Source organism: Phasianus colchicus, chromosome 1 (assembly GCF_987193195.1).
Source record: "Phasianus colchicus chromosome 1, bPhaCol1.hap1.1, whole genome shotgun sequence".
Lineage (NCBI taxonomy): Eukaryota > Metazoa > Chordata > Aves > Galliformes > Phasianidae > Phasianus > Phasianus colchicus.
The window spans coordinates 126,916,442-127,136,169 of record NC_143436.1 but is presented as its reverse complement, the minus strand read 5'-3'; the positions used below and the strand labels follow the sequence as shown (position 1 = coordinate 127,136,169).

The 219,728-nt window shown below is 36.3% G+C and overlaps 1 protein-coding gene and 1 long non-coding RNA gene across 3 annotated transcripts; both read right to left on the bottom strand.

Annotated features, from left to right (window-relative positions):
* Nucleotides 1-436: 436 nt before the first annotated feature.
* On the bottom strand, nucleotides 437-2,569 carry LOC149920019 (uncharacterized). Its single transcript, XR_016463669.1, has 3 exons — nucleotides 2,514-2,569; nucleotides 1,054-1,144; nucleotides 437-735 (listed from the first exon to the last, which is right to left on the bottom strand). It is a non-coding gene; the product is annotated as an uncharacterized LOC149920019 (long non-coding RNA).
* A 21,225-nt stretch (nucleotides 2,570-23,794) lies between these two features.
* On the bottom strand, nucleotides 23,795-150,799 carry ANOS1 (anosmin 1). Of its 2 annotated transcripts, XM_031596120.2 has the most exons (14): nucleotides 150,387-150,799; nucleotides 126,590-126,637; nucleotides 81,728-81,790; nucleotides 78,404-78,626; nucleotides 72,790-72,974; nucleotides 65,267-65,396; nucleotides 55,014-55,216; nucleotides 52,386-52,533; nucleotides 47,929-48,078; nucleotides 34,856-34,950; nucleotides 32,389-32,560; nucleotides 30,940-31,160; nucleotides 28,282-28,423; nucleotides 23,795-27,614 (listed from the first exon to the last, which is right to left on the bottom strand). In XM_031596120.2, exons 1-14 carry the CDS (start codon nucleotides 150,573-150,575, stop codon nucleotides 27,556-27,558), a joined length of 2,028 nt encoding a protein of 675 aa, XP_031451980.1. In that variant the 5' UTR covers nucleotides 150,576-150,799; the 3' UTR covers nucleotides 23,795-27,555. The 2 variants fall into 2 exon arrangements, with proteins under 2 accessions (XP_031451980.1, XP_089982072.1); XM_090125946.1 differs by lacking the exon at nucleotides 126,590-126,637.
* Between the last annotated feature and the right edge of the window lie 68,929 nt (nucleotides 150,800-219,728).

Sequence of the window (219,728 nt, the reverse complement as noted above, 5' to 3'; positions counted from 1 at the left end):
GCAAACTCATAAGACAAGCTTTTGTTTACCAAAATCATAGAGTATGAATGCTTAAGAATACATATTTGTTTCTTTTTTTTTTTTTTTTAAGGAAGGGATGGCATGTAGTCACATGTATCTGGAAGCTTACTTCAGATATGAGTAATTCAAAGTCTTTACATCAAAGCTCTAATTTCTTTTTGCCGTTAAAGACTGTGGAGGTGAGCTTGGCAGATGCAAAGTCTCTTGCATTCAAAGCCAGAGGCAAATATGTTTACCTCCAAGCTCGTTCTGTTCACGTTTTCATTAATTGCAAAGAATGTATTGCTTTAGGCTTACTTTATATTATAGATAATCATTTCAGCAAAAGTAAGAATTATTTAAATCACTCATAAATTTATCTTAAATAAAATAAAAGTTGAAGAATCTTCTGGTCTCCATGCTGCTATGAAAAAAACTACTGCAGATTTCTCTCTTTTACAAGAGCTATGTTCTCACCTACTTAGATGTTCACCAATGCTAATGGTAGTGACTCTCCAAGATGTTCTGAACTGAGTGAAGGGTTACGGGAAAGAGAAAATCTGAGTGAGGAATAAAGGGATACAAAAGGTATTGTTGCTGTCCCATGGCTCTAGAGTACAGTTAATTTGTATATAACTATGAAACTTTTTCTTGAATGTCATATGCCTGCAGTGACCCATATTGTCCCCATTAACAGTAGCAGACCGTCAGTTTCTCTGTTGGCTTCTTGGCTATCTGTAGGAAAGGATTACATAAAGGAGGGCATTTTTGTTTATGGAGTTCAGAGCTGAGGAACTAAGGAAATAAAAAAAACAGTGAAAATAAAGTGTATGCAGTTAGTAGAACATTCAGGATAAAGAATAACCTTCATTTCCTTCAGGAGGGAAAGAACATAATGTTTTTAGAAGGCATCAAGCTCTCTAGAAACACACACTTTCTCATTTATCATTCCCATTCTCATTTAACAGTTTGAAAATATCCTTACCATACCAGACAAAACTGTTCTCTTAGGGGAGTTAGAAACCCAGAAGTAAGGAGAAAGACAATACTCACAAAGATCATCTTGATCAGTATCATTGCATTTGGGGTTCCAGATAGTTTTGGTTTCAACTATGGAGAGTTATGCAGTTTGAAACTGACATTTCTGAAAAAAATGTTAAAAAAAAAAAAGACTAGCAGAGCTTAGGAAGTTCCTAATTCCATATGATGCGTAATGCTTGTACAGATAACAGCCCCTCCAGTTGGGATCAGCATGCAGACACCCTGAAATGCCTGTAAAACTGATGAGTAATTAATACTAATGGTATAATCTGCAGGTGAGCCATAAGGTACCTGTCATATGTTCCTAGTTGCACGAATTCTCCTCATTGGATTTTCACAAAGATTAGTGACTGATTCATTCCACCTTACATGGTACATTCCACGCAAGGTAGAATGAATCAGTCAATTTAACCATCTCAATTAATTACATCCCTGCAAAGTGTAGATACCCAGCCACATACTTTCACTCTAACAGGAATGGAAAGATCAGAAGACAACCAAATTCTTTGGACTTTCCATAAGCATTAAGTTTCTCAAATTCCAGGGCCCTGTTTGCCTGCACTAAAGATTATCTATTTCACAAGTGACAAACTCTTGAAGGATAAAAACTCTGGCTATGCTTGAGGCAAAAAGGAAAATTTTCTCTTTTGTGATGAGTAAAAACCCAGGCCACATAGGACCAAGCTCTCAGTGTCACTGCCTACCGCAGAAAGTTACAACAGGAAAGATGCAGCAGCTCAGCAGGATAATGTAAACATATGCTGGGGAATTAAGGGTTGCATTTAAGGAATGAAGTTAATGTTTTGGGTAAATAATGATTTTTCTGGAAATTCTTGGGAGGTCTTAAACGTATTGTGGGAGATCTTTGGTTTCTCAGGATTGCAGAGCTTCTGAATGCGCTCACACACACAGAAAGGCAATGCTATGCCCTATGTTGTTGTACAAAGAAGTAAAGTTCCCATTAGGATCCGCTCAACGTTTTCTCAATGTTTGGGTGAAGGCAGTGTTGAAATGCCACTAAGATCCTGCTGACTGCTTTTTTAGTAGGTGGCTGGATGGAAAAAACACATATCCTGTCTGCCCAAGAGACAGAAGTGGCAACACAAGGACTGCAACTGTCAAAGTTGTGCATTTTGCTTCATGCATGCGTAAATACTACTGAAGTAATTTGATTATTTTTAAAAGGAGAGTTGGCATCCTGGTGGTTTAATAAACAATGATTTCAAAACAAGAGTTTTTCTACAGCAGGAATTAAATTTTTTGCTTTATGTTTTTTGTTTCTAGTTTATGCTTTTTTTCCCCCCTCTTCTTACTACTTATTACCTAGCTCTTTACTCAATCTTTTTCCATATCCTATTTACTCACTGCTATTTGAATCTTCCACTTCCTCATCCCTGCTTTTGCTACTCTTCAGCTCCCAACTTTCATCACTCTTTGTTTTCTATGAATAAGATATGATCATAGTTACACACCTGCTGCTCTCATTTCACAAAAGCATCAGAATACAACATCCCCAGCAACATGAGACCTGCAACAGACAGAGCTTTTTGTTGGATTTCCCTATTTATTTTTTTTTTTAAGGCATTGCATAACCAATGAATATACAGATGTTATAATAAAGAAATATACAGGAAAGTTAGGCTAAACAAGTTATCATGTTAAAAAAAAAAAAAAAAATGGATAGAAAGCTTACACTTGTCCAGGGCTCACTAGAAAGACTCCAGGAGAAGCAATCCCTAAAAAGAGATCACCATGGTAGTCAGTTCTTAAATGGGATCTAGGAGAGGTGGAGCCAGGCTTCACCCCTTCAGATAGCTCCAAGCCCTCCCTACAGCAGAATTGTCTCCACCTGTGCTCCCAGGGCTGACTCATTGCTCCCCTCAGGTGGTCAATCAGAGGTTCAGGCCTTGATTCAGCAGTTCCCATACACACATATTTTTGAATATTTGGCGTTAAGTGAAAAGCAGGTTTTTCCTTTCACATTTCTGCTGTTTTAAACAAGAAAGTTTTCAATTTCCTTGAACATGACAAAACAAATAACCTGTTATCTGGGCACAATTTGCTTTTTTGTTGTACAATGACAATATCGACTCATCTCCTCATGCCATTAGATTATCTATCGTCAGGCCAGAGAAAAAAAATGCTTATTTTGTTTCTCACCTAACCTTGAAATTAGTTTTAAAACTGCATATGATATGTGTTAAGTATGGGAGAAGATTTATGCATAAAGTTTATACATCAAACTATGTTTTTTCATTTCAGATTATCTAAAAGGCACGTTGTTACTCAATCTACCTTTACTTCTCTTTTCAGTGTATTGTTTTAGAATGCTTCCTCTAGTGAAGTCCTAACAACAGAAAGTTAATACATTCTTTCACTTTTAATTTTGTTTGTTCAGCATTTTCCTGTTCACACCTTGAACATACCCCATCATAATTCGCTTCAAATTGTTTGCATCTTGAACAGTGCCATCTCTCTATTTATTGCCTTTTTGCAGCCCCTTTTTGTGAGTGTTACTCTGTGTTTGCTTTTGCCATCTGCTTACTTCATGATACATCTCACTTACTAACCTGTTTGCATTCATATGGCTTGCAGACAGAGAGCTCTCTTTGTTGGTTTGTTCATAAATTAATACATTATCAAAGAAAAAGGAAAATTTGCCTGAAATGAGTGCTTCTTCTCAATTTCCATTTTGTGGGGTAGGAATTGTAGAATCATAGAATCACTGAATATTTTGGGTTAGAAAGGATCTTGAAGATTATCTAGTTCCAACTGCTCTGTAGGGACACCTCCTTCTAGACCAGGTTACTCAAAGCCTCATCCAGCCTGGCCTTCTGTGCCTCCACAGTGGGAGCATCCACAACCTCACAGTAAAAAATTTCTTCCAGATATCTAGTCTAAATCTACCCTCTTCAAGTTTAAAGCCATTTTCCCTTGTTTTATTGCTACATGTGCTTATAAAAAGTCCTTCTCCAGCTTTCGTGTAGGTACCCTTCAGGTCCAGGAAGGCCCCAGAACTAAACACAGTATTTCAGGTGAAGTCTGACAAGAGCAGAGAGGCAGCACTTGACACACAATTCTTCTAATGCAACCCAGGATGTGGTTAACCTTCTGGGCTTCAAGCACACACTGCCAGCTCATGCTGAGTCTTTCATCAACTGACATCCACAAATCCTTGTCCTCAGGACTGCTCTCAAGCTATTCTCTGCCCAGCCTGTATTTGTCCCTGAGATTTTCCTTACCCGTTTGTAGGACCTTGTACTTGACCTTGTTGAACTTCATGAGGTTGGCGTGGGCCCTCCTCTTAAGCCTGTTCATGTCCCTTTAGGTAGCATCCCTTACCTATAGCATGTCAACTGCGCCACTCAGCTGTAAGCTCACTGAGGGTGCACTTGATCCCACTGACCCAGTCACCTATGAAGATTTTAAATAGCACTGGTCCCAGTACCAGTCACTGAGGAATGCCACTTATCATTGAGCTCCACTTGGACCTTGAGCCATTGACTGCAACTCTCTGAGTCTGATCATCCAGCCAATTTATTCTCCAGTGTGGTCCATCCATCAAATTTTTCTCCAGTTTGATGAGCAGAGTGTCATTTGGGACTTTGTCAAACACTTTGCACAAGTCCATGTGCAAAGTGTTTGACACTGGCTCTGCCTTATCCACTCATGCTATAACTCCAGCATAATAGGCCAAAGACAAATTGTCTTTGGTGAAGCCATGTTTACCTCATCTTAATTTTCCATGTGACTTAGTGGGCCCTTCCTTGGATCTACTCTATGATCTTGTCAGGCACAGAGTTGAGACTGACTGGCCTATAGTTCCCTGGATCCTCTTTTTTTCCCTTGTTGAAAATGGATGTTATGTTACCCTTTTCCAGTCAGTGGGAACTTTGCCAGACTGCCTTGACCTTTCAAATGTGATGGATAACAGCTAGGCAACTTCATCCACCAGCTGTCTCAGAAGCCATGAATGGATCTCCTTGGGTCTCATGGACTTGTGTACCTTCAAATTCTTTAGATGGTCTCAAACTTGATCTTAAACCAGGTACATCTTCCTTTTCCTCATTCTTACCTTTGCTTTCTGCAACTTAGATGATGCAATTAGAGTTCTTGCCAGTGAAGGCAAAGAAGTCATTCAGTACCTCAGGTTTTTCTGTATCCCTCATGACCAGATGTCCTGTTTCCTTTTGGAGAGGGCCACATCTTCCCTGGCCTTCCTTTTATTACTGATATACCTGTAGAATTTCTTCTTGTTCCTCTTTATGTCCCTGGCTAGATTTAATTTTATCTGAGTTTTAGCTTTCTTAACCTGATCTCTGGCTGCTTGGAGAATTTCTTTGTAGTCCTTCCAGGTAACCTGTTCCTGCTTCCACTCCCTATAGACCTTCTTTTTGCACCAAAGTAAGTCCAGGAGTTGCTTGCTGAACCATGAATGCCTCCCGGAATTCTTGCCCATATGTAATTCAGTCTTGTGTGTGTAAAAATGTAGACTCATTTTATAGATGCCAAACAACTTTTGAGTATATAATTATTAACTAAGAGAGAGAAATGTGCTTAGGATCAACAGCCATAATAGGCTGTCACAGTTTCCTACTTTGCTTTGAATTAGGCTTTCATATTATCAGCTGCAAAATCTGAGTCAGAAATCATCTATAGCAGTTTTGTAATGAATGTATAATGCTAAGATTATATGGAATGTTCTTACTAGATGCACATACTCCGCATCAATTGAACAAGTGAATAAAACATTATAATCATAGCAGATTTTAGTCATGATTATATACATAGAGCTCTGAAATAACTTTGCTTAGAACCCAAACTCATTTCATCCAATTGCCTTTGAATTTATATCAGTAAAACTCATGCCATAAATTAATTAATTCTGTTTGGAAAGATACTTTCATAATATCTGTGAAAATACAAATTTTGTTAATAATAATTTCATTAATAGAAATTCTACTGTACATTTGGTACACATATCCTTTTTTTAAAAAATACGTGGTATCTAAAACATTTAATGTATTTTCCCTGGTACTATTGGCACCCTAAAATATTAGGTGTATACAGCTTCTATATGAAAAATTTGGAATTGATGCCATAACTCTTTGACAGTATGTATATTATAAATAAATAAAAATTTTCAAGCTCAATATTGCAATTTTTTTTTTCTCAGTTTGATCCCTTGTTAAAAGTTTAATATATTCCTTCTTCTTCAAGATGAAAACTTAGATATTACTTACTTGGGTCTCCCTCCGGGTAGAATGGGTTCCTAGCAATGTTGAAATAGCTCAGACTTCTTAAAAAATATACAGAAGAATTCTTTTACACCCTGTTTACACTGACTACAAAGAAAAATGTTGAAATCCTGAGTTATTTTTGTTCTAGGCATTTGTCAGTAGCTTTCACACTTCTTTTTCTTTGACCTAATAAGTTCTCTGTGTTGTCATGAAGCTGAGCTACTCTGGGACACTGAAAGAAGTGAAATGAAAGAACATGAGGTAGTCAAAAGTTCTTGTTTAATGAATCTTTATTAAACTCTTACACATTTCTTCTCATTATGTTGGTTTCAATTCTAAGAATAACTTCAAATATATACTCAGATAAATTGCTTGCTGTGAAAAAGTTTGAGTTTTGAGGAATGTGGTGGTATTCCAATTCCTTCGGCAAGGAAAGAGAAAAACATTAGAGAGGTTAAGAATGCTTACCCTGTTAAAGCAATGTAATACAGCAAGCCAGAGCCAGCTGCAGAATAGCCCAAGTAAGTTTGGAATTACACAATTGCAGCATAACAGTGCAATCCTCGTAAGGATTTGTGAGTGCCAGTTCCTGCAAGAAAACAAGTTTACAATAAAATTAATTTGTGCCTCAAGACCTTCACCAAGAAGACTAGCACCGGTCTGGGAAAGAACTGACTCCCTGTTATTGGTTTGACTGGGTAACTTAAACCAGTAGAGTTTAAATAAACGATTATTAAAGTCTGTATTGAGCAAGGAGGTAAGGGAGTCTTGCAAAAATACACATTAATTGGTATCACCTTAAAGTCAAAATATCTATGTTGATTTATAGTAACTGAGAACCTAGCCTTTGTCTTTGAAGACCAACTTGAGGAGCTTATAGTCACATGACACTGAAGTAACATTACTTCCCTCAAGACAGTTTATCGGTTTAAGGGCATTGATACATGGAGTGAATTTATTGATTGCAATTTCAAAGTTATTGACCAAAAGAAAACTGCATTGCATTTCCTGAACTTGCAAATTCTGCTTTAAAGATTTTGTCACCAGTGCTTCTGTCTAGTGGAATTAAATAAAAACTTGTTAATTTGCTCTTGACCTCAAAGAATAATCGTCATGAAAGGCATTGTCTCCCTTAAGTGGCATAAGATTTATCTTGCACTCCTTATTTCTAACAGAGTACAAACTCTCTCCTGATCAGACCTTAGCAGGAAGAACATGCCTTTTTCTACTGTTAGCAGTCAGTGCAGTTATGCTTTTAGGTGTTCAAGTCTGGCATGCTATTTGCTGAACAGAAGCACTTCAGGTTGTTGAAATCTCTGAATTAAAACACGTTATATTAATAACATCAATGGAAAATTAATATTGAGCACAATTAAAAGAATGGTGTGGTCTACACAGATTCTGATAAGTGTAATTGCTGTGAGATTTCTGAAACCGTCTCCATCCCAAACTTTGTACCTCCACATGGAGAAGCTGAAGTAACAGTGCTGCACATATTTATGAGAGTATGTGAAAATTAATTTAGAATTCAGATCAAAATTCTGCAGGGTAACCATATGTCTATCAAAAAGTCTGAAGAAACGATGGCCTACCATTTTTGCTTCAAGCACAGTTTTGCCACATAAAAATCTGGTCAGTCCAACACACTCAGACATCTCTCTTTCTATTTATATTCTCGCTGTCAACTGTTGAGAAGAAGCAAGCCGGGACTATATATTTATTTCATACATTTATAACTTTGTCAGTTCATCATCATCTTTCTCCTTCTGGAAGTAAGCAACTAGATAGCAGCATTTGCAGGACTTTTCGTGTACTGTATCCTTAATAGCAATACTGGGGAAGGGAAGTTGGAAGGTAAGCAGCAGGCAAGAGAGAAGATCAGAAGTGAATAATTTTTCTTGTAAGTTGTCCTTGCAGCAGCCTTTAATTAAACTGAGTAAATCTGGATTAAATATCCAACAAAGAAATTCTAGAGTACAGACCAAAGTGTTTTTCTTTTGGGATTCCCTGTCTTTTACTTTCTACCCAAGAAATAACTATTACTTATCTGTGCATCATAAGGTGTTAATTATAGACAAAATTACTGTCCAGAGGAATTTATTACTTACATAGATAACCAAAAATTGCTGAAATCTATATCTCACTAGCATAATAAATAGGAAAAAGCAGATTTCAGTGATTTAACAAAAATTATATGGCAAATTGTGACTCTGATTTCAGAGCAGATTCTTCTGTTTCCAGGTCCTGAGAAGAGATTAACATTCTCTTCTGACAGGAGGGGTGCCTACCAGAATTTCTGTTGGATCTCTGCAATATGAATGTACTGGACTATGTCAGTACTCAAGCTCCTTTGATTATATCCTCTTACATAGATATACCCTAAAAGATAAAGCAATGTACAGCCACTTGATCATTCCTTTCCACACGCTAAAAGGTATTAAGGCAAATGTCGTGTGCAGAAATGAATTGTACAAAAATATTGAAGCATAGAGAATTATTTAGTAATGGAGGAAACTTAAAGTCAGTACTGACCTTTACCCAGGTGACATTATTTTCAGATGGTGAGTAATCGCAGATGTAAACACATGTATAGAATCTTTGACTTTCTGTGCAAGTTTTGTCTATTTGGCCAACATTTATTCTTTCCCTACTGTCTATTAAAATATATTAAAATGAAATTAGTCTACATTTTTTTCAAAGATTTATTTATTTTGCTAGCAGTATCAGGATTTTTTTAATCTAAAGCAAATGTTAATGTATGACTTTCTGCAATGGCAAAATTACACCCAAAAGGGCCAAACAGGTTTTAAAGCACCCCTGACACCTTTCACCTACCACTTACAAGAGTGCCTCAGTAAAAGTGAGAATTGACTTTGACCAGCTTTTGTGACATTCCTGCATCAGAATGGTATAACTCAGAGTTGACAGAAAAGTAGAACTATCATTAAATGATTTCGTATTTACACAAAAGTTTACTGACAATTTTGGCCACGATTCCAAGTGTATTACAGGGCACATTTACACCACTTGCCTGTGTTGTATCTTATGAATTAGAAACCTTCCTAAACTGCTCTTAACTTAGTGGAATACTCTGCTGCAGCAGGTTGTCTAATCCTGTTAAATCAACAAGAAAGACACTATGTTTTCATTTGAATTTAAGATTTTCTACAGAAATAGAGTTGCACTGAGTATGTATGAAGGGTGACCTGCAGTGTTTTATGGAAAGACTGGGAACATTTCTCTAGCCCTTTTGTCCAGGTTGTCTTCCTTAATTCAAGTCTGTAGAGGAGGAGGAAGGACCAGATAGTATCTTCAGACACTGGATGTCAGCAGCAGTCAAAACATCCATCAATTTATACATGTTAGATATAATTGACAGGACGAAATATGATTGAAGTAACAGTTTATTGATTCACATTACTGGTTTCTTTTCTTTTTTCTTTTTCTCCACAGTAGATTTATATCCTGAAAGAAGAAATCATAATCCTACACTGTTAAAAAATAGAAAGAACTTGGGTTTATACTTCCTTTTCAAATGATCGCTAGCAAGTCTCCTTACAATTAAATTTTTGTAAATGATAAAAGTGTCTGTAATTGGTCTGTTGATTTCAGTCTTTGGTTCAGTGTTAACTAACATCTAGTGATTTTTTTATGTAGAATTTATTTGTTTACAAATAGGATTACTTATGAATGTAAGAAATATGCCTAGACATTGTGTTTTCATGTGTAAAAATGATCTTTGAAACTTATGAAAAATTTCAAACAAACCTTTAGTCTAGTAATGTTGCACACGCGGAATGCCAATGCATTAGAAATACAGACAAAACTCAATTAAAATAAGCCACAGTGCTCATGGCAATTTCTTCTTTAGATTTCTATTTCCTATTGTGTACCATTTATAGACAAGTGTTTTATATTCAGTGAAGCCAAAAAGACTTATTTTGTAAGTAATAGGATAGATCTTTTCAGTTTTAACAGCAGCGTGCTTATAGAAAAAGATTATTTCTAAAAGAAATTAGAAGCATTGCTGTATTAGCAGTACAGTATTATTTGAATTGTATAATACTTCATGTATTTTCCAAAGCAGTATAATAATATATACAGAGTTGGACATAAAAGTTCCGTGTGGAATGAAAACATACGCAACTGGATAACGAGACAGAGTGTACCCTCAGCAAGTTTGTTGATGACTCAAAACCAGGAAGAGAGGCTGATATTCAGAAGGGTTGTGCTGCTATCCAGATGGACCTGGCCAGGCTGGAAAGTGGGCTGGCAGCAACCTTGTGACGTTCAGCAAAGGGAAATATAAATCCTGTACATAAGAAGAAACAACTGCAGACCCCAGAACATGCTGTAAGCTGTCCACCTGGAAAGTATTGAGGCACAAAAGGACCTCGAGGACATGGTGGACACAAAGTGGAATGCAAGTTAACACTGTTGCCCACAAAGAAATTATCCTTGGCAGCAGTAGGCAGAGCATTTCCATCAAGTAGTGGAATATGATCCTTCCCCTCTACTCAGCACTGGTGAACGCACCGGGGTGTCCAGTTCTGTTCTCTCCAGTACAATAAAGACAAGTGCATACTGGGAAGAGTCCAACAGAGATACACATAGGTGATTAAGTGACTGAAGCATCTCTCCTATAAGGAGAGGCTGAGAGCTGGTACTGAATCTCATCAATGTCTATAAATACATTAGGAGAGCGTGCAAAGAAGCTAGATCCAGGCTATTTTCAGTGGTGACAAATGGCAGGACAAGAAACAATGTGGCAGTACCACATGAGGTTCTCAATAAACATCAGGAAAGCCTTTTTCACTGTGCAGGTGACTAAACCCTGAAACAGGTTGCCTAGAGATTTTGTGTATTCTCCACCGTTGGAGATCTTCAAAAGCCACCTGGTCATTGCCCTGGGTAAGCTGGTCTAGGAGATCCTGCTTGAGGAGATGGTTGGATCAAATGAGATCCAGAGGTTCCTTTCAGCTTCAATCATTTTGAAATTCAATGGTTCTAATAGCTGTCCTAGTCCTGTATGTATATTATGCAGTTAATCCAAGTAAACTAAAATCAAATTATAACTGTAGAGTAGGAGTTTCTTAAAGAATTTGCCTTAATCTGATAATGCATTGTATCAGTTAATAATTCAATAATTTCTTCACGTTATGCATCTTAACCTCTACTGAAAATCATTTATCCATCAGAGGAACACATGATTTTTAGGCTATAATACCATGGAAAAATACAAAATTTGAATTTCCTTTCGACAATCAGAAACCTTTGATAACTTAATTTTTTTCTTATGTAATATTTTCTGTTTTATTTAATGTTTAAAAGACTTTTAGAGTATTATAAAACAGTACGTTTTTTTTTTTTTTTTTTTTTTTTAATAACAGTAAAACAAGATCACAACTATTCATGAACTTTAAATATTTAAAAGAAAATTAAACCAAGTTACTTCTTAGTTTTCAAAGACTCTACCAGGTAAGTAAAACCTCCTACTCTCATAAACCTCTGAAAAACTCAAGTCTAGGAAGGATTATCTTTTTTTCAAATATTCTGCATGATGGCATTACAGGGCACCTCAAACAAGAGACTGTCTGCATCCCTGTTACTTCCCTCTACTTCACCTTTTCTTCATCACCAATCAGCTGGGAGAACAGAAAGGCTTTCTTGGAGTTTAGGTCCTCTGCCTCTATAACCAGCAGCAATATACATCCTTTGAAGCAAAGTACTTAATGGCACTTGGGGATTTTGTCACTGTCCACTCAGCTTATCCAGATACCCAGCTCTCATGAAGACAGGGCTTTCTCCTTTAGGAATAAAGTTGGAGCCACATACTGAAAGTAGACTGAGACCTTTAAATATCTATGTGCTTGAAGGCAAAATGAATTGTGGTTAAGACAGAAGTTTATTTCAATGTCTCTTAAACACTGGAATATTTCTTCAGGGGTTGTTTTCCATTGCTTCATCGTCCTCACAATTGCACAGCAGTCTTCAAATGCTAAAATTTGAGTCCATTAGTTATTCATCATCTTGTTTCTCACTGCAGAACATTTCTAAATAGTTGAAAGTAAATAACAGTTTTTGCTCTTTCTTTTCTGTAAACTACGGTACTCCAGAAGTTCTTCATTCTTTTACCATAGCCCATGTTTTCTGAACCCTGATAATCCTCATTGATTTTTAAGTTTTCCACAATCTTTCTTAAAGTGAGGCTCATTCCTGAAATAGTGCTCTCACTGAAACACTTTCAACTAGAAAGAAAATTATTTTAATGTTGAATGCCACATTCTTGTCTAAGTAGTTCAGGATACTTTTCCTTTTTTTCTTCTGAAACAGTGCAATATTTTTGGCTCATAAGCAACTGGTCATCAACCCATGAATTCAAGTCTCTTAGATGATTACTTAGCTAATTTTTCCCCAGCCCATACTGTTTAGCAGATTATTCTTGCTCTAGCAAAGTACTCTCTGATTATCCCTATCATAACACACCTTTTATAATAGGCATTAATTTGAGATGACTGCAAACTCCATTTGTTGATATGAATTTTCTTTATCAAGACTGTAAATCTGATGAGAATACTTCTTTTTCATTGTCCAGAATATTCATGATAACAGCACATAATCCTGGACAGAAAAAGGAGTCTCTGAAGTACATTAGTAGATAAATTCTTCAGTATTGGCTTGTACCATCATTACTCTTTAAACATGTTTCTGTAGCAAAGTCTGCATATACTTTAATATTATCATCTGAATGTGTTTCTAATTTAATCCTAAGAGACACAAAGTCAAAAACCTTGCTAAAATCAGGATATGGGAAAATGTTATTCTTTTCAGCATAAACATTTGCTACTGTACTATATGATGAAATTGTGTATTGTTTGGTCTTTGCTAATTCATACTGACCAATCTTTTTCTCCTTGAATTAACTTCTAAGTTCTTACAGGTTGGGCTTTGATGATTTTTTCCCATCCTTTACTAGATTTACTTCCTTTATAATTCTGCTTATCTGTTTTAGTCCTGCACTTATACTGCTTTGCACTCAGAGAATATACTTTCTGGTATATGATATCAATTAGACTGTTTTAATTTAGTCCAGTCGTGAGTACATTTGGTATTTTTACTCTGACAGACTCCAGCTTCTGACTCCTTTAGACGATCCTGCTGCAGACTTTTGCCTTCTAAATGTATACATGGTAAAACTAGCGCATTTCAAAAACTGGCTAGACTGCCTGGATGGATCTCATATTATCCTACTTTAAGTACCTTTGTCTTGAGTTTTTAATTTGACTTGAGTTTTTAATTTGAAGTTCTCTACATTAAAATGTAAAAAAAATAACATCAATCATTTTAATTCAGTTAAACAGACTTCAGCAGCTTGTGTTTCAACTGACTAGAGAATGGCCAGTGCAGGTATAGATGTTCTCTCTGTAAAAATCTGTTCTTAGTTGGGTGAGTTCCTACCTCATTATTCTGTATTTTTTTCCCAGATTGTGTCTGAGAAGCAAGTGATGACTAAGTAATTACTGCATAACCATGAAGTCCTGCTTGGATTATTCTGATTTCCATGGCCAAGACCGTGATAGTGGACATTTTCTTTAATTCTTTAATTTGTTATCAGTATGAATAGAGCTCTGGAAACTTATGGAAACTTTATGCTTTTCCATCATTCAGATCTCTGAATATAAGTTAGCATCCCTCACATTTAAGAATCTTTTCATGCTTATTTTATTTCCCCCCTGCTTGCCTTTTCTAATCAAGCTATGTCCTTCAATATTAATCCTGTGACATGTGAATCATCTGACAAGTTTTAATCAAGCAAATGACAACTGAAGCAAAATGTTGACCAAGTAACATAACCTTCAGTTCCTCCTACTTTCTTCCTTCAGAATCTAAGATACTTGATGGATCAACCCACCATTCTGTTTTGTCCCTCCTCTGACCTTATAGTAAATGCCTATATTCTTGCCAATACTCAGGCATTTGTTAAGGCCAAAACAGTTCATATTGATCTAATGGTTTTGTGGGGTAATTTTGTTGTTTTTTTGGTTGTTGTTAAACTGTCTCTATAAATTAGTAAATTGGTGAGAGAGAGATGCAGTTACTATTTGTGCTGAGGGGTTTATGGAACGTTATCCCATGGTCAAGGCAGCTGACATTCTGCTGGCAGCACCATCTGCTCACTCACGTATTTATCTCCATGTCACATCTGTCCCCGAGCCTTGACCTTTGATCAGCAGAACTGAAAAAAAGCCACCTGAGCTCCTGACCCTTTCACCCTCCCATTCACAGAGACTTACAGTAGCTTTTAATCTTTGTAAACTCATTCCCAGTAGCTTTATTAACACCCACATGGAACATGAGCACAGAGTAGTATTCAGTGGGCTGGAGGAGCCTTGGCAACTTTTCAGTAACACCCAGCATTTGCAATCCTTCAAGACCACGTAACCTCCCAGAATGTCAAATCTTGTCAACAGATGGGTCTCTCTGTCACTCTTATCAACACCGTCATTGACAAATCTTATAATCTTCTCACAAAAGTGATATTACTTTGTGCTTTTCATGCAACCTAATCCTTTAAAATCTTCATGAGAATTTCACATTCTTCTCTTCCAACCTCTCTCCACTATGTTATTGTCACACTTGTGAAATAACAACTTTTCTGGAGAAAAAGAAATCTCAAAAACATAAGTTCTATCTGACAAGAAAGCAGGATGCAAATTAAAATGAAAAAAAAAAAAGAAAAAAACAACACAAAACCACATCTTTTTTTCTTTCTAAAGAGGGCTATGATTTTTCAAGCATGTACAAGTTAGTTTGGCAAATCCAGGGATAATTTTGCCAACCACAGTTATAAGTACAGTAGAATAAAAGAATACAAACTATCCATCCTTAGGGGTAAGTGGTTAAAGAGAAGATAAATGTCTTTAGTAATAAGCTTTTGCCTTAGCTAAACCTCTGCCTGCATTCTTGAAATACTTCCTGAAATATACTTTCATGAATAGTGCATTTTTGCAGTGGAAAGAATCAACATGCACAGAATGCAGAGAACTTTCCCATAGACAAAATCATACTTTCGAGACATTTTAAGGAACACCTACTATAATATCAAATCACTCTCTGTGGCACGATGATCAGCTGCTGTGAGAACACGTCTTTTCCTTTCTTTATAACAAGAATGTGGAGAGCAGATATGGAAATTATAGGAAAATCTCTTAAATAAAGCCAAATGCATAAACAATCCATGGTGCAAATTGTGACATATTATGTAAAATAATAATAATGATTGCACATCATAATAAACACTTTTAGATTCTTGGTGGGAAAAATAGCCTCATTTCGAAGAAGACTACATAAGGAAGATGATCAGCTGTAATTTTAGCTATATGGAAGATGTCTCATAGCTCATTTATTGACTCAACTGAGAGGAAAGAATGGGACTATAAAAACTGGAAAAAAGAAGCCACAAAAATCTGTGAAGGACAAAGCATCTCATAATATACACAAGTAGAAGAAAATTAATATTGCCAGATCATCTCTATAAAAAGTAACGACTATGTTATTCTTTGAAACAAGCACACAGAAGATAGATTCCAACCTAAGAGGAATATCATTCCCAAACAGGCAAGTCATCTGACATAAAATAGTCAGTGAAAAGTTAAAGATATTGTAAAGTTGACAGAGAACAAGGATTGCAAATTTGAGACTGAAGAAAACACAGCAGAGGGTTTAGTAATAGGAGTCTTAAAAACATGTTGCAGATAATAGCTGAACTTTCTTCTAAATGAGTGATGTTGAAGCATGACTGTTCCATTCAGGTAAAATTTAGGATATTCAGTGAAAATGTCAGGTAGCAGTTGTCAAGAGCAAGCAAAGGGAAAATTGCTAGAAAAACAAGGAAGGCCATAAAGATGTCTTTTAGAGGAATGGATTTTCTGTGCCAGAATACTGGCTGTTAGGGACAAGGCAGAACAAAACAGAAGAGAATGGCTCAGACAACGAAAGTATATCCAAGATGTAAAAATAAACTCAGAAGGATTGTCAATCAAACAGAAAGAATGAGAGAGATCACACAACAAATGCTGCATATACCCTACGATGTGTTTTCAAAGTCAGACATGATGAGCAGGTTGGGCTTGTTAATCTCAAATCTGGCAGGGTTATTATTAAATTTAAAATGGATTTAAGGGCAGAGGTGAATGTGGATTGTAAGGAGAGTTTACAAGAGATGATCCTTAGAACCAGATGGAGCGGTTGGAGATAGTGCTCAATAGCCCTGGGGACTTGCAAGTTGCCTTGTTAAGCACAAAGTCTACCTTTGCCATAAAGGGAAGGCACACACATTTGACAAAACCAGCATTAACAGGATTCCAAACACTAAAACCCCTAACTAAATCATGCATTGGGAAGGAGATTAAAAATGAGTGGAAGAAGCTTTGACTAAATTTGGCAACAATACCATAAAATCAGTGTAGAATTAAATGAAATAAGACCTTGCTTTATGCCTTTTGCTTATGCATTTTTGCCAGTCTTGCTGCTCATATAGAAGGAAGGCTGAAGGACATGGCAAAACAGAAGTAGCAGCCATTGTTAGCCTGACAGTGCAGTGTATTTTTACAGTGCGCACAGCTGTCATTGCTGAGAAAAATTGCCATACGTGCATTTTTAAGTACATTAATGTGTTGAGGGCAACACAGTGCTAGTAAACAAGTATAGTTTTCCAAGATGTTCAGCCTTGCTGAAATGCTGAAACTAACAGATTCACAGTATTGCGTAGTTGTTTGTTTTTCATTCCCTTGACATGTTGAAAACGTTTTGTGAGTAGATGCTATAAGGATTTTTGTATAATATTCTTTAATCATTTTTACCCTTCATCTCGCTAAAATATTTATCGTCTTTTTGATCTTTTCTTCCAACAGTGGCTTTTCAAATCTCTCTTTTTTTTTCTTTTCTTTTTTTTTTTCCCCCAGTTAATGAATCTGATCATTTAAGGGAAAGCAAAGCTTTACTTTACCATGGTACATTCTACTTGAAGAACAATAGCAACCCACCAAAGAACAGAAGAGTTTGTTGCTGTTCTTCCTGGTGCACTGGCTCTAAGGCAGTACCCTAGCTATTGAATTTGCAGCAGACTAACAGTATCTGTACACAGAGAACAGTCAAGATGTACAGCATGGAGAAATACAGGGAGAACGGTGCTCACATCTGATCTCCTTTTATTTCTGGCACATAAATTGTGGTGAGCTGTACTTGCCAGCATCCTCTCCTTCAAAAGTCCTTAAGAAATTCCTTAGGTTTTATTTTCTTACTTGTGGGTGTGAGTTCATTTAAAAAGTGACCATTTTTTCTTTGTTCTGACCTACCGTGAAGTAACTATATTAGGAGACTGGCACATTTTATTTCATCTATAAGAATTTCAGTGCATCCACATTTAAGATGATTGTAACGTGTGCTTCATAATGTCTGAAAATGGCTCTTTCAATTGGAATACAGCAATTCATACATTTAGATTCATATTTAGGATACAATACTGATTGATTTCAGAATTCTAAACTCCAGGATATGCTATATTTCTAAAAGCCAAAACAGCACCCCTTTCATTTGTTTGAGGCTGACTGATTCATTAGGCAAAACAGGAAACTGTTCATTTTGCAGAAATCCTTTGCCTACATCAGTTTTCCCACAGTTTGGACAAGATTTAGCATAAAGTCTGCAGGTATCTTCATTGTCTGTCTCTTTTTGAACACAAATTACCTCTTATTTTTATAGAAACAGAACAAAACTTTTGCTTGAGACCTAGTGCCTTGTCAGAAGGGCTGAGCATGTAAGGCTTTTGATTTCAACTGTGATGTGCAATAAGCCTCCAACTGGGTTTAAGTCCTGACTTCAGGAAGATTGTCCTTATCTTCTGATAGATACCCTGTTCCAGCTTCTTGGTATCTCAGAACCTTATTACTGTATGTGCTCTCATAGTGTATACAAGTAGAGCTCACTCATTTGTAGTCACTACTAAAAAAACCATGGCAAATCCTGCTTCTTGTTCTCACCGATGAAGACCCCTTTTCTCTATCCAGTTGAAAAGTTAGATCTTTTCTGTGTGCAGTGCTAGGATGTGTCTTTTCCATTTTGTCTTCATTCATTCAGTTCTGCAGATCTGACACAGTCCCTCTCCTTTCAGCAATAGCTTGACAGTGAAAAGCTCACACAGCTATCTCTCTAGCTAGTGATAATCAAGTGACCATCTGGAATGGAGTAGACCACAGACCCGTGGGTGTCTGTGTCATTCACAAGGGAAGATTTGTTTAGGGCAGCTCAGTGTTAATTTACCTAAGTGCATAGCAGTCCAATAGAAAAAAAGAAGTCAGTAGTTCATATGTTCCCCACTGTGGTGGAAAAGACTAGGGGATTCCAGGGTGTGACCCCATCACACAAATCTAAACCCTATGTCTCAAACCCTTTTTTTGGACACTTGTCATCATGGAAGAGCTGCAACCTGCAAAGTTGGTACCAACAAAAAACACTGAAGCCTATCAAAGCAGCAGGCAGTGTTAGTCCCAGAGAGCAATGCAGCTACAGCGATGTTTTGTGCTGAGATCTCAGTTTCTATTCTGTATCTGCAGATGTCTGGTCTAACAAAGCAAAGCGAAGTATTTCTACGAGACTTCTGCAAGCCAAAGCTCAATGGAAGTATGTCTGTGGTGGATTTCAGCATGAAGCTCTTTGCACCAGTTGTCTTTTCAGCTGGTCCACCCTCACCTAGTCTCCCCAGAAGGAGCATATTGGATATGTGAGGTGCTCCTCTCTGCCCACTCTGTGGGCACAGAAGCTTAGGATCATTTTGCTTCAATAGCAGAGGCATCTGCTGACCCACATGGCTCTCCCTGCTCCATTTGCTCCTTCTTTTGTTCACGTTGTACTTATGCAGTCAGCTACATGCCCTTCCTTTTAAGATCAACAGACACATGCTGAATCCTTTCCCTCCTTTTCACTTTACACTTCTGTCATGGGAAAGGGGCCTTTCCAAAGCATATGTGCTGAACACACTTTTTCATTTCTTCAGACATCCAAATGGTGGTGTCTTTTCCATCTGCCCTCTCCAGTCACAGGAGTTTCAATACCTGTGGCACCAGCAGAGCCAGTCAGGTGCCAGCCATGTTCTGCCAAAGCCACAGCAGCCTGGTTGGCTTAGCTCAGTCATTTCACAGCCCCTGGAAGTCTCAAAGCTTGTACTCTGCTTGGGATGAAGTGGTAGCTGAACAGAGGATTCAAGGCACCAACCCACAGCACACCAAGAGGTAAAACAAATGGACCATAGCCATAGTCAATAATAAATTATTTAATGTTAATATGGTAAATTACCACTTAAGTCCATTTCACAAGCTAAGCAATCAGTGTGAATTCTCTACAAATTTGGCAAATATAATTTTGTTTCTCAAGATTTCTGAAGAGAAGATGTTGGTTTCATTTTCTGCAGCCTTTGAATTTCCCAGGGCTTCATCACAAATCTACTGAGAACAAAAGCAGCTATATTATTGTTTTTCAAAAGAATATTTTCCTTTTTTTTCCTTCTTTCAAACAGAATTGTTTATGCCATGTGGTTTTCCAAGTACCATTTCCTTGAAAATTAAGATGTCACTATTTGCATTACTGTTATTTCAGATGTAATTAGTAAGAGGGGATCTCCATCTTTGGTAATATTCAAAACATGAAAGGGCAAAGCCCTGAGCAACTTGTCTTCTGTGAATGATATAGCACGTAATAAATTATTCTGGAGATTTTGAGATTAGCTGAGATAGGAGAAAAAATTCCCTAGACAAAGTCTGAGAACAGCTACCAAAAACACTGACTATATGATTCTCTTAATTGCTTCCCAATACCAGTATATACTGTTTCCAAAAACTAATATTTTTTCAGTCAAAGGTTGAATTTCAGGAAGTGAGAGAATCCCAAACTGAAGTGTTCACCCAATTGAACTACATTTTCCATGTAAGTTTGTCGGTGAGTGATACCAATGATATTAAATAAATAATATATTGTAAACTTAATGAAATAAAGGGATGATTTTTCTTGTTATTAGTTCCATGTACTTCATGAAGACACTTGGAAAATTTACAAAATCACCTCCATGGTTATTAGATGGAAAATGTGGTATCATCTTATGCTTTTAAGGTCATCAGTACACTCTTAGGGGAGGGGAAGAAAACAATTTCAGCTGTGTCAGCTGTGTACTTTTTGATATTATCCAGGCACAGAAGTTCATGCTGTTTCTTCTGTATCTCTATGCCTCTGGTATTCATCTACAATTCCTGTTTTCCAGATTAATTGGAATCAGTTTGTGTTCAGAGTAAGTGATGTATTTAGCTAACTTGAAAATAATTTATTGTCTTAGAAGCATTTATTAATCAGCAAACCTGATTGATATCTATCACTTGAACTTGCTTGTTTGATAGCTACCATTTCCTGTGGCTAGCATGTCTGTTATTTAAATAGACACTAAAATATTGTTTCTCCAGAAGTATACGATGTAGATAGTAATTTAAATGAGATGCAGATACATTTTATATCTAAAAATAGCATTATTTTGTTGACAGGGACACTTTATTGAAATCATCTCTAAGTACATGATCACATATATTATTTTAATGATTTTATTTATTGAAAAGATATCACAAACTTCAACCTTCATAGCAATGAACAGTGAAGAGAAACATGCTACAAATATAACCTCTACAACCGAGGTAAATAAATGAGACACGTTCTTAAAATGAACACACAACAAAAGCAATAAACAGTGATCCCTTATAACACCCCTTTCCCCCTCCCCCAAAAAGATACTGGGAAAAAAAATGTTAGAAATTAATACAGTCCTCAGATAAGTGGAAAAATACAAAATCATTCTCTGGAGCATCCTTGTACTTTTAATCTACTGTGTATATCTAGCAATTCAGCCACTCACCAGCCATTAAATTGCATCCTTTGTGATGTTAGAAAACTCTCTGGATTCCAGTCAAAGCAAGGAGAATGCATGTGGATTGTCTTCAGTATGTTTCAGTGAACATCAAACAAAAAGCACAGTTGTCCCAGAGGGTTCTATGAGCATCAACCCACAAGCTTTGTTTTATTGCTGATGGCTTGGTTTTTTTTCCCTTTGCTTTCTTTTTTTCTTGTATATTCCAGTCTTATGAGTTACAGCCTAATTGATATTGGTGTGCAGATGTGTTTTCTGAAAATCTGAAATATAAATATTTCAAGCTAGCATTGCAGCACATCTCAGAAAGTAAATTTAAAAGATTTTTTTTTTGAGTGCTTGTAGATAACTGATAATACTGAAAATTGGACATCTGCGAAGGAGCAAATATATAAGATCATGGTTTATTTTTTATTTATTTATTTATTTATTGTGTTGTTTTTTAAGGTGGGGAGTGATGGAGTGTAGGAAGGAGGAGGATTGGTAATCACTTAGGTAGAAGTGATAAAGTGGAAATTACAGCTCATCACTCTACATCTAGTATTAACAGTTATGCAGTCTGAACTGTTTAAACAGGCAATAATAAAATTATAAAAGTGAAAAATGTCGGGTCGGCTGATCACTACTAACCATACTAACCATCAAATCTGGAGTTAAACATTGACAAATTTGAACCTATTACAAATAAGTGTCTAGTTTGTGAAAAAGACAAGCAAGTTCTATTTGAGGTACAAACATCTTTGCAAATAGAAAGGGATATTTGTGTTCAACGTGTTTGCCCAACTCTCTTAAAAAAATGGCAATCTAATAATTCTCCTTTGAGATCTCCTTTGAAGCTTATCATTAAATAACATGAATTAATTACCGTCCCAGGTGATGAAGTGGGTAGAACAAGCATTCATAAATTCTTCAGTCTATGAGCCACACAGCACTCAGTAAATGCTTACAGCAAGGCGTTTATTAAATATTAATCTCTACTTCAACCAGCGCCTTCAGGAGAAGCAGAAAAGATATTATGCACAATCCAAAGGAGGACAGAGCTATTTGCTTATGTTGAACCATATCCCCTTCAAGCCTGCACTGGCTGTATTTCAAAGCCAAGCTCTCAATGTTCTCCCCAGTGCTTTCTTTCACCCTGACAGGTGCTGCATTGTCCCTGGCAGGCTAACAGCCAGTGTTTTGGCTCAAGGCCTTCCTCAAGGAGGCTGGCATATATCCAGATGACGACAATACAACACCTGTAATAAGAAAACAGAAGTATAGGGGATTTATTTATTTATTTTGGTACTGTGAAGAGCTTTCATTGTATAATCTTTTTCCGTAAATGGACTTTTTGGATGATGGAGCGCATTCTGGTTTTAGATGAAAAATAGCAAAGTTGCACTGAAACAAAAGACACAAAACTCCAAACTATAAGGATCATTACTGCCCAACATATACCAAATTTGCTTTATTTAATATGATTGATATCAGGCATTGTCTCTCCTAAGTGAGTGTTGAATAGAATATTTACATGAAGCTATGGAAGGAAAAAAAAAGTGGATATTTGGAATTACAGTATATAGAACACTTCATCTACCTATTATCACATCTTACCTATGTATTGTGAAATATCATATAACTCCTGTAATGATTTACTATGCCATAATGGCAGATGTCATAGGAATAATCTTAGTTGAAGAGAAATATAAATATAAGGAGTTTTCAAAACCTTATTCATACATAAAACAAAACAACAACAACAAAAAAAACAAACAAGCAACAAAAACTCTTAACCGTTCTTCTAATGAGAAAGCAATGCCTAGAAATTTTGGATTTTATGTTAAAGCTAAAAAAATCTAATTGTTTGTTAGGTAATTCAGGGGTACATGAAAGGCACACACCCCAAGATTTACCAAAAACATCACATTTGAGAATGATAGCAGATCTGTGACTAGTTGAAACACTTAAATGCTGTAGTAAGATACACATTTTCATTTATTAAAAATATATAATATAAATCAACTGATCATGTATTGTTAAATAGAAAATCTGGAGTATGCACAGATTTCACCATGATTTTGAATTATGGAAATCTTGACTTGCAGGCCAAGGCCACTGGCATAGATCTAGCAACACTTTATTTTAAGACAGTATCACAAAGGTTGAAGAAAAATTCACTGTGGCTGAGTCCATTAAAACAGAGAAACTGTAGGTGTTTGATTATGTCTTGTGTCTAGTTTTTTATTTCAATAATTAATTTTTAACATAAAAATCTCAAATTATACCTAAATTATAACTTTCTAAAAAAACAAAATGCAGTAGCAAACAGGGAGTATAAAATATTGTGAGTTTATGTACAATGAAATGTAGATGTGCCAATGGCAGTATGATTTTTAATAGATGACTCTATATCTCCATAATAAATAAAAAAAAAAGGGAAACAGTCTAAGACCTGCACAGAGGAGACAGTGTAGCAAGACTTCAGGGGGTGGACAGTTTATTACCTAAACAGTATGTACAAACTCTAAACATGAAAATAATGCATAAAAGAAATCAGACTCTATTTACATTTACTTTTTTTTTTTTTTTTTTTTTTTTTTACAAATTGGTTTTACAAGAAGCATTTTTCTTTCTCTAAATAAAAGGACAGACTCATAAGACCCATTGTTTTGTATTACATACATAAATAAATACTGACTATAAATGACTGTTATAGGAACATAATTTCTACAGCCAATTTGGGTAACAGATAAACAGTTCTGTTACCTTTACTACAATATAATTAGGTAAAAAGGAAAAAAATTTACATATAGAGCTCTGTTAATAACTTTGTAAATTGTACCTTACTAATATATTCAGTAGAGGTAATACAGTCGTTACATTTCATGCCCACAACTGAACAATGAGTTTTGGCATGCAAAACCATATATAATCATTAACATCTGCAGGTATTCATTTACAATTTTTTTAAATAAAGGGTTTTCTTAATTATTTAAAACTACATGCAACAGCTTATTAGCATCATATTCCTGGTTACAATGCACAAGTTTGCATAACATTATTTTTAGTCATTGATGTTCACAGGTACTGATCAAAAGGGTAGGAATATACTTGGCACATAGCATAAGAAAATGAATTAATAAATAAGTCAATATCACAACTACATTTACATATACACACAAAAATAAAAATTTCTATGATGTTGCAGTATACTTCCAACCCACTGACTTCTGTGCATATCAAAGTTTTCTTTTCTGTGCACCTCCCTGAATCAGGGCCTGCTTATCTGAAACTACATGACTGCAGTAGGGAATACAGGGATGAAATTACTGTCAAATAAATTTACTCAGTATTTAGGTTTCTATACGTTTCTGCTAATATAAATGGTAAAATTCCCATTCACGTTAGCAATGACTATTTCTTTGACTTTGTTTGTGACTGTGCCAAACATTAATGTCAGTGTTAGCACTGCCACACCTCAGCTCTTTCTGAGGCCACTAAGTTGAAGATGCCAAACATTTCAGAAGTCAGACCTCTTATTTATTCTTCACGTGCCGAATTCTTAATGAACACTCAAGATGTTACACATAGTAGCACAGCACAAGTTCTGCCTCACTTGAATTTCCTCTCCTCTAGAAACAACTAAAAACTGTCAAAAGAGATATAATTAGAACACACCATTGTCTTCTTAAACAAAAATCCCCAGTGAACAAATAAAAAGTCACAAAGCAGATAACAAATATGGCATATAGTAATTCTTTCAGAAATACAGATAAACAAAATGCATCACGAAGCCAATGGACAAATCTGTCGGAATCACTGGAATTGTACATAAGAAATCATAATATGTTAGTGTAAAGGTGCAGAGTACCAAAAAGCATCCCAATATCTAAATTAATTCTGTATTATACAACATCATTAGAGAAAATAAATCTTTGAGTAGTGAATTAAGTAGTGAATTACAAGTCTATTGCTGAATTAAATGTTCATTGTGATTTAAGCCAGTAAATTAGGACAATAACCTGTACAATTCAGCAAACAAGGCTTTATGAATTAGGCACTAGCAACTTTAAATCAGTACTGCTAAATTCAAAAAATACTTAGGAAAGCACTCATTGCTGTGAATTTAGCATCTATGCATGAGCCTCACTGATTTATTATTTTTTATTTTTTACTTGGAGAATCACTTGAGAGATGAATTGATAAATTCATTTGTTGAAGAAAAAATAAATTTACTTCTCATTGAACCTTGTATAATTCTTAATACAATTCTAGTTTATCAACTGGTTGATGTTTTTTTTTTTAAATGGAAACAGCCTCCATATTCTTTTAAAAGTATGTTACTACTTTTAAAAGTTGAATGTTTCAAAAAAACAGACATCAGCAAACACTAACGATTTTGATTCCTCTCAAGAGAACAAGGCTTCCACTCAGCAACTAAGACTAAGGATATGATCACTCAGATCTGCTAACTTCCACTTTATCTCCAAGCCAGGCTTAGCATCACTGTAATAAAAACTGACATTCAGGTACCATGACACTATGAATACAACATAATTTCATTAACATTAATCAAATCACTACAGAATTACTCCAGCCTAACTGGAATAGATTCTGAAGGAAAAATTTCAGCAGAGGTTTTTAAAGAAGCCCAAAGTATTACCCTGATCCCACGTTAAACTATTCTCAGCTAACATCACAGAGATCTCTTCTATCCATACTTTACGCCCTGCACAACCCAAATGTCAAAGCAATGCTGCAGACAAGTTCAATTTATACTGTTTTTTCTTTGAGCAGTCTTGTATACATCAAACATTTTTACCCCTCAAAAAATGTGAGACACTGGCCTTCTTTCAAAATTGAAAACAAACCTATTACCCTACAGATTTGATTAAGAGTTTATCTGTTAACTTATTAATATATTTTGAAAGAGAGGAGGTTACAGACTGGCAGAGGAAGCAAATAAAAGCAACTCAGCTTTTAATATTTTTGAATCAACTGTCAAAGTCCCAAATGATATAGCAATAGAAATTATCTGGAAAACTCGGTCATTCAGTGTGTATTAAAAAAGACATCAGGAAAAACAGAAAGAGAACAGGGAAAAAAGAGTACCCCAATAGCAAATACAGGAACGCAGAAAAACTTGAATGAAAAAATGATCAGAAATTAATTCAGTTTCTTTCACTCTCTGTGGTATTATCCCATATGCGCCCAAAAGTTATACATTTCAATATTGACAAACTATGTACGATTATTTTTTGAAGGCTCTACTGTAAGAAGCGTAACTCTTATCTTCATTTTTCAGATATGTATTTCTTCTTCATGGAGCCAATACATCCATCCTTCTGTTCAAAAGATCCATGGGGAAAAGAGATATGTGCATCAAAAGACAGAGAAGCCAAAAAGTAGTTCTACAACTACCTGAATAATAAATGTGCCTCAGAATTTCCATTTTTAAAATGTGAAGTGTTCAAGTTTTAGATAGAAAATTAGAATTTCTTTTCAAGATAACAACCAAAATTGTAAAGATAATTTTTCTAGGATCTGTAAATTAATTGTGTTAATCATCAAAATTGAAAACAATCGTATTAATTGTTATTTACTTCTTTACAATGAATGGAGTATCAACATTGTATATGACTGTTAACTCTATTAGTATAAGATCTACATGCAGAAATGTTACTTCAGAAGAGATGGTTGATTATGCACATGTACCATCATTCTCTTCTGCAGTGATGCTGCAGTTATTAAATCTTGCGTATTTAAGGGGTTCTGGTTCTGATACCTAGTTTACTTATATGTTTATTTCAGACAAATAGGTATTTTCTTCAAGAGCAAAATACACTAAGGTTTAAACTGTTGAAAGGCAGAGCTTTAAGTAAAATGCATCATTTAAACATATTGATGACAACATGGCCTCCAAGCGTTCAAAAGTATGTGTACATCACAGGAAAACCTCTCATATAATAACATTGAAGCCACTAAGAGAAATAACTGTATACACTTCACTGTTCCAATCTACTTTAAACACAAAATACAAAAACATTATAATCAACACATTTGATTTTTTCCACGATGTTGAGTTTAATGTAATCTTCAATTTGTTGAATAATGGTGGTACTGAAATGGTACTTCTTGTATGCTTCATCCTGGCCTTTGTTGAAATAAAATTCTTCATGACTAAACTACACAAGAGTAGAAACAGATTGTACAGTGTGGTAACTTCCACTGGAAAACTGGATTCTTTGCTTCTATAGATGTGCCTTTTAGTAGTCTCCACTTGGGAGCTCAGTTTTTCTCTCAGTTATTTGTATAATCATCTTAAACAGTTTAATACTTTTCTGGGGGTGGCTTGTAGTGGTGAGGATGATGTTGTTTCAGATGAGGTCCTAAACAAAAGAATAGAAGAGTAGTCAGATATGAAACCCTGAATATGTAATACAATCATTTATCAGATTTTAATGTAAAGGCTTCTTGAGCCCTTCAGCTTGCAAGCCTTCAGCTTATAAGTGAAATGTCTGTGCTGGCAATTATACACATATTGAATCCAGACATCTTCAGTGGGACTGAAAAAGGACAAAAGTATTCAAGCAGATTAATTATGGACTGTAAATTTTGCTGGGCTTCATGACTTATTCTTTTCCAAAAGTAATAAAATGCTTTAAACCACTGAAATTATTAAGAAGTTTGTACAGCTTTAGAAATATGGTCAGGCAATAGATTTAACAGACACTCGAACAGTCTAACCTAAGCAATCCCATGTGTAGGTAGTATTTGTAGGAGAGACCAGCTCTGAATCCTAGGTATGATAGGCATAAACCAAAGACCTGTGGTAGAATGCAGTGATAAATGTAAGGTCATAGAAAATGAGTAAGAGAAAGGCTGTATTTGATTGCATCAATACTGATGGACAATAACAGAGAAAAAAGCAATACTGTCATGCATGTTATGTTTATGGACTTCTACTAGAGCTAATAAAGATTCTAAGAATTGAGCAACCTGTTTATTTGTGTAGAAGTTTTTAAACACATAATTACATGCCAAAACACTACTTACTGTGGGGTAAAAATGGAGGAAGATCAGGTGTTCGGAACAATTTTATAGTAGCTGGTCCTTCCCCACCAGTTGTCAACACTTGAACTTCCAGTCGATATAGCATTGATGGCCTGAGATTGGGCACGGTGAGTACATAGTGATCCTAATAAATAAATTACATTAATTCTCTTAGAATCTAAAAATAAAGCATAGTTGCTCTACTCACACAAATCAAGGTTCTATAACTCTCAGCATTCACAGATTATTTTCTTAGAAATCTGTAAAAAGGACTTAGCGTATGTATTACATATTCTTTTCCAATAAAAAAAGTTCATTAAATACACTTGTTTTTATTTTACATTTTTCCGTAAATTCTACTGAATGGGAAATTAAAACAAGGCAATTTTCAGGGCTAGGGCCTCTGTTGGAGCTAGCAGCGTGGCTAAACTATTTTCAGCAAATTTACCCCAGATTACACCATGAAGATCAACTCTTCTATTCCCATTTCTGGCACACGAAATATCTGTATTGTCCTTACTTTTCAATGCTCTGTATCTCTGGTCACTCACACTTGTATTAAAGTCTTTTGGAGTAACTTTATAAATACTCCTAAATAGAAATACATCTGACTAAGGATGGGAGGGCATTCAGGAATTGAAGTCTCAATTCACCTTATTTCAAGCTAAAAAGGAGTGAAAAAGCACCCTGTAGTCCAGTTCCAGGGACAGGACAGTGGAACCAGGCAGTGTACACAGAGTGTGCTCATTCAATCAGACAGAATTTGCATGGCAAATTGTTCTGGAAGATCTTATCTCAAGCACACAGCAGAGGGACAAAAGTGTGAGAAAACTGACAATTTGCTATTCCTGGCAGATCAGAAATCTAAGGGGAAAGGAGAGAAAAGGCAGAGGTAAAAGTGGAGCTTTATGCCAAATTAGTGTATATACTTAGATACTCTAAAAAATCCTTGCTGAAGCTCTTTCATTGCATATAAAATACTCAGTGAGAAGGGAGATAAATGCATAGGTCACATTCGTACATTCACTTTGCTCTTTTAATGCTCCTTGAACATGTGCATTTCAGCCCTGGATGCACAATTACGAAACTTTTAACAATTACAGTTGGCCAATAAGAACGAATGAATGATCCCCACCATGAAATACCCTACACTGTGGTGGTGTCTGAGAGGGAGGAGATACTATTTCAACTGAAGCAAGTGTTTTGTGCAAGTTAACCAGGTGCCATGAATAAATGGATACATATGGTGTTAAATAATTAAACATATGAAATCTCCAGATTTTACAGTAACAAAATCAGAAAAAAAAAAAAAGATAAGCAATTAAAACACAATGTAAAGGAATGTTTTAAATAAAACATAATATACATCCCAGACCTAACTGAAACAAATGCTTAAAAATGAAAAAGTAATAATGAATAAACTGTATGCAAAACAAAAGAAATTTTAAATGAAGAATAACATGGTATGGCCTGTAACTTCACTAAGGTTGCGGCCTGCATTTTAAGGTCTGTGATGGAGTAACCTCTTCAAGACAATCCTGCAACATATCCTGCTGAAGAGACCAAGGATATATCTTCTTTGTGCCTCTTCTTCAGACTGTAGACTGAGCTCTGAATGAACTGATGTGGATCTCATTAAGACTGTACGACTGTGGAAAGAAACAGCTCTGCAGAGTGCATAGCAGCTTGATACACAGTTTTGGAGCATCTATGGTCAACTTTGTTAACTCTTTGTCACTCTGCCTGAAAACTGGCTTTCAAATTTGGCCATAGCCTTAGGGCAGTCTGCAAGGAACTCAGATAAAACTGTGGGAATCTTGTTTTGGACTTTAGAAAATGTGTTGAATGTAGGATGTGTTCAACACATTTTATTCATTCTTTGATGAAATAAATGTTGTGAAAAGACTTTCAGCCAATTCTGCTTGTGACACAATTGCCTTGATCTATCATGTCTCTAAAGTGCAGGGAAAGACTCCCAGCACTGTTAGGAGATTTTGGATCAAGGCCAGCTGCCTAAGTCTTTTTGTTGACCCTGGTGGATCTGGCAATACAGTCTGAAAGAAGAGCTCTTCACTTGCTTCTGCCAGAGGGGGAACTGAAATAGCAAAGACCATTTTAAAGCCAAAAGGAGGAAGAATTCAAATTAATTGTTCTGATACTTTCAACAAACAGTGAATTCTAGTTCTCCTTCAAATTATTTGTTCATTGGACAATAGCAAGTATTCACAGAAGGGAAAGTGATTTTTATTTTTCTTAGAGAAATGAGAAACTCAAGGGAAAAAAGCAATACTTAATCCGTGAAATTTATTGACTTGGACAGCAAATAATTAGTAAAACTACAGTAATCACCAAGTTGAACAGCCTGATCATCAAAAGAAAATAAAAACTATCTATTGCCATACAGATGAACTTTTCCTCCCTTCAGGCATTTCTTAGATAATTTGACAATTGTGCACATTACAATTTTTGATGTGCAATCGAGAAGAGTAGCTGTGCTTTGTTTTTCTAAGGAGGACAAAATTAAAGCATCTCCTGCTCCAACTTGCCTGCAGAGAAGGAAAATGCTATGTGTGACATATTCATTACCACTAAAAATAAAAATATGCCAGATATACACACAGTTATGAAGCTACTAGAAAAGGAAATGAATGAGCAACTTACTGCTGGCAGTATCTGTGACTGTGAAATAATGCTGTTGGGCAAGCTATTCTGTCGGCTTTCTGTGGTTACTTCTGCCCATGTGACTTGAAACCCTGTCATGGGCTGGTGAAGGGCTGTCTTAGATATCTTCCAGGAAAAGTGACCGGTGATGTTACCTTCCTGAACAATGAAAGATGCAGATAGATTCTCGGGTTTGGCCAACACTTTGGGTAGAACTGGCACTATAAATTTGGAAAGCAAAAAGATAAGCTAAACTTCGAGAAGTAATGGTCAATAACATTCATTTAATTTCACGAACTGAGGTCAGAGCTCTTTTTTTTTTTGTGCTACTCAGGATCTTTATACGGTTCTGCCATCACATTTTCAGTGTTAGCAAAAGCCTGTATTTGACATATTCCATCAGCATTCTGTGTCAAGTTCAAACTTCAAATCAAATTCTATCAGCCACAGGTGACAGGTAAGAAAGTATATGCCATGTAAAATTATAAATGCTTCATTGATAGGCAACCATCCTGGCAGTTCTCTGTATTTCAGAATATCTGAGCTGATTTCTGAGATGAAAAGAAAACCCATAACATATCACAGAGCTCCATCATGTAGGCAAAAAAGTAAAATTAATGCTATAAAACTGTACTACAAGTTAATAGGCACACTCTGGCTAGGTGAAACTTATGCCTGAGCTCAGTTGTCCAGAAATAAAATTATAATGTTGGAATTTTTCAAGAGAAAAGGGCAGGAAATTGTGGTCATTAACAGCAGGATTCTGAGGTGAGCCACAGAGCAGTGGGGGGCAGTAGTTATTCAAAGTGAGAGGGCCACTCTCTTGCTGAAGAAAGAGGTGTCCAGACTTGGCTACTCAAAGCTATGGCTGACCTCACCTGCTTGGAGTAGGTGGCTGGATTAGCTGACATCTGAGATCCCTTCCAAAAAATTTCTCTATCATTCTGTGATTTCAAATAACCTTTCAGCTATAGCTTGGATTGTGGCAACACTGTCAAAGGTATGATTGTCTCTTTTTGCTTTGTTAGAGAAGCATTAACCTAAACTAAATCAAACTGAAAAAGCAGCTTTGGAGCCGAGTACTAGAACATTCAAAAGATGGATCATGCCATTGAATTGAATTAACAGTTATCATTCATCATTATAGTGAATATAACTGGGAAGCTTTTCCTCCTTACATAACAAAAACTGTGTAATAGTGCATGTCATCACATGTTTATAAACAACCCTCTAAAATTATAAACTAATAAACACAGCAGCAACATGGTAACCAAAATCTATGCTGCTTTGTATTTTAGTTGATTTTTCATGTACACATTAGTCATCTTTTTTGTTGTTGTTCTGAATCTTTCATATTCCCTTGCAGAATTGCTTTTACATACTTTTTTTTTTTTTGTGATTTTAAATGCATTTCAAATTATTTGGCAAATTCTGCAGATCATGCCTTACCTTCTTCAGCAGCACAGTTAATGTGCTTATGGGTTTTTTCTTTAAACGCAGAGCAAGGTGGGGTGACAAAGAAAATACTCTCAGCCTTAAAACGACTTTTAGATTTTGCAGGTAAAACAGTTACTTTATATTTGCATGAAAATGACAGGTCCTTCAGAATCATGTAGTTCTCCTAGAACAAGAAAAGCAAAAGAGAACATGATGCAAACAGATCCCTAGGGAAAAAAAATAAAAAAAAATAATTGAAAAATGAGTTTGGCAGATGATGAAAAGTTTTCTCCAATAAAATAGTTTACTGACACAATTAACACACTCCAACATGGCTTTTCTCATAGAACAAAGCAAACATTACTTACATTATTATTATTATCAATTGTAAAACAGTAAAATACATCAGCATGGCATTCAGAAAGGTCCATCCTTTCTATACAACTCCTTCACCATGCTATATGAATGCATCTAACTTACAATAGTTTGAACAGTCTCCTACATATTGGCAATGAGGTAGCAATTTGAGGCTGTAAATACTAATTGAATTAAATAATTGTTAAAAAGATGAAATAAGTTGCTGAAAATGGCAGGCTTCATCTACATTTAGCTTTTTTAATACGCATTCAAAGTTCAGCATGGCACTGTGAATCAATTACTTTCCTCTTTAGTATGTTAACTGCTTCTATCTTATCAGGAAGGTAAACTCCACAGCTGAATTACACAGCAAAATTCTCCTTTTAAGAACAATGATAGAAAAATAAAATTTTACACGGAGTATAACTGTCATGGTAGCTTCTTAATGTTACCATGTATAAAGTATGTTTGAAAATCAATCTGAAAGCTTAAGCACAAATCAAACTGTAAGGAAAAAAAGTTGTGTGTTTTTTTCTGGGAAAATGTACAATAACACTTTCTTGGCTAATGTCCCAGGTCTTTGATGGCCTTTTATTTTTTTCTTTCTCCTTGGAATCACTAATCTTCAGTATTTTTCTGCTTCACACCAACTTTTTTTGGAAGTTAATCCCAAACTACATTAGTTAAAACTTCATGTGGAAGAGCATTTTCAATGGGACATGCATTGGGCTGAGAATGGACTTCATTCCCTATTTCCTACCTACTACTCTAACAGGTTTGACTCTTCCTTATAATTCTAACTGGGTTGGTTCTACTTTTATTGTAAGAAAACAAAACAAAACAAAAGTGCACCTTCTATTCCTTTACAAATGACTGCAATTTGATATTTGTTAAAGATGCTGGTGCATTTATGTAAGACTTCAGGTTATCCTCTGTAGCCACTGTTTCTCATTCACTGCTTAAAGCAGATACTTGCTAGTCAATTGGGGTTTTCACTAGACTTACTGAGGCTTCATGTTCACCTACATCTCAAAATGCACTCTGAAAATAGCAAATTCTCTAACTTCAAAGTCCATGGACCCTGGACGAAAGCGTAAATGCTCAGCACCAGAAACCAAAGTTCTTTATCTGCCTTGAATTATCATATTGATTATCAAACCCTTTGTAGCAGTAGATGTCTTCTGATTACTTGTAATAAGAATGAGCCTGCATAGTTTTACAAAGTAACTGTACAAATTGGTGTAAAATGATAGAAAAGAAATAAATTTACTAATCCCACAATGCATTTGGCCAGATATACAAATAATCTTTCCTGACTTCTAGAGGAAATAAACTCATTAAATACAAACTTTCTCCTAAGTTCATTGACTGTAACTTGAAATATTGAGACTCTTCATACCATTACACAACAATCATTTTTTTAATTCATCTCTAACATTTACTTGCTGACTTCATAAGGTAATAAACCTTACAAGCTAACAGCCTCTTGCATGAGATTTTTTTTCTTTTTATTTATTCTAGCTTTATATGATATTAATTGTACTGAATTGATCTGATAGTACAGGTTAAGGTAAGAACTAAGGATGAATTATGTTTTATTTCAGTACGAAGAATACCCCCATAGAATGTATTTGTCCTGACATGTATTTACATGGAGCTTTTCTCCTTATTTGTGTCCAACTTTCAGATTTAATATTTAGTATTTTCCAAGTATTGCATTATTTTTCTAATTCTATTGTTCTTCTCAGTTCTGAAAACCACATTTGTGTCTAAAAAAACCACGCTAGTTTATAATTGCTATTATTACTCTTAAATATTTGTACTTTTCTAGACACCTAGTTCTTATTATAAAACAAGCTGCCTTCTATCTGCTGTAGAAATATATATTAAATCTGTTAGCCTGCTAATGTCTTCTGAACAGCACCACCATCACCAACAAAAAAAATATTAGCCTAGCTTGGATTAAAAAAAAGGAAACAAAGACAAAAACCACTCCAGATGAACCATTTCTATCTCCTGTAAGAAAAAGTATAAACCAAACTGTGTTTTGTTGCAGAACTATCCGTTCTCTTGCAGCTTAGGAGCTACTCAGAGTCAAGTAAAAGTCTGAATGAAGACTTACGTAAGTCAGCTCAGTTACTTTCTCAAGTCCCTTGGTATCATTGTGTGCACAGGATTCCAGTAACGAGTGGACTTGGAATTGATTCATGCTGATATCTAAACGGATCAAAAAAAAAGAGGAAAAGACAAATTATAATTACACCCCCACAACTGCAACTTTTTCTAGTTTTTTGGATATAAATAGAGTTTAAGCATCCTAGCGCTACTTGTTCCTCACTTGTTCATAAGCACTCATTAATAAAAATGAACTATTATACATTCATAACTTTAAGGGATAACTTTAAAAACAGAGAATTGGCATTTTCAGAAACGTAAGCATCTACTGATGTGAACATTTAAAAAAATCTCAATGCTGTTTCTTCCAAGCATCCTGCATATGATGTGAATGACCTTGTGCCAATTGCTTGACACTATTTATACTGTCAGAGTGTTCCAACACTGCTTACTGGCAGTACTTGAGAAATGTGTGCCTGGAGGTACGTGAAAATGTCTGCAAGTCTCTGAGATTTTCCCTTTCAGAAAAGGGAATTAGGTTCCATTTAAATCAAGTTCAAAACTTTCATAAGTATCAGTACAATAAACTTTCAAGCAATTTCCAGATCTTCATTTCTTTTGAGACCCCTACAAATAATTGTAGAGGTAGCCATTGTATTTTACAGTTGCTTTTCTCAAGACTGGCTGCAAAAGAAAGTGAAAGAAAGGGCAATTAAGAACTAGACAAAAGAAGAAAAACTCACCAGATACTGACAGTACATCCTGTCATTTTTCCGGATTTAGTTCTCCTTTGTCTTTGTATAGGAGATGCAAAATTATATGTTTGTTACTATTAATTAACTTGGTATGCCATAGCCACTAATACCAAATGCCTGATTGTGTGTTTCAGGAGTGAAAACAAATATCTGTGATGCCCTTAGACCTGCTCTGGCATTAGACTGCTACAAGCAAGCGGGATGCAGAAGGGAAAGATCATAAATTAAAGAGAAAACAAGCAGTACCTGAAACTAGCTCAGATGACACTCTGGTAAAAAGACTGATGAGAAGCCCCCTTGAAATTTGATTATTTTATTTTTTTTTTAACAGCTGTTTGCAATACAATGTGTATGCTAATTTTCTTTAGAAGCTCAACACTCTCTCAAAGATACCTAAAGAAATAACTTGCTGCTTTGTGATTGTTCCCTTCCATTTGAAAAGTAATAAATAATTGGATGTGCTTTCACTTGCCTCTTGGTTGCTGGGCTTTCCCATTTGTTATGCTTCTTTGATGAAGACACAAATTCACAGTACATCTGGAAGCAGGTTTCATCTGAGTTAGTCTGTTTCTATTGCCTATCACCTGCATTAGCAAACCCTAAGTAACCTACTCATAAACAGCTGATAACATCTTTATTCAAGCAAGAAAATCAGGAATAACTGAGAAAAAATATATATATATTTCTCTCTTCCTTGCCCTCTCAACATGGACTGTAAATGTATGATGAAAGTTTTTAACAACTATAATTTTGTATTTGTTTATTTAAGAAAAATTAAGAAATGAACCTTATATTTGATAGTGTTCACATCTTATATTCTGATAACAGCCTATATTGAAAGTCAAGATTTTCTGTATTTTAATATTTAATCTTTGCATGCACATACATATGTACAACAGCAGCCATAAAATGGAATTCATTATGACAGCATGACAGCAACAGCTAAATTTATCCAAAACTCTTCATTAAGACACATCCCTAGATTTTTATTTTCAATATTAAAATTTCTTCTCATCTTAAGTAATTTAGGTTGAAAGAAAAAAAAATGAAATATAATAAGTTTCCTATTTGAGACTTCTTAAAAAATGTGAAAAATGAGGAAAAGTGAGACTTTTTTATTAAGTTGAGCTAGAGGCATGAAATACTCAGTGTAATGCATACTTGAAGTGTGCATATTAAATAATGAGCTTGCTTTAAAAATTATATTATTTAGAAATTTTTCTTGGAGCAGGAGGCAAAATGTATGGAATGATCTAAAAGGTCACATAAGATACTTCAAAAAAATAAGATGAAAATATGTACTTTTTTCATGAAACTGCTTATAAAGATCATGGCTTTAGAGTTTAGTTCTTAGGCAACTGATTTGCGTTTGCACAAGTGAAACAAAGCTTATCCTATCCTCCCTTTCTCTTTCCTTTGAGATTATGACTGTAATTTTATTAAGATTTTTCTTCTCAGCTGTCCATTACAAACTCAACAACATGCATCACATAAACAGTTCAAGCTGCAGCCTAGGTGAATGTCAGCCGCTATCACCACGGCTAATGGTTCTGCATTAAGTCCAGCTGAAGTTAATACAATAACACACAGCTGTATCATCTTCTGAAAAATAATTTGAGTAGTTAATATATACAGAATATCCAGCATTTACCGGAACTGCTTTTAGCAGCTTAATTAGAAAGCTCTACCATTTCTTCTAGAATAAGATAATCACACAGCAAAGAAACTGCCCAACTCTTTCAATTCTCTGATATTTCATGTATCATATTGTAAAGAATCCTTGTATATAATCAGTCTTCCTCTTAATAGTTAGAAAATTTCTAGATTCTGTACTTCCAATTAGAAGTCTTTAGCAACTTTCATAGCTCTCTTGCTATCATAGTTAGAAAACATACCTTCTGACATGAAAAAGATTGACACAATAACCATAAACTGCAATAATTCATCTTTCCCAGAACTGAGAATATGGGACTTGCAGGAGATACTAAGTGCTAGCACTCATTTGAGCAACTTCAAGCTTGTGAATTTAGTCAACAGAACAGCTACTTAAGAACTCCTTAAAGGACTGTTACAGCAGGCAGCGTAACCAAACAATTAATTTTGTACCCATAAAAATACCTTAAAATAACCACATAAAGAAATCACTTAAAGTTATCAAAATGGACATGATCTGCCTAAACAAGACAGCATTTCAGACAGTTGCATACAACTAATCCTCCCATAGGAATTAATAGGTAATGTTAATTATTTCTTCTATGATTTTTAAGGTAAATTTTCAGTAGTATGTGATGAGTTCCTAGAGTTAAGAAAACATTCAGACATCACATGAGCATGTTCTTAAAATTCCACATATACTTAGCTCTTTTGCTTCTAACTTTGATGAACAAAATACTCAAATACCTTAACTAGAAATGTCTTGATCTGGGGATGCTCTAAATCATGCTGAAAAGATGTTTGTTTTGACTCTCTCCCTCTTATGTTTCACCCATAAAAAGAACCTTCAATTCCAAATGAGTATCTCTGCAAAGCTACCTTGCTATTGATGCAAAGCTATCTTGCTATTCATGTTCTTCAAGCAATGTTTGATATAATTCCCCACTAGAATTAAATATGGTAAAAGAAAACAGTTGTTCTCAATGTTTGGAAGATAACTTGCCATACACAAACCTTCTATTGTCAACCACCCTTCCACTAGAATGTCATAATGAAACCGCAATTTCTAAGAAGTTACTCAGTAAGAAAATTACTGAAACAACTTGTTCTGCCCATACCTAAGCCAATTATACATTGCTAAAGATGATGCTTCATAAAGAGAACTGCAGTGATTAGTTATGAGGGGCTGTGACTGCTTCTCTTCTCTTACCCTGGAGAGTGTTGATCTTGCAAGCTTCTGAGTACTCTGGCCCTGATTCAAGCACTTAAGCACAGGAACAGTTGTGTTGATTTCAGTAGTTAAGAGCAGCTAATGGATCAGGCAAGAAAGTTTAGTACCCAACAGGATCAAGACATTAATGACTGTATAAAGTACAGCTAAAAGATGGTCTTGAACATATCTTTGATTGCTTTAGATTAAAAGGAAGAAGAAAATATGATGAAATTACATAATTCCCTTCCTGGATTGTGTGTCTTGCAGCATTACTGCTATAAAAAATAGGCCATAGCAAAGCTTAACCAGATCAGGCAAAGATTTTAAATTTAATATCACAGCTCAGGGCAAAGTCAGCTCAGGGCACGTGAAACACATTTCAACTAGCTTGCTTGTTTCTAGGGTAAAGTTACAGTAAGGCTTTGGGGATCTCTGTATAAATACTTTATCAAACAGGATATCACCACAAAACAATCAGGACAAAAATTATTTATTTTAAGTGATGAAACTGTGCTATGGTAAACAGTAAACAGTGAAATGGTAAATGGTGAAATTTAAGTCTTGCATAAAGAAAAATAAATCTCTTAAGTACCTGAAGTTGTGTACAAGTCAAAGAATTCTGTAAGAAATAGGAATAAGCTGCTCCTGTAACCCAGGGCAAGAAATAATAAAGGAATAAGTGTTTTATTTAACTTATGGTTGATAAGTAAATGCAAAGTGAACAGTCAAACAATGTTAGGATAGATAGGGACATAGAACATACCTTTAACTAACTATAAAATGCTGTATTGATGAGCTAATGCATGTTACCCTGTAAAAACTATGCTGCTGAAGTGTTCTCTCTTAGTCATTTTAGCTAAGCTTTCCTATAAGACTAAAATGAAAATAGCTCTGGCTCCTTTAGCTTCCTCTGTATTGATTAACCCAGTAGTAAAATAAATAAATAAATAAATAAAACCCCAAATGTCAAATATTTGTCTATGAAATTCATGGCATTCATGTCAGCTCTGAGAAAAAGAACTTTTTAGTGATCAGCTATACAAGCAGTATGATTAAAATAAACACTAAAATCCTCAGTTGACATTTAAACTTCATTCAACAAACAGTTATTAACAAGGCAAAATGTACGGTTTCCTGCTCTTATATGGAATATAAGCAATATCGTTTAAATAGCAAAGATTTTGTTTCTTACATTATGCCATTTAAAACAAACTTTCTTTCTATAGAACACATTCTTTGCATAATACATCAGTAATCCTTTCAAAAAACAATATTAAAAATTAGTGTGTAATTTAAAGGTGGGCTTGAGCCACGGCATTTGTGTCCATATTTAGGTTTAAGATTCAAAGGTTCAAGGTTTAAGGATGTTTGTATTGAAAGATTTAAATCTGGGATCATCTTTATTCTGGATTACCTTTACTCCCACTGCTTTTCCCACACACAATACCCTATGTAAAGTGAGTTCAACAACATCTCACTCTGGTTTTCTATTACAAGGAAATTTGCCTCGTGTAAACTTCAAGTTTCATAATAGCTGCTTGTAGCCTGCATAAAAGCTTCCCTTTTGGCTCCTTCATAGCCATACATTCTAATAATTCAAAAATAGAATTCAATTAAAAAATTACAAACAAGTCCAAGCTTGCTATCATTCTATACCTACTGAAAAGCCTTCTGTTTAATTCTGACAAATCCGGACCTTAATGCAGGTGAAGAGGCTATACAGAGGGTAGGGAATGTGGGAGTTCTTACCAGCTCCAGAGGCCAGCTACACATCCACCTTAACCATAAAGCCTCTGTGAGAGGAGATGCAGACATGCACCTGTCACTGCTTTCTCATACCTTATGCAAAGAAAAAGACAAGTGGGTTGTTTGCACGTACAATGCATGCAAAATTCTCCCAAAGGTCCTAAACTGGACATTCATGGTGTCTGCATCGTGGTATGCCATACCAGAAACTTAGGGAAAGCATTTACAGGCAGTTATTAACCCACAGTGTATGAAAGGTATCTTGATAAGCTAAGTACCCCCAGGAAATTTTTACTCGCAATAGGAATGGAAGGATTGCTCCAGGTATGACTGTCTAAAGACGTAAGACAAAGATTTACAAACAGCTCGGGGATACTGTTTTTGAAAACGTATTTTCTCCTGAAAAGTTAAGTCAGCCAGGAATTAGTTTATTAGCTGAATAGTTAATTTTTTGAAAGCCTTGAAGTGAGTTAGGTCTGATAAATAATTTCCCAACTTGATATTGCATGTGTCTGAAGTCTGATTGCAGGTCTATCCATCTTTGGACTGAACTTATATTTCTATTTGATCTTTTAATGTAAGTTCAAAAGAAATTAAATTTGCATTCAGTTAATAAGTTTAAGAATAAAAAGGGGACTTACATTTTCACAATTACCGAAGGAATTCCAAAGTATGACAGGTCATACTGAGGGCTTGTGAACAGTGTACACTGCGTACAATATTAATAAGTCATACCACATGAGTTAACCAGACAAAATGCTAGAACTAGTTTAACGTAGTATGGTACAGCCACTCTCTGCCTTCAAGCAGATGTCAGTGGTTATCAGCTAAGCAAAATCACTCTTCCGTGCTCCGTGCTGCCTTTGCTCTGTTACCACAATAGGTAATTCTAATTTGGCTTCTGTTATTTCATTTCCTGGCAAACTTTGAACCAATTCCAATTACATTCCTTGGGACTAATCACTGGAAAAACTTTCTCCTAAGTCTCTCACACCAAGAGCTTTAACCACCCACCCTGAGAGGTATGGTGGTTTGGAAGCGAGTGAAAGGCAGTCATTAGTGGTTTTCTGTTGTGTCTGTGGAAACATGAAGCAAGGCGGTAAACTGTGACATTCAAAAATCTCTCCCTAACATTGTCTCCATTGCAGGGGAGATAGCCCTGAGGTTGCCATTATTGTAAATATGATTTTAAAACTCTACCACTTGTCCAACTAATACATTGCTTACTATTTGAGAAGTTGTGCATTATCTGCTCTACCATTTGTATTATTTGTTGATGTACCATTATCTCTTCACATCTGGACATAAACCAAATGCAAACTATCCATTTTTAGCCTTTTAATTCTCTTCTAGGAAGCAGAAAGTCAGAGATCTTAAAAATCAGCATCAGGATAACAAAAATTTTATTCCTGAAATTAGATTAGGCCTATATGAGACAAAGTGAGGGAGGAGAAGGAATCACACAGAGAATATTTCTGACAAGATACTCTTTTAAGTCTGGAATAACATCCCACTAAAGTTATAGCTGATAATATTACCCACTTCACTAGGAAGGAGGCTGAGAAAGCCCATAGAATACAGGCAATGTCTCCTGGTGGATCACTGAACAGTGGATCTAGTCAAAGATTCCTGTGCCCAGGGACAACTTTACTAAATACAACTGAGCATAATGCAGTCAACCTCTGCTGAGCCAGTAGATTCACATGCAAAGATAAAATACATTAGTGTATACATCGCTGTAACTAACAGTGAGATCTCTTTCAAAGAACCATCTGGACCAAAGTGATACTTTCAAGTACAAATATATTCCAGCTTAAATACATGATTAGAAAATGGTGAGCTGTTTAAACACGGGTCTTCCGATATAACAGTATCAAACTAATTACTTAGTGTTAAGAAACTACTGTTGAATCCTTACCACTAACAACTAAAACTACAACTGTCATTGAAGGGTTTTCATTAACTTCAGTGGCACTAGCTGTGCAAGCAAGTACCACAGGATAACATGGAGAAACCTTTATATTACTTTAAAACCTGCCATATGAAATACCTTATTGCAGACAAAGAATCGGCACACACAGTCACTTCATTTATCTTTCTGAACTAAGTGAAAGTTAATTTTGTTTTCCTAAGATCTGGTTTTAAAAGCATTTGTGTCAGCTTTCTGTTTGCTTTGCCTTGCCTTGCATTTTATTCTTCCCTGTAATTTAATTCATTATTCTTGTTTGCTTGATTTACCAGACAATGGAGGATTCTTTGCCTCTCCCTGTTTTAAGTGTTCTTTTTTTTTTTTTTTCTCTGCTATAGCATTTACCAGAAATACAAAGAAAGAAGCCTGAAGCCAAGTCTTAATGCACTTTAAATATTTGTCTTTTTAAGCAAAACTAAGGGGTATATATATTGATTTTAAATATCTAGAAGTACTTCAAATGTTTAATTTGAACACAAAGACATAAGTGTCCATACACTTCTTTCAAAGACAAGTGAACAAAACTAAATCTTTACCTGAGCAGGGACAATTAAATTATTCTCTAATAACAAGCAATAAGAAAACAGTAGTGAAAACCATGCAATGTGTTAGAAAATACTATTGTGATACGTTGCTTTGGAAAGGAGTCATCATACTAAATTACATTCTAGTATTTTCATGTATGAGAATTATAACAGCAAATTATGAGGATTGAAGCTGTGAATTCATAAAGAATAAAAGTTCTTTTCTCCTTTAGGCTATGAGATATTTCTTATTTTCATATCCTAAAAATACATAACCATGCAATAACTTGAAGACTGCTCAGCTGAGGTCCAAAACCTCAGCTCTGTGGTTGCCAAACCTATGGAACACAGGAAACGTAAAATTATTTTTGTTTTTACAATTTCAGTCTTGATTGCTGCCCAAGATACCAAGGATCTTAATAGTAATAAGTAATTAGTCCCTTTAAGAAAGGTTCTCAAAGTGCACTAATACTCTGTAATGGGTGGTACTCTGTGACTCCAGCACCAAGGAGTTAAAAATTAATTCTTTAAATTGGTTCCACTACTTGACATAAATAGCACATCATTTTTAATTTCACATAGTCAAGATGGCCAAAAAATCTGGCCACAAGAAAGTTCCCCTTTTCATTTATAAAAGCAGAATTCATGCTGTTTAAGGAATGTACTGTGTTTCTCTAATCCCAGGCCTAAGTCAGAGGCAGCAAGTGAAAGACATTTTCTTCTTTCAGAAAGAAATCATTGTATCCTATAATTACAATACACTTCTGTGATGACTGACTAGTCAAATTATGTGCATTTGCTAAGCACCTTGTACCGCCTGAAGTGTGCTGTTATTCTTGCTGGCATACCTCCTGAAGTAAAATCATTATTGCCATAATACCAAAGCATTCAGATTGAAAGACTATTTCATAAAGGTATTTCTTTTAATGTAAAGTTCAGATCCTACATTCCATTCATGTCTCATGCTTACTGAAGCTAATAGGACTGAGGAAATGACACTCAAGGAATTGGCCTATATAAGTCCTTCCAAGGTACCAAATTGTGGTACATTATGATACATATATATGGAAATAGGATCTTCCACCCTGACTTTAGCACATTATTCAGTTCAACTTATAAGCAGTTGCTTCTTTAATGCATAAAATAAAACCAGCTTAGTAGTAGTTTGCAACATCCTCTCTGTTTCATTTCTTGTACAGTCAGATTAATTCTATTCAGAGGGATATTAAAAAAAAAGGTTTTCTTTCACTGGCTTCCTAGAGGCACATCTGCAAATGACAACAAGGATTATATCTTCTTCATAGTAATGACAGAACTATCTTTGACTGTCAGGAAATATCACCATGCCTTCTGGAAATCCTAAGGAGCATTGCACTGTTAGATGGCCTCAGCAGCCTGGTGTTCATAAAGGACAAATTCTGGAAACAGTAACAGCATCTGTTATAGGTCCTTACAGATCAGTCTGAACAACTTCATTTACCCTCTAAGTTATTTCTGTTTTCAGCAGATCATTGGACGAGATGACCTCTAGAGGTTCCTACTAACCTGAATTATTCTATGATTCCATTCTGTCCTTCTTAGACAGAGTAAAATTGTTCAAATTCAAATACAAAATGATTTCTAAGGTAGGAAATGGAACAATGAAAATAAAAAAAATAATCTAACCTTAGGAACATGTTTGTGTTTCTTAAGTGCTATGAGACCACCAGATAGCCATACAGGTCTTTTCTTCTGATTGATTCTGTAATTTGTGGCGTGGGAAACAGTATGAAACTCTTTAGGTAGCTGTCTTGGTTTCGGACAGAATTTTAAAAAAAAATAATTATGAGGTCTAATGATACTAGCAGCTATTCCTGCAGAAAATGAGTAATATTACTCTTACAAAACGAAACATTTCTGTTTTGCTAAATTTTAAAACTTTTAATACAGCTAAAAGATGCTTTATATCAACTTATCACATTGGTTAAAATGTTTTCATCTTAAAAAGCTCTAAAATCTAAACAACATATTTATATCATCATCACTGCAATCATCTCTGTTTAGGACCATTAAATCCATTGCAGAAAGTACCAAAAATCTTTATAAGCAAACTAGACAAAGCAAAGATTGCTACAAACAATTGAAATTTTACTTAATTTACAAATGTCCAACATATTCAAGCTTCATATTTGTATTTCTTGAATTATTTCTTATGTCATGGAAACACTCAACATTATCAAGATACACACTTCCTATAGTTTAAGGGTATTTTCATAGTCACTACTTGTTTTATACTCACACATCCTATTTTAGGACTGTAAGAAGACTGTATTTCTGCTAAAAAAAAAATAAAAAAAATCATAGCTTTCAATAGTAAAACTGAACAGAATAATCTGAGTTGGAAGGAATCCACAAAGTCCAACTCCTGGCTCCACACAGTACTATTCAAAATTCAAAACCTGTATCTGAGACTGTTGTTCAACTGCTCCTTCAACACTAGCAGCTTGGTACTTCTGGTGGTACTTCCACTGTCTGATCACTTTTGTAATAATGTACAAAATAATGATAAAATTAAAGTAATCAATAGGGACTCCTGTTTGCTTTCATCCATCATGTAGGATACAGAGGTCAGCTACTTGTCAGGAAGGATTTGAACTCTGATTGCCAATTGGCAATGAAAACAACCTAGACATCAGGTCATACAGTAGACTGAAGTAAAGTCTTAGCATTGTAGTTGCTGCAGTCACATACCTCCTACAAATCCCTAAACACAACTAGTGACAGTGCAGTTCATAAAGGACAAAGAAGTGCGAGTACAGTTTCAAAATCAGCTGGTTCCTGTGACTGCTGTCTTTCATTATGACAAGATACAGAAAATATGCCCCTTCTGCTGTGCTCACAAGTGCAATGAAAAAAGTTTGCTCTGCAGCCCATCCTCACTAGTAAATTTTCAATCAGTATCTCATCCGAGGACTACCTCAACTCCAAACCCCTGTCAGAGCTCGTGGAAGTTGCTATCTTCTAAGAAGGTAATTGCCTGTATTTCAGTTTACATAAGGCAATGGCTCCTGCTGAGTTACTGAATATGCTGTCACTTAGAACACAGAAATTTTTGTTGAAAAAAAAAAAAAAGAAAAAAAGAAAATCTGACAAGCTTCCATATTCTGCCCCTCTTACACACATTTGCTATCACAATTTGTTATGAGAGAATAATGAAGACATCTTCCACTACAGGACTGAAGCATGTGACAGAGCCACTACATAACCAAACTGGACATCTGGTTGTCCCCCTGGTATTACTGGATGTACAGAGATTAAAACCAGAATCTGTACAGTAAGTAACTCAAGAACTCGGCGAGAACATTCCTTGCAATTCAAGTAAAAGTAACAGGAAGTCAAACTATGTCATTTCTAAATGACGTGTGACATATCTGTCTCTGATGATCTTCAGTGGTGGGGATTACACTAGTTCCAAACAGTTAATTCTAAACAGTAAAAACTTTCCTAAGTTCCTTTGATCCATTAACTCATCTCAACAACGTAATTCCCTCTAAAAGTAATGCCTCCTATTTATTTCCATGGAAACTACAAAAGCTACAAACAGCATAATAACACTGAGAGAGCAAATTCTCAGCTACAAAACACTATTTTTCAACAAAGTCACCACCACTAGCTATGCTCTTTGTCAGTGATGAATAAAGGCTGCATGTCATGTCGCATTTACAAAAATCTTCATGGTCTTCCAGAACATGGCTTGTTGTTCATGTTGCTGCTGCCACTGCCTCACTGTGCTCACAGCCACTGTTTGCTTTCCATACACGTTCAGCAAGTGTCGATGAATATCAATAGATGCCATTTTTTTTTCATGGAGGAATTCAGTTCCACACCTTTGTTTCATCCACACCTCCAGGTCAGACACCAATTTGTCAGACTGCTCCTCTGCTGCCATCACACAACAACAACATGTAATGCAATAGTGCAATACCATCTGGCAAGTTCAGTCTCTACTGCCCTACCACCAACATCTGCCTCTAACATCACGGGCCAATATAATAAAACAGGAGGCATTTCTTTCAGACTTTGCATTATAAGAATGCTTAACTTTTTTCTTTATATATATATATATATATATATAGTCTTTAACACAAATAGACTTTCAGGTATGTTACAATGTGGAAAACAGCTCCAGATTTAGATGTCAACATTAGACATTTACAATGCAATGTCTACTTATAAGCTTGATAGCTAATTTACCTTTACACTTAGAGAAGAACTAGTTCAAGATATCTACTTTGAACCTTGAGACATTGTCTTTTTTTTCAGTTCAGACTGTTCAGTATTGAACCTGTTACCAGAGAGATATTAGGCATCCCTAGGTTTTCTACATATGAGTTGTCAAGTCTGAACTGATCATCTTGGTCCCCTTAGTACTCAGTAAGGAACACGGGCAACTACAGAAGATTATTTAGCTGCTGTATGGGATCTGATTAGATACTTAAAATGTACAGTATTTTCCTTCAGTCTTAAAGATAAAATCATCACTAGATTTTCTGCAAGAAAAAAAAAAGGTGCATGTAGCCTAGCAGACAACCAATGTACAGATTTTTGCTGTGGTCTTGCCAAACTCTTTTTCCTATTCTAATTCTAAGTGACTGATAAACCTTGGCATCAAGCCTATAATGGCCCTCACGCAACCATTGTAGCTCTAAATTTTGTGGTTCAGACTGTAGTTTAGTTTTTGCGACATCACTACATGATTTCCATACAGACTCATTTTCTGACTCATTTCTCAACTGACAAAGTCCAAGAAGTCATGCTGCAGTGGCATCCCAAGGAGTAGCACATGGGAACAGTATGCACTTTGAGATCTCTTGACCACATTCCAGGGAGACTACATGCCTAGTCACAAAAGTTCTGTGATGTAAGGACAAATTCTGATTATTTATTTACAAGAAGCAATTTCTTCTGAAGCAAAAATCATCTCAGCTCTGAGAAGATTCAGTACTCCAACATGACTACAATTTTTAGGTAGCTGACACATAATTTCTTTCTGGCAGACATAACAAGAGGCGATGTTTCACTCCAATGTGAAGGTGAAGGGATAGAAGGATGGATGTTGTATTTGACTTCAAATGATTGAATGAGGCTCAGTATAGTATAACAATGTTCTACAAGTCTGAGACAGGTTAGGAGAGTTCCTCCTTAAAAAAATAAAAACAGTAAAACAAAAATTTGACAAACCTGTCTTCTTCCAGTAGAGTTTAACCTGAAGTTGATTGTCCTGATAGAAAGGAGTTCCAATTTTAAGAAAACGAGTGGGTTTTCTTCTTTGAAAAGTTGGGTAAGGATCTACCAGTCCTTTTGGAGGTTTCCCAGCAGATATCTGCTCATCTACAGCACACAGAAAAATAAAGAAATTATTTATTTAACACAGTGCTGTCTAATGACTATGCCAACAATGTTCAAATTCAGAAAAAAATCACAAACCTACCTTATTTTAATATCTTAGCTAAATGAAATTATTGTAGCTATAAAAAACAAATGGTCCATATGGTTGAAAAATATAATTTGTTTGAAATTCAGTAAAGATATTTTAGAGAGACAAAAAAGACACACCAATGCTAATATGAAAATGCTCTCTAAATTTTCAAAAGGATCATAAGTAAAGGGAGTGTATTTATATTCCCAGGAATAAGAGAAGTTAACATTCTGACTCTTTCAACAAGCATGGTATCTAGCTGTACTTCTATATAATCATTCATCATCTTTATATTTGCAAAGTATTTGAATATAGCCAAAAACCTGAGGACAGAATTGAGTGTAACCCACAGAGGCTGCATGTGGTTATTACATCAAAGTAAATACAGTGCTTTGGTATGGTATATGAGAACACTGTGGTCAGATTAAAGATCTTTTTTGCCTGCTTTCGTGTCTCCAACAGTGAACAGTGAACGCTTAGAAAAACACTGTACGAGCAGAATGAACTTTGAACAAATCCCGTGATACATGTGCCTTCCAACAAGCAATGGTATTGCAATGTCCTTCATCAAGCCCTTCATCTGGTAACATGAATATGAATATTTAGCAGTGTTGTCAGTACTCCTAAATGTTTTCAGTTTAAGAGGCTGTAGTGTGGATTCAAAATGCATTTCATTGCACACTGTCAAATATAACAGTTCTGACTGAGGGAAGAATTTGCATCAGATTAACAAAAAAACCTGTATTTAATTCAATATTACATATAAGTGAAAAATGAAGATTCCAATTATTAGGAAGTGGCAAATTATTAGCTGTGTACTTGAGAGAAAAAGACTTAAGTTTCAACAGTCATCATGAGAAACACGTGAACTTGAATATGGTACCCTACATATAACTTCAACTAAAACTCAAACTGCTTTTTGGACAAATTTTACTTTTTCAATCTTTTGCTTAATCTGATACATTTTTACTTTTTTACTTGCTTCTTTTACACTGAAGTAAATCTACCATATTCGTGTATGTTTTTTTCACAAGGTAATCAAAGTGTTTATGCTATCTGAAAGGAAATCACAAAGTGATAGAGCAAAGTACAAACATGAACCTGTTAGGTATATATCAATGTAAAGTATTTTAGTTTAACCAAATTTGTATTTTGCAGTTTTCTCTCCAATTTCAGAAGAAGAACACTGATTTAAACTATACACTACATACACTGATGAAGAGAGAGAGAATCTTGCTGCATTTCCCAGAAGAGAGGCCCATGAATACAGTGAGGCAAGATATTTTCAAGAGCGAGGAAAGATAACACCAAAGGGCTGGGGTCAAAGCTCACAGAAGTCCATAGGACTAAATTACTTCAGTGTGTTATGGACTGATTCCATTCTGACAACAAGAACAGCCACCTAAAAAAAGACCTTAATTCCACAGCGAGTTGAGCAATTGACAGTGGGACTCCAGCAAAATTGGAATGGTGCTTCTGGAACTACTTCCCAAAGGCCATAAAATTCCCCAAATGATGAGGGGGCATGAATGTCCTGTCCTAGATAATATTTCAGGCAATTATTTTTTCAGATTTCTCCATCTGCTTCTGAGTATTATCAAAAATACCTCAAGCAGAAGTAGTTCTAACTAGCTAACTTTAGTGAGAGTCAGAAGACTAATTCAGATCTATTTGCATCTCCTTCAGGGGTAGATTGTATTTGCTTTTCCACATAAGCCATAATACAGCCATTTTCATAATAGGTCCAAACATACTTCTCAGTAGAATGCTCTGTTGACTAAAATGTGTGGTATCACCAGTTTGGGCTCAAATAATCTCCAATTCTTTCATCCATGGCTTTAACAGAAAATATGTTCAGATATTCTGAAAATATTCTGAATGTAGTATTAATTTGGTTTAAAAACCAATACAGCAGCCATTTAAACTCTTAGTTGAAAAGGTCTATATAGTAAACTGAAATAAAGCACAAAAAACTATATAGATAATAAACTTCCACAGAAACTACTGATAGACTTTTATTAAGTAAAAGGGGCAAGAAGAGGATAGATTATCCAAGTTATTCAAGGACTTTAAACCCTGATGGTAGGAAAGAGGTATCACTGGTGTGGACATAAAACGATGAACCCACCAGTCATTATTGGTAGAATAAATGCCACTTGGTAGAGGACTTAGAGGAAGATAATGTGGTAAATTACAGGTGATCTGCATCAGAATCAGAAAAAAAACACTGTTCTGGAGAGAGAGAATTGAAACAAAAGTCTTCCTCTCCCAGCACAACCCCATTATTGACATATCAACAATATCAGAGAGAGTTGATAGAGCACCACCAGTGAAACAGTTTCTTATCGTAAAGAAAAAGTAAGGAATGACATCTACACAGGCAAAGTACAAGCTCAGTTATACCAGCTCCAGTTTAGAGGGACTGCATTATGCAGAAAGTCTTCATTTAATGTTTTGAAAGACTATAACCTAACTATAACTATCAGGTCTAATAATAAAGCTTGCTGAACATCAGTTGATTAATTAGCCTTGCTTCCAAGAGGGGAAAATTTAGAAGGCTATTCTCATAGTAAAATGAGGGAAATAAATTAATAGCTTCCAGAATAAAGCCCTGCCTCAGACTCATGTGAAATTCAGGTATCAGCCCACTCCTGGGACATTATTTCTACATAAAGTAGACTCAGTTACATGTTCTTCTTTGGAGCTGTAATTTAATCTGGCAAAATAACAGTAGTATGATATCATGCATGTTCCTGAAAACTAGGTCATTTCTGTGGGCAATGCCAGAAAACACAGGTACAGTCAAGGTGAGCCAGTGGAAAGGCAAAATGTTTGTATTCACTTATATAGTGCTTCACCAAGGATTCAACATAAACTTGCCTTATGTCCACACTGTGCAGATTCAAGCTCATTTTCTGCTATGACTTCCAAGAAAAGGCAATACATTCAAGATACCAAAGTTTGGCCCTTTGCTGTCTCTAAAATGGCCCAAAAAGGTTGTAAAATTGAGCTTAATATAGCGAGAGAATGGAAGGAAATGGATTTTAAGTCTGTTTTATCTTCTTGGTGCATTAAAACAGGAAACAACTGTAGATGCAGAGGTCTGTCCTAGGTAGCAATTAATTTAAAGTGTTTTATACATGTCCAAACAAAATATACATGCAGAAGGGTCCAGGAAAAATATCAATCAGTTAGTTAGATGAGGCTATTTAGGGTGAATGTAATGTTATGAAAATGGTGCCAAAAAATTGATTGTACTTTAAAATCAAAAAGTAAATGGATAGAAAATGAAACAATCAGGAAAGAATATTAGAAATGATATCCCTAGCATCTTCTTATCAGAGTTTTGCTTTATTGCCTTATTGATTAATCAGAGATGTATCAGAAGTTAAGACAGTAACTCAGTATTGTATTGCAATTATAAAAACATTTACTAAGACTCAGTTTACTCACTTATTCAGATACAATCTTAAATTACATTGTCATAGTAAAATGAGAGAAAGAAATTCAATAGCTTGCTTAATGCTACTTTGGCTGTATGCCATAATAATGCATAGTAATGGCACCTGGGATTCTTTTCCACTTACCAGAACGAAGTTGAACTGAACATTGCTTTAACATGTGAAGTTTTAAAAATCTTAAAAAGAAATAATCTGACCTCTAAAGATATCAAGATTTTAAATTTGAATTTTTGTGCTGTGTAATAATTTCTTGAAAATTCATTTATCAGGCACAAAAAAATTAAGATTCTCCAACAGAAGAGTCAATGTTTTATCTCAGTTCCTACAAAGTACACATATGTATGGTTCAAAAACTGGAATTCATAGGCTAGTCAAAATAGTCAGGATTTCGAAAACCACTGCAAGTCAAAACCGTCCAGTTAAGAGAAAGATATAGAAATGGATTTACAGCAGCCAGTAAGAAATATTGCAAGGATTTATAGATGTATTGCATTTTTAAAGTCTTAACATCACAGTGGTGCAAATGCATTCATTTTCATTGCATTTCTCTAAGGTTAGTAGGAACTAAGAAAAAGAAATAGGCAAAAATTCTTATCAAGCTTTAGCAGGAAATTTAACTTCAACGTCATCAAGATGAGATTACTCTGCTATCAAACAGCCAGCTTAAAGAAAATAATTTAAGAAATCACTACTTGAAACATTCAAATTCCAGTTAAAGAAGAGATAAAGCATTCAGGTGTCTGAATACAATTACTCACTATTATTCCTGTTGTCCTGTGTCGTGCTAAAATGAAGAGAAACCTTAGCACTTTTAAGGCGTATCTGACCCCAGCGTGTTACTGCCTGTAGTTCTACATTGTAGTTGCTGTTGGGTTGGAGTCCCTCCAGGACCACATAATTTTGGGGCTATAATAGAGAATATATATATATATATAAAGAAGTTATAGTAGTACTGAAACACAGGCTTGTATTAAAAGCAGGATTGTTATCTTAGGCACACTACTCTTTCAAAATTAGAAAAGAAAACTTATGTATAAATTTCAGGAGAACAAAAGTTTGCTTCTTTAAAACTATATTTCATTGTACTCTACTTTTCTTTGTCATTTTTTGTAGTACTAACCTTATTGACATTTACAGAATTTCAGTAATTCCTTGGCAAATATAATTACTTACAATTAAGGTTGTAATTATATATATATGCATACACACACACACACACACAAAATACAAAATAAAAAAATACTTTCTTTGGTATGCCAAAATTATTTCAGTCAAAGAAATTAAAACTCATTCATCCACAATTTATTTTTGTATTAGCAAAGCAATTGACAACTTAGTCTTGAGATAGCTAGTCTGAAAACAGTTACATACGATGTTCAATACACTTATTATTTTCTATAAAATGTTTAAAAATAAACAAAAAAAACCCATGCCAACCATCCAAAGAATGTGCTAATTGGTAAGGATTATTTTCCTCTATGGAATGAAAAACAAAAAATCAAAAATACACTTTAATGGAAGTGTATGTGAGTAGGGCAATCTGTAACTTAAAATACTTCCCATAATATTGCAAAGAAGAGACAAGGCTACTCAATATTTTTATGTTACGTTTGTAAATATTTTTTTAATATTTATAAAACTGTCCTTCTAGCCCATGTCTCAGACAGAAGAATCCATGTTTTCATAGTAATTCATTGTGAAACTGAAGTTTACCCATCAATCCAGAGTAAAGATAACCGTATACTGCCACATTTAACAGTTAAGGGATTATCAAAAGTGTTTCAAATCAGTCATGTCCACTTGTTTGTGCTGAAATATTTACTATTGACTATAATTCTAAAGGTTTTACTCAAATTATTTGAGTATTTTCATAGAGAAATCACTATAAAATGATTTGTATTAGACTAAATTTGAACTAGTCTATTTCTAAAGGCAAAATCTGGATAAAGAAAATTTTCAATGTTCTTTTAAAAACAAGATTTTTTAACCTTGTTTTATATTTTCTGTAGTGCTGATTTCTAGATTGAATATTTCTATCATATTCACTGGCAAGCAATAGCCTGAGCAGTGTCCTATGGGGGCAGTCTAAATCTCATTGCCGTACAGTTTCATGCAATCCTGCAGAAGAAAAAGAGCACAGGGGCAGGATTAGCATAAAAGATATTTTAAGAGTTTACCTTTCCGTTGAAATACATTTTGGTTCTCTTGAATTTCCTTATATTCAAGTTCGGACCTTGCTACCAATTAATGCTAGGAAGGTCTCTAGCCAATGGAATCTTTCCTCAGAAACATAAATTCTACAACCTAGCAAATTCCAACTCTATTCCTATCTTGCTAATAGGATTTTTAAAAACTACAAGAACTTCTTTTCTGTGCATGTTTACTATGGCTTTGTGGATTTTCTATTCCTAAATATCTGACTTGAGTAGAAACAAAGAGCCAAGTTATCACGGTTGCTGAAAAGAATCCACATTATTTCCAGTGGTGGGTATATTTCCTTTTCCCTCTTTCCCACTGTAGAGCTAGTGATGATGGCTGCAGCCTCTAGACCCTGAACCCTATTAGTTCCCATTAGAAGGGATGGGTCCACAGTGCTCATCCAGTGGTGGGTCTACTATGTCCTATGCAACTCATAATAATATAACAAGAATACAACCTACACTGCTTTCATGTTTTGCAGGTTTTGGTGGCTAAGGGATAGAGGGACTGTTGCTCAATAGCTGTCATTCATCAAGCAGAGCCAAAACAGTGTTAACACAGACATGGAAACAATTTCTCACAATGCATTAATAAAAGTAATTCCAGATAAAAAAGTCCAGACTTTTATTTGTGATACTGTGCAATATGCTTAAGGAAATGACAGCAAGATTTAATACAGTGAAATATGTCACATCTTTGTCACAACAGATTATTTAAATGCTTATTAATCTTTGCCTTGGGCCCCTACTGATTATTTAATGGTCATTCTATACAACGGTGTCTTGAGTTTTGTTTACAAACTGAAAAAATAATGCAACAGATTATGTTAATGTTTCTTAAATGAAACTTTCTATCTTTCAGAAGCGTGGTAAAATAAACCCTGCTTTAGAGGAGAAAAAGCAATGAACTTGCTAGCCATCTCTCCTGCAAAATCTTATACTTGCCTGCATTTTAAGACAGAAGTCTGCTTTTTTCCTTGAGTTCAGTGAAGCAAAGGAATTAAGGTATCAAATTTGTCTGTGGGGTTGGTGATCTTAAAAATTAAGGCAATTACTTTCCAAGCAGTTGAAATTATTGCAATTTATCACATTTTTCTTACTTATACTCTGTTTATTTCATGCCAGAAATAAGTTTGAATGTTCCAAAATTAATACATAGTCATATTTCTGTTTCATTTTCTTTCTTACCCCATCAGTAATCTTCCTTCTCTTTTTTTTAGCTGGAATCACATATTTGCTATAAGTCCAGCTCCAGAAAACTTTGTAGTGGTGCACTGGGATATCAGGCTCTTCTGGAAGATCCCAAGTAATCATTACATTAACAGTTCCATCATTGTTTGCACTGATATTGGCAATTCTGATATTAGATGGAGCTGGTGGAGCGGATGGATCTGAAATTAAAAATAAAGTAGAATCAAATAATCTTAAAAAATCTTAAGTAAAGATCACTCTTAAGTAAATTAAAAATCATATTAATCTTACGTATTTACTAGTCATACAAAATCTGTATTAAACATTCTCAATGCACTTAAGAACATTCAGGCAAAAACTTCACACAGATGAGATGGCTTTTTGCAAATTCTACAAATCCAAACTTTACTAAAAATACAACTATGTATGCACATGTAGGATTATAATTATTCTATGCCATTGTTATGTTCACAAATGTGATAAAGTTTCATCATAATGTACTAAATTATTAGGCTTATTTCTGGCATTCACTATTATGAATACATAGTGAATGTAAAAACTCTTAGTTCATAAGAACAGAATAAAATCTTGGAGACATCAATATGTCTGTTGTCAGAGAACTGTTGGATGACAATATTTCTAGAGGTTGAATCTTTCTCTGAAATTCTTGTACTGATATCCATTATCATAGACATGTCCTTAGAATAAATATCTATATATCTATATATCTACATATATATATTAATAACAACAGCAGATTCAACCACCCCTGTGATTTATTTCCTTATTCAAATTTCTGTTCAATATTAACTGAGGTGTCGTTCCTTCAATTGCCTATGTGCCAACCCCAGATTTACGGACACCAGATAGTCAAAGGTTCCACTACTGAACAATTTCTAATACTGAATGTTAGGTCCTTGTGGTCCAACCATACAATATACTGGCTGAGTCGTGTGAATAAGTGGAAATTTTTCATCTGAACTTTTGAAAGTCAAATCTGCTATCATCTGAATCTTACTTTTTAGTCACAGTTCTCAATCTAAGTAACCTTGGAAACATTACAAAAAATGTTATCAAGAGTGAATATGGCAATATACTTTTTTTACCAGCACTTTTGTGAAAGAATACTTTAAAAAGTTGTTTGTTTTCTTTAAGTGTCTGTATTAACCAAACATTGCAGGAAAGATATGATGAAAACACACAAATCAATAACTAACTATGTAAACAAATTAAACAGTGGAGCTCAAAAAAATCAAAATATTTCAGGCATACAAAGGAAATGTGTAGTAATTAAGGCATGATATGAAGTTGAAGCCAAGAGATAAACAATGTGATTGAGAAAATCATTTTCACAAAACTTTTCTGCCAAATGAGCCACCACTTATTGCCAGAAATAAAACTGGAGGTGTGCAGAAGATACATCAGGCATTCATTTATGGTGTAGTTCACCTGAATCTTTTCATAATGGTTAATGAGCTGTTAAATGAACTTTCCAGACATACTAAGTTCATCAGATAATCCCTATGACTAATGGTCTCACTGAAAAATTCCATCACCAGGTCATGCAAACTAACACATTCAGGGTTAATAAAGACAACATTTCCTTTTTAAAGATCAGCAAATGTGAAATAATCCCTTATTCCCCTTATTTAACAGGAGACTCCATTAAATAACAATGGATGCTTCTGTTTCCTTATGTGTGTCATTTTAGTTAAATAGTAAAGAATGGTCCTGTTATCTCACACTGGCTGTTAAAAAACCCCCCCATGAGTTTAAGAATTCTTGGAAAAAAACCCCAAATCCTTTCAAGCATCCATCCTCACCAACTTCAAATGTTGGAGTTCTTTTTTTTTTTTTTTAATGCAATGTGACAATGTATTGTGGCCATAAAACATTTATAACCTGAAGTGCAACTGATCGTATTACCACAGGTGAATTATTCAGGTTAACTCCCACAAGTACTATACATCATGTATTATGTATACATAACATATGGGATACAATTAAGGTGTTTTGGAGAATATGTCTTCATGAATGCTCTGACATAAGCCTAAACAATTCTATCTGTACAAAATGTCTTCTGTGTCTACAAAATACTCTGAGAGTCCCCAAAATTCTAAAAGTTAAATGAAATAGTACTTCAGAATAAACTCTTCATAGAACTAAAAGCAAAACACCGAATTTGTTTTTTTCTTCAAAATTCCTTGTTAAGTGTTTCTGGCCCTACAAGAAAAGGAATAGCAATTTTTTTTTGCTAAACCTAGCAAATGCCATTGAAATGAGTCTTTTAAAAGGAGGAAGAAGAACAGTCATAGACGTCACAACAGAAAGGAAGGAGTCCTGAAATTGACAGGCATAAAGAAGCGAGAAATTTGAAAGTACCACATTTTCTAGAAAAAAAAAACAAAAACAAAACAGTAGACTAAGCTGGGGAAAATAATAATCTACGAAGTTTGCTCTAAAATAACGCCTCCTATTTTATTATGTTGGCTCACGAAGTCAGAGGCAAATGTTGGTGATATAACAGTAGGGATTGAACTCTCCTGACAATTCCATTACATGTCATTGCTGTACAACAGCTGGCAGCAGAGTGGCAGTCTGGCAAAATGTTGTCTGAAGTGAAAGTGTGAATGAAGAAAAGGTATGGAGCTGAATTCCTCCGTGTGGAAAAAATGGCAACCACTGATATTCACTGATGCTTGCTGAATGTTTATGGAGACCAAACAGTGGCTGTGAGCACAGTGAGGTGATGAGTGGTGCATTTCAGCCGTGGCGACAGCAATGTGGACAACAAGCCCCATTCTGCACAGCTGTCGCACCATGGAATGAAGAGCACCTTGATCAGCTCATCTTTGTGAATTGATGGATTACAACCAGGGAACTGTGTATATAGTTCAATATAAGCCTAAATGCATTGGAAACAATGGTGGCAATGTTTGAATATTATAACATTCGTGTTAGGCTGTGTTCCACAAGTGCTCATACAGAAACAGAACGAACCACATATGCAGGTTTGTCAGGACCCAGTGAACCAATCCGAGGCTGAAGGTGACAGCTTCCAGGATCGCACTGTTATCAGTAACAAAATGTGGTGTCACCACTACAAGCTGGAGTCAAAACGGCAGCTCACAGAGTGAAGATATGTGAATTTCCCATTGAAGAAAAAGTACCAGACAGTGGATAAAGTGATACGCACTGTCTTTTGGAATAGGTATAGGTAAACCTTCTGGATTTCCTGGAATCTGGACAAACCATCAACTCTGACTGCAATATCATGATGGTGACTAAGATGAAGACTCAAACTTTCAGAGACAGGCTAGAGAAGACAACAATCTTTCTCTTGCAACATGATAACACCAGGATGCATGCCAGTTTGCAGACCATGGAGTCTCATTGCCAGTCTTGGCTGGATTGTCCTACCATATCCACTGTATAGTCTGAATTTGGCATCTTCTGACTTTCATCTGTTCAGACCAATGTAAGATGGTCTGTGTGGACAACATACTCCAAGCAACAACGCTGTTGCAGCAGCTGTGGAAACAGTGGCTCACCTGCACTGATGCAGGTTTTTATGGGAGCAGCATGCAGTCACTTATTCATCACTGGCGAAAATGCGTAACTAATGGTGGTGACTGTTGAAAAATAGTGCTTTGTAGTTGAGAGTTTACTACATCCAATAGTCATGCTGTGCTCTTTGTATATGTATATGTTGCAGCTTCCGTGGAAATAAATAGGAGGCATTAATTTTGGAATGATCTACACAGAAACAAGTAAAATGATCAAAGATGAAAAAATTAGAACAGAACAGAACACAACACATTTGGAAGGGATCTTCAAAGATCATCTAGTGCAGCTGTCTGACCACATCAAGGCTAATCAAAAGTTAAAGTATATTACTAAGGACATTATCCAAATCCCTCTTGAACACTGACAAGCATTACAATTTCACATTTAATCATCTGAAAGAAAGGAGAAAAAAACACAAAAACTAACAAACTATTGTTGGATTTTGGGGAACCAACAATAAAATATTTCCTGGATTCTGGGTACCTGAAATATGAAGCCATTTAGCTAGCACTTTATATCAGCTGAGAACCCATTGCATATTATTTCCATATGATGATGGAATTTATTCATCTAATTCTATGTCTCTCTATACCACTCATCACTTTTATAACTGACAGAACTGTAATTTTTCTACGCCAAAAAACAGGAACATTCATGTTTTCCTCATTTGAAAGGTCTGAAGTAAGACAGAATAGCAACAAGGCAATATATTGTGACCTCTGTTATTACCAAGAAGAAAAACAAACAAACAAGCAAATAAAAAAACACCCCACTCTCAAAAAATGAGAACACCCTAAATATCTCTATAACTCAAGAAAGCAAGCAAAATGCCCTTCTTATATAGCCTTAACAACATATTCCTTCATTAGGCATACACACCATTTATGAGATAATTGTAGTTTATCTCTGTTCTGTTTCGTTTTTTAAGACTTCTCAATTCTATTGGAAAAATAAGAGAAAACTCATTCTTCTGCAAGGCACTCCATTATGCTTATGTCTATCCAGACACAAAAAGCCATAGACAACTTTTGTGCTGAAATATTTCTAAGTCTAGTAACTGGTACTGGACTACAAAGCTTACACACTTTTGTTAACCTGACTATGAAGCTAAACTGGAATTCTAACAACCATCCTGCTATTTGTGTTCATACACTCGTCCCTTTGACTGACTGCCCACATGTATAATTTAGATATGTGAATGTTAAACTACTGGAAGGGCAGTTTTTCAAATTTAAAGTTCTGAAATTTTATTTAAATGCATTTATCTGAGTATTAAATTGAATATTTTGGTTTGCAGAAAGAGTGCTGTTAGTTGCAACTTCTCCTTTGCTGCTTATGCTACAGTTCAAATAAAAGAAAAATCCTTATATATACTAGAAATTTGGCACAGACAATTGTTTTCAAATCTTAAAATATTCTGGTCTCAGCCATCTGACAAGTAAATCACTTCTCACTGCTAGAAATGATAGCTTCATTAGGTCAAGGCTGAGGCTGCTGTTCCAGCACAGGGAGTAAGTACTGCATTTGTCTGCATTGTATCTGGCTTGAGTATACCCAAAGGACTTAAATGCTTGTCTTGCTGGCTACTCAGCCATCACAAGAAAAACTCTGTCTCCAGTCCCCAGAAGGGAGGATTCCTTGCTGTTAATACAAGAATAAAAAAGAAAACTTTCACATCACCATTTCGAAACGCACATCTTTCCACAGTCATATTTTTAAACATAGTGATGGACATTTATATTTTACAAAATTCTTTCTACAAATAGGATCTAGAAGCAGCTTGCCACCTCAGTAAAAAAGCACGTGCAGGGTAAGTACAAGAATTGCACTGTACATTGCTGCAAAACATTCACTTTGGCTTTAAATGTGGCAAGTGTAATGAAAACAGTAAATGATTTAAAATATATATGTCAGAGAGGAAATAATGACATTGAAACATGGAATTTCCATCCTGAGCTGTAAAAATGACAGCAAGTTTGACTCCCGTCTAAACCTTTTCTACTGAGATATTTTTTTTCTCCTTACTTAAAATAGATCATCCATTGTAATCTTTTAAACATTAAGTATACCAACTCTAAAAAATCTGCTGAAACTGCTCTACAGACATGTTTTCAACTATTAAACAGTTCCAAGGCATAAGTAAGAGGACTGGCTTTGCCCAATGGAAATGGCACACATAAACCAGCTGTGCAGCAGTATAAAAAAATCATTGGTCTCAAAGGAGCAACAGAAAGAATTTTATTGCCAGGAGTGGGTGTCTGTTCTGGTTTTACTAACACTCAGTAATGCATGCATGAAATCTCATCCAGCATGGTACTTATGTGCTGTGAAAACAATGTTGTCTGCTTCCTTTTGCTTGACAATTCATCCTGTGTATGCTAGCAGCTGCCTTTATGGTGAAGATAAAAACCTTTAGCAAGGTGGAAGGATCAGGTTTGGGCTCATTGTGTTGATCTTACAGCCCCTTTCAGCCTGTGAAAATAGCACAGGGTCTAACTACAGACCAGAAAGATAATATATTATATGGAAATGCTTAATGCTGGTTCCTCTACTTAACAGTAGTATCTTTTACTGAGAAGTCATTGTCATCATAGAACCTAAAAGCTAGAAAAAATAGTCTAAAAACTCTTACACAAGCTGAATTACTAGTGCCGAACAGCTTCTGGCAATTTGGATTAGGCTATCCAGTGTCCACATAATGGGAGAAAAGAAAATGGAAACATAGCTTTTTTTTTTTTTTTTTTTCCTAAATAGACTTATTTTTGGACTGTAGGATCAGTTCTCTCCTCCTTCCAAACTAACTGAAACAGCTTGGAGAGGATCAGTTAAACTCTGAGAAGTATATTCTTATCTTTGGGGATCAAAAATATTCTGCCAGACATTCTGTTAGCTTTTTGCTGTTGCTGCAAATTATTGTCAGTCAGTGGAAGATGAAAAGGAAAGCAAACACAATAAATAAAAAAAAAAGTGAAGTGGAAATCACTATCAAGGATACCAGGAAGCTTTGATCCATTTTCGCTGACAGTACCAACCTGAAAATCCATGTACAGAGTCCTACTTTTAGGAAAAGGATAAAACATTCTCCTAGGTGCTGTATTAACTCCATCTTCTGGCTATCTGCTCTAAGGAGATATGTATAACCTATTCTACGTTCCTTGTAACTTTGGTATCAAATTATGGCAAAATAAAGCATTGCTTTGTTCCCTACAAAGAGCTATGCAAGATAGGCCAATATAAATGCTTTGTCTCTTTTTATAGGAATAAATAAACAGCATAAAAAATTCTCACAGTTTATGCTCTGAACCTTTCATAAATTATTTATCTCAGCTGTGTCACTTTGATTATTTATTATTTACATACTGATTCCATAAATGAATACATAAGGCAGTGTAAAATAGCTAATAAACCTTCACCTCAGCTGTTCACAGTATAAGACTAACTTATATAAGACTACAGCAGATAAATAATCAAAACACAAGTAGGTGAAGAATGGTGTAGAACCTTTATAGCTGAAATGCTTGGTGAAATGCTCTTCTGTCTTCCTAGTTTTATATTTTTCGTGACTGGGATATTAAACTAATTTGGATAATAAGGAGTTTTTTAGTGAAAGAAAAATTATTACATAACTCAGAAGATGTAAAATTATTTTGAATTTTAAAAAGATCTTGCTTTGTTGTATCTACTTAGAAATCACATTTTTTGTATTTGCAAAAGACACAAAACAGTATAAACAGCATCATAATTACCAGACAAGTAAGTCACTCTCTAAGTAATTTTGGCACCAATGTTTCTGAATTTTTTTTTTTTTTTTAACAGCTTAAAATATTTAGTGACAGAGATTTTGTGGTTCCATACTGTTCCCAATATTCTGATTACATATCACATTTGTCCCCACTTATGAGCAACTGGTATAAGTTTAACATCTTGTGTGAGAAACTGTTTTAGGAATTGCTGTCACATTTCCTAATCAAAGGATTTCCTTTTGAAAAAAAAAGAAAAAAAGTTGCTAAATCTGATGAAGATGATAAATCCTCTCTTGGTCTTTGGTGCAACATAATGAAACAGTACAAGAACTGATACGAGTTTCTGTCCACACTTCACACAAATGTCCCAAAGAGAGTCAACAAACTTCCAAAAGGGAGGTGCCAAAATCCTCCTTCCTTTTCGATAACAGAGGTTAAATATGCCAGTAGGAGATCAGCAGGAATGAGCAGATGCTGGCACCCAAAAAACAGGCACATGTGATCAGTAGTTTTTTGCCTCTCTGCCAGGCAGGAGCAGCCACTTCCCACTGAGTTCCAAAGTTATAATAAATAGTCTAACTATAATTGTTTGTGCTATGAGTGCCTACTCAGGGAGATGGAGGCTGAGAGATACTGACAAGCTAGTGTCATTCCTGACAGTCACCACAGTCATTTAATGCTTCCAGATTTCATCTCGTAAACGTGGTATCTTTGCAATAGCCGCTAACATAACAAAGCTTCTAAAATACTCAAATGAATGGATGGAATAAGATGACTCTGACTACAAAGCTGACAGCTAACTGTATTCCTTTTGTTTGCTTGGCAGTTCACAATGTTCTGTCATGTGCAGGAGCTTAGATTTGAAAACTGTTATTGTGAGGGTAACAGTAGGTGAGGGTTACTGCCAATTTTTGAACAGAAATAGTTGTGTATTTTCTACTGTTTCATTTGTTATGAAACAGCATGCAGATGTTCTGCTAGCTTCTGTACTTCTCACAAAGTCCTAGAAGTGCTCAAAGTGCTCTCTGCCCACCTGACAGCCATGAGCAGTACTACTAGAGAGCAAATGCTTCAGGAGTAACTGCAGAAAGTGCAGAAGAAGTGGGCTGTGCTATCTAAAATACAGTCATTTCAAAACCTCAAGCTCCTGAAAATCACTGCCAGGTAGGAGATTATTCTGAAGAAATATCTCTGTATGCTTATTATGCTGTCACACTGTTCTCCAAAAACCCATTTATGGACAGGGTCAGATATTGAGCTAAAGAGATGTTCAGTATGACTTAACACAGATGTTCTTATGTTCATTACTAATGTAGGTGTTTTGAACAATATGCTCCTGTGGTGAGCCCAACCATCAGGGACGTGTTTTGAACATAATTTTATACAACTGTCATGCTCAAGCCAAAATCCCAGTGTTATCATGATATATCTTTATGTAACTGCAGTTGTAGTGTTTTCAATCAGAATCGTTGGAAAATCTCTAGCAATTCAGAAAAACAACTGACTGTGGTATGAGTTTAAAAGAAAGCCGGTGCCCAATTCAGCAATGAAGAACTCTATCTGTTTAACTGCATCTCAGGAGAAAAATCAGAGAAAGCTACTGCTGCTGCTGAGTCCCTGCAGTAAGCTCATCATAGTTTGGATGAACTGCATTTTTTATGTCACTGAAACTGTGTGCTAGAAATTGTAACAAATTCTTAAAATAATACTTTGTCTCACAGCAATAGTGGGATGACCATGCCAACAAACCTTCTTATCAGATATGAGGTTATAGCATTAAAAATTATTGAGCTGAATGTAAGCTTATTCAGTAAATAATTAAAACATCCATATTATCAAAAGCTCTTGCATGCTTATACAACTGTACCTACAGTAAGATTTTTTTCTAGGATTGATTATGACCAAAAAGAAAGAATAAGCTAACATGAAAACCCATAAATAGCAACTGTTTCTACTGCAAATCAACTCTACAGGAGAAAGAAATACATTAATTATTCTTTATAAAAGTGTAAAGATTCTGTCACTACCAAAACAAAGACATGTCTATCTATTATAAACTTCACTTCCATTAGTAATATTGTGAAGACTGTTAAATCTCATTGTTTGGCACCAAAGCCAACTAGCATGGTCTGGCTATTTCCAGACTATTACCTTTCTGTAAGAGAGGGTGACCGCATCCAGATTACTGGGGATGGTTTCTGGCCTGTGATACCGTGCTTGAAAGTCATCTGGAAAAGCTCTAATTCACATGGGTCAAAAGTGCATCAGAAAAAACACTTCATAGGAGGGGAGATCTGTTTGAGCTCTCATCTTCCCAGTACCAATTACTGATCCATTTTCAAAGTTACTGCCCAAATACATCCCTTGACAAATCAAGCAACAGCAACAAAAATTCCTGCAACACTTAATGGACTGGCTAACATGCCTTCCCAATGAAAAGTAACATGCTGCTAAATACACCCTTATTATCCCTAAGCCCTTATGATTAGTTCTAAAAGGGAGGGAGTCATATTAAGACAGCCCCTATTTCCATTAGAACAATGATACTCCAGTTACTTAAATGTAGGTGACAAATATTTCTGTACTCGGCTAAACATATGACAGTAACAAATTTCCTGTAACTATAAAGGAACATAAGAGGGATCTCTTGGAATCTTGGAATAAAACACTGAAAACCCATCTCCATGTTTCGTGGTCAGGGTCTTGTTGTTTGATACCAATAGCACGGAAAATGTCTAAAAGGAGGTTTATTTATTGAGATTCCTTATTGATAAAAAGAATAATGATACCATTAACATGTAATTCTTGAGCAGACTTCAAACAAACCTCACACCATTTCTAAAACTAATGTCAAAACAAACAAAAGCCCCATTTCCTGCCACAAAAACAGGCAGCACTCCACATTTGAGCAAGCAGAAGATGTAGGGAACCAAAACTCACCTTTGGAGGAGCGGAAGTGCTTGCTGGGTGCCGTGAAGCCCCTTGTCCCATGCACGTTCACAGCGGCCACGCGGAACTGGTACCACCTGCTTGCTCTGATGTCTGACAGCTGAACCCGCTCATCTGTTGTCTGGTGGGGAAAATGTCATGGTTATGGTCAGCTTAGATGGGGCTAGTTGTGCTCTCTACAATGTAACACCCATCTGTCATACTGGGAGGTAGCAGTTGTGTCAGCAGTTGTGAACAAAACCATGTCACCACCAAATTTTACAGTGTATTGCAGATCTCTTCTAGAAAAGAGACATTTAGAAAATTAGTCAAGTGTTAAATTCACAAAATGATTTTTTCAGTTATCATAACCTTCACCAAACAGATAGGACTTAGCTAATCAGCTGATGATTTTTTAGGGAACTCATTACCCCAAGTCAATGGACTCATTTCTCCAGACCCTAAAGAGTCAGGCCTCCAAATGACTTCACAAAATCCACCCCTGAAAAGCCACCAACTGGTTCATAGGAAACACAAAGCCCTCAGGTAATGAAAGTGAATCTTCCTTCAGATCTTTGGCACTTAGGTCAAAATGACAATAGTAGCCTTAACTCTTCTCTGCAGACTTTTCTTAGGTCACAGGAGATGATCTTTTCTCCAACACACTCACTGCTGGTGTGTCATCAGTTCCATTTCCAACATCTGCAGTGAGTGTCTTAACTACTGACATATAGAAAAAGTATAAATGCACTCTGAACTCTTTCAGTAGGAGGTGCTTTAAGCACTCTTATTCTGAGGCCTGTTTTTATTCTTTTCCTTTAAGCTTTTAAGCAGCTGGCTTGTACACTTTCTGATTTTTCTAAGGTACAAACATCAGAACTGAACACAGCCTTCTGATAACAGCTCAATCACTACCAAGTACAGGAGAAATAGTGTCTGTAGAGCTCATCAGAAACTATTTGTGGCTATTTTACATTTAAAGTTACCTTTCAATTATCCAAATTTCATTTAACAGCTCTCACTATTGCTGTTTTAATACTTTAATCAAAAAACACATAAGCTTGAAATAAATGTCTTGCACATGTCTAAATAAACTGCACAACAAATACTAAATATCATTATGACCCAAGATGAAATCTCATTATCAAGTTTATTGGCATTTATTTATTTTTATAACAGTTGTTTTCTGTAACTTCAAAAACCTACCATATAAGATTCAGCATCACTTCAATGATGCCAAGTACTTCCAGAAGAAGGACAATGCAGTTATCTGAGAAACTCAATACAGCTTCACAAAGTGCCTGATCAGTCTGCTAGCCTTCTACAATAGGGTGACTACATCAGTCAACAAGGGAAGACCAGTTGAGTCTACCTGGACTTCTCTAAGCCTTTGACATTACATCTCACATTACATCCTCATCTCTAAATTGGAGAGATGATAGGGATTTGAAGGCTGGATTATTTGGTGGCTAAGAAATGAGCTGGATGGCCACAGCCAGAGAATTGTGGACAACAGTGTTATGTCCAGGTAGAAGCCAGTAAAAAGCGGGATCACTTAAGTCTCTATCTTGGGGTCAGTGCTTTTTAACATCTTTGCCAGCAATCTAGCCAGTGAGATTGAATGCACCCTCACAAGTTTGGTGATGACACCAAGCGGAGTGGTGCAGTTGACACAACAGAAGGAAGGGATGTTATCCAGAGGGACTTGGACAAGCTTGAGAAGAAGACTTACATGAACCTTCAACAAGGTCAAGTGCAAGGTGCTGCATTTTTGTTGGGGCAATCCCAGATATGTATACAGATTAGGAGAAGAATTCCTTGAGAACGGCTCTCTAGAGAAGGACCTGGGAGCTGTGGTGAAAAGCTGGATGTGAGCTAGCAGCGTGCACTTATCAACAGTAACCTGGGCTGCATCAAAGGAAGGGTGGCCAGCAGGCTGAGGGACATCATTGTCACACTCTACTCTGCCATCATGAGGTTTCATCTGGAATACTATATTCAGCTGTGAGAAGCCCAGCACAAGAAAGACATGGAGTGATTGAAGTGAGTTCAGCAGAGGGCCACAAAGAGCATCAGAGGAGTGGAACACCTCTCTTATATGAAGAATGGTTCTTCATCCTGAAGAAGAGAAGCCTTCATGGAGACCTCATTGTGGCTTTCCAGTACTTCAAGGAAACATAAAAAAGATGGAGAACAACCTTTTACACAGTCTGATAGTGACTGGACAAGGGGTAACAATTTTAAATTAAAAGAGTGGAGATTTAGATTCGATGTAAGGAGAAAATTCTTTATTTAGAGGATGGTGAGACACTGGAACAGGCCCAAACAATCTGTGGATGCCCCATGCCTGATGGCATTTAAGGTCAGGTGGGACGAATTACTTGGCAACATTTTCTAGTGAAAGCCATCTCTGTCTGTGACTTAGTACTAGATGATTTTAAAAGTCCTCTCCAAACCAAGACATTATATGATTCTATAAATTTCTGGGTTTTTCTTCCATGCTTTGCATGGAAGAAAGCAGCAGTTGCCAACCTAAATCAGTCAGAAATTTGCTCCAGCTCTCCAGCAGCAGTATTTTTAGAGACTTGATCAATAAAATTTGTAGCTATTATTCTGTGCTTAATCCCTTCAAATTGTTCACAAAGAAAATTTAGGAAAATGGGTAGCAGAATTGTGTGTGCATATGAAGGAAAAAGCTGACCCACTGTTGCTGCCACCACTACTGAAACACATCACCCACTGCCTTACTGTGCTCACATCCACTATTTGATCTCCATAAACATTCAGCAAGCATCAATGAATGTCAAGGAGCGTAATTTTTTCTGTATGGAGGAATTCAATTCCACACATTTGCTTCATACACTCTTCCATGTACTATGCCATTTTATCAGACAGCTCCTCTGCTGCTGTCTGTCACATGGCAACAAAATGTAATGGGATATTGGCAGGAAGGTTTAGCCTTTACTGCCATGCCACCAACATTTGCCTCTGACATCATGGGACAACAAAATAAAATAGGCGGCATTATTTTAGGATCAGTCCTTGTAGCTAGAAGGCAGGCATAATGTGAAAAGACTTGATTGACTCTACATTCCTCAACTGAGAAATCTCAGTTGTCATTTCTTTGCACCAGCCCAGTTATTCTGTTAGGGCTCATTTAAAACACCAGATTTCATTTCTGTCATTCTTTTTGTGGCGACTGTGAGATGTAGGATCAAATAGTGTGTCAACTCATATCACTAAAATTATTTTAATTTATGAACAGGCCCTAGGCTTATTTCTTTCACTATTGGCTTTGTTGGCAAAGCTTCTGTTAGTCTTCGCTGGCATGCAAGAGATGTATCTGTAACTAAAGCTCCTGCATTATAAAAAGCTTTGGTCTAACTAACCTCTACAAAGATTTAATATATTTGAAGCTAAATACTGCTGAAAAATCTTATACTATTCTGTTGGTAATTTGAATACTTTTTTCAGTTAGTTCTCAAAGAGCTATTAGAGTAATTATTAAAAAACAATTCTGTTCATGTCTTCGAATGGAAACATAACGTTTTAAAGAATTTAATCAATGAAAAACAAAACAAAAAGATCACCCCTAAACAATCATGAGAAAATAATTAGGCTACGCATTTATCCATTAACCTAAAAGAGGAAGGTTTTACAGTTAGGTTCCAATCCTAATACACATTATTTGGAATAAAATAATATAAAAAATGAGTCCTCAAACATAAACACGAGGCAATATATCACCATCCCAAATTCAACAAAAACAAATGCATGGAAGCAACTTTATAAAAGAAAACCATGAAATACCACAATCTGGAGAGTACAGAGAATAGCTTGACATTCCTTCTCAAGAGTGTATCTCAGGTCCAAGAGACAACGGACCAACCAGTGCTGCCACGTTCAAGAAGCACTGACAGTTCTAACCCTTTCACAACAGTCCAAAATTTTTCAGGTTCCGAGTCCCACCCCGAAACAAGTCTCTCATCCTGTCTTCGCTCTTGACTTCAATATGCCTAGAGAAATCTTTCCCTGCTGTTCATACAACTGACTTATGACTAAAGGACCTACCCACAGCACAGATGACCTATCTTCAATCCCATCATGTGTTTGAGAGGTTAACAGAAAATACTGCCTAGTGTCTTGGACACTGCATGCTAGTTTGAATTTGGACATTTTCTATATTTATGGGCAAGACTTTTCCTCTGAACAAAGCAAGCTGAAGGTATCAACAACTTCTTGCACGAAAAGGATAAAATTAGTTAGGATAAGGAGAGAGGAGAATGAAAAAATACAATTCAGTAGTGTAGAAGCTAAGCAATTCTGATGGAATTTCTGCATCACTACTGCAAGGATTTTGGTGTGTGTCATTTATATATAAGTAATAATTGGTGTAAGAAGGTCTTTGTGGCAAAGACTGGTACAGAAGACCCTCCGCTATTCTAGGTTTACAATAATCAGTGGAGTATTTCAATGTGTTCACTCTATTTCTATCATATTATCAATCTTGAATTCTATAGTGCAAAGGTTTGCTGAAAATAGTAGGGGACAGCCTTACCTTGCTGAGTCATAGCTCCACAACTATCTTTTGAAATAATGCAAAATGATGAAGAATTTGTAGTTCAGACAGTGAAGAGAGATCATCCAGAGTGTAAGAAGAGCTGAATTTATATTTCCTCTGTCAAAGAAGTCTGACAATGTCATATCCACTACTCCATCAAAGGACATTAGACCTTCCGTAATTAACAACATTTCTGCTTTCTAACTTGATGAATAATTAAAATTCTTTTTAATGTTAAGATTTAAATAACATAGTAATAGATTGTCTCCTTTCTTAAAAAGAAAGCATCAAAAGAGGACTAATGACAATATAATAAAAAAAAAAACATACACTTTTTCAAAAAAAAACACTTTTTCAATACCAAATAAAAATTTATGATACATGAGAAAATATTTACACAATTAAGTAGAAAATTCCAGTGGTTTTGAAAAGTAAATCCTTCAAAAAAGTTATTTAAAAGTATAGCCTCACCTGTAAATGAAGTTAAAAAGAAAAACAGAAAACTGTGAAAAGCTCTGACAAAATACTATGAAATTTCTTGTAAGAAGGTGCAGAAAAAAGCTTCACATAATTCCAGGCATATAACTTTGCAATATACAGCCATAAGGAAATTCAGAACCTTGCCTACAGCCTTGTTGATCTTCCTCTGCTCTGACCATGGCCTCTAAGCAAAAGTAGGAAAAAGAGTAATGAAAGGGCATCATCTGCCATGGACAGCCACACCCCAGGAGTTCTTAACTGAATGGCTGAGCTCTTTACATACATATATACATATATATATGTATATATATATATAAAATCAAGGTCTCAGAGCCCAATGCTTTGGAATCATAGAAGAAAAATTCTCAGTTATATGAACAAGAAAAGCCTGGAGGAGATACACACAGTCACTTCAGTCAGACTGGACGTTCGCCTTTGCTGCTGACACGGCAAAATCAATTCTAAAGCATCCAGTCAAATCCAGAATTTGATTGCCCAGTAGGATGTCTGAAACTACAAATGCCATTGAGGTACATGACTATAGACCAAAATTCTTATTACTACTGCCCCTCAAGGGTGCCCAGCCTTTATGCCCCACTAAATGCATATGGTTTGCAAAGTCAGCCAGGCATCCTGAAGCTTGTTTGGAACTGACATCCCCAGTGGGGTCTGTCTCACAATCCAACATATGTCTCTCAAGACATAGTAGGGACATCAACGTTCTCAGAAAGAAGTCAGTTGGAGGAGTCTTCTCCTGCCATAATGAATAACTCAGCCCCTTCTGCCTGCATGTTGCACACCCTCAAGAAAGTTAGCTATCAGGATTCTTACCATTCTGCGAAGGGAAGACATTTCTGAAGCCCTCTCTCCTGTACATCACTGTGAGAAGGAAGATATTCATACAAGCTCCACCACTGTATATAATGCTTGTTCCTAGAAATGTGCAAGAGGCCTATTTCTGGGGTGAGGAAAAGTGTAGTAATATGCAATCTTTGCAGAAGAGCTGTGTTTCTACAGCCTGGCTGCATGGCATGATAATAGCGAGTAGCAGTTCACATCTGGCTTATGTTTGCTAAGTGGTATTCTCCTAGTAGCATAAGCAGGAAGCTGTTTTCTGAGTATGGGGAACACAGACTGAAGATGTGAACCTCAACTGAGAAACAAAAATAAGTCACTGCAACTTTATCGGGCGTGAAGTTGTGTACATTCCTTGGGATGAAATTGCACAGGCTGTGTTTCATGCCAAGCTCTGCTGCAGGTGACTTTCCCTGATTAGGACTCTCACGTTGTAAGAGCCCCCTGCAGTACATCAGTAATGCTAAAGATTTCACTTTTGACTGTTCAGTTTCACAAGCTTGACACTATTTTGAGATACCTCTTTCCTGAACTGAGAATGAAAACAGACTGCCACAGAATTTAAATTCCTTATTTTATTTTGTGGATTGTTCCCTCTTTCTTTTTTTTTTTTTTTCTTAGCTGTAATGATGCTTTGCAGGTCTTTTCAGAATCAACATTTTGCTTTTCTTGTCAGCAGAGATGATGGTGAAGCAGTTAAGATATATGATTGGAACTGTGCCATCCAGGTGGACTGTCAGCATGTTAAGAAACAGATTGAAACTGGGAAGAAACCTAAGCGAAAATTTATGCTCTGTTGGCTGCTTCTCATTAAGAAAAATTTGCTCATGAATCTTACATTTTCAGCCTGGATTGCCCTGAGTGATAAAAGTATGACATCATAGGTCTTCCCGAATTAGGAGGGCAACATCTGAAAAAGTGACTTTACAGATAAAAAAGGTTTCACTCTTAACACTTATGCTTTTAAAAATTGAATGGTCTTTTGATCAATTATATTTCTTAGCATTTTGCTAAAATCGAAGCCATGCCTTGGAGGCCAGGCACTGGTTCACACTGACTTTAAAAGGACTGTCTCTCCCACGATTCCTTCAGTAGATTTTGGTATCTAATTCTACATTTTTCAATAGATTGGTGGCTTTTTGGAATACCTGTCTGAATAGATAACAAGTATGTGCTTGTACAAAAGTTCTACTGAGCGTCTTATGGAAATCAAGATTCCAGGTACATCTATAGATACTTCCCTATACAGAGTAAACCTACAAAATAAACTAATTTTGGAAACATAAACCTCTGAATGTCGTTTCCTTTGGGGGGCAGGGAAAGAAATATTTTCTTTCTTGCTAATATATTCACACTTTTGTAATGATGCCATTTACTATACGTATCAAAACCATTTGATGCTTCTGTTACTGAAAGTCAAAATATTGAAGTTCATTTTTCTTGAATAAGTCTTTTAAATAGCTCATTGAGCAGTGGAGTAAAGCCTTGGAGATCTAGACCCTTCTTGTGGCTATCTTGTGACTTAGAGAGACACCAAAAAGGGGTATCTGTGCATCAGTCTCTCAGTTTACATAATCTAACTCTGATCTGAAGAACTTTATGGAAGCTAGGGGTTCTTACCATTTTACAAAGAACTGACCTGTGCCACAGTTTGCCAGTTAGTAGCATCATCCTCACTAGGATGGATTCCTTGATTCCACCTCCTCTGAACAACATAAATCACAGGCTCAATGGAAATATTGAATTTTGAAGACCACTTCACCTCCAGGTCTCCAGACTGGAGTTCTATGAATTTTAATTCTTTCCGGGGTTTCAATGGAACACCTGCAACAGGAACATAAAGATGGAAGTATTTGAATAATTTGCAAAATCAGAAAAAAAAACATCGTGAAGTTAAACTGTATAAAAAAACACTAATAAAAAAGAAGCTGGTTGGTCAGTTCAGAAGAAAAAAAGAAAGGAACGGGTAGGCTGACACAAGCGGAAATTTCTTAAGTCTTCATTACTGACAACAGTAAAATTTAAAAAAAAATCTTCAAAATTATTTCTTTATTTCATTTAAGAACTAAAAGTAAGGATCTGAGAGCTGTGAGTTAAAACTGATCTCAGTTTCCATATATGTTTTGATAACCTGGAGAAAGATCCTCTGATCTCAAGCTGAATTAACTCTACTGCCATTCAGATTTTCACCCAATTGTGTCTTTGTACACTTCTCATCATGGAATTTTCACATCATCATTTGGCAATCTTCATTTCTTTCCACTGCTGGTCTACCCTTAACATTACAAAACTTTCCCTTGCTTAGTCTTCTTTGCTGCATTTTAAACTCAGTACTTGTGTTCATGGATCACGGACAACAGATTGTATCTTTCAGCTACGGAGGAGTCTTTTGAGCACTGCAGGATTGTTGTCATGTCTTTCATTGCTTTCTTCTTCAGTCTAACAACTGCGGTGTACTACAAGTAAGAGTTTCTCTTCCTGTGATTGTTCTTGCAGTTATACTGTTGAAACTCTTCCACTGGACCACAGCCCTTCTCCAAAGCCATGCCTAAAACTAGACACAGTCCCCAGAAGAGCCTTTACCAACGCAGACTAGAGTAGCAGAATTATTTTCAATCTTTTACATTCATCTGATATACGTAAGTATGCTGCTTGCATTTTCCTGAGCAGCATGCAGCCATAGTGTATGATGTGTCTGTCACTCCAATTTTTACATTTCAGAGTCCAAGCTGTCTTTATAATATTTAGAGGATTTCTCATTACATTATGTTACTAAACGACAGTTATTTCTGTTGCTTTGACACTTGATAGCATTGTCTCTTTGAAACTATTTGCAGCAGTTTGAAGGAGAATACCAAAATCAAATTTGGCATCTTTTGATTAAATCAACATATCAAGTATTTGCCTAGATAGATATTAGAAGCTCATATATTTAATTGTGCATCATTTTGTCACTTTGGGATATGACATACAAGAATTCTATGCTGAAATATAAATCTTCTTATTAAATTACTGTATATGCTTTATCTTTATATATTTATATTTCACCATTTCATTGGGGGCCAATAGAAGACCAGCTGTATACACTGGTTCAATAAATTGTAATATGAATGTTTCTACTCAGTCTGTCATAGATGGCTGGAATAGCGAATCTTAGATGACCAAACTACTTTTATGTTTTAAGAGGTCTTCTCCTAAATGTGATTCAATAATTAGCCCCAATTCAATACAAATAGATACTTGCAGCCCTTGAAGAAACCTAAAATCAATCTAAGGAAAATTCAGTACATAAATCCAGTACCATCACAGTTTAAACCATGCGTATCATTCAACAGTCAGTTGTCTTAGTCTAATATAACTAACATCATAGATCCTGTCAGTTCCTATTTCTATGTTTCAAAATCCTTCTTTACTTACAATGTACAATAATCCTACAATTTGCATGTTAAGAAAATTCCATCTGCTCTGCATTAGGGGCAGTTGGATTTGCTTGACTGCAACTAACTCAGCCTCTCTGCTGTTATGTAATTGTGTGCAGATGGATTTCAGCAGCACAAACTAGAGCATCACACAAGTGCATTCTGAAACTTTTGTAGAACCAGAATCATCTATTTCATATCCAGATGTGTAGATCCAATTACTCTTCAGTGTGCTCTTTATTATGCAAATGGCTAACCCTTTCATCATGCTGGGACAAATTAGTCCTTCAAAGTAGTATTTGAAGAATTTAAATCACTGATTGCTATATGTGTGCAGCACCAGAGCCCACAAAAAAAAAGAAAAAAAAAAAAGAAAAAAAAAAAGAAAAAAAAAAAGAAAAAAAAAAATTAAAAAAAAAAAGAAAAAAAAAAAGAAGCACTTCCAAAGGTGTATTTCAAAACATTCATATGACTCTGTGCTACAAAAAATACTTGTATACTCTTTTATCATAAGAATCTGTACTTTAAATGTTGATTTTCCAGGAATTCAAAAAGCTTTCACAGAATGGTTTCAGACAGTAAAAGCAACATTTATGGTATCAATACAATTGTGAACACAGTTGTTCAAAGACGCAAGCACCTCTAAAAGCTGTGCATTTTTTTTTTTTTAATATGCAATTATTTTTTGTTAACCATGAAAAAACTTTTAAACTATGGATGACAGTTCTGGCTCCAGCTGTCCTATTATAACACTGCCATACCAATTTAGCTTTTAAACATTATGATCTTCCCTTTATAACTCATTTTGCTCATATCTGCAGTTTGGTCTGCTGTAAGGATTACTCCCTAACACTTTTCAAACAAAATTAATTAGGCTGGATTAGGCAGTACAAACCCTGAAACTCTGATCAAAAGAGATTGTGAAAATTTCACTGAAGTTGTGACATTATCACATTGGAGAAACCACTTACTTCTGAAAAGAAAAAAGGTGATGGGTAATTATTCAGCTGTAACCAGATGAGTGTGGAAAAAAAGATACACATTCACGCCCTTACTTGGAGATGAATATGTGGGTGTTAGGCAAAGCCACTGTGATCAAGCATTGGACATCATTTTCTCTTTCTTTTTGTACTGTGGTTTTATATTATCTTATTTCTAAGCAGAGATATCTCATTTCTATCCATAGAATACCAAGTCTACCTTAGATATTTAGATAGAATTATATCCAAATAGAAAAAAAAAAACTAAGTAGGCAATGGAAAAGCAGAAAAATTTTCTGAAGAGAAAGAGTCTTGAGACTGCACAAAGGAGGTGGATGAGGCAGATAACAGAAGAGAAAACATTTCATATCTCCAGCAAAGGCAAAAAAAAAAAAAAAAAAAAAAAATTGAAAACTGTGTAACTGAACCATAATACTACTCCTAACAGAGATGAGAAAAATGCAGTGATATAGATAACTTGATCATTATTGAATACAAGCCAATTAAAAAAAAAAAGGGGGGGGGAAAACAAATACAGTTAAAACCCAAAACACTTTCAACAAATAACTTTGGTGTAAGCATACTTACCTTAATATCCTTTTAGGATTTGGCTTTTACACTCAGTACTAGAGGGCACATCCAGTTATATCAGGTATTTTATATCCATTGTTGTAACTTTCATCTCCAGAACTTGATCAACATTGAAACTCTAGCAACTTCTGCAGACTCTTAGATTCAATCTGAGTTCACTTTCTAGCTGTGAGTGCTGTCAAAATGCTAAGAATAAGTACTAGACATGTTCACTAGATCTCAGTCATGCTTGCAGAGTTTGCTTTTTAGTGACAGTAAGGTCATTTACCCTTGGAGGAAATGAATAACAAGCCTGCTCAGCTTCTATTTGTTCTTTGTTGCAGAAAGACAGGTTGAAGAGGCTAATTAGCTGAATTCATCAGCTGAGAAGGCAGTACTGTATTGGGTTTGACCTTCCTCTGCAAAAAATATATGTTCTTACAAGAAAGCACCTCCTGCAGATAGGTGATAAGATGCTAGAGAAGGTTAATTCTGCTACTACATAATTAGGCCAAGCAAAAGCAGCCTTCACAGTGTGCAGTTATACAATGTATCATATCTTGTATCCCCCTCCAAAAAAAATGTGTCATCTTGTTTTACTTGTTTGCTGCTAGTTTCGTTTTCACCTTCTTTGGCTGTCACTTTTACTGGAATGTCCTGCAGCATGCTGTTTAGTGATTGTAGTATGGACCCTGCCCATGTAAACCATTAATTACACATGCAATACAAATGCTGAGTTTACTGCTCTGTTCAATAGTCTCAAGAAAATGACAGAAATTAGTAAATAGTCCATTTAAATAATTTTCATTTTAAAAGGCAGTGTGGATGAGAGTATATTAATTCCTTATAGTTTGACAGGGCTGCTCTGATGTCCCTTGAAAGAAGAATTTCCCTTCCATACTGGAAACCTGGATCACAGCATTGCTTGCCATTCAAACTATTTCAAGTAGTTTTTTGATTAGTTTCATGCTTACTCAAACTCAATGACTTCTACATCAAATTTTCTCCATTTCTGTAAGTAAATAAGACAGTGTGGATGGCCAATGTTGTACATTCAAACTCAGGATACAAAAGTCAAAGTATATTATTTATGACATGCATTCTCATCAGTAGGGACATTTAAAAATATGCATTAACATTTCAGCTACAAGAATTAACTTAAAAACAAATCACCATCTCCTTCACATATTTGACTTCCGACATCAAAACAGGCCTGATATTTGTTGTAATCAAACATACACAAAATCATGATAGCCTGTTCTATTTCAAGTACTGTTAGCAGTTGTATGCCAGGAAAGATCAACAATTCTGACCTCATCCAAACATTCATCCTGTGTTTTCAGTATTGCAAACAACTGGAGATCGGCATATGGAAATAAGACTGGATTCAGACCTAAGCCTGAAACTTAGTTCAGAGTTCTGCTGATTGCTCTCTCCAGGGAGAGTCCAAGCTATCAGCAGCATACCTGATTAGTATTTATTTTTTATCTCTAAAGTAAGAAGAATGGATTTCTAACAAAATGTTCCAACTCCATTTAGCAAGAAAATGTCTTTCACAAATGATCACTGCTTTGTGTTAGAAGCATATTTTGAAAGTATTTCACATATAAAGCTTTTTAAAAATAAACATAACAAATTAAAATCTGGAGGTTGTATAAGCACAAATCTTTCCTGAGTCTGTATGCTCTTGCTGATGGATGGCAAGGACAAAATCTCAGGACTCCAGACAAATAAAAACTTTTTGAATAATTCATGGTGCCTTAAATTTAAATAATGCAGTAATATATACGTGGGCTTTATCTAGGTCATTAAGTACACCAACTCCAAATACATTATATTGATTTGTTCTTTGGCTTTGTTACCACACAATTCCTATTCAGTAGTGCTATCTTCTTGGCTCATACTCATAAATGTCATTTGTGATTAATAGGACTTGAACTATTTATTGTTAAATATTTTCCTGGTGCATTCCCTCTCATCTGCATCAAATTAAGTGAGATTTCACCTAAACTGGCAAGTTTGTTCTGCATAATAGCCATATGCTTATATTCCACAGATTTCCAGATATGGCCTTCATAAGGCAGAAAAAAGAAATCAGAAACTGGAACAACATTTTTCTTTGTCTTTCCATATTTTATGCATCCAGTCACACCTCCACAAGAACCTTTTTCCATGTCTTCTCCATACAAATCCCTGTCAAATGAAAGTCCTAGCTCTCTAAGAGATTTTACTATGACCTGAAGTTATTAGCCCAGTATAAGTACATATTAATAATAATTTCTACCTTTGTACAGGTTCTTAGGAACTTGGCATGTGTGACCACATCCGTTGGAACAGCATTTCTTCACTCCAGAACATTCACTATCAGCTTCACAGCTTTCAACGCAGGCAGCTGCAAAACCACTGGCCTTTTCAGGTGCTGGGCAGTCCCCTTGCTTCACTGACAGGATGTATTTAAGGAATTCACAGCTAGTTAGGCATTCATAATTCTTCTTGGGGAAAAGAGGCTAAAGGAAAAACAAAAGAATTATAAAAAAGTTTTCAAAAGGAAGGAAAAAAAAAGAAAAAATGTTGCACATTTCCCAAGACCTCCAAAGATAATTTCAGATTTTCATCTTTTGCAAGACTATCCCTGAAGATTTGTATGTTCAAGTCCCCTCTAAAAAAGCATTCCAAGTGCACAAACACAAATTCCCTCAAGTACGATCATCATCTTTAATAGAATAAAGCTGTTTACATCTGCCAGATTTCTCTTGTTTTCCTCACATCGCCTAGCTACAAACTTGCTCAATAAGAGATTTTTAAAAATCTCAAAACAAAGGAGAAGCGATGGTCAGATGGTCTTTTCTTTTTTTTTTTTTTTTTGACCACTCCACATTCCTCCCTTCTTATTTCATGAACTCTATCCACAATATCTGATGGAACACCATGCTAGGAAAATAAGTGAAATCTTACTTCCTTATGCTGTCTGAACTGAGTTGGTTACGAGAAGGACATCTTTATTTTCTTGGTAACATATTAATAATTATTCATGGAACTGGAATAAAATTTCTAATAAAAAGATCAGCAGAAAATAGAGGTTAAAATAGAATCACAGAATCTATGTAGAGTTAGAAGGGACCTTTAAAAGTCATCTAGTCCAACTCCCCTGCAAAAAACTGAGAATACAGCTTAAATACATTTATTAAAGCTCAAATAAATGTTATCTCTTGGAGCAATCAGCTCCTAGCTATAGGAGACACTGTTTCAAAGCATATACATTTTACAGTATATGCACTACTCAGACATTTGACAGTATTTTTTCCAGCTTTATTAAAAACAGCATCTAGAACCCCATGGAGAACACTGTGTACAACACAGAGATTTCACCTCCTCTTTTAGCTGGTGCTTTATTTAGTTTGGTGTATAACCAGTTATGGCAATTCCCTCAAAGAGATCAGTGAAACTGTAGGTAGTTAAACTGCATAGCTGGTGTTATCCAAGTTTACAACCTACTCTCCATAAACCCTTTTGTGTAATTTCTTCCATATTCAAATTTTACTTTTTTAATTTAATACTGCTTGCAATTTATGGCAAAATGAGAAATACTGTTAAGTATAAAGATGCCCATGTTGGGCCTCCCTGAGAGTATGTCAGTTTATGCTCCAGAATCCTGGAATGTGCCACAAAGGTACCTCTCATGTATTGTCTTATAGAGTAGTACAAAATTTTTGAATCAAACTCTTCAGGATATATTTTAGTGACACACTATAACTACTGCAATGACTGCCAAATTAAGCAGTCCCCTTTTCTCTCCTATTCACCCCAGTGTTCCTTGGATGTGCACTCATGCTGTTCTCCCTGCTGACCATACCTGATTTCACAGTGACTTAAGAAACCAGCAGGAAACTAAACTTTTGGAAAACAAAGGAGACAGGCAAAATGTTTCCTTTTCTTCTTCATGTGAAGGTTACTTTAACAGTAGCATACATTACCTAGATAAGGACTTCTACACAATAACAGACCTTGAGCTGAAGTTTTTATAAAAGTTTTTATAAAAAGTAAATATAAATAAAGATGAATTTATTCTCAAATTCTCATTTTCTCAAATGAAAACAGTTTGTCTTAATACATTCAGATAATGTCTAAGGAGGATACAAGATCTTGAAAGAAAGAAAGGAAAATGATGTGTGTGTGCATCAAGCAAATTTCAAATCCTAAAACATCGCAAATTTGCAGCTACTTAATTAAAAACTTTACAGCTCCCTGAGGCATAATACATCCTCAAGGCTTCTCTTCCTCACCCTATTTCACAGCTCATTTTTCAGTTAGCTGCTAAATGTGCTGCTCTTCATTACTGGCCTTTGAAGTTCTAAATTTAGTTTCAACCACAAAACACTAATTAAAGAAGGATGCTCACTGTTTTTAACTACAATAGAACAGTGTTCCACAAATGTTTTCCTTTTAAACCAAATTTATACATTTTTACATCCATATCTGGAAACAGCCAGAGTAGGAAATTATATATGAGCATGATATAAATTACACATGCTAAAACTGCTTTATTACACTTCTCTAGAATTGTGTTATATAAGGAAGCAGCAACTGATTCCAGTGGAAGAACGTTTACAGGGATTGATTTTAATGAGAAATTTTTACTTGTTCTTCTAATATAGCTAAATAGATTAGTATTCTTTTAATCCTTATTTACATGTGGCTATTTGGATCTAAAATTTACGTTTTTAGTTGAAATGACAACCTTTCCTAATCAAGATATTTATTTAAAACTGTTTAAATAAAAGTGTTGTTCTATCAGCAAAAGAGCATTCACAGTGATGAAGAAGGTGAGAAATCAATCAGTGGAGCGTATCAGTTAAGGTCAACTCTGTTTTTATAAGACAAGCTGAAAATCTTAATAAATACACATTTTAATTGATTTGAATAAAGGTATATCTGTATAATAAAGCAAACTTCTACTGAGATGATATTTTACTTTGTACTAAAAGCCAGTTAAGGATGCTTCAAAACCAATCCAACTATCTCCGATTTTGTACTAGTTTAACTGATCTACACTTGTTTATTCACAAGGTTATTTTGAAATGCTATGAAGAAACAGTTTTCTTCACAAAAGACTTGTTCCTGAATAATTATGAATTTTGATGCCTTTCTTCTGAATCCAGTTACAGACATTCTTTTTAAAATCAGACTGATCTTCGCAAATGAAATGCCATTCTTTTTCCTAGCTATCTTGCACAGGATTTTCACAGTTGTGATGATGTTTTTATCCTTAAAATAAATAAATAAATACTTTTCTTAAACCTGTCCAGAAAAGAGAGAAGGTATGTGGGAGAAATAAAGGACGTATTTAATAGCACCTTCTCAGAAATAATACGTGAGTGTGACCAATCAGTGCTTCCAACTTCAAGATCATTTGGTCAGGAAAAAAAACCTTTTTTTTCCCTCAGACATATTACAGCTACATCATTTGAAGTGTATCCATTAAAATGAAAGAAAATGCTACAAACATCCCATGTTTGTTAGCTGTCTCCTTAAAGCTCACACCTTTAAGAGTGTAAGTGAAAGAGGCAGCTGGAAGAAAGTGAGAAAGAACGCCCTTGGGCTGACATACCTCACAGAAGCTTTGGCAATGGTTTTTCTTCAAGTCCCAGGATTCTTTGCAGGGCTCCAGGCACTACGAAGAGTCAAGAGGGGAAAGTGTCAAGAAGAGAAAGAAATAAACATCTACAAATGACCCCAGTTTGTTCTCTGATTGTTTGTGTGGCCCATAGGAAGTTAATAACAGGCTTTAAAAATCCACTTCTCCTGAGGATAAGATTGTGTCATTGAGTCATGGTGTCAGAGCAAGGGCATGCCAAACTCTGTTGAGATTACAAGAAACATTTTCAGTGCTTCTTACAGTACAAGACAATTGCCCTTCTTATTTATATGCCATCCTATTTTCTGCATTACTGAGTCTAGGTCCTAATAACATTTAACATCATGTCATTGGATCACAGAGCAATGTCAAGAGTACTACTCTAAACTACAAAAAAACTTAAATCTTCTCCTTTCTGATCAGCTTAAAGATTAGATGGGGACATTGTCTTCCCATGGGAGTAACTATTTCAGCAAGCTATAGAGTAAACTCAGCAGAGATTTAGCCACTTTTCCTGTATAAATAGACAATGTTCACTGGTGTGTTAGCAAAATCACTTTATTTCAAGTACCACATTATCATTTTTTCACCTTCAGTCTCTACTACAATGGATATACAGAGTTCAGACACCACAAATCTGAGATTCAAACTCTGAAACCTGAGTCAAACTTCTCAACATAAAATAAACATACTGCAGCTGAAACATAATTCAAACTGCCATCCAATTAGGTAAATGACCTAGGAAAAAAAAGCATTGTGGAAGTTAGCATCTACTTTTTTCTGGTAATACTTGAAAGATAGTTACTGCACCAAAAGGAAAGGCCTATGACATGCAATTCTTAGAATCTGACACATGTTCATATTATTTGTTTCTCTTATACATAGTATTAAATTGGAAGTATTTACATTTCTGTTAATCAAAAACAAATACAAATACATACACAGTATATTTCAGAACAGCTATTCTACTGTACCATTAATGCGCTAAAAAAATTAATTTTTTAGAAGTTAAACGTTTTTCTTTCTAGTGACAAAGTCTAAAAATATAAAACCATTATTCATACAGGTTACGTAGTTTATGAATGCAAAATACATTTTCTCTCTGTTCTGTGTACAGATATAGGCCAGTGACAAGTGGTGTCCTGCAGTAGCCCATCATGGAACTGATGCTCTTCAACATCATTATCAGTAACACAGATGGTGGAATTAAGTGTACCATCAGTAAGGTACAACTTGGTTTGGACAGTACCAGGCTGCGTGGTGCAGTTGTTACAATAAAAGGAAGGAATACCATCTAAAGGGACTTGGATAAGCTTGAGAAGTGGGCCCATAAGAACCTAATGAGATTAAATAAAGCCAAGCGTACTTGGGTCAGGGTAATCCCAATATGCGTACAGACTGGGAGAAGAGTTCCTTGAGAGCAGCCCTACAGAGAAGGACTTGGGTATTCTGGTGAAAATTTGGACAAGAGCCAGCAGTGAGCACATGCAGCCTAGAAGGCCATCTGTATCCTGGGCTGTATAAAAAGAGGGATGGCCACTAGGGCAAGGAAGGTGATTGTCCTCCCCCTGCTCTGACCTTGTGAGGCCCCACCTGGAGTACTGCATCCAGGTCTGGGGCCCTAGCACAAGAAAGACATGGAGTTGTTGGAGTGGGTCCAGTGAAGGGCCACAAGAATTATCAGAGTGCCAGAGCACCTCTTCTATGAAGAAAGGTAGAGGGAGCTGGGTTTGTTTAGCTTGGAGAAAAGAAGGCTCTAGTAAGACCTCACTGTATAAGGGTTCTTTGGGTAGACAGTGATAGGACAAGAGGAAATGGTTTTAAACTAAAGGAGGGAAGTTTTTGATTAGAAGCCAGGGGAAGTTTTACACTGAAAGAGAGGTGAAGTGATGGAACAGGTTGCCCAGAGAGGTTGTAGATGCCCCATGTTCAAGACCACGTTGAATGGGGCTCAAGCGCTACCTGATTGTCATGGCTTTGTGATTTATCATCAGTATTCCACATCATAACATCATGCAGTGTACTGGGAGTTAAAGAGTTAGTGCTGCAGCTTCAGTCCTGGAAGAGAAGAATGAATCACAGCTCCCAGAAGACTTTGTTTTTTCATTTCCATCTTGTGGGAAGAGGGAATAATAAAACTGACTGGAAGTCATAAGGCTAGCTTCTCTTTGTTCACTGGTGGAACAGAGTAAGAACTTTGGTTTTCAGAAAACTCTCTCAGTTATTTGATTTATTAGATTCAATCCTAATTAATTTGTATTTTTGCTATTATAATTAGTAAACTAAGTTTGTTTTCCTTCTCAGATCACTGCCACTGTTTTTTTCCCTTTCATTCCATTTCCCTCCTTTTTGGGCCAGTGGGCCTGCTGTTCCCTTGTCACAGATACCGATCTAGTACCTGATCCAGTAGTCTGCATCCCTGTCTGCAGAAGGGGATGTTGGAACTTGATGATCCTTGAGGTCCCTTCCAACCCAAGCCATCCTATGATTTTGTTCTATGATTCTATAATTATAGTCATGAGGGAGACTGACTTCTTACATGGTTTGATAGTGATCAGACAAGGGGGAATGGTTTTAAACTAAAAGAAGAAGATTTAGAGTAGATATTATGGGGAAATTTTTCACTGAGATGGTGATGAGGCATTGGAACAGTCACCCAGAGAAGTTGTAGATGCCCCATCCCTGGAGGCCAGGTTGGGTGAGGACCTGGACAACTTGATCTAGTGGTTGGCCACCCTCCCACAGCATGAGGGCTAGAACTAGATGGTCTTTAAAGGTCCCTTCCAACCCAAGCCATTCTATGATTCTATAAATACACAGTGGTATTTTAGACCCAACTTTTAGCTCTTCAAAATTCACAATGTACTGTACACAAAGCAATTAGAAGGATACATTATAAAATGACACTGAAGTCAGTAAGTTCAATTAATTCTGGAGTGTTGTTTGTCTTGTGGCAGTTATTGTACATTTGAGCGCCATTCCATCATCACTACAATTTTACAGCTCTTCTAATTGTCTGATAGATTTAACACCAAATTTACAGAGATGTGAGCGGTGTAAAAATAGAGTGGGCAACATTTTGATCATGCTGGGACTCTATCAGTATTTCCCAGGGCTTGTCATGATTTCCATATTCTTACCTTCTCCTAGTTCTTTTTTCACGGCTATGCAGCCACACTGACCGTATCCAAATCAGTATATCCACAAGCTTGCCACAAGCTTGAGATGAGAACCAGGCACAAGTTCATGCTAACTACATTGTTGGACTACCCTCCTTGCAGGCTGTGGAGCAAAACATTCAGCGGGCCTGGAAGGGAATATCAAAATGCTGTGCACTTTAGAGGAACTGTTCTATGTGTTTCTACAAGGATGTCTTTATGTACAGTGTAAGCAGGCTTCAGTGTTCAGTGTTCTGACTGAATGCTGCTTTGTTCAGTAAACAGTTATGACTGCCCAAGATATTCATCTGGAGCCCAGCACCTCCTGCTGTTATGCATGGCACAACTGATGTGCACCTCAGCTCAGACGCTCCAAAGGAAAGTTGTACAAAATGAATAAGACCTGAGCGGCATCCTGCCATCTGACTGTTTTCAGAATATTCTGATAATGCAGCTATCCATAAGGCCTTCATCATAAGATTAATAAGTGCTGATTAGAGTATACTCCTAATTACATATAAACAAAAAAATCTTTCATATTTGCTTCATATTCCTGTTACATGAAGTCTCCTAAGTGCACTAGACTTAGCCTTGCACCACAGGCTGATCCATACAACAATTGCCCAGCTTCAGTGGAGCTGGGTCATGCTGTAAGTTGGAGAAGAGTTGCTAGCAGACACCAATGTTGTCAGAAACTCCTGCACTAGAATAGTTTGGAACTAAGAGGAAAGAAGAGGAAAACAAAATAGAACGGAAGAGTTGAAAGGAATATACAAAGATCACCAAGTCCAATTGCCTGTTCACTTTAGGAATAGCCAAAGGTTAAAGCGTGTTGATGAGGGCATTACCCAGCTGCCTCTTGAACACTGACAGGCATGGGGGATTGATCACCTCTCTAGTAAGCCTGCTGCATTGTTAGACCACTCTTACAGTAAAGAAATTTCTCCTAATGTCCAGTCTAAACCTCCTCTGGTGCACTCTTCTGTATTCCCTTTCACTGTTATCACTGCCTCCCAGGAGACAGCCCAGCACCTTCCTCTCGTTTTCCTCGCCTCAGGGAGCTGCAGTGAGCAAGGAGGTCACCTCTCTGCTTTCTCTGTACTAGACATTCCAGGTGCCCTTGGCTTCTCCTCACAGTACATGCCTTCCATCCCCTTTTTGTTGCTCTCAACTGGGTGCTTTCAAGGACCTTAACATCCTTGTTATATTGTAGACCCTAGAACTGCTGCACATAACATTAGGCTGCACCAGTGCTAAACATAATGAGAATTACCTCTTTTGACCTACTGAAGAACATGCATTTTCAGTGCTCTGCATCATACCGAATCTTTGTCATTTTTAGCCTACCTAGTCACAGCAAGCACTAAGCTGAAGTTTCTCTCAAGAAAAAGCAGAATCGGGCCAATATTGAGAGCATATGGACGGTTTTTTTGACAAGTATCTGTCACTGCACAGTAAAAATTCATCTTAAAATACAAAATTGGGGTATTATAATATCTTAAGTGTAATTCAGCGAAGACCTAACCCAAAGCTCCCCGGCCAACAGGAGTTATTTCTCCCTTGCACATGGGCTATGGCATTCCTCAGAAGATAATGGGTGTAAGTGACACCTTGATAGGCCAAATCCTCCTAAAGCACCTGTACCTGGAGCTCCAGGTTTGCATTCTGCATTCAGATCACTGCTAAACAAGAGCAAGTGATAGGAACAGACCTAAGAAAGCACTCACTCTTGGTCAACCTTCAAAATCTGTCTGTGCACATAATCACACACACGTAAACATACATATATCATTATTACTACAGATCAGTTAATGATCCGTCTCCTAAAAACCTGTCAAATCATGAAGACAAATTCTCTAAAAAATGTGTTCTCACTATTAGACATTGAGTGGAGAACATTCTTGGAATCAAGGATTTAACAAAAACCAAAGGAGATTATACTGTTCAACACCCTTATAGAAAAACTCTCTGTGATGGATACTCTTAAATGTATGACTGCACTCAACAGAATGAAAAAAAAAAGATTTTCCATTTCTACATCTCAGCAAAGTAATGATAAACACAGTGCAAAACATAAATAAATGCAGGAGCTCTTGACATGTTTTTGTTTCGCCCATATCTATTAGGCATAAAAGTTGTTGTTTTCTGTATTTCAAGAAGTGAAGTTTAAGTTGTCTGAAGAACATTTTTTGATTGTTTAAGACTATATAAATACAGTTGAAAATTTATCCAGTCCAAGTCCACTCATAACACATTAATCTGGTAGAACAATAATAGATATTAGAATTGCCATACAATAGAACATACTTTCTTTTGAGGCAACTACTTTTCTTCTTATGAATCATGAGATATAGGATTTGCTTACTGAAAATACTTGGCATGATACAATGGAAAAGAAGTATGAGGAATATTTAAAATCAGGAAAAAAAAGGCACATGAATTAAAAAAAAATTAAAAAAAAAAAAAAGCAAGAAACAGTCTCACTTGTTTCCCAGCAGCAATACTCACACATTCCCTTCCTATACGACCTATTTATTAATGCTAATAAGAAATACCATTCTTTTTATTACTATTTGAATCAAAGACCAAATTAGATTATCAAATTCCAGCACTGCAACACTTGGCATGAGTCAGTCATAGTACTTCTGTACTTAGAAAGATATTCTGTAATTCTGTAAACTATTCCCATACGGAAATAATTCAGCAGAATAGGAAAATGTTACTACCCATAAAAGCATGTAAGAATTACAACTCTTCAACAATTTGCAATGTAACTTAAGAAAAGTATCCTGAGATGATACCAAAAAAGTAATCTGAAGGAGTGTGCCTCCATACCTTTGGAATATACATGTTTTATAAAATCACTTTTCAAAAGTTTACTTATACATTTGTTTCTTTATTTCCTGTAAAAAATGAATTTCCTCATAAATCTAAGGTAGGTGTTTTCCTTCTATGGACTCAAAACACCATACTTGAATTCTGCAAATTGAAATGAAGAAATCAGTCTTTCATTATGAAACTAGAGTTAGAAATACCAATCTAAAGATTCTTGTTTGTTCTCCTTTGCTGTATTTTGTTTTTGGCTCCAATTAGAACACACAGCTGTGGCCCTGTTTCACAATGAATATTGCAAAATGAAAAACTTGGGTAGACAGATACGCAACAAGAATTTCAAGGCACTTGTAGTGAGAATTCCTGCAGAGATACGTAGGTGAATCCAATTCGTGGTGCAAAAAACCCTTTTCTCATTTCCAATCTGGATCATTCTCAGTGATCTCCAAAAGCCATGCTTTATGATTTGGTTGATTCTGAGACTCCATTCATAGTATCAGAATATCAAACTCAAGTTTGTGAGCATCCCTACTGGTCATCAGGTGGCTGCTGTGAGTCACTAGGCTCTCAGGTGCTTGTACATCCTACTAGATCAGGACCCCTCCACACATCTATCTTATCACAGAATCACCAAGGTTGGAAAAGACCTTCAAGATCATCCAGTTCAACCATCTACCTATCACCAGTAGTACTCACTAAACCATGTCCCTCAACACAAAATCCAAACGTTTCTTGAACACCTCCAGGGTCAGTGACTCCACCACCTCCCTGGGCAGCCCATTCCAGTGCTTGACCACTCTTTCAGAAAAGTACTATTTCCTAACGTCCAGTCTAAATCTCCTCTGGTGCAGCTTGAAGTCATTCCCTCTAGTTCTATTACTAGTTACACGAGAGAAGAGGCCGACCCCCAGCTCACTACAACCTCTCTTCAAGTAGTTATAGAAAGCAATAAGGTCTCCTCTGAGCCTACGCTTCTCCAATTTCTCTCTTCTTTTACTTAAAATAATCTGCTAGAAGCAGAAATGCACTAATTTTTTGGTTGGTTCTTCATCCGCCAAAAAATCCATAAGCCCAAAGAAGAACGTTTAATTTCAGAATACGTAGCTGTCATATTATACGTTGATACATGCTGGTCAAAAAGCCTCTGAGCATTTTCTGAGATCCATTTCAAGCTGAACCTGTCTCTTGCTTCTCTGTCTTTGTCTCCCTTCCTCTATCAGTACACTGAACTACCGGAGCACTGGCTACCAGCTTTCTAGAAACTTAGCGTTTTAGCTTCTAAAATTCAGTTACACTTAATATAGACAGGAAGAGGCTTAAATATCTTTAAAATTTTAGAGCCTAAGAGGAACAACTGTGAAAGCTATTATTTTGTGTAAAATACGAGCTTCATATGACTACCTGGAGTTGCTCTCTGTTAAAGAGATTCTCATGAGAATTACACTAGTAATATATTTTTCCTTGTAACTGAAAAACAAATGAGTTAAATGACAGAGAAAGGTTCCCTGTCTGTGTTGCCTATTTTCCACTACCATAGGTCACTGAGCATCACGATTTGGTGAAAAGGAGTGATTTTGTATTCAAGGATCAAGTCTTAATTAAATTAGTTACAGTTAGGGTCATTCAATGATATTATCAAGTACACTGGGAACCCAGCTGATACGGTCTGAAAGTATTGCTAATCAAAGAGCTGGTTTCCAATGAAAACCAGGTTTCATGCTGACCTCATATAGAACTATTTAGCATTGAAGTAATAGGGGTTAAGTTGTGAGAACACAGTATTTTATGTTGAGTGCTAATATCAAGAAGTAGGAGGCAACATTAGCCAATCAAGAATGGTCTTACTCAAGGAGAAAGAGAGATGTACTTCCTGGTAGTATTTTTTAGATCTATTAAGAAAAGACTAGCAAAAGATATATAACAGAGATCCAAAACACATCATTAAATATACATTATTTTTAATAATACTTAGCTAATAAGATGAAGTATACAACCTCCAGGAAGAATACTGAACTTACAACACACCAACTGCTTTAGCTAATTAATTTATTTAATTAGTTTAACAAAAAGATGGTAAAGTACCTATCTTCCTAAAATATGGTAAATATAAACCTACAAAGTAAGAATCTATCTGGCATCTTGAAATTAAACCTCAAAAGATGAACAACACTCACTCGCTTATTCATCTCAGAATGGTATTAAAACTGAAATATTTCTAATTACATTTCTAAACACCATTAAAAAAAATGTAATTTCAAGCACTGCACTGTAAATAAACGTACATTATCTCTGCATATAGTATTACCACTGTCACAGAAGAGATCACTAAAATCTCTAGTTCACCAAACTATGCAGAATCTAAGTTACAGATCTTCCAATTACAAATTTTGAAGGCCCTAGAAAAAAAAAACAGAACAGTCAATATCAAAATAATTAAGAGAATGACAGTATACCAACATGTTCTTTTGAAGCTGGACCTTGCTATTTGAATAGAGAGGTGGAGAAAACTACGAGTTTGTCTCTACTTGAGACATAGGTAGAAGGCATAGGTATAGAGTTATTGAATCAAACTATTGTTTTTATGTGTAACTATCTTCTCTCTGGAGAGTGAATTACTCATTTGAACGGCCATTTCACTGCAGCGTGGGACATTTACAAGAAACTTAACTGGCAACAAAGTTGTGCAGAGCTTCTTAAACTGCTGTGGCAAACAATTGTATTTGGTACGTATTTATTTTACTCAGGTGTGGTGGCACTAAAAGCACACACAGAGACAGATATTACTGCTCTGCCCTGAGAAACAAACCATGCAAATCAGTAGATACAGTACAGGTAATTTCAGAAATTGAATTGTTGGATATCTAACAGACTTGAGCTTGAAATAATCACTTCCTTTTGTTTTAATTGCCCACTTCATTTCAGTAGAAAGCATGGGGGATACCAATTCACAACTTCAAAGCTCCACATGCTCCAATATCCTGAATAAGAGCAATAGAAACACCAAGACCCTTGCCAAGAAGGACAGGTCGAATTTTTTGAAAGTGCATGTAGCCTTTACTGTAAGTTCCCAGAACTTAACAGAAACTGATAGCCACCAGAAAAGTTTTACATGTACTGAAGGTGAGAATCATTGAATGTGCTGAAATCAAAAGAACAGCTTTGACATAAAATATTTGGAAAGTAAACTACTATTACGTTAAAAAAAAAAAAAAAAAAAAAAAAGAATTCATATTATTGTACTTTAGCTGAAATGCAGCAGTTTGAACTCTAATCCTTTTAGAGTGAAACTAACTTTTAACATTGACAGTTTACTATTTATTTGTATGATTTAGTTGTCCAGTATGTCAAATTTTGCCAGAAAAACTGTTTGCTTGAAAGCAATCCTAAGACATTTTTCATATCTCTATTCTTTGTTACCAAATAATCAAAATCATGGCTATTTATGTCAACAAAAAATTGGCTCCCAAACATTAGGGTTTATTCCTGACCAGTTTTTTTTTCGAAGTTTTTTTATAGACTTTTTATATCAGCAAAGGAAATCAGGACATACATTCCTCCTTTTCTGCACCTCATAGCCTACAGTCTAAGGCAGATAGATAAACAGATAAATAAATAACATTGAGTTATTTTGTATGATTTTGAAACACATAATTGAATCTAAACCCACCTATATTTAAGATAAATCCCTGAAATATAATGGATTTGATGGAACTGCCTGACATTTCACTTGTCAAGATATAACGCACTAGTGATGGCAAAATGCTACAAAATAGGAAGTGAAGGAGCTCTCTTGTGCACACATGAGCTATATACTGTGTCAAAGTGCACAAAGTATTTTATATCAAATGAAGAAAGATCACTGAACCAGTGCATCTCAGATTAGTCAGGTCAACTCCTCCTACTTTTAAAGCTCCTCCAAGATTGCACCTATAACATAGAGAGTAAGCAACATGGCAGAAACTATTCTCTTATGTCCTTAGTTTCTAGATCGCTGTTTCCTGCCCCGCTTCCTCGAAGAATGCATCTATAAAAATACCCAGAATAAGTATGCATCAAAATAGAGATCAGCAAAATGCAATGACTTTTCACTCCCAGTGATTAGAATGGTGGATAGGCCATTATAATTTGTTTCTAGCAGTAGGTACACAAAATGGATGATGAGTTAGTTTAGAAGAAGCCCATCTTGTATTCCAGTGTACTTTCTTATATAGTCTTTCAATTTCCTAATGCTTGACTATTTGCTTTAGTGATTACATAATACTTACAAAATAAAAGTGATCATAAATATTTTGACATTTTAGACAAGCACATAGTTTTCATTGAGAAAACATAATTCTTCTAATCCCAAACAGACAAGGGAAAACCTCTTCAAGCTGGCACTTTCCCCTTCCAATCTGTTAGAAGGCAGCTTCAGATAACCACACACAGTCTTGCTATAAACACCATCTTGCTATGGAACTTGGAGTGCCTGTCATACCAGCATGACTCTCTCCAAGCACAGTCAAGCTGTTGTTTTTTTTTTTGTTGATGTTTTATAAATCACTTAAACTAGTGAACTCTGCAGATAACAGATGACTCTCCTTATACATCACCCTGCAATTTCACACGTATATTTCTGAATGAAAAAGCCACAACTAAATTTTTGTTCTTTTTGCTTTATCTACCACAGTATTATGGTTTTATAGACCACCTAACACTCAGAGACTAAGAAAAAAAAAAAAAGGACTGGGAGGGGGGCTCTTTGTCTAAACTGCTACTTTGTTTCTCTTCTCTGGCTTTCTACTTCCCTCCCAGCACTACCATCACCATCAGAAACGACATATTCTGCATTACTAAACAGAAAGAGCCGTAGGGCTTTTCACTTCTAATTTCACGCCATAATAAAATGCAGTGGTTGTTTCACTGGGGGACCTGAAAAGCCTGTCTTTGTGAGGCTTGTTTGATGGTCAGGTTAAGTATCACATTCTGGCAGCAGGCATCTGTGCCTGCCTCTTCATGCAGTTAGAGCAAAGGGAAAGGAAAAGGAACAGAAAAAGAAAAGGAGGTTGTCTTGGGAAAATAAATAAATAAATAAATAAAAATCATCTCCCTACTCTGAAGCAAGCAATTTACATTACACAGCTATTGCTTGGTCTAAGCATTTTTAAACATATCTGTTTGTCCATCATGTTAACAGATTAGATAAATCTAACGACAGTAAGTTTAGAAAGTTTTCAGTGTATTCAGTTAGACTTGTTGCTTTAATGGGAAAAAAATATATAGACTCAAAGTAGACTTTGTGTGGATAAGAAGAAGAAAAAACAATATAGTACTTCTAAAAATAGCAGGATCATGCATTATAGAAATATAGCTTCCTTCTGCAGAAAACAGAAATTAAAATTCAGTTAATTTTAAGTGGAACGGGAATTTTAAAAAGCAAGATGTAACAGTAAACTCTGTGAAGTCTTCTACACTTATCTTGATTTTTTCCAAATATATTCTCGCTACATAAAAAAAGGCTTTTCTGCCCTATGTTTCGATTCCCTTTTGTAACCATTGTATTTTTTTTTTGTAAGAAGAGATAATGCGATTCTTTTTCTCAATAATCTCTTTGTGCATCTTAACACAGTCTACTGAAAAAAATAAAATGATTAAAATTCTATCAGTTTACATGACAATTCATAGAATAAACTGCTACATAATACTTTAAAAAGCTAGGTAGTTTCACATATTATCTGCTAAAAAAAAAAAAAAAAAAAAAAAAAGATTGTGATGTAAATAATAAAGTATCTGAATACCTTAGGAAAATTCAAACTAAGTGACCTAAAATTGCTATCTTGCTTAAAAGGGATTTCTTTCAAAGGTTATTAAGTAAATGACTTCCTTGCTATTACTTTTCAATATATTTAACAAAATAGCAAGGAAGAGAAAATTTTCATGCCATATTTCCTGGTTAGTCTTCTAAATGTCATGTTTTTGTGGTTATGATTACGTTGTGAACAGAAGTGAATCTATATCCATGATGCCATCAGTAGATGGGGAATCATGTGCTGGGACTAGCAGTCCTTTGGATGTAAATGAGCTGAAACAGAGACCTTAGGTAAAAAGCAATCACATTCTTAGCCAAGTATACTTCCCCATTCAGCTCACTTGGTAGCCCCATAAAAACTGGCTGTCTAGGGCAGGGACTTGTGAAAAAGGGAAGGAGAGAGGAGTTTGTAAACACCTCTTTAATTGATAGCTTGTACTTAAAGCAGCTTAAGCATGTCATAAAACTGCAGTATAAAAAACAAATACTGACTCATTTTCCCAGAAAGGCTGAGAAATAAAGCTTATCATTATAGTATTGAGAGGTAAGTAGGACAAACAAGCAGAAGAATTAATAAATAGTTTGGATTAGGCTATCAGAGAACATAAACTGTCCTCAGCTTTGTGCTGGAAGAATTGATCTGGATACATTTTCCCTGGCAGTAGGTTTGGGCTAGACCTCCGGACATTTCCAGTCCTAGGACTGAAGAATATGATTCTGTTGACTGGACTATCAGGAACAGCTTCTGGTTTCAGTGATCATCAGCGTAGTAGTTCATTTCTGAAGTTTAAACAGCTATTACTGCATTACTTTGAGGTATAAATTTAGAATATTATATGGGCAAGCACAACTCTTCTTAAATATTAAAATTAGTTGGCAGATATTACTTCTAGTAGAACTTCAGGGCAATGGCTGAATTTTTTAACTTCAGCTTGGAAGTTGACTATTTCGATTAATTATCCACTGATTTCTAACATCACTAAAACACCCAGATCCTTCCAGTCATGGACCACTGTACGTAAAGGAAAGACTGATAACAATATACTTCTAGTCACCCTAAAGTAACCTACCAAACTTAGCAGATGCTGAGATAATGAAATGGAAAACAGTTGCAATAAAATCAATGCTGTAGCACAGCAAGAAAATGTAAAGTGGAAATTCGGAACATGTAATGTTTAATCTAGTTTTCTGCCTTTCATTCATTTTAATGGGACTCACAAGCAAGCTCTCAGAGGAGTCAGAGTAAGATTTTGGAAATGCTGGTATTAAGTCCCCAGAGAACAACTGTCTGAAAATCCACTCATTGAATAGCTCTTCCTACACTAACAGACAAAACTACACTAACAGACAAAAGGACAGCTTGCCTTTTATGTAAATACATGCAAGAAAACCAAGTAAAGCCAAGCCAAAAGGTCTAGACTGAATATTGTAATTCTAGATTTAATGAGCACAGGCTGCAAATGCCCAGAACTACAGAACTAATATACACAGCTGCAAAGAACTGCTCTGGAGCCTTACAGAAGACAGCTCCTCCTGTCCCAACATCTGCTTTTCTCCTGAATCATTTATCCTAGACCCGTCACCTTACAATTCACTATGAAAGCTGAAGCAGCTAGGCAGCTAAAAGCAGAATGCTTTTGCTGGCCATACACAGAGAGAGTGACCACAGGCTAAAGATAGAAGGGAGTTACGATCTTTTCTATCAGAGAAAGGAAAGCTAAGTAGGAACTTATGCCAGTTTTATGTGCCTTTATGAATGTCCTAATATTAAGAAGAGAGCTTGTATTCCCCATGTTACCTCTTTCTCTCCATTGTCCGACACTTTCTCTCAGAGTTTATACTGAAAATGTAGTATATCCTATGGTTTTGCAACAGAAGAAAGAACAATTCTATATTTTAAAATTCAAAAAAGAAGTAATTATTCTGTGCAATTAACTAGGTAGTTTCCTCTACTTCTGTAGGACCTAGGCCCAATTGGCCACATCTTACCTCATGAAATAATTTCAAATTTATGAAAACACATCTGTTTTCTTTTATGATCCCATCAAGGTTTCTCTTTGCTATGAGTGACAATCAGCAACAATCATGGAACCAACCTGTCTTTCTTAAAAGATAAATAAACTTCTTGAGCTCTTCCCCCTACAGCAATACCAGATATCGAAATCTACAGAGACAGGAAACCATGCAAGCATTATCTTCAAAGCTCAAAGGAGCATAAAACACTTATTTCAGGAGTTATATAACTCTGGTCAGCAAATTCAGTAGGAGCTGTGTTTTGAATGTGCCAGGGCAAAGCTAACAATTTCTCCAAACAGAAAATTATTTAAGGTTTAACTTAGTTTCCCATTCACAGGTACCTATATCCAATATAAGATGGCAACTTGCCTTGAGCTGTCTCTCCTGAAAGGCAAATGCTTTTTTTTTTTTTTTTTCTTTTTTCTTTTTTTTAAGGCATCTTTTACATCTGTCAGCCTCTAGATTCCTGACTCCAGGACTCAATGGAAGATGAAATGCAACTAGTGTGTAAAGAAACAATACAACCCTTGTCTGGAACCCTGGTTTAGATAGCTAAACTACAGATGATACTTCCCATTAGCTGATGATGATCTGGTCAATGCAGTCAACAGATAGAAGACCATTCAGTGGAGCTGTATCTCCTAGAGGGTGAGATAAAAAACTCTGGACATTTTTGATTGTACTAACTGGATCCTACAGACAACACTGAGAGCATGGATAATCCCACAACATACAAACCGCATAGAATCCAAAGTTTAAGTTTGAATCTCAAGTTAGGCACAAGCACTGGTCAAAGTAGTTTTAATTTTTATGAGTATGCTTGGACTATCATACCGAGAAACCATTTCTTATTCAAGAACTGTACTATTGCACAATATTCTTGAAAATACAGGATACTTCTTTAGCAAGTATTTCACAGAATCACAGAGCTGCTTTGAAAGGACCTTTAAAGCCCAACTCCCATGCATTGAACAGGGACACTTACAGCTAGATCAAGCTGCTCTGAGCTCTGTCCAGCCTGACTTTGAACATCTCCAGGGATGGGGCATCTACCACATCTCTGGGCAACCTGTTCCAGTGCCTCACTGCCCTTACTGTAAAAAACTTCTTCCTTATATAAAGTCTAAATCTCCTTTCTTTTAGTTTGAAACCATTTCCCCCTGTCCTATCAGAACAGATCCTGCTAAGGAGTCTGTCCCCTTTTTTCTTCTAAATCCCCTTTAGATACTGAAAGGCTGCTATCAGGTCTCACCAAAGCCTTCTCCTCTCCAGGCTGAACAGACCCAGCTCTCAGCCTGTCCTTGTAGGGGAGGTGTTCCACCCCTTGGATCACTTGGCCCTCCTCTGGATGCGCTCCAACAGATCCATGTCTCATTTGTATTAAGGAACCCACATTTGGATCCAGTACTCCAGCTGAGGTCTCACCAGCATGGAGTAGAGGGGCAGGATCACCTCCCTTGCCCTGCTGGCCATGTTTCTTTTCATGCAGCCCAGTGTACTGTTGACTTTCTGGGCTGCAAGGGCACATTGCTGATTCATGTCCATCTTACCATTTACCTGAACTTGAACTTTTCAGCAGAGCTGTGCTCTATGCTTTCATCCCCCAGCTTGGATTGGTAATGGGGCTTGCAATGACCCAGACATTTCTAATCCCATGGCTATGCTTTACTTCTTAAATATTTGAACACTTAGTCATAAAAAATAGACAGAAAAGTACTCATGAAGAGACTTCTAAACAAGATGTAAGATATAAGATACAATGTAGTTTGTTTCACAGCCAGTTACATTTATTACATGATTTCATTCATTTTCACTCTCTCAATCCAATATGAATTTATATAATTTTTGATCACTGTAACATTTCAAATAGATTTAGCACTATGTATAAAACTACCAATGCTGCTTATTCAAATAAACTGCCTTAGTCATTTTATATTTTCCAGAGTATTTCTTTGGGCAAGAGTCTAGAGATGAATATTTAAGGACCTTAGGGTAACCATCCTTATATTTGTCTGAACAAATGCATCAACTGATGCTGTAGAATGAAAATAATTTTCTCTTTTCCCTAACGTGTACAAGACAGTTAGATAAAATTTTTCTACCACCATGTAAAATTTCTATTGCCAGTGGCAAAACTGCTAGTATAGAGAACTGTAACAAAACAGACATGAAGTTTTATGATAAATGCCAGGAGTTATAAAATCAAATCATGAAAAATACAGAGCAATGCAAATTTTTCAACACATTTTTACTTTTTGTTTGTTTTTTTAATCTTCAAAAGAATAAGGACTATTTCAGGATTTTGACTATTAAAAACGCCTTAATGACTTATGACTGCGAAGAAATAATGTCCCTCTCCTGCATTTTACAGTTTCCTAATGAAATGACTGCAAAAATGTAAATGCATCTGACAAATGCTTTCTTCAACTATACTCAAATCTGCTTACACATCCACTGAAAAATGATTCATTTTAGTTTAACTTCAGTGATCACAGAGCCAATTTTGTGCTTAAATTAACATACAAAATGTTCGTTAAAATCTATAGGAGCCACCCAGGCAACCACAGAGACAGTTTGGCCCAAAGTATCTTAAGAATAATTTGGCACAATTTGTGGAACAATGTTTAGGCCAAGTCACTTACATAAACAGTCTTTCCACTCATATTCTTAAAAAAGCCAACAGCAACAACAGCTGTCAAAGACTGTCCAAATACATCATTCCTTTTTTCACTTTAACTTTTTAGACTAATCTGTACCTGCATTTTTAGACACTTGATTTCAAATTATGTCTTTTTCACTTCTTCTACGAGTACAATTTTCTTTCAGCCAACAAAAAAAGTAGCTTGAAAAAGATTATAAGTCTAAACTGTAGCCATTACAGGTGATATACTTTTTCTTCCTCAATTCATTCATCCCTCTCCTGTTTGGTCTAACAACAGAAATTGCTTCTAGGCCTTTGAAGGACCAAAAGGAGTTGGCTGTATCAACGTACCTTAGACATAAAAGCCTTTTCAGAAAAAGGACATCAGAGCAGGCAAAGATGGATATTACCCATGTTAAACAACCTAAACTTCTTCAACACATTTCAGAATTTTTCTTGGGTTTCAAAGATTCATGATACATATAAAATCATTCTAATTTAGATGAAGCTTGTAGTATTGCATAACTTACTCTTAAAGATACAACCTACCATGAAATTACATTGTGCCTTTAAGAGTCTTTTCATGCCATTATTATTGCACCTCTACAAGTATTTTGCTAGAGAAGAAGTTCTACCACTCCAATGTATACTGCCAAACTAGCTGTGGATATGACTTTTTTTTTTTTTCTCTCCTCCTGGATCTGATGACAGTACAACAAAGGTGCACTGTTAGAAAACTTAAAGTCCTTTTTTAAAAGAGACTAACAATTTAAGCCAGAGTTCATTATAACTCAGTTTTTGAAAAATGTGTCTCCAGGCACAAATTTAGTCCAAGAAGTCAAAGAGAAAAAAAACATGCCAGTCCCATCTGTAATACGTTTTAAACTAATTTATTGCCACTAACTGTTCTCAAGTAACTGACTTGCCTTGCAAATACTATAAGCCAAAGCTTTCAGTTAAGAGCTTTATTTTTTATTTCCTTAATGGATCGTTTTGGCACATTTTGCTGTTTCCCACTGCAAAAGTGGTAGTATGTTTCACGTACTCAGAAAACTTTTATTTAATGTCTCAGAAGAGAAAATAAACTGAAATTTGTTATTTGCCACATTAATAATCTAAACTGCTTCAGTCATCCCCATTTGCTTCACGTATCCAGTAGTGATTTCCCCTATGGGACCATTTTACTGATTTTTCTAAATGACATACCATTTTACAGACAGATTTTCTTTAGATCACTTTGGTGATGTCAACGCAATATAGTCTAGAAACAGTGACTCCAAAACATTAAATAAATAAAAAATAAAAATAACAGGAGCAGACTAAACAGTGACATCTACTTCCTAAGATTACACAACGAACGCTTGATCAGCCAAAAATGTTCTCCATCTTCTCCCTTCATATAAATATGCTTCAGGGTCTGTATATCCTAAAGCTTTTCAGAATTTTTGTTTTGGTTTGGTTTGTTTTCACTGTTGTTGCGACGTTGTTTTTTTTTATCCTCCAATAATGCCAGCTCTTTACAAAAGCTTTATTCAACAGGATGAAGTTTATCTACAATATAAGACCTGTTTACCTTCAAGTGCATAGCTTCTTTTACAGCCACTCAAACCAAACATAACACAAATTACATCAAATCAGAACAACAGTGCTTTCCAACTCTTTTTTTGGATTCAGTCTGAAAATTAGAGATTTCCCTTACAAAGAAACCCATGAAGGCTGAGAGGCACGAAGAAGCATTAGTCAAGATGTAGTTGACAAATGGTAACCTCCCCCTAGGCTGTTAATTAAGTAGGACAAGTGAGAGAAGTCCCATTACCCTTTATAATGAGAGAGAGAGCACCTTGTGCAGAGATGGGCAGGTGAGACTCCATGAACAGCTTAAGCTAGTTCTGTTTGCTCTTTTGCTCTTCAAGTGTACAGCAAACTGGCAATGCTGGAAAATACATTTTGGCTAGACATGTGAGCTGATCTTGCGCTCTGCGAAGTCAGCATAAGGCAGTGGATGGAATAAATTGATATAAGACTGACCCATGCAACAGCAGCCAGTATGTAAAACAGCTTTATGGACAACATACTCCAAAAAGGTATTCTAATTTGGAAATTTCCTTTACTAAAATGAAAAAAAAAACCAACAACCCACCAACCAACCAAAAACTCAGGGATTTTAAAGTGACAACTAAATGAAAAAAGATTAAGAGGCAATGTTCTTTTCCTTCTACTTGCACATATAGAAGATGTGAGCTGTTCAAATGATTGTTAAAAAAAAAAAAAGGAGCACTGCATTCTAAAATTATAAAATCTTATCATCTTATTTGTCCTATTTCTGCTCAAGGCTTCATACACAGAGATACAAAGTGAGCAACCTAAGCATTAGAAAACATTCACAGATAAGATAGGTCACCATGCTGCTCTGTCACTGGTCTGGAGAGGAAACTTTCACACTGAAATTAAAGTTCAGTCATAAATCCATCTTTGATGATGATATTGATGATGATAACTTGTTAATAATTCGGGAAGAAAGCTTATATATATATTTTAGGCTGGACAATACCATATGCAGTCATGCATTCTGACCTTCTTAATTCTTTGTCAAACCAACAGACACGTTCAAGAGCACAGTAAAGCTTTTTACCCAATCTCGCATCCCCACTCTTAAAACTATTGGTTATGAGACTTGAGGAACTTACCAAGTTGCAATCCTGGCTCCCAGCTGCCTGAAGCAAGCATTCCTAGATCTCAGTAGTGCTGCACACTGCCTTTACCTTTTCCTGCTCTAAAATGTTTCACCTTCTATCCCAACTACATATTTGTTGCTGTGGACGTTTACAAGAGTTTTACGTGTATACAATTATTTTTTTCCTAGAGAAATTCTCATTTTAAAAGATTCTCAATCAACATGAAGAATACAAGCTTGAGGAGAGACAAATGTTTCTTACCTCTCCTGAAACTGAAATTTTGAAAAATGGTATAAATGTAAATGAACAGATCTTTATCAATCTCTGAAAACCTTAGAACTGGAACAGTTGAAGCTATGGTACAGGCCAGATTAGAAATAAAAAATCCAATCAGAGGAAGAACAGTTGCATTCTGAAATTCCTATTGTAAGAATTAAGATTTTTTAAACTGAAAATAATAATCAGATAGAGCCAATAGGATTTCAAATCAAAGTCAAGAAAAAATCAATGATATCTTTACATTTACTTCAGCAGGCTTTCAATAGGACTGCAATTGCTTTAATTGAATCTTGAAAAATAACCTATCAGTGTAACATGTACATGATTAACAACAGATAGTTGAAAAATGAGAACGTTAAACAACAAAAGGCCCTTTTTTTGCTACTTACTTGCCATCTCTGTAGTTTGAATGAATGCACTTTTTCTAAATATTTATTCAGGTTTGTATTTTTCACCAATAAAACTAAGTTTTCTAAACTAAGTTTTAAGCTGTTTAAGCCCCCTTGTATATTTCTGTTTACTCAAAGTGTGAAGCAGCATGCCATTAGAAAAAAGTCACAATTAATTTACACAATTTCCTTCTGGTGAAACTCATTTTTCATTTATTAATGAGAAATTAGCAGATTGTTTTCAAAGTTGAGCACATTTTCAGTGCAATGTAAAAACATGGACAATTTAAAACCATGTTTACTGAACATCAGCAATGTTGTAGCAATTAACTTTATATGCAACTATTTGCATTTTATTGCAAAAAGTTCTATAAAACAACGATTTTATGAATCTGCCCTTGTAATCCTGGACTACTGCCTGGAAGAAAAAGTCAAATAATTGCACAGGACTTACAGCAAAGACTTGATAGTAACTTCATTAGCATAGCTCATAGGTGTTGTATTCACATATGTATAATAAAGAATTGTTCAAAGAAAATGTGTCCAGCTCAAACTGCAATTCTTAATTACTTAAGCAGATCCAAATTAGCATTCACAGCCTGCATTTCCTTAACAACAGGCTTTCAAGCTGAAAATAATTTGTAATTCAAAAAGGATTTTGGTCAATAGATACTGAGTATGCAAAACATGTATGGCAATTAAATATCCCAAGATCTGTTGAAAACTTAGCTTACAAGTTTACATTTTCTTGTTTCCTGTAATTTTTCAGTGAAATATTATAAAATGTACACATGATTTGATATACATTGGAAATATTCCCAGACATTCAGTTTAGACTAGGTCTATTCTTAATATCTGATGAAATCTTAATCCATATTTACAATAGCTCTTTAATTTGACTCCAAATGTTGTAATGCCCTTATTGCTTAACAAACAGGAAAAGATGTCAAGAAAATAATCTGTTACTTAAATTTGAAACACACCAGCCTTCTCTTCAAAATGCTTGTCTGTACATATGTAGAGATTGTAAGTATAGTTGCTGCTATATATATATTTATTTCAGTAACAGATGCATTAAAATGAAATAAGGCTGATCCACTGACTAATTAGACCACTGTGTGTTACATCTACTACTGAATGTGCAATTCTAATTGAATTTATGAAGATTTTATGGTAAATGGCAAATCATAATAAATAAAAATATCCAGTACTTTCCTATAATAAAAGTAAAAAAGCACATCGAGAACAGTTTATTCTTCTCCCTCTACTTCGTTGTCTTTAGAAGTCTGAAATACTTAGTTATGATCTAATGGAAGTAATTCGTGGTATTAGTGTTTCTGTAGCATTCCTGCAGAATGCAGAAGAAACTTCTGAAATAGTTCTCACAGGACTTAAGACATCACTTATCCCATGAAGTCTGTTCGTGATTCGGGCAATACATGCTTTCCTTTTATTTGCCTTGGAGCAGAGGAGAACAGTTATAGTCCTGTCAAGCCTCCTCTGACAGAAGAGACACTTAGCATTTTAGCCCTCACCTAAAATTCTCTCTCCCCTTTCCCCTTCAGCTTGATGCCCTCATCTGACATATCTGCAGTATAGTGCTGCTACCTACCAACTTCTGCAACTGAATCAGGCCAGTTGGAAGAGCTTGCTAAAGAGATTTATGTGATGCAGGGAATGTCATGTTTTAAGGAACCACGCTGCAACAAGAAAAATGTATGTTTAGATATATTTGAACTTTTACAAGAGTCTACATTCTTATAGAAGAGCAATGATTGCACAGGGGGAACATGATTCAAAGGACTGGATGAAGATTCTCTCCTGCACATTTCCCTGAAAAAAGTATTTTGCCTTGAAGAGTAGCAGCATTCCAAATAAATTCCAGATCATGACAAAATACATTTAAGTGTTATCTTAGCTGTGAGAATAAATTAATGAAACATCCTTGTTCACTGGAGATTTAGGACGCAGAAAGAACTTTTCCCTAAAACCTTAATGCTGTAGCTATATTTTCTGTGCATCAATGGCACATCTGTATTTTTATTTATATGCACATTTTTTTAGATAGGCCTCTGGTGTTGTGTGGAAAAACCTCGGTAATCTTATACTAAAAATAGTTTTAGAATTCCATTATAAGCCAGTTGTTCTCTCTAATGAGCGAAAACTGAAACAACAGTACTTCTACCAATTTCACTTCTTATTGTATGGCTCAGAAAATATGTTTTGCATATCGCCACAATGTTAGGAATTATGTCATCTAGGAAAAAACAAGATCTACAGATCAACGATCTGGCAGACAATTCTATGGATCATTTCATTATGTAACCACCCTTACACATTAACCCCAAAAGCACAAAAGCTGCTGCAGATGGCTTGAATGGCAATTATTCCCATTTGTAGTTGTAAGATACATTGGAATGGCTCACAGACGAAAGAATGTCCAGAAAGACCTGTACTTCTTTCAAATAAAATTAGAAGTGAGATCATTGGGTTTATCCTTATGCTTCTTTCACCCTTTCAACCTCTACATTTTAAAAAAGTTAACTGTGATTGCTTCCCACACTCAGGTGACTTAGATGCTTTCATATGAAATTCTTCAGACAGGATACAAAATTAAATCTGTCTCAGACTCACCTCTAACTCCTTTGTCTTTTACAAATTATTTAAACAAATGAGAGCCAAGTTGTTACTGAAGTTGACCAAAAAAATGAAGAGCAGGATAATATAGAATAAAAGTTTTAGTTACACAGAATAAGGAAATATAAATTATTTGATTTCAAATGAACTAGATTACTACTGTTTATATTCTGAATCACAGTACAGAATAAAAAATACACCTTCATAACATTTCGCATCAGACTTCAGCCACTGTCACTAGAATGACTGAGATGATTCACACAGCAGTACGTTACTGTTTCCACCAAAAAAAAAAAAAAAGAGAGAGAATAAGTGAGTTGAGTTGCAAATAAGATGATATTTTCACATTGATTCTACAAATACACATGAAAAAAAAAAAATATTGATGTGGCAGATATATGCATTAGCTTCTTTTTTCTAAAGCTTTTTTTGAAAAGTTTTTTTGTTGTTTTGGTCTTTTTTTTTTTTATGGCTATGGTGCTTTGAAGATGATTTTGCAACAGCAAACTGAGCGATGATGTGGGATTTGACTGCTTTTACCTTTCTCACACTGGCTATCTGCTCCTCAGAAGAGACTCCAGAAAAGAACACATGCTCAGACCTCATCTTTCTTAGCTGATAAACCCTCATATCAAAATTCACCAGTATTATGTTTATGAGTTCTGGTGATGCAAACAAGGAAGCTAGTATTCGTTTCTACCCTCCTTTCTTCCTTTCTATGGGACAAGCATTCAGATGCTGTATGCCAGGGCATCTGGGCAGCGCTAATGCTCTGTGTAATGATTTCTTGAACATTTCTGGAAAGACCAAAATGAGGCAAGTAAGATAACAGAGAGCTAAACGGAAGCATAAGGAATGGGTAAAATACTACATAGGCCAATTATTTACTCATCATTTACTTACACTAACTGCCATCACAGGATATTAGAACAAAGTTAAGAGTTTGCCTTCCATGGCTAAACATGTAGGTGTTCATTACCATCAAAATAGTGAATATTTGTGAAAGACCAGCGTATATGTTAAAATATTTCATCAACCATTAGTATCTTTGGAGGACATAAGTTTAAAACAATCTGCTAGAGCAGTTTCTGACATGTAAGAAAAATTAAGCTATTTATCTTCTGAAAATAGAGCGCCAAAGCACGGCAGAATTATTTCACACGTATCAACTTATCATGGTATTAGTTACCATACAAAAGAAATGAAAGACAATACGATGAATACAAAATTCAAGTGTAACCAAAAGGAACACATACATTATGACACATTAATTATTACGAAAATATCCCAATAAAGTTTTCATTTTGGCAAAGTCATTTGTACTTTTATAGTTATGACAGTATAATCCTTTTCCTGTTTACCACAACTACATGTAATCAATAAATAGTTATAACTAAATCCAATGGAACCTATGAAAAGGGTTTATGACTTCCAAGATAGAAAATATAAGCTGCTCTTGGTTGTATTCTGATAAGGTGTTACGTACTCGTATTTCTTTCTTCTCTGTATTTCCTTGTTGATTTCAATCAAATCATCACACTTAGTTGTGAATTGGCGCAAGTACCTCACAGAGACACTGGACAGCAAACAATGCATGTATTCACTGAAATATTTCATTCTATAAAGACAGCCATAGGAGACAAGTAAAATTTTCATTTCAAACATCATTACATTTTTCTTCCCAATAGGCATTTCAGTTATTTCATAAACCCATGTATGCAGTCTCAAACTTAAAGAATGGAGTTATTTTTCAGTTTAACAGCAAATCCAGTGATATCTATGCACTTTTATAACCATGAAAAAACCTAAGGGAGGTAAATACAATTTCATTTTACAGATGGGAAAGTTAGAGAAGAGAGAGGACTCAGAATATGCCAAGACTGCTTAAAGTATACCAGTGACAAAATCACATCTCTCAAGTCCAGTTAAATCAAAATCTTATTCTTACCTGAGTTACATTTAAAATCCTCTTCTACCCCTAGATGACAGAGCAAGTCCCCCAGGCTTTAAATACCCAGTCTATATTTTGCTGTGACAATCTCTATATTCCAATTTTTTGTGCTCCTTTTATACTAGAAAATATTGCACCTCATGATTTCCTCAAGCAAATGGGTCCATGACTTTCTTCAGTCAACATGCAGGAAGCTCATAAAGACTATAAACTTGTTTGAACTGAAGAAGGCTAGGCTGTGCTCTCTGGAGCCACAGAATGGAGAAGTAATAATCACAGAGACACTGCTGAGAGGGACGAGGTGATAAAAATCTGTGGAATTTAATCTCTTCAATAGTAGTCTAAGAACCTAAAAAAAAATCACAGGACACAAACCAGCTCTGACTGAAGGGAACACATGCACTGAGCCTTTGACTTGCACTGATTAGAGTGATTTTATCCAGACAAGATATATTTTTAATTTCTATAGTGAGATTCTAACTCCATCAAAATGACAAATGAGAAATACAACTTCAAAAATGTCGGTTAGCCTGCGACTGCATCTTATTCTTCTGCTAATAAGATCAGGGAAGATATTGGTATATTGGAAAGCTGGAATCATCATAAATGAGATAGCTCCCTGGACAGAATCTAGAGAGCAAATTCAATCTCCTGTTGTCTGTCAGCACCTAAGAACTAGTCACAGCAATATACATATCTACACATGCTTACACATACACACATATATAAATATACATAGCCTACTCAAAAATTAATGTCTCCTATTTATTTTCATGGAAACCTCAACTGATACAAAGACCATAATAACGCTATTTGATAGAGCAAATTCTCAGCTACAAAACACTACTTTTCAATATAGTCACCACCATTAGCTATGCACTTTCACCAGCAATGAACAAGAACCTGCATGCTGCGCTCGTAAATATCTGCATCAGTGGAGGCGACTCACTGTTTCATAGCTGCTACGACGACGTCGTTACTAGAAAAATGTCACTCATGCCGTTCATCTTTCACTGGTCCAAAAAGATGGAAGTCAGAAGGCACAAATCTGGGCTATATAGTGGGTGTGATAGGGCAGTCCCACCAACATTAGCAATGTGCTCCACGGTCTTCAGACTCATATGGGAACTGGCATTACCATGTTGCTAGAGAAAGGTTGTCTTCTCTGTCCTGGCTCTGGAATTTCAAACCATCAGCTTCATCAGTATCGTGATGTAGCAATCAGAAGTGATGGTTTTTCTCGGTTCTGGGAAATCCAGAAAGATCACATGTGTTATTACTGGTAACTGTGTGATCCAGGAAACTGTCAGGTTCAGCATCCCAGTGGTTCAATAGCTCCTGACAAACTTGCATACACTGTTCTTCCTGTTACTGTGTGAGCATTAGTGAAACCCACCCAGCACAAACACTGTGATATTCCAATGTGGACAGCACTGTTTCCAATGCGCTTAAGCCAATACTCAGCTTTGTTCACTGTTCCCTGGTTGTAATCTACTGATTCATGCAGATGAGCTGAACAAGACTCTCTTCATTTCACTGTGTGACAGCTGTGCACATCTGTCCAGAACATGGCTTGTCTTTCATGTTAATATTGCCACTGCTGAAATTCATCACTCATCTCCTCACTGTGCTCACATCCACTGTTTGCTCTCCAGAAACATTCAGCAAGCATCAGTGAATGTCAGTGGGTGCAATTTTTCCTCATGGAGGAATTTTTTTCCACCCCTTTGCTTCAGATGCACTTCCATGTCAGATGCTACTTTGCAAGACTGCCCCTCTGCTGCCATCTGTCATGCAACAACATGTAAGGGGATATTGGTGGGAAGGTTCAACCTCTACTGCCATACCACCACCATCTGCCTCCACCACTACTTTTAGAGTACCCTCATAGGTAAGAATGTGTATATACATACCTAGTGCTCAATAGAATTCACCAGTGATTCAGATCATCAGGCATGAAGAGAATCCACAACACATCAAAAACCAGAAAGTCCAGCAGAAAGCTTATCAAGGCAGCTTTCACTCAAAAACATCTCTTGTGAAAGTAACTATCCACTTTTCAAATAGAAGCCACCAGAGATCTCACCCAGTTAGCAACACATTAATCTGAAATATGATTAATCAACTGAACTTACGGAAAAAAACAAGAGCAGAGAGGATGAAAGCAAGTTACAAGATCTAAATGAAAGATGAGAAGAGGTATTTAATTTTCAAACTCTCATCCAGTAATTTAGACCAGCATGGCTTTCTACTCAGTTCAGTAATAAGAATGAATATAAACTTAAACAACAAACAAATAAACAAACAACAATTTAGCTCTTAACTATTGTCCCAAATGAAATACTAGCATAACTCTATTTGTCATCAATTATCAGAAGTCAGTGCAGCAACAATTTTTATTTTCTTGAAATTCCTCTCACAATTACGAACAATACAAAAATTACAAGCAGTGTCTGTCTTGTGAATAAAATCATCTGCAAATATAAAGTGAAAAAATAAACATAAGCACCAGCTCCCATACTGCACAGCAACAAAGATCACTAAGAAGTAAGCAGCGATACTTCCTTGCAGTTCAAGAGGCAGCCTGTACAAGCCTAAAATTAGCACACACCCCTCCTCCAGGACATTTTATCTGCTCCTTGAAAAAAATATCACATCAACCTGAATGTGAATTAAATGCTGCTGCTTTTTTTTTCCTTCTTTCAAACAAAATCTGCATTTCAAAGGAGACAGAAAATTTTATGTTGGATAACGAAGACAGTAGCTGCCAGCTCTTCCCTTTTTTCTTCAAGTTTCATATCTTCCCTTTTCAACTTCTTATCTCAAAGCACCTGTTTTGGCTAGTAAGAAATTTACTGTCCCAAGGATGCACATAATAGAAACAGCACAATGGTCTAATTTTTACTTGCTATATTATACTTCATGATGACGCCTATATTTATATCCCACAATAGCTTAAGTTTGAAGTCAGCTCTGGAAATCACCTAGTTTAAACCCCTCTATTCAAAGCAGAGACCGCTAAAGCAGTTTGCTCAGGATACGTGTCTATGTAGTGAGAGAAGGGTGCTGTTGTTTATCCATTCACAACACAGCAAGAGACTTTGATTACAACAGAATGCCATACAGTTATATGCACAAAAGCTCTTTAAGAAACAAATTCATGGCCTGAAAAGTTTCCCATGATACAACTGATGACTGTACCACAATATAAAGAATATGTCAATTACCAGTGCTGTAGTCCCACTATTTTGGACAGACATAATCCTTTAGTAAAACAGAGTTTACAGTAGTTGCAGATGGACATTTAGACATTTTTATAGATTGCAGTCTACAGACTCTAGGAACTCAGGCTGTAATCATCTGTAAAGATTTCTGCATCAACAAGCAAAAGCAAATCTTGAAATGGCATAAGCTGTCATAAGTGGGGCACCACTGCTCAGCTTCAGAACCACAGTCTCCTCCCAGTTCTAGTGGCATCAGTGGTGTTCCTTAACAACTGACACACAGACACGAGAAAATAATATATATATTTCCTTGAGAAGTGGATTTTACCTCAAAGACAAAATATGAAAAGCATGTGCAAGTGTCTCTAAGTTGAGGCCCAAGGGAAGATACTGATGATTGATGATCACCAATTTTCTTTAACAATTTTCTAGCTTTCTATTATAATCTCTCACTGCACTACCCATAATAAATGCTGTATTAAAAAATGTCTCTCGAGACATCCTGATAGTCATTATTATTTTGGAATACTTTATTATGTTCAAGAGCAAACATGTCCTTTTCAGACATAAGCTTTATAAAAATATATTCCATAAACAAACAAACAAACAAACAAACAAACAACAGGGTATTTCTCTCCCAAACTGTCTGTTAAGCATAAAAGAGAAACCAACAAAAAAGCTTAGATGAACTGAAGTGCTCACCGAGATAAATAGCTCATCTTCACCATTTCAGAAGCTCAAAGTCTCACAGCTGTCCCAAACACATTCTGGCACCTATGTTAACTCACAATTGTCTTAGGATGGCATAGTCTGTGCTCATTGAAAGTCTAAAAGTAGCTTTGTGAAGTAGCAAAACCAAGAACAGATACAGATGTAAACCATTCAAAATGCACTTAGAACAAGAAAAAATTTAGAGTTTTCAAAGAAAAGTACTTCCAACATTCTTTCCCTATGAAGGGAAGAAAGTCTGCACTAATCAGGAAGCTAAAACCTGAGGTGAGAAGATATGTGTCACATCTGGAAGCAGAAGGTGATGAATATTCGTGCTTCTTTTCTCCCTTTTCATGGCAACTACCTCTAAAAAAGTCACAGTCTTGAAAATGCTAGAAAAAATCATTATACAGATCAAAACTAATTCACACAGTGGAAGAATCAAAAGGCTTTTAAGCACTTAGCACTTTAAAAAATAGTTTAAACAAAGGGGATTGAAAAAGAAAGTAACATATTTGAGAATTGTGTATTTCTATAAAGGAGGGTGCTAGATTACATAGATGATGCAGCAGAGATAAAAACAAGTGAAAATATTCTACCTTTTCTATGTACCAGTTTCTACCTTAAAAAAATCCCAGATATGTGAAAATACGGCTATGAAAATATAAATTAAGTATAAAAACTAACATTCACAACACAATGTAGTTTTGTGAAAACCTCAGTCTTTAGCCATTTCCAAAAATGAAATTGTGTGCTATTCTATCAGCTACCTCCTGCAAGTTCTAAACAGAAAATCACCTCAAGGCTGTTGCGCGATTGCTAACTCAACTTGAATGAAGTAATTGCTAGGAAAAGACTTTGTGTCACTGCAGTGCCCTGACTTTCACTGAAGTTATGTCAGGGTAGGAAGTAAGACAAGCAATGCCAGATTTGTCTTTTGGGAGGAATGACCAAGATCCCTAGATTCAGATTTCAGAAAAGCCTCCTGAGCCAGGTGATTGAATGTCATTGCCAACATCAATTCACCTGATTCAAAGAGAACAACAACTATTTTAAAATGTATATGGGTATATATGTGTATACAGTATTACCAGTCAACAATTTTCTCATTTAATAAGAGGTTAAATGAATAGTTTCATTTAGAAACTGTTAAAACAAGGAGCATGTTCAGTATTTTCAGTAAATGTTGAATATAATGGTATCAAAACAGATTCAGATAATTAACATCTTGAAAATATATCACAGTAGCTTACGTTAGAAGTCACAATCTAGTCAGGAAGTCTTGTATCTCACATGAAGTGTGACTAAGAGGATCAGGTTGCAATATATAAATTTGGAAACTCCCATTTGTAGTCTTTCGATTTTCTTTCATGCATATTTTCATCACATTTTTACTATCACACTCTCTATAAATCAAGTATCAGTGATACACTAGCCTTCTTTCTGCAAGTAGAACATAACTGGAATAATCATTTTTCAAAATCAACCTTTTTGATATATCAAACTGCATGTCATAGTGCTCTGTATCAAGGGGCCAAGAAAACGTGAAGATAGATCTTGTTAAATTTCTCATTCGTTAAAGGAAATAAAGAAAATAACAACATAAGGGTGTTTCTTCATGTGTTTTTCTTTAAATTAGTGTTAGAGAATGAAAGAAGAAAGGCAAGGGGGAGAATATCCCCCCCTCTCCTTCCCTACTCTCTTGCTCTTTGTTTTTCTCTCCCCTGTGAGAGAAAATACAATAAAAATGTCTTTTCAGTAATTTGTTATCTTCTTTGAAATCATTCATTTCAATATAACCTTTTGTTAAAACAGACAGAAGAACACACTGTTTCTGCAAAGAGGCACAAATTAAAATTCTTCGTAGTATGTGCTGAGTAGAGCAGTTCTACTGACAAACTGCATTACACGAACATTAAGGCTTTATAGTTGGAAGGTGACACAGAATATACTTTGCAACACGATGTAAAAATTTGAACTAGTGTGTTTATCACTGGCGTGTTCATCACATTTCAAAGCTTAAATTTAATATCTCAAGATCTTCCTAAAGTGGATAGTATGTGACAAATGTTAGAATCTGTGGTTTTACAGAATTATCTATTCTTGCTTACTCATTTTGTAAGTGTATAATACATGGGAGAAAGCAAATAATGCATATTAAAGCATATGTTGACTTTGTCTTCTTACCATCCACCCCCCAGTGTCACCTATGAGATGTGAATACTGACTTAACCCTTATTTCTAAACATTTTCATGCTACCGGATGACCTGTATAAACATGCACAGCAATGTTGAACCTTTATAACTGCCCTACATACTTTAGTAAGTTTTAGGAAGTTTACAAACCCATTTCTTTATAGAAAAATATCCTTTTGCCGTTAGCGCTCAGATCATTTAAACTACCTCTTCATGTCCTGAAGTGCACAGACCACATTGCTAATGCCTGTATTTGTGCATATAAATCTCTAATCTGTCAGTCCGGTCCCCCATGAATAGTCTATTTAGGTTGGGCTTAAAGCAGTGGGAAGTCGACCTACACGAGAGAGTTCTCTTGTAAAATGACCGGAGGTCAGTGTTATTATCTCTGTAGGCTACCAATGGTGTATTTGTTCCACCCTGTGTATGAGTCATTCATTTATAATAAGCTCCACTGCGCTTTGAAAGTGCGTGGAGGGATGGGTACAAGAGCTTATCTTCTGTCAATTGGCTGAGGCATAAGACTCAAAAAAAGAGATGTCCTCAGTATTTAGCTGTTCAACTAGAAGATGATTAACTTTGTTATAAATAAATGAGAGCTTATACCCAAACCTCAGTAAAATTATGCTACAATCACACTTTCATTCTGACAGCCACTTTGTTAATATACTTCCCTCACCTTTGAAGTTCTCATGTTTACAAATGCCTACTGAATGTGTGTGCTGCCAACAACACCTTCTCATTAAAAGCAAAAGTGGTTAGAAAAGCTATTTAAGCAATCTGATGAAAGTACAGCATCATTATCAAGATGTGATTCTGTATCCTGTGTTCATCTCTCATACACAGAAATCTAAAATGAAACAATTTAAATAAACCAAATAAAACAAGCTTGATATTCAACTTCAAGTAAATTATGCACAGATTTAGGTTCACATTTTCTAGAGCCTAAGGAGTTAGAAGCAAAATCCTCCTACAGTTTGAAAATTTCTCATTTATAGGTTTCTTGGGGGAGTGAGAGAGGAAGATGAAAGGAAAACACAGTAAAAAAAACAGTTAAGGAATTACTGCTCTCACTGACATTCGGAAACAGCTGCTGGATTAATGAAAAAAAGTGTGCTTCTAATGAATGTATTTGTAAACAAATATACACAGTGCTAATTTATAAATCATAATACAAAAATGTTATTTAAATGCTTTGCATGCTTTTTTAACCTACAGTTTCATCAATCTCAGAATCCCTTACACAATTCCATTGCTGCTATTTTTTCCTATCTTACTCCATCTCCCTGAGGCCTTTTCTTAAAAGCCTTTCCACCTGTTCTCTTCATACAATGTGGCATTTTTAGATGGTAGACTATCAAACTAAAGAGAAGTTTGTTAAGGCTTTCTTAATACAAGAGACAAAGGTGTCAAGACAGATAAATTTCTGTGGCATTGTCCTGAAAAGATACAGAACAATATAACTTGGCGGCTTGACAATTCTTTCAGGCTTTGTTTACTGTTCTTGCAACATTCACAGTAAATGAGATCACCAATAAGACAAGGTCAGAATATCATGCTATCCAAATGCTGGGTAAAATATAGCACAGAGCATGCAAACAGAATGTCATATATCATTACAGAGGAGCTCACATTACTGTAGGCATACAGTACTACACATCAGTAGTACTTGGACTTAATGTAACATTTACCACTTTGACGGACCACACAAAAAAAAACTACATATATAATTCAATAGGACAAATATTTTTGCTACTTTTAATAATATTTCGTAGTCATGAAGAGAAAGTGTAGTCAGTGTTTTGAGATGCAACTGAGACATTACAAAAACTATTTTTTACCCAAGTTTCTCAAGCTTATTCATTTCATTTCCAGGTTATATGCCTGCTTTCAAGTCAAGTACCCAACGTGGAGTCATTTGCAAAGCTGAAACAGTAGAACACAAACAAGAAGCAGAAAGGTCAAAACAGGCCTGACATCTTCACAGGCCTGTCTTCTCAATGACAGATTTCTCAAAACATACTGTGCTTCTTGTTAAGCAAGTGTCACAAGTCTCTTTATTGTCTTTTTCAAAGGTGTTAAACAGGTCCATACTGTTTGATAACCTGTCATCACCCAACAAATGTGGGTAATAAAAAAAAAAATGCACTAGCTTTCTATGACAGCACTATAAAATATATTCAAGAGTTTTCCTCAAAATTCACTATTTGATAGAACTACCATAAAAAATACAACTGTACTGAGGTATTTCAGCCTTTCCCCAGGAAAAAAAAAAAAAAACCTCCAGTAAAAACTAAACTATAATGCACGTAAGATGTCACCAATGGATCAATGAAGCAAGTTTCTGTGCAAACTCATAAACACACTTGCCACACATATATCTGCTTGAATTGCATCCATGTTGAAAACCATGGCAAGATGGGGAGAGGAAAAAGCTGTTGAAATCATTATAAGCTTTTTCTTCCTTTTTGTGAACAATTCCACTTTCTGAATAAAAGTTAGATTTATATAAGAAGAAAACATAGCTCATTTACTAAAAAGGGGAAGATTGTGTAGGAAGAGATCAGATGTGCAAAAATCTTCTGCACACATGATCTACCTGGCAGGGCAGGCACCATCCCTGCCAGCTGTGGTTAATATGAGGGTATGTCATCTGCCTACCCCACTGTACTGACCTTTCGCTGCTCCTCCACTGCCATGCTGTCCTGTTACCATTACTTTTACAGAAAACCACAAAAGTCTTAAAAGTGTTGGCATCATCTGCCAAAAGTAGAAATTTAAGTTTCTAAATTTAAGGCCATTAAGCTACTTACACACTTGCAAACGCATGACACTTTAAATCAGCTTCACAGCTGACAATCTTCCTATCACTGAATGAGTAAAATTTCTGATTTATTCAATCGTGCTGTCTTAGTAATTAAAAACAATCTATATGAATAGCGTTTGCAACTCTTTTACTGTCATTGCTTCTGGAAAAAAAGAAAATTGAAGGGATGTCTTTAAAGAACAGCATATAGATATACTTGTTTCCTTACCATAACTACCAAATGTATTATAAAATGTACTTGCAGAGTGATGAACCTAGGAATAATGAAGACAAAGAAGCATTTCTCTAAAGATGCTGATGACCTACTTCCTTGCCATTTACAGAACTAAATTCTTTCTGCAATAGTTTAAAGTCCTTATTAAAACAAGGAAACACGAAAATCAGATGATTTTCTCAGTCAGATACTACATTGAATGAAGTAAATATTGTGATTTTATAGAGCAGTATTCTTCTTTAAAAATACTTCTACATAACAGAATTGCACTGAGTTCTGGTTTCAGTTTATTTAAGAATTAAAAACAGAAAACAAGGTAAGAAAGCAACAAACCAGTTATCTCTTTGATTTTAAAACACTTGGTTTATTATTCAAATATATAACTATCAATTAATTTTAAAATACTCAGCTATGAAACTGATTTAATTCTTCTTTTGAAGAAAATGAACAAATAAAAGGATTTTTATTTTCTCTATCAGGATCCCACCCTACCAAAAAATATAATCACAATTATCATAGGAGTTATATATGATGATTCAAAGTGAAAGATGATTTTTAATAAGGAAAACTTGAGTAGCAACAACTTAACTCTTAAGAAAGACACAGCACTGCTAATATGCAAATATCTTCAACTATCAATGACGGTAGGGAAGTAGAATCCTAAACAATATATGGGGCAGAACAGATTTTCAGTATAAAGCTGTTGGAGGGTGTTTTTTTTTTTTTTCTGAGATACCAGCAGTTCTTAAAAAGTATTTGTTGAATTGATGATCTTCCAAGGTGGCTATGACAGGTTTGGAAAATTTGTCATTGATTTAAATTGTTACTTGTCAGCTCTTTTTGTCTCAGTGCTGCTTTACAACTGCAACTCCTAACCTCACAAAAATCTCACCCAAGACCCTCTGATTCCCTCCCTTGCTCACAGTCCATTATTCTTGCCACCCAGTGAATGAATAATGAGATCCTCAGATATCACTAGATTCAAACAAAAATTAACAACTGTAGCCAGACTGATCTCTGCCTGCTGAGTCTGACCACACACCTCCCTGAGCACTCTTGCCACCCAGAAAGCAAGCATCATTAGTACTCCTCCCAACAAGGGCAGCATGAACCAGGCATGCATTTGGTGCTTTATACGGTGTTCTCAGGCCAAACTGGAAAAATTACAAAGAGCAACATATCAGAATCCATTTGTTGATGAAGTCTTATTTGAATGGACATAAGTTGTAAGCAATGACAAAGCAGTAACTCTATGCAATATCCTGGTTTCTAGCCATGTTTACTAGGGCTAACAGAGTATTATGATTTATGTAAAATAAATATTTTCCTATCCCAAAGAAGTTCAAAATATAACTAGTTACTATATAGCTAAAGGTTTAACATAAATCAACAAGTTGGAGATATTTCATTCCTAATATGAAACTGCTTTAAAAATAGGTTCTGGATTCCCAAATCTGGAAAATTTCTGCTATCCTCAAATTATGTAGTTCAAATCCCAAGCGCTGAATTTTTCTTTCTTGCTCATACCTGGATATATTGCGGATACTTAATATATTTTGGATATATTCAAACATATATAGTTTTATAGCAATTACATCATAATTTTGAGAGAAAAACATAGGTATCTGTTTTCTTTATTTTTCTGTAAACTCTTTGCATGTATTTGGTGGAACCCAGAAGTTTTACATCTAAAAGCAAGTACAGCATATTCTGGAGTAAAGACCCCTGTTCATAATTTCAGGATTCCTGTTTTGTACTATAGAGAAATAATCCCTTTCCAGAATTTGTTACACAAATCTTTCATTTCTAAACACAAACTGAGAAAAACCTTCCTCAAAAGCGTATCCCTTTTACCCTACTCGCACCTGCAACAAAATAGTACTGAGCTGAATAGTTAGCCTTCTCTTCTTCCATTTCCATGCAGTGGATCCTCATGGTACTCTTTCATGAGGAATTCTGTATATTGAAAATGAGCCAAAAATATTTCTTCACCTTTCCCATGAACATTAAATACATTTAGCAATATTCAAGAAATATGCATATGATTTTCCCCTTTAGTTCATACCTTCTGTAGTTCTTCACTTTGTGTCAAATGAGGATGCAAACCAATTTTAAATTAGAGTTCATGATGTAGCCTCCATTTTCAGAGCAATATCTGACTTCAGAAAAGTTACAATATTGGTAAATAGGCTCAAGTATTCTCCTGTGTCTGCTTTCTGTCAGTATCTTACTTATGGGGATTTGTGCCTGGTATATTTCTATGCTGCCTCATGTTCAAAATTTTCAGGCTATTGAAATAATTAAAAACATTTGAGTTGATTATAATCAGAATGTATGCACTTCGTAGAGTAAACATGATTCTTATGAAAGAACTGGCAAAGAAGAGAGTTACATTTCTGATCTGTTAACCTAAGAACATACCCTGAACTGATTTTAGACAGAAATCTCCAGTAAAAACCAGTGAAGAGATCTGCCTAAACTCCTTGGCACAACAGCTCTTTGACACCATACTCTCTTAGAAACATTTTTGCTCAACGTAGAGAGTTATTCTAATTTACAGATGGTGCTAAACAGCAATTATCTCTGTAATGCCTGATTAAATATCACACTGAGTGTATGAAACTTAACTTAAAAGTTCTTTTTCTGGGAGGACCATGCTTCTGTGTTCAGGCTGCTCTTCAATTCTTTGCAGGCACTCAAAAATGGAAAACAGCCATAGTTCCTACTTCTAGTTCAATGCACTCTTTACAACTCAATGTAAGTGTGGAGAAAAGGGCTCTTACCTCCTTAGCTGTGTGACTCAAGGACAAATGGTGTCCTCTCAGCACAGTATCCTCAACCTGAATACATTTTTATATCTCCTTCAGTATTATGATAATGGAGAAACTCCAAGGTTAGTCACTTGAAAAACTACAATCTTATGCTTGTTTAAAGTCATTATTCTCTACCTCAGTGGGTTTTGAATAAGGTTCTGAGCATTTTCAAGCAAAACTCCTTTTAAAGTCAAATGTTAGATAGAGCCTTGCATGGTTTTCCAGCTCTATCCCTTTACAGTGGCCTGAATGTATTTTATTACTACATTAAAAGGTCATTGTAAGTACATTTTGTCTTTGTCACTTAACTAGAGCTATATTTGATCTAACTCTGCAGTTGTCTCCTACAAGAGGAGAAAAGGATCATACATTTAAACAGACTATTACAGCCTGTTTTGCATCAGGAATTAATTAGGTTAATGAAATGTACTTTAATATGACAAAATTAAGATTCTGATCTCAACTGCAAAGTTATAAATTTTGTACAGATTCTCTGATTTATATGAGCTATTAAAATTCCAGAGTAGCACTCACACAGCTGAGCTTAGGGAACTAAAAATGTGTTTGAGAAATCATAATATCAAACTTACTTGTATGTTATATATTTACCTCTGCCTTCTGACTGCAAAATTACTGAAAGATGAGGAAAAAATACATACAACGATAGAGCAACCTGAATGGTGAAAGACCTGGGAAAACTCTGAAGATTTAAAAGGATAATTATTTTATTTGTTTTAAAGCATATTTCCAGCTAATTTGTCTTAGTCTCTGTAGTACTGTCTGTCTTCCCTATCTGACCAGTGCTGCTCCAGTGATGACTGGTCATCTGCGAGATGTTACTTAATCAACTGCTTGCTAGATGGCAAAGATTTACAGTTGATTAAGCTGCATAGCTCAGCTGCTATTTCAAAAGTTTCTAGGAAGGGATTATTTTTGTGCTCAAATACCTCTAAATAAAGGGTTCTGCAGTCTCAATATCCCTGGATTCTGAACAGTGTTCACTGAAGCAGACAAAGCTAAGTTAAAGAAGCATTTAGTGCTTCAGAATGCCAGCCTCAATAAATATCTGTCGTGCATGTGTGTGTGTGCCCATGCACACATTTCTCTCCTTAGCTGTAGAGCATTTTTGTATATATTGTAGAGTATGCAGACTAAGGTCTAAAGCCAACATTTGCATTTTCGAGGCTGATGTTGAGGCTCCTGTGCTATTATCCTCAAAGCCAGTGTTAGTACAATTCAGCCACTAATGACAATTTTGTGTCCTATCTCCATGAAAGAGGGCTACTTAATCTTTGGCTGGCTACGCACAGCATTGGCTCAATTTTCTCAGTATTCAGTAGCTCAAATTTCAAACAGCACAGTGATCAGACTCGTTTACTTCTGCTAGCAAGTGGGCCAGATACAACCAGCCAGAAAAGCAAGATTCAAAACAGGCATCCCTTTCTCTATCAATGATAAATTCAGCAGTATTCCAAATGAATGAAAAAACACTGCACAAGGAGAGATAACCAATACAACCCTCTCCTCTCTAATCATCGTAAGGGTTTTGGCAATCGTGATTAACTTTTAAAAGCAGAAAAAAAAATGAAAAGAATGTATTTTTAACTGTTTGTTACAGACACACAAAGTTATCAGTAGAACCATTCAAAATGAAGGCCACCATAATACCTTCCAGGAGCCCCAGAGGTCTATTCTTCAAAACAAAAAAATTTCAAGTTGAACAAACAAGTATTAAAAGCTGAGTAACCAAAATCAGTGTCTAGGAAAGAACCCTTTCTATTTCACACTACCACTCAAAACAAGTAATAGCGATTACTTATTTCAATAGCAATTTATTTTACACCTGCGAGTTTACTTGTCCAGTTGGTAACACGGTAGGAGAATGGAATTATGATCTTGCATGCAACTATGAAAAGTATGAACCTTTTTTATTTCCTTTTATTTCAATATCCCATATTCTACTACAACTACTTTTTTGATACTAAAAAAATAAAACTTAATATTTACAAGTATAGAGCAATACATCAGAAGATTACAAATTACTGTAAACACTTTCAGATTTTAACTCCATTAATTTGTCATTTCTCAAGGCCCTTAGAGAACAAAAGAATTCTTGTCATCTTTGCACATTTATACAATAATGCTTTTGTATATACGCTGAATCACAAAGCTTTCTACTACTTCTTCAAACAAAAATATCCAGAAACTTCAATCAACTCTTAGCTACTTTAGTTCTAATCATCTAATCACTATTGTTCTCCCAGCCCCCTCTACCTTTCTGTAGAGGAATATACTAAAAAATTAAATCATCCACAGGAATGCAAGCAGTATTACATCTGCCTTCTTATTTCATATATGCTTAGGATTATTTTATCTGTTTAGCAAACCAACAATGTGAGCAATTCTTATAAACTCTGACTCTTAAATAGCTTTACCTTATCTTTAAGTAGATAAAAGAAAAATACTGTGTAACAAATTAAGAAAGAAATTTTATTCCTTCTTTATTTCTTTTTCAAACAAAAAAAAAAAAAATGAAACATCGATTACCTTATCCTCAGGGCTAGCACTTAAATCATTTTAATTGACAATAGAAGAATCACTATTCCTCCTAATTATTACAAAGTTATCCCTATCCTGCTGTAGCATTCTCGTGTAAATACAAGTGGCTCAACCTACTTTCCAGCAGAGATGTGAGTTTCCAGGCTAAGAAACCTGGAATGTTCCAGCTATTTCAGGCTAATGATCTCTCAAATGCGCACTAATATGTTTGATAAAAGTCTCCCAGCATGTGTGCGCAGAATGCTTACCATAAGAATGACAGTACTGTGGGCAGGGCAAATCACTGACACCGTTTCAGACTGAGTTTGATGCTGGAGGCACAAATTAAAACTGTGAGCTTTCATTTCAGTGGGCTTTGACAGATGGAAGAGTGCATCAAATCTCTAATTGTTTAAACCATTAACTCATCTTTCCACCTGCATTATCTTTGAAAAGAGCTCGGCTGGAAACCTGGAAGAATTGCTCACAGACTGAATTCAGTAGTGTGTCTTATTCTAGAATGAAATCAAGGTTTTTTTTTTGAACGAGTATGTTAAATTTGGCTGCAGTATTTGTAAACTTATTAATCTTTACTTTCACATTTTCCTCTCAGCCCTGAAAACTCAAAATAGCCTTTCAGCCTTCCTAAAGAATCAATCAATCAGGGACCAGTGCCTTGGCTGCTGGGAACAAGAAAGTTCTACTGCAAATCACAGTGCATTACGATGATCTCCATTTATCTTCAGTCCTTGCAAATGCCACTGCACATGCACTTCTAAATTGTGCCTGCTGGTCTTTTGACTTTCAATCGCTTAAAAAAAGAAAAATTTGTGTAAGAAACTGCAAAATGTATATATTTATTATTTATATATATGTGTGTATATATATATACACACACACACACACACACACACATATATATACACACATATATATATATGCACATATGCCTTTCCAATACATTCTAGCCCCTCTTTGGAATAAAATGCATTTTTCACTAAACAAGAATAAATGTAGAACATTTTGTCATTTCATGTTAATCTCACCAGTGTTTAACTCACTGTTTTTATAGGGAAGCACTTGTTATGTGCTCAGCACTTCCAAGTACTTGAGAAGTAAATAGCGTCTGTACTAAGGAGCTCACAGACTGGCAAGGATAGAACAGGAACAGTAGTTCTGTGCGTTACATTCACTTTAGCAAGACTCAATATTAATAAAACAACAGAAGGCAGTGGGATTTAAGGAAGGATCTTTGTGAATGACAATTGGCAGGAGTCATTTTGGGCTTAGAAAGCATAAGTAGAAAAGAAGGGGCCATGAATACGATTAAAGGACAGGAGCATATGCCATATGCAAAGAGGCTATGAGCTGGGACTGTTCAATCCGGAGAAGCAAACGCCTGGGGGAACTTACCTTCCCCTTACAGGGGTGAATAAGAAAATGCAGTTTGACTCTTCCAGTAGTTCCCACTGATCAGACCAGAGGCAATGGGCACAAATTTAAAACAATTAATTAATAATGGACAAATACTGAAACAAACTGAAGATGAGATCTACATTTGTGGAAATACTCAACACCCAACCATACATAGTCCTAAACAACTTGCTCTAGTTGACCCTTCTTGAGCCAAGAGGTTGCACTAGAAGATCTTAAGTGGTCCCTTCCAAGCTATTCAATTCAGTGATACTTTCATAGATCTGTAAGAAATGAGGAGGTGGGGATACAGAGAACATAGTGGAGAAAAGGAGGCATAAGGTTATGCGAAGATTTTCAGAGGATGAGTTAAGGAAATACAAAGTAAAAATTATGAAAAGATTTGAAGGTTAAATTCAATAGTGAATATGAAGTCAATGGGGGACCTCAGCGATTTATTGCTAATGTACAAAAAGAGCAAGCCTCCAGTGTGATATTTTATCCTTGAAGGATTTGAGTTGACTTTGCAAACAATTTTGTTCTATTTTAGACACCCATTACAAACCTGACTGACTACAGAACTAAGGTCAAGACTACAGGCTTCACATTTACCTCAACACTCATATTTGAAGTAGAAGACAACTAAGAAAGCCCTCAGTCTTCCACCAAGCTCCCTATATGCAAAAATGTAAGGAGTGTGTGATGGCAATGAATAATAACTGCTGTTACCAAAACAGGCAGTTTATTTTGTGATCCCATAGTAGTCCTTATTATAACATGTACGTTGTTCTGAAAGTAATGCCTCCTATTTGTTTCTATGGAAACTACAACAGATATAAAGAGAACAATAACACTGTTTGATAGAGCAAATTCTCCATCAAAAAACACTACTTTTCACCAATATCACCACCATTAGCTGTGCTTTTTCATCAGAGATGAACAAAAGCCTGCATGTGGCACTTGTAAAAATCTACACCAGTGGAGGTGAACCACTGTTGCTGTCACCATTGTTGAAATACACCACCCATCAACTCACTGTCTTCACATCCACTGTTTGGTCTCCAGAAATGTTCAGCAAGCATCAACGGATGTCAGTGGGTGTCATTTTTTTTCTTCATGGAGAATTTCAATTCCACATCTTTGCTTCACACTTCCATAAAGACGCCAATCTGTCAGACCATCCCTCAGCTGCCACCATGTATCACATGGCAACAAAATGAAATGGAATACTGCTGGGAAGGTTCAGCCCCTACTGCAGTACCACCAACATCCACCTCTCTCACAGTGGATCAATATAATAAAATAGAAGGCACTACTTTTGGAGTACTTGTAGACTATTATTAATATAATAAATTCACCACCTAATCTTAAAACAGTATATGCGTTCAAGAACTCCTTTGAGTTTTACTTTGTAAAATAGACCACTAGAGAGATCTTCTTAAATTACATATAAAATAACTGGTGCATATTTTGATGTTCACAGTCACGCTTTTGTGATTTGCTTCATTAACATAACAAAACTAGTAATGTGAGCGAGATATAGGTAGCCTTCTACAACCATTCCTGTGAGAGCAACATCAATTTTACTTCATTAGATCTGCATCTGTTTGAAAATTGGTTGCTCTTGAAAGTATTCATCTTCTAACTAACAGTTGTTGGCTATATTTGTATTAGAGGGCAACAGTGTAATTGCTTGAATTAACTTCAGAGGTACTTCACTAACTAACAAAAAAGTGATCTTCTACAGCAAACAAAACAGAAGTGTCCTTATATATAAAGAATACAGATTTCCACGAGGAAAAAAATAATTGGCATAGTACACAAGTATTTTGAGATTTCTCCTAGTTCTATGTTCAAAACTGTGTCCACAAAATTACTACGGATTTCTATGTCAGACTAATCTTATTCTCAGAGAATAGTGGAGAAGGATCTGCACCACCTTTTGTCAATTCAGGTCTAGGAAAACAGAATCCAAAACAGAGACTAAAGGTGTTTCCAATGAGGAAATGAGGAAAAATGAGGAAACACATGCAAAAGCCCTAAAGTGAATGCTTCATGACAATATTTTCTTCCAAGACTTGTACTTTTACAGGCTATCCTAGGATAGGAATGAAAAAATGTTTAAAAAAAATTGTAAGTAATTACATTACAAGAAGGACTGCGCTGTACCTCTTCTATTTTAAAAACACTGTCATGAAAGAATAAAGTAATTGAAACATAAGTAAATTAACTGTATCATCTTCAGTGTTGTATGAATTACAATGATATAACTTTAAAACAAAATTTCATCTGTGTGTCAGATGCATGTACTTCTGTACTTGATTTTAAGAGTTCAATACAATCAAGGTAATTCCTAAAATCATTGTACCTTATATCTATTTTATGTGGATTCGTAATCATGGAACAGATCCTCTTGAAAGACATGTTAACACACACGAGGAAAAAATATGTGATCCAAGACAGCTAGCATGGTTTCACCAACGGCAGATCATGCCTGATCAATCTGATGGCTTTCTATGATGGAACGACAGCATCAGTGGATAAAGGGAAGGCAACTGATGTCATCTACCTGGACTTCTGCAAGGCTTTTGACATGGTCCTCCACCACATCCTTATCTCTATATTGGAGAAAGATGGATTTGAAGAATGGACAATTTGGTGGATAAGAAATTAGTTGGAAGGTAGACTGTCCCCCTCTCCTCTACCCTTGTGAGGCCCCAGTACTGGGACATCCAAGAGGGTCCAGAGAAGGACCACAGAGATGATCAGTGGGCTGGAGCACCTCTCTAGAAGATAGGCTGAAGGAACCGGTCATGTTCAGCCTGGAAAAGAAAAGGCTGCAGGGAGACCTCATTACAGCTTTCCAGTATTTAAAGAGAGTTTACAAACATAAGAGAAATCAACTTTTTTGCGTGGGTAGTGATAGAACAAGGGGGAATGGTTTTAAACTAAAGGAGGAGAGGTTTAGACTGGATGACAGGAGCAAGTTTTTTTTACTGAGAGAGTGGTGAGATGCTGGAACAGGCTGCCCAGAGAGGTTGTGGATGCCCCATTCTTTGGAGGTGTTTAAGACCAGGCTGGATAGGGCCCTGCGCATTCTGATTTAGAACTTGATCTAGCAGTTGGCAACCCTGCCTGTGGAAGGGGGACTGGAACTTGATGGTCCTCGAGGACCCTTCCAAACTAAGCCATTCTATGAACTTCAGATAGGTCCAGACAGATGTTTATATAACTTCTGTCTTGCTTTAAAAGCTGGGTTTTTCCTACAGGACTCATTCTTTGCTAAGCAGACACAAACCATTGTAAAATCTTTCAGACTGGATACTATAGCAGCTTCGATAAGTGAATTAAAAAAGAGAAGTACAACAGGATCACTGCAGTACAACACAAGACCATTACACCTGCCTTTAAAAGCAATTTAGTTATGACAAATCCCTTTTTCGCAAGAATGATAATATTTCATGTCAAAAACTAAACACTTAGCATGACAAAACTAATCTTTTCCACTCTCTTCCTCTACTGATGTCGTGACACATAGTTTTTAATACCAATGACAGTGTTCAATTTTGTTTTATTTTCTTATAGTGGAACAGTCGATAACAGTTCATTTCCAATCTCATGCACTTTAATGAAAACTAGATTCTCTCTTCAGTGAGCAAGCAATCCCACTTCCTAAATGTAGAGAAACTGTTACGTGATAAAAATCAAGGTCAGCATTTGCATAGATTAAGAAAACAATACAGAATGATGCTACTCTTGTTTTAATCCAATTTGTAATATACTTTTCACAGAATAAATTGAAGATAAAATGCCCATATTATTATAGAAATATATTTTCAGGAAGATTAGGTAAGAATACTGGGAAAAAAACTCTTCATCATTTTCAGGAGAACTTCCAAGCCATTGAAAAGATGCATCTCTCATTACATTTATGAACAAACAGTTCCTGGAAAGTGTAATTCCACTCTTACCATCAAAGCTCCCAAATCACTGCTGTTTCTGTTCAGATACCATAGTAAAATTTTTGCACAGTCCGTTGACTATTAGTTCATCTACTCTCTAAGCTTGCCAGGTCAAGATGCTAGGATGGGACAAGGCATCAATGATCTGTTTTAAGAGTGATTTCAAAGAAAATTCAATGTCATGCAAAAAATTGAATAAGGAGTTGAATGCTGGCATACCTTGGCACTACTGAGTGAACATCTTAAAGTGACTAACAGTTTCACTGCTTATGTCCAAAAATACTGAAACAGAAATGATAGAGGAGATTCCAGACCATGTAGTTTGTTGACAATCACTTATCAACTAATTGTTTGGTTTTTTTCCCACCTAAAAATTATATTGGTTTACCTAGGCTCAATATTTATTCTCAGACATAATTCCTTTGTCCTGAAAAAGTTGTTCACTTGGTATGAATTTTGGACATTTATGGATTGAGGTTTCCAAATAAAAGATGAAAACTACTTAATCTACAAACAACATGGAAAGCAATCATCTAACTTCATAAATGGGACAAGGAAGAAAACAACATACCTTTGAACACTGTTTGTGATTCTGGCACCAAGCAAGTGATCCATTGTTCTGAAACACAGATAAAAAATGCATGAGTATAAACATCTTTTTAAGAATAGATCTGATCATCATAACAGTTTCAAACAGAATTAGCCTTGCAGTTCTTTTTTAGAGCATGATGTGTCACGGCATTAGTAACAACTCTGAATCCACACCGCTTGTGCTGAGTAAAATGCTCAGGCAAGTGTAAACTGCAGCAAACAATGAATTCAGTATCATGTGCAAAATAATTTTTTAAACTAAGGAAAATGAGGATATGATGAAAATAGAACAAGAAACTTGAAACAGGCCTGGCTACATTCATCAACCTGCTACTTTACCACAGCAGCTCATAAAAGGTCAACTTTAGAAACAGTATTTCCCAGTAAAAACCACAGTTCAGGAAAAAAATGTTTGTGGGGCTAACGCAAGACAAAATATTCATCCACTTTCTGTACTGAGGAGGATAGAAAAAACATAAGGAAGACCTGAGTAATCCTATGGAATAAACGCTAGAAATAAGGTGTAAGACTGCAAGTTCACGGACTTGAGAACTTAGACATACATATATTTCTTTCATTTTTGTGAACTCATCAGCTGTAAAGAGAACAAAAAAAATTATGATGAATTTATTGATCACAATCTGACTACAGTCCAACAACAATGGTAAATTCCATGAGACAGTAATAGGATACCCTTTCCAATGAATTAGGCATGGTATTTCCACATGGAAGAATTCATGTGACTGTATTGTGCCTTCATCTTTTGAACTAACTGTAGATATAATATAGATACAGTTATGGACAAGAGTCACAAATTCAGGTAGGCCAGAATACAGCAGGATTAGCAAAACTACAGGGTTTTGTTTGTCTGCTTAAATAAGAGGATATGAAAATTATGGTCTATAGACACTAACTTTCAGCTGTGTGTTTTTAAACTTAAGACAAAAATACTATTTGGATGCATAATCCAGAGACAGAAGTATATGTACTAGCATGCACTGTATTCAATCCACCTGTCATGGGCATACCTTGTGTCAGTAATGCAAAGCTACACCAGTCTGTCAGCAGAGCAGTTCTGTTCTCACAGGGCATATGAGCTTGAATACACTCACATGTTGCCACAATGATGAAGCCAATAGTTTGAAGTTGGCTCCCTCCTAAATAGTGTTTGGGGAGACAGTATTTGTGCATGCCTTCACACAAGCTCCCAGAGTTGCTCAAGTAATTCCAAAAACCTTTCCTGCTGTCCCAGGAACTATATATATAAACATACAGACATATAGTTGTGATACAAAAGCTAGTAAAAAATTCCCTTTTTATCCAATACTCTGTACACTGAAAGATAAAGGCCTCTTAAAATGAAGAAATCTGCTTCTAACCTAACACAGGTGACTCTAATTATACAAACAGGATACAGCACTGTTGTTTGCACTCTTAGACAAGCACGCAAAACAAAATAAATTAAAAATAAATAAATTCAAAAAACAGAGATTTACTCAGAGTAGGAAAAATTTTCATCTAGATCAACCATCTAACTGAGGACACCTCCTTCTTGCACTTAAAGTCAGGAGCACTGCTCACTAAAGATAATTCCCTAAAAATACCAACAGTGAGTCACTCCTGAAGGCAACTGAAAATCACCTTCCAGGTTTTGACTGGCAGGAGAAACAAAAAGAGGGAAGAAAGGTAATTAGGCTACAAACTGGTGTTTTGGCCATGTAAGATAAATTAGTGTCATCTTCATTTCTAACGCTAAGGGTATTTTGTACTGGATGAGAAGTCATTAACACAGATTTGGATCAGACACACGAGGAAGTCCAGGAATCAAAACAAAGCATCTAACTTGCATGTTATTCTTGTACCTTAAGCACCACATTTCTATATGTCTTTTTTTTTTTTTTGTATGAGTTCTAAGGCTAAAAATTTCCATTCCTGTATTCCTTAAGGAGCTCTGGGAATAATAAATGTAATGACATATCTACTCCTTGCCACTTCTAAACTCATTTAGGAGCAATTTCAAAATTCTAGTTCATACAATTTTATTTCAATATTTTATGAATATTTGTTTAGTTTTATCATCCTAGCAGTTTACTATGCAATCATTATTTGATTTTAGAATACCACTCTTCTTCTGACATTACCATAGAATTTAGCTAAAATTGAGATTCATTAATATAAGAATAGTTAGCTATGAACAACATGTCAGGTCCAACCCCTAAAAAAAGAGAGGCATACACAGAAGAAATAAAACTTTAGAACAGCCATAAATAACACATGCTAGTGGGAATACTTTAGTATTATTCTCAACGCCATATGAGGATTTATTATCTCCACTTACAGATCTAGCCAACAGTAATGTTCAAACAATATTTTATGTGCTGCTTCCAATTTATCCTCCCTTTCTTCTTCATATAATTTGTGACAGAGGTAGCTGATTGCAATAACAGATTAGTAGTAGCTCACCACTTTATTTCAGTTATGCTACTGCTTTCCACTGAACTAGAAAAAGCACTCCTGTTTTTGAATTACATCTGTTACTTGAGACAATAAATGCAGTAAATGTCCAGACACGTGGCTCTCCTTCTTCATAATGTCTAATGTATAATGTCTAGCAATGTTTTCATTTCTCCAGTAAAAACTATTATTACTTGAATTAAAAAGTTTAGCAAAACATAAAAGTACTATTTAACAACCTTAATTTTATACAAACTAACATATGTTCACTGTACAAGGTGAACATGAGTTCTACAGGCTTGCTTTAAACCACAGGGTATGAGAGGAAGCAAGAACACTGTTCATTCTCCATCTTAGCAAACAGATAACCAAGTTACACAAATGATCACTTATTTGCTTTATTTTTCCTGTTTTAATCCAGTATACCCTGGCAGGAAGTCTAATTGCAAAGAATCAGAAATCTTGTGTTTTAACTAGAGCAGTTTGTATCCCAAAAATCTTCAGTTCCCTCACTTCTATTTTTCTTCAAGCCAGTTCTGATGAGACTTACGCCCATGAGAGTTTTGACTTGGTCCTTTCTTTGTTTGAGGGCCTTCTGGGCTGCAAGCACACACTGCTGGCTCATGTCCAGCTTTCTGTTCACCAGTATCCCCCAGGTCCTTCTCTACAAGGCTGCTCTCAATGAGTTTCTCTCCTAGTCCGTACACACATCTGGGATTGACTCAGTCCAAGTGCAACACCTTGTACTTGATCTTGTTGAACTTTTTTCGGTTCACGTGGGCCCACTTCTCTAGCTTGCCACCATCTGGATGGCATTTCTTCCTAAATCTACCCACTTTTTAACACAGAGGGTATCTTCCATGTCCCTCCTGCCTTGCCTATCCCTCCTAAAAAGCTTGTAGCCTTCAACTAGTAGTATTCCCATTTTGCAATTCACCCCACCATGTTTCTGCAAAAGCAATGAAATTCCAGTTTTCTAATTGCACCATGGTTTTCACTAGTCCATGCTGCATGACTTGGTGCAGAGGCACTTCATCTGGGTTACTGGCATTTTCATCCTCTTCGAGGAGTCTTCCCAGATTCCTCTGTGGCAAATTTGAGGCTTTCCTCTGCTGCTTCCTAATGTCACAGCATTCCTCAGCCCTTAAAATTTAGTTTAAGGCTCCGATGATCAGCCAAGCCAGCTTCCTGCTCAGTATATTCTTGCCCCTCCTGGTCAGCTGCATCCTATCAGATGTCCATATGCTCAGTCTCTTGAAGGTCCATTCAAGATCATCTCAAAAATCCATTCAAGATCATCTGAAATCCTGATCACAACACTATCCACGCATTCATTAACTGGTCCATTCTCTTACTTCTACCTGCCCCCAAGGACTGAGAACACTACCAGTCCTCCCAATTCTTTCAACACCATCCCAAGAGAAAGAAAGTCTTTTTAAATATTTTGTAATTTCCTAATTGCAGCCTACTCTGATTCTGCTTGAACGAGCTGGGGTAGAGAGTAGTTCTTGAGCTTTATCACACCCCGTAGCCTCTTCCTAATGTCCCAGATGCAGGCTCCCAGCAGGCAGCAAAACTCTCTAGAGGTCAGCAAATAGATGCCTCAGTGCTCAAGTGATTACAAAAACCAAGAGAGGGAATAAGAAATCAGACAAATATAACAAAATTTATCATTCAAATTTATCATGAAAACACAAACCGTAACTACATGGGCCATAACAAGCCAGTGCAGCAGAAGAGACTTGGGAAAGAGTAACTGCTTAGTTGTCAGGCAGAAAAGGACTTAAAGAGTCTGGTTGACAGCCGGCTGAACCAGCTGTGTTACCCAGGTGGCCAAGAAGACCAGCACCACTCTGGCCTGCATCTGAGATACTATGGCCAGCCGGACTACAGAAGGGATTGTCCCTCTGTATTCAGTGCTGCTGAGATCACACATCAAGTATTTAGTTCAGTTTTGGGCCCTTCACTAAAAGGATATTGAGCTCCTCAAGTGGGTGCAAAGAAGTGCTATGAAGCTGTGACAAGACAAGAAAACAAGACAAATGAAGAACAGTTGAGGAAACCGCGGTTGTTCTGTCTGCAGAAGAGGGCCAAGGGAGACATCACTGCTCTCCACAACTACCTGAAAGGAAGTTTCAGCACGGAGGGTGTCAGTCTCTTTTCTCAGGTGACAAGTGGACAGCACAGGTGACAAGAAAACAGCCTTAAGTTGCACCATGGGAGGTTCAGATTTGGACATTTTGAATGGTTTTTTTTATTGTAATTGACTGTTCACAGAAGTAGTGGAGTCCCCAACACTGGAAATATTTAAGAGATATGTGATCATGGTTTATTGATGGACGTGGTAGTGTTAGGTTGATAGTTAGATTTGATGATCTTAAGGGTCTTTTCCAATTGAAATGATTTCATGACTCTACTTGCAATGAAATTGATTAATTGGTATCTATAAACAGTCTGAGTGACCTTCATCTCAGCAAGCATAAGTACATGAATGAGGCCCTTAATCGGAAATAACAATACCTGGTATCCTTTCTACCAGTTTTGGAATTCTCTTCTCACCTGAAGAAAAGTGCATATTCAGTGCACTTTTGAGTGAAATTACTCTCTCTCCAAATGACCTCTCTAAAACTTCCAAAATGACCAAAAAAAGCATAAAAACAAGCTCTTCCAATAATAGTTTCCCAATGATGTATAATAGAGCAGAGAAATCAATAGCTGCTGCAGTGATGAATTTAAGGACATAAGTTTCCAACATATTTCTTAAACTTCCAAAAAGTTCAGTCAGCATGAAGTCATATGCAGTGTTAAAATATTCCTTATACTGTGTCCCATATACATTTCCTGCCTCCATGTCCACTAAGACAGAAGTTAATAGACTTACCAGCGGCAGTGCTGTGTGTTCCTAGGTTCAACTCCAATGTGTGGAGAAAAAAAAAAAAAAGATGCAGAATGGAATTAACAAATTCAAATTAGGCATAGGCCTTTAATATCCAAAATGCCAAAGCATTCACCTAGGAACAAATTTCAGAACAGCCTGAATATTTAATAAGAAGAGGTACCAAACCCAGCAGATAGCAGAAAATGTTCTTCCTCAAAGCACTTCTCTTGAGCATATAAGTGAACTTCAAGTAAATATACAAAAAGAAGAACCAGAGTTCCACACATCTCTCGTGGACTCTGGTATTTTAATTATCCTTTTGCATACAAATAACTGGCTCACATTTTTCTTGGCTGAGAAATGAAAAGAGCATACCTTTTTATGTAACAGCTAGAAAACTTGCCACAGAAGTGTCTCACCAATCCAGAATAAATTTAAGCACTTATGCCCTTTGAAATTACTTTTCAACATGTTTGAGGCAAGACTGAAACCTGACCAGAGAAACTAAACCACCCTGCAGAAATAAGTGAATGAGCAAAGTCATAAAGCCCAATTACAAGGTCTACCTCTGGAAATTAAGATTGCTACTTAAAGGACAATTTATGCAAATATGTTTTAGTTTCTTTACTTCTAAGTATTTCCCCCCTATAAGGCAAGTTTGAAGATGATCCCCTGGGGAAGTCATGGAGAGAAAAGGATTAGCATTCAATGATACCATCCATAAAACACAACAGAATCCCAGCAATATTATAGTTCCTTAGCTTTCATCAAGGGAAGATACGTTCTATGATCCTTCACGCAAAAACTGAAATGCATACATTTTGTTCCTCTTATAAAATTTCTCATTTTGTTATAAATTATGCCTTAATGAAAAATTAAATTCCTAGCATGGCATTTGTCTTGCTTTCTAATAGTTTTAATAAGAAATTAAATTGTATAAAGCAAGAATCAAAAATCATAAAGTGAACATTACTGAGCAGGACCATTTCTCACTCTAGATAAACAGCACTGGCATTTACATATATAGAAACTGTTTTCACTATAATCATTTGAGTGAGATGCTTCATTCCATCCTGATAGAAAATGATTAGACCTTAGTCAGTCACACTTTCATCACCTCTAGACTATATTTAGCCACGTGGCAACTCCAGCCACTACTAGAAAGCTCCAGGTAATACAAAACAAGTAGTAGGCTGAGCTACAGATGTGCCTGGCTCTAGCCCTGCCTCATGGATGCATTTCACATCCCTTTAGTTAGTAGTGCATCCTGGATGTACACTGCAGCTCATCTCTGGCTCTTTCCCCCAGCTAGACTTGGGCCCCTGGGCTTAGGCTTCATCTTCATCCCAGTCTCCGTCCCAGTCTTCTTTTTCCTCAGACTGGAGGCCCAGCCTGGCCGTGGCTCAGTGCTGTGCTTTGTCACCTGTACCTGACACTGCTCATCCTGGGCAGGCAGCCATGAGCTGTCCCCTTGGAGAGAGCACTGCCTGCGCTGGGGAAATTTTTGATTCCCTGGCCCTGTGAGGTAGTTGTCCTTGTTGCAGCCAGCAGCAGGAGACGTTAGGCTGGAATCTGTAGCAACCTTCATTTTTCCTTGATGTATAGGAAATATTCCTTGATCTCACTAGTAAAAACAAAGGTTAAAATTTCAACAATAAAACCAAATAATCACCCAAACCATTTAAAACAACAATACATGCAAGACCTATCAAAGCAAAGAAAAAAAATCACTTGATGGGACACTAACATATGAGAACACGTTTTATGTATTACCAACAGGCACTTGAGTAACTTCACAGTGAATGTTTTATATTAAAACTTGTATAGATATAACAAATGAACCTTAACTATGTACATTCCTCTGCCATCCTACAAGCACACACAACAGATGTAACCTTTTTTCTTTCTTTCCTTTTTTTTTTTTCTTTAAATAAATCAATGAACAGAAGAATGCATTTTGGAACAAATATGTGGAGACTTTCTGTTACTGTACATAGTCACCATGGTCCCTCACAGTAAACAAAACATACATCCTACTTAATAGAATCCATTTCTGTACTTAAACTGCAGAAAAGTAAATGTTGGTTACTGGTTAACCCAAAGGAATTAAGTTAAAGAGGTGACTGAATGTGAGAAATAGTTATAAAACTGATTTGCTTTACAGTTGACTCTGATTACATAACTGCAGTTTGTAAATACAAACCAAAGTTAAATTATCATGGATAACAGCTCGAGTAACACTGCAGCCTAATTTTAAACATCTGTATTTACCACCAGCAAATGCATATCACCAACAATTTAATCAATGTATCAGCAGCGCTAGTCTTATGTTTTCTTTTGGATTTAAATTGATACCACAATCATGTAACACAGCAGCTCTGATCAAAATGATATGGTAGATTCCTCTTGTGGATGCATGGGGATGAACAGAACTGTATTGAACTTAACACTGCAATGATATTTTCCAAACAGTTCCTCAAAGTCATCTTTATTTATTGTATGTATTACAGAAAGTTCTTATAAAAGTTTACATTGAAATATGTAAAGTCACAACCTTATAAGCATCAAAAGGAAAACACAAAGAAAAAAGAAATGCTAAGACCTGAGTAATTACAAAAACTACTGAGTAAAATCACCAACCACCACCTAAATTGTGAGACACAGCATTAGTCATTGTATCACTACCGTCATTAGTAGGTTCCTAGAAGACAGCGATCAAAACCCAGAGGTCATTACCAATGAAACAGCAAAAGATCAGTAATTTCGAAAACTACTGATTTTGTTTTGAGGTGTTGTGATTAAATTTGTACCTCCAGCATGCAACACTATTTCTCTTTTTACAGTAGTGCCTTCTCAAATGGATAGAAAAATGACTAAATAAACACAAGCTGTAAAAACAAACCAGCCGCAAGAATCCTTGTGTCTCACTTGTGAGTTATGACTGCCTTCTTGTGGTTTCACAGACTTCACTGTTACCACTTCTAAGACTGATGTCAGTTTTATTCTATATATCAAAAGTTCATATCAATTTACAAAGAAAGCCAGGATGAGATAAACTTTACTAAGCAGGAGGAGGAATTAATGACACTGACACTAACTTGAAGACTTTAGAAGTAAATACAGAATCTCACAGTAAGACATACACTTTGGGCCAAATCTTGCATACATTTCTTGAAGTTAGGTAATCCAGTTGAGATGAACAAAATCTAAAGCATGAATAGGTAACAAATATGTCTCATTGACTAATTGTTTCTATGCTCTACTTCAAAATTCCCACCCTTCCAACACATTTCTTAATGTGACTTTTCTAACATGTCATAAAGTAGATTTTGCTACACAAATGAAATAACAAAAGTGTATGCAGGTGGGGAAATAAACACTTAACAAGAACAAAATAGACTCTAAAAACACTTTTACAAAAGATGATGTAGACGAATATGACTTACTTTAAACACATTTTAGAAATAGGAAAAAATTGAGAAAATGTGAATGATTTACCAAAAAAGCAGTAATATTCCAGGTTTCAGAAATGTGTATAAGTGCTAACTTATTTGACTTTATAACTGAAAAAGTCAGTTCTTATGACTATTCTTTTTAACTACAAGATTATTAGGTAGCAGGGTGATTCCCAATGTGATGTGGTATACTTACCACAGGCTTCATTCACCTGCATTTCTTACCAGCTGATCATTCCAGGGTCAGCAACAAATACACAAGGGTGTCGCCACACTAGGAATTAGAGTGAATTGCAGCATCTGTTGAGCAAAGCAACTGGTGTTGACAGATCTAAAGCCTGCACTAGATGTACGCCAAGATTCCTTATCTTTCAGATTAGTCTGAAATGGACTCAATTCCCATTAACTGTTACAGTACATTACGTTCTCAAAGATCGCATCTTCCAGGAACATTCATCCAGAAGAAACCTACTGCATAACTCTGAAGTTGGTCCATGGTGTTGAAAAAGACAATCATGTATCTCAAGGGTCTCATTCCAAACACACACTCTGATCCACATTAAAAAACACATGTGTAGACACATCTGTGAAACTTCTAACAGCTCCCACAAACACAGCAGAGAAATATTTCAGTTGTTCCGACTAGACTAGATTTTCCTCATAAGCCATCTGATTTCATAGCCATTCAGAGCATCCACCATTCCTTTCTGGATTTGCAATGGGGTAAGAGTTCTGGCATCTTACATAGTGAAGAAAATAAGAATAAACAAAAGAGTAAAAAACACATATTGTTAGATGATGCTTACATCTAAACATCTAAAATGTTTAATATAAATAGTTTAACTGTATAAGAACATGGGATACTTCACGCAGTTTATACTGTCACAAAGTAATTTCTGATTGTAAAACTGCAAAATGCATTGTACTACATACTGACCATGGAATATTTCTCTGCATTTTCTTATGTTCTGTTTTGTATGTGAGGAACATCATTAATGCTTATATCTTTGACAAAAATACATTAACACAGCTGTCCTTACCAAAATTGACAGTTCTTTGGTACTCAATTTGCTATGACTCAAATAGCAGTCAATATCAAATTTTATACTCACACTGTTGTACTTAACCTAGCAATCATTTCCGATACAATCATATGAAATTAACATGATACATTTCAGAACTCACTTTGCCTTCTCTTATTAAAAGTTCCCAATATACTAAGTATTTCAAATATGAATTGGTATCTATATCGACTCGAAGCTGGCAAATACACCTATTTCTATTTAGAAGAAAAATACATTTCATACATTATCCTTCCCAACAGAAAGAATTTGTGACAAATATCCCCTATGCTATTCTAATTACCTCGATATATTATTAAATTTCTCCTTTTTGAATTGTGAAATGTAATAGGCTCAAACATAATTACCAAAATACATACTTTGTTTTAATGCCCCAAGTTCATTCAATATTGTAAAAGTGTGTAGAGAAGTGTGCAATCTCAGCATTAAGAAAATAGTGCAAATAATGATCATAAAGATTAAATATGCAGTCTAAAATTTTGACTACAATCACACATTGGTGGTCCCAAAGATCCACATATATCTGTAAATAATTTTTTCTGCAAAAAAATCCTATTTCAAAAGACAGTTACTGCAAAGCATTGCTCTCAAAAGTAACAAATGTCAAAATCAGCACAGTTGTTGTAGATCTAACAGTTGTATAAAACAGTCTTGGTTGTTTTTTCCCTGTTGTCTACAAAAGATCAGGCTCAGTAAGTGAGACGCACTTCACCAGATCTGGGATTTCCTGGTGACATTTGGACAAGTTTTCTGCAGGCATCCAGGAGAATGGCTCAAATGAAAATATCTCTTGGACTCACACACAGTATAGCCTATCTTTAATCTGAATGAAAAGCAAGATAATAATGTTAACATATGCTCAGAAAACACTAATTCAAAGAAACATATGTCAGACACACATAAAACTGCTTTCACCACAACAGTTAAAGCAGCACTTCAGGAAGAAGTCCTATTTCCTAGATATGTTTTAATTGCTGCAGTTTTTCAGTATGTCTGCCTTGATTGTAGGCATTACAGGAAGACAGGCAAGATGTAATGGGTATATTTTAATTAGCCCACAACTTTATTATCTCATATATATCGCATAACACAGCTACTAATCACACTCATCTCTCTACAACTTCTATTGGTTTGGCCCTCAGCCAGTCTCTTCCCAGTTCAACGCTCAGTTGTGCAGGAAGCAACCCACACTACCACATTATTAAGTCAATAACAAAGTGGATGCCAGTTGCAGCCACGTATCCACACCAGATGATGAACGTCCCTCCCCTTAGTTTATCATTTAATAAAAGGGAAGTTATGACCCCTTTCTCATGTCTTTAGTTGAGTGCTCCTGTCTCTCACCAGCTCCCAGTCTTTTAAATCTTGTTCATATTTGTGCACAGACCAGATTTTTACTCGCACGCTCTTTTAAGGAACTGCTAAGGCTCACACAACAACAAAGGTTGCAATGGCACTGTGTTGACAATGGATGAAAAACAGGCATCATGTGAAGTTAGAGACAGTAGGGTGGGACATATGAGTCTTTCCACTTGATCCTAGCTGGGACCCTTCTACCCTGCACAGACGTAATATGCTTCTGACAGAAGAGATGCATTTAATTCACATTGCAATGGATACAATTCATTTCTTCCACTTAGGAGCTTCCAGATTGTTAAGAACAGTATGCCGTTTGATACATACATAGTTGCTACAGTCCAGTCTTCTACACCATCCTGCAACCAATCTTAAATTGTGGGAAGAAGGACAGATGAAAAGGAGAGGAAATGAACATGAAATGTTACTGTTTGAGAAAGATACAAAATACTAAAATTATTCATAAGGCCTGAGCTACAGGGATATTAACTGGATCTCTCTACAGTGCCAATTTTCAGTGGAAGTTCTAAGTTGCCATGCCGTATTGTGATAAACCTTTCCATAAACAGAAAGTCCTTTCATGTGCCTGTTTTCAAAAATACAGTCTAATATCTAGCTAATGAAGACATACTATGAAAAAAAAAAATAAATCTTTCTTCAAGACAGGACTGAAGTATTTGTCATTGACATATTCTGGTTGCCAGAGATAAAGCTGCTACGCATAGCAATCGTTTCCTGACGAGTATATCATAGTTCAGACATATCTGGCATTAGGTGAAAGAGTTTAAAACTTAGACAGCTTAATTTGTGTTGAAGTTATTGAAAAGCTTGTAACATGAGAGGTATCAAAACTCAGACTAAGTTGCAATCCAAGTCACAATATTTTGAAGAGTGCAGTCAGTGTAAACAATTAGACAGAATTTTTGAAAAAATTCCACTGGTAGGATCAGATTAATTCTGAAGTTTAAGATTTTGTTTTGTATCTTCAATCTACTCAAAGAACCATAAAGGAAAAGAAAATAATAATGTCCATGTATTACAAGCTGAAGCTTCTATAGCTGAGATTAATGCCAGTTATCAACATCTTGGCTTATCAGTAGATTTTTTCTATTAAAAATTTGTTTCTCTTTCTTAATCTTAAATAATTTATTCTCACAAAACTGACATATTTTAATTTTTCCATCCTTGGAAACCGGATACTGGTGGTATGCTTCAGGAACTCTATCCCTGTTGGACTGTTACCAGTCTTCTCACCTGCATAAAGCAATTAGGAAAGACAGTGAAGTGAAGTGGGTTGCAGTACTACAAATATGTTGATAATATTCAGGTTTGTTTTTCATTGGACTGAGGAGCTCTGCTTGATTTGCTTTCTCAGTGGGAAGGTCATGGACGAGAACAAATTGACTGAGGCTCGATCTATACCAGATGGATCTACTAGGTATGAGTAGGCATCTTAGGGGCATGAAAATTTGACATCTGCTTCTATTATTAAGAGGACAAGTCATGCCTGTTGATGAAGCTTACAGGGATGCCTTGAAATCCCTAAGGGCACCTGGATATACAGAGTAACAATCAATAACTGGGCAGTATCATATTTGATAAAAAAAATACTTACTATCTTTAGCGATATTCTTAACTCTGATTACATCAAAGCGTCTCTCTACCTTTTTATACAATCTGAAAGAAACCCTTCTAAAAATATCTCTGCTTGAAGTCAGGGGTTTTTGCATCTGGTAAATAGCTGACAATTCACTTTTACTTTATCCTAATGGTATAATAGCATTTACTACCACAATTAATTGTAAAGAAGATGTAAAGATTAATTAAGATGGTATTTAACAAATTCAAGTTAACATAAACAGTATATTAGAAATCATCTTTATATGTGTATATACATAGAGATACACACACACACACACACACACACACACACAAATTCTGACCAGACAGTTCCAATACGCTGCGTACTGACCTAAGAGTATCTCCACTCAAATCTCTAGAGACATTACCATCAACTGTAGAGATATTACTCTAAAACCAGTAATGAAAGCTCCAGAAAAATTCTGTATTAAACTACTGATCATATAAATGAAAGAGCTGATGATCTTTCAAAAAGCTAAAAAATCTCCAGGTAATGAAATTACAGGAACTTATACTACATTAATTTGTAAAGCTCTTTAGTCTTTAAAATCGAGTCATGCTTTCTACCCTAAAACAAATGCAGGCAACATATATTTCAGAAAACTCCAGATGTTCATTTCTTTCTACAACTTGGAAAACAGATGAAGTTCAGTTTAATTTTCAAGTCTAGTCCACATTTCTGCTCTTTTTCTCTACTTGAGAAAAATAAGATTCATGGAGGCTTGAAGTAATTATTAGTTTCTGTTAAACATAACTGCTGCTGAAATTATGGCTTTGGTTCTGTCTAGTTCTCAAATGTATGTTTGTGTTTATCTGTGCTTAAGCAAAACTTTTTACAAGCTGAGCTAATAAGCTGCATGTGCAATATCAAATGCACTCCTGCTCCAACTGGTCAATGAGGATCCACTGGATTAACAATTCATAAAATTTAACAAAAGCTTACCATCTTCCACGTTGTTCATTCAAATTCATAACTCAAATCCAACAATAAGTGGCTAGTCGCAAAAATCCACATCCTCTTTCTCTCTTTACTCTGATAAACATCCTATAGCTGATAGTAACTACTATATGCAGAGTCATACATCTCAATAATTGGATGATTTCTGCTTCTTTCTGACAGTTTTTTAATGCTAAACATTCTTTCCACCTATTGCAGGTCCAGAATGACCAAAGGGGAAAGAAGCCTCAAGCTCAATACATCCATTTACCTTCCCAAAATTGCTAGATATTAATCAAATGTCAACATATAAACTGTTTATGACTAAGAAAAATGGGGACAGATAATGATGTGATTCATTTTCCATAGTAACATGATTTCATTGTAGTCATAGGAGTTATAACCTTCATCTAATTGGGAAAAAAAAATAAAAAACACAACACCTTATTGCATTAGTTTCTATATAAGAACATCAATTATGAAAAAAAATAATAGTGATTCTATCATGACTCCATTGTTATCTCTCCTCAGATTTCAGCTATTTGTTTCCTTACAACTTTGTCCATCCACGTTCTAAACTCCAACCAAATCCAAAGCCCTAAGGCAAATGAGGCTAACAAATGAATTTACAGTGCTTAAGATCAAAAATGCCCAGAGGCCTGATTGGAATGTTTTTGTTGTACAAAGATATTAACAGTTTAAAAACATCACCAATTCACCATAGATGATGTATAGCCTTATACCTATGCTTTAAAACATGAGATATCATGTTTGTGGGTATGAAATGCATGTTCTTCTTTTTTTTTTTTTTTTAATAGAAAAGGCATGGAGTGCACCCATAAGAGGATACAAGGTTTTCCCTGAAGAATTGGGATCATTATTTAATCTAAAACACATGTAAGCAAATCACACTATTGATAACTCAGGGGAACAGGCTGCCACCAACAGAACCTACGTCTGGTTGAAAGCTCTGCAGAATAACATGATAATGCTCAGAAAGCAAAAATACCTCTTTTCTAACAATTCATCAGAGCGATTGGTCACGGTTAAAGAATCTAGGAAAAGATAAAAAGAAAAGCAAGCTGCTATCATCCAGACACAGCTTAACTGCCTTCACCCTGCCAAGGTACTTTTAGTAAAGAACTGGACAAAACCAAGGTGAATAGAAGTTAGCCAAATGTCAGCACAGTTGTCTGACATGGTGTACACTTGTGTATCCCTAGTCGAGAACAATCAATTTGCTTGCATTGGGCAGGTAAATGACAGCACTATGAATTAATTAGACCTTCATGGTAAATTTTCTTGGAGGTGTTGCTTGTAAGCATTCTTCCTGAAGAAAACTGAAGAATTTTCAAACCACATTTTTTAATGAACTACAAATAAAAATAATTAGCCTTATCAAATCAGGTAAAACCAAAGCAGCTCAGAATTAGCTGACATTAAAACTATTTACAAACAATTCTTACTATTCCCACTGTATCCATGACAGAGCAGTCCCCTATTTTGAGTCCTAGTTTCAATTAATTTACTCTTTGGTCTCAATAAATCAATAAAGTCTACAATCTCCTCTACTTTGACACAGTTTCTTTTCCCAGCTTTGTCTTCCCCAGTGCATGCTTACTGGAGGTCATCTTTGTCCGGCTTTCTCCCTTTAGAGCCTGTCTCTTCATTTGCTTCTCCTTCAAGTTCTGGGCCATAACTTCCTCCATTAATCTCAGCTGCTGCCAGGGGATTTACTCCTTTTGCAGACTGAGCCAAGTCACTTCTGTTTTAAAAGATGATAATTCAAAATACAAACCAAGGAAAAATAAATAAATGCTAAACATGCAGTGTTCATAAGGGTATTAGATGTAGATGTTTTCCTGTATTATGTTTTTGATTAGTAAGTATGTTTAAATCATTTAGACATCAAATCTCTTTGATAGTTTAGAGAAACACTGATGAGAATACAGTTAAGAGAAATCAATGGAAATTTTTATATGAACTCTAGGCAGAGATTGTTCCCCAGATCTAGAAATACCTGGTATTCTTCCTGGTGGATGAAAATGAACATAGCCTATTTTCAAGCTTTAAGGGTCCTCTTACCTTTCAACACCCCTAGTTCTCCACCTTCATATCCTGTGATCTCTTGGACATTAAAGGATCAAAAAAAAAAAAAAAAAAAGAAAAAGAAAAAGAAAAAGAAAAAGAAAAAGAAAAGAAAGAAAGGGGATACAACTACATTTGGGCTAGCAAGTTCACAGCATTCTTCTTTGCTGACAAAGGCTGCATAGGCCCAGTGTTTATACATGAACCTGATCCAGCCGAAATCAACAGTAGGCTTTTCATAGACTTCAAAGGTTTTTGAGATTTAAGGCCTTATAAGGCTTAGCTATGAGAAAGATGAGAAAATGAAGATGCTTGGTGTAAACTCCTAGTCAACAAAGCTTTTGGTGCGAGATTTATATTTGCTAGGCAGTGATTACTTAAAAACATTTTGAATGCACCTTTTCTTTTATATCATAGTCTTGATCATTAATAGTACCTCTAATTTTTAAAAATACAGATGCAAAAATAGTCATACTTTGTTCCTCTGTTTACAGAAGGTAGAGATGTATTCAAATCCAAACAATCACAGAAAGCAAAAAGTCACACGGAACAGCTAAAGGAGATGCAGACCAGCTTATGAATAATAATCTCTATTTGCAGATACACACAAATTCAGAACTCAGTCTTAAGAAATTTGCCCTTTGCAAAATGACAAATGTTCAGCATCTGGGAAATCAGTTGGTTTTCAAGCTGTCTGAGGAATGTATTGTTGTTGGGGTTTTTTTTGGTTTTTTTTGTTTGTTTTTTTTTTTTTTTTTTTACAGAACGCTTAAACCCTGTAACAGACACAATTCATATGCAGACAATAGTTCAATAATGCTATGAACAGCACCTAGTGTATAACCTATCTTTTCATACATTTTTTCTCTGCTTTCAGTATTAAGTGCGCTTATGTTGGATTTGGAAAAGGATTTGTATTTGAAAAAATCCCAGTATTTCTCTTTCAGAAATTTTCTAATACTTTTCAAAAGTAACACCTCTTTTCCCTCAACATACACCGTTGACATTAAAAATATGCCTTGCCAATATTTTCTACGCACAGAACATCTACCTCAAAATGCAGTGCTCAAAATTATATTAACAAATTAGAGAAATCAAAACTGCTAGATAGCAATGACCAGGCTCTATAACCTTTGAGCTCACAGTGACTGTGAAAGCCTTCACTAACGCCAAAGAGATTTGAGTTTGGTCATGAGAAAAAGTCATACTAATTGGGAATCAATTCCACAATGTAGTTCCTCAACACCTAGAATAGCGTAGGTGTTTTCTCTAGCTGTAGCCATCATTATTCAAAATGAACATTTAGTCTTCAAAAATTTTACATAAGATCATCTTAGAAGATCTGTGCATCTCTTGTTCAATGGCAGATCTCCATAATATGAGCACACCAAATGTCAGAATAATTATCCAGACCACATGCCATCTGAACAATAAAAAACAGAAGAATAATCTAGAATTTTACAGTTTTTTATGATTTCATAAAGTAACAGCAAATGTTCAGATCTGTCTATGGAACAAAATTAACAGCTGTGTGCTTGTAAAGAGACATATGAAAGTCAGAATTATTTAACAGAAAGACTATTTTTGGAAAGGAGATGAATACTGAAATGGCAATACAAGCAGATGGCACACATTTCCTAAGTGGTAACATGTAGAAAAGATTATGAACACGCCCTGGAAGACCTACATCTCAGTGCTTGGGCAGCCTGTGAACTGAAACTTAAGTGTTCCATGATTAAAATACAACATGCCTACTAAGCAGCATTACAAAAGTAGTGCAGGTTATTTTCAAAAGACACTATGAAGTATGATAGCTGCTCCAAAAGTAATGTCTCCTATTTTATTACATCGGCCCACGTCAGAGGCAGATGTTGGTGGTATTACAGCAGAGGCTTCACTTTCCTGCCAGTACTTCATTACAGAATCACAGAATTGCAGGGGTTGGAAAGGTCCTCAATAGATCATTGAGTCCAACCCCCCTGCTAAAGCAGGTTCCCTACAATAGGTCACACAACTGAAGTTCAACAAGGCAACAAGGCCAAATGCAAGGTCCTGCACCTGGGTCAGGGCAATCTCAAACACAGATACAGACTGGGTGGACAACGGCTTGAAAGCAGCCCTGAGGAAGATTTGGGGGTGTCAGCTGATGAAAGATTCAACATGAGCCGGCAATGTGTGCTTGCAGTCCAGAAGGCCAATCATATCCTGGGTTGCATCAAGAAAAGAGTGACCACCAAGTTGAAGGAGGTGATTCTGCCCCTCTACTCTGCTTTTAGGATACTTCACATGGAGTACTGCATCCAGTTCTGGAATCCTCAACAAAAGAAGGATGTGGATTTGCTGGAGCAGGTCCAGAGGAGGGCCACAAAGATGATCAGAGGGCTGAAGCACCTCCCCTGTGAGGACAGGCTGAGAGAAGAGAAGGCTCTTCAGCCTGAAGATTAAAAGGCTCCAAGGAGACCTCAAAGCAGCTTTCTAGAACCTGAAGAGGGCCTACAGGAAAGCTGGGGAGGAATGTTTTGTAAGGGCAGAAGGAAAAACAGCTTTGAACTGGAAGAGGGTAGATTTAGACTAGATATTAGGAAGAAATGCTTTACTGTGAGGCTGGAACACGTTGCCCAGCAAGGCTGTGAATGCCCCCTCCCTGAAAACATTCAAAGTCACACTGGATGGGACTCTGAACAATATGGTCTAGAGGGAGGTGTTCCTGCCTATAGCAGGGGGTGTTGGAACTAGGTGATCTTAAAGGTCCCTTCCAACTCAAACCATTCTATGATTCTGTGAATATAAATCTTAAAGTGACAGTTTACTGGATTGCATCATTACTGATGACAAAACATGGTGTCACCTCTACAAGACAAAACGGTTGCCAATAAATTGGCAAAATGTGAATTCCCCATGGAAGAAAGGTTCCAGATCCAACTGACTCAGCTCTCAGCAGGTAAAGTGATGTGCACTGTCTTTTGGGATAGGAAAGGGGTGATCCTTCTGGACTTCCTGGAACCCAGACAAACCATAACCTCTGACAGCTTTGTAACACTGATTAAGCTGAAGGCTCAAAATTCGAGTCAGGTTTAGTAGAAAACTTTTCTTCTGTAACACAATAACCCCAGGCTCCATGCCAGTTTGAAGACCATGGAGTACACTGCCAATCTTAGCTGGATTATCATACCAGACTCATCATACAGACCAGATTTGGGGCCTTTTGACTTTCAGGATGATGAAAGATGGACTGTGTGGGCAACATTTTCCTAAAAATGATGCTGCCAGTACAACATGCAGGCTCTTGTTCAACTCAGGTGAAAATGCATAGCTAATGGCAGTGACTATGTTGAAAAGCAGTGTTTTGTAGTAGAGAATGTGCTCTACTAAGCAGTGTTATTGTGCTCTTTGTATCTGTTGTAGTTCACTAAGAAATAAATAGGAGTCACTACTTTCAGAGCGACCTATGTAATTTAAAGTTTTCCAATTATTCAAGACAGTTACAACAAATGATTTCTTCATGATCTTAGTCTTTTCTGCAGCAGGGCAGAAAGAGACATACGAACCCTAGATTTTTCAGTTTGGCCTACAGCTTCCATCTGGAATTGATTGCAGGTTTTTGCAGGTGCAATCACTTCAGAGTTACAAGCAATTTGAAGGCAGATGTGCTGGCATTTAGACAACTAACTGCCTGACTTGTAGGTAAAATCTGGCACTGCCTATCTAGAGGTAATCACTTGCACATTATTTGCTCGAAGGTATAAAATCTGAGAACTTTTAATTGTTTCTTTAAAAGAATTGCCTGGTTTCCCTCAAAAACTTTAGTTGTTCTAATAGGCCATACTCTATTCTAAAAAGTTAGAATGGAACTCATCTAGTATTCAAGAAGTTTAGCTTAGGTATGAATGCAGAACCCCTATGTGATCAAGTTAATCCATACTTGTTGGTACATTTTTCAACAGTGCCCACCTCAGTGAGTTTAAAGCAATACCTCATACCTCATGAATGATAATTACAATTCTGGATTACACTATATGTATGTGTGTATATATATATGTATGTATGTATATATATATATACACACACACACACACACACATACATATAGTGTGATATGTATGTATGTGTGTGTGTATATATATATATATATATATATATATATAAAATATGTAGATAGATAGATTTCCATCTTAATAATAAATTAACATATTTGCCAAGATTCAGTTCACAGCTGAAGGCTACCAAAACAACTACAGAGATATGCAGATAAGAAAAAACTAAGGGGAAAATAGCACGTACTTGGATTTCGCACTAGCATTTTGTTTTTAATGCACAGACAACCATAAATGATCATTTACGATCATACATAAACTAATACAAGAAACTGATAACACTGAGAGTGCATTTAAAAGCACTATATCTTTAAGATGTAATTACTCCTATTGTCTGTTCCTGTTACTACTTCTGATCCAGTGGTAGGCTCCCCAGTACTCAAGAGATGCAGACTTAGTGGAGTGTATCCAGCAAAGCCCCACTATGATTAAAGTAATATAGCACCTCTTGTAAGAGTAGAAACTGGTAAAGCTTGGTTTGTTGTGCCTGCAATTGAAAAGATTCTGGAGTTATCATCATAATTTATAACTATCTGATGGAAGGGAATAAAGAGAACAAAGCTAAATAAACTCTCCTCAGTGGTGTCCAGTGTCAGGACTAGAGGAAAATGAAGCACAGGAGCTTCTCTCTGAACATCAGAAAGTTTTTCTTTTGTTTGGTTTTTTTTTTCATTTTTTTTTTTACCGTGAAGGTGACTGAACACAAGGAGAGGCTGCTCAGAGAGGTCATGGAGTCTCCATCCCCTTAGGTATTCAAAATCTGTTTGGGGATAGCCCCGGCCAACTTGTTCTAGCTGACCCTGCTCAGGTGGACTGAACAAAATCCCAGAAGTGCTGCTGGAAATCTACTCAATGACTCTGTGAGCACGTGGCTGTGGCTTCTCCCTGTTCCTGTGACTCCACACATCACACGTGGCCAGTCTAATCACTAACTACCAACAACCTCTTGCTGCTACAGTTCTTCCATCCTCCGTTATGTTCCACTATGCTCTTGGCTCCTGACTTGGCACACAAGATGTCCACCTCCACTACCTGAGCCTATTTAATAAGCTGTATGTATAAAGCAGAAAGACGTTTGAAAGGTAAGATATTACAACTAAAATGAAAGATCCACAAGCTCGCGGGTCCAAGTAAACACTGTTCATTCTCCACAGTATTTTCATACTGCACATTTAGCCTATGAGCTTACTCTGACATTTACTCCAAGCTTATTCACAAATAAAACTTTCAATCAAGTTGCTTTCTGAACCTGGCTGAGAAGACAGGCAGTAGAGGTTAAAATCTGAACTGTGCTTTCACTCAACTTGAAAATGGAATGCTAGAGGCCGATGCCATGCCTGCTCCCTCAAAATTGGACAAGTTCATCAAAATGGGACAAGTTCACCAAAACTAATACCACAATGGGATAGGCTATACCCATACACTACATAAAATGTACGTATTTAATAGAGACATAAAATATATACGTATGAAATACACGCATATGATCCATGTAGTGGAATATCTCCCATATTGATCATACACGTAACTTCTTGTGATCTCTGCCTAGAATTCTCCAAATTATCAAAAACTGGAAAACTCTTGGGAACTGCATAGCAAAAAGCAGACATCTGCACCTATTTAGCAGACATTCTGAAGATTATACAGTTTAGATTTAAGTGACTCATTCTTCTTCTAGCTCACACCAATAGACTACATGGAAAACAAAATCAATTCTTTGACTTGTGTTTTGGTTAAAATAATATCCTGCTGAGAATGCACCTTTAAAATGGGCTCATAACTAATTCTCAAACACAACTTAACAAAAAGAAAAGCACCAAGAGTACAGCTCTCTCGACCTTCTCAAACAGAGATAGTGTTCTTTGCAGGGGAAAAGATGATGAAAAAAAACCTTGTGAAAAAAATGAAAAATATCAATTACCACTCAAACATGACAAACAGCAGTTAGAGAAGCAAATGATTGATTATCACTCACCCTCATTCAGTCATTGATCATTGAAGTGCCTTTGGAGACATGAACTAAAATGTGGTGAAGTCCTCCAGCAAGCATCTATTTGCTATCTCCATGACCTCCCACCATTGAGATGGTACCTAAGGCAGTGCTGGGAAATGAGTGGGTCACTTCTTACAAATTTTGTCCTAACTGTGGGATACTACAATTCTTTTCTGATCCTGTTTGAAGGAGCTGGTGTCTGGTTCACTTCAAAGGTTGAATCAGATTACAAGATAAGAGGATATCTCCGAAGTGAAAAGAACTCCAGAAACTGCTGCCAGTTTAGTTGGAAATGGAGGGGTGTGAGGATGGCTGTGTTAAAAGGAGGAAGAGGAGAGAAAATGAGAGGAATATCACACCCTCTAGCACTCTTGGAAGTCTACTTGGGAGAGCATCCAGCGCTCCCTGTACTACACAACTCTCCTCTTTCCCTTCATTAAATGGCAATGGAAAGCTTAACTCTTACAAACGTGAGCACTTTATCTTCTAAACATTTACAGTTTCATATCTTGCAAGAGTTTAATCTCTGGTAATTTAGATGAATTACCATGTGCACGTTGGGGTTAAAACTGCAAGATTTTCACTGATTACAAGAAAAGAGCCAGTTATTAAGTCCTAACTGAGTAATTTGCAGTTTATTTCACCCTGGCTAATTAAAACGTAATCACTATTGTTTGGCAACGCGCATTCTGTCAGCAGTTTTCAGTCAGAAAAGAAATCACGCCAAGAAAACACACGCACATACAAAGAAAAAGCCTTTCACCAGGAACTGGCTTGATCTAAACTGCCTCGTTAGCGCTTCGTTAGCCACTGAAACTGTAAAACAAATAAGTTACAATCTCCTGACAACGCAATAACCGCTCCCGAGATAATGAACTATTTTAACGAGCCCTCCGCTTTCCAAGAGATGCCGCTAAGCGGGGCCCGCGCTGACAGCGAGCGCTTCGCCGCCCCGGACCCGGCGGAGCTGCGGCGGAGCCTCAGCCCGGGCAGCGCGTCCCTCCGCCTGGGGAGCGTCCCCGCTCCGTCCAGCTGGGAGCCAGCCACAGGCACCGCTGAAACGAGCACGTTAAGCTTTCCTTTCCGCGCTTTTTCTTTTCTGCTCTCGGCTTAACCTTAAGTATCTCGCCCGACAGCCCTTTGTGCCAACACCTTAAAGCTACTTTACACCCAAAACGTTGGGTTCCGGTTTCTGATTCAAGGAGACGCACGGGGAAGGCGAGGAGCGCGCTGTATGTAGGGCTGCGCTACCCCGAGGTGGGGCGACTGCGATTCCTAACGGGCTAAAGAACCCTTCCCAACAGGGACCTGGCTGCTACCGAGCGAGCAGCACCGGCCGGTCTGAGGGCTTCCGCCATTCCTTTGGCTCAAACGCTCGCACCGCTTAGAACAGGTGAGGAAGGAAGAAGGGGAAGGCGTTTGTCGGATGGGGAAGAACAGGCAGGCACTCACCTCCCATAGTCGCTTGAGCAGCTTTCAAGGCACTCCCCCACCCCGCTCCCATTCCGTTAGCCAGAAGCGCGCCCGCTTGTTCCAGGGACACCTGCGAGGAGCCGGAGCGCCCGGCCCGCATCCCGCCGCCCCGCGGGCAGCTGACACGCGCGTGCCGTGCCGGGAGCGCGGGCGGCCCGAAGAGCCGCTGCCTCCTCCCAGCGACGGGGGGACCGACGCCGCGGGGCCGTGCCCACCTGCCCGCCGCCGTCCCACGGAAAGCCGTCCCGAAGTTTACCCCGGAGAGCTCCGGCCCCCGCAGTCCTTAAGGCCGCGCCGGGAGGGCAGCGGGGGCCGAGTGTCCCTACCTGGAAATGCTTGAAGAAGGCGGAGATGCGGGTGATCTGCAGGCTCAGGCACCTGGAGGCGCATCTGGCGGTGGAGAACGCCTCGTCCTGCCTGCGGGCGGCGGCGGCACCCGGGCCGGCGGGGTTGCCGCTGACGGCCGTCACCCAGAGGAGCAGGGCGAGGGACGCGCCGGGCGCCCTCCGCACCATCGCTCCGCGGGAGGAGAGGGCAGAAAGGCGGCCGGGCGCTGCGGGCTGAGCTGCTGCTCGCCAGGCGGGTGCCGGGCTGTACTGGGGGCAGACGGCTCCGCGCCGCAGAAACTAAACAAGAAAGTTCAATCATTCAACTCTCCTCACCCCCTTCTCTCCCTCCCCTCGGCCCACAGCCCTCCCCCGCTCGGCGGCGGGCGGGCCGAGGCTGACAGCGGCCGCGCCATTGGCTGCGCCGAGCGGCAGCGCCGGGGCGGGCGGGCGGTGTGGCCGCGGGCAGGTCGGCCGCTGGGAGCGGCGTTCCCGCTGCGCGCCGCCACCTGTGGGCACCCGGTGGGCAGGAGCTGCGTGCCGCGCCCTCGCACGCACGCAGTCACACACGTAGGGGTGAGCGGGCAGCGGCCCGCGGGTGCTGCCCGGCAGCCGGCAAGCGATCCGTAGCAGCGCGCCGCTGCTCGGCCAAGCTCCGGCCCTCCTGTTACATCCAGGGACGGGCGAGGACGTTGTGAAATGACTTTTTGAAGCGCGGTGCGCTTACAGGGAACGTGGTGAGCGTTTGTCTCGAGGTGGAAGCCGTAAAGGCTTTCCTGAGGAGAATTATTAAAGAATGAAAGTGTACGAGTCATCATTCCGACACCTCTGGGTAACAGCTGCTAAGTTAAAATACCGTCTGCGGCTTTAAAATGGCTCCCACACAGTAAGCAGCAACTCAGGTCCCTTCTGCTCCCTCAGCTCCTGCGTGCGGTGGTATGTAGCACAGAGGTTACACGCTGCATTCCTCCCTGCACGTACAATGCACGGACTCCTCCCGCTGCAAGTATGTGCTGCGAGTGAGCAACGGGCTCTGCTCGCACTGCCAGCTCTGGTTTGGGCCTCCTGAACATGAAAAACCCTGAGCACAAGCTGAAATGAGTCTTCAGGCCATTGCAGGAGATGTGGTACAAGGTGCTAGTTGTAGTGGCCGTTGATAGTACTAGCTATAATACTACTGCAGATAATTGCGTAACGTGGTTATCGAGCACTGTATTAAACACAGTATGAAACAAGCATAAGCTGAGTGTGTTTTAGGAAAGTCACCTAAAATCTCATCAAAATACAGCAGTCTTTGACCTGTCTTGTATATTTTTGCACGGCTATGACTCTTTTCTTAGCGTGTGAGCCAGTGTACACAAATGTGAAGTAAAGCACGTACCCTTGTGATTACCAGCATATATCTATACATACCTGCCACAAACCTGTGTGTATGCGTAAAACAGAAAATTGATGTCTGTTAAATCTAGATGGGAAATCAGCAATTAAGCTGCGCGAGCAAGGTAAGATACAACTGGAAGTGAAATAAATGTAGTTTAGATGTTACTTTGCAGCTCACAGTGTCTGAGCTAAATTCTCTTGTCAATTGACTCGAAAGCACTGGAGAGAAGCCAGTAGGCTGCACTCATTCCTGCAATTGTTAACAAATCGCAATGACAGTTTGTGTCCTTCCATGCTGGAAGGAGCACAGTAACCAGAAGAGGTCACCTGCCACTTCCTGGCTTAGAAGCCTCCCCACTGCGTGCACTGCATGAGCATTCTCCGCAGGCTGTTTTGGAAATGAAGCAAAGGAAGACTACCTCAGCAACACCTGCAGAAGTCTTCCTCATCTGTGGAGCTGGAATGATCACCTGCAGCTTTCAATGAGAAGAAGTCGTAGGTGAGCCAGAAATAGTGATCCCAATTCAGACTCATTTCTTGCTGCCTACAAAATCAGTTAGGGTTCTGCTGGCACCAGCTACTGATGAGTTTAGTCTAATTTGTCATCTCTGTGTTGGGAAAGAATAAGGAACCACATAATAGAAAAGCACAGAAGTAAAGCACAATCCTAACACTACTGTGACAAATAGCGATGAGGCCATTCAGGCTTCAGTATTCATAAATTCCCAGTTTCTAACAAACTTTCACACAGATTTTATTAAGCGTTAACTGAATTCTTTGTAACTTTTTGCCTTGAGTCAGGAAAAGACTGATTCATTGTGTTTACAGATGCACCAAATGCTTTCAACTTTCGCCATATTTCAGCAGATAATACGAACTGCCTGAAAAAAAAAAAAAAATATATATATATATATATATATATATATATATACCCATCTATAAATCAGACTGCAGATCTGGAGGGGGCAGATGGTTCTATAGATATATCCACAGTGTTAGTGCCAAAGCAATTTATTTAGTGTATTACAGATTTAAGTAAAAGGGTAGGAATCCTGTTTCTTTTGTTTTACAAAGCATGGCAGCAAAGGGCATAGAACCCTTAAAAATGTAAAAGTTCATGAATACACAGTTTATTCAGTTGCTTGTGTTTGAAAGGTCACAGTTGCAGAGATCATCAGTGCAGCCTGTGAATTTCTTTTAAGTAAGGGCTGACTTGGTAGCACACAAAAGGCTAGCTGTTCAGTGCCAGCAAAACTGAACTCACACAGGTCCTGTTCCCTTGCAGGAGATTAAGAAACAGCCTCAGTTCAGTAATTCTGTGGGTAATCAAAACCCACCATGGGCTAAATATCCAGTAGACTGAAAGATAATGCATATTTGTAAATACAGTTGTATTGAAGAGGTTAATAAATTGGATAATAGAATACATAAATGTGGAAATAAATGAGATACAGAAAGCAAGCAATCTTTATAAAGATTATCATGAAATCTTTTCATTAGTCAGACATTTTTGGACCTTTCAGAAGTCCCAGGTGATAACAGTTGTAGTCTTTTAAGATAGAAAAGATTCCTTTTTTTGAATTTTTCTGAATGCTTCTTGCAATTATGCTTGGATTTAGTTTTGTTTTCTGAGTCACACGTTATTTTCCAGATAACATTTGTTATTTTCTTATGTATAACATGCCTTATTTTTCTTTTTATCAAAATAAAATCCACACGACAGTAGGCATAATGAACACATTCTTACATTTTGACTACTGCTATTTTTTATCAACAAATGAAATTAAATATTCTTTCAGTATTAAAAGTATTAGAATTGGTACCAATACATTATTTCAAATTCAGAATATTGATATTATTTGAAAAAAATACAGGGTTTGCTGTCCTATCTGTACTTCAAACCAGGGTGACATGTACTTCTCACAATGTAAACACAAGCTGTTTAGGAGACCGGCTTCGCAAAACTAGGGCTGATTTTTTACAGGAGACAGCGCCACATACTGGTTTTGCGAAGTGATTTATTTCTCTGTAGTGACTTGGTTTAAATCGACTTTACATCAAGCTGACTGCGCCTTAAGTAATTTTTACTCATAAGGTAATTACCAATAGCAATTTCTAACAGTATGAAAACAGAAAGGAGATAATATAAAAAAATAATAATAATATAATTGTAAGACAATGATTAAGTTTATTATAATAAATGACCCTGAAGTGCCATTCTTTACTGAGTTCTCTCTGGTGTTAATTATGTTATGTAAAAAAAAGATTATAACTTCCAGTAAAATTTTTTGAACAATAATTTGAATAAGCACATTTATTTCCAAGAGCATTTTCCATGTCAGAATAAAATAAAATAAAAATTCTAAACAGAAAATTATTACCTTAACTCTTCACCTTGAATACAAGTTGCTTGCTTGTTGAAGTCTGCATGGATTAACTGGGTTGCATTTCTTTAATTCAGTAGTACAACTTCGTTTGAACTGTATCGGGTTTTCAAAGAGCAGTAGCCTGTTTGTTTTCTCAGTGAATTCATAGGTAGGGATTAAAGAAAAGATTAAATCTCACCTACACTTCACATTCAGTTCACTAGTATTCAGAACATACGTGAGGAAGGTAATGTATTTGAGATATGTACATTAAGTTAGAGATAACATTAGATGTTTTAAATCTATTTTTACAGTGCTTACAAAATTGCAAAGCTGTGGGAGATGGCTGATCTACCTGTGATATTTTGACTGTGATTTCCTGCTAGTGGTGACTCACCAAAGAAACTACAGTAATAAGGATTCCACTCAGTAGTGGTCTTTAATTTGCTGTTAAGCTTTGAATCCAGCCTGTGTCTGCTACTGTTTACTGCTGCTCAAAAGAATTTACCATGTAAAATGAATTCATTTTGAAAAACATTTCCACAAAATTGTTTCTTTCTACAAATGAAACAATGGAAGCTAGAACTGATATTGAAAACTAAATGAATTTGTGCCAGAAATTATGCCTTCTGTGGTCAAAACCTGATGCTTTTCACCAGGAGGATGAAGCAGACTCTCATATGACTGCACGTTTCTTCAGTGATCAAATGCAACTTACTTCCTATGCTAAGGGCAGTTTAGTCACTCTTGAGACTTATTGTGCCCAGCTCTGGGCTCTCAAAGTTTAATTCCTTGCACATGGGATCCCTGAAGTCACACGTGGCATCCCTGAAATAGGTGACTATAGAAATAGAAAATTATTTTGAGGAATAGGATTTTGCATAGTTCTAATGTAGGCCTGTGAGCAAACTTCAGAATATATCCACCTATATCTGGTATTGGTGATACTACTGACTCCTTGGTGAAGAACTGCAGTTCTTTTAATAATACTTTCTGCCAGGAAAAAATCAATTTTTTGAGTGACTGTTTTCTCTTGTACAAGGGAAATCAGTGGTAGGTAGTACAAACATTAGCGGTGAAGTTTAGTCACAGTGAAGCAAAGGACAAAATAGTGGTTTGCTGCTTCAAAAACTTCGTCATCTCTGTTTAAAGCAAGAGTCAACAGATGCCTGTCTAAATATTGCTGGTGAAAAAAAATAAAACAATTCAGTGATTTTAAAATTTGCGGTAGCATCACAACATATATGCAGGAAATACAAGCATAATGAGTTATAAGGAGGGGTCTTGAGGAATACAGTGACATAGCTTGAGAGACTTTCATTCAGCACTCTTCCCAAACATGAAAAGAAACATAAAAAAAAAGCATGAAAGTGCTCATTTAAAAATAAAAAGGATGAAAAATGTAAACTGACATCAACGGTTGGCTATAAGGACAGGATTCTTCACTGCTGAATTAAAACAATGGCATCTTAATGCAGTGCAAAAGAGAAAAAAAGAAATACAAAGGGAGATGACTAGGGAAACATCCTTTGCCCTATTTGGACAAATGAAAATTTTCTATTCTTATATCAAGGACATAAAAAAGAAGTCAGTATTTAGATGGAAAATGATAACAGATTAGAGTTTGAATGCATGAACAAATGAGAAGAACTGAATATGAGAGACACTGTACCAAAGAATGTAGATTTAAACAAGAGATCAAGTCCTTATAATCAGTGATGGTGCCTGAATGATACTCCTGACTGAGGCTTGATTCACAATGCTTAAAAAAAGAGACAAAGCAAGAGACAAATTATGAACATACTGAACTTCAGACCCCCCATAAAGAAAGGTCAGAGGCAAGCAAATGCTATTAGCTGAATGAACACACTTATTTCCTCCCAGGCACTCTCATCTTTTTTAGGGTCACACAGAATAGAGCAAAGACAAGGCCTTACTCCAAATCTATGTCTCCAACTGTTTGGCTCAATGAAAATAGATCTTACTGACATGTTACCTGTTGCCACTCAGGTCATTTAGTCTGTGGTCTTGTTTCAAACAGAACACAGTTGTGATTTTGTGATTTGTACTCGTATATCCCAGATTTATCTTGTGATCAAATTAGAGCATGTTTGTAAAAAGGTATCTACTCTTTATACCAGGACAGAAAACAACGTAGAAAACACATATTTGGGAAAGGTTTGTTTTGTGGTTGTCTTTGTTAAAAACTGCCTACCTCATTTCTAGTCTCACTGCACTTTTTATTAATGTTGAAACACTGAACATTTTCCATCTTTCAGATAGATTAGGACTTTAAGATAAATGAAGCGATGTTCTGCTGTATTACGGATTTTGTAAACCCAAGGCAATTTATGTATTTCCTTCTTGTATTTTTGGTTTGGTTTGGGTTCTTTTATATTTTGTTTTGTTTGGGTTTTTTTTTCGTTTGTTTCTTTGTTTTAGATTTGCACATATTGTCCTGATAATGGTGTCAGTAATAGCATACTAATATCATATCTGTAGTTTGTACGATTAGTCTTCACCTTAAGTGCTACACTGGTCTGTCACTGTATTACAATGTGAGCTCATGTTCATTCGGTTATTCACCAATCCCCAAAAGCCTTTACAGAGATTGACTTTCTAAGAAACACTTTTTGTGTCTTGTGTGTATGACCTACTTTCTGTATTCCTAGATGCACAACCTTGCATATGGCAGCATTAAAATGTATGATGTTTAAAAATGAATTGAAATTACTGAGTGATTCAGAATTCCCTATATATTATTTACCACTTGAGTCAATAATCGTGTCATATGCAAACTTCATCAGAAGTAATTTTTTTATTCAGTTCTAGATTACCACTACACAAACTTAGTAAAACTGAGACAAGAAAAGCACTAAATCCACTAATTTCTATGACAAATTTTCATTTACCATTAGTGTTGGAAATTTGCTATCCATATTTTTTCCCAATCTAAATAATACAAATATGTTTTACATTGATTGTTACTGAATATTAAATTTTAATTAAAAATTCACATTGCAATGAATTAAGTGGTATGTTTTGGACATAGTCTTTCCAAGTCAGATTTGTAATCTCCTCAAAAGACATTGTCAGCTTTCTTTGTATATGTGTATTAAAAAACATTTTCATATTTTCATTCATTTGTTCATTAATTTAATTTGTCTCCATGCTTGCCATTATTGCTTTTGCCAAGGAGAGACAGACCAATCAAGGCAAAGGTCCTTTTGGTTTAGGCTGTATGAAGAGCCAGCCAGTGTGTGCAGAGTCTGAAAGGAACGTGTGACAAAACTGCAATAATTCAATTTAATTAGCCTTAATCTTTAAAAAACACTTAAGATTCAACTGTTACATAACACACATCATTTATTCTTAATGCCCTTTACTGCATACTTTTAATATCATATATTGTTTAAGATTTATTTACAGTATATTTCAGAAAACAGCATTCAGGATGACAGATCTACAGCAAATGATCCTTGTAAATATATCTGACTAACATATATATAGTCTTAATATTCCTACTCAGTGCTTACAGTAACTTTTTTTTTTTTCACAAAAAATTGCTAAAGGTGAGGTATGGTATATAAAAACATTCTGTGTTCCCTTGAATTAATCTGAAACCCTTTGATGTGCTCAAGAGTTTGTTGTTTGTGCAGTGTGTCCTTCAACCTAAAATAACACCAAAAGTGATAGAATGAAAAATGACAACAATTAAGTAGCTGAACCTGCAAATTTGGTTTTATAGATTTTCCTGCTCTGTGTTGCAAATGTTAAGATTTAAAATACAGAATAATTCAGACTTCTATCATTCACAAATCTCTTTTCAAGGTTGATTAATTTTGAAATGAATAGAATGAAAATCCATAGCAATATGTTTACCTTCATACCCTATCTTTCATTAAGTGTACTCGAACTTGTTAAGTAGGTGCCAGTACCCTTCCATGGGCAGACAGACACGTGTGGAAACTCAAGAGAGTAATGAGTAACCCCAGGTAAGTGGCTTTGTTTGCCTGTATTTACTTGGCAACACATTTCAGAATGGGGCTGATCCTAGTACCACTCAGAAGAGCAGAGGATGGCAACAGTTGTGTTACTCTGCAGTACTAAAGCACCAACCCAACAACAACTGTGGACATCAGTACTAATATCTGCTTTCTCATGCCTGCAAATATGATGTCTTAATTAAAAAAAATAAAACTGTGTGAATTGCTGCAGTCCATCAGTCCTCCATCTGTATGCCTTCCAAAATATTGATTGTTCAAACCAGTTTGGCATCATATGCAAACACTTCAACAGTGCACTCCACTACGTCCCTCAAGAAAATGGTGAAGATGTCAGACTCGACAGATCCCAGTGCAGACCCCTGCAGTATCCACTTGTCACAGACATCCAGGTAGAGTTCTATCCACTAGCCACCACTCTCTGGCCCTGTCCACCCAGCTAGCTTTTCGCCATTGAGTTGTCAAGCCAGTCCATAATGGCTTAAATTGGTTGAAAGATCGATTAATTGTAGTTTAGCTATTCAAGCAAATTGAGACTGACAAAATGTGGATCAACCCATACTCCCCATTAGTGTGCAGAATTTATTCTGCTTACCTCTAAGCTAGTGTCAAAGAGTGTATGTTAAGCAACTTAGTTGATTTGTCTGATTCGTCTTTACAACTTGTCCAATGTCAGGTTATGTATGTAGTTACATCATTGGGTATTCATCAGGTCCTCAGTAGCAAGAGCCAGTAATTGTAAGAACTGCCCTCTTTCCTCAAAAAAGGGTGTTTGTTTGTTGTTTTTTTCACAAGAACTGTAAGATTCTTTTAGAGTTTGAAAAGCAGCAGTTTAGCAGCTGAGTGAAACAGCTGTATAGTATATATTACAATACAGTATAAACGCCAATGTAGTTAACTTTTTTCAATGCAGTTGATGCCATAAACCAGTTAAGTAGGGTACTCAGATAGATATTTACAATCAGTACCAGAAGAAAATATTTTTTTCATACTGTCACATGCCAGCAAGTAATGCTATACATAAATATTTTGCTGCTCATATGCCATGAACTAGCTAATAAGTACAATACATAATAAAACATTCAAAATCCACCATATTAACAACAATGGATTCTTACAGTTGTGGGTGTTGTTTGTTTTTTTTTTTTTAATTTTGTAAAGATAAGTTATTTCAAAGTGATATGTTTTCAGCATTTTTGTTAGCAGGAGACTGTTTAAAAGTTAAGTTTTGGTTCCAAAGCAGAAATAATTCCATTTTCTAAAGGCTGAATTTTCAATTTTAATTAGAGCACCAAGAATTGAGAAGTTCTGTCTTCAGTTAGAACAGCAAAACAAACAACATAAAATAAATAATAAAAAAGTTGTTTAATAGTTGAAATATTTAGGAAAAAAAGGATGCATGTCTCTGGTAACCTAGTGATCAGATGCAAGATACAGATCCTCAGAGAATGCTTTATTTTTATACTATTTAAGCTTTTCTAATTTAATTGAGGAGTTGGTCTAACATTAAACTTGTGTACTTGAGCTTGTGCACTTTTTCTTTTTGTATCAAGCCTGTTCAGTGTATCCCAATATCCTTCCAAAAAAAAAAAAAAAAAAAAAAAAAAAAAAAAAAATTTAAATCACTGTTTTAATGTTTTTTACTGCAGTGACAAATTTCTGTGTTGTCCCAGTCTTCACAGGAAGTACCATTTTTCTTTACGTCAAATAATTTTTGTAGCTTTCATGCTTGTGTGAATATTGTGTAGCCATATTTAATAACACCCATTTGATACTGCCATGAAAACTTTAAAGAGTTATGTGCTTGTCAAATCTGTTGACCCTACCAAAATTCTATGGCTGTCATGGTAACTGTAGGGAAAAAAAAAAAAAGAAAAAAAAAAAGTAAAAAAGCGGTGGCTTTCTACTGTCATGGTCATTGCAAATAAGATACTGCAGTTTCTCTGTTGCTTTGCAAGGCAGCTCTAAAATAAAAAGACACCAAATCTTCTTTTTTCACTTCAGTTCTTAGCCTCAGGCATTCCTGACAAAATAACAAAGCTGAATTCAACCTATATGTTTTAACAAAAGCAAAATCATCATGAACATTATAATTTTTGAGATCTCCTTAATCACTGCTAAATTATTCTAAACTATAGAGTTTTTCTTCTTTCCTTATTTTCTTATCATCACAAAAGTGAGATTACAGAATCACAGAATCACAGAATGGCCAGGGTTGGAAGAGACCTCAAGGATCATGAAACTCCAACCCCCCTGCCACATGCAGGGCCACAAACCTCCTCATTTAATGCTAGACCAGGCTGCCCAGGGCCCCATCCAATCTGGCCTTGAACACTTCCAGGAACGGGGCATCCACAACCTCCCTGGGCAGCCTGTTCCAGTACCTCACCACTCTCTCTGTAAAGAATTTCCCCCTGACGTCCAACCTAAATCTCCCCTCCCTCAACTTAAAACCATTTCCCCTCATCCTGCTGTTATCTACCCTTTCAAAGAGTTGATTCCCCTCCCCTCTGTAGGCTCCCTTTAGGTACTGAAATGCTGCAATGAGGTCACCCCACAGCCTTCTTTTCTCCAGGCTGAACAAGCCCAGCTCCCTAAAATAAAATTTCCTGACTATGAGAATGCAAGGTCATTTCCTAGTTATGAATGAACTTGTTCCATAACAATGTAGAAGAAATCTCCTCTACTAGAAGTCCTTTGATTTTACTCAAGATTCATTTCTCAGAATTGAGCAAATTACACAAAAATATGTAATTCACATAGTTATTTCAAAATAAATCTACTAAATGTGAAAATGAATGATAAGATCAGACTGTAAAGGAAAAGGGCTGCTATTCTTACAGAATCATAGAATCACGAAGGGTGGAAAAGGCCTCTAAGATCATCCAGTCCAACTGTCTACCTATCACCAATATTTCCCACTAAATCCTGTCCCTTAATACAACATCTAAAAGTTTGTTGAACAGGGTCAGTGGCTCCACCAACTCCCTGGGCAGCCCATTCCAGTGCATTCTCTCAAAGAAGAGAGAAGCCCAACTTAAATAACCCCTGGCACAATTTGAGGCTATTTCCTCTAGTACTATTGCTAGTTACATGGGAGAAGAACCCAACTACAACCTCACCACAACCTCCCTTCACGTAGATTTAAAGAGCAATAAGGTCTCTCCTGAGCATCCTCTTCTCCAGACTAAACAATCCCAGCTATCTCAGCTGTTCCTCAAAAGGCTTGTGCTCCAGACCTCTCACCAGCTTTGCTGCCCTTCTCTGAAGATACCCCATGTCCTCAATGTTTTTCTTGTAGTGAGGGCCCAAAACTGAACACAGTACTTGAGGTGCAGCTTCTCCAGGGCTGTGTACAGACGGATGATCCCTTCCCTGTTCCTGCTGGCAACACTATTTCTGATACAAGCCAGGATGCCATTGGCCTTCTTGACCACCTGGGTCCACTGCTGGCTCTTGTTCAGCAGTGCGTCGACCAGTATCCCCAGGTCCAAATTTGAAATAGTATAATCATTACACATGCAGCCGTTCTTGGAAATGAATAGATGATAAAGTTATATATTTGCCAAATTATGTTGCTGTTAGTCACCTCTGAAGAAGTCTTTGGGAGCTGCATTCAGAGTATTTGGAATATACTTTCATTTTGAGAGTAAATACATAGCAACTTGAGCTACCATGAGAAGTATCTTCCAGTGTAGCCCAAAATTGTCTGTCGAGTTTTGAGTGAGACACTTATATGCCTACTTTGTCAGATACTTAAATGAAGTTTTCATGCTAATTTGCTGCATCAAAGTGAAGGTATTTAATTAGTTACGATTTGCATGTTGCTTTCTGCTGAAACCAGAATATGAAATCCCATTGTGACAAAGGTATATACTACTATAACTGAATCTGGGAAGTAAAACTAAAATATCTCAGAATACACTACTTCTGTCACTCTTGTGACAATTTTATGTAAAGATTCAGTAGAAGGATTCAGCTCTTTCAAAATAAGGGCATATATGTTTCTCAAAGAAGAGGACAGCTTCATTTTCATGCCTTTTATGCACTGCCTGAGAGAGGAATCCTGTGGGAAAAAAAAATGAAGTTAATAACTAGTTTAGCATGTTGCATATGTAAAATGGGCATAATTGATTGCTAGAGTAATTTAGATTTTGTACTGTAATTTCATTTTTTAACTCTTGGACTTGTAATTTTAATATGATTCCTTTTGGGGGTTTATAGCATATAGTATATTAATATCTAAAATTCCTGTGTTCATTAGTTGTCCTGTGTCTTTAATAACTGATCTTTACTGGCAATGTTATACAAAGCATATATGTAATATGAAATACATGGCAACACAAGAGTCCCATTATAAAAGAGCCTTTTTCATAAAACAACCTTGAATCTAATGATCCCTAGCTGATCCAGTTTAAATGAAGCAGCAGGATGAATAAAAGTGTATCTGTAAGTAAGGATTTTGATTTTGAAAGGGCAAACTTTGAGAAATTATGAGAACCAATCAGAGACAATCACTGGATTGAGAGATTAAAGACTGTAATATAGAAGAGCCATGCACTCTAATTCAAAATTAGAATTTGCAGACTAAGCAAGGAAGAAAAGGTTGCAAACAACATCTCAGGACTCTCAAGGTAAAGCCCCCTGGAAAACTTCACTGGCTATAGAAAAAGAAAATGGTAAAAAGAAAAAAATGATTTAGTTTTATTTGATAATAGAAAGAGTAGTCATAGAAAAACAAAGTAAAGGTAAAGCCTTCTAAAATACATTCATATACATTTAACAAATAGTATATTTAACCAAAACTGTCTCACAATAGAAAGGTTGAGGTGGAAATAAAATCCAAGATATTGTGAATATAGATCTAAAAATACATGCATGTTTTTCTTCAATTTCCAGTATAGCTGATGATGCAAAGCATCACCTTTTGGCTCCCAGTCTTCCTGCCACGTGTTTTAGGCAGTTACATGCCACAGGCCATCCACTTGCCACACATTCTGGCATGCAATGCATAATCACAGGATCACAGAATCATAGAATCACAGAATGGCCAGGGTTGGAAGGGACCTTAAGGATCATGAAACTCCAACCCCCCTGCCACATGCAGGGCCACCAACCCCCTCATTTAATGCTAGACCAGGCTGCCCAGGGCCCCATCCAATCTGGCCTTGAACACTTGCAGGGATGGGGCAAAATAATAATAGAGCTAGGAATTCCTGCACAGAAAATTCACAATGAAAGATGAAGCAATGTTGGTACCTGCAAGTCTGTTTAATAGTTTTGTACCTTAGGAAGACTGCAGAAATTAAAAATAAAAAGATCATTTGTTTCCTGCAATCTTTGTATTTCTTGATACATTTGTCTGAAAAATATCATTCCTGCAAATTTAGACTCAAGATAGTATTCATCAGCAAGAAGTGAATATTAAGAACAATATAGATTGTTTAAAATTCCATCTTATCTTACTTCAGAAAAAAGAGCTTACAAATTTGCTTAGTCAGATTTGGGCCCAGATAACTGAAAGTAGGTCTGTTCAAGACCAGTATTCTATACACTTAATATTAAATGATTTCTTTTATGAAGAATAATATTCTATTGTATATTTTTTTATTTCCATACAGAAGAGAACAAGCTTCCTTCCCTGTGAATCTTTCTGCATGGATTTTACCCAGAGAATATAGTTTTCCTGAGAGAGCCTACTGAGAATACATAAAATGTTCACATATGTTGTATTCAAAGAATATTAGGGGCTGTAATGCATTTAAAGACCACATCACAGAGTCACCGTCTGCCCTTCACTAAGGACTTACTCCAGTCTGTGCTAAGCCCAGATTTGTCTCCAGCACGACCAACATGAGGAAGCTAAATTTAGTTTTCCTTGATGTTCTGTCTTTAATTTTGCCAGAAAGATGAATTAGTATAAGCATGTAGCCACTTTTCTCACTAAAGTTACTGGGTAATATTTTATAGCGTGAACAAAATATTGCTGCTAATGGAGATATTGCATCACATATCATTATGAAAAACTACAGTGTAGCCACTTCTTGTCACTAGAGTATAATCCCTAATCTATGGATTTCTGTACTGTATAGCCAGCTATGCCAGTTGTAAGTGGAATTTCTAAGAACCTTGCCAATAATATTTTCTGTACAGAACTAAGGATGTTTCAACTTCTTTTACTGTCTTGCCAGCAAAGGGGTTGATAGTCACAAGAAGGAACCAAGACAGATGATCTAAACTGGCCAAAGAGATATTCCATACTACATGGCGTCCTGTGTAAAACTGCAAAATTGGGTGGAGTTTGCTGAGGATTCAGTTACTGCTTGTATTGCATATATGTGTATGTACGTGTATATATGTGTGTGTGTAGCATACATATATATATATATGTATACACATACATATGCATGTTTGTATTATTATTGTTACTTTTTTATCTCACTTCCTTTTCTGTCTTAGTAAATAACTTTTATCTAAACCCATGAATTCTACTTTCCAGTTCTTTCCCCCATCCCACTGAGAGGGTAGAGTGAGCAAACGACTGTGTGGTGCTGAGCTGCCTGCCAGGTTAAACTACAAAAACCTTCTAAATGAAGTGTGGGGCAAGCAATTAATCTCATAAAAAATATACTACCTCTGGCATTTAAGGGCCCAGCACTGAAGCTATTAGCTCTACAGAAATCTTCACGTGTGCTTTGGATGAGACACTCGGGGAAAGGGAAAAGGGAAGAGTAAGTTTCATAAAGGTGTCGGATTTTCTGTATTTTTTGTTTGATCAATTTCTTGTTATTTTAGAATGATGTTAAAAACCTGACACTAAAATTTTGTAATAGGAATTTGGCAGGGTAGGTATTCTAGATGCCACTCCCTGATGAATGAGCCCAAAGTTTCTGATATACCTAATACATTTCTGAGGAAACCATAGACAACAATGCTGATGGAATTCAATTTCTTCTATACATTTTGATGTTTTATGCCAAACACAGTCCAAAATATGGTTGGGCCTATATTTTATTGCCTGATAATTGATATAATCCAATAATTATTTTCTTCTCACAGGCCCAGGAAGTGCATAAATTACAAAAATCAAATTCTGTAATGGTATTTGGAAGACAGACATTTAAATGTGTTTCACTGTCTTCCTTATACACAATGCTGAGGGATGCACCGTGGCTTTCAATGAAATCCTGAAAATTCAAATCCGCCTTCTAACCATAGTCACAGGAGAATCCATTTTCTATGTAAGTTCTTTGATCACAAACAACTGTAGGTAACATTTTCAGCCAAAATTTCTACTCCTTCTAAGTAGATCTGTTTTCTTGTAGAAAAATTCAGACATATTTGCAAATGCCCTTTTCAAGTGTACTTCTATAAATATCCATACTGAGGTAGGTAGACTAAACTGCTGCCTATCACAGAATCAAAGACAAATGAGACTGGAAGAGATCTCAGGAGGTCATCTACTCTATTCTTTTCCCTGCAGGCAGAATCAACTGTACCTGTCAACTCTGATAGATGTTTACCTGATCTGTTCTTAGAAATTTCCAGTGACTGAAACTCCAAAAGATCTTCAGGCATTCTATTTGAGTGCGTCATCATCCACGTTCTTATAAAATTTTACTTAATATCGAAAATTTATCTGACTGTAATTCAAGCCTAGAGATTCTTTTTCCATTCTCTCTAGGGTAGGCACAGAGAACTCGTTTCTTTCTTTATTGTAGTGGTATTTTATGTACTTGAAGTTCATTACAATCCCATACTCCTTTTTTTTCTTCTTTTCTGAAGCATTCCCACTAGTAATTTTTTCAGTACCTTCCTTCTGACCAGTTATTTTCATCATTCTTTCCAGCATAAGCATTTTAAGCAAAGAAAATTGCTTGTAATGACAGTGGTAATGTAATTTAGACAAAAGCAGTCAATCTTCATTCATATCTCTGTGACTTCAGAGTTTAAAATGATGCTTTAAGTATGACGTTTATTCTAGGCATTTTACCTTAGAGGTATACTGGATTACATTTAACAAATGAGGAATCAGGCTGCACCATTTGCTGCATGAGTCATACTTCATAATTAGTGTGGTAAGATTTTATGAACGAATATGTTCATTCAGGGTTTTCTGGTTCAACTTTGGTGTGATAGTATTGAGAAAGTTGAAAGTTTAACAGTCAACAGAAAAAAAAATGGGAAAAAAAATCATTCTTGTAAGTTACATATGTGGAAGTGACTACAACAAAAGCTAGGAAGTGCAGTTTAGCAATGGTGCTATTTGAAATAAAAATTAGAGCAGAAGGAGCAGTAGAATAAGACATTATCTTTAGAAACAGATGATGAATAAGATCAGTGACATCATTTCTGTCCAAATGCTATCACTGTCCTACTGAAATATTGTGTTCCCTTCTCTATCAACTTTCTGGTGGTGATACAGTCACCACCCAAAACCTAATTGAACCTGATACAGACTAGTTCTTTCCAATAGACTGAAGGTGCACAATGAGAGGTTTTGGATGCTGTAGTGGAAGTTCAGGTAAGACATGAAGGTAGAAAGATTTTGTGCTTGTTTGAGGGTCCTTTTTTGTTTGCTGCAATACTATGTAACTTTTGGCTGTCTATCACTGGAGAAGAGCATTGAAGAGAGCTATATTGAAGTGTGCCACAGATAAAATTGTATAATAAACAATAATAAAACCTGTAATTAAAGATCTATGGCAGGATTTTTGAAAATCATTCCAAGCAATCAAAATATTCTCCTTGTGTATTCAATCTGCAATCTGCATTATGCCTTCATTTTACACCACTTTAGAAAGTTCTGTTTTACCTCAAACATGTAGGTCATTATTCCATTATTGTATGCTACGTCCTGACCTAACAGCATTTTCACAGGCTCCACTGAGACTCTTCTTCCATCTCGCTATTGTAAGTCAATAAAGAAGATTTAGACCAGATCCTACAGAATCAGATGTTCTACAAATGTAATGATTGTTTGAAGGTTACTGTTCTTATTTTCCCAGCTATGCTGCAGATATACTGTGCAACTGTAATCAGATCTAACGTTTTCTTTGTGCTTCAGATTGCTGATTGCAAACGAGCAATAGTTTATTTACCTTGTAAAGCCTTTCTGAGAAATGTATGTAAAAACCTGTTAATCTGTTTATCAGTTTTCTTATTTGTGTAAGGAATAACATTGCTCATGTCACAGTTGCTTCCATTAGCACTACATGGCTTTGAAACATTTTGGCCTTCTGCAGTATTCAGGTATGGTAATGAATTTCGCTTTCATAAGAACCCAGTATCTTCTAAAAGAAACAATGCTATATGTTAAAGCTACCATAGCCACATAATGAGTTTCAAACCACTGTAAAACATTAAGATTTTGCTTTTTGTATGTACTCCACATTTTCTGGTCTAATTATTCACATTCATCAGAACTTTAGTGTCAAACGGAAAATAAGCTTTTTTCATGTCAGGTGTTCTTTATTCTTTCTTTATAGCCAACATATAGCTTTCTGATATATACCTCAAGAAAAAATGATGTGATAATCACTTAATATAATTACTTTCTTGTTCTGTAAAACTTATCTCACGTACAGGGATAATTGATCTCTTCATGTTTCTTTTAGAGCACTCTATCACCTGCTATTTCCAGCTTTTTTATGCCATATTTTATGTTCCTTTCAAGCCAGGTTAATAGATTTCTCTTTAATAGTCTTTTAAACCTACACACTGTGTCTACATACTGAACTCACGTTTTTCCTTTAGTCAATTTTTCATCTAACATAAACTGTGCAAAAAAGCTTCACATAAAAATTATACTCCAGAAATCTTTCCAGCCTAGCTTTTGAAATCCTTATGGTGTTTTTCACTTCCTTCCTCTAGTGTTAGAATCCCTTCCATTTTTCTTGTCTGCTCTGTGAATGCAATACCCACTAAAAGTAAGCATTTGCAACAGCGATTAAGATTCTGCAGTTGCCCAGAGCTGAAGACAGTATCACTACTGCCACAATACTTTGGAGTAAAGTGAGGCTTTTGAATGATGACCACTGGCATTTTATTTTACAGCCAACAACTGCATTTCCTACAGCAGCGCACCAGAGCCCAAAATTAACCTAAGGACATGCATTGATCCTATCTAGTATGTTTCTTTTCCCATTATTTTTGACATTATCAGGTATAATATGCACCCAATAGTTTTCATTAAATAAAATTGTTTGCATTGTTGGGTGCCTTTTGTCTTTTGTTCCACTAAAAGTATATTTAAATAATCTGAGGAGTTATTAAATGGAGTCTGTATTGCATGTACAGACAAGGATCACCTTTAATGCACACGCTGTGCACCAAACCCTGCCCCTCTCACAGTTACTGAGATTTGGGGAGATGCCAGAACTCTGAAACAAACTGAAGCTCCCAGGGGCAGGCTTTCAGACACTTTGTACTCATAATACATATAACAAAAACTTTCCATCTCTCCACTGAGGCCATGACTGCGGCTGGCTTTTGAAGCTCCTGGAGCATGCAGGAAGGCCTGGGAAATGTCTAACATGGTAAAACTACCCAGACAGGTGAAACTGCTGTCATTGGGTACAATGTTCTCTGGTAAAGCAGTAAAGGCATGTGGGAGATTACGTAATGTTCCCTGAAAGAAATGCTTTCTCTTAGACTCTCTCTAGCTATGTTTTTTGATTTTCAACTTGGCTCAAAAAGACCTACAAACAACAAAGGATGAGATACTCATTTTTTAAGAATTTTTATAATGAATAAGAAGTTACATAAAATGTGATCAGTGTGCCCGTGATAAGATAGTTATTCTAAAAATTCTAGAATGCTACAGGCAATGTAGGCTATCACAAATTAAGAGCTTTTCCTACACCACTGAACATAACTCTCTGTAGTTCCAGTAAAGGCAGGAAACAGTGTGGCAAGAGCTTGAAGTCTCTGTTTCAGCAAATCAGAGATTTTCTAGACAAGGAAAGTAGATTCCTAATAATGAAACAATCCTATGGCATTTGAGGAAAAGTTTTGTCACTCTACTCCTATTTTTTGCCCTGAGCGATGCAAATATAACACACTCCCATGTGCTGAATGAGTTTTATCAAATCTCCTGTTTGATATAAAATCTTCTATATTATGGGGCTATAACTGTATCTCATTCATACCCCAATAAAGTCTGGCCTCAACACTAATTGAAGTAATGTCCAAAGTCATGTCTGTAACTACTGAAAAAGATTCTGCAATAATGGAGGAAAAAGTAATCCATGTTCTTCAAAATAAAGGTCATATATTCTCCTTTGCTGCAAAATATCTGTGTGGGTTACCATATTGTCTTCTGCAATTCATTAAAGTACTTTTTACCAGCAGTCTCTGAAATCCACCTAGGGCTAGTAATGACAGGAGGTTCTGACCTTTCAGTGGATATTGGTCCACCTGTAAAGCAAGCTGATGGTTAACCTTATTCCAGTCCACTGCACAGCACTTTGCAAATCTGGGGCGAACTCTCAAGTGGTGCAAATCAGCATAACCTTGGTAAGCTACAGTATGCAACAGCTGCAGTTTGCCCTCAGTAAAGTCAATGATGACATTTATATTTCAGTCAGTGGATCCAGGTATTTATACTTCAAATTCAACTAACACAAAGTCAAGCTTATAATATTTTATAAGAAATTTTGTCTTGCCAATTAATGTGCCACATAGAGAATACTTAGGTGCTTTGATTTATCACCCTAGCTCAATCAAATTTTATTAGGGCTTCTGTGCAAAGGAATTTACATTTCCTTTTGCAGTGTATGCTATGTATGGGGTCAGCTCAAACCTAGTATGGAAGGAAATCTTGAGCACACCTCTCCTCATAGCAGCTAACCTTGTGAAAATGTGAATTTGCAGTACTGGACAGCAATCCCAATCTCTGGTGCATTGAATCTGATGAATAGAGTTAAGGAAATAGTGAAAAAAAAATCCTTGGTACTGCACTTCTTACTGCATTAACAAAAAGTTGTTGTCTTGCAAAGTGAGGAGGAAGTGGGGTAAACCCTTTTTTCTATCTTCTTCTCCCGTCACAAATGCATTCCATACTTTAGGTCTTCTAACGTCATGAAAGTAAATGCAGATGCTTCTGTAATATATATTTTTATATTACACTTTATATCTTATTCTACTGTTGAGCCACTTATCCAAACTTTTTAAATAATTTGTATATGAATATTTTCACATATGGGACATGAAAAGTGGCATGTTGTTACAGTGCTTGACATTTAGAGCTTTCTTCTATATTCCTGTTTATCTGGTTTTCCTTTCCATAGCAAACACTTTTCTCTCCAAGACCAAATATACCAAGACACGTTATGAGCTAGACAAAGTAAAGAACCAGAAATACATATTCAATTAGAAGGTAAGGAACCAGAAATACATATTCAATTAGAGTAGCTTTAAAATTTAAGTACTTTTGATGAGACTATTGCAGCTGAGGGTCACTTAAGTTGAAATTGTGCTTTGACTTTTCTCATAGCATGTATATTAACACACATCATAATGGGCCTGCATTAACACAGCAACTTTCAGTGCTATTATATGCACTGTTTAGATGAACAGCAGTCTTTGAATATGTAAGTGCGAAAGACGTGATCCTTTTCAAATCTTTTCAGGGATTTTCATTTCACAAAGGTACTTCATACTCAAGAGGTTGGCCAAATTTTTTTTTTTGTAACAAAGAAGTCAGCATTTCTGAGACTACCATTAAGCTACCCAACAAAGCCACACCTAAGTGATATGAATATTAATATAAATTTTACTATAAATACAAGTATATAATAAGTTTTCTAAATAGATTCAGAAGTTCTTCAAGAATATCTTGAAGAAGGAATTTCATTTCATATATCTTTAATTTGTAAAATAACAGAGGCTTATCAATATTACACTATTTGCAGACCACATACTTGCAGCTCATGCACTAGTTTACATCCACTTGTAAATATGGATGATATAAAATGAACGGTTTTACATGAACAGCTGAAGTAGTATTACATACACTAATTTTTGTCACTGTGAATGTGTTGGAAGAGATGTAAATTGTTTGATGACATCTAATTCAAGAGAAAATGTACTACACTAGACTTTATAAATGCTTATACTTCTAATGCCTTAAATAGAATAACTTGTTTTTTAAAAAAATAGTAAAAAGAGATTACTAAGTGATTTAATGTACACACAGTTTTTGATCACTCGTTCTCTAGATATTTAATTTAAAAGTTGGTTTTACTTCTCTGATTTCTACAAAACCAAAAATATATTCCAAATACACTTGCTTTTCTTTGAATAGCTTAGGATTTTAATTTTTGGCAATATAAAGGTTTCTTGAGTTAGTAGACTGAGACCCCAACACTGCAAAAATATCCCTTTTAGAGAAAAGTGTTTCCTATTGATTCCTTTTCCAAACTGCAAGAAATATAACAAAATGAAATTTTTTCCTGTATCTAATATGAAGACCACCACCAACATAGTTCCAGTGAACTGAATTCATATTATCTTCTCTGACATACAACAGTTTCATAGACCCAAGTAATTATCTGCATAACTGTGGCCAGAGTTTATTAACTAAAATTTGTTCACCTACAAAATTTTGCATGCAACTTTCTGGGGAAAATTAAACAAATAGAAAAATAATTTAATAAAAGCATTTTAAAATTTCTGAGCATTGTTTCCCTCAAGGATTCTAAATGGAACAGGTTATTTATTTTTAATCACTAAGGAATATTTTGTCTGCATTCATTTTCATCTCTTTTTTTTTTTTTTTTTTTTCCCTGAATTTACTGCTTTTTAAAACTAATATATAGAATTAAATGTATTTCTTATAGAAGAGAGAAGTTTTACTCTTCACAAAAGTTCAAATCTTGATGATGTATTGGAATATTACAGTAGAGGAAAAAAAAAAATAATAGAAATTTATTGAGTAAGATAGCATAGATATCAATTTTTTGGCAGCAGAAAGAAAGGATGATAGCAAAAAGACTGCAAGTTTAGACATCTTTTTTGGCAATGAGAAATAAAACACATATTTTAGCTAAGAACAAAGGGAAAAAAACAAGATTTGTTTAAAAATTAAAGTTAAAAATTATGAAATAATAAAATGAAATTTATAAAATCTAAATAAGATTGTCATGTATCTAACAAAAAACATTTCCCCTCTTCAAATTTTGCCTCTGGTAATAATGATATTGTACTGTGACAAAAGGATACTATCATCTTTTTTTTCAGAGAAAACACATTTTTAATTTTAAAAGATCTTCAAAATATCAAATCATAATTGTGAAAGGACACCAGATTTTTCAGTGAAGTATAACTTCAGCTCCTAAGTAATTACAGTTTTCTTAATATTTAAAAATAATGTTCACAATATCGCTAATTTATTATATGTTAATACCTGATACCCATGGAAATGCACATATCTGAAGCTGATGAATCTTACATTATTAGGAGTCACTTTGTCAGATTTTCTTTTAAGATACTGTCTTTGGAAAGTAAAAACTCCATTTCCAACTTCTGGTCATCAACAGCTTCAAATCTCATCTTCTTGAATGCTTCTAGGAATACATCAGACCTTTAACACTACCCTAAATAGGATTTTTTATGGCTTAATGTATATTTGAAGCCTTTGTGCATGAGAAGGGTAAAACCCATCTGATGATCATCACGTCACAGTTCAGATCTGAGTGGTGTCCCAAGAGGTAATTTAATCTGTATGTGCAGAGTAGCTGGGCCTGGTTTACGTTTCCAATAGATATGATTTAGAAAGCTAGGATCACATATGCTTGAAATAAATAACTGTCGGAAAAGAGAAAAAGCACAACTTCATATTTTAATGGTAGCAAATGAAACATTCAGACACAATAGGTGCATCTAGCAGTCTATCAGTAATTCACCCAACCCCTAGTTATTTGGTTGATCTAAAAGGTCACGAATGTGCACCAAATGTCATCTCAGTGATTCATACAAATGTGCCATTCCTGCCTGATATCTTGACATAACACGCTGTTTTTATTATTATTTCCCACTTAAAACCAAGTGGATTTTAAACATATAGATGTAAACTATTATATTCTCTGCTGTCTACCTTTAAAGTGGCAGTATATGTGGACATGCATCTCTGAAGGAACATGTAGGCATATAGGTCATGCAGAAGATACAGTACACCAATATACTAGCCTGAGCCTAGTCATCAATACATCAGTTTATTAGCCTCAGCCTAGTCTTCATTTTTGCCATTCAAATTTGGATGTGATTCAGGTATGTCATAACAGTGATGATTTTGTCCATAATTTCACTCATTGGAGCAGCTTTTTTTAGATCATATTACTCTTTTTAGAGTATATAGTAGAGTATATTATGTTTTCTCTGAAAACATAAAAATAATGAGTCAAAACTGAAATAACAATAATTATTATTACTATACCTGGAAGTTGTTACTGATATATTTAATAAATAAAAATTAAATTATATTTTATTATTTTTACATGTCTCATTACAAAGTGTTTACATTTGTTATTTGTTGGCAAAATTAAAATAATGTGTATGTTATAAACATACTTTTACAAAGCGATATTTTAACTATTTTTCTTCATTTGTTGTTATTTTATTTTACTAGTCTTTTTATGAGCTGAATTTGGTGGGTCATAAGTTAAGAACTTTTCTGGCTCCAATACATCTCAGATCCTACATGACACTATATAGTTTGGGAAAACAACCTATTAATTTGTCAGTGAACAAAATTGAGAGGTGGTGAAGGATTCAGCAATGCAATAGTCTGTTCTCTCTCCACAGCCAGAACTCCTAAAGATTTCCTGTCAGTTAAAATGAGAAAAAAATCTGTGAAGACTTGTAAGTTTTTGAGGTGATTCTGTCTTCTATAAAAGCTAGATTAGAAACACTAGAGAATGAAATGCAAATGATAACAAAAAATTATGAGGCACTGAAGCTGCTTAAATGAAAAAATAGAGAATATTGATGAATATTATGAAGTGAAAAGCAACCATGCAAGTTGTTAGTAAGTAAAAAAAAAGTCTTTCAAGATAGTTACAGAAAGAGATAATCCATATTCTTTCTACATGAAAGAGTGTGGAAAAATTTACTGAAAATTGATCTTCTTGAAATCATCATAGATTGCATTCATTGAATGGATCCTCCCAGATGGATTTCAAGATTAAGGAAATCACCTATTATCAGAGGGTTTAGACTTACAGATAGATGAGTTCTGCTCCAAAAGTAATGCCTTCTATTTTATTAAGTTGACCTTCAACAGCAGAGGCAAATGGCAATGGCAGTAGAGGTTGAACCTTCCCACCAATATCCCATTACACGTTGTGGCCGTGTGACAAAGGGCAGCAGAGGGGCATTCTTACAAAATAGCATCTGACATGGAAGTGTGGATGAAGCAAAATTTTTCCATGAGGAAAAATCACACCCATTGACATTCATCAATGCTAGCTGATCATTTATGGAGAGCAAACAATGGATGTGAGCACAGTGAGGAGGTGGGTGATGTGTTTCAGTATGCGTATTTTTACGAGAATGGCATACAGGCTCTTGTTTGTTGTTGGCATAGCTAATTGTAGTGACTGTGTTGAAAAATAATGTTTTGTAGCTGAAAATTTTCTCTATCAAAATGTGCTGTTGCGCTCTTTACATCTTTTGAAGTGGAAATAAATAGGAGACATTACTTTAGGTGTGGCTTACACATTTAGAACAATATTGTCACTTAGCCAATAAATATGGATCTTCCATGGGTCCTGGAGTGTGATAGAAAGGGTGGTTAAACATTGGAATAGGCTCCCCAGGGAGATGGTTGAGTCACTGTCCCTGGATGTGTTTAAAAGCCATTTGGATGTGGTGCTCGGTGATGTGATTTAGCAGAGGATTGTTAGAGTTAGGGTACTATGGTTAGGCTGCGGTTGGACTTGATGATCCTTGAGGTCCCTTCCAACCTGAGTAATTCTATGATTCTATGATTCTATAGAGTTGAACAAAGACTCTCACTGACGTTAGTGGAATAAATTGGGCCTGTGTCTCTATTTTCAGAGAGCTTTAGTCTTTCCTAAACTTCCAAGAATTAAAAAGCCTTCAGTGGAATCCAAGGGCCATGGAAACTAAAGTATGAAAATTTCACTGTACTCTTTTAGATAACACCTTTCAAGTCCTTCCATTTACAGAAGCAGTTACTGCCAAGAATACAGAGATTTGAACTGAGTGTTGAAATACCTTCATGCCTTCTTTCCGTACTTAACTGTTCATAGTTTTTGTGAAAAGCAAGGACTTTCCTTCAGATAGAGGAATTATGTAGTGATACATAAACTGCAACAACATTCTCAGCACCCTTTCTTCTCCAAAGTGAGAAGAAATATCTTGTATTAATTACAAGTAATTCCAGATCCATTTTTAAGATTTTTTTCTTTCAATTTTTTCTACATTCCCAAAACATCTAATGCTATCAAATCAGTTTTCACCTTGTATTGAATTAATATTCTAGAGTGAAAATGAGGAAGAATGATCATTAACAGTCAGCTACACAAAGAACACATAAATAGCTTTCCAAAGGTGACAGGAATTAAAACAGCAGTTACAAGAGAAAAGGTTACACTGAGTGAAATAACCTGTCAGAGCCAAATCCTTGATAGCAGTTGAATGATACTGTACAAAAACATTAGATCATGTGTTAATAATACTAATAAGAAGGGAACAAAATAATTTGTAATTCTGTAGATTTTCTTGACAACAGAAAATAAGTATCACCTCCACAGCGAGTATGTCTTGAAGCAAGCTCTGCTTCAGATTCTGGAGTAAGCAATGGCATTTAATTCATACATTCTTTGAACTGCCCTAATAACTTATTCAGACATTTCTATTCAATTGCCATTTACTTACATCATGCAGAATTTAAGCACTTGTTGATTAAATTTCATCACAGTCTGACATGTCTGTGGCTGTTCAAACTTTTTTCACTGCATCTGTAGCATTAGCCACTGTTAAAATATCTAGGACATAGACAGGATTTGGTGATTTCTTTAAAACATTTTATAGTAGAGCACGTATATTCTTAAATACAGCAGAGTTTACGTGAACTGAAGTGGGAACAGGTCCATATTATGTAAAGGTTTTTCTTTTAAATCTTAATACATTTTTATAGGTTTATTTTCTCTGTAGTTGATTGGAGAGCAATAATACCAAAGATACAATTATAATTGGTGTCTACTAACTATGCCATCTATAGCCTTAGCCCTGCACATGACTACTTTGTTTTCTTGTTCTTTTACTTTATATCTTCACTATTCTTAAGATTGTACTGTGGACTCTGATGCATTACACCATACCCAAGGCAAACTGCAGAGTGGGAACCATTACTTCACTATACCCTCTACTGTCAACAAGATTTTCTCAATTTCATCTTTGTAGGAAAATATGCTTAGTCTCCACTGTCTATTCTGTCCTTTGTTTCTTAAAGCTATTTCTTAGAAGATGAAAAAAACTTGTGTCCCTGGGAGCTAATAAAAGAATAGGCAATTTTCAGAGTTTCCCACTAATCTGAATCTGCCAAGACATCAAAAATAGTAGAAGGCAGCTGTTGTATTTCTTTTTTGCTATGAAATTCAAATAAGATGGGAGAAGGATGGTGGTAGAGGAAAATACTGGAAATGGTTTGCATCATACAGTGTTATTTTCCTTCTGTTTTTCTATCACAGGACAGATTAGGAAAAGAGACATTCATATTATGCCTCAGAAATAGCTCATTTTGGCATAATGAATGAATGAAAAATTGAATAGGAAACAGAAACCTTAATGGAAGCATAATCCCAAAAGTGAAATGAAGTTTCATGAAGTTTCGTGTTATCAGGTTTTACATTACCAAGTTTTATGTTTATGAAGTTTTTTCTGACTGAAAATTTAAATTCCAAGTAATTTTGTTTCTATTCCCCTCAAGTCACAATTCATAGAGAGTTTGTTGGCGAGTATATACAAAGTTCATGAGGAAAAATCTTTAAATTAGTATTTCTCCCTATTTTATCAAGACCAGAAGCTTTGGAGTCCTATGATAACACGGAGATAGCACCTACAGCAACTTGAAAAGTGTTATCAAGTATATTTTAACATTTTCTACATTTTCTCTTTAGCCTGAAATTCCTGTTTTGTTTCAATAACTGATTATTTTCATCCTCTCCTCTTTCCTCCTCTTTCCATCCTAAAAACAAAATACTTAGACTATTCTTAACTGTTGTTTGCCTTGTGAATTTCTTTTCCCTTGTGTACTGATCATGATCACATAAACTATGTTAATAATGAGACAAAAAAATCATATTTAAATAGAATTTTAATTACTTTATATTACCTACTTTACATTTGAAAGTATACTACTTATTTAAAATAAAGCTTATTCAAGAGCTTAAAAATTCATCAGAAATATCAATTCCATGCTTTCCATGTAGTTTATGAATAGCAGATTTTTTTTATGATGTCCATGATAAGGATATTTTTCTATCATTTCAATGTATGTCTCTTGATATCTCAACAAAACAAAGCAGGTACAGAGCAGGTAAAAAATTTATCCCTGTTAATATGCAGATTATCCCTGTTAATATACAAGCATGTGAGTAAGAATCTCAAGGTTGAGTCACAGCCACAGCTATCCCCGTAGATGAGACTGGTAGGGCAGCTGCATATCAGAACTATTTTGTTAATGAGATGCAGGACTTGTTATTTTTCTTACTTCATAGTTCATACACACTCTAGAATCTACCTAAATACAGGTAAATGAATTGAATAAACTTTTATTATTACTATGTCAAATATGACAACAATTTACTCATTTAAGATTTCACACTTAACATATGACATATTTATCATTTGAAGTATCACATATCACACACATTAAAAGCCTGAAAATGAGAGGTAGACCAATAATATGTGTATCCATCACAGAAATCAGAACATCACAGAAATATCAGAAGGCAGGTGATCTATTTGCCTGTGCTTTGTTAGTCACCTCTCCAGGTGTGAGACAGTTCTCCAGAAGAGTAGAAATCGTATTTTACCCGAGAAAGTATATTGATGTCAATGGACAAGCAGCCAGTCAAGCTGTCTGATTTGAGCTGAAAGGGAAGTGTTTCTTTGGACAGACATTACAAACTGCTGTAAAATACTCTACCACAATGCCAGAGAGTGGTCTAATCATGAAAAAAACCCTGGAAAGAGTTATCATTAAGATCTACAAAAATACTATGTAAGAGTTGATTTGAGTTGACGTGAGTTTATTTCAAGGCAGTGAAGTAAAGAGTTTGAGGCACTTGCTCTTCCTACTTCCTCTGTAAAAATCTTGTAAGATGAGTTATGTATGTTTCTGTATGGCACACATTAGTCCAGATTTGAAATCTTTGAATTTTGATGGCTCTAATAGAACTGGTGGACTGTAGTCTCAGTCTGATGCAGGTAATTACAGCTCTTCAGGAGCTAGAGTGAAAACAAATTAACTCAGCTTTGTAGCACAAGTACTTTGGATCATATCTAAGCTAGTAAAGCTATGAGCCCTTCCATATCTTAATTTTCACATGAGAAAAAATTGTAAGTGTGGAATGATATGGAGTGCTCTGATCATTTTCCTAATCTTGGTAAGCAGACAGGGATCATAGCATATATCAAGGCAAAATATCTTCTATACCATTAGATTGGTATCACTCCTCTACAGTATTAGGCATCCAAAACTGTTGAGAGCTGAAAGACCACTTGAAAAACACAGGCATCTGATCAGAATGACCAAAAAAGCAAAGCAAAGCTATAACTTAAAGCAGAGAATGTAAAGTGATCTTGGAGTGTCTTTGTTCACCTAATCATACACATTCACAAGCAGGTTTAATCTGTGGAAGGGTTTTATAAGCAATTCTGTATTTTTAGTAATAACTTAAGATTAGAGTTTTTCTTCTATGTGGAGGTCAGAAAGCTGACATTCTGAAAGCAATATAAAATATCAATATAAAAAAAACTTAGATCCGTGTCTATTGAGGCTTTTGGCAAATGCAAATCTGTCTTTTGGATTGGTGGATTTTTCTTTTTGCTTCAGTTTTGGCTGAAGAAAATAGGTTGTAAATAAGAATTTGAGAGAAAACAGCAATATTTTCTGTGTTCCTATGTACTAGGCAACAGTAGAATACAAGGGAAATAGATCAGGAGGAATTGAGAACACAAGTGCAGACTACATGCAAGACAACATTTCTTATAACATAAGTGACTGCACCACCATCTTACATACTCAAACTAAAATGTTACTATGCTGCAGTGTCAAATAAATAAAAGCATTCTGCTTTAAAGAAAAAGATTTAATCATAAATGAAGTCAGTTGCCACAAAAGAAGTGATTATTTTTGTATAAATTTGGGGGTGGGGATGCTTACTATTTGTTTGTTTGTTTATTTAACCTTAAATCAGAAGGATGAGAAGAAAAGAGGAAGGAGGTAGTTATTCCTGATGGCATAAATCTAACACAAAGAAGCAAAAGGTCTTCTAATACTTTACATAAAGGTGTATTGTATTTAAACTGTTACAAATTCAGACTAACTATAATAGAAACTTTCAAATACTGCACGTAGCTACTAAGCAAAGAGGGTTTGGGCTGTCATATTACAAAAACAAATGTGATAGAAAATATTGTTCCAGAAAGTATCACTAGAACTGAATCAGAACTTCCTACAGTCCCTTTGGGTAATGAACTGCAGATCCTCAAAAGGAGGAAAATACCTTACTTTTGTAGGCACAGAACACTGTCCTCCATCAACATGCACTTAATTGTTGTCACTACAGCTGATCTGATTATGACCTGAGGCAAGTCCTTTTGCTTATGTATGTTTTGTTCCTTTCTTTTCAGGAGCAGCTCAGTCTTTAACTTTGCTCTTTCTACTGTAAGCACACATTCTTACTTAACAGATTATAATAATTTTAAAGTTTAAAATTCCTGGATAAGTGTGAAGTATTATTAAATATCATCTTCTCTTTGCTTCCTCAATTCTTTTGGAAATAATGTGCAAGTAATTGGAATCTGTAGTCACCTGCCCTTTTGGGAACTGGCTTTGTTAAGTAGGAAAGTTGACATTGCTGCAGTTCTTAGCCTGCAGAGAAAGATGACCTTACATAAACTTATAAATGTCAAATTCTGGCAGGAATAGAGACAGCCCTGTGGGATAATTTGAGTCAACTATATATGTTATTTTAGAGATTCAAACTAAACCTGCCATCCAAAAAAAGTACACTGAAAAAGAAGGGTTCTGTCTATTTATCATTTTATTGTATAAAGGTAATGTGGTGTTATTTTTCAGTTTAATTTGCTATACTAGTCTCAGGCTTGGATTTACTGTAAAGGGCAAAGGCCATCTAACTTCTAGGGTTCAAGCACAAGACCTGAAGAGAAGTTGTAGATACATACTTACTAAAGATGCAAGGAAAGAAATTGCCATTGTGGTGAAACAGAAGTAGAATGTATTCACTGTATTACCCTGTTTTATTTTGCTCATCAGCTTTTGTCTCTATTGTGATGACATTTTTTAAATGAGTAGGGATAGAGAAGAGGGGAAAGCTACTGTGAAATTTTATAATTGCAGGAATATAACACATTACTGCAGATCTTTATTACAAAAAATGACTTCAGCACCTTTTGTATCAGAATGCAATTATATATCCGGTAAAACTAGCACTTGAAATTGTTTCTCATCCCTGTTGCTAATTGACTAAAATGAAAATTCATTTGAAACGTTTTATGCATTTACTGATGACCTTTAAAAGAATGTTTGAAATTGTTGTTCATTGAAATGAAGATGCTATACATAGTACCAGCATGTTTTCCCACACTGTTTCCTGACCTGCAGAATCCCTGCTGCTCTACTGTTTTGCTTTCCTTAAACACAGACCACCAGTTGTGTTAAATTATTCCTTGGTACCAGCCTGAGGAATTATGTTGATTTCAGTGACTGTAATACACCCCTTTCTTTTGAAAAATAAAAATAAAAATTCTTATGTCAAACTAATAAGCAACTTGTTTAATAGAATGTGGTGTATTATAACTTGGTTATAAAGTGTTTGTGTATGACTACCATTGTTGATGGCTAGGACAAGCCATCAACAGTCTAATCACCATCTTACAGTCTAATGAACTTCAGAATAAGTACATTAATTCATATTGTTTCACTTACAGAAGATTTTTCTTGACACAGCCTAAACATTAAAACCATGTTACAACTTGCATTATACTTAGAAGAAAATTCTAAATGTTTGGGGGTGACCTGATATCACATTTAGACTTGTGTCAGTACAAGATAATAGTATATATTATCAGTAGTTGTCTTTTCTCCCTATTGAATAAATAAAAAGTTGTTAGCATCTTGTATTTTGACGACACCCATACAAATTAATTGTATTACTCATTTTAGAAAAACATGATTTGCATAAAGAACCTTCTTAATTTTTCTGTGAAGTTATTTGGAGCCTTGAGACTCATTTTCCAAAATAACTGCTTTTCCTTTGCTTGTTCAGACTATACTTGCTTATAATAAGTTGTCTAGGTTTTCACAGCTGTTCTGTATTTATAGTCTAATGGGAAATTTCACTTGTCAGGGTTGGTATGACAAATAAATGTCCCATATGTGTATTTTATTCTTAGTTATATCTTCTTATCAGCCAACAAAATGTCAAGGAACGAAGCTTGAAGCCATTTCACAGCACACACACAGAGACTGTCATTATTTCTTTTTCCTTCCTTGTCTTATTATTCAATTGAGAAATGAGCTTCAGTTCTCCTTAAGTGGAAAATATTACTGACCTTTCAGACCTTTGGGGGCTTTTTACTTCAGTCATTCCCATTTCAGGAATTCTTGGAGTGGCTAACTGGAAAATTTTCTGCCTCAGTGTGGTGGGGGAGACATGTAATAAATCTCCATGCCATCAAAATTTTCTGTGTAGTATCTTCCTTGTGAACAAACTCAAATAGAACACTTCAAAAACTGCTGAAAGACTGAGGCTCTGCAGCCCAATTTTCAGAACCTAAACATTTCTGTTGCCATGGCATGTCCTCTAGGATAGATTGGGCAAAGAAATAAGTGAAGTCTTGATGTCATTCTTGTTATTTTTAGAGATAGCAGATGAGCAGGTACATTACAACAGATAAATATTGTTGACAAAGATTTCTATAGTAAATTGGAAGGAATTAGTAATAATCTTTCACATTTTTCAGGGATATTTTGACTTATCTAGTTCAGTATAATAGTTCCTATTACATTACATGAAAGTCACGATGAAAATGGCAGCTTCATTACATTCAGCTGCCAGACAGAACAAATTACTGACATATACTGCTTTGCTTTTTTTTTTTTTTTTTTTTTTTTTTACAAAAGAGTAATAAAAGAGTAATGTAAGGGGCTAACTGAATTAGACATTATTTGTGTAAGTCATAATAGATCTGGCTCTGAATTGGCATATTTCATGCCAGTTGTGAAAGATAAAAGAGCCTGGCAAAATCCACAAGAAAGATCAAGATTTCTCTACTAGTGTTTTTTTAGCAGAAGATATAAGGTAGATGAGTTTTGATCAACAGGAAAGGGAAGAATTACATGCATTGGAAAGCTGAACTGATACATAATTATAAGAAATGTTAAGGCAAACAAGATCCCAAATAGAAAACACAGCTGTTAGGTAAAACTTCTCTATTATCAGATATCTAGGATTGAACTGATTTTTCTGCACTGGTTCTCTCTGATGACTTGCCCTCTAGAGATATTTATCTTCTATTATTGTCAATAAAGAAAATCTAGGTAAGCAGACAAAAAGGTCTGAAATAAGATGAGATCTCACTTTGCTATATACGAATAGGAAATAATCTTTATAAATCCTGTGATTGGCATTGAATTATGGCATCAAAACTTTTTTCTCTACAGCTATGATGTAATTCAAATGTTCTTAATTGAACATATCTCTACTTAAATTAATGGGTAATATTTCAGCTACCTGTTAATGCAGTAGATAGCATGTTGTGCTATTAAAGTAGGTAGCATACAGCTAAACAAAAGTTAGTGATTAGTGCCAAGAAAGGCACTTACATAAATGTTTCTTGATTCCTTTACAATATATTTTACCATTCCCTGTCATGTGATATGAACAAATTAAGTCAAACGGTAATACATTTTTCCAAACAGTATTGCCAAAACAATCTCTACTTGTTTGAATGCTGTAAAGAATTTTAATTCTTTTGAGCTGAACCTTTCTAATTACTCATTGTTTCAGTGAAATAAATCGGTTAATCCTTTCAACTTTTACAGATTTCCTGTAGCATTATCTGTGTTGCTAATAAACTTGCCCACACAATACACAAGATTTACCAGTTGCTGGTACAGTTCAATATATCCCATTAAAATGCATTTTTTTGCTATGGACAGTAATATGCAATGCTGGTGGCAGATTTTCACAGATCAGTGACTTTACAAAGCATTTAAGAGCATGCTAACAGAAATAGCTAAAAGCGGTCAACTGTAAGTCACAGCTTACTTAAATAAGTGGCTAAAGATTTTGTTGGACTGCAGCTGCCAAGATCTTCTGGCTTTTGTATGGAATGCATTTCCACCATGGCCAAATATCTTGCCTTCTGAATTTGCCTATACAAACTGCAAAGTCAGACTAAAAGCCAGGCTCATCTCCATTCCATAGATGTCCTGACATGCTGATGTCTTCTAAGTTTGCCTTCAGTGCAGGACAGCCAGAATCTGTCAGAATGTGAATGCCCAAGACCCTAACCTTATTTGCCTCTAAGGTGGTTTCAGAGATTCAAACAAAATCTCAGTCATTAATCTTCATTGCTGCTTTCACTCTTCACTTCAATAATTCAGTTCCTGCTACCCTGCCTTGAAACTAAAGAATTTCAAGTGTCAAATAAATGAATTTCTTGAAGGGCTTGCTTATGAAATAAGTTTCATACTGCAGTCATACTTGGACAGAGATTCAGCAAGGGTGAATGTCAGAGTTGACCTTAAGTGTGACTGTGGTGATTGTATATGCTCACATATTTTTATAATGTTTTAATAGTATAAGTCATCAGCAAATCCTCTATCTCCCCCAACAATGTAACCACACTATTGAAAATGTTGTGCATTTGTAGAATGGCAAAAGAATTCATCTTCTCTTATCCACTTACCTGACTTGCTAAAGGTTTTTAATGATGTCTAAAGTAATGTGAATTGAATAATTCATTTCCAAATTAGATATGCATTAATGGTCCCGGTGCAGTTAACTGGAAAACTCTGGTCTGGATTAGTGCATGCTTATAGCAATAAAATACTTTGAAAGCCACTGTGACTGTAACTGCTAATTTGAATAAAGCTGAGTCACTCAAATGAGATGATTTAATCTTTCCCATTTGCATTCTATGAAGTACATTTTCTGCCAAATTATTGCTATGAAGGAACAATTTACATGGCAAAAATAAACAGATTTTTGCTTTATTTGCAAAACACCATCATTTCATTACACTTCTCTTCATTGAAGCTGATTTTATATATCCTCTGCAACAAGTTATTCAGTATTTTAAAATTTTACTAAATGAGATATATTTTAAAACATATGGAAGTGTCTGCACAGCTGAACAAATTTTGTAGCACTGACATTTCTCTTGGAGTAAGTTAACTATCCTAAATTAAAAAAAAAAAAAAATACATAAAACTTATTTTAAACTACAGGTTTATGACTACAGTTGTGACAGATAACTTGTCTGGAAGTAGTAATCCTAAATACGTATAAAATTGAGTTTTCTGAGCATGCGTATTCCTGAGTATTCCTGAGATAAACAAAGTATGCTAAATTTTCACCCTCTACATTTATTACTCTGCGTGCAGTTTTGTTGGTGTATATTTATTCTAAATCTGTGCAGATCCGTATTCAGATTTAGAATCTCAACAGCTTCTCTCTCGCGATAGACAACGTACTCGGAGTTTTCACCAGGAGTTGAGCAACGTTTGGTGTCAGCTCAGGCACGAGGTGGCAGTGTTTCCATTTTGCTTGTTGCTGTGTTATCCGGGAGCAGGGGTAGCTGTAGTGATGAGCAACGGCAAGTGTATCTCAGCAAACTAAAGAAACTTTGATTTCTTTGTTAAATTCTATCGGTATACTTACAAGACATAGAGCTGTAATGGATTATAAAATTATATATATATACATTTTTAAAATGTTGTTTAAATTAGTAATCTTTCATTTTTATTTTTTTTAATTGTAAAACCCCCTTTTGGCATGTTTCCTTTTTTTTTTTTTTTTTTTTTTTTTCCCCTTATCATTGCTGATTTAAACTTGATGTCATACTAGGCATTAGATTATAACAATAAACATCTCTCTCTCTGACTTGTGCATTATGGCTGTACTGTTTTAGTACTGTTTATTGTGGTGAATTTCTTACCATATGTCTGTGTCCTCTAAAAATATGAATTTGTCCCTTCTAACCATTTCTTTCCATAAGTTTTTGAGCAGTTGAGAGGCACTGGACGTTGAAAGACAAAACATATAGACAACACAGCTGTGTGTTCCATTGGTGTTCCAACAGTCACATACATGTAGCCATTTTCATCTTAAAGAAACCCTAATGTTAAAAGAAAACAGTTTCTGATGAAAGGTCAGCTGACACATGGAAGTACTACATCATCTAAGCAAGGACACTAAGCAGACTACAGTCATCACTGTCTCAACACTAAGCAGACTACAGTCATCATTGTCCCTGCTCTACTCCTCTCCTCACTTTTCTTATTGCTCAACAAATAAGATTCAAGATCCTTGGAAAGAGATATTTCAGCCTCCACAAGCAACTTACTCCAAAATTTGACCTTGTGACCTGCTTCTGAAGCAATGTTCTTCTTGTTTATTCATTCTTAAATGAATTACAGAGTGTTTAAATCTGTTTTTCCTCCATTCAGCAAAATTTGTATTGTAATTAAGATATCATGCTTCCATTAAATCGCAGAGATTTCTATTAATGTTCCTTCAAAGAGACATGAAGGTGGAAATGTAGAAGAGCACTATTTCATTCCAAATATTAAATCAGATAGGAAAATACTGGACAAGGAAATGAAATCAGTGGTTTTAGTCATGTCAAGAATAAGAAAAGGAGCTGAGAGAATGTCATGATGCTGTACCAGGGGAGGGTCAGATTGGGAATTAAGAAAAAGTTCTTCACCAGAAGACAGTGGATGTGGAACAGGCTGCTCAGGGCAGTGGGCATGGTCCTGAACTGCCAGAGTTCAAGGAGTGTTTGGACAGTGCTCTCAGACATAAGAGTTTGAGTGGACCTTTGTGGAGCCAGGAATTAGAGTAAATGCTTCTTGTGGGTCCTTTCCACAAGACTTGGCATATTCTATGATTGTATGAATAAATGCTATAAAGAGTTTTCCCACAAAAGAGCAGAACAATTCAAATCAGCTGATAGTTTAAATGGAAATATGCAAAGACGAAGAAGAGAGAACTTGAAAACATCCTTTTGTCTCTGACCTCACTTTTGTCAGTATCCAAATCTGACTCTTAATCAATTCTTTAAATCATAAATATTGTATGGGCAAAATTGTAAGTGCATAAAGGCAAATAAAACTGCTGGTAATAAATGGTTGTCTAAAATACTATTTTAGGTCTTAATGTTACTTCTTAACACGTGGACAAAATTCACTCTGTCTGATCTTTGGGAAATCAAACTCCATAAAACCTTTCCATTCCAAATGTTAGGGATCAAGTTGTGGTGAGAAATTATAATTTTAAATTTTTACTTAAAAAAAAAAAGACATTTTAAAAAATGTAGATCCTATTAAAGGTCTAAAGGCTTTTCTCTCAAATGTTTTGTCTTTTTCTAAAGACCAAGTTTGACCATTAGTTGATCCTTAATGCAAAAGTCATTCCTGTAAGATATTAACTACTTTATCTCAGATGTCATTTTACCCCACATTACCTTCCTCTGTTACTTAAATCAGATCACAACTGCTTTACTGATCCTTTTATCTATTAAGTGTACATCAAATAGAACATGTCATCAAATATAAAAAAATAAACAAAGCAAAAAATAAATAAAACAAAACATATTTCCAAACATTAGTGAATTTTCAGTTAGAAATTCTTTAATAACTATGATATTATTAGCCATTCCTGCAACAATCACAAAACAGAGACTTTATGACTGAATTTCTGTAAATGAGATCTAATGTGGAAGAATATGGCAACTGTTATCTTGAGCTAAACCATGCTAGTCCTGCACTGACAAATATTGTTTGCAATTTACAAAGTGCTGTTTAGGTTGCTAGGCTACTTATGATAGGTAAGATCCCAATCTCTTATCTTGAGGAACTTTTTTAATTGTCCAAAATGGTGAATCTTCTTACAAAGAACGTTTCTGGTACTCATCAGAGTTACATTTGCAAACAGCTATCTCTTAGTTTGTACACAGGTTAGGTACAATTAAACTTCAAGGAGCTTTCCAAATGTTCAACATGTTTTTGTTTTCCTCTTATAAGTGCACCACATTCCCTGATTTATTGCTTTCTATCAGAATTTTTTTTAATAGTCTACAAACCCTGACTAACTCTGGAAGTTAATACAATTATGTAGCCTAGTAGAGCTCAGTGAATGAATTAATGCTGATGATTACTCTCTCCAGATATTTGCAAAGATACATTTCTATTCTTTTTCTTTCTCTTAGCCAAGTTACTTACATGTGATATTCATCAGTTTTTCCATGCTTATTTACTTTTATTGCTGCTCTCAAAATTCTTCCCAGGTTTTATGCTAGATTTCTGATAATGAGCTACTTAAAATTAAATGCAATATTCAACATTCCATTTCACCTCAGAGATTGGATCTGTTTGAGGTCTTCAGATTGATCTGCATAGAATTCAAAAACTTAGGAAACCTTTTCTTGTTAAAACTCAGATATTTTAATGAAGTATTCAAGATCAGAATTAAGTTTTAGTATTACAGATTTCTTACAGTGATTTGCCAAAACTTAGAGATAACATTTTTTTTTCTTCCCTTCTAGACTTCCCGCCCAATGCTGAAAATAACAGGGGGATAAGGCTGAAATCTGCAATATCCCAGATATGTCCTCAGTGCTTATGATGTTCCCTCTGTCATCTATCATGAAGGGTCTTAAAGATCTTTGCTTTATAGAGAAGACGATTTTGAAATTTCAAACTAATTTTATCTGTTTGATATGTGTCTTTCAAGCCAAGCATAAACAGGCTTCCTTTTGTCATAAATCAGCTTTCTAATCTAAAAAGGTGGACTACAAACACTGGTGAAACTTAAGAGAATTGCACTATTTAATGTAAATTCAAAAAAAGACATTCTACAGACTAGATCCCAGTTAACTCTACAGAACTAGACAGACAGACATTTTGTCCTTGGACAGGGGAATTATGAGAGGCAGAAGATAAAAGCTAGTCAAAACAAGTTCTCATAAAATACTGTGAAAAAAATAAGTTGATCATGACGATGGCCAGAGCCTAGACTGGACTGGGCAGAGGTGCTGTGAAATCCCCATCTCTGGAGATACTCTCAAGCTGCCTGAACACAATCCGCAGTAACCTGCTCTAATTGATACTTCCTTGAATAGAAGTGGGACAGGAGATCAGTTCCAAACTGCTGTTCTGTCGTCTGATTTAGTAATATCAGATGCATTTTGTTACTTTGCCAGGTGCCTCACTTACATAAGTGTTGAAGATTACCACTCTGCTTAAAAATGACGGTTGAATGACAGACATATCCTCTCCTCAGCCTCTTGAGTTTATAGCCTCACATATTAATGTAAACAACTATGATACATTCTGCAGCTGCTACAGCTGTCTTCCAGCAATGCTCAGAGCTTTTCGTTCATCTGTGTATACAAGATCATGAGAGTGCTGTTGACCAAGTATTAGACAGATAAGGTCTCTTGAATTTCACATTACCAGTCTCATCTCTTACTTCCACATGTACACTGTGTATCCTGTAAGTGCTCCTGGCCAACTTGTAGCATACTTCAGTGCCATAATTTATATCTGATGGTGGAATCTTTATTTCAGCACTGTCTAGAAATTTGAGTCGATTTTCTGCTAAAAGGCATTAAGAATCATGCTGCTTCATAGCACAACAATCACCACTTCTAAAGAGCAGTATCTTGAGACAAATCGTATTGTAAAGCATTTGCATGGGCTATGCATTTAATGCATTTATGCATTTGATACTGTGTACTAATTGATAGATTCAGCTAAAATCAACTTGTTTAAATCAAAGATGTCTCAGTAACACCCACAAAATGATTAGTAGAAAGTCGTAGGTGCAAAAATTTAAAGACTGTAGGGAGTTCATTGTTTGTAAATCAAATCTTTCAAAGGAAGTTATTTGTCATATTACTGTAGCTACTCAAACATTTCTGTTTAACAGCATGGAATCATTTTCCTCACTTTGTATTTATTACATCTTCATCTTGTTCTTACTATATTTTTAAATATTATCTTCCAGTGAGAAATAAATTAAGCACTTTACTGGACAAGACATGCATGTTAATGGACACAAGCCATGGAGAACACTGACTTTGTCATTAATAACTGAAATTATATAAAGCATCATCGCATGATTTCGTTTCCTCTCTTTTTAATTGTAATAAGCCTGGGTATTTTAAGGTACTTATTGGAACCACATATTTATTTTGAGCATTCACATTCTTTTTATGGACATAATTTTCCTTTGTGAAAGAAGTTAAGTGTGAAAAAAAAAAAAAAATGTAATCTTAAATGCAGAAAGAACATTTATTTATTTATTTATTTATTTATTTATTTATATTAATCAAGAACTGATGCTCAGCTTTACATTTCAGAATATTTATTGGAGATGTATGTTGTATATCTATACAATATGGCTGATTATTACAATTTAAAGGAGAGGATTATTGCCAAACATGACATTTAATTGTATAAAAGCATAGATGGTTATTTTCAAAACAGCTTAAAGAATAAGATATCCCTTAGCATATGCATTGTTATAAAAACTTGACTATTTTATTCTGTGTAAATGAAACTTTCCATCAAAGTGGGGAAAAAAGTGTATTGCAACAGAGGAGTATCAGTCTAATATACAGAGCAGCCCTGCAGAGAAGGACTTGGGGGTCCTGGTAGACGAGAAGCTGGACATGAGCCAGCAGCGTGTACTTGCAGCCCTGAAGGCCAACTGTGTTCTGGGCTGCATTAAAAAAGGGGTGGCCAGCAGGGAAAGGGAGATGATTGTCCCCCTCTACTCGGCTCTTGTGAGGCCCCACCTGGAATACTGCATCCAGGCCTGGGGCCCCCAGCACAGGAAGAACATGGAGCTCTTGGAGCGGGTCTAGAGGAGGGCCACTAAGGTGATCAGAGGGCTGGAGAACCTCTCCTGTAAGGAAAGGTTGAGTGAACTGGACTTATTTATCTTGGAGAAGAGAAGGCTCTGGGGAGACCTCATTGTGGCCTTCCAATACTTGAAGGGAGTGTATAAACAGGAGGGGGTATGACTTTTTACAACGATGGATAGCAATAGGACAAGGGGGAATGATTTTAAACTGAGACAGGGAAGGTTTAGGTTGGATATTAGGAGGAAGTTTTTCACTCAGAGGGTGGTGACGCACTGGAACAGGTTGCCCAAGGAGGTTGTGGATGCCCCATCCCTGGAGGCATTCCAGGCCAGGCTGGATGTGGCTCTGGGCAGCCTGGTCTGCACATAGCAAGGGGGTTGCAAATAGATGATCATTGTGGTGCTTTTCAACCCAGACCATTCTATGATTCTATGAAATATTCTAGTTATTCTTAAAAAATGGAAAATATTATGTAGGTATTAGCTTTTTGAGATCAGAGAAGAAAATAAAGTTTTTATTATATTTAATGACTGATTCCTTTCTAAATATCTATTAATTTTGATTGTGTAACATAAAATAAAGAAAAAAACTCTGACTTTTAGAACAGAAGTATTACCATGAAATGCACACTCTCTGGCAGATGAAATCTTGAGAATTGTATTCTGTCTCTTTAGTAATAATGCAAGATTTTGCCTGGCTAGATGCATTTACGCTGTAAACTTCAAATCTCAGAAATAGTGAAAATTGGACTTTATGCTTTTATTTTCTGCAACTCTTAATGTATCCAGTAGTTGGCTTCAATGAGTACCTGTTAATAATGACTTAACATTTTGGACATTCCAATACCTCTGCACTAATAGATAATTTTCATACAGTTAGGTCTTACAGCCAGCATGCTGAAAGGAATGTTTGTCTTTCTTTTATCCCTATGTCCTTTCCTTGCTTTCATATCAGTCACAGCATCCTCTGATCTCTCTATTTTTGGTCATGGGAATCTTGCCACTCCATGCAAGTAGATTTACTGCACACAGATATCAAGCCAGCAGATAATGTAATTAGCTAATTAGGTAACATCACTTAAAAAGGAGTGGAGAAGGGTGATTTGACTCTGCTGGACTTAAATATGAGCAGTCCACCCTGTTTTGATAGTAGACTAGAATTCAAAATATTTAGATGTATGAAGATTAAATTTTCCCTAGGCATGTTTTAGATCCTTTTGGTCATAGTTTTGTGATAAGGGACCATAAGTGTTGAGTTGTATAACCACGCTTGTGAAAATAGGAGATTTGCAAGCTTACATGATCACAGATGAAAAAGTGTTCAGGTCAAAGCAGTTTTAAGCCTGCAAAAGGAAAAATTCAAACATCCAAATGTTGGCATACACCAAGCTTAGGTGATGGATGCGTAAAGATATTTTGGACAGTAATTTTAGCTAGAGTTCCAAAAGTCCAGCTTAAGCATCCTATTTCAGACCTTGTCTGAAACTTCCTCACTTTTCTTCAAGTAAAGTATATTAGGAAAATCTTGAGAAAGTTTCAAAGAATCGTAGAATGTTTTGGATTGGAAGCAATCTTTAAGATCATCTAGTTCCAGCCCTCCTGCTATATGCAGGAACACCTCCCACTAAACCAGGTTGCTCAAAGCGCCAGCCAGCCTGGTCTTGAATGCCTCCAGGGAGGGGACATCCACAGACTGACTGGGCATTCTGTTCCAGTGTCTCACCATCTTCACAGTAAAGAATTTCTTCCTAATATCTAGTCTAGATCTACTCTTTTCCAGTTTAAAGCCATTTCCCCTTGTCTTGTCACTATGTGCTCTTATAAAAATTCTCTCCACATCTTTTCTTCAGGTACTGGAAAGCTAATATAAAGTTCCTCCAGAGCCTTCTCTTCTAGGGGAGGTGCTCCAGCCCTCTGATCATCTTTGTGGCCATCTCCTGGACCCACTCCAACAGTTTTGCATCCTTCTTGTGTTGGGGGTCCCAGAACTGAACGCACTATTCTGAGTGGGGTCTCACAAGAGCAGAATAGAGGGGCAGAATCACCTCCCTTGACCTGCTTGTCATGCTTCTCTTGATGCAACCCAGGATAAAGTTGACCTTCTGGGCTGCAAGCGCACATTGCCTGCTCACGTTGAGTCTTTCATCAACTGACACCCCCAAGTCCTTCTCCTCAGGGCTGTTTTTAAGCCATTCTCCAACCAACCTGTATTTGTGCTTGGTATTATCCCAACTCAGGTGCAGGATTTTGCACTTGGCCTCGTTGAACTTCATGAGGATGGCATGGGCCCACCTCTCAAGTCTGTCCATGGCTGGCATCCCATTCCTCTAGTATGTCAACTGCACCTCCCAGCTTGGTGTCATCAGCATTCCTTACTAAACAGCTCAGCTCTTTTTTTTCTTCAGCGATGCCCTCTTCCACTATCCGGGTTAAGTGTGCAGTTTAACATGATTGCTTCATACTAGTAGATAATATGGTAGAGAACTATGGGTAATTATGCAATGGTTTTATCATTCCTTCAGTGCATTTATTTCATGCATCCATTTGTATTGGTAATAAAATGAGTAGCAACTGTTACAACTGAGAATGACAAAATCTGTTAGATGCATAAGGCCAAAGAGTTTCTAAAGTTGAATTAACCTGAAAGCAGTGAGGCCTGCATATTACTTTGTTTAGAATCAGTTAAAACCAGCAGTCTAGGCAATTTTGACACTCACGAGCTCAACATGAACAACGAGCCTTTATGGTGCCAGAAGGGCAATTTATGCAGACCAACAGAAAAACTTATGTGCAACTTCTGCACATGAGCTTCTCTGTCTGTCAGTCAGCTCAGATGTCCAAGTGCCTTTGGAAACACAAATGTTGCTGTGAGCATTTGTATCCCATATAAATGCCTACGGCATGGGTTATTTTATTACTTAATATAAGGGAATTATTGAGGGGGGACAATTATCAAACATAGTCACTGCTGTTCTTCGTGAGTGGGGACCTCAAACTGCAGCACAGTGGGCTTTGCCTTAGAACTGTGTTACAGGAGAAAGCTCAAGATTAAACAGTGCTTATTAAGACAGCAATTAAGCCAACCATTAACTGAATGATGATAATGTAGACTGCTGCCTGGCAACCGCTATGTGCTAGCTTCTACAAATTAATTCTTTTTTTCAGACTATTAACAACAACAGAAAGACAAAACCCTGTTACTGTTAATTTAAAGCTAGAAGAAAAAGAAGATGATCTGAGGAAGGAAGGAAACAATAAGTAAGAATAGGAAAAGGGAAACTGAGTCAGGGTGGAACAGTCTTTCACATAGAGGGAAAATAAACTCTTGAAGTGGAGAGCACATGGAGGGGAGAGGGAAGGAACTGTCACAGAAGAACACCTGTAGAGACAAAAATAAGACACAAAACAATATGAAAAACAGCCATGACAAGTTAAGGGAACTAATTTTTTTTTTTTTTTTCTCTTCAGTAAAAGCCTTAAAAAAAAAAAAAAAAAAAAAAAAAGACTGAACGCTTTTGTAGAATATGGATATATTTTATTTAAATATGTTATTTTTAATCTATTCCCCTAAGGAGCGCTCTTTACAATTTTAATTTTGCCGGAAGCATTCAGATGTGCAGGTAATCTGAGAACATCTGCACCAGGAGTTAAGAAGCAACAATCAGTAAACTCCTTTTGTTACTTTTTTGTGACCAACCACTACATTCATCAGAGTTCCCTGACTCATGATCTCAGAAGGAACCAAGGGGCCCTGCCTCAATTTAGTTTTGCTTAGTTACTTCATATCACTGATGTAAAATAAGCCCAGTAAAAAGAATTTTTTTTCTTTTTAATTTTGAAATAATTCTGTTGTAATGTGATTTTATTCCAGATCTCAGGGCTAAAACTAAATTTCCTGTGATGGCTGGTTTTGGGTTATAGCAGAACTCTGCTCACATATAGATTTGGTCTGCAAGTGCTCTCAAAAGCTGAGGAACATGTTAATCTTTAGTGTGAGAACATTATCTTACTGATGATATTAGTAATTATTTCCTTCTTTGGCTTTTTTTTTTCTTTTAATCTGGGAAAAAAAAGTTACTTATTTGATTAGAGCAAAACATTTTGATTCACTAAAAGGTTTTTAAAGAATTGCCCAAATTTGCACAATAGTTTTTGAGGTCAAATATGGAATATCTTGTCAGAGTGAAAATAATCTCAAAGGTTCCCATTGATAACATTATTGGTGATGCAACTCAGTTTGAATGAATAACGAGTTATAAGTTCAGGTACTGGTGAATCTATAGGAGAACAAAGCCTTGAAACTGGATCCTCAGTAATGAAGGTAGGAAATTTTATCCTGCATCCTCTCCCTAAAGGGAAATTGTTGCTTCTGAAAAAATCAGAAAATTGTTATCCTTCCACCTATATTAAACAGAAGACAACCATTTTCCATGCTGCTTATGGGAGAAGGCCAAAGATCTTCTTCTTCCCAAAAGGGTGAGTTATAATTATTTATAATGATGGACGTGATTAGACTTGTTCCAGCATATAGTGGTTATCTTGCTGATCAAACACTTCATCATAACTACTTCACCTGATTGTTTGGGTTTGACGAAAGAAAACAAATGCACTTTATAGTACAGGGACATTTGCTTCAACATAGTTAGTGTTATTATAGTATCATTATTGCCAGTGTGTGTGCATTATGAAAGGTATTTAGAAATTTAGTTTCATTTTCTATATAACACAAGAGAAATTCTTGTTCATGGCTTTATCAATCAAAACTTTTTGTGTTGTTTATCTGAAGCTTAGTTTACAGCCAGTGGGTAAAAAGCCCTGATATTCCACTCACAAATAGGATGTCCACTTCACAATCAAAATGTCTGTTTGTATGAAACTAGTGTTTTTTGTCAGGAAAAATGGATTTAGATTGACTTTCCCTTCTGCTGCATGCATTGTCTTCAGATTTATTAAGTCTGAGTTATTTGTGCTCTTTAACAGAACATTAAGTGATTCCTGACGTAATCAGTAAAAGGACGAAAATGTGCCAGTGCTGAACATCACTGTTGTTTTCTCTAGGTGTTCTGTTCCAGGGACTGAAACTGCAGCTGTAGACAAGAGTCAGCCTGATGAGAGAAAGGGCAGGGATAGAAGAGGGAGCCTTTTCTGGCCTTGAAGAAATGCTTGCATATTCTCTCACTTAACCTTAGAGCTAAGCTAGGGATACAAGATGGTACTTAAGTAAAATTAGATTTCATGCCTGAAATGATCTCTGGAATTTGGATGCTGAAAATATCCCTTTCAGTGTAGGCAACTGGCTTACGTTCTTTTTTTTTTTTTTTTTTTACTTTTCTTTTAATTATTATTTACTTTTTTTCCCCTGAAGTCTTCCACTCACCTTGAAACATACTGTCTTAGCCTGACTTGCACAGAGCCAGAGTTAGCTAAAATAATCTATACCATTATCCCACGTGAACATTCTCAGTGCAGACAAGAAGGGGAGAACTCCCCTCCTCTCTCTATTTCCCACTCTGGGCAGGGCAAGAGAGCACAAGAAGAATCTGATCCAAGTGCCCATTGGCAAAGGCACTCGTTCCACTCAGAAGAGAAAGCAGAAATGTTCTTGAAAGGCTTCTGTTGATTGTTTCCCAAGAACTTTTAACACAAAATGCCTAAGCAGCTGTGGAAGCAGGGGCCTGAGAAGTTTGAGTCTTGTATACCTCCAGTGCAGCTTGATCTGACTTTTCCTAGGGCTAGCAAGTACTGGGAGAATTTTCTGAAGAATTTGAAATCCAAAAGGAGGACTATGGAATAACCCACGTAAATGAATGACCTTCCTTATTTTCTGTGAGAAAGGTGCTGGAATGCATGTCGAAGGAGACAAGTTTCTATCCCTTTTAAAGCCCCTGACCTCAGTGGTATCTTGTGAAAAAGAGAATTGCAAGAATGCAGGAGAAGCTGTAGTCTGTCAGCTCTGCTTAGTTCTGTAGATGGAATTAAGTTACTAATTAGGGTGGGGAGCAGTAAGAGAAATCACATGCTCTTTTGCCCTGAAGATCTTAAAATTAAAAACACTTGAAAAGCTATTCTTAAAATTGTACTGAGAACTAATTAGTAGAGGCCATACAAGAGGAAATACTCATTATTTTCTTCTTTTGAAATATACTGATCCTCAGTATTTCAAGATTTTTTCTAGTACTTAGGTGGAAAAAAAACATTAAAAGCAAATATACGAATACGAAGGTGGAATTTTTAACATGACATATTCAATCTCTTGCTAGAAAATAACAGTGCTTATTGCACAGAAACACCTATTAACCGGGGGGGGGGGGGGGGGGGGAGGGAAGAGAGAAAGAAAGGAAAAGAAAAAAAAAAGAAAAAAAAAAAGAAAAAAAAGAAAAAAAAAGAAAAAAAAAGAAAAAAAAAGAAAAAAAAAGAAAAAAAAAAGAAAATATTTTTCAGCTGTAACAATTTAGTAACAAAATAGCCCTTGCAATAGCTATACTAGTAATGCTCACAGGGAGTATGCATACAGGCTAAGTTATTACACATAGAGAAATGGGCAGTTATTTGAAGGACACCTGAATTGAGATTGTCACGGAAAAGAAGATAGTCTCAAAACTGCCCTTCTCTGTCAGTTTTTCCCAGCTGTGTATTCAGAAGGGCTCTCTTATACCTATACAGCTGTTCTTTCAATAGCAAAGCTGAATAAACAAAAGCCCAGAAGTCGTTACTGAGACTCCTCCAGTCCGCTCCATGGCACAGCAGCTGCCAGTGGTGAAGAGTGCTTTGTGTGCAGCCACTTCAACTGATGTGGTCCATCCAGAAACCTCCAGATCCTCCGGAGGACACGGACAGATTCAGCCCTGGAACAAGGTAATTTCAATGTTCTGAACTGAGATGAACACCACCTGCCTTACTGTTTTCAGTGAAGCAGAAGCAGAAGCAAGCTCCTGCTGATTAAACAGGAAGAACCCTGAGGAAAGGGCATTTTCTAGCTGATCGGCTAGGAAGCACGAACCAGAAATGTGGGCTTTGTCAGACTCTACATAAAGCATATTCGTCTGCTTGATGAAAGAAACTCAGCGCATGGAAAATTATTATTTAATGAACTCCCATTGTCATTCTCATTTGAAGTTGCTAATGAGGCTGAAGTCAATATTCTTCATCTACTCAGTAAAGAAAATTCTTCTTCTTGACAGTCTAAAATTGCCACTGGGTAGACACAGATTTGTGAGAAGAACTAAATGGTGTTTACTGTGGTAACTGATTATCTCCTGAAGAATCATGTGTTTTTCTCCAACAGTGGAGGATATAATTTAATTAGACTGTTATTCTAAATGTTCTGATTTTTCTTTAATGCATTAACTTATGGCCTGTGGCTGATAGAAAAGAAATTAACACTGACTCCTTTGACTGTGGAATGAATTGCAGCTTGCAAGAGGAGAAAATTAATTATAAATGCCTGCTATTTAAGTTTTCCAGATTCAGATGATAAATGAAGCAATTATTACATGTCAAGTATATAAACAGTAATTCGTCAACATTTCAGCTTATTAATTCTAACATTTGCCATTCCATGTAACATATTTATCACATTTTATTGCTTGTTGATGAAAAATCTAGCATAGTTCTCTCAATTATCTTTACACAGCTGCATAATGAAGCAACAAAGTAGGGATGTATATCACAGCTCTGAATGTCACAAAAAGGTTCTTATTTGTCTTGACTTCAGTCCTGAATGAAGCACTGAGACCTCAGTCAGGCCCAGTTGCAGGTGTTCGTCCTCATTTAAACTACCCAAACTCATTTCCAAGTTGCACTGCTCTGCTTCTCGTTGCATTTCGGACCCCATTTCTGCCTACAGCTGTGCGCCCAAGTCCTGCTGATTCACCTTGCCTGGAAGCTCCTTCCTTCTCTTTTTCTAACCACATTTCTATGTCTTTTCTCATACTCTTTCTGTACCTGGAATGACCTAACAGCTGAGTGCTAGGGACTTGTAAACATTTTCACGTTTCTTTCTGAAATCCTGGTGTTCCACTGTGCTCCTCACAGTCTCATCATCAGTGTGAGTAATTTATCTTATTGCACCCTCTGATTCTTGTACATAATTGTCTGGGACACTCCAAACTACCTATGGACTGAAGAGACTGAAGACAGGTCATTACAGAGACATACAGCCATGTTGTAAACGTGTTTGTGGAGCAGTTGTGAAATCTTCCTCTTCTGCACTACAGCTTCGGTTCAGAGACTCTTCCAGTACTGAGTATCAAAATGTGGGAGCACAGCCATGTGGTTGGACAGATCACAGGTTGGACAATGTGAGTTTCACAACAGCTTTGTGCTGCCATGTGACATGTGATTAATCCCTTTATATTCTTGATTGAAATCCTGGACCAAATTACGTCAGTGGTGAAGGACCATGACTTTAAACTTGACATATTTTATTTCTTAGCAAGGTTAGTCAGACCAGGCTGTTGATAAATCAAGTGTGAGAAAAAGCAAACTCATGACTATCTCAAGATCCACATCATGTTTTGGGTGAAGGGAGTGCAGTAACTAAAGGTTAAAAGGCTGCATAAAGTTCAGTGGTCATTCAGGGATTATAGCACGTTGGCTACTGAAGCCAACTGTACAGGCTAGTTTTCTGGCAAGTGTGACTGGAAGAATTTGGGTCTCATGACTTAAAGCTAAAAATTAAAACTAAGAATTACAAATAATAATAATCCATCCTGTGCTGAAAAGAATGAAATATTATTTAACTGACCACGTTTATTTCTCTATCATAAATGTTGCAGAAGGAAGCTCTCACTCAACTGTTTCGTCTCCTTTTCAACCTGTGATCCAAGAAGCTTCTGCCCACAGCTCTTAAGTTTGAAATTTTATGTTTATTGAAGAAGTTTTGGGTTTTTTTTCATTCTTCCATTTGTTAAGGTTACTCTGGACATTAATTCTGTCTTTCGAGCTGCTGATAGTTCCTTTTTGATTCTGTCTGTGGATTTAAAATGTGTGCTGTCATTATCTGGTTAATTGACACAAACTCTCAGCAATTCCAAGATAATCTGGCTTAATTCATCTGCCAGTTTGAAGTAAAAAAAGATAATTACAATTTTGGGAAAAACACATGATTAAAGATTATGTATAACCTTTTGAATTCACTTTGATGGGGTTTCTAGAAAGCTGAAAACAAAAAGATAAAAACATTCTCAGAAAAGAGAAAATTTCTATTTTCTAGATGACAAAACCAGAATAATTTGAATGAAGAAAACTTTACATTTCATTTATAGCAGTTACTTTGGATTTTAAATAATAATAATAATACAGAATCTGTAGCAAAAATAACAAAGGTAATAAGCATATACCACTTCTAGAATTTAAATACCCAGAGGAGGGAAGGTTAAATAATACAATATACAAATCAGTTATTTTAGAGATGTTTGCTAGCACTTGAGTATCCTCTCAAATGGAGAAACTAGTTAGTATATATTAATTCCAAGGCTTACTTGGAAACGTGTGACTATGCTTATAAGCTTTAAGTCTGCTAGTCCTAAGGCTGCATCCACCTTGTAACCACTTAGCCCCAAACACATGGCCCATGTAAAATAGAAATCTTCATAGAAACATACCTTACTGATGAGCACATACCATAACACTAGACAGTGGAAGTCTTGCTCTACTTGGTTTATCTCCGTAAATGCTCTGGCTCTTTCAGAATGCAATGGCTCAAAAAGTTTGCAAATATTGCTCTGATGAATTCAGGAGCTGATCTACCTACGTTATTTGTATTCGATAGCCCTATATTTAATATGAAACAACTTGTTTAAAAGAGCTGGCACAATGTTGTCAGCATAGGGTAAGTTGGCATTAGAGTCTAATCATGTTGCGTAAATGCAATGTTTGCATTAGTTCTCACAAATATAATTTTCTATTGCCCTAATATGTTAATCAGGCAGACAAAAAAAAAATAGTTTTAAATATAAACATCCAATATTTTAAGATTGGCATTTCATTTTAATTCTCAGTTTACCTGTGTTTTCTTTTAAACAAAACAGCTGATTTATCATATACGAGCCTCATACATAATAAGCACAAACTGAGCAAATGACAAGTTGATATTGTTTGTTGAAAAAGCTGTGCAGGACTGCAATAAAGCCATAGTAGAGAGTGCTATAGCATCTGACAGCACTCACTCCAAAATAAGTTATGAGATGATGAATCCAAATTATTAGTGGGCAATCACATTTCTTCTGTGTTTTCCACCACTGTGTTAGGGCCTGAGAAAATTACCTTTTTAATGACAGTCTCCTCCCTCCTCTTGCTGTTGTTCAAAGAATAGGTTGTAGATGTTCATGTAGCTTTCTGTGAGAGAGAAGCAAGTTGTTACATTTTTCATAATATAATGGATTTTTCTCACACTTACCTGAAATAGATATCAGACTGTGCTATCTGTCACTATGTGACAAATAAGTAATAAGAATACATGCATGTATATGAATTGTCATCATAAGATAACCAAGTGGCCAGGGATAATAAATAATTGCATGCCATTTATTTCTCACACTCTTCCACATCTCTAAGAACACCACACAGTCATTTTCTGAGATTATCATCTTGTTCTGAAGAATCTGACTTCGTTTCAGTTTCTTATTCTTCTCTGTAATAGCACTCATGTTCACTTTCTAACATTTTAATGAGTATTGAGACAGATGTGTTTCCTTCTACTGAAGAAAACCTGAAGCATTATTGTGGACACATATATGACTCTACTTAATTTAACTTGCCTTGTCAATATTTGAGGATGATTTGTTCTCTGTTGCTTTCTTGTGAGTCATGCTATAAGAAGAGAGGATCATATACTAAGGCAGTGCTTTTGATTGGTACCATCATTGGGTACTGCAGGATAAAATAATAAACATGCCTCTATAAAAAGAGAGAGAAGATTTTTACTGGAAAATATAAACTGTGAGCTCTGACTGGGCTAGAAGTTAACTTTTATTTGAACAGCTGAAGTTGAAAACACTGGATTAATAAAGCTATCACGGGGAGGACCCACTCCTGAATTTCCCCACTTTCAAATTGCAGAATAAGTTGGCTTCCACTGCTGAATGTGCCAGCAAACCAAAGCTGAGGTATACCAGTGCAGATACCACTGCCCCACACGGCATTTTGTCATGTGGCAAAATGAGTAGCCAAATCCCAGAGCAGGGCTCACCCTTGACTTTTGTCAGAGAAAGATTCCTCTTGGGCAAAGCAGAGCAGTGGGGATGCTGCCAACACAGCAGTAGTGCAGAGCCAACATACAGCAGCCCCAGCACTCCAAAGCACCTAGCAGAGCTCTGTAAACCTAGTAATACTCTGTAACTAATTACAGTAGTCACAGCACTACAGTAATGCAACCGTACTGCTTTCTGAAGCCTAGCAAGGACTCTGCATGAACCTACTGTGTTTGGTTGGTGTATCTGCATATGTCAGTCTCAAAAGAGATCTTTTCAAACTACACTCTGCTGGAGGCTACAGGCATCTCCCAGGAGATGCAGTGGAAATATTTTAATAATGACTGCATTATATTAAAAGAATCCTCACAGTAAGTAAAACAGAATTATTTTGCGATGGCTATACAGACTTCTACAAAATAATTATATTGTACAAAACTGATACCTTTAGCAGCAGTAAAGGGTCTCAGGGTACTCTCCAAGCAGTCTCAGTAGAACTGTTAATACAAAAAGATAATCAAAAATTTAATAACAAAATCTAAGGCTGGTAACTTAGCCAAACTGCTCTGATTTGGAGCTGGACAAAAGAAAGAAGGAAAATAATTCAATCTGAAGGGTACTGAAGGGAGACCACTTCAGAGAGTGTGAGCATAAATCGACTCTATAACTAAATTAGGATGTACATGGTGTGCAACTCCAACTCCCTCAAAATGCAAAGCCTGCCTTTTTTTGTAAGCCTTCCAGCAAAAACAGTCCCAAAATAAAAATACATAAATCCACTCCAGTCTGGACTGCCTGCAGGGAAGTGAGGGACATAAAACATCCCAACAAGATATATTTATGGCATCTGGAGCAGGCTCAGTACAATGAGCTTCAGACCAAAGGCTGAATCACCATTTGCTCAGCCGCCCCCAGTGACAGCCAGCAGAGATGGAACATAGCAAACCTTTTACCTAGTGTTTGAACATCAGAAATGGCCTACATCTTTTTAGCAAAATTATAATTTAATATATTGCAGTATGAACCAAAAAATAATGACTACTAAAACTCAGTTGGGCCCTTAATTTTGGCCAGGAGCTCTTGCATTAAGTCACAAAGGTAGGTCTCTTGTATACATTTCGTTACCATAATTATCGTAGAAGTAAAACAGATAGTGCCACAGTTTCAGAAGTTATAATGGGAATTTAACCACCAGGACAGAGCAACATTATTTATTGTTGTGTTTGGTTGAAAGTACTTTGTTGTTTTATTTCGGGGACGGGGAAGGGAAGCCCTCTGCTGCACTTCAAAAAAGTTTGACCACTTTTATCAACCTTAAAATCAGAATCTGTTTTCAGTGTTGACAAAATTAAAGACATTGCATAAAACAAACATTTCATGCAAATATAGTTTGAGTGATTTTGACTTACAGATTTGCTCATACATCATCAAGAGTTCATGGATCTTAATATGCTCTCTAGATTAAAAACAAACAGAAATCCTTCAAGTTAGGCTTATCAATATTAAATATAGAAGAAATCTTAAATTCTAAATATGTTAAAACCTTGACAGTACTTGGTATAGAAAGTACTTGGATTTCTTATCTTCCCTTAAATGAACATAAAAAATGCTCTCCTTTTTGTTATTGTTCCTCCAAAATTCTTTACAATATCTGGATTGAAAAAAAAATCAACCAAATGTTTTTTCTGTCACAATTAAGCTTTCCATCAGCATTTTATTTAGAGAGAATATCTGCAGAGAGGGAGAAGTCAAAAAACACTTGGTGTTTTTTTTTAAAGTACTAAAGATGAGGATGTGAAAAAATGTTATCAGACTTTCATAATAGCGCATTTATATTCATTCATTTTTCTTGGAAATGTGAATGCATGAGCGCAATGCTGCCTCCACTGAAGTTAATAGAGCAGGAATTTGCTTTCTGACATGAATCTGGATGCATGTACAGGGGTATATCATATCCCTAAGAAATGTTTATTTCTGAAAGATGCAAAGAATGTTCTAAAGGTGCCTAGTTTTGCAATACGCTTAGAGAAAGCAACCTGCCTGTCTTGTGCCCTCCAGGCAAAACCTCTCCATGTGAGCAGACAGCCAGCAGGCTGTCCAAAAGATGGCCAGAACCTGTGTCCGACCCTGGTGAGCTGTACCTTTCTACCTGCGTGCCCTGAAAGTCCTCATTGTAGGGATCTCTTTGCCTCTCAGAGAAGGGGAACTGCTCAGTTGTGTCATCTTGGAGCATCCCTGCTTTTTTTTTTTTTTTTTTTGCTTCAGCTGGCTAGAGCATGGAGCCTGGCCCTGCCCAGGAGAAGCCTCCCTGCAACAGGCAGCAGTGTGCCCCATCACACACAGGCCCTACTGCTCTCCCTTATGCAGTGAACATAACACCTAGTGATGTTTTCCAGAGAAGTGCAGCTTTTACAGGGTTGGACAGCTGCATAGTAAAGTCAAGACATGCAAATGGAAAAGCAGTGGATGAGCCTGGAAGACTTTCCGCTCTATCTCTGCAAGTTTAGAGGCCAGCAGATTGAAATCAGGACTGCCTTTCTCTTCTGCTAAGGTCAGTTCATGGAGGAGAGTGAACTGTGTGTGCATGAAGATCTATTTTCAGGGCTGCATATGTGAGGCACAAAACAGAGTGCAAATACATATTACACAAATCAGGTAAAGACTGTTCTAACTTCTACGTAGGACCTTATTCTAGTAGTTGCAGATGAAATGCCCCATTCCTGAACTCAAGATCAAGCTGGATGGGGCTCTGAGAACCCTGATATAGCTGTAGGTGTCCATGTTCATTGCAGGTTGAACTAGGTGACATCTAAAGGTCCCTTCCAACTCAGATGATTAAATGATTGCATGAAGAGAGACTTTTGTGCTTGTAGTGTACAATCTCCACTACCGTGATGAGATTTGGCAAAAAGGAGGAAGCTTTTTCTCTGTGTCTGACATTTTCTTTCATGTTTCTTCTGGTCCCAGCATTGCAAATCATTATGTCATCTAGACAGCAGTAGCTTAGCTGGCTCACAATTGGAAAAAAATAGCTGTGGATACATGCAGCCTTTTTTTTTAATAGAAATTTTCACTGCAAAATAATAATGAAAGCAGTTTCTCTCACACATTTCTCTTTGCGTTTTTCATCTTGTTTTATGTAGACAGTGTTCATATTGGACAGCTTCAGACAATCAAACACTGGATAAAGAATTCAGCTTCATAAAGTATTTTGTCACAACACACGTAACTGTACACCTTGCATGGGGAAATGCAGCTATTTCTGTCTTTGGTGCTACCAAATATTCCAGTGGTGAGATACTGAAATCAGAGGCAGTTACTAAAGGCACTCATCACTGCTCAGCCAGGGCTGTGCATGTTGCTTTCACACAAACTGAATCTCACACCATTTCCTTCTCCGTGTTCTTCCCTTCCCACACTAGATGGCACTGCGATGTATGGTATCAGAGACAAGCAGCTATTGATGTAATGTAAAAACAACACAAATGTCTGAAGAAAACCGAAAATGACAGTGGCAAAAATGCTTGCAAATGTTCTGGGGTTCTCAGTGATACCTTGCAAAAAGCATGTCTCATTTCCAGTCCGTGATTCTTCTGCCCTCTCCCTCATCGTAATGTTGAGATGACTGTGTTAGAGAAGAGGGCTGCTGTCTGAAAATAATGCAGAATTTTATTGCTGTAGCTGTCAGCTTGCTAACCATTGAGAATATGAACATATTTGCATGTATTCTGCAGAACATATTAATCAAACTACTTGGAAGAAGTAACAATTGTATCTCAGATTTCATTTCCACCACTAGATCTAGCGCTATAATGATCTGGATCAGGAAGATGAGCTTTGACATCTCTACATATAACAAAAATATTATTTGAGTTTCAGCAGTTATGAACCTAGTAAATCTTGCACGATTTAGTGAGATGCTTTTTTTCATTTGAAATTACCATTCTCCCCGCCTTCCTTAAAAATACATATGGCACAGCAGGTGATGTTGGTTGGGATACAGTCTTCTGATCAGTGTTATTGCAATGACAGCTTTGGGTTGGTGGCTGACATTAAAATGAAAGAAAAATGTTTTCCAGAACAACTCATTCAAGAGCCAAGGCCATGACAAAGTTGTTTAACAATACAGTGATTACAAAAAAAAATTGACTTTTAGGGACTTTTTAAAGGAAGCTGGAAGCAATATAGAGGCAGAATGTCAAATCGGATAGTGGCATGACTTTTTTAACTGGAAAATAAACTTCTCTGAAGATGTCACCTCAATAATTCCTTTACACTAACTAAATGCAATGATATCAGCATCTCCAGAATCTGTAAGGCTGGTTTCTTCTATGTTGCTATGATACCGTATTATTATTTGATACTATCTGATTTATAATCAAGTAATGTAAGAATAATGGTCAAGAATAAAAATGAATTATTCAAATCAAGAAAAGACTCCCATTCTAAACAACACTGTTTATCACACGGTTTCCCTCAGATAAGTGACCCTGTGAAACTGATATCCTTAAGCTTTATGTTTACTGTCTTTCAATTGCTCCAGAATCAGATATGATTATTTCCAAGCTGTTCACTCATTCTAACTGTTATTTCTGCAAACTCATCTATGGCCCAGACTGATTTGTTGACTCTATTAAGCTAGGGAACATAAGATGTTAAAGGTCATTGTCACAATGAGACCAGGTCAAGCTGTTGAGGTTAAATATGTTCACAGGAAGGAGCTAGTTAAATTATTCTCATAGGAGTGAAGGAAGAATAATAGCCTCTATTTCTTCAACAGATGTAAAAATAGAGACAGCTGATATATTTTCACTAACATTTGTACTACCCCGCTGAATCTGTCCTGTTTGGTGCATCTCTAACCGGATTACTTTTTGTCACTGGAGGACAGGGTGCCTATGAAATTCAGCATAAGAGCCCATGGACACTGAGCATTCCTGGCCTGAGTAAAGGCAGGGCAGAGTGTGGGGCAGCCCGATGAGCTGCCATCTCCTACTCTTCCACAGAGCCAGGGCTATGGCAGCCCCAGCTTGTCCCACTGATCCTTAGGATGTATTCAGCTGTTTCATGAAGGTTACCTACATCTCAAGAAAACCAGTGGAACTGTTTCAGGGCCGGGGTACATGTGGTCAGCAAAATAACATTTGCTGCTTCTCCAAAATGAAGCTGACTACAGAACTGCAGTTCACAGGAGATTTTGAGCAGCTTCACTTGATTGGATGATATAAAATTAAATCAAATTTTGAAATGCAACTTGTAATATATTAGAAATCCTGCTTCTCTGCGGTGAAGGCATCTTTTACCATTACCACAAGGAAGCATGAATTAATATGCCAGCAAATCGACAAGGTCAGAAGGGGGCATATTTTAAATTACTTGACCCAGTAAAAGTGAGCTCAAGTTCATGCTGCCTAAGACAAAAGCACAGAAATAGCTGAAGGGTAGGAGAAATAAATCTTATAATTCTCTGTTCTGTATTTAAATATTCTTTCTTATTCCATGCTTCGTCCCCTTATCTTCTCTCACTCTCATAATTACCCATTTATCCATTTACTGCCTCAAGAATAGGCAGTGTTTGATGGGCACATGGCACTTTGTGAGATACACTGGCATAATTCTCTCAAGGGCTGCACTGCTGCACACTGCATTTCTTATGATGGCACAGCACAACAGGGAGCTTTAGCAAACAAAAAGCAACCACTATTCCATTGTATTCTGCACATGTATATTTCTTAGAGCTCATGCACAAGTGAATGGTTATTTTGTAATGTGTTCATATAAAACTCTTTTATTAGTTTAGAAGTTTGCAATGCAAAAATTTAGGTGCATATACATTATTGTTTTCATATATTAATGAATTACAGATCATGCATTTTTATACACTTAATTCACCTATAGGCGTGCTTTGCATATCAATACAAATCAAAGATCATAGAATCATAGAATAATTTGAGTTGGAAGGGACCCTTAAAGGTCACCTGGTACAAATTCTCTGCAATGAACAGGAACACCTACAGCTAGATCTGGTGCTCTGAGCCCTGACCAGTCTGACTTTGGTTGTCTCCAGGGAAAGGCACCCACCACCACTCTGGGCAATCTGTTCCAATGCCTCATAACCACTATTGTAAAAAATTTATTCTTTATGTCCAGTCTAAGTCTCCCCCCTTTTTATTTTGAAACCATTTCCCCTTGTCCTATCACAGCAGACCCTGCTAAAGAGTCTGTCTCTTTCCTGCTTACAGCTCCCTTTAGGTACTGAAAAGCTGCTATCAGGTCACCTTGGAGCCTCTATTCTCCAAGCTGAAGAGCCCCAGCTCTCTCACCCTGTCCTTGTAAGAGATGTAGTCCATTCCTTGGATCACTTTTGTGGCCGTCCTCTGGATAAGCTCTAATGGGTCTATGTCTCTCCTGCACAGAGGACTCCAAATCTGGATGCAGTACTCCAGGTACTCAGCAGCTCAGCGTAGAGGGATAGGATCACCTCCCTTGATGTGCTGGCCGTGCTTCTGATGCAGCCCAGGATACATTTGGCTTTGTGAGCTATGAGGGTACATTGCTGGCTCATGTTCATCTTGCCATCCACTAATACTCCCAGGTTCGTTTTGGCAGGCATATGCTCCATCCTTACACTTCCCAACTTGTATTGATACTGGGCATTGCCATGACCCAGGTGCAAGACCTTGCTCTTCAGTTTATCAAACCTCATGAAGTTCACTTGGGCCCATTGCTCAAACCTGTCTAGGTCTCCCTGAATAGCATCCTGTTTCTCAGAAGTGTTGACTGCACCACACAGCTTGGTGTCATCTCCAAACTCGCTGACAATGCGCTCAATCTCACTGTCAGTGTCATTGATGAAGCTGTTAGGGAGCATCAGTTCTAGTAATGACCCCGATGACTGATTTTGATTTATGACATGAAAACTAATCCCCTAACTGACTCATCCAAACCTTATCATTAGTTAGAAACAGTGGTATTAAAAGGACACAAACAACTGTTTTTACCTTTTCCCAAGAAGAGTCAGTCTTACCCTGGGAACCATGTAGTACCATGAGGGGAAAGATGAACTCGCTATAACTGAAGTAGTTAGGCTACAAAATCAGTGCAATTTCTAATGGAAATATCATAGAATCATAGAATGGTTTGGATTGGAAGGGAACTTTAAGATCATCTAGTTCCAACCCTCTGCTATAGGCAGGAACACCTCCCACTAGAACAGGTTGCTTAAAACCTCATCCAGCCTGGTCTTGAATGCTTCCAGGGAGGGGGCATCCCCAGGGAGGGGACCTCTCTGGGCAGGTGTCTCACCACTCTCATAGTAAAGAATTTCTTCCTGAATATATAGTCTAAATCTACCCTCTTTCAGCTTAGGAGCATTTCCCCCATCCTATCACTACTCACCCTTATAAAAGGTCCCTTCCCAGCTTTTTTATAGGTTCCCTTCAGGTACTGGAAGACCGCTATAAGGTCACCCCAAAGCCTTCTCTTCTCCAGGCTGAAGAGCCCTCTGCTCTCTTATCCTGTCCTCACAGGGAAGGCGCTCCAGCCCTCTGATCATCTTCGTGGCCTTCCTCTGGACCTGCTCCTGAAAATCCATGTCCTTCTTGTGTTGGGGACTCCAGAACTGGACGCGATACTCTAGGTGGGATATCACGAAAGCAGAGCAGAGAGGCAGAATTAACTCCCTCAACCTGGTGATCACACTTTTCTTGATGCAACCCAGGATATGATTGGCCTTCTGGGCTGCAAGCAAATATCGCAGGCTCATGTTGAATCTTTTATCAACCAATACTCCCAAATCCTTCTTGATCACGGTGTCTGATTTATTCTACCATATGAAGTACGCCTATAGGTGAATTTAAGAAGAAGAAAAAAGAAAAAACAGCTTTTGTGGTGTAAGTTACCTTTCCACAAAGAACACTACAGGTTGCTTACTTCAATGTGTAAGGAATATTTCCTCTACTGTGTGGCAAGATAATGAGGATTGGTGGAGCAAGTTCGATATCTGTTATACAGAAAACAAGAGGAGCTCTATCAGTGTAAAGTGACATTCAGAAACAGTGCTGGTATTCATTTCTGTGTGAACAAGGGATTTAATATGCCTCTGCAGAACCTGTGTATTTATTAAAACACCTGAGGCATATAAAATTCCTCAGTTTCATAGCATATAATATTATTATATTAGCATATATGCAAAGGCATATAGCTAAAAAGTTCCTGAAATGGATGCATGCGGTAGAGAAGCTGATCATTCCCAAGAATTTGAGGAAACTGTTTAGGAATATGGTTACCTGGTTGACAATCTTGACAATACTCTCCATTTTCTTCACATTTCTGTAAATACCACAAACAGTGCACATCTCTACAGATTCAAGCAGATTGCAGATGATTGTTAGTTTAATGTTTGGTGGAGCTGCACTTGCGTCATATTTGATGTGATTTGTTTTACATCAAAATGAATTGGGGTAAAATTATTTGTACCTGTCACACACTGTACTAACAAATGGTTTAGCCAGTGTATGAAGTAGTTCTAATTTCAAAGCTATAACTAGCCCTAGTGAAATTTGAATTTATCTTTCAAGATATGTCCAAATATACTGTGTGAAAATTATCTGCCTCTCCTAATGACAATTATGACAAGCAACCAGAATCTTTTGATGAACAAATTGGAACTGAATTTTTTTAGCAGCCCTACTGCAGAGTTCATATGAGCATCCATGCCACGTATGCTGCCAGTACTCTGTTCGCTGAATTGAAAAGACATGAAAAACTATTAATAAGCTCTAATTTAATTTGCTCCACTAATTTCTCCATCTAATTTTCAGACTTAAGAGGAAGTAGTCAGGCTTTAACAGACAAACAACAGGTAGAATGGTTCTACCTAATGTTAGGTAGAACGGGGCACGACTTGCAGTATTTTTAACTTTATTTTATATGAAGATAAGACATGCCTTCAGAATTACTTAATAAAAATCTCAACTTCTTCAAGTCCAATGTAGATGTAACTACAGCCACAGAAGGAAATATAGACTAGCTGGGAGAGTGCTAGTGCTGTACCAATACTGCACTAAGAATGACAAACAGGAAGAAAACAGACTTTAACACCTACAGACTGCAAAGCGTGAGTGTTGTGTTCATACAAGCACAAATAATGTGCACAAACCATTTGCAGTTCTGTGACAGTAATGAAAGACTTAACTAGCACATCAGAAATAAGCTGAATGGCACTTTCAGCATCCTGACCTACTCTCTCTCTGATGAGTCCCGCGGCTGATGAGACAGTGATGTTGGCAGTAAGCTATTAACTTAGTCAACAAGGAATTTGTGGCAGGAATACACCTTCCTGTTCATTAACTTCTAAAATAATTAAATTATTTAGTGCAGCTCCAAAATTATTTCTGCCTTCTTGACTGACAGTAAACAACAGTACTTCCTTCTTAACCATTTTTTCCAAGATGAATTTGTATTGTTAGGTTGGAACAGAATCTGGCCTGCCCTGGCTTTCAGTCTTGATTACTAGATTCATAACAGAAAAGTTGGTACAGAACATTGTCTATTTATGCATGCATTTTTATATATTTTTGTTCTTTTTTATTATTCTTATTAAGCTACTACGGAGTGGGTGATGGCTGTGCACCAGCATAACCCCTGAGAACTACTTCTCATTTGCACGTTTGCTTGCCAACCATCAGTTCTGCATGCCACCGGCTATTCACAAAATATTAATATTTGTGCTTCCCTTCATATACAACTCTCATTCAGTACTAAATGCTATTAGCTACCACGCCATCTTCTCCAAGTTCCTGCTAGTTTGAGAGTTGGAGCAGAACACTGATTGGTTCACAGCTGTTTTGCAGGCTACAGGCTTGAAAAATTGTGAGAAAAGAGTAATTGTTCACACCTCTCAAATACACCCATCTTATTTTCTCTTCCAATCATTCTTGGGTCATTTTTATGGCAAGGAATTGCTTAAGCACTTTTTGTATTACAAATTCTCTAATCTTGAATTTGCCTGTAGATATCTCCTGTTTCTACCTACAGTAAACTTGTCTGCAATATTTCTACTTTCTTTCCAAAGGTCTCCCTATTCTTTTCTGCTTGTTTTGATTCTTTTCTTTTGAATGCCAGCAGAAAAGAACTTCTTCATTCATGCTGAGAAGGACAAATGCAGACAGCATTAGTTCATAAATCAACTGCTGTTGATTCTGTAGTATTACTTTGAGTATCAACTAAAGGGAAAAAGAAGTTAAGAAAATAGAAAGGAAGCCTGAAGAGAGAGTGTGAAGCAAGAATGGGAGATAAAAAGGATTTAGAGCAGGCAATTGGCAACGTATTAAATATATGTGTGTGTGTGTATACATATATATATATAAAGGAAATTTGGACTGAAGGCATTATTTTGGCTCTGGCTTAAAATACTTCTACAGGTGACTTCTTCAACTAATGTCGTTTTCCTCATCACCACTGTTACAAAATCTAAGCAGCTGACCTGAGATCAAACATCATTTATTGTCCCATCTCCCAGCTTTGCACTAGCAGATTGAAGGAAAGTGCAGCAGAGAACTTACCACCCTTATCCCAACCTTCTTTTCATTTCTCTGAGGCTAATACCTTTTTCTCTGATGCTATTTCATGCTCTTTCTTACCCAGTTCCCTTGCTCTTTTAAATCTCCATTTTCCAAGGCTCTTCCAGTTTAGTACTGATGTATCTTGGAACCCAGATTTACTTCCAGATCTGTCCAGATTCATTTGTTTATCTTACGACCTGAACAAGAAAATAAATCCTTTCAGCTTGAGAAAGACATCCTTGTCAGTTTCTCTCCTATGTACCTGCTGGGCAACGTCCATACTGTAAAGATGGACACAGCTCAGGTACATCTGCATTATCGGTCTATAAGCACAGGTCTGGTGCATCTGTTTTATCATTCACCTGATGTTCTGCCCTTTTGGAGTGCTTCTAGAACCATGAGGTACCTGGCTTCACTGGACTCACACTCCCATTTATGCTAAAGTCATCAGCTTCTGGTAATTCAGAACAATTTTGAATTATTGACTCCTTCACTTCTTTCAGAAAATGCCAGAGGATTCTGGAGGCAGCAGTTTCTCGTATCTGTATGAGGACCCCTATTGAGTACTAGGGTAGAAAAAGAAGGTATTGTCTCTTCCAGGAGCAAATATTTCTGCTTGAGGAACCTGATCGTATGAGCAGGGGTCAGAACAGAGATGTCACAAGCCACATTATTAGTATAAAACAGGATTACTGGACTGTCAGAGTATGATCTTAGGTTAAACCTTACCCTGACCTTGTCAAGGTCCCAGACATGATATTATCCTCATCCTCACAGGAGAGCCCATATTTCTAATGATTTTACCTGTTTTGTTTTGTTGTTGTGTTGGGTTTTTTATGAGTAACCACAAAATTTTTAAACCTGAAAACGATGGACAGTATCGAAGCATCTGGGCACATATGAAGCTGTCCCTAATGTCTTGCTAAATATATACTGGTAAAAATTAGCAGTGCTTCCTTCTCAGGAATAGTCTTGTAGAATAATTCAGCTCTGATATTGCTGTGCTGTTAGAGAAGGGAGCACATACCAGAGAATTCTTTGCTTGATCCACGCTGTTAAACATTCACTGCTGAAAAGAGACATAAATAATGTAAAAATTGACCCTCCTCTGGGAACGTTTCTTGACTCATTGAAGTATCTATCATGCCTGCCTTCCCTTCCTTCCTTTTTCTGTAAGAATTCTGAATTAGATGTCCACTGTAATATTTCTGCAAGTACTTTGTGAAATCAGCTGCTGTACTGAGAGGGTATTTTCTAAGTCCCATGTGCAAAGTATGGCCAGAGACCTTATGCAGTATCACATATAATAATGAAAGTAAATTGATAAATTCATTAAGTTAACCCTATCAAAACTTAAAATGTAAATACATCCACTGGACCAAGAAGCCTACAGTATTAGTGATCAGCACATATGGATAGTTTAATACTAAAGAGGAAGCAAAAAACAAATCCTAATTTTAAAGGAGTATTTGATAAAGGAAATCAATGTTGGGTTTTAAGACAGGTACCACGTACACCTTTTACTGAAACAAAGGGTTTCCTCAAAAACAACAGAAAAAAGATGGGAGCTGCATAAAATTCCCATCAGCTCAGTCAGCAACATTATGATTTCTGGAACATGCATTCAAATAAGTTCTGTAGTGGATTTCTGATTGTGGTGAATTTTTTCTTGTGAGAAATTATCATAGAGAAGCAGTTGGACTTCTTAAAGTAGTAATTCTGAAGACAGAAAGAGAGAGAGGAAAAAAAAAAAGACTGCTAAATAAGAAAATAACAGTTTGTATGTAGAAGGTAACGATGGGAAGGAATGGCTACACGAAGGCAGGAAAGAAGGCAGTGGAAACAATCACAACACATAGAGGTTGCTTCTTTTATTAGATTACAAAGAGACATGTATTTGTTTTAATTCTGTGAGACAATTGCAAGAGTTAAAATGCAAAATGCATGACAGATCATATCCAGCTGTGGCGAGAACTTTCAGGCCCAGGGGGATTCGTCCCTCAGATATATTCAGTTGTCTTTATCAGATGGTGACATATGCAGTTACCATCCACTTAATCATTTAAGTTGCCTTTGCAACAAGCAAGTTACAGCACACCATAGAATCTCCCTTATAGGACTGTTTTGATTTTTTTCTGAGCTTTCAGAATCTCTCATACTTGTTCTGCAATAGTGACTCTCCTATTTAGAAAAATCCTTTAAATAGAGATTGTAGAAGAGATAAATAAATGTGTTCTGTTTTTTTATTATTATTTTGAAAAAAGTCACATAGGTGCTATTTAGCACTATATCAGACAATACACAAAATTGGGCACCTCTAGATATTCTTCATTACACATGTAGACCACAACTGTAGTCTAAAATAGATCGGATACTGGCACCTTTTATCCACATTAACAAAGAAAATAGAGATTAAACATTCAAAACATGTCTGTAAACAGATAGAGACATCTGCTACTCCCGATTCTCTATTGACCCTGTCTTTCCTAAGTGAAATACTGCTGTTTCCTGTATCCTACAATTTCTCTCTGTTATCTAGATAAATAATATGCATTTTTGAACAAGAGTTGTATTTATCCTTGCCATCCAACAAAATGGGATACAGTTTTCTAGGCAACACTGTAATATAAACCATACATGTGCTATAAAAAAAAAATCAAAAAATGTGAACTATCAATTGCTGATTGGAGCACAAGAGTTACATCAGGTAGTAGGCAGTTGAATACAAAACCTTGCTTACATAAATAAAAATGCAAATGTCAGGGTGAAGCAGCTTTTTGGATTTGTAATTCTGTTTCCAAAATGCTGCTTGGAGCATGCTTGGAGACATAACTGGCAAATATGTATTCAGTAACTCCCTTCTAACTTATATCTCTAATTTAGTGCCCTGACAACCTTTTATAATTCCTTCTGGCACTTCTTTCTCTACATGAAATTTTTATAGTTCTTGTCATTCACTCTTCTTTGTCATTTTTCTTGAGCTTTTCCTCTCCAAGTTGTCCCTGAAAATTTAGATTAACACCTTCCTGCAAAGAAATCACCCTCAAAGCTTAAGTGGTGGCTTCCATGGACACATAACTTTCTTCATTGCTTCCATAGCTAATTCTCCATCATAGCAGCAAACAAAGAAGGTGATAGCTATAATGAAATTAGCTTTAGGAAAACAGTTGATGTCAGGCAAGACAAGAAGGCAGTCTTGCAGTAAAAAAAAAAAAAAAAAAAAAAACTCCTGCAGCTGTCTGACTTAATGCTTTCTAAGCTTTCACTATAAGTTACAGGAAAAGCTCCAAAAAAAACCTAACAGGTACAAATAAACTGGAAAAGTGCACATTGTACATTATGTGTATGTAAAACAGATCCTTATTTCATATATAGGGAAGTAATATAGAATGTATTATGCCCATAGGGTAACTTCAAAGCTCTGATTAGGTAAAAACATCTTTCACTAAGCCAACCATCCATTGCCTTGCTTCTAGTAAATCCTTCTTTTGGAAAAAAAAATCATATAAGATATCCTCATACACAGTGAATTTGTGTGGATTCAGTAAGGCTAGTGCTTGAACTGTTGAATTCCATGTGGAATTTGAAAACGTCAGCCCTTTCTGCCTGCAGGGCAATGGAAAGGAATCTGTCCATGGAAATAAAATAATTTCCGTGCAATGTGGTTTAAACATTCCTCTCTTCTCACCATACTATAAAAGCTAATGTTAAGCACTACAAGATGAAAATCAGAAACAGTTCAGACATTGCTTTTGGCTTTGCTGACTTACTGTTATCTTCCAAATCCATGCAAATTACTAAAACACAAGAAGTATTCAAGATTCTCTTTACTTATTCATAAGAGATAAGAAATACCAGATATGCACAAGCTCTCTTCATTTCTGAAGGAACTAGAGATCCTCAAGAAAGAATTTTCCACAGAGATTTTCAGTCTTTATCATTTTTTGTTGAATTTCTAGTGAAGGTCATGTTTGAAAGTAAGTGTTAATTTACCTGAAATTTTCAAGTTAACTGTGTTGTCATTCTATTACAGTGCTCCAGAAAAATTATATATCTAAATATGAAATCTTCCACCAAAATCTGTATGAGTATGATATGATCAAGCTCTGATAGGATTTGTGGAGTTTTACTTGTGCAAATCAAGCCTTGCAGAATTACAGGGGGAAAAATATCCACCATAAATTAAGTAGAATAAAAATTTATGTGTCTTTACTGTAATGATCTCCAAAGTCATCCTGGTATTGAACTTAGGTATGCTCATATAAAAGGATTTTTCCAGCTACTGTTTATGACCAATTAGAGATGAATGACTATTAGCAATTATCAGTCTGCCTAAGGTTCTTTGCAAGCTCGAATGCTATATAATCTGTAAGTAAACATTTCCAGTAAATTTGAGAAATTGTTATGTTGTGACAACCTGGCAGGGAGCTCAGCACCATGCAACCTTTTGCTCAGTCCCTCCTCTTCCATTCCCATTCCCGGTGTCATAGGGGAGAGAATAAGGGAAAAAATAAATAGAACTGATAAGTTGAGATTTACAGAAAAATGATACACAGTTCAATTGCTCACAACCTGCTGACCAATGCCCAGAGAGTCCCCAAGCAGTAGCTGCCCCACATCAGCCAAGTTTTATAGTTTCTTCATGTGACATCACATAGTATGGTATATACCCTTGGCCAATTTAAGTCAGCTGTTCTGGTTCTGTCTCCTCCCAGCTCCTTGTGCCCCTTTCACTAGCAGGGCAGTATGTGAAGCTGAGAAACTGAAAGAGTCCTTGGCTCTGTACAGCACTCCGAAACAACTGAAACGCTGGTGTGTTGTCAACATTGTTTTTCTCCTAAAGCCAAAAACCATAGTGTCACACCAGACACTGTGGAGAAAATCAATTCCATCCCAGCTGAAACCAGCACATTTCAAACTCTAATTGAGGATATTTCTTACAATATCACCAAATCAAAATAGAAGTAAAGGTAGAAGCAAAATACAACAACATACCCTCGCAGCTCTTAACAATAGTGCATTCCACTAAAGACAATTCTTTCTGGTATTTCCTGTGCAGTAGGCAATTCTCTACTGCCTTTCCTCCATCCCTTTCTCAATCCAAGAAAAGATCTTGACAGGACACTTGCTTCAGCAAAGAGGCCCAAAAAGAGATATAGCTAAGAACGTTATGTATAGAATGGGTATTTCTGACCCCTGAGCTCAAAGAATGTATCATAACTCTTCAAATGATATTTTATAGTGCATATATAAACCATTTGCAATACAACTTATGAGTTCTACTTTTTTAAGTTCTGTATTTTTATCTCATCTAGAAAGTTCATGGAGATACAAATGTATGTGCATACATTCATTTGTTCAGAATGAATGCAGTGAAAATAATAATATTAAGCTTTGATTACACTGGGAGTACAGTGCTACTGTGCTATTATCTGAGCAAAATTTTCCCTATTTATTTGCAAAATGTTACCATCTTTCAAAGCAGAAGTCAAAAGAAGAGAAACTACAGTGTTCCTGCTGACATGTATTAGTTTTTTAAGCCTCAGATGAGGAAAACAAGTAATTGATCTTAATGGAAAGCTTTCAGTTGTTCAGTGTTAGGAGTGGTTCCACATATTAGATGTAACTTTAAGGATAATTCTATTCCTGCTCAATAATTTTATAAAATTACTTAATCACATTCTAGTCACTTCTGTCTCTCCTATAGTATTTTGTTTACTGTGCCATTTAAATTTCATGGAATCACAGGACAATTCAGACAGGAAGGTTGCCAGTCCAACTCCCTGTCCAAAGCAGAACCAGCCCTGGTGCCAACAGTCTCCTCAAGGTCTGATATATTCAGGATTTAAAATTCTCCAAGGATGTAGACAGCACAGTCTCTAGGGATGATCTGCTCCAATGCTTCACTGTCCTCATGGGAAAAGTGTCTCTCATTATACTTAGCCTGAACCACTCTTATGTATGCCCATAAATGACCAGCCTGGTAAGGAAAGCTTTAAACAAGACATAAATTGACAGAAATATTCTAGATAATGAATCTGAGGTGGTGTTAACATATTCCCTAGCTTCTCTAGCTTTAAGCAAATATGGAACTCATTTTTCCTATGTGTGTATGGCATGACTAAATTAAATGCCCAGCCTCAGCTAATCTATGCTGCATGTACTGTGATGGGCTTTAGTCACTTAAAGATAAGTGGGACTCGGGAAAGAGCTCTTGGACAGTCATAGTAAAATATCCATTTAATGGTGGTGATGATAAGACAAAAAAAATAGCATATCATAATTGCAGCAGAACTTGAAAATTAGACATAATTCTGTTGCTGTCTATACAATTCATGGATATTATTGTCATTCATGCACTTAGTACATGCAGTTCTGATCATCTTTAGTATTGCTTGGAAAATATATGAACATGGATGAATTCTATAAAATCAGGATGATAAAGAGAAAGTGAAAGGAAATTATCATTCATTTTTTCTCAAAAAAACATGACAAATATTCTTGAAATGTCAACAACTTGAAAGAAAAAAGAACTGTGGGGTTTTTTTCATCCAGTACATGTAAGTAATAGAACACGTCAGTATAGCAGAGATCAAAAATATAAATGAATGATCAAAAACTACCTAGAACAAAACTACAAAGATATTTAACAGAAATATGAAATGCTTCACTGAAATATTAAATGCTGATTTAGGATACAATTAAACTACCGATTACTGGAAGATGGGAGTTTATGGTAGGGAAAGAATCACTGTATTTGTCACCTTTCCCCTAATAATCCTTTATCAGTCATTAACACAGACAAGATGAAGTACATGAACTCATCTGAGCATGTTTTTACATTCTTGCTGTATATTTTTCCAGGATACCTATTTATCAGTAGAACCACAGGGCAAAATACACTTACATAGAAAAATGCCTGACTTATTTCAATCTTGCTTTCCCCCATAATTCATTTACAATTTGTCTTGATGTCTTCCGCCAAACTCTACAGTGATGTCAACAAAACTGTATAAACCCATGAGCAGGGAGTGATATGTGCGTTTGTTGGTGCCAGAATGATAGCTAAAGTCTGCTTCTGACATTACTCAATGACACTCAAAACTGAAGAAATATACCACATTTGTTTTACTGATATGCTTCATGCTGCTGCAAGGAGACTTGCTAAAGTAGTATTGCTCAACATCTCTTCACTCCATCATTTTGAAACAGCATGCACTTCTGGAGTCTACTGCCATTTGTAAACATTTGTTTCCAACTACACACTACCTTTAACCTATGTGGAATGAAGTACTGACTCACATAGCCAAGACCATTCTACATGAAATAGTACTTCCCTGGAAGTACTATCTCATAAGGAATCTATCACTTATGGTGAAATAATCTTTGAACAAGATTTGTATATACTGAAGGGAAAGTTCATAACTTTCCTTCATTGTAATGTCCTTTGTGACAGACAT

What these genes read in the sequence shown, in the direction of transcription:
- ANOS1 (XM_031596120.2), bottom strand. Translation starts at nt 150,575, where the DNA reads ATGGTGCGGAGGGCGCCCGGCGCGTCCCTCGCCCTGCTCCTCTGGGTG. An exon ending in GAAGGAAGATTACTGATGGG is followed by an intron (nt 52,534 to 55,013) that starts GTAAGAAAGAAA and finishes TCTCTATTATAG; the next exon opens with CCCCAAAATTATGTGGTCCT. An exon ending in ACAGGACAACAGGAATAATA is followed by an intron (nt 48,079 to 52,385) that starts GTGAGTAATTGT and finishes TGTGTGCTGTAG; the next exon opens with ATGAGCAGATATCTGCTGGG.